The following is a 288,358-nucleotide window of genomic DNA, read 5'->3' on the forward strand; positions in this document are numbered from 1 at the left end:
GTTTTATTTTCTATAGCGTAACATTTTCTTGCTTGTTTCAATATGAAAATGAGTAAAATAACTTCCCGGTGAAATTGCTTAAATCTCTACTCCCAACTGTTTTCCTATCACCAACTTTTGGATGAAAATCACGTTCCAGAAGCAGCTTGGGGTATCTCTTAACACACTGCTGCTGTGTGCTCCTCGGGAGCCAGCCCCAGGGTGAAAGTGAGTTGCTAGGTGATCCCACCACTTTTCAAATGTCTTCCAGAACACACACAGAGCTTCTGTATGCCCTTCTCCATTCGTGGAGGGTCCTTACAGGAAGTGGAGAGGTTGGTGGTAAAAAGATTTTCCGACTGGAGACCATTTGTCTGCTCATCCTCAGGGCTTGGCACAGTTAAGGGGAGGCTTAGGATTAAAAAGGAAGACAGTATTTCTTAACTTGGATATACCACTTCTCTATGAGGGTATTTAAATTTCGTGTTTCCATTCTGATATTTTTTAAAAGATGGATAGGCATATTCTAGATCATCTGAAAGTTGGCCTCAACGATAGTTCTGTTAGCAAGTGAACAGTGGTCCCAGGCTAGTACTTTCAATTTCATGGGCCATGAAGAAGATAACCACGTTTAACTACATACACGTCATGGACTGAATGTGTGTGCCCACCCCGCTATTCTGGTATTGAAATCTAATCCTCAGTGTGAGCATATTTGGAGATGGGGCCTGTGGGAGGTAATTAGGTCATGAGGGAGGGACCCTCAGAATGAGATTAGTGCCCTTATATTAATAATAGAAGCCAGAAAGCTAGCTTACTGTCCTCCTGCCATGTGAGCATACAGTAAGGCAGCAGTCTGCAAGTCCAGCCCTCACCAGAACCTGACAATCACTCTGGTCTCAGACTTCCAGCCTCTAGAAATGTGAGAAATAAATTTCTGTTGTTTATAAGCCAGTCTACAGTACTTTTTTATATTAGTAGCAGACTAACTACCACATTTAGAGTGGACAAACAACAGAGTCCTGAAGTATAGCGCAGGGAGCTATATTCAACGTCCGGTGGGACGTCCCAGGAAGCCGTAGTAAGAACCTGCCTTCCAGTGCAGGAGTGTAAACGTTGGGAGCCTGTAAAAATTTTATTATCTTTAGAATTAGTGGGTACAAATTCAAATTTGAGAAGTCATTCTTAAACATAAGGAACTCCATCTCAGAAATGTGTTCCATGTTCACACTCCTCATTTTTATTCAACATAGTATTGGAAGCCCTAGCCACAGCAATAGAGGAAGAAAAGGAAATGAAAGACACCCAAATCTGAAAGGAACAAGTAAAACTGTTACTACTTCCAGGTGACATAATACTATATATAGGAAACCCTAAAGACTCCACCAAACCCCTCCCCCAAAACAAAAAGCAAACAAAAAAACCACCACCACCAAAACCATTAGAACTAATAACAAACGCAGTAAAGTTGCAGGATACAAAATCAACACACAACAATAAGTTGCATTTCTATACACTAATAACAAACAGAAAGAGAAATTAAGACAAATAATCCTATTTATAATTATAGCAAAAAGAATAAAATATGTAGGAATAATTTTAACCAATGAGGTGAAAGACCTGTACACTGAAAACTATCAGATGCTGGGGAAAGAAATGGAAGAAGACACAAATAAATGGAAAGATACTCCATGCTCACCGATGAGAAATATTAATATTGTGAAATGTCCATACTACCCAAAACAACCTTCAGGTTCCGTGCAATCCCTAGCAAAGTTCCAATCCTAAAATTTGTATGGAATCACAAAAGATGCTGAATAGCTAAAGCTATCTTGAGAAAGTAAAGCAAAGCTAGAGGCATCACATGCCCTGATTTCAAACCATATTGCAAAGCTATAGTAATAAATGTAGTATGATACTGGCAATAAAAACAAACACACAGATCGGTGGAACAGAATAGAGAGCTCGGAAATGAGCCCATACAGGGTATACGGTCAATTTGTTGCTGTTGTTCAGTTGCTAAGCTGTGTCTGACTCTTTGCAACCCCATGGACTATAGCAGGCCAGGCTACAGTCCTCCACTATCTCCCAGAGTTTGCTCAAACGCATGTCCATTGAGTTAGCGGTGCTATCTAACCATCTCATCCTCTGCTGCCCTCTTCTCCTTTTGCCTTCAATATTTCCTAGCATCAGGGTCTTTTCCAATGAGTCAGCTCTTCCTATCAGGTAGCTAAAGCACTGGAGCTTCAGCAACAGTCCTTCTGATGAATATTTGGGGCAATTTCCTTTAGGATTGACTGGTTTGATCTCCTTGCAGTCCAAGGGACTCTCCAGAGTCCTCTCCAGTAAATGATTGAAATGTTAAATTTTGTGTTATGTATATTTTTCTCTCACCTTTCACTGTGGCAACCGTTAAGTTTGTTTTCTAGGTTTATGAGTATTTCTGTAAATAAGTTCATTTGTAACATTTTTTTAGATTCTGTGTGTAAGTGATATCACATGATATTTGTCTTCTCTGACTTTTAAGTATACAGTTCAGAGGTATTGTGTGCATTCACACTATGCAAACAATATACAGTGAATACACACACACGACATACAGTGAAAGTAGCTTAGCAAATCCGTGTCACAGCAGCAAGGACGGGCCTGGTTCTCAATCTTCTTCAAGAACACACAGCAGCTCTACCTACTTCCCAAGGTGCACGAGTGCCGCCCGAGGCATCCTGATCCTTCCAGGAGGCACTTCACTGGCTCTCCAAGTGAGCATTCTTATGGTCCCGAGACAAACACAGGGAGGAAAATCAGCAAACCTGCAGCTCTTGCAAACTGAAGCCCAACTTGGCCTGTTCACTCTGCCAAAGATAGTAACTAACACAGAGTCCAACCAGAGTTCTCAGGTGGATGCATCATGGTGGAGCATAAACTCAACCTAATACAGTGAAATGCTGAATAGCCATTAAACTCTAGAATCTACAGCAGCATTTTGCAAAGTGTGTTCTGTGAGATGTCCATAAATGTTACGTGAAAAAAATTCTGTTATGAGATACACTTTGTCACACTGGATTAAACAGGTTAAACAGCGTCTTTACTGCAGTCTTCTGAGAGCCGTGCTAGTGTGTGACCCAAGTGGGATTCCAAGCAGGGAGGCCTGGAGAACACTCATGCAAGTGTTTGCCAAATGAACCTGACCACACAGGATCATGCTTTTTCAGGATCATGTGAAGGACTGATGTTTCATAAACCCACTTTGGAAAAACTTTCATTCAGAGAAAAGTAGTAAAGTAGGAAATGGATATACACCTAGTCAGGGGTCAGCAACCTGTAGCCTTTGGGCCTACATCCGGCTGCTTGTTTTTTCACAGAATTAAGAATAACTTTTACATGTTCAAATGGTTCCATTTTAAATAGTTATGTAAATCCTTGAATAATATTCTGGTTTTGCGTTTTGGTTTCCAGAGCCCCATATATTTACTATCCGGCTCTTTAAGAAAAAGTCTTTCAACTCATGTACTAGGCAATAAAAATATTTAAAGAATGTTCATTGTTTTTGACTCTTCATAGGAGCAGTAATGATTATGATGTCCTGTTAGAAGTGCCTACTATGTGTGAGGCATGTCATTGTTTAGTTGCTAAGTCATGTCCAGCTCTTTGCAACCCCATGGACTGTAGACCGCCAGGCTCCTCTATCTGTGGGATTTTCCAGGCAGGAATTCTGGAATGCGTTGCTATTTCCTTCTCCAGAGGATCTTCCCAATGCAGGGATCAAACTTGCATCTCCTACCTGGCAGGAGGATTCTTTTCCAGTGAGCCACCTGCGAAGCCCTGTGCAAGGCATGTATTATTCCATTATACATCACAACAACTCTGTGAGAAAGGCATTTTACAGATGAGAAAGCTGAGTATCAGAGAAGGATGGTGGGGAGGAGACAGAACTCAAAGCCAGGTCCAACCCCAAAGTCGGTCATGGTTCCTTTGTCAGTGGGTCCGCATGTTCCAGGGGGACAGAGAAGACAAACCACTGGAGCACAGAGGAAACCTAGATCTTTTCATTTCACATAGTTTTAACTTATCCTTCACTTTAAAATTTGCGTATCTATTTCATTATACTATGTCATAGTTATTATAATAATCAGCTAAAACTAGCCTAAATCAGTAGCCAGTAGACAGTTTTTCAGGACCCTCATAATTTGCTCCCCTTTCTCCTTACCTGAGTTCAGAAGTAGCCAAGAAAGACAGAGGGATCCAGGGACCAGAGAACAAAATGCCACCTTTCCCCTTGAGAGAGCCGTGCGAGAATCTGCTTAGGTGAGTGTGTGGTGGTTAATGGGCTTCCTAAGGCTGAATTTCAGAAATAGCCATGTCCCTTGATCCAGTCACAGGCACCCCTGAAAAGCACAGGATGGCTTCTGGGGGGGCCCTGAACTAGTAAGCCTCCCACTGACAGAGGAAGAGGGGAAGGGGTACTCCCTGAAGACATCTGTCCCCACACAGGAGAGGCGGGGCTGAGCTACACATGCCTGGCTCCTGCACTCCCAAGTAGCAGTCTTCTGTATCATTCCCTCTTCTTCTATAGGGAGAGGGAAGAAGGGAGGGCTGGAGCAGTATGCTAATGGAGCTCTCCCTTCCTGTGGGAAGGAACCCCAGGCACGGGGTGTGAGAACTTTCCACCTAACAATATCGTATATCGGGGGTCCTCAGCCTTGGTATGTAATGCCTGATGATCTGAAATGGAACTGATGAAGTAATAATGGAAATAAAGAGCACAATAGATGTAGTGTGTTTGAATCGTCCCCAAACCATCCCCTACCCTCTTCGGTCCATGGAAAAATTGTCTTCCACTAAACAGGTCCCTGGTGCCGAAAAAGAAAGGGACCCCTGTTGTACATGATATATCTATTTAGTGATATATGTTTTTATATTATTATTATTGCATTTGTGTGAAATATTTTTCTATCAATATTCCATCAGGTATACAATGAAAACCATCTGAAGACCACTATTCTATACTAGACTGTACACATGTGTGGCTAAAGTTCCCTGCAGTTGAAAGTGAAACAGAGAACACAGTTTATTGTAGGATCTGGGCCTCCTGGGTCTTAAGAGGAGATGAATCTGGACTTTACTGACTTGCTTTTGAATGCTCTGAACACTGCCACTAATTTACAGGTCTCTGAAGGAAAACTTGTTTATGAGCTAGAAAACAAATTCCATTTCCAGGGGCTGTTTTCTGAAGTTTCCTACTTGAGTGGTGATCTTGCTATGGGGAAATCCACTTGGAGAGCTCCAAGTTAGACCAATAGCAAATAGGAAGACTTGAAGCTCATGGCTCCATTCAAAGAGGTATTAATACTTTGTAATCACAATGCTGTGAGTGACAGCACTGAAGCCTGGGCTGCAGGGAGGGGTGGAGTTCCAGCTGGAATTAGGAGGGATCAGCTTGAGTTCAGAACTCAAGGTAGAGATGAAATGTAAAGTTTGACCTTTTCCAGCATTTATGACATGAAATAGTACTCTTACTAGATGCTTTGTGGTTTCAGTCTAGTACAGTTGAAGAATTAAGCTATAAATAAACCCCCTCTCAGATAGTCATACTACATGGTTTTACACAAGGAGCTTCAAAAAGTTCTGCAAAAAAACAGAATAAAATGAAGAACCCCCACACCAAACAAAAACAGAATAACTTAATTTTACCAAGCAGTTCTCAAATGAATGTGTTCACAGGACACTTATTTCATTATGTGTTGATACTTGTTTTGGAGAGCACACTTTAGAAAATGCTGAATGGAAAAATTATAGATTTATTCTATTAAGGAGCTATAGATCCAAGGTCATCCTCATATTAGCTGTGACAATCTGTGAACAATTTCTCAGACTATTAATTTCCTCATGCATAAGGGAGGTGAAGTCGCTCAGTCGTGTCCGACTCTGCGACCCCATGGACTGCAGCCTATCAGGCTTCTCTGTCTGGGATTTTCCAGGCAAGAGTACTGGAGTGGGTTGCCGTTTCCTTCTCCAGGAGATTTTCCCAACCCAGGGATCAAACCCGGCTCTCCCGCATTGCAGGCAGACGCTTTACCATCTGAGCCACCAGGGAAGCTCAACTATAAAATGGGTATAATCCCGACCTAGAAGAATTGCAGTGAAGACTGAAGAGACAATACGTACCAGGTAACTAGCCACGGTGGCACTAGTGGTAAAGAATCACCTACCAAGGCAGGAGACACAAGAGATGTGGGTTCAGGTCAGGAAGATCCCCTGGAACATGAAATGGCAACCTGCTCTAGGGTTCTTGCCTAGAAAATTCCATGAACAGAGGAGCCTGGTGGGCTACAGTCCATGGGGTTGCACAGAGTCGGACACGACTGAGCACGCAGGCTCGCAACCAGCCAATAGCATGTACTCAACAAAAAGTAGGCCTTTCCTCTTAATTGCAGCTTTAGGTTTTGGAAACAGAAAGTAGTTCTTGAGTATGATTTTGAATCCAGGAAAGAATTACATCAGGATAAGAAATGTGCCTAGATTAGCATTTGGGAGGAGTCATATTATGGGGTAAAAAAGTCAGTTTTAGGGTCAGACATGCCATGTCCTAGCTATGCAAGACCTTCAGCCAGTGTCTTCACCTTCCTGAAATTTAGCACCTTCACAGGTGTAAAATGCAGTATCTACTTCACGGAGCGTTCTGAGGATGAAATGAAAGTGTAGGCAATGTGCCCCCAGGCCTGGCACACAGCAAATGCTCAGAAAAATAATGGTGACATGATCACATTAGTATGACGCGCCATTTTTGAACACTTATACAATGCCAGGCAAGCTGCTGAGTTTGGACATTTCTTCACAGTGCAGCATGCAGACCATTTCCTCACAATGTACTTAAAAATTTTTTTATTTGGCTGCACCGGGTCTTAGCTGCAGTACGTGGGACCTTAGATCTTTAGTTGTGGCACGTGAACAACTTAGTTGCTTCACATGGCATCCAGTTCCCTGACCAGGGATCAACCCGAGGCCCCCTGCATTGGGAACGCAGTCTTAACCACTGGGAAGCCCCACAATGTACTTTTAAAGGATGCAGATTCCTGCTGATTCTGACCTTCAGGGGCTGCAGCCCAGGCATGCACACTTTGGCAAGCCCCCTGACTAAATCTTCTGGTCACCAAAATTTGAGAACTGGTGACTGGGAGGCATGGGGGTTGCAAGATGACGAGGTGTCACACCTGGAGCAGATGGACATGAACTAGAGAAGGAATGGGAAGAGTGGCCCCTCGATATGAGCTTTACCCCCGAGTTCACCACGACCCCTTGGAGTGTTTGCAGCTGTGGGTGAGCAGGCTCGTGCTTGGCATGGCATTCCTGCAACAGGAGAGGAGGACTGGTGAGTATGCCAGTGCCAAGGCAGACCCTGAAGGAGGGGAATGGTAAGAGACCCCTGAGAGACAAAGTCGTAACTCCTGACCAGTTCCCATCCCAAGCCATGAGGCTGTGGGGCCGCTGCGCACCTGCCCTGGGAAGCCATGCCGTGGTCATTAGCAGTTGTGCTCTTGTGACTAAGCCCTCCTGGTTTGGGAGATTTGGGAGAAAATGCTCCTTGGCGGGGGGGAGGGGAAGGAGCAGGGGGTAAACCACATAATGACTTTTCTTATGGGAACAGAGTTTAATATATGAACAAAGATGATTCTTATGGTGCACCAGAAGATCACAGCTTTAGACTGTTTCCTCCAAGGCGGGATGAATACTGTATATAAACGCTCCCCCTTGAAGTTCTTCTGTTGCAGGGGCTCTGCTTGGTTCCATTCTTCTGTTCTTAGGAAGGTGGGTGGTCACGTCCTTTTGTTTAAAGATTCACCTGGGACCGAGGAGGCTCCACACTGGTGGTTGGCTTTTCCTTAGCTCAGCCCTTTGGAAAGTCCAACAGGCAATGCTCTCCGCCTCCCAGGAGAAAGCGGCCTGGGCAGTCCTAACCCTGGCTACACCCACCACCTCCCTGTCCATCAGCAGGCAATGCCAGAGAGAGGTCCAAGCTCTCTGAACACATAAAGTTTTCCATCTTTAGACACCGGGCCAAGATGGAGGAGACCCAGCAAATACAAGGAAGCTTGCTCTTGGTTTCTGAATACTGCAGTTAAAAGAATCAAAGTGCACAAGAGCCCAGAGAGAAGTCATCCCTATTTCTAAGCAATGCCCAAATCGAGCTCACACAGGCTTCTGCTTTCTGATCTTTGAATCCAGGCCAAGACGTGAGGGCACAAAGCTACTCACCCTTTCTTCAGCCAAATAAAATCCATAGACACATCTTCACAATGAAGCTTGAAACCAGTCAAGCACTCTTTATTAAAAAAAAAAAAAAGAAAGAAAAGTCTAATGGTAAAGTATATAGTTTATACATGCTACAGCTAACTCATTGTTCATCGCCCCTCCCCCTCACATTATATATGTTCATGTATTTTTTTGTGTGTGTGTGAAAAGGAAACAAAAAACACCACCAGAATTTGTCAGCTTGCCACGGGTACGAGGAGTACTGAGATACCCAGAGACCTCCAGCATCGTCCTGGGAGCAGACACCAGGTGGTGGGCAATGCTGTCAGTGCCCACTGTTCTGGAGGCATGCCAGAAACATCCTAGTTACTTGGTGGCTTCCTGAAGCAGGAAATGTGGGTTGTAGCCAAGGTGACCATTGTGTCATCACCCCCTGAGAATGAAGGGGGCTGGCTATTAACGATTTCTTGGGCACAATGGCATAGACAGGCACACACCGGGATAAAATATGGACACCTTTAGTTGTGTTAGGATTGCTTATTGCTGTAGTAAGCCTGGCAGGGGCACCTCCTTTTGTATGTTTATAAAGACCCGGAAGTGAAGGATGCTGGCCGTGGCACTGGGTTTGGTCTCTTTAAGGACAACAGAAGTTGAGTCCCTTGTCCCCGAGTGGAGCCAAAAAGGCTGACTTTGGAGTATAGATAGAAGTGGCAGAGAAGGTAGGATGCTGGCACACAATGGGTGGCTTGAGAACTTGGCAAGGTAGCACCAGAAAGCCGATGTTACCCCCAGGGGCTGGATGGTACAATCTGGGGTTGGGCCACTCTGGAGCCCATTCGATTTAACCCTGCAGGTCCACAGCTCTGTGATCTTCACGGGCTGAGGTGCATCTGGACGTGAGAAGCTTAGCCGAGTTAGGAGCAATTCCTGCAGGCCACGGGAGGGCTCTCTGCACCCTCAGGCCTCAGTGCCAGCCAGTCTCCTCCTCTTTCAGGCCCCACGGTCTGACGATAGATCATCTTTGGTCTATGGCATATATGACTGTTTGCAGCAGAAGCCCTGAAGGGTGGGCCTGGGAAATCAAGGAGGGGACAAGACTGCCACACGTGACTCAGGCTGTTTTGTGTCCAATGTCACAGCCCAAAGTGAAGGGCGAGACCTCCCAGAGAGCAGCCTGAGACTCAAACAGAGGATGGGAGCTGAGCCGGGCCACGCACGCGCCTGTTCTTGATGTTGACTTGCCAGCTATTTGAGGGCAGGAGCCATTTCTTCTCCATCCCACTGAGTACAAACTGAATGAATACTAGACTGTCCCATCTCTCAGCCTAAGCAGAGGGCCTTCCAAACTGGGGAGATTTGGCACCGGTCCTTTAATGTGGCAAGTTTGTTTTCCTACATTCTATTTGATGAGGAAATCCCCAGTGTGCCCAGAAATGTTTTAAGGCCAAGAACTTGGCCTAAGAAACCAATCACAGCGAGAGGCTTTGACGCCTAACACACCTCCTGGAAGCCTGGCAGGGCTCCAGCTGCAGCCCAGCTCTCCCCAAGTCTCATCCTGAGACTGGGACATAAATCCATCAAATGGCAAATAAATTCAGAGTAAAAAACTTGAGCAAAGGCTTATTTTAGGTCCTAAAACTGTTTTTCCCAAAGATTTAGTGTTACCACGAGCTGTAGTCTTACCCTAAGATGTAAGATAAGATAGCCATCCCAAGGATACCTGCCTTTTTTGGACTGGCATTTGGCCTGTGACCTACTGACGTGTGTGACTGTGGGGCCGGGGAGGAAAAATCTAAATTAAGAGGGAGGGTCACTGCTTCCCTGAAAGCATCATCAACATTTCACTGCTGATGGCAGAGGAAAGGTCATGGGCCCTGGGGAGAAAAATTCCCGGATTCAAGTCTTGGCTTGGTCACTGTTTGGATGATGCTGGGCATGTGACTTCATCCTCTGAACCCCAATGTTCTCACTGCAGATTGGGGCTGACCCTATGCACCTCACAGGGTTGAAGCGAAGAGGATGTTAAAGGAGGGAGTGTTGAGCACCGGTAACCTGCCCGGCGCTCGGCACGGCAGATACTCCTACGGCCCCACGCCATTCCTATGACGTGTGCCACGGTGGTGACTCCAGGTCCAGGAAGTTTGCATTTGTTCCAGCAAAGGCTCACAGAGTGGTGGCTACAGTCCTGGATGGTGTAAACCTAGGTCCCCAGGGGAGGACAGCGAGGGAGTGCCCCTGGCCACCGGGACCACCCCTTGCAGCTACCTGGGGAAGTGCTGTCACTGCGATAGGAAGAGCTGGAGAGACAAGACTCAGGCTACAAAGGCATCCTCAAGAAAGAATGGTGAAGAGAGAGGAGTGTGGCTTTAGTACCTTCAGTTCATGTCAGAATAATAGTAAAAAGGCGAATTCTTTCAAGTGCAGGGAAAACTTTCTGCCCTGGAAAAGGGAGAAGCTGTCCTTCCCACCTAGCTGACCCCTCAGAGGAGGAGATGAGGTCAATGACAAACCCCTTCAGTGGAATCCGCACACAAGAACCCAAGCTTTCACAGCCAGGCATGGAGCCACCCACGGCCTGGTCTTTACTCAGCGCCTGGCACATGGGCTCTCACAAAATAGTGAAAAGTTTCATGAAGGCAGAGAAAGAATTGGAAAAAAAAATTGAGAGTTCTGTCTTTTGAAAGGTAGTCAAATCCTACATAACAGCTTCACAAATGGTGTTTAAACCAACGTGGGTCAAAAACAGGGAAACATGCTACGGAGCCTCCCCCAAGACGAGGTGACCTTGGAGGGTGGGTGGCCCTCTCCCATTCTCTCTCCTGCCTCTGGCTGCTACTCACCCCTGCAAAGTTCTGGGCACAGGGCCAAGGGGCAAGCGGGTGCTGCAAGGGAACCTTGGAGCCCTGCCCCAGACTCTGGGGTGTGGGATGTACAGACCTGCTGAAGGAAGGAATAAAGATGCTACTGTGGATCAGGGGAGGCTCCTTCTCCTGCAGCAGCGTCCACAGCCCACGTGGCAGTGGGGGCAGGGGGCAGGACGGGAGTCGGGGAAGAGCGTAGAGGACTGTCTGCACATCAGTCCTTGGCACTGCGAGCAGCCCCCAGGAAGCCACAAGAGCATGGCAGCAGATGACGGCTCTGAGTCAGAGCCTCTAGGGCAGGACGGGGCTACTTCCTGTCCTGCAGGGAAGGGGGGGATAGGGTGTGTGCTGCCCTCTCACGTCGTTCCCCAGCCCTACCCCAGCCCAGGCAACCTGGGCCACAGGCTGTGGGCTAGGAGCCAGAAACCCTGGGTCCTGATTCTTGTTCTGTAGTGTAACTGTGCCTCTGTGTGCCTCAGTGAACCACATCAGTCAAATGGGTGCAAGGGCTGCCCTGGGTTCCTTCCCACGAGACCACAGAGAGGGAGAATGCGTGGAAAAAAAAGAAAAGGAAGAAAACTACTCTTCGAGAACCAGAGAGCAGCAGGAAGCAGCAGCAGAGAGAGACAGAAGGTTCTGCCTGGCCCCTGGGCTCCGCTATGGGGCTACTGCTTAACTCTGCTCTGTCTGCTGGAGATCCAGCCGCTGGCCCTTGAGCCACTGGGGCCCCTTGGGACTGGCATGTGAGACCACCTTGGCTCCCCTTGCTTCATAAGCTCTGTCCCCCGGGGGCACAAGCACAAGAGCAGGAAGCAGGGCTCCGTGGCAACACCAGGGTGCTGGGCAGCCCCTGGGTGGTGCAGCTGTGGGGGTTCAGGGCAGCCTTTAGCAGATGCCACAAGGGGTTGGAGGGGTGGTGGGAGCGGGAGCAGCCACGTGGCCCCCTGACACACACCCATGGCAGCCCGCCGGTATCTCCCTCTCCCCCGCCTGGTTGGCTCTCACAGGGCACAGGCATGGAGGTCAGGCCAGCCTAGACTCACACCCCCTTCCCTCCTCTTCCCAGCTAGTGTGCCCTTGGGCACACCGAACCCCAGTTTCCTCATCTATAGAACAGGTACACTGGATCAGAGAGGGCTACTGTGAGGGCTCCACATGAAGGGAAAGTGCCAAGTACAGCGTTTGGCACCAATTAGCTACTCAGCAAAGAGGAGTTCCCAGGGGGTGTGGCCTGTGAAGGGTCCCCTTTCTCAAACGAACTTTGAGATTCTGGCACTAGGGAGGCAGAAGTGAAAGGCCCCCCAAAAGCCTTGGGGATTCTTGTTTAAATGCATTGGATTGGACCAGAGTCTGCAGCAGGAAAGTGAAGCATGCTTGTAGCTGGCTGCACTCCTCTAGAACTGATCACGGTCCCAGCACAGAAGGGAGGACGGCTGGGCGGGCCTCCAGGCCCCATGCCTGGGGCAGCTGCATCTGCTTGAACCTGAGAGGCCCGGGGACCTGAGGCCTTGGGCAAGAGGACACCTTCCTGGGATCAGCAACAGAGCCGACTTCTACACGAGAAAGTTCTTTCTGGGACCAGGCATTTGGGAAGCGAGTGAATCAAGTCGCTGGACATGAACGAACTGGGTAGGAAGCTGGGGACATTCTTAGGACTCTGTCTGATCCGAGCAACGAGAAACCGTTTCTGCAGTTTCTCCAGATGATGGGTTCTGGTCCCAGAAGCCTCAGAGAGTCAGGGTCCCACTGCTGGGTGGGCAGCAAGCTGTTGGGCAGGAATGCCACTGGCCTTAAGGCAGGGATGTTGAGTCAAGAGAAAGGGGTGTGGCCTCGAAGCCTCCAGGGGATGCTATGATGGGAGGGATCACTCTCCAGCCGGGAAAGAAACCACAGTATTCCATTCTTCCTTCCTTTGACGTTGCGTGGAGGATGATAAATTAAGAGGCATATTAAATATGTGGGTAAAGCCAGCAGGGACACGCAAGACCTCCAGGCAGGAGAGGAGGCAGCTAGGGCTTCTTTCTGAGATAGTTGGAAGGAATCCACCCTTCCCAGGACGGGGCCCCACTCTGGACCTGGCAGAACCACCAGCCGCTGCTGTTCTTTTCCCGGACCTCGAACACCGTCCCCTCCTGGAAGCTGCTAGTATCTTGGTCTCCTTCAAAGTTGGCCACGGCCACGTACAAGTCCTTCGGGCCGTCGGTGCTGGGGAAGGGGCCTGCAGCCACTTTCTCCTTGTTTTCTCCCGTCTTGCCCATCATCCGTGGCCCCAGCCCACCTTTGCCTCGCATGTCATCCTGGCCCCCTGAGGAGTTGGAGAGAAAAGGTTTGGCTTTCGGGGGGACAAGCAGGGCCCGGCCTGGGGCAGGAGCTGCCTTGCCTTCACTGCTCTCCCGCTGCGGCCCTCTGACCTCTGGAAGGGGCCCTCTGACCTCTGGAAGGGGCCCTCTGACCTCTGGAAGTGGACCTCTGACCTCTGGAAGGGGCCTAGATGATGAGGAGGTTTTCTTGGGGGGTGGCGGTCTCCGAGGTGGGACCACAGGTCTCTGGAGGGATGCCTCTTGGAGAAGGACTGGCGTGGCCTTAGGCACAGGATCGGTGGTCTTGGCTGGCCTTGGAGGGGCTCTGCAGGGCGCCTCCTTTGGGCTGGGCCCCTCCTGCTTGCTCGTCCTGTCCTGGGCACGGCCAGGCCCCTCCCCTGGAGGGAAGCCACGACTGAAGGCCCCATCCTGGCCTCCTCCCGCCTGGTGGCTGCTCTCTCCGTCTACAGAGGCCTTCTCCTGGGACTTGGCAGGCCTGAGCTTGCTCCGGAGGTTACAGATGTCCACTTGGTCTTCGCCCTGAGGTGGCTCTGTCCTGGGGGAAGGAGCTGGTTTTGGCCTAACCTGAGGTTTGGACTTCAAGAAAAGGTTCTGGGGAACGGCTTCCGGCTTCTCCTCCGGCAGGCCAGCTTTGGATTTGGAGATAGGTCGCAGGCTGGGCTTCTTCACCTCCTTGGCCAGCACTCTGTGGCCGCACTCCAGCCCTGTCTCATTTTTCAGCTGGAACAACTTGCTTTTCTCAGGTTTGGGCTCTGCTTTCCTGCTGTCCCGGGCTGGCAGGGTGTGTTTGGCTGGGATCATTGGCAAGATCATGCCAGGTGGCTTGGGTGAGGAACCCCTGAACTGCTCCATCCTCTGCCGCTCCTGCAGTTCCTCTTCCGACTTGATGATGGATTCTTTCCGGGGAGGGAGGCTGGGTTTCTCCTCCAGGTCGGGGTCTGAGATCTCCTCGTAGCCTGCACACGAAGACGTGTCTGAAGACGCCTTCCTCAGCACCTCCTTACCACCCTTCCAGTCTTTGGCCCACGGCGTCCCGGAGTCCCCTGCGCTGTGCGGGGCGTCGGGCAGGGGCCGGGAGGGGCCGCTGGCTTCACTGCCCGAGCTGTTTTCCATTGCTGCTGCGTCCCCCAGCCGGAGCTGTGCCACCTCGTTGGGCAACGGAGCCAGGAAGTTGGGTCTTGAGGCATTGCTAGTCTTCTTATACTTGTCAATGAAGGTCGCTGGGGCCCATCCCTCCTTATCTTCAATCTGAATGTACCACCAGCCGCTTAAGTTCTTCTCAATCACCTGAAAGGGAGGGCAGAGGAAAGCTCTGAGTAAGAATGGAGGCAGGGCCAGGGGCCAGGGTGGGCCGGGAGAGCCCACGTGCGACTGAGGCTCTACAATCAGAGACTTTACATTCGGCAGGTTCCCAGACTGTATCTACCAGGCGGACCATCTATGGAGACTGCTGTGTATAAGAAACATCTTACACAGGGGTAGGTGCTTGTCTACTTTAGGATTCCTCAAAAAAGCAGTCCTTGAGACATGAACTTTGGTGTAGGTAGGTAATTTGACAGATGGTTCCAGGAAGCGGAAGTGAGGAAAGGGAGGGCCAATTAGGAACAGGTTAAGGCTCTAGGCCTACTACTACTACTAAGTCACTTCAGTCGTGTCCGACTCTGTGCGACCCCAGAGACGGCAGCCCACCAGGCTCCCCCATCCCTGGGATTCTCCAGGGAAGAACACTGGCGTGGGTTGCCATTTCCTTCTCCAATGCATGAAAGTGGAAAGTGAAAATGAAGTCGCTCAGTCGTGTCCGACTCTTCGCGACCCCATGGACTGCAGCCTACCAGGCTCCTCCGTCCATGGGATTTTCCAGGCAAGAGTACTGGAGTGGGGTGCCACTGCCTTCTCTGAAGGCTCTAGGCCAGCGGGGCTTAATTCCACAGGACCCTATGAGAGACAGTGCAGAATCAGACACGGGGTGGGGACACTGACCTCCTGACTCCTAGTCCCCCCACCGCCTGGACATTAACCTCCCCCCTTTCGGGGTGGTGCGCTCAGGCGAGCATAGGGGGTGGGAAGCAGTCAGGGGGCGGGGATGCAGGGCAGTCCACCAGCAGCATCTGCTAAAATTCTGAAGTGGTTCAAGACAAACCCCCAGTACAGCCCAAACTAGCCTTGATCATTGCTCCTTTGGTTGAGCACCAGACAAAGATGCTGGCTGGTGTTTACAGGCATGGTGTATGAAAAATGTGCATCGTTAACTGTGGGAGTCACACCCGCTCCTGTTTGGATACAGGGGAACTGATGCTGATGGAAGTTTAACAGACCCCCCTCTCATCTCTCTATCCCTCTGGGACACAGGCTCATTGACTGGCTCATTGACTGGAATGGTGGGTAGAATCACTCATATTATTTAAGATCTTATGTTTCCTGTCTCCTTTTTGTTTAGAACCATGTGGCTGAATTCACATGGGTGAAAAATGTACATGCTCGATATTATGGGCTGCATTGAGGCGCCTCCCACCCCCGCCCCGCATTCACACACTAAGCCCTAACCTCCCTACCTTAGACCGTGACTATATTTGAAAACAGAGCTTTTAAAGAGGTAATTAGGTTAAAACAGGGTCGTTGGGGTGGGGTTGTGAATTGTTATCCTTTTAAGAGGAGATTAGGACACAGAACATCCAGCGTGAGGGGAGACCACGTGTGAACCCAGGGAAGTGACCGGCTGTGAACCAAGAAGAGGCTAAACCTGACACCTTGACCTTGAACATCCAGCCTTAAGAATATGAGAAAATACACCTCTGCTGTTTAAACCAACCAGTCTGTGGTCTTTGGTGAGGGCAGCGAGGGCAAACGAATACACAGCAGTACGTCAGCAGGCTCTGTGCACAGGAGAGCTGACTAATCATTACAGCCACCCGAGAAGACAGGGATTTTCACGCCATTGTCCACTTGCAGAGCTGAGCCCCATGAGAGCTGAAGGACTCACAGAGGCTGACACGGAATATCAGGGGTGGAGGTGGGAGTCTAAGGCTGGGGAGCAGGCTCCAGAGCCTGGGTCTTTACCACAACCCAGCCCTGCCCTGGAAAGTGGACCCTGCTTGGGGCGGGGGGAGGGAAATGGTGCCTGAGGTGAGAAACCACTGAGGCAGAGGGCTGTGGGTGCAGTTCTGCTGTTGCACTCTGCTGCCCAGACCACAGAGGAAGGGCAGCCACAGACCCAGCGCAGGAGCAGAGGCTGGGCTTGGTTCTGGCCGCCTGAACAGCCCCGCTCAGGCCCGGGCCTGAGACGCCATGCCACAAAACAGAGAGGAGGGGAAGAACAATCACGCCCACGAGCAGGGTTTCCATGATGACCACAGAAGGGAATGTGCAGCAGCGCTTGGTAAAGGAGGGCAAATGCTACCTACTAGTAATTCAACTTCAGGGGAGAGCACTGGGAGCGCAGCAGGCACGTGGCAGGCAGATATTTAACACGTCCCATTGGAGTCTCTCCAGGAAAGGGTAATGAGAAATGGAAGTCTCTTATGTGCAGGTGGCCAGCGTCTTACCAACACATGCTAGCTCTGGTGATGATCACAGGTGATTCTTGGTGTACAAGTCATTGCTGGCACATCCATAAATTTAAACTCTAAGTATGTACATAAGCGAATGAAAACAGAACAGCAATCAAACTAATACATCAGGGAGGGTTTGCTGAGCTTACACTCTACCATGTACCGTGGCGGAAGCTCTAAACATTTTTGTTCGTTTTAGTTTTGTTGTTGTTAAAAGGTAATTTTAATTTATCCTTTTCTAGAATTTACTTTTATTTATTTATTTGACTGCACCGAGTCTTAGTCGTGGCGTGCAGGATGCAGCATGTGAACGCTTAGTTGCGGCCTGTGGGGTCTAGTTCCCTGACCAGGGGTGGAACCCAGGCCCCCTGGACCACCAGGAAGTCCCTGTGTATATGTGTTCTTAATCATCATGTATGGTAGTTTTCATTTACTAGAGAGAAGCTATGAGCTACTGTGAATACAGACATACCTTGTTTTCTTGTGCTTCACTCAATTGTGCTCTACAGATACTGCATTTTTTTTTTTTTAAACAAATTGAAGGTCTGTGGCAACCCTGCATTGAGCAAGTCTACTGGTGCCATTTTTTCAACAGCAGTTGCTCCCTTCATATCTTCCTGTCACATTTTGGTCATTCTCACTACAGGACTGGAAAAGGTCAGTTTTCATTCCAATCCCAAAGAAGTGCAATGCCAAAGAATGTTCAAACTACTGTGCAATTGCACTTATCTCAGATGCTAGCAAGGTTATGCTCAAAATCCTTCCGGCTAGGCTTCATCTGTATGCGAGAACTTCCAGATGTACAAGCTGGGTTTACAAAAGGCAGAAGAACCAAAGATCAATTTGCCAACACTCCTTGGATCACAGGGAAAGCTAGGGAATTCCAGAAAAACACCCACTTCTTTTTCAATGATTATGCTGAAGTCTTCGACTGTGTACTTGTTGTGTGTGCCTGTGTTTAGTTGCTCGGTCCTGTCTGCCTCTCTGCCACCCTTTGGACTGTAGTCCACCAGGCTTCTCTGTCCATGGAGTTTTCAGGCAAGGATACTGGACTGGGTTGCCATTTCCTCCTCCAAGGGATCTTCCTGACCCAGGGTTCAAACCCACGACTCCTGTGTCTCCTGCATTACAGGTGGATTATTTACCCAGTGAGCCGTCAGGGAAGCCTTTGACTGTGTGGATCACAACAAACTGGAAAACTCTTAAAGAGATGGGAACACCAGACCACCTTATCTGTTTCCTGAGAATTCTGTATGCAGGTCAAGAAACAACAGTTAAAACTGAATATGGGACAACTGACTGGTTCAAAATTGGGAAAGGAGTATGACAAGGTTGTATACTGTCACTCTGCTTATTTAATTTATATGCAGAGTACATCATCAGAGAAGGCAATAGCACCCCACTCCAGTACTTTGCCTGGAAAATCCCATGGAAGGAGGAGCCTGGTAGGCTGCAGTACATGGGGTGGCTAAGAGTCGGACATGACTGAGCGACTTCACTTTCACTTTTCACTTTCCTGCATTGGAGAAGGAAATGGCAACCCACTCCAGTGTTCTTCCCTGGAGAATCCCAGGGACGGGGGAGCCTGGTGGGCTGCCGTCTATGGGGTCACACAGAGTCGAACACGACTGAAGTGACTTAGCAGTACATCATGCAAAATGCTGAGCTAGATGAAGCACAAGCTGGAATCAAGATTGCTGTAAGAGACATCAACAACCTCAGGTATGTAGATGATACCACTCTAATGGCAGAAAGTGAAGAGGAACTAAAGAGTCTCTTGATGAGGGTGAAAGAGGAGAGTGAAAAAGCTTATTAAAATTCAACATTTAAAAAATGAAGATGATGACATCCAGTCCCATCATTTCATGGCAAACAGGGAACAAATGGACGCAGTGAAAGATTTTCTCTTGGCCTCCAAAATCACTGTGGACAGTGACTGCAGCCATGAAATTAAAAGACGTATGTTCTTTGGAAGGAAAGCTATGACAAACCTAGACAGCATATTAAAAAGCAGAGACATCACTTTGCTAACAAAGGTCCACATAGTAAAAGCCATGGTTTTTCCAGTAGTCATGTATGGATGTGAGAGTTGGACCATAAAGAAGACTGAGTGCCAAGGAATTGGTGCTTTCAAATTGTGGTGCTGGAGAGGATCTTCAGAATTGCTTGGGCTGCAAGAAGGTCAAACCAGTTTATCCGAAAGGAAATCACCCTGAATATTCATTGGAAGGACTGATGCTGAAAGTGAGGCTCCAATGCTATGGCCTCCTGATGCCAATAGCTAATTCATGGAAAAGACCCTGATGCTGGGAAAGATTGAAGGCAAAAGGAGAAGGGGACAGCAGAAGATGAGATAGTTAGATAGCATCATTGACTCAATGGACATGAATTTGAGCAAACTCAGGGAGATAGTGAAGGACAGAGGAGCCTGGGGGGCTGAAGTCCATGGGGCTGCAAAGAGTCTGACAGGACTTAGTGACTGAACAACATCATATTTCAAACTCTTTCATTGTTATCATATAAGTAATGGTGATCTGTGATCAGTGATCTTTGATGTCATTGTTACAAGAAGATTATGACTCGCTGAAGTTTCAGATGGCTGGTAACATTATTTTAAGCAATTAAGTGTTTTTAAAATTAAAGTCTGCACATTTTTTTTAGACATAATGCTTAATGGACTACAGTGTAGTGTCAACATAACATTTTTTTTTTTGGCTCTGCTGTTTGGCATGTGGAATCTTAGTTCCCTGACTAGGGACTGAACCCACAGTCCCTGAAGTGGAAGCATACAGCCCTAACCACTGGAGCACCAGGGAATTCCAACACGATTTTTATATGCACTGGGAAACCAAAACATTCACGTGACTCGCTTTATTGTAATTTGGCTTTATAGTGGTAATCTGGAACTGAACCTGCAATCTCCAAGGTTGGCTTGTAAAAGCAAATGCAAAATCATAAGAATGGAGATGAAAGAAAAGAGCATGGACTTTAAAACAGGAGAGATCTAAGCTCAAATCCTACCTCCACCACTTCCTAGATATGTAACTTTGGACATTTACCTAACCTCTCTTTGTCTCAAACACATGTATAAAATGGGCTAAACATATCATCAACCTCTTGGGACTTCTGTGAAGATTAGTTATCAAGGATATAAGGGATCTGCACAGATAAGTGCCTGTATCATCATATCATCACTAGTTAAACATGTCTTGAAGATACATAGACCACACAAAGAACTAAGCTATTCCTATAGCTATACTACTAGAATGCTGTGCTTCCATTAATGAATTCTGAACACTAAGATGGTGTTGAATTGAACCAGGAAGCAAAACTGAAAGAGAAGAAAACAAAGGATAACAGTGTTTATCATGTTAAGAGAAGACTACCTGGTTAAACCAAAAACTTTAGGGACAACTATTTCTCACCTGAGTCCTTCAAGTCACCACTGGCGGAACCTATGCCAACATCATAGAACAATAAAGCAGAGAAGTTTCAAGGATGGGTTACATCTGTGCTTCTGGAAAAGAATGCTGGCTATGTGAGCTATTTATTGGCTCAGCTTGAGCAAAAGCAGACAGGATAAAAGCCAGAAACAAGAAAGGGGAATGGGTCTGCTTGAAGTGGGGTTGGGGCCTTGAGGGGAGACTCCCCAGCTCCCCAGAAAACCCCAGGGATCCACTCACTACCTATGGCACACAGTCAGCCCTCAGCATCAGCACAGTGTCTGGGATTCCCTGGTGGATTTTGTAACGTTCTAAGCCAATGAGTGCTGGTACTTATCAGCAAATGTCCTGTTAGCTGGCATGCTCAAACAGTGGTGTGTGTTTGCACAAAATCCTGGAAACTCCTCGTCTTAAAGGAAAAGGTTTTATCATGGTTTTCAGCACTCTTGGGGAAAAAAGCAAAACACTTTTATAATTTGCAAAGCGGACTTCTGGTTTCAAGATGGGAGATGGAATGAACAGCAGTTTTCTTTTAGTGCAATAAAGCCAGGAAATGAATAAACGAACACAAAGCCAAGCTCAGAAGGAGGCAGACAAGAAGTCGGTGGACCAGGAATTGTGAGGAATCACTAATGGATGGAAGCTGTAAGTGGGGTCAGTGGCCCAGGAATGCTACGGGAGTTCTGCCGCAAACGGCCTGCCAGGCTTCCAGGAGGTGGAATCTGGGAGTAGTGAGGTCCGGGGGGAAGTCACCGGGGATTGATTACCCGCGATACCAGGGCAGAAGCAACCACGCTGGTTGACCCCTCTGTGCCCTCCACTCCGTTTCTGTAAAGCAGGTGGAGAGAATGAAGTGATTGCTCACAAGTGGAAACAGTGGAAAGGTAAGCTTGGGTCAGAGACATGACATTGCTCATAGTCTCTAATCTGGCCCTGAAGCCACTGGAAGTCAACCAGCCCCTTGGAGATACTCCCCAGCTGGGCTTTTGACTGTCTGTCGCCTCTTTTTGTACAGCCCAAGTACTAACGCCATGAAAAGAACTGAAATAAATACCAACACCACTGCAAAGGATTTAACATTGAGGAAAGAGATCATGAACAGTAACACATTTAATATTCTTAGATAAAGAACAGTATAGAAATCATGAAAGAATAGGCTATTGTGAAACATGAACAGGTAACTATGAAAAAGAATTGGTAAGAGCTTTTGGAAATGAAAAATGATAATTGCTGAAATAAAATAATAAAGAGACTGAATTGTTAAAAAAAAAACAATTAATGGACTAAAAGATGAAGCAGAATACGCCAGGAATGCAGAACAAAGTGATGAAAATGAAAAAACGGAAAGTTAAGCGACATGGAGTTCTCATACTGTTTCATAACCATTCCAGAGGGGAAGAATAAAAAGAGCAAAGATAGTCAACATTTAATTATGTACAAGTGGGAAATTTTATAGGTAGATCTCCTAGTCCTACAATTGGAAAGATCCACCATATACTGATCAGGATAAAAATAAAGAAAGGTACCTAGACATGCTGTAGAGAAATGCCAGCATTTTAAAGACAGTGAGGAGCTCCTGAGAAAATCAGAGGAATGACAGCTAATGAGAAAGAACAAGGAACAGGTGATAGCAGCACCTGGCTAGCAACGGTCGACGCAAGAAGAGAATGGAATAATCTGTTCAGCACGCCAAGGGAAGACGACCGGAATTCAAAAGTCAATCCCTGAAGAATCGGGGAGGATAACATTCACTCATCATAATGCCAGGAAAGCATTATGGGACGTCCCTGGTGGTCCAGCGGTTAAGGATCCTCCCACCAATGAAGGAGACACAGGTTTGACCCCTGGTCTGGGAAGATTCCCTGCTTGCTGCAACTAGAGAAAGCCCGTGTGCAACAACAGAGACCCAGCACAGCCAAAAATAGGATTAAAACAAGAAAGCATTCTGGACACAGATAAGGGCCTGCCCTCAGTTAAGGACTGAAATGTATGGACCCATCGTGCATACGTGTGTGTTTGCAACGCTATGGACTGCAGCCTGCCAGGCTCCTCGTCCATGGAACCTTTCAGGCAAGAATACTGGAGTGGGTTGCCATTTCCTCCTCCAGGGGATCTTCCCAACCCAGGGATCAAACCCATGCCTCCATGTCGGCAGGCGGATTCTTTACCACTGAGCCACTTGGGAACCCCATACAAACCCACAGAAACTACCAAAGGGTAGAGAAGGGACACCATTGTGAACCCAGGGAGGCTTCCCAGATGAGGCAGGGATATGAAGAATAAGTTGGATTTTGATATGCCAAGTTCCATTCAAAGAACGGCCTTGAGTGCTTTCCACGAGAAAGCAGGTAGTGGGCTAAGAGCTAGGTTAAAGGCAGAGAGGGATAGGGAAGCCTAGCGTGCTGCAGTCCATGGGGTCACAGAGACTCAGACATGACTTGGTGACTGAACAACAAAAGGCAGAGAGAGCAAGAGAGGTGGGGCAAGGGTTCAGACGAAAGCAGTGAAAATAAGGCTGATCAGTAGTGGGAGGAGGAACAGCCCTTGATGTGGAACGATGTTAAGGAACAGGCGTATGTTTCACACCAGAACATCAGTACATGTTTTGCAACAGCAAAATGGGAGAAGTGGACATAGAATTTATCTTGAAACCCAAGCAGGATATCTTGAGAATTTGCTCTGTGGACTTGAAGTTAGTAAGAACAGATTGGGAGAAAAATAATAGGAGCAGATAAAGACCCTTTTAGAGTCTTGGAGGTACTTCTACTGTCCCCTCAGTTTCTCTGTGAGAATTGGGATTTGAATTTTATAAAAATAAGTTTGAGAGGCTTCAACTCAGGTTCTTTAAATACCACTTCAGACAGCCCCTCTGATGCCTGCATGGACTGAAGAGCACAGGGTGTAAAGCAGCTTGGGTGAGGCACGGGAAGCAGCTCCTCCAGGGCTCACCAGGCCACTGTCCCGGGACGCGAGAGGAAGACAGAGGGAGGCAGGCGGAGTCGGAGCTGGGGAAAAATGGTGGGTGCTTCAGAGGTCTAGAAAAGGGACTGAAGACCCTTAGGGGACTTTCCTGGTGGTCTAGTGGTTAAGAATCCACCTTCCAAGCCTGGATGGGAGGGAAGTTTGGGGGAGAGTGGATACATGCATATGTACTGCTGAGTCCCTTGACTGTTCACCTGAAACTGTCACAGCATTGTTTGTTAATCAACTGTGGTGGTGTTCAGTCGCTCGGTCCTGTCTGACTCTATTCTTTGTGACCCCATGGACTGTAGCACACCAGGCTTCTCTGTCCTTCACCATCTCCCGCAGTTTGCTCAGACTTATGTCCATGGAGTCAATGATGCCATCCAACCATCTCATCCTCTGTCTCCCCCTTCCCCTCCTGCCCTCAATCTTTTCCAGCATCAGGGTCTTTTCCAGTGAGTCGGAACTTTGCATCAGGTGGCCAAAGTACTGGAGCTCCAGCTTCAGCATCAGCTACACCCCAATATAAAATAAGAAGTTGAAGAAAAAAAAAAAAAGATCAGCTTTCCAAGGCAGAGGACATGGGTTCTGTCTCTGGTTGGGGAACTAAGATCTCATATGCTGTGGGGCAACTAAGCCACACATGGCAACTAGAGAAGCCCACGTGGCATAGGGAAGCCCCAGCATGGCCAAAAAAAAGACGCTTAGGACACACACCACACTCATGTACTGGCTCATAATCATCTGTTCACTCTCTGTACCTGTCATTCATTCCAATGTGCGTTCACAAAGGAATGGCTCTCTGAGTACCTACTGCGGACCAGACAGGGTTAGAGGCGAGAATGAAGAGGAAAACATTCCCTGGTTTTCTGGGTATTAGCAGGAGGCTAGCGGGGAGATGGATTTTCATTGATTTAACAACATTTATTGCAAATCCACCATGTGCCAGGCACTGTGCTAGCTCTGGGGTTACAGAAGTAAAAAAACAGATACGGTCTCCATCCTCCTGAGATCCTCAAATACTGGGCAGATAACCAGCAGGCTGTCAATACGTCTGGTTCTAATCCGGAGACAGACAAGGGTTCAAATCCTGACTCTGTCACCTTTTGGCTGTGTGACTTTGAATAGCACCTTTTTTCTGAGCCACAACTTCCTCATCTGAAAAACAGGGATTGAACCATTCCTGCCTCATAAGAATAAATGATAATATGATTAAGGGAGACACAGCCTGCGAGGTGCTGAGTGCTGTGGCTGGCACCTAACTGCTTCTCCGTTACTTATGGACTTCTGTTCAAGCTCTAACCCCATGAGAAAGAGAAGAGAAATGGGAGAGGAGAAAAAATAAAAGAGAGAAGAGGCAAGTAGGGAAGGAGGTGATCAAAACAGAATACAGGTCAGTCACAAAGGCTGCACAGTATATGATTCCACGCATATGAAAAGTCCAAAATTGATAAGTCTCTGGACACAGAAAGCAGAGAAGTGGTTGCCTGAGGCTGGGGCAGGGGCACTGAGAGGGAATGAGGAGAAATGGAGAGGGACTGCTAATGTGCACAGGGCTTCTTATGTGGGTGATGAACTGCTCTCACGTTGATTATGGTGATGGTTGCACAACTTTCTAACTATACTAAAAAACCACTGAATTTTATACCTTAAATCACTGACTTGTATGGTATGTGAATTATATCTCAATAAAGCTGTTACCAAAATTTTAAAAATGCAGAAGTAGAAGATGGTGGCTATACCAAGAATCCCAAGTAGAACAAGCTTGTATACAGCAAAGGAAACCGTGAACTAAAGGAAAAGCCCACAGACTGGGAAAAAATATTTATATATGATGCAACTGACAAGGCTCAATTCCTAAAATAAATAAACAGCTCATTCAACTCAACAACAAAAAGCAAACAGGCTAACTGAAAAATGGGCAGAAGACCTAAACAGACATTTCTCCAAAGAAGACACAGAGATGGCCAACAGGCACATGAAAAGGTGCACACTATCACTAATTATTAGAGAAATGCAAATCAAAACGAAAATGAAATATCACTTCACATGGGTCAGAATAGCCATCATTAAAAAAAATCTACAAATCTACAATAACAAATGCTGGAGAGGCTGTGGAGAAAAGGGAACCCTCCCACACTGTTGGTGGGAATATAGATTGGTGCAGCCATGAGAAAACAGTAAGGAAATTCCTCACAAAACCAGTAGACCTGCCAAATGATTTAGCAATCCCGCTTCTGGGTACATATCCAGGGAGACCTCTAACTCAAACAGATAAGCACCTCAGTGTTCACTGCAGCACTATGAACAGCCAACGGGTAGAGACAACCTACAGGTCCACTGACAGATGATGAAGATACAGTGTGCGCACACAGAGATACAATGGAGTGCCACTCACTGACAGATGAGTGACAGATGATAAAGATACAGTGTGCGCACACACAGAGATACAATGGAGTGCCACTCACTGACAGATGAGTGACAGATGATAAAGATACAGTGTGCGCACACAGAGACACAATGGAGTGCCACTCACTGACGGATGAGTGACAGATGATAAAGATACAGTGTGTGCACACAGAGATACAATGGAGTACCACTCACTGACAGATGAGTGACAGATGATAAAGATACAGTGTGTGCACACACAGAGACACAATGGAGTACCACTCACTGACAGATGAGTGCCAGATGATAAAGATACAGTGTGTGCACACACAGAGATACAATGGAGTGCCACTCACTGACGGATGAGTGACAGATGATAAAGATACAGTGTGTGCACACACAGAGATACAATGGAGTGCCACTCACTGACAGATGAGTGACAGATGATAAAGATATAGTGTGTGCACACAGAGATAACAATGGAGTACCACTCACTGACAGATGATACAGTGTGTGCACACACAGAGATACAATGGAGTGCCTCTCACTGACAGATGAGTGCCAGATGATAAAGATACAGTGTGTGCACACAGAGATACAATGGAGTACCACTCACTGACAGATAATACAGTGTGTGCACACATAGAGATACAATGGAGTGCCTCTCACTGACAGATGACTGACAGATGATAAAGACACAGTGTGTGCACACACAGAGATACAATGGAGTACCACTCACTGACAGATGATACAGTGTGTGCACACACAGAGATACAATGGAGTGCCACTCACTGACAGATGACTGACAGATGATAAAGATACAGTGTGTGCACACACAGAGATACAGTGGAGTGCCTCTCACTGACAGATGAGTGCCAGATGATATAGATACAGTGTGTGCACACACAGAGATACAATGGAGTGCCTCTCACTGACAGATGATAAAGATACAGTGTGTGCACACACAGAGATACAATGGAGTGCCACTCACTGACAGATGAGTGACAGATGAAAAAGATACAGTGTGTGCACACACAGAGATACAATGGAGTGCCACTCACTGACAGATGAGTGCCAGATGATAAAGATACAGTGTGCGCACACACAGAGATAAAATGGAGTGCCTCTCACTGACACATGAGTGACAGATGATAAAGATACAGTGTGTGCATATAGAGATGCAATGGAGTACCACTCACTCATAAATAATGAATGCCAACTGCAGCAGCATGGATGGCACAGAATTATTGCACTAAGTGAAGTAAGTCAGAAAGAGAAAAACAAATACGGTATGATATCACTTATGTGTGGAATCTAAAATATGACATAAATAAACTCATCTACGAAATAGAAATAGACTCACAGACATAGAGAACCGACTTGTGGTTGCTAAGGGGAAGGGCGAGTAGAAGGAAGGATGAATTGGGAGTTTGGGGTCAGCAGATACAAAGTACTACATACAGTATGGATAAACAATGGGGCTCTACTGGATAGCACAGGGAACTATATTCAATATCCTGTGATAAACCATATGGTAAAGAACATGAAAAAGAAAATGTATGTAAGTTTTGGGTTAGTTAAAAAGTTTGTTCAGGTTTTTCTGTAAGATGGTATCAAAAACCTGAACAAACTTTTTGGCCAACCCAATAAACCCAAATCACTTTTTGGTACCACAGAAATTAACACAACATTGCAAGTCAACTATACTCCAAAAAAAAAAAAATAATTGAGAAAGAAAAAGAATCACAAGTAGGCAAAAGAACACCAGGTCTACTCACTTCAACCTTGAGGCCCGCCTGGAAGCTGATGCCATCAGGGATGGTCGTCTGGAATTCGGCAATGGTGTAATACTCTTCCTCCACTTGAGGTGGGATGGGAGGCTTGGGCAGGTTGAGACCTCGAGGCTGGTACAATTAAACACAGTGTTAAATCCAATATAACTCCATTCCCCAGTGCTGAATGAGGGGCTAAGGGACAGGGGCACACAATCACCCCTAAAGGGGTGCTGGTGGGCCCATTTGGATTCTAAGGGACAAAACAAAGGGGATCAATGACTATCATCTTCTAGATAAACCCTTCAGCTTTAGGGTGATAAGAAAAAACCTGGGACATTTGCCCACAGTCATGAAAATCAGGTGCAAGACAATACTCTCTGAACCTAAGAAATAGCGAGGGTTGTGAAATGAACACAGGTTTCCAAGTCAGACACACTGGTGTGACTTTGGGCAAAGCCCATCCCCTCCTGAGAGCCTCAGTTCCATCTCCTGTAAAATGGGGATAATAACAGGATCTACCTGGTGGGGTCATCCTGAGCATTCGATGACTTCACGTAGTGAAACATGAGCACACTGCCTAGCACCCAGTAGGTGCTCCGTAGATGGCAGACACTAAAAACGAGAGGCCCATTTTTCACGGTACTGCTTAAAGAGGTACCTAAGAATTAAAAATGGAATATGAGAGTAAAATGCCAGAATGGCACCAAAAGAGAAATGTGTCCTTCATTCTGTTTCAGTCTTAAGTCACCTTATTGGAGAAGACTCATTTACGACAAAGCAGAGTGCGCTCAGGACGCAGAGATCACACACCCAGGCCTAACTGTCACAAAGCCATAGGCCAACTGTGCGATCTCCCTGGACCCGAGTTCTTCCACCTGTCAATGGGATTAGCTTCACAAGGCTGCTGTGTAAAAGAACCCATCCTTGGAAAGGGCGAGGTGAGTGTTGGGGTCCAGTCTTAGGTCGGGGGCTGGCTCCCCAGTTGCAAGGGTCCACTTACTATGGTCATATCCCGGCGAGGAGGGGGTCTCTGCCTCATCTTGGGTGATCCTATAAAGAGACAAGATCTTGTTTCACAAACGATGAACATAATCCCTGAGGTGGACACCATGACAGATCCAACCTCTCCTGCAGGAGATGAGGTATCATGTTTTGCACAAGCGTCAGGGAGCGGCTGTGACCCTTCCTGTGGGAGAAGCCTGATGGGGGCGGGACCACGAAGATTGGGTCCAGGACTCTCTATTAGCAATGGTATGCTTCTGAGTCCTGGAGCGACGGAAAGCCTTCCAGGAAAGGCAACAAGTGTAATGTGAGGTGGGAGGCAACAAGTTATGTGACTTTGAACCATGCAGCCCTCTTCTGAGGAGTGGGGATAATGCCTGCCTCCTGGAGGTACTGGTGGAGATGAAAGTCAGCAGTACAGGCTTGCCTCTTGGCACGTGGCAGGGACGCATTAATGTTACTGCCCCTGTCTTTGTTTGCTCTGGAGCAAACCCAAATTAAATAATGCATAAACAGAGCCAAACAAACCTGGATTGATGACTTCAGGGGTTTTTACTCTGAAATTGGGCTGCTCCTGCGCTGGGTCAGGAAGAGGATGACTCTGCAGTGGGCCAATGCTCCTGGCTAAAGGCAGATTATTGAGGAAGGCACCCCACATGCTGCCAGAGCTGATTTAGTTTGAGTCTACACAGAGGGGTGGTTTGTCAGTTGGGGTGTGGGGAAGACTGCTAAACTCTTAAATACCCATTTCCTCTGTCTCTTATTAGAATAAATAGCAACAGAATTTTAGCCAGACACTTGACTGCCTACATAAAGATGACATTTCCCAGACTCCCTTGCAGCTAGCTAATGGTACGGGACTCAATTCATTCAGTTCGGTTGCTCAGTGGTGTCTGACTCTTTGTGACCCCATGGACTGCAGCACACGAGGCTTCCCTGTCCATCACCAACTCCTGTAGCTTGCTCAAACTCATGTCCATCGAGTAAGTGATGCCATCCAACCATCTCATCCTCTAAGTCTGGCCAATGGGATGTGGCCAGACAATCTACTCTCAGGTGTGCTGGGAACATTCAGTCGTAAAACATATACAACAGAGTTCTGAAAAGCAAGCTAAGTAAAGAACTATCTTTGGAGTAAACCCAACACAAGGGTCCATTTTTTCTTCCCCAGGCTCAGAAATGAGGCCCTGCAGACAGAACACTGGCCCTTGAGTCAGAAGGCTGTGGGTTTAAGTCCCACTGTTCACTATCTGGGTGGTTTTGGACAAACCACTTCATGTCTCTGCTTCCTAACCTGTAAAACAAAAGCAGTGAGTCCTACAAAGTTTGTTATGAAGGATTAGTAAGACTGATTATAACATTCCTGGCACACGGTAGGGGCTTGAGAAACAGGAGGTCTGGTGATTATCATGAGACAGTGGAAAAACCACAGCTTGAGTAGGAGAGCCACATTTCTCCACTCAGGTTCTGTAACTTGCTGATGGGATGATCTGGAAACAAGTGACCTGGGGCTGTGAGCCCATTTTCTTATCTACAGGATGGAGGGCCACAGGGCTGCTGTGAGGGTGAGGGATAGCGACAGCCTGTGAGCAGCTCTGGACACAGAGCCTGCCGTGACTCTGGGAGCCAGGTGGGTGCCACTTACTCTGCCTGATGTCACCGTCGGGCACAGGGCGGCCCTCCAACCGGCCATCCCTCTGGTTGTTAAGCAGCTCCTTCTCCCGGCCCACCGAGTTCTGCTGCCGGGAGACGCCGTCGAGCTCCAGGACGCCCACGTGGGCGGGTGAGCCAGGGGCCAGCTTTGGGGGTAAGGGTTCCCCGCTGCTCTTCCTCAGGTAGGAGGCTGGGGCCCAGCCCTCTTTGCCCTGGTACCTGGGAGGAGGGGAAAGATGTCGTCCAGCCTGCTCTGCCAGGCCCATGGGAAGAAGCCGAGCTTCTACAATGAATCTCCCTTCTGGCCCCAGATGGTAGGAACGATGGACCATCATTGCCCAGGGCCAGAGGCTGGCACACTGCTTGCTGCCTCCTGCTGAAGCCTAAGCCCCTAGCTGGGCATTCAAGGCCTCCCCAGTCTGGCCTCTCCTTGCCTTCCTGGCCTTGGCTCTCACAGCAACCTCCACATCCCACCCACCCCATGTAGCCTGCAGTCTTGCAAATGCTCCACTATCTCTCACCCTCTTGCCCCAAGCTCCTGCTCTGGGAGACCCTCTGCCTGGAAAGCCCATTCTCTATCATCCTCCTCTCTATCATCCCAGCTCTGCTTAAGGTGCCCTCTCAAGGCTTTCCTGAGCCTCCTTCCACAGTGCCCTGGTGGTCTTGCCCACACAACAGCATCCCATCTAAAATGCACAGTGACACTTGGCAGTGATGGTCTTGTTTCCCCACTTAGAATGTGAGGTCCTGGGGGTGGAGATCACGAGCGATTCATCTCTGCGTGGGCCTCACTGCCCGTGAGCTGAATGAAGAAAAAGGGGACAGTGGACAAACTGTCGACAGAACTGGCAGGAGTGAGCGGCCACGGAGCTCTGCTCAGTCCTCACACATCCCACAGTCACCACTGCAGTGACAACAGCGATGGGAACCGCCACTGAGGCACACCACTCCGTGTCAGTCCTGTTTCAAGCACTTTATAGCCATTGATGCATTTCATCCATCCAATCTGTTGGGTGGGTGGCAGGAGTGGGTTCAGCCCTAGACAGCTGGCACCTGTCTGTGCTGTTCACCTCTGCTCTGCAGCCTCTTCCCAGCAGCCACAGCTGCTGGTACAAAGCCTGGTATAGGCGGGGTGGGGCTCCGGTCACAAGCAGATTAAAACGTGTTCAGATGGGACTGGAGCAGGTCGGGGGCTGGTTCTAGGGTAACCAAGGGTCACTGAACTCCAGAATGACTGACACCCTAAGAGCCCAGCTCACTGAATTCCAAAGGGAACTGATCAAGTGTAACAATCATTTAATTCTCTGCATGATGGAGTGTGGTTGAATAGCATTACCGGAGGGGCTGATTGGGGACCACAGGTGTGCAGGAGGTAGCTCGTGAGAACCAACTGTTCATGTCCCTTCCCAGCTCCACGTTTAGCACAATCACAGTGGAAGCCTGAAATCTACCCGGAGGGATGACATACACCATGGAAACTGGCAAACACCACAACTCAAGAGCACTTTTTCCTTCTGGGACTGGCTGTGAAACATTTGCCAGCAGACCACTAGTCTGAACCACAAAACAGGTGCCCAGACCTTTGGGGAATAAGCCTAATGGACTGGAGATTGCACAGAGCAGGCCCATCTCTCATCAAGAATCACTTTAAGTGCTAAACAGCACTGTGTTTCAATAAAAAGGGTCCTTTTTAACTAGAAGCAAACTTATAAGGAGACAGAAATCTGCAGATTTTGGTGTCTATCAACCTTAAAACACCCTTTGAGAAGGACTAAATCTCGTGCCAGCTGGAAAATGCTGGGCGCCACACAATGCAGGCATCACCATGAGACAGTTCATCATCTGGAGGCACTGCTGAGTGGGCTCTGGGGTCGGAAAGGTACAGGTTCACATCCTGGCTCCGTCACTTTCCAGCTTCGCTCAAAGCTTCTGATGACCACGGCAGCATCCCGCTGCCGCCTCGTGAGGGAGCCTGAGCCCAGTCAAGCCACCTGCATTCCACAGCCACTTGGTTTGGGGATAATTTGTTATATCACAAGATAAAACACACTCAAGACATGTGAGCCGCCACTGTCATTGTAAGCATATGCTGAAGTGTTAGTGGCTCAGTGTGTCCAGCTCTTTGCAACCCCATGGACTGTAGCCCACCAGGCTCCTCTGTCCATGGGATTCTCCCAGCAAGAATACTGCAGTGGGTAGGCATTCCCTTCTTCTCCATCCAGGGATCGAATCTGGGTCTCCTACATTGCAGGCAGATTCTTCACCGTCTGAACCACCAGGGAAGCCCATCACTGTCCTAAATAAGCCTTCATACCTCAGTTCTGAGGTCCTGACTCTAAAGAAGCCTTCTTTGCAGGCTGAGGAGCTGTCTTCTGGGCTCCAAAGTCCCCTATGCATTCCTCCTGCACTCACTCACTGCCCTGCCCTGTATGTGTGTCCGAGTCTGTCTTCCACACCTGAGGGTGTAAACTATTGTGTCTTTCTCACTGTTGAGTCCCAGTTTTCACAATACAGCTTGGCCCAGAATACATTCTGGTGTAGGTTGGCTCAATGAATGAAGCATCACACACTCAGCCCCAGTGACTGGCCCCAGTGTCTTGCCTCACACCAAGGCACAGACACCAGGGGGTAGGGCCCCCAGACTTCCTCTCTTGCCTAAAACTCCTGAGGTTGCCGCCTGCCCACCAGAGTAACCAAGGAGGGAGTTCCCAGGACACTTATTACTAAAACTAGGAAAGTCCCAAGCACAGCAGGATGAACTGGCCACCTTACCTACCGATGAGCTTTTGATTCCATCACATAGATGAAAGAACTGTAACAAAGTGTTGGAAATGCCGGTCTCCACCAGACTCGCAGAGATGACGGCAAATGATGAGCTTTAGGACGGGCTACAGTCCATGTGGTGTTACCCACCCTGTTGCTCTCAGAGTGGGGCTGGAGTAGGAAATCACTCCCACACGGCAGCTTCAGCCTCCAGTTACTCATTACGAGACACACCTGGAGGTGAAGACCAGTCTTGCTCAATGGGGTTATTGCTATCTGTGGTTCAGTGTGTTCAGAGACAGTTTTGCTTACTATGGCTTTTTAGAGAAGGATATGGGTATGGAAGGACGCCAAATAGCACAGAGAAGTGTCCTTCTATGGCTCAGGCTGAAGCCTCATCTCCTCTGCAATCGTTTACAGACACCTGTGCAGCTGGAGTCCACGTGGCCTGAAACCCACCCAGCTGCAGAGGGTACCTGATCTTCCACCAGCCTTCCAGGTTTTTCTGGATGACCTCCACCACGGCTCCTCTCTCCAGGTTCATTTCATCTTGGTCACGGGCTGTGTAGGGGTAGATGACTGTGTACTTCTCTTCTGTGGGGACAAAGGTATGCTGGGGTAAGTCAAGGATGCTGTAAGCTTGGAATGTTAATGGCCAAGGCTGTGATCCTGAGATGCCCTTGCAGGGAAGGCTTTCTTCCAGAGGCTTCTGTGCACCATCCTTCCCCCAGTCCTCCACCATGCCCCAGTGACCCTCACTTAGCCCTGGATGACCCTGGTCAAGCAGCAACAAGACACAGGACAAAGGGCAGGTCCTCAGAAATTCCTCAGCATCACACATCGCACTCACCTTCCTCCAATCTGTGCCTCAAGGTCACCTTCCTTGAACGTGCCTTATGTAATACCCAGACCCAGGGCACCCTCACCCTACTTAACAGGAACAACCTTCTAACATACCAGATTATTTATTTATCTATTATGCTTCATCTCTCTTTCCCCAGATAGAATAAAGAGTTCCAGAAAGGCAGGATTTGAGTCTGTCTTGTTCATTCCTCTATCTCTAGCACTGGGAATATTTCGGAACTATTCAGTAAAATAGCCAAGGTTTAGTAAATGAATAAGTCCTGAAGGCCTGGTGGGAGTCACCTTGCTCATGCTGGGGTAGAGGACCGGTGTTAAACCCTTGTGGTAGCTCCTCTGCAGTCCTTGTTGGTGGAGGGGTCAGGAACAAGCTGGACTTGGCAGCATATGGTTTGGGGTTGAATCAGTATCACGGAGGAGATAGCCATTTTTCATTACCTAGCTGGTAGCTGATTTCCACTTTTCATTTATTTTCAAGTCCCTGGATCCAACCATGCCTGAAGCTTGCTGCTAAGTCACGTCAGTCGTGTCCGACTCTGTGTGACCCCATAGATGGCAGCCCACCAGGCTCCCAGGTCCCTGGGATTCTCCAGGCAAGAACACTAGAGTGGGTTGCCATTGCCTTCTCCAATGCATGAAAGTGAGAAGTGAAAGTGAAGTCGCTCGGTCGTGTCTGACTCTTAGCAACCCCATGGACTGCAGCCTACCAGGCTCCTCCATCCATGGGAGTTTCCAGGCAAGAGTACTGGAGTGGGTCGCCAGTGCCTTCTCCAGCCTGAAGCTTAAGTTTTATTAAAAAATTATTTTTTAATTGAGATATAATTGACACCTAACACTGTGTTAGTTTCGTGTGTACAACATAACGGTTTGAGATATGTATCATGAAAAGATTGCCTGCTTCTGTTTTTATTAATGTCACCGGGGTGCTTTCCATCCCCGTCTCGGTGGATCCCGGCTCCCTTACCCTCAGAGCCAAGAGAATTGCCTCCAGCAGGGTCACTCCCACTGCCCTGCAGGCCCTGCTGGAAGGCTGTTCATTGTCGTCCTCAGACGGGGCCCTCCCCAGAGCAAGGGCACAGCTCCCACCCCCGGCACTGCAGGCAGTGACTGCTGAAACAGATAACAGATGAGAGTCCCAGGGGAGACAGTGAGCAGGGGAAGAGGGCCTTCCTGTTTCAGTTACATTCCAGACCCCAGGGAGTCACCGAGCCAGCTGTGCACCGATGCTGATGGTGAGTGTGTCGGGGAAAACACCACGGGCTGCCTGTGGCCTGCCCAGCTGGTGCAGAGGGAGGCGGAAAACACACAGGGCGTTTATTTATTTATTGATCTAGCCCCCTGACCTGCGCGGCGGGGGCTGAGCTGACTCAAACGCCACACATCCTGTGTACAGCAGAGTCAGCGGTTCTCCTCACTCACAGATGCAGGCTGTGAGGGCTGCCGCGGGGAATCCAACCCCGTGGAGGCAGAGAAGTTCTGTCTGGCTAGGTGAGAAGCGCACTGCCTGGGCCCCAGAATAAATAGGGTCATTACTACGGGCTCCAAACTCCTGGGGGTTCTCTAGCACCCAGAGGCCTTTCTGGACTCCATTGAAAGTCCAGTGATCCCTAACAAAGCTGAAGGTGGGAGACCTTGTGGACTGCATGGTGGTGACACCACCTGCTTACCATCCATCTGCCCTTCCCCTGGTGGCACCGCCGGCCTCCAGCCACATGTTTGGGTGAGGCTGCCCTCGCCAGCACCTAAAGGGAGGGTCCAAAGTGACTGGCCACTGTGATTAGTTTAGGGATGGCACATGACCCAGCTGGCTCAGCTGGAATCAAATCCTGGGACTGTGTTGAAGGAGAAGCATGTTCTTTGGTGGATGTCCCCAAAGAGTGCCTGTAACTACCATCACCATGAGAGAATGGTTCCAGCAGGGCAGAGAATGGAGCTGAGGGTGGCAAGCGTGAGTCTCAGGTGCCAAGGGCAGGTGGAAAGGAAATGTTACCTGCCAAGCCAGTAAACAAAGAATGATGCCCACCATCAAGCCATCAGCCACTGCAGCCACCCCCAAGAGTGCACCCTGAGGGTAATTCAGATGTATAAAAACAGGAAGCATTCTTTGCTCTGGGTACTGGCCCAAGATAGATAAGGTACATATCAAAGGAGTAATTTCAATGAGTCCAGACTCTTGCATCTTTCCACTCATAGAAAAGCATGAAAACCATTAACTTAAGATGTTTGCCTTCTGTGATTAGCAGTAATCTTTCAATGTTAGACTACGTGTTTTGTTTTTTTCAGACAAAACTCCCCTATATATCCTGGCTCCTCCCTTACCTCTTTGGGGGCGGTGCCTCAGATCTGTCTGAGAGACTGTCTCCCAGGCTACAGTCCTCAGTAAGGTGCCTGAATAAAACTTAACTCATAGCTGTTAGGTTGTGCATTTTTCTTCAGTCGACAGATGTTTTCAAGCTCCCGAATCCAGCCATGCTTGAAGCTGCCTCTACCTAGAGTTTTCAGCGACCTGAGTCAACACGCTTCCCTTTTGCTTAAGCTGGTGTGACATGGGTTTCTTTCTCTTGTCACTCAAATGTGCCAGATACAGGGAACAGATCACTGGATCAACATTATAGAGGCCTCTGGGAATCATTTATTTTTACTTTATTTTATTTTAGAATCAAATGATCTTTATCCTTCTTGCAATAAATTTGACTTGTTTTTTACATTTCACTTTTCTTGCTTTTATATTTTTGCTTTATTTTTTAAATATTTTGCTTTTGATTCGATATAAAATACAGTTGGCTTTGATAGTTTTGTCTCTGCAACATAACACAACCTTAGGAAAAGGGTTTTTATTTTGTTCATTAATTTTAGCACCTACACCTCTAGGTATCATTTTCTAACCTGGGAAATTTTAGGGCCCCAGGTCGAGAAACACCCCAGGCTCCCTCCTCCCAAACATACATGCCGACACACACATGGTACAGACCAGATCACCGTTTTTCACATGCAACAGGCACAGGCAGTCCTGGAGCAGGGGGATGCATGCAGATGCAGGATCCGGTTCTGAACACCGAATGGGGAGGAAAACTCCAAGGTAGGCACCTTGACGCCAGCTGATGGCATACAAGTCCCCCAGTGTCCGGCGGCGACCCGCGGGCTGGGGCAGAGACCAGTACCTCCAAGAGACTGGTCGGGCAGCATGTGGAGGTGAAGGGCAGAAGGAAGAGGTGAGAAGAAAGCACTTCCAGGGTCTTGAGGCAAAGGCAGCACCAAGCACATGCTCCCACTTAGGAGCAATTAATTCTGTGTCTCTGCCAAGCCCTAGCTGTCTCAGAAGGACCAAATTCCTCAGTATTAGCCCTGAACTTGAGTGAAGAGCCACCCAGGAGACACAGTGCTATTCCCAGCATGATTATGAAGAGGCCCTAAGAGAAATCCTCACGGCAGAGGGAAAAAATGTACAGACCCTTAGGAAAATGTGGTCCCTCTCCCATCTTCTAGCTGTGTGATCCCGAGCCAGTGTTTCTACCTTTCTGAGACTGTTTTCCCATCTGTAAAATGGGGATAATAATCAGTCCTTTACAGAGACACGCCCCATGGTGGGCATCATTAACTGTCTAAGAGAGCTATAGTTTCCAGGCAGCACACCACTATCTTTAAGCTGAGTTGGTTTTTGTACTTTTTCTTCATTAGCCCTGCCCCTAGAGCCTGGTGGCCCTGCAAACACAGAGCAAAACAAAATGCATTTTACTCTGCTGGTGCTGGCTGTAATAAAACTAGATGTAAAACCACGTGTGTGCTTTTTTGCCAACCTTTGAGCATAGAAACCCCTTTTCCTCACTCTCTCTTATGTTAAATACATACATAAGAAGCTCTGTGCTTTCTAAAAAGAGTCAACTAGAAGCAGCAAATATTCAACCCTAGGTAAGCCACAGCTCTGATAAAACGGTGGTAAAAACCGTTCCTAGTTATTTATTATTTTAGGTTCTTGCCAACTGCTTTGCATGTGGGATCTCATTTAACTTAAAAGAATCCCATGATGTCGATACTATCATTTCCATTTTTAGAGGAGGTGGCTGAGGCATAGAAAGGTTAAGTTGCTGGTCCAAGATCACTCAGCCAGTTAGTGGTACAAATTCAAATTCAGTGGTGAGAGTCAAATTCAGGCCTGACTCCAGAACCCCTTTGTTTAGTATTTAAAGTGAGTTCATAGTCTCGATTTAGGAATTCTTGGTGGGTGAGGGGAGGGGAGGTGGCTGGGTTAGGATTTCTGATGCAGCAGGAACCACTCTTTAGGACACCTGTGGGGAAAATTCTCTGGGAAACAGAAGTGAGTGGAGAGGGTCAGTTCTGATCCTGACACCCAGGCAGGGCCATTAAGCCGACACAGAAAGCAGACAAAGCAGAGATCTTTACAGATGGCTTCAGATGTTTTGTAAACGAGCCAGAAGCAGCGCCAGCACCCTGGCCATCAGAATAATTCAAGGGAGGATGAGTGGGGTGTGGACAGCAATCCAACCGGGCCCGCTGAGGCCCCACGGAGGCATCAGGGCCCCAGCTCTGGCCAGGCTCACCTGGGCTGGCTCCCCAAGGCCACCAAGAGCGGGCGGGCTTGCCCTGTCCCAGCCACAGGGCCTGGCTTCCTGTCCACAGGCTACAGAGCCTGAGCCAGGAAGCTGCTGAGACTGCACTGGGTGAGGAGGCCCCCGCGGGTGACGGCCGGCGGCACAGCAGGCCCGGGGGCCTGGCCCCTCCTACCTTCTTCGGGCTGCAGGGAGAACTCATCTTGCACACCGTCCTGCCCTTCCAGGCAGGTTGCAGGGACCCAGCCTTGCTCTTCAGCAGTGCTGACGAACCACCAACCTGAGAAAGTGAGAGTGCAGACTGAATGTAGTTGGGTCAAGTATGAGGCCTGTGCGTCAGAATATAATAACAGACTCAGCCGTGAGAGGAGTCAACACTCAGGGTGAGGCTAAAAAAGTCACCACTTTATTAGAGAACACAAATACCCATGTAGGGCTTCCCAGGTGGTATTAGTGGTAAAGAACCTAACAACTCAGGAGACATAAGAGATGTGGGTTTGATCCCCGGATTGGGAAGATTCTCTGGGGGTGGGCATGGCAACCCACTCCAGTATTCTTGCCTGGAGAATCCTATGGACAGTTGAGCCTGGTGAGCTACAGTCCGTAGGGTTGTAAAGAGTTGGACAGGACTGAAGTGACTAAGCACACCCGTGTTTACCGACTGTTAACTGCTACAGACAGGCTAACGGGAAACCTGCTCTTGAGCCTGGGACAGGGCTGGGGAAGGGAGTCAGGGGTGGGGATGTGGAGAAAGGTTGTTCTAAAGGACGAGAGTGAAGAAAGTAGCTACCTTCACTAAGGTGAGCAAAGCACTTACCATTTTACTTGTAGTTTATTATCCCTACTGCGCAGATGAAACTGAGGCTACAAGAGACAAGACTTGTCCAAGTTCACAGAACTTATGGCTGGGCTGAGACTTGTACCCAGGGCTCTCTGACACGGAAACCACTGCCCTAGTAAGTCATCTGAGACACTGATTTTGCCTCTGTTCATGTCAAGGTAAACCTGGCTTCAGATGTAACAGTTTGAGAGGCTGTTCACTCAGACTCAGGCCCTCCCTCTTTAGAGAAGGGGCTCTCATGGGGCCTGTGGTAGGCAAAGTAATGACTCGGGTGGCAAACAGTTACAATTAAGGTTGCAGACAGGATTAAGGGTGCTAATGTGCTGAACTCAAACAGGAAGATCCTGGCTTATCTGGATGCTGCTGTTGCTGCTAAGTCGCTTCAATCACATCCGACTCTGTGACCCCATAGATGGCAGCCCACCAGGCTCCACGGTCTCTGGGATTCTCCAGGCAAGAACACTGGAGTGGGTTGCCATTTCTTTCTCCAATGCACGAAAGTGAAAAGTGAAAGTGAAGTCGCTCAGTCGTGTCCGACTCTTAGCGATCCCATGGACTGCAGTCCACCAGGCTCCTCCGTCCATGGGATTTTCCAGGCAAAAGAGTACTGGAGTGGGGTGCCATCGCCTTCTCCATATCTGGATGGGCCCAATGTAACCTCAAGTGAGGCAGAACAGTTCGAGGGAGATGTGGTAAGGAAGAAAGGCATAGAAGCGGGCAACTGCTAGACATAAGATGGAGGAAAGGACCACAAGCCAAGGGATGTGGGTGGTCTCTAGAAAATGGAAAAGGCAAAGCAGCAGATCTTATCCAGAACCTGCAGAAGGGAACATAGCCCTGACAGTGCCTTTTCGTCCAGTGGGACCCATTCTGGACTTCTAACCCCTCAAACCATATGATGATAAATCTGTGTTAAGTCTGTAAGTTTGTGGTATCTCATTACAACAGTCATAGCGCATCAACTCAGGGCCCAAACAGCTCATGCACAGCATGAATGGGAAAAACAGGATCTGCTTTGCAGGATTACAGACCTCCAGGCTCTGGAGACCCCAAAGGAGAAGAGCAAGAAGGGGCAGACTCTGAACTAGCTTCCTGGTCTCACAGGGAGGCCTTGGCTTTCAAGCTCCTTGAAGCAGAAGCCACCTTCGGCTTTGCTTGACTGGGTGTACCTCTTAATACATGTTTTGGTGGCTGAGCAGTGTGGGTGTGTATGTATGTGTGTATATGAATGAATGGCGTTGATAAACCTGTGGAAAATCAGGAAATATGCCATATATGTCTTCCTAAGGACTCATCTTTGTAGGTATGTGTGTGGCAGATAAAGAAACTGTCACAATAGCAATATGTGTTCCATTATGAGCCCATTTTACAGATGGGGAAGCAGGGTTCAGAGAGGGGCAGTGACTTGACCAACGTCACAAAGAAAGTGGGAGAGCCGAGATTCACACCCAGGCTGTCTGGCTTCGAAGCCTCCGCTCTTAACTTGGCACTAACGCCTCACACATTGCTGGAGGAAGAGTAAATGGGTTTGGCCACAGTTTGGAAGCAGGTTGTTTGCTGTGTCTTAAGATTTAAAATGTGCCTATCTTATGGTCCTGCAGTGTTCTGGGTATGTGCGTGCTAAGTCGTTTCAGTCATGTCCAACTCTGTGAGACCTCCTGGACCATAGCTTACCAGGCTCTTCTGTCCATGGGATTCTCCAGGTAAAAATACTGGAGTGGACTGCCATTTCCGCCTCCAGGGGATCTTCCTGACCCAGTCATCGAACCCATATTTCTATGTCTCCTGCACTGGCAGGCAGGTTTTTTACTAGCGCCACCTGCGAAGCCCACTGCCATGCCAGCCTTCTGGGTTTCTAACTTAAAGAGACAGTCACAGTGTATACATAGATACACTGTTCAAACTAGAGGAAGAGAAGACTTCTAGTATGCCATCTCTCCAAGTAGGGTGCAGATGTTATGGGAATAAGAGCTAAAAGTTGACTTGAGAAAGAGCATGTTGGGACTCCCCCAGGGGTCCAGTAGTTAAGAGGGCTTCCCTCGTAGCTCAGTCGGTAAACAATATGCCTGCAATGCAAGAGACCCAGGTTCGATTCCTGGGTTGGGAAGATCCCCTAGTGAAGGAAATGGCAACTCACTCCAGTATTCTTGCCTGGAGGATCCCATGGACAGAGGAGCCTGGCAGGCTACAGTTATGACTGAGCGACTAAGCATACACCAGTAGTTAAGACTCTGTGCTTCCACAACAGGGGGTGCAAGCTCGATCCCTGGTTGGGGAACTCGGCATCACCAAAAATAAAAAAAATTTAACAACAACAACAAAAAACAAAAAAGGAAAAGCAAGCTGCAGGTCAAAATGCATAGAATGATACACCACTGGGGTTAAGAAATCTATAAATATGCATGAAATATGACCTGTATGTGTGTGTATAGTTATACATGTACACATGCATATGCAGGTGTGCATGCACATACACACGTACAAATGTGTACACTGTGCATATACATATATGTACACACACGTGTACACACGCATATACACATACTTATATACACCTGTGTATACAATTATCAAGAAGCATTCACCCCAAACTGACAGAAGAGCAACCTGTCTGGAAAGAGGACCAGGCAAGAAGTTGGTGGGAAAAATTACATTTTAACTTTATCATTAATGTTTCAAGAGGAACATATCCATATATTACTTGTGTAAGTAAAACATAATTAAAAATAATTGTTGACTTTGTGGACCACTTGAAGATTTGAGCATCTGCTCTCTTTCCCCTGCTGCCCTCTGGACACACCAGGCTCGTCCTCCACCCCATCCCTGCTCCTCCTCTCCTCCCAGCAACATGTTCTTCCTAACATCACTCAAGGGGCTGAAGCAAAGCGGGGTGGGGGGTGGGTGCTCCCTTCTTCTGTCTCCATGGAGCATCCCAGTCACACCCATGAGCTGACTATACTCATTTCCAGGAATTAGAATGTCACATGGCCTTGGGGCCAGCTGGAACTGGTTAGGAGTTCCAGCTCGGCAACCTGTCACGAGATTCTGGATGAGTGACCGAGTCACTTGGAGTCTTAGCGTCTTCAGCTGTGAAGCAGGAATAACAACTGCTATATTGAGTAATCAAGGAGTTTTGGTTGGCTAAATGCTCATCTCCTGACTAAAGGGAACACAATCCAGAGACTGCTGGAAATGATTTTTCCCCTTTTCGTTGGACCTTAGCTAGTCACTGCGGAGAAGGCAATGGCACCCCACTCCAGTACTCTTGCCTGGAAAATCCCATGGACGGAGGAGCCTGGTAGGCTGCAGTCCATGGGGTCACTAAGGGTCGGACACGACTGATCGACTTCATTTTCACTTTCCACTTTCATGCATTGGAGAAGGAAATGGCAACCCACTCCAGTGTTCTTGCCTGGAGAATCCCAGGGACGGGGGAGCCTGGTGGGCTGCCATCTATGGGGTAGCACTGAGTTGGACACAACTGAAGCAACTTAGCAGCAGCAGCTAGTCACTGGGATATCACAGAGATTGGCCCACTAATACCAGCCCAGGTCACATTTTAGCCACAACAAAGTCAGTGGGTTTATGCCTCTTTCTCCTGGAGAGGGTCCACTTATGCCCTGCTCCTTGATCTGTCTTCAATGGTGCCAATGGCCTATTCTGGCTAAAAAAGACAAAAGGGAAGGAAATTCATATTTTTGAGTACTTGCTGTGTGCCAAACACAGGCTTGGGCACTCTCTATGTATTGCCTCATTTAATCCTTGGAGCACCCTTTTTGATGAAGCGACCTGCATGGCTGTGAAATGCGGAGTTCAGGTAGGAACCCAGGCTAAGTGCCTCAGCGTCTCATCACACTCTGTCCCGGCCAGTAACCAGACAAATGTTTTATGGTGCTTCTCTTTATTGCATTTCACAGATAATGTGTTTTATTTTTTTTTTAAATTGGAAGTTTGTGGCAACCCTGCACCAAGCAACTCTATCAGTGTCATTTTTCTTACAGCATTTGCTCACTTTCTGTCTCTGTGTCACATTTTGGTAATTCTCCCAATATTTCAAACTTTTGAATCTTAGCCACTGGACCACCCTGTGATTGGTGATCTTTGATGTTAGTACTGAAAAAAAATTATGACTCACTGGAGGCTCAGATGATGGTCAGCAAGGGAGTATTTTTAAAATTAAGGTACGTACATTGTTTTTTTGACACAATGCTATTGCACACTTAACAGATTACAGTACTATATGCTGTGCTGCTGCACTGAGTCGCTCAGTCATGTCCGACTCTTTGCGACCTCATGGACTGTCGCCCACCATGCTCCTCTGGCCATGGGGATTCTCTAGGCAAGAATACTAGAGTGAGTTGCCATGCCCTCCTCCAGGGGATCTTTCCAACCTAGGGATGGAACCCAGGTCTCCTGCATTGCAGGCAGATTCTTTACCATCTTAGCCAACAGGGAAGCCCAAGAATATTGGAGTGGGTAACCTTTCCCTTCTCCAGGGGAACTTCCCAACCCAGGAATCCAACCAGGGTTTCCTGCATTGCAGGTGGATTCATTACCAGTTGAGCTACCAGGGAAGCCCACGGTATTGTGGGCTTTTATTTGCACGAAGAAACCAAAAAAATTCACGTGATTTGCTTTATGGCAGTGGTCTGTAACTGAATCTGCAACATCTCTCAGGTCTGATGGTATGTGAATAGAGGTTCCTGTGACAGCAAGAGGGCTGAAGCAGGGTGTGCATCCCGCCAGAGCCCACAGCTGACAGAACCTGCATGAGGACTCCCATGGTAGCCAAAGGCAAGCCAACAGAGCAAATTTCCGCTGCAATGGGGGGCTCTGTCTCCAGGTGCTTTGAAACCAGAAGGAATGTCCATCAGATGTGAACCTCAGGACAGTTGATAACATATGACCCAAAGGATGCTGGTGAGCTGTGACCAAGTGGAGTACTCAAGCATTGTGATCAAACAAGGTCAGATTTCTAGAGAGTCATCAACCGGGTCTGTGGAAAGTGACCAGCCTGGATTGGCTACTGCCATTTCTGCACTCCCCAGTGTTCCCTGTCCCAGGGGCTGGCTGACAGTGTAGGGTGGAAGGGAGGGAGTCCAGGCCTCCTACCTGACTCGTTCTTCTCGATGATGTCCACCACTTGCCCCACGCTGAGGCTGATCTCCGAGCTCTCCTGCTTCTGGTAGTCTGCCACCACCACATACTGCTCCAAGACCATGGGGTCCACTGAGGTCAGGTCGCCCCCTGGGGGTACAAATTGTCATCACACAATCCATGTGTGAAGGACCAGGAGCCGGGAATAGCGGGCAGGTGGGTCATGAGGATATTCCAATTAGAGACAGAAGCTGTGGCAGGACTGGTCTCAATGGTCACCTCATCCATTTATTCTTTCACTCATTTGCTCCCTCAACCACTGCAATTTACCAAGTGCCCGTCCTTTGGCAGGCACTGAGGATTCAGAGTTCATTAAGATATGGTACTTGCCCCAAATAGGATGACAGCCTAGTGGGAAAGTTCATTCATTCATATCTATTTATCTATCGATCTGTCATTATTCATCCATCACATCCACTCAACTAAGCATCCACTCATCATCCATCCAACCAAACATCCATCTGTTGCCATCCATCCATCCGAAAGGAAATCAACCCCGAATATTCATTGAAAGGGCTGATACTGAAGCGGATACTTGTCCACTTGATGCAGAGAGCCAACTCATTGGAAAAGACTCTAATGCCAGGAAAGACTGAAGGCAAAAGGAGAAGGAGGTGGCAGGGGATGAGATGATTACACAGCATCACCAACTCAACGGACATGAATTTGAGCAAACTCCAGGAGACAGCAAAGCACAGGGAAGCCTGGCGTGCTGCAGTTCATGGGGTCACGGAGAGTTGGACATGACTTAGCGACTGAACAACAACAAGTTTTTGATTGATGCATTGCTGGAAACAACCAAGATGGCAGACAAAGAATGAGCGGGAAAAGGAGGTTACATTAAATGGAGCGGTCAGCGGACCCCTCTGGGAGGTGACGTAAAGCAAAGACCTCTTAGACAAGAAGGCATAAAGAAGTGGGGACAGAGCAACGCAGGCACTGTCGGACAGGACAGGCCGGGAGCCTTCTAGGAACTGGAATGGGGTGGCTGAAGTCCAGGAGCAAGGAGAGGGCATTCCTGTCTGAGATCACTTTTGCAGGCATGGGCCAGAGCAGGGAGGGTCTGCTGGACCAAGGCAAGGAGTCTGGATTTTTTTAAACCCTAAAGGAGAAAGCCATTGAAGGGCTTTAAGAAGGGAATGACAAGATTTACATCTTTCCAAAGACAATTCTGGCTGCCACACGGAGACTGGATTAGAGCCTAGCAAGAAAAAAAGCAGCAGACCAGATGGAGGCTGTAGATTTGCAGGACAAGACAGGATGGTAGCTTTGAACGAGGGCAGGGGCAGTGGGGGAGAGGCGACCCGAAGGAGGCTGTTTCCACAGGATGCAGTGCTGTGCAGCCCTGGTTAAGTACTAAGACATATCTGATAAATCAATGAAAAGCTATCACAGGATATGGGTAATGTAAAGGGACATCAGACACTCCAAACAGAGGGGGCAGCACTTTCAGAGCAGCAAGCTGAATGTGGTGGGAGGGCAGCCTGGCTCTTGTTGCCACCAGGCCTGGTTTTCTGAAAGTCCTGATTCGAAGTATTTTCCCTTATATTGTTTCCATAAACCGCTAAAATAGCCGTTTATATTCTGTGTCCAAATACACCCATACGGAGCTGAGTCTGTGCATCTCTTCCCAACTCTGCTGGGTGGTGCCTTACTGAAACTGGCCATAGTGGGAGTATTTACACCATGGAAATTGGCAAATGCTACAAAGCTGGGCTTTCCATCAGAAGGCTGGTTGTGAAGTATTTACCAGCAGGCCACTGCACCCAGCCTCTGGCATTCAGAAGCAACACAAGAGCCCTTTGTTAGAACCATGCTTTCTGCATTTCTGAGGCGGAAAATCAGAGCAGGGCATGGTAGCCGGGTGAAGGGTCACTGCATTTTGACTCTCTGACCACGCTCTGGCCATTCACCCTCCCAGGCTGAGGGTCACAAAGCAAAATGGCAGGGCCCCAGGGTAACCTCGCTACACACTCCCTGGGTGGAGAAAGCGTGAGGGCAGAGAAAGAGGGGAAAAAAGAGATGGAAGATGTGGAATGAAGGTTCAGAAGATTGGGAGGGAAGTGGCCCCACGTGAACGCCTACCACAGGCTCCACTGTTCATAAACCACCTCGACACAACCGCCCTGAAGGTGGGTATTACCACTCTCCTTTTATGGACAAGAAGACACAGGCTCAGCTATCAGGTGACTTGCCTCAGATCCCGCAGCCAGCTGGTGACAAGGCCAGATCTGAAGCAGGTCCATGTGGTGGCAGCAGGTGAGAAAGAAAAGATGGTAGGAAGGACGGGTGTCTGAGGTCTTGCTCTCCTCCTCTGTGGGTTCCCCCCGACCGCCCCCAAGTCTTATTTCTTTGTAGCTTCAGGGTGGTCTTCACTACTGCCAGCCCTCTCCTCCTCTGTTACCTCTCACCTAGGTCAGTCTGCAGAGCTGACTTCCTCCCAGCCTCAAGCAAGACAGACAGCGCAAACCAGCCCGGCCACTTGAGCGCTAACACCTTTCAGTGGCCGCAGAGCAGGCTGGTGCCTGGCCTCCCCTGCTGCCCTTCTGGACAGTGACCTCCTGACCGGCTCCTTAACCCCCCGGCACTGTGCTCCTAGGAGGTACTCTCCTGTGAACGAGTAAAGCAGACGCTGGCTTGCTGGAGGCTCTTGGCTCAGGTCATTGTGAGCAGGAGACACATTCTCTAGTGAATGCAATAGATAGAAACCATGGGTCTACAGGTTTACCCCAGAATACAGCCTGCCCTGGGGTCTGCAGCCCCAGGAATGCAGCTACTCTTCTGCTTTAACCCCTTTGGGGCTGGGTTCATTTTAACTATGCTTCCCTGGGTCTCCCCGGGAGACAGAGAACTAGAGAGACAGAAGAGAAGCGCCCACGTCAGTCAGGCTGCACGCGGAGACTGCTGCTCGGGTTAGTGCTCAGACAGCCCAGGTCTTCTGGGCAGGCTAGAGGGGGCAAGAGGTGTCTGCGCACATGTGTGTATGTGTGTGTGTGTGGGGTGGTTCTCTGCTGCCCCTAGAGGTGGCCGTCAGGACTCACCCTCCCAGAGCCGCAGGCCTGATGTGGGAGGACCTTCTTGCTAGCACCCTATCACCTCGCTTCACCCACATCCTCATGAAGCCACATCCTCTGCACCAGGGTCTGAGAAAGGCTTCTTGGGGCCGGGGGTGCAGAGGCGGGGCACCCTGTGATTGCTCTCCATCGCGCCCCTCCAGTGGGTCCTCCACACTGCAGGCAGAGTGCTTACTCAGAACCGCTACTCTGGTCACGCTACCCTCTGCTCAGCACCTGCTGTGGCTCCCTTGCACCCTCAGGTCCTCCATGACCTGCACTGTTCTCTTCTCTCTGCTTATACTTTTTGGCCACCTCATTCCTGGCTCACTTGTAAAACTGGAAAGCATGCAGGTGCCTTTGCATAGCTGTTTTCTCTGCCTGGGACGTCTCCTCTTCTCCTCCGCATTCAAATAGGAACCACCTATTCTTAGCCTCCTAAGTGGCCTCCTGCTGCCAGCCTTGACCCCTACAGTCTGTTCTGGACACAGCAGCTAAAAGAATCACACTTAAAAAGAAAGTGGATCACAGTTCGAAATTCAAGGCCTGGCAATGGCCTTCACTTCACTCAGGAAAAGTCCCACTGGCCTATAAGCCCTCCCTGGTCTATGCTGATAGTTACTTCTCCTCCACTCTCTCCAAGGTGGCACAGATGGCTACTTCTCCCCCATTCTTTCTTCTGCAATAAATAGACTTGCCTGAGTTTTAGCTTGGCACAGGGCTACTTGGAATGAGACTCCTTCACACTGGGAGTGGTCACATGACTAACTGTTAGCCAGTAGGATATAAGCAGAAGTGTTCTATGTAACTGCTTGGTAAGGATCATTACAGGAGGGGCTTACTGTATTTCACCCTTTACTTGATACTGCTCACTAAAATGTGCAAGTGATGGCTGGTGCTGCAGCAGCCACCTTGGGCCATGAGATGACCTCAGAAAATGCTGGCCACGTGTGGCAAAGCAGCAAGACAGGAGTCTGGGTCACTCCTATTGTGAAACACAATATTACTTCTGGACTATCTATGGAATGTGAACTAAGAAACACAATTAAAAATTTAAAGGCACAATTATTTTTAGTTACTATGCTCAGGCCTCCTTGCTACTGTTTGATAACACAAAGCAATGTCCACCTCAGGGCACAGTGAATTTACTGTTCCCTTGCCAGGGACAAGTTTCCTCTAGATATCTGCAGGGCTTCCTCCCTCCCTCCCTTCCTTCAGGCTCCTGCTCAAGTGGCATCTCATCAGAGATGTCCCCTGACCACCTGCCCTACTTCACGCCTTTTTATTTCGTGCCACCATGCTTTTTTTTTAAACCGTCATGGGTTCTATATATCTCCTCGTCTCCTTGTCTGTTTTCTACTCTGGAACATAAGCTCCCGTCAGGCCGGGGACTCAGTTTCTTGCTTACTGCTGTACCCACACTCCCTAAAGGCTCACAGGCCCATGCTCCATTTTTGTGCAAGGGGAGCAAAGAATGTACTTTTATGTTTTAAAACCTTGTAAAGAATAAGAGAGAGAATAAAAAGAAGAGGAAACAAAAAAATTACTATTAGTGACAGAGTCTGTATGCAGCTTGCAACGCCGAAAATATTTACTATCTGGCCATTTAGAGAAAAAACGTTTGCCAACCCTTGACCCCAGAATATGAATGGCATCCGCAAAGGCTTAATAAATATTTGAACAGAAGAATGAATATTTTAAAACAGCTTTAAATGACTTCTGACCTCAGGGAGACACTCAAATGCCTTCTCACACGGCATTTACAGTTTTATTTTGTTTACACATCTGTCTTTTCTACCCAACTGTGAGGTTATTGCCCACATGATGCTGGCCTTTGCATTCCCTGAGGACCTAGAACATTGTCAGGCACACAGTAGGTGCTTAATAGACAATGAACGAATAACCATGTTGGTCTTATTCACGCAGCACAGAGGCTCAGTGAACATTTGTGGTGTGAATGAACAAAGGGGGAATGGAGACATCTAGAAACCCTTCCTGCTCTACACAGCTCGGGCCTCTTCCTGAGAACACTCCGTGCTGAGTCCATCAGCAGGCACCGGTCCACCTCACAAGCAGCCAAAGACTACTCCTTCTTATCTGTAGGCAGGGACAGAGGCTCTGGTTAAGTCAGGGTCCGGGTAAGTTGGGTTACTCTGTTCAGAAAGTTTAGCAGTTGCCACCTGCTTTCAACAACTGACGGTGGTGCAGTGGTACCAGATACAATTGTCAGGACTCTGGTCAATGGACTGATCTATTCATTTCTGCACCAACTCTCCTCACCAAGCTGCCAACCAGTCTAGGATAACCATGAGCAGTGACGGGACCGGGGAGTGAGGGGACTCACGGTGAACAAGACATGAAGTCAGGAAGTGAGGAGGGCAGGGGGCAGGGTAGGGGACTCAGCGCTGGCCTGAGCGGGCCAGGTGCTGGCTCAGGGCTCAGGGCTGGCACTCCTTCCAAGTCTTGCTCAGGGGCCAGGGCTGAGCCTTACCTACATCTCCTTCCTATTCTTCTCTAACAGTAGCTTTAGACTGTAGTTTCCTGCCACTAAGTGGCTCAGAATTGGAGCTGCTTTTTCAGCATCAGTTCTTCCAGGGCAGGTTACCTTCATTTTACCCAGAGGACTCAACTTATCAAAAACATCATTCGTTTGATCTACAAGGAGTCTCAAACTAGGCCACAGGCCATTTAAGTGTTAGGTGGAGACATCTACTAGAGGACTATGATATTGCAACCAGGCTTTATAGTGCATAGTAATCACAGTACTTAGAAGCTGATACAGAGAGAACTAAGTTCTAGGAGTTATAAGCGTGAAACCAAAGTATTTCTAGATAAGAAAGGTCACTCCTGTGGTTCAGCAGGGAACAAGAGAGAAGGGAAAGGTCAGGAGAAAGGAGGAGCTTTGACAGTGGAAGGGCAATTTTATCATTAAGGAAGTATTATACTATAAAATATCCTCAAAAGGTAATAGCTTTCACGTACCACAAAAGCTTTCTGTTTTGGCTATTTTTTTTTCTTCATGATGGTAGCTTTAGAATTTTTTAACTGATGAGTAATGGTAAAGCAGGACTTTATTTCTAGAAATTCACTATACTGTCTGTCTTGCTGAAAGAGCCCCCAAACAAGAGACTGCTTCGATAAGTAAAGGGTAGAAAAAGCAGAAAGAGATGGTCCTTAAATAATCACATGCTCTGTTAAATTTTGGTAAGAGGATTTTTTTTTTCCTGCAGGATGAGCAGAATTTGAGACCACATTAGCCAACGTCTGCAGGAACCAGCCAGCCAGCCACAACAGGCACGTTCTGGAGAGATAAGCCTTCTCCAACTCACAATTCGGGCACAGAAACTGCAGGGCTTGGGCTGTCAACATTAAATCCTTTTTGAATTTAATCAGGGAGGCTTGTTCTAACTTAAAGGAAGTGTTCAAAGGTCAGATAAAAAAATAAGGCTAATCCCAGCAAGGATTCTTAGTCTGAATGAAGAAAGATGCTATTTTCCATCCAGTTGAACTATAAATAAATCTGTCCCCCATCATTGCAGGTGAATGATGTAACAGTGGTCACCACAAATTATAGAGCTCCTTCTTTCTTCTCCAGACCGGTCCCCTCATTAAGCCTGTTCTGACTGAATACCTTGGTTTTCACCAACCAGAGCTGTCTGTTTCCTCCCTCCCTCCCACCCGTCCACTCCAAGAAAGTCTCCGCACACTCAAAGCCAGAAACTCTATGACCGGCCTAAGACTGTCTGCTTCTCTTCTCCTCTCTGCTCTTTTCTAAGAAACCTATCATTATCCTCAGGGTTCAAGGGCTATTTGTAGATTTAGCAGGATGTCACGGCTCCGGCCAGTACCTATTAAGCAAGAAAGCAGAGCTATAAACAGACTGATGGGGGAAAGGCTGGAGTTCATGCATGACCCCATACCTTAAGGCAAAGAGATGCAGTTCTTTTCTACTCTTCCCTGCAAGAATAGCCTTGGGGCCTGTAAAGCTGACCACAGGCCTGGTACCCAGGGGGAAGTAAAGGGGTAAAAGATGTTGAATTTGGCATTATTACTGATGCTGGATGAGAACACCTTTGTGCGTTGAATGAGTAATTCAACATAAAAAGAGCATATATATCCTTAGTGCATGCCACACACGGTTCTAAGTGCTTTACATATTATTATATTAATAAATCCTACAATAATCCTACAAGGTAGAATACTATCCTTATCCCCATTTTACAGATGAGGAAACTGAGGCCCATCATAAAGAAGGCATCCTTTTTCACTTCGGGGATCTCTGCTTGGCCTCCTCTCCTCTCTTCCTTATCAACCCCCTCAAACTTCTTGGAGTTCTAGATAAATAAAAGAATTTAGAACTCTGGAAAGCTCTGAAGGCCATGTTGCCTCCAGATGTGGCACGGGCTTGGGCCTTTGCAGACATGCAGGATGTTCTTGGGCTGTAGGAGGATAAAGTTGGGCGATTGTAAATCTAAGCTTATCAACCCCAGGTCTGTGAGAACTCAATCTTTACTCTGCACATACTTAAAATCTCACCTTCTTTTTTTCCACAATTGCTCCTGATGAAAGAGTCATGCTGTCCAGGGAATGAAAGTGCATTAAGAAGGCAGAGAACTGACTATGTGGAAGTGAGTACGGGAGCTGCCTGCAAGAACAGTCATCACTGCCCAGATCAGTGGCTGATCGAAGGAAGCACACAGACAGGCCTGGCACAGAGGCTGGCAAATGGATCAGGCCCAAATCTACTGCACACTCGCATTTCTGAGCTTGCACGCTGTCCCCTCAGCCCCAAGTGCTCCTCATTATCCATCCATCCATCCATCCATCCCATCGCTGTATCCCCCATGTGGTGCCCAGGGCCTTGGACATCACTCAGTAGGGGTATACTAAACATCAAATCAATAGAAGAAATCGAAAATATTCTTACCAGATTTCTTTTTCCCAACATGTTCCCTGTATAGGAAAGAATGGGGGTGGGGAAGAGTAATGAGTCAGTATCTCTTGTGTATTGCTACAAGTTATTCCATTAGGAAAAGGAGATTTTTCCCTCCCACAACATCTCCAGTGAATGAAGGTAAGATCCACGTCAGCCCCAGGGACCCAGACCTCCTTAAAAGAAGGAATTCCTTTTAATTTTCTCCTTTTGCTCTGGTGCCCTGGGGACAGCATCTGCACTCTGTTTGTAGAGGAGGGTGCTCTAGGGAGTTGATGGGCAGGGGTGGGTATGCAATCTGAAAACAGGAGGTAGACCCCCATGCTGCACGGGGCCTGAGGCCACCTCATCAGGCTCGGGGGCGGCCTCGCCTACCCTGAGCAGTGCCCTGAGCTGAACAACTGGAGCAGGAAACTCTTGGTGGTGAGGGGAATACATTGCACCCCTCCCTCATGGCTACACCCAGGACACCATTACAGGCTGGAACCCATACAGAATGAGCAATCACGTTTTATACTTGTGAGCCACGGCAGAGTTTATATACACAACTGTGTTATGAACACAATGTTACAAATGAGGGTTTATAACATACTTTTAAGTAAATTATCCCATTGGTAAAGAGCTTTCCAGTGTTACAAAGTAAGATGAGATGATTGGCTTGAGATAGATACTGTGGCAACAGCAGTATTAGCTAATACTTAAATTTCTGATAAATACTGTTAACTTGTGCCAGGATCCTGCTAGGTATTTTGAGTTCACTCACTTAATACTCATAATAACCCTCAGAAATACGTGCTCTCTGAACACCCATTTTACAGATGAAGAAACTGAGACACAGAGAGGCTAACTAACTCACACAAGGTCACACAGCTTGCAAGCAGCATGGCCAGGGTCTGAATCCAAGTCTGTCTAAATTTTTAAGGATTGAGATGCAACTCACTTGCGTAAATTTCATTCTTTTAAAGTATAGAATTCACTGTTTTTTTAGTAATATTCACAAAGTTGTGCAACCACTGCCACCATCAAATTCCAGGAAATTTTCATCTAAAAAGAAACCCCGTACCGCTTAGCAGCTCCTCTCCATTGCCATTCCTTCCAGCCCTTGACAACTATTAACACACTTGCTGTTTCTAAGGCTCTGTCTATTCTGGACGTGCACTATGAATGGAATCATACAATAGGTGGCCTGTAACTGGTTTCTTCCATGTAACATAATGTTTTCAAGGGTCATCCATGTGGTAGCTCACATCAGTGTTCCATTCCATTTTATGGCTGAATAAAATATTATTCAATGGGATACCATTGTGTGGATAAATCACACTCTTATCTGTTCATGGACATTTGGGTGGTTTCCACTTTTTGGCTATTACAAATAATGCTTTATGAACGGTATACACAAATTTTCATGTACATATTTTTATTTCTCTTGGTTATATACATAGAGATGGAATCGCTGATGAAACAGTAACTCTAGGTTTAATTTTTGAGGAATTGTCAGGCTGTCTCCCACAGCAGCTACACCGTTTACATTCTCAGCAGCAACATGAGGAGGTTTCAATTGCTCCATGTCCTCAACACCACTTGTTACTGTCTTATCTTTCTGAGTCCAGCCACGCTAGTGGGTATGAAGTAGTATCTCCCTGTGGTTGGGACTTGCATTTTCTGATGGCTAAGGATGCTGAGCATCTTTTCATATGCTCACTGGCCATTTCTGTATCTTTTCTGAAGAAATGTCTATTCAGTGTCTGATTTTAAAGTCTGGGTTTTTTAATAATGTTTTGGTGTAATCTGAAAAGTTGGGGAGCAGGGAGCTAAGCTCTGGAGCCCGGGGCTGCCCTTCTGCATGTCTGGAAGCAGCGGCAGGGCTGGGCCAGTCAGGAGTGATGTCCTCTGGCCAGGTGTTGTCCAGCGAGGCCCAGTGTCACACTCTGTGTGGAGGAAGGCGAGGGTGACAGGGGAATCTCCCGCTCACTGTCCCTGCCGTCCACTGCGGACAGGGTCCTGGTCGGAGCGCTGTACCTGGACTGACCCCCAGAACCCTCCCATCACTCCACTCCGCAGGTGGAGACATGGAGGCCCACTGAGGTGAGGCGCTTCTCCCAGCACTGGAACCCGGCAGGCCTGGCTGGAGCTCACTCTCTGACCAAGCCCCGTGCAGTTCTGCGGGAGGAGCTATCCTTAAAACGGCCGGGTTCAGGACACACCAGCAAAGGCCTCTAAAGTCTGCTTCTAAGCAGAGCGCCCTCTGTCCGCATGGCTGTCCAGGCTGTGACCTGGACCGTGGTCTGGGACACCTGAAATCCCGGCTCCTGCCCTGCCCTGTCCCCGCTGCTACCGCTGCACTGGCCCAGCTGGAGCGGGGAGTGAGGGGCGGCAGGGGGCTCTCGGGGTCAAGCAGCAGCTGGTGTGGGCTCAAACAAGCACACTATTTCCTCTGTGTGACTTGCTCAGGGTGATCCCAAGTTTTCCCAGGTATGGCAGCAAAAACCCTCCCAAAAAGCACCATTTGGAACCCATGATGTCTTTGCTTAGAAATGCTGGGCAAATCTCCCAATCTCCACTGCAAGCCCTTACTCAGGGCTGAGCATCAGAGACTTGATCAAGGGACTAACGCCACTGAGCGGCTGCCCTCACAATTCATTACTCCCTAAACAACAGCTAGGTGACGCTGTCTGCTGTGGCCCCAGAGCCACCCCTTGGACTCTCAGCAACTAACTTCCTTCCTTCCTTCTTTCCTCCCTTCCTTCCTCTTCAAAGTCTGGCTTAAGGACAGGAAGGCATCACTAGGAAAGTATCTGTCGTGTGCCTGACACCATTATCACCCTTCATGAGCAGGATATGGCTTCACCAAGATGTGAGCAAGGTTAGCTGTGCCCACTTTACTGTGAGGAAAGAGAAACTCAGAGATGTCAAGTCACTTGTCCAAGGACAAAGCAGGGAATGGATAGAGAGATAGGAAACTTCCCTTTCCTTCCAGGAAACCTCTGGGAACCAGATAGACACACTCCGCAGGATGCCAGTTAGCTTATCTTAGCTGTTACCTTGTGCTTTTGCGGGGTACAGTCTAGGCTGTGTTTTGTATTTTTAGTGGATGTTCTTATTTGTGGGTGTGCTTGTGTGTGTGCATGCACACCTGTATTCACATGCTCACACAGCCTTTCCCACAAGTATAGAAATCTCCTGAGGGCAGGTGCTATATTTCTCTTGTATTATTCCTGAGGGAAGAAAGGGAAATGATCATTAAACACTATAGGTTGTGGTCTTTTTTATTTTTTGTTTTTAAATAATTGGAGCAGTAAGATTTCTTCTAGCACTCAAAAGGTTATAGCTGTAGAAAAAAACAAGATTCTCAGCACATACCGTCAGTTGAAATGAATGCTAATCGATTTAATGAGTAAATATTAAAAGAAACCCCAAACCATAAATCAACTAGAAAAAAATTAAGGGAACTATCTTGTGTCTGAATGGTAACTGCCCTTCTTAGACTGAAAGCAAGTGAAAGAAGTCACAACTAAAAAAACTGGGCACCGGATTTGACTTCGCAAAAATATAAGACTTATGCACATCATAAAATCCAGAAACAAAATATAAATGCACGATAAAAGGTACACATATTTACAACAAATACAGCAAAGCTAATTCCTTACTATATAAATAACAAAATATTCCTTACTATATACAACAGTAAAACCAACAGAAAAACCGAGCAAAGAGATTTTCCCCTTCCAACCATGAGTCAAGAGCTTCTTTTTTTTTTTTTAAGAGCTTCTTACTCTTGAACTTTAATGCCAACCAGCTTGCCTCTTTTCTAGCTCAAAAAGTGCCCACCAGCCTGTAAGGCTCCCCAAGGCAAGAACTGGGATTGTTTTCCAGGCTTTCAGTGTGGGTGGCACTTGTGGGAAACATTTAGGAAATTAACTCACTTGAATGGGTTGACCCTGTCTCTGCTGGGTTTCGCCCGGAGATGTGGGGGATGGGAGAGCCATCTGGAAGGCCTGCGAGGAAAGACTCTGGTCCTCCCATAGGAGAACAAGCATCTACACACGGTACCCACTCCTTCCAGGGACGTACTACAACCAAACAGACCAACTAGCTTCTTTCTTAGCATCTCATAAAAGACTGCAGAATCCAAGCATCTTGGCCCTGACAGCCAAGGAGATGTGAAAACTGAGTACCTACTATGTGTCAGGCACTGTGCTAAGCCCTTCACACATACAGCCAAACCTCACAATGACTGTGGGTCCCACATCCGTGGATTCAACCAACCTTGGATTGAAAATGTTTGGAAAAAAATTTCCAGAAAGTTCCAAAAAGCAAAACTTATATTTGCTGTGTGTCTGGTAACTATTTCCAGAGCATTTATATTGCATCAGGTATCATAAGTAATCTGGAGATGATTTAATGTGTATGAGAGGATGTGTGTGGGTTTCATGCAAACACTGCACCATTTTACATAAGGGACTTGAGCATCCGTGGATTTTGGTATCTGTGGGGGGCCCTGGAACCAATTCCTTTGTCAATAATGACAGTACTATTATTCCCACCTAAGAGGAAACGGATTCACCTGAAAAGTATAAGAACAAAACTCTAACTCCAGGAAACTGGAGAAAATCTATGTTTAGAATTTTCTAATAATACCCAGGGGGCACCATCATGATTTCAGCCCCCAAACTCCAGAAAACCAGCACTGATCATGTCCTAATCTCCCCATTGTTATTTCTGTTCAGTCTCCCGGTAACCCCATAATGTGGGTGGGGCAGGGGACTCGGTCTCATTTCACAGATGAAGTCAGTGGGGTGGGAGGGGAGGAGAGGGGGTCGTTCTGCCCGGGGGGAACAGCTGGCTGCCTGGCCAGCAGACCAGAAGTGCCCTGTGGGCACAGACTGCATCTGCCACGTCATCTCCATGTCCCCGTGCCCAGCCCTTGGGCCTGGCAGGGGGCAGGACCTCGATGCCTATTTCCTGATGGATGAACAATGCTGGCACTCCTAACTGGGAACACCACTGGCTTTAGACCTCCCAGTCCTGTGCTCCTTCTGCCAGCCTGAGCCAGCCAGTAAGTGGGGAAGGTCACGCCATGGCACCAGCCTCTCTTGACACCCCGGGCCCTCTAGGGGGCTGGCTTCCACCCCGCGTGCCGCAGCATCCTTCCTTCCTGCACAGAAGTGGCCAGACTCTTCTCCAGCACAGCAGGCTGCCCCAGGCCTGGCCCTCACCCATCTCTGCAGATGAGCTGGGGTGAGGCCTGCTCAGAGGCTGAGGATGCACACACCATTCTCGCCAAGCAGGAGGCTGAGGACATGCGAGTGTTAACACTCACAAAGGGTGCCTGGGTGGCGGTTCTTAACTTCAGGTCCCTGAATGGGATCTGACAGAACTGAGGACCTCCAGAAACTGGGGCATTTTTTTTTTTTTTTTTTTGAGAAGGAAGAAAGCATTTATTGGGTTCTCTAAATGTTCTGTGATCCTCCTCAAAGTTAAAATCCCTGGGATGCTGAGATGAGGCAGAAGAAAATCTGGATGTTATGGAATCCAGTGGCCCAGGGAAGCCACACCCAGGTCAGATCTGCCCCTCAGGGGCTGGCATTTTGCCCTTCCTCCCGTGGGTGCCGAGTCTGGTTTGTAGAGTGCTGGCCAAGCACTTCTCTCTGCATCTTGTCATTGGACTCTTGAGCAAAGCTGCAAGGGAGGTGCAATCAGATCCACCCCATGAGACAGGAGATGGGAGCAGGCGTGAGCAGCAGCCTGCCCAGAGCCACTCGGCTTAACAGTGGCCCAGCAATCCTCCTGGTGAGGGCCTACCGAGGGGCATCCTGGACAACTCTGGGATATAAACAGCTATGGCTGGGCACCCAGAGAGGAAAAAATACCATGGGCCACCACTTTTTGAGTTCTTGGCAGGTTCCTGGAATTTCTACTTGTGGTAGCCACTCCATCGTCACTATAACCATAAGATACATTGCTATTTCCATTTCACAGGGATGGAAATCAAGGCCCAAGGCTACACAGCCCATGTGTGGTAGAGGCGAGATTTGAACCTGGATGTACCTGATTGCAAATCCAGACTCTTTCTCTTTAGTCTGGTTGTCCCTTTGGTGGAAGGAACACACAGAGCTTACGTTCAGACTCAGGGAGACCTGGGGAAGAGTCACCTCACCTCTCCCAAACTGTGTGACCTCAGGCAAGTGTCTCTCATTACTGTGAACCTCAACTTCCTCACCTGTAAAATAGAATGACAACTCCTCCCTGGCAGTTCTGTGAGACAATGAAGTAGGAACCGAACACGCTATGCTCCATATCCTTTGATTCACATCCCCACCCCACCCCACCCCGCCCCCCGCCCAGAAATGAGACTCAAAGCCACGGTCTACAAGCCTGAACTTGACAGTTTAACTCGACTGCCTGGAGCACTGCAAACAAAGATCCCTTGAGAATATTTCACCATGTCTTGTTCTGTCCATAAAAGCTGGGGAATGTTGACCAGGCACAAATGATGAAGACACCAGGAACGGAAATATCAGCCAGGATGGGCTGCAGGCCCAAGAACAGATTTATACTTATTCTGCATCTTTCCAAAAAAATCCACGGGTTGGCAAGGCATTCCCTTGTGATGTTCTGGTTCAAAAGATTTACTGGGGTCCCTTATGAAATCGCCCCCACACTTCTGTAGGCTGTCTCTGAGAAGGTATATTCGCTTATGCTGGGCTTGTCACAGAAAACGATATTTATTCCGGAAAGTTAAGTTTATCAGCCGTGGATAGCTAAGCCATTAGTCCTGAGCGAGCAGCTCACTTTGGGTGACCTCCAAACCTGAGTCTGCGTGTCGCTCTGTGAGTGTGTATAAATGGCTTGATTCTACTTGTTAGAACTCTTTGCTGCTTTCACCGTACAGGACTATTGAAAAACTAAGCTTTATGTCTTCACCAGATTCACTTCCAGAAGGCAATGTGGGTCTTTCGAGCCCCACCTAATACTGAACCCACGAAAGCCTGGGTCGCCGCTGCTGCTCTGGGCAGTGAGTTATGCTCAGAGCTAAGAGGAACATTCGCACTCCTCCCAAAACTGTGCCTGGATGGCACTTCTCAGCTCTTCCTGCCAGGGTCCCAGTGGACCCCCAAGCCTGCCAGCTCTTGCTCCTAGGACCCAGGAGAGCCCAGCACCTGTGATCTGTGTCCTCCACTCCCTCTACTGTGACTTCTCCATTAGACAGATCCCTTCTTTCTGCAAACAGGCAGGAGGCCTCTTCCCCCAGAAGGGCTTTTTTTAAAAAGCACCATGCGTAAGTCAGCGTTTCCTGCGGGTGCCAGCCACTGCTGGCACGAGAAGGCCGGCAGGCAGGGCGTGTTGGGTTCTATGCGATGCGCACTGCACGTTGCAGGGCGGGGGGCAGGGGGGTGGGCCGCAGGCTGTCTGCTGCGGGAGAACGCGACCACACCCTGGTCCCGCCACTCGCTAGCAACGGGGCCTCCACGGGGTCTCCCTCACTCACACCCCCGGTGGTCGTGTGCACATCCGCCCTCGAGGACAGGGCACACGGTCCCACCTCGGGGGCTCACCGTCTCCCGTTCACGTGCCATGGGGAGCGTAGGGCATTAGGGATTTCAGAGGTGCATGCGGCCGGCTTCCTTCACCTGTAAAACTCACCGACGCCGCCTGTGGTCACTGAGGAGGCCGTAAGAGGTAAGGCCTGGCAGGGGCTCCAATGAGAGAATCTAGTTCCGTTTTTACTTAGCTTTCCTGTAATCGATCCTGGGCTGGCTGGTCCGGCAGGAAGGAGGGCTTTGAGAACGCGCCCGAGGGAGATCCACAAACCAACTTACTCTTTGGGGGGATTCAGGTCCTCCGGTCTTGTTTCAAAGAACTGTAGCACCTCATCACACTGGGAGATATACGGGGGCAGCTGGATCAGGGCCTGGGGAAGAGACAGGCAGGCGAGCTCAACGGAAGGGAAGAGGGGTCAGGATGCAGAAAGTCAAGACTCCATCGCGATCACCCACCCCTCAGAGTTTCAGATTCAGTAAGTCTGGAGTGGGGCCTGAGAATGTGCAATTCTAGCAAGTTTCCCGGTGATGCTCCATGGCTGGCTTAGGGAACACACACACACAGAATATATACACACATATATTACAGGCATACTTTGACAAATAATATGTACATATTTAGACAAAACAATAAATTGTGAACAAGGTCCTACTATAGAGCACAGGGACTATTTCAACATCTTGCAATAAACCATAATGGAACAGGATATGAAAAAGAATATATATATATATACACACACACATACATATAGCTAAACCACTTTGCTGTACACCAGAAACTAGCACGACATTGTAAATCAACTAAACTTCAATAAAAATGCTTTTAAAAATTGTGAATTTCATGCCCTGTCATTATTCCTCTATATCACCATCTCTACGGGACACTCAGTGTCTGCTGGATAGAAATCTCAGGCTTTATTCAACTAGCTGCCTGCTGACTGGTGACAGTTAGGTTGTCTCCAACGTGACCTGCCCACATGTCCTAACTCACGGATCTGAGGGGTCAAGCGAAGTGACTATTTTATGATTTAGGTAGAGGTCAGAGAGGTTGAGATACCCGGGACGTCCTACTGCTCATGTCCATGTTCATCTGCCCCTGTGGCTCATCATTTTAAGGAGCTTCAACTGTCCCAACCAGCTAGATAAGGAGGCAGCGGGGGTGGGGGGAGGAAACAAAGTGGACCCAGGCATTTCTTATGCTGATTTATCTACCAACAGCTATTCAGTGATTCAACAGACATTTACTTATGCCCAGCACTGACTGATTTCTGGGTCAAACAGGACAGAATTACAGGGTACATCCCATCATGAAAAGATCTGAAACAAAGACCATGGCTCCAAAATGAATAAACAATTTAGCAAATATTCACTTAAACCCCCTCTGGCACAGGTTCTGAGGATGCAAATCTGAGTGCAGTAGAGCTGTTTCATGTACACACTTTATTATAAACTTCCGAGCAGGGAGAGGGCCAGTGCAGATACTGGAATTTAAACAGCACAGCTGTGCTATGGAGTGAGGCAGGACCCTGCTCTCCCCGCAGAAGGCCTCATTCCCTGTGCTTCTCCTGTGCCTTCTTACCATGCTGGGTGTTGAGTCTGGAGTGAAAAAGATTTGTCTTGTAATTTCTGTGAAACAAGGCTCTAAAAGCCATCCCCACGCGAAGTGATTTTCTAACCCTACCATGGACGATGATGGACTATGGAGAAATGGCTGGGGGGTCTCGATTGTGGCACCTTCTACAGCATTTTCAGGGGGTATTTTGTCCATCCATGATTTATCCTTCTGGTTTTAAAGAAGTTTTAGTTGTGGTAAAATATACATAACATCATCACCATCTTGATCATTTTTACGTGTCCATTCAGTGGCATTGAGTACACTCACGCTGTGGTGGGACCATCACCACCATCCACAGGTCTCTTCTCATCCTGGGAGACTGCAACCCCGCACCCAGCAAATAACAGCTCTCCACTCCCCTCCTGACCGGGCACCGCATTTCACTTTCTGTGTGTACGCATCTGACTGTTGCAGGCACCTCGTTGATATGAGGGCAATCACACAGTACTAGTCTTCTTTTGACTGGCTGGTTCACTTAGCATCAGGACCTCAAGGTTCACCCATATTGTATGCAGTGTGCCAGAATCTCCTTCCTTTTCAAGGCTAAGCTGTATTCCATTGTATGTATATGACACATTTGTTTATTCACCCCTTGAGATTCAAGTGGGTTGCTGATCCAACAGGACCTTTGAGTCAGGCTCTGACTTTAAGTCACCTCCCTTCTCCTGATGTATGCTGCTAAGTAGCTTCAGTCGTGTCCGACTCTGTGCGACCCCATAGACGGCAGCCCACCAGGCTCTTCCGTCCCTGGGATTCTCCAGGCAAGAACACTGGAGTGGATTGCCATTTCCTTCTCCAATGCATGAAACTGAGAAGTTAAAGTGAAGTCGCTCAGTTGTGTCCGACTCTTCGCGACCCCATGGACTGCAGCCTACCAGGCTCCTCCATCCATGGGATTTTCCAGACAAGAGTACTGGAGTGGGTTGCCATTGCCTTCTCCTGATGTATGACCTGGCCCAAACCTAAAGTGGAGAAGTGGGTGGACATGTTTTAGTAGTGTGCCTTCCTGGTCACTGTCAACTTTCTACAATGGATAAGGATAGAAGGATAAAGGATGTTGGCTTGAAGGGCCTGGTATCTGTGACTCACTGATATTTTTTATTAGCCTTGCATAAGTATTTTCTGCCCTGCAGCAACTTCCCAGAACCAGTCTTATCCAGGCCAGAGGCGGAGAGCTCAAGAGGGAGAAAACGGATACCACCCCCCCACCTCCCATTTCTGACCCTCTTTCTGGTTTGGAACAGTATTTATTCTCATGCTGTCCTGGGGCTCCCTGTGGGTCGCTCTTTCCTCTGAAATCCTGCAGTTCTTGCAATTGGAACCACATAATGAAGGAGCTGATCATACTATGCTGGACTGTGGTGTGTCCTGGCTGCCTCGTGGGCAGAAATCTTGCGGCTCCCCCCAGACTGCAAACACCACATTCCCTTTCTGTGGGCTCAGCACTTGATGGCTCCTAAAATACATCTGTCTGCATCATGTCATATCATCCTCAGAGGGCTGGCCCACTCTAGAGATGGGGAAATGGAGGTTCTGGGGAGGTTAACTAGGCCACGTGGGGGCCAAAGGAGCTGACTCCAGCTTCTCTACCTCAAATCGACAGAGGGTTTCCTCCTGTACCTTCCCTAGGTGCCTCGACAGTGCCGAGAGGGCCTTGATATCTGGTCCAAAGTGTCTGCTGGATAAATGAGGATGAGGCCTGGAGGTGGCCACAGTCTCTGCCTGGAGGGGGTCTGTCTGCTAAAATGGGCAGAGACCCCAAAGGACCAGTGAAGAAGGGTCAACGAGGCCCACAGAAGACAAGACCACGTTCTCTGTTTCTGAGCAATTCCTAAGGAGGTAAAAGCCCAACCAAACCCCTGAAGCATAAAATAAATCCAAGTTACTCATAAAGGGTGGCTCCAAATGCTTTGATACTTCCAAAATCATGACCCAGGGCACAGCAACAGTTCTGCTTCTGAAATACCCCAGAATCATTTCGTGTTTGGTCAGTAATGACAGAGAACCACAGTTCCAGGAAAACTCTGGTTCTGTTCCCCGTGGAATTGATAGATGTGGCTACATGACATAGGGCACAAGGAGAGGCGAGGAGAGCAAGTCCTGCTTGTCTGTGTAACGTCAGACAGGTCCTGGGTCTGCGCTGGCCACATTCTGGCACCTCTGAGCTTCAGTCTGTAAAACGGAAATAAGTAACACCCTACCTGGAGGGTTACTTGGGCTACAGAACAAGTGAGCAAGTGTTTATCACACACTAGCTGCTTGATAAACATGTGGTTAACCCTCTGGCCCTCTGGACTGTACCAAGAACAACAGTGTGCTGCTTGCTTCCGGGGTGACTTTAGAGTCAGCAAGGTGATTCAGTTCAGTAACAACGCCTCAGCTAGAGAGACAGAGTTTGTGTCTTCAACAAAATTTTAAGCGTACAGCACAGTACTATTGGCTGCCGTACAGCAGATTTCTAGAGCTGATTCGTCTTGCTTGACTGAAACCTTGTGCCTATTGATTACTAACTCCTCACTTTTCCCTCCCCACCAGCCCCTGGAAACCACTGTTTCACCTCTTCTCTTTTTAGGTCACACCTGCAGCATTCAGGATCTTAGCTCCCTGACCAGGGATGGAAACTGTGCTCCCTGCTTTGGAAGCGCTGGAGTCTTAGCCACTGGATGGCCAGGGACGTCCCAACCATTTCACTCTCTGATTCTACAAATCTGACTATTTTAGATGTGTCAAGTGAGTGGGACCATACAATATTTGATCTTTCTGTGACTGGCTTACTGCACTTAGGATAACGGGCTTAAGGTTTACCCTGTTGCTGTGAATGGCTGGATTTCTTCTTTGTATGGGCTGAATAGTACTCCACTGTATGTACAGGCCACATTTAGGTTGCTTCTACATCTTGGCTATGGTCAACAGTGCTGCAATGAACATGTGTGTTAACATCGCTTTCAGATCCCAATTTCAATTCCTTTGACAAATACCCAGAAATAGCATTGCTTGACTACATGACAGCTCTATTTTTAATTTTAACTGTTTTCCATAGCGGCTGCACTTTGCACTCCAGCACGGTGTGCGAGGTTCCAATTTCCCTGTATCCTCACCAGCATGTTGTCTTGTTGCCGTTGTTTTTGATACCAGCCATCCTGACAGACGTGAGGTGATATTATACTGTGGTTTTGATTTGCATTTCCCTGATCATTTGTGACGCTGAGCAACTTTTCATATACCTATCGGTCACTTGTGTATCTTCTCTGGAGAAATTCAAGCCATTAGCCTATTTAAAAATTGGGCTATTAGCTCTTTTTGTTTATTGAGATGTATGAGTTCTTTACATATTTAGGGGATTACCCCTTATCAGATATTTGATTTGCAAATATGTGATTTCCCATCTGATAGCCTGCCTTTTTACTCTATAGATTGTATACTTTGTTGTGCAGAAGTATTTTAGTTTGATTTATTCCCACTTCTTTATTTTCGTTTCTGTTCCCCGCACTTTTGGTGCCATATCCATGAGATCATTGCCAAGTCCTGAAATAAAGCCATGCATGTGGTTAACTGATCCTCAACAAAGGCGCCAAGAATACATACAGGGACAGGACAATCTCTTAAGCAAATGGCGCTGGGAAAACTGATACCCATATGCAAAAAAAATGAAATTGCGCCCTTATCTTATACCATGCAAAAAAGCAACTCAAAATGGACTAAAGACTTAAATGTAAGACTGAAACTATAAAATTCCTAGAAGAAAGTACTTCCCAACTTGCTTCCCAAGAGCAGGACCAGGCTTTGCAGACCTTCCTCCAATAGGAGGTAACAGCAGCTGGCTAGATTTAAAAATATTTCTTGTTGCTGTTGCATCACTGATTTAATTTTTACTTTTGGGGTAAGTGAAATCAGTTTTATATTATGATTGTGCTATAAAATTTCCTCTAAAATATATATTCTTAAAAAAGTTAAAAAAGTGGATAATTAAAGAAAAATATTAATAGTAATACAGGTGGTTGAATATGGTAAGAACCTTCAGGTGAGGTCTCAGGGACTGGAGTCTGATAAACACTGTTGTTACACTGCCTATGTTGTTCTTGTTAGTTGCTCAGTCACGTTCAGCTCTTTGTGACCCCCTGGCTTGTAGCCCGCCAGGCTCCTCTGTCCACAGAATTCTCCAGGCAAGAATACTGCAGTGGGTAGCCATTCCCTTCTCCAGAGGATCTTCCCAACCCAGCAATGGAACCTGGGTCTCCCTAATTGGAGGCAGATTCTTTACCATCTGGGCCACCAGGGAAGTCCCCACACTGCCTACAGCACAGTAGAGGCAGTGGGGGAGGGATAGATTGGGAGTTTGGGATTAGCAGATAGAAACTATTATATATAGAATGGTTAAATAACAAGGTCCTACTGGATAGCACGGGGAACTATATTCAATATCGTGCAATAAACCATAATGGAAAACTATGAAAAAGAATACATATGTGCATAACTGAGTCATTTTGCTGTACAGCAGATATGAACAAAACACTGTAAATCAATTATACTTGAATAAAATTAAACAATCAAGTACCATGGCATGAGCATATACACTCACAAACTCATAGGAATGCATGTGTGTGTGTTAATGTAACCTATACTCTAATAATGGTGAGTTAATATCTGAAGGACCTTCATCAGGAATGAACACTTTAGCAAGTAAAAGACTCTAATCACAAGTTCTCATTTCAGAAAAGGCAACTTTGGGGCTTCAGGTATATCCCCCTCTGACCAACACCACAGCCTCTATCCACTAGCATAACAGTTGTCAGAAATCATTTTCTTCACTGGGAAAATGAGGGATGGCTCTTGCGTGAACAGAACGTGCTGAGCCCAGCATTAAACACCCTTCGACATGGTGTCCTAGCTCTTGGATTCTGAATCCTGTGTGTTCGGCCTCTTCCTGAAGATTTTACTGTCACACCATGGTTAGGATTAGCTGATCCTGCCACTACGATATCATTGCATCTGTCTTGAGAAAACTTTCATGCAAAGTGGCGTCAGACAAGACAGCTGGTATTTCACCAAGTTTACAGAACAACTCGAGAAGCTGTTTAGGGAACTGCTTGATAACAAATGCTTGTGTGTGGGGCAGGATTTGGCTGAGTCTTGTTTTCATTGTGTCTTTTGATGAACAGAAGTTCTTGAACTTCATGTAGTCCGATAAATCAATCTTTTTATGCTTGGAACTTTTTGTGTCTTTAGAAGTCCCTCAATACCTTGAGATTATGAGGAATTTTCCTATTTTTATTTTCTAAAATCTTTTATAATTGCCTCGTACATTTAAGTCTTTAATGTACTTGGAAATGATTATATGTGTAGTGTGCTGCTGCTGCTGCTAAGTTGCTTCAGTCGTGTCCGACTCTGCTTGACCCCATAGACGGCAGCCCACCAGGCTCCCCCGTCCCTGGGATTCTCCAGGCAGAACACTGGGTTGCCATTTCCTTCTCCAACACTTGAAAGTGAAAACTGACAGTGAAGTCGCTCAGTTGTGTCCGACTCCTAGTGACCCCATGGACTGCAGCCCACCAGGCTCCTCCGTCCATGGGATTTTCCAGGCAAGAGTACTGGAGTGGGGTGCCATCGCCTAGGCAGGAGTTATCCTGTTTGTTTTTTCCCAATACGGACATCCATTTACTGAGGAATCCTGCCTTTCCTCAATGATCTACAAAGCTGCTTTTGTTAGTATCAAAGTGTCCAAATACACATGGATGTGTTTTGGGTTCTCTGTTCTGTTGCAATGGTTAGTCTATCCCTGTGCTGACAGCATATTGTGTTAATCACCGAAACTTTATAATAGGTCTAAGAGAGCAGCAAGTTACTTCCTAGCTGGTAGGTAGTTTTAGGGACATCTACAGCCCTCTTCTATCTTCATCTATTGGAAACTGCCCAATTTCTACCAAAATAATGCTAAAACAGAGATAGATCAAATTGGCTTAAGTCAGCCCACAACGATGTCAATAACAGAGCCCAACTGTTACATAAAGGTCTATGCAGTCTCTAAAAGACTCCACAGGCCTTGAGATAAAAGGCATAAGGTTTCATCTCCTTCCAGGAGGGCAGTGTCCCTAAGCCAAGTTCAGGGAATCTGGCCAACCAAACCCCCCAAATATCTGCTCTGCTTCTTATGCTGCATTAATAGCTGGGGTGGTAACTTCTACGTGACTCATATAACATAAGCAGTTTCTCTCCTATGGTTAATCCAGGTCAATTCATGATCTCTGGACTGCTCCAAGCAGAGCAGATGCAGGCAGCTGCCGCTGTCCCTTACTTCTCCTTCTCCTGCATTTTATACTTCCTCTTTCAAATCAAGTGTCCAGGGGTTCAGGGAACCCCGGGTGTGAGAAGAAGGTGTGACTCTGGAGAGAAATTGGGTGGGCTGGGGAAGAAGCAGGAGAATGCATATGGGCTGAGAGATAACACTTTCTGGGAAGGTACCAGGTAGAACTTGCCAGTTGGCTAAGATGACTCCAGAGTACGAAGTTTCTGCCAGCAGGGCCTGGACAAAGGAATTTCAGGCTCTAGACATTTGAAAAAGGACAAAGAGAAGAAGATCTGAATCTTCCTCTGAGATCTGGGAGGCAGAAGCGGTTTCTTTGTGCCTGAGAGACTGGCCCTGCCCCTCATCCCCATCCCTTTTAAAGGCATCCTTAGGAGAGGGAAAAGTCTACTATGAAACTTGTGCTTGACTCTTTGGGCCTCTTGAGTTTGTACTTTCTCGTTGCTGTTGTTTAGTTGCTCAGTCGTGTCCAGCTCTTTGTCACCCCATGGACTGCAGCACGCCAGGCCTCCCTGTCCATCACCAACTCCCGGAGTTTACCCAAACTCGCATCCATTAGGTTGGTGATGCCATTCAGCTGTCTCATCCTCTGTCGTCCCCTTCTCCTCCTGCCCTCAATCGTTCCCAGTATCAGGGTCTTTTCCAATGAGTCAGCTTTTCGCATCAGGTGGCCAAGTACTTTCTTAGAGAGGCAGTCAGTGGTATGTGAGTGCTGAGTCCTAAAAGTCTCGGGTTTAACTCTCAAAGCCTCCAACACTGTTACTACAAGTAACTTGACTAGGTCTCCATTTTCATCAACACAAAGGGAAAAAGAAAACCTCCTCCTCAAAGTTACTGGAGGGACGAAACAAGGTCATGTCTGATAAAGAGCAGAGGCCCAATCAGAAGTGATGTTCTGCCCTTGCGTGACATCTCCTGCCAAGAGAGGGGGCATCTGTCCCCACACTGTCCCCCTTCAAATTTTTCAATAGACTTACTGAAGTAAAATTTATGCACCATAAAATTCACCCATTATAAGTGTACAATTCAATGATTCAAATTCAAATTACAGAGTTGGGCAATCATCACCACACTCTAGTTTTAGAACTTTTCCATCACCTCAAAAATTTCCCCAACCTCATCTGCAGTCAATCTCCATTTTCACCACCCCAAGGCCCAGGAAACCACTGACCTGCTTTCTCTAAATTTGCCTTTACTGCACATTTCATGTAAATGGAATCATACAATATGTAGCCTTTTGCATTTGGCTTCTTTTGCATAGCATCATGTTTCTGAGAGTCATTCATTTTGCAGCACTGATCAGCATTGCTCTGTTGAATAATATTCCATTGAATGCCTATTGAACATTTTCTTTATCTATTCCCCAGATGATAGACATAGGGATTGCTTCCACTTTGGGGCTGTTATGAATTAATGCTGTGATGAACAACTGCATCCAAGTGTCTGTGTGGACAGAAGTGTTCACTTCTTGAGAGTATACACCTGAGACTAGCTGGGTGGTCAATTTTACTTTGGAAGAAACTGCCGAAACTGGTTTCCAAAGTAGATTCCCTCATATGTCCCCGGCCATCGGCGGTTGAAACCGCGTGCTTCCAATGCGGGGGGTGTGGGTTTGATCCCCGGCTGGGGAACTGAGATCCCACTCGCCACGTGATGCGGCCACTCACCTAGCAGAATGAGGAGCCCATTGCTCCACATCCTCCCCAGCTCTTGGTCTTGTGTGCCTTGTCAGTTACAGGCATTTGGGGTGCTGTGTTGGCATCTTATGATGATTTTATTTCATGTTGCCCTAATGACTCATGATGTTGAACAATTTTCATGTGCTTAATAAGCATTGTATGTCTCCATGGATGAAATTTCTATTCAATCTTTTGTCTATTGTTAAACTGGCTGTGTTTTAAAAAAAAAACAACTATTTACTTATTTATATATGTATTTATTTAATTTTTTTGATCATGCTGCATGGCGTGAGGAGTCTTAGTTCCCTGATCAGGGATTGAACCTATGTCCCCTGCAGTGGAAGCTTGGAGTCCCAACCACTGGACCACCAGGGAAGCCTTAGCCTGGTTGTCTTTTTATTTCGAGGTTGTAAGCGCTCTTTATATAGTCGTAACACAAGTCCCTTCTCAGACAGGATTTACAGATATTTTCTCCCATCTGTGGCATGTCTTTCCCTTTCCTTCATGGCATCTTTCGAAGCACAGAAATGTGTAAGTTTAATGAGGTCCAGTGCATCACTTCTTTTGGTGCTGTATTTATGAACTCCTTGCCTAAACCAAGGTCATGAAGATTCTCTTCTATGCTTTCTTCTAGAAATTTTATAGTTTTAGCTTTTATATCTAGGTCTATGATCCATTTTCACTTGAGCTTGAGCTTTTGACTTGATTTTTTAATCATGTGTGTGAGGTCAGGGTCCAGTTTAATTAAAAAAAATTTTTTTGCATATGAATATCGCATGATCCCATCATTTGTTAAAAGACTACACGACCCTTGCCCATTGAATTTCTTGGTATTTGTGTTGAAAATCGACTGAGTATAAACCTAAAGAGTTTATTTGCAGACTCAATTCTCTTCCCCGGGTCCATGTGCCTTTCCTTATGCCAGTGTCACCATCTTGATTCCTGTGGCTTCATAAGAAGTTTGGAAAATGGGTAGCACAATTTCGTTCTTTTTCTTTTTTTGCAAAATTGTTTTGGCTATTCTGAGCCCTTTGTACTTCCCCATATACTTTTGGATCAGCTTGTTCCTTTCTACAAAAAAGCCTACTACGACTTTGGCAGAGTTTATACTGACTCTGTAGATCAACTGGGGGAGAACTGCCATTTAACACTATCGAGTCTTCCAATCCATGAGTATGGAATATCTCTCCACTAATTTAGTTTCTTTAATTTCTCTCAACAATGTTTTGCAGTTACAGTGTATAAACTTGGTATTTCTTTTATTAAATTTATTCCTAATTACTTCATTCTTTTTGATGTTATTGTAAGTGGAATTATTTTCTTAATTTCATTTTTGGGATTTTCACTTCTAGTATATAGAAATACAATTGATTTTTTAAATATTTGTCTTGTAGCCTATAATCTTACTAAGTTCATTTATTAGTTTCTGCAGGGTTTTTTTTGTGGATCGCTTATGATTTTCTATGAGCACTTCCCTGGTGGCTCAGACAGTAAAGCATCTGCCTACAATGTGGGAGACCTGGGTTCAGTCCCTGGGTTGGGAAGATCTCCTGGAGAAGGAAATGGCAACCCACTCCCAGTATTTTTGCCTGGAAATCCCCTGGATGGAGGAGCCTGGTAGGCTCCAGTCCATGGGGTTGCAAAGAGTCGGACACGACCGAGCAACTTCATTTCACTTATGATTTTCTAGAGTAGAATCATGTCATCTGTGAATCAAGGCAGTTTTACTTCTTTCTTCCTTTCATTTGGCCATGCCACACAGATGTGGGATCCTAGGTTCCTGATCAGGGATTGAGCCTCAGCATTGGAAGGACGGACTTCCTACCACTGGACTGCCAGGGAAATCCCTACTTCTTCCTTTCTAATCTGTATTCCCTGTATTTCTTTTTCTTGCCTGCTTAACGCCAGCCACAATCTTCCGGAAAACACAGAACAGAGGTGGAGAGCGCAATCATACTTGCTTTGCTCCTGAGCTTCGGGGGAGAAAGTGGTCACCGCTCCATTGTTAAGGCAGTTTTTGCTGTTCCCACCCTTCTCCAATCAAACTGCTAGTTGAGTCAGAGAAACAAATACTAAAAATTAGGGCAGCTAAATAAAAGAAAAATAGGCTTCTTTCGCAACCACAACCTCAAATCAAATGAAATAAAAGCAAGAGGCAGACAGGCTCCATGTGGTTGAGAACATTCAAGGGACTGGAAGCCAGCTGCACTGTGCAACAACAGGAGCTGGCTGAATAGCTTCTAGAACATTCACGCACAATGGAATACTATGAAGCCACGAAAAGCAGGTTCAAGGAGATTTTTTAATAGCACAGGAAATCCTTATAATGCAAAAGAAAAGGGAAGGAGCGACAAAAATAACACGTCAGATGGTCTCAACGTCATAATGAAAGGCACACAAAAAGAAAGGAAATATGTAAACACCTTCACGATTGTCACCTTTGAGGTGAAGGATCATGGGTGATTGGTTTTTCTAATTTCTTTACATTTCTTTCACCTGTACAGATCTTTCACAATGGGCATCCTTCAGTCAGAAAAAGAGAAGGGGAAAAAAAAAAAAAAACTATCCAAGGAGAAGACGAGAAACAGGGAAGTACTGGAATTTCTCAGACTTACCTTACAGTATTCATCTATTGGGATCAGGCGCTTGACGGCCACGTCCCGAATGTGGCTTCGTCGGAAGAGAATTTTGCCTGCGGAGGACAAGAGTGCGTACAGTGTTGAGAGGCAGCAGTGACAAGCTCTCAGCGGCTTGGGAGGATGAGGACGTGCCTGCCTCTGGCATGCTTGTGTGCGCGTGCTCAGTCATGCCTGGCTCTTTCGGGCCCCATGGACTGTAGCCTGTCAAGCTCCTCTGTCCATGGATTTTCTAGGCAAGAATACTGCAGTGGGTTGCCATTTCCTACTCCAGGGGATCTTCCCGACCTAGGGCTTGAACACTTGTCTCTTGGGTCTCCTGCACTGGGCAGGCAGATTCTTTACCACTGCACCATCTGGGAAGTGGTCCCTAAATTCCTGGCTGCCATCAAAACCCACTGCTGCTCATCCACAGGGTTTGGATGACCCCATGCCTGGTCCCCCAAAACCTTGTTCACAGCTCTAGTATAAGAGTCTGATGAAGTCGGACTTAGTGGTTAAGTTTTGGTGAGATAAGGGAGACTGGAAGCAAGGAAGACCTGATGCTCAGAGGCCCCCTGTCTAAATATAACATTCTCAGACCTGTGAGTGGTTCAGTGAACGCTCAGCTGTGCCCTCAGCCAACAGCTCAGCCTCCTTCCCTCCTCTTCCTGTGTATATTTCCTGCTCTCACCTGATGTGTCCCCGGTGTGCTCTGCTCTCTCGTAGTTCTGAGCCTTTCCCTCTTCCTGGAATACCTTCCCCAACCAACCTCACCACTATCCCTGCTGGGAAACTCTTACCCACTTCAAATGGGTTATGAGTTCCTGTGGCTTTCGGAACAGACTTGTGGTTGCCACGGGATGGGGGTGGATTGGGAGTCTGGGATTAGCAGAGCAAACTAGTACATAAAGGATGGATAAACAACAAGGTCCTACTGTATAGCACAGGGAGCTACAGTCAATATCCTATGATAAACTGTAATGGAAAAGAATATGAGAAAACATATATATGTGTAACTGAGTCACTCTCTGTAGAAATTAACACTCTACCTGCCAAGACGACAAATCCCTCCCATCCCTTCCCTAGTCAGTGTGTAGCAGAGGCTCCATGCCTCCCCCCACCAAACACTAAGAGATGGTCCACTCACTACTTGCTTGGTGACACCTGAGTGCTGGGGTGTGATACCAGAGCCTCCAGTGTGACGTAGAGGCAGAGGATGTGGGTCACGGGCAAAGCTAAGTATGTAAATGGTGCCACCAAGGGTCTTGGGAAATATCCAAGAGGCTGAAATGTTACAGGTGAGGTTTGTTTCAAGCAAATCAGTGGGTTCCCTCTGATTTGCCACTTCTCACGGGGAGATGGTGGCAAGGTTCACGCACTGAAAGATCCAGACAGTGTGGCCACACCACACAGACAGGGGGCAGGCAAAATCAGAAATAAGACAGCAAGGAGGGGGAGACGGGGACAAGCCCCCACGCCATGCTTACGCAGGGCGACCAGGGGGTCTCCAGGGCTCAAAGAGGACAGCACAGGCAGGCCACAGCCCTCCAGACAGCAGAGCGCGGAGACCTACTGAGAACTTCACCTACTTCTGGTCCGAGGAGGCAGGTCATGGAGACAAATTTGGGTCACGAAGCTGGCAGGGCGAGGAGAGATGGCACTGGAGGGACTGCTGTCTGCCTGGGTCACACTTGGGTGAGCAGGGACAAGACGGCAGGAAAGGTCCATAAAGAATTTCGTCATAGGACAGAATCGGAAGGGATAACGGAAAACAGCCTCTTGACTTTTGAAGATTTGCAATCTAAGGTGCTCAGGAGATGTGCACCCAAAGAGGCCATATGCTTAATGTCACATGTAAAATAGTCGGACAGCTTGCTCTTGGGCAAAAGGGCACAATTAGGAAATTAGGTAGATATGATAGACCTAATAGTCATCCTTTCTTTGTTCATTTCCATCAATTAAAAAAAACCCACAAGGAGATGAAACATGTATTTCTTAATAACGAAGATCTCCTTTCTTTATAGTGGTGACGGGCTTAATTCTGATGAATCAGTCAAATTTCTGATATACCACGCCTGTTAGAAAAAATCTAGAGGAAAATGCATCACGGTTCAAAGTGCTTGTTTCTGAGGGTGGAAGACAAAGCTTTCTTGTGTTCTTCTTTATACTTTCCCCAAAGTCCCTACCCTAAACATTGATTACTTGTGCTATCAAAAACATTCATGTCATTTAAAACAAAGAAAGGAAATTACGCAGGAAGTGAGAAGGGGTTTACAACCTGGTCTCCCTAGAACTGATGGCATTCCCTCATTTACTCCTGAGGCGCAGGCTCTGCGTGAGCCCCATGTGTGCAGGGTGCTGGGGGCCTGCCTTTTCTACACTTGACAGTCGATGTTTCCCAGTAGGGGAACAGGGCCCCTGCCCTGCAGGAGGCTTGCATCCTTGGCCTCCAATCCAGAGAAGGCCGCTGGCCTTCCTGTTTCCATACCAGCCCTAGTCACTGTGATAATCAAATCACTACCCTCACGGGTGGGACCACCTGAAGATCACAAACTCTAGGAGAGTCCTAAGCCTTTAAAAAAAAAAGAGAGAAATCCCACAGGGCAAACGCTTCCTGCCTCTAATCCATTTCTCAAAATGGGAGGAGTCCCTATCAAAAACATTTTGCTCTCCGTTTAGTATAATTTCCCCTTCTATAAAATCAGAGGAAGTGGGCAGAGTGGGGTGTACAGGCTTGGCTGAGAAGGCTGCGACTTACAGTGGCCGTGGTGCTAGCCCTGGCCCGCGGGAACAGCACAGGCCGCCTCGGAGCCACCACCACCCAAGAGAATCTGCCTGAGGCCTGTCCTGCAGAGGCTGGGAGAGGACAGAGAACTCAGGTGCCTTCGTGTCTCCTGGGGTGTGACACAGCAGTGTCTCTCCTTTCCCTGTGTGGCCTCAGTGGGACCAGTCTCTGGGCTCATGTCAGGGCCCCTGCACAACACAGGAGGCAGGAAGCCCCATGGCAGGATTAGCATGTGCCGGGGAGACACACAGAGGCTCTGGGGTGACGAGCAAGGCCCCCCCGGGCCAATCCCAGGGGGTCCTCTTCCTTCCTGCGCTGCCTTGGAAAATGCATTTACCTGCTGGAGCCTCAGTCTCTTCATCTGCAAAAAGGGAGAACCGCCCCCATGTCTTAGTAATCTCCAAGACTCACGGGCATTGGGCTTGGCCCTTGCTAGGTGCTTAAAAAAGGGTAATTACTTGAAAAAAAAAAAAAAAAAGTTACAGGGCACTGCCTGACTCCCCGCTAGGAAGGGCACATGTCTTTTCTTCAACTCCCAGCTTGGTTTCTTAAGACCTGTCACCGACAGGCTCCCTTATCATTTACCCCCAGCAGAGCTGGAGTGCTGCTCAGGCTTGGGGGCAGAACTGCGTGGCCAGCACCCCCTTGGCTGGTGCCTCTGGGCAAAAGGCTGGGAGGGCCGCACCCCTGGCCCGCACCTGTGTCCAGGTGTTTCTGTGTGAGTTGTGGGGAAAGAAGGCAAGCGAGCCTGCACCCAGCCCTCCCAGGCAGGCCAGCCTTGCTGGAATGGAAAGGGTCCTCAGAGAAGAGAAGAGCCTTTGGTGGGAACGAGCAAGCTTTTGTTTTCCACAGTGGAGAAAGGCCAAACTGTAATTCTTATTTTTCAAGCCACATCCTCTGCCAAGTTGGCTTTCCCCAGCTCTTGCTGGGATGGAAAATTGCACAGGCCTGTTCTCCCCTCCCCTCCCCCGCCTTTGTGCTAACAAGAAACTTGCTTTTGTTCTGCTGACGCGGCAGTCTTGGCAGAAAACTGACCCCTCGGAGTGGGGGACGTTTCTCCCACCAGTCCCTGCCCTTGGCCTTGGCCTAGAGGAAAAGCTAAGAGGTGGGCTGGTAAAGGATGCTCCAGGGGTCCTGGGGCCCAGCAGGACCTCTCCAAGCTGCAAGTGGGTCTCCTGAGCAGGGACAATGGAGCCGAGTCCCTGAGAACGGCATCTCCATGCACTCGTGGGTGGATAAGGATTACGTAACCACAAAAGCTTTCAGGGGCTGGGGAGAGGGTCGGCTCAAGTTCTTCCCTGTTCGGGGAAGTTTTTCCAGAGCTGGTTTTGCCTTTCATCCAGCAGAGTTCTAACTCACGGCTTTCCTTTCCTGTCTTGAAGAAAAATATACATTCAGAGCCCATTTCAACTTGAATATCCAGATGGATCACTTAAGCAGGATTCCATGATACGAAATACCCCGAAATTCCAAAAGAATGTCCCCGGACTCTGTTTCTGCCTTTACTGAGAACCTTCTATGTGCCAGGGAGAGAAGCTTATGAAGCAGGGGTCACTGTTCCATTTTACAGATGAGGAAACTGGGGCTCAGTGGTGGGAGATGTTGTCTGCTTGAGATCACAGGACTTGGTCCACTGGACTCCAAAGCACACGCTTTGGGTGCTGAGATTTGACTCCTGCAGCTGGCACACTGGGTTATCTCCAATAGAGGAAAATTCCAGTGTTCTTTCCCCATGGAAGAACTAAAAACATTAATTTTTTTAGGTAAACGATGCTCCCAGTAAATGGGGGCCTGGCAAATACATCTGCTGCTGCTGCTAAGTCGCTTCAGTCGTGTCCGACTCTTTGCGACCCCACAGATGGCAGCCCACCAGGCTCCCCCGTCCCTGGGATTCTCCAGGCAAGAACACTGGAGTGGGTTGCCATTTCCATCTCCAATGCATGAAAGTGAAAAGTGAAAGTGAAGTCGCTCAGTCGTGTCCAACTCTTAGCGACCCCATGGACTGCAGCCTACCAGGCTCCTCCACCCATTGGATTTTCCAAGCAAGAGTACTGGAGTGGGTTGCCATCGCCTTCTCCGAGCAAATACATCTACCCTGTCTCTAAACTCACTCAACAATGACAATATTTGAAAGAACACAATGATATGCTGATAGCAGGATCTTGGAATGGGAGAGGGGAGAACGAGCTCCTGGGTGACTCAGAGTCTCCCCATCTTGGTGCTTGCCCCCCTGTCCCCTCAAAATGAAAAAGACTGAAGGGCCAGGAAAGTGAAGTCACTCAGTCGTGTTCGACTCTTTGCAACCCCAGGGACTGTAGCCTACCAGGCTCCTCCGTCCATGGGATTTTCCAGGCAAGAGTACTGGAATGGGGTGCCATTTCCTTCTCCAGCAGATCTTCCTGACCCAGGGATTGAACCTGGGTCTCCCTCATTGTAGGCAAACGCTTTACCATCTGAGCCATCAGGGAAGTCTAAGGGCCAGTCTAGCTCCAAATATTTGTGATTTAGGTTGATTGTCAATCTGCTGATCATCTGTACAGAAGGGTAGTAGTAAGTGCTTACTTGTTGCTAGCTACACACCAGGCACTTACCTAATCCTCAGAACAACTTCATCATTTATGTACCATTATGATCTCCAATGTGCAAGTGTAGAAATGAAACTCTGTGTGCTTACCTAACTTACCCAAGAGAACAGACTGGATGATTAGGGACACTGGGATTTGAGCCTGCGGTGTGTGACTTTCAGGCATAAATTTTAGAGCCTGCCACACCTGTGTCTGAATCCCAGCTCTGCCATTTGTGCAAGAGATCATAATTTCTCTCAGTCTTCATTTCCTCATCTGTGAAATGGGCATAGTAATGTCTGCCCTGCTGGGTTGTTCTAAGGACTAAATGAGCTAACGAAAGCACCTGGCCCAGTGACTGGCCCACAGCAGATATCTAATGGTAGCTATTATTATTGGAAGCTATAACACTGGTTTGGGTAGCTCATTTTTTTGAGTTGAAGCCCTGATGCTATTTCTTGGGTAAAAAAATTTTGGGGGGGATGTACTGAGAGCAGGAACCAGCGATGGCTACATTGAGCCTGGCCCTTAAAAGGTGCTTGGTGGCTGTGGTAGGCAGGCAGGCAGGCAGGCAGAATTTCTTAAATGGCTCCCGAAGATATCTCTTCTCAATCTCAGCACCTGTCAACAGAGTGGGAGCTCCCGCCTGGGATCATGTTACATGATATGCCTCAGTTCATTTCAAGCGAAGGAGATTATCCTGGATTAGCCAAGTGGGTACAAGGTAATCCCATGAGGCTTTAAACGCAGACAACGTTCCCCATTGGAGGCAGGCGGGGGAAGTCAGAGCGATTCCGAGCCCAGGAGAGATTCCATGCCCTGTTGCCAGCCTGAAGGTGGATGAGGAATACAGGCAGCCTCTGGAAGCTGAGTTCGAAGCGGACAGCCAGGAAGGAAACAGGCATCTAGGTTCTAGAGCTGCAAGGAACCGAGTTCTGCCAACAACCTAGATGAGGTTGGGAGAGATTCTTCCCTAAATCCTCCAGGTAACTGTCCAGCCCAGGCAAGACCCTGACTTTGGTCTTCTAAAATGCTAAACAGAGAAGCAGGCTGAGCCTGCCTGGACTTCAGACCAGCAGAGCTGTGAGATAATAAACGGGTGTTATTTTAAGCTGCTAAATGGGTAGTAATTTGTTATGCACAACAGAAAACAAATATTTTAACAGAAGCTGTTAAAATAGGTGCCACTCACTACACAGACCACATGAGCTCGAATTATTCCTTTTATTTTGTTATTAATTTATTTTGGAAGGCCTTGCCACGTGGCACGTGGAATCTTAGTTCCCCAACCAGGGATTGAACCCGTGCCTCCTGCGGTGGAAGCATAGAGTCTTAAACATTGGGCGGCCAGGGAAGTCCCTACTCCCAGAGATGGGAGAAACTGAGGATCCTAGAGGCGAAGTGTCTTGCCTAAGGTCACGCAGCTAGTAAATGGCGTAGCATCTAACTCCAAAACCCGTATTCTTAAGCACTGAGTTCTACAAAAGACTGAGGTCTGGTCACCGGGACAATGGACAGGGACAAAGAGGGGAGCGATCCAAGGGCTGTATGAGAGCCTAGAGGCCCCATCTGAGAGCACGAGTCTCACTCACCGGGGAGAAAGGGAATGATCCGCTGTTTGGGGTCCTTCTGTCCTCCTTCCATGGGAAATTTGTCCAACATCTGCATCTAAATGGGAAGAATAACAAAATGAAAGCCTTTAAATGATAAAAGCGTCTCTGACAGTTTACAGGAATTACGTGAACTATGTGATTTGATAGAGAAAAGCTCACTTTGCTCAGTGTTCCAAAAACCCAAACTAGCGGAAGACAAAGTCAACCAGACCTAGGATCTCCATACAAACAATTCTCTAGATCCGCAACTGGCAGCCTGGTGCAGGCTCAGGGCTGGGAGAGACCAATCTCAGTTTTCCCGTGGGCTCTAGTCACAGGACCTGAAGCATGAACAACGCCCACTAGAGCCCCCCAAATTCCACGGATGGCAGGTCATCCTGTTTCCTAAGAATTGCCAGGTGGTGCTCAAACCATGGAGACTCAGTTAATCTGGTTAGGTCTCCACCTGTGAGGTCATGACACACTCCTGCCGCAGGAAAAATTGCCCTGGCTGGCTCAGCTCCGTTCCTAGCTCTGAGTCAGGCACATGGGGTGCAGCAATGAAGCAACTCAGAGTCTAGGGAGAGACTGAAAAGTAAACTGATCATTGACGGGTGGTGTAGGAAGCATCTTGAGAGGTAGTACAGACTGCTGCGGGCACAGAGGAAGAAGAGGGATGGAACACCCCAAACAAAAACCTTTCATGTCTTCTGATAACAGCAAATGCATCCCTGATATTTTAAGGAATTAATGTGAAGTATCTGATCGGATATACACAATCATCAGGATCTGTTATTTGTGATATCTTGCGTCTCATCCTTAGTTGACCATAATGGTACCCACTGCCAGCATTGTTTTACAGATTAAAGCTGGGGTGTGGTGGTCATTAATGCTGTCACCAGATTTCTGGTTCTTCCTTTCAGCACGTGGTAGATTCCTACCTCCCCACCCCCCTGAAATAAGATGCGGCAAATTCAAGGTGAGCAGAAGGGACATGGCTCACTTCGGGGAGAAGAGCTAGGAGTGGTACTTTACCCATCCCTCTCCAGTTCTGCCTGCCATGTGACAACCATGCTCCATAGTGTGGCTTTTCTGTCAGCAAGGGACCTAGAGCGAGGGCCCAGGGCCCCCAGCAACCTCTGTGGACAATCTTTATTTCCCAAGCGAGAAGTAAACCGCGTGTACAGTGAGGCTGTCTGTCATAGCATCGTATCTTTTTTAAAAAAATTGGATGTAACTGCTTTATGATGTGCTAGTTTCTGTTGTACAATGAAGTGGATCAGCTCTAAGTACACATATAGCCCTTCCCACCCTTCTAGGTTCACAGAGCGGCGAGTTGAGCTCCCTGTGCTGTGCAGCCGCTTCTCACCACCTGCTTCACATGTGGGCGTGTATATATGTTGGCACCACTCAGTTCGTCCCACCCTCCCCTCCCACCCGCGTGTCCACCTGTGTCTGCTGTATGCCTCATAGCAGACCATTTTAAGCCAGTCTGATTAGTATGCAGGCCCAGGATTCAAGGAGAAGAAAACGGAGTCCTGAACCTCCCACAGTGGTGGCCGAATGTGAGAAACCTGTCCATCATTTTGCCTCAAGGAGAAAGTCACCCTGGATCTTCAGATGTGTCCCTCTGGATGTGGAAAAAGGGAACTTTTGTGCACTGCTGGTGGGAATGTAAATTGGTACGGCCACTATGGAAAATGGTCTGGAGGCTCCTCAAGAAACTAAAAAAGAACTACCATATGACCTAGCAATTCCACTCCTGGGCATATATCTGAAAAGAATGGAGACGTTAATTTGAAAAGATACATGCACCCCAACATTCACAGCAGCACTACTTACAGTAACGAAGACAAGGAACAACCCAAGGGCCCGTCAAGAGATGACTGGATTAGGATGGCGTGGGGTGTGTGGGTGCATATATACACATATAACACACACAGACACAGTGGAATAGTATTCAGCCATAAAGAACGAAATTCTGCTATCTGCAGCAACATGGATGCACCCAGAGAATATTATGCTTAGTGAAATAAGTCAGAGAAAGACAAATATTATATATTAACAATATCACTTGTGCTGCTGCTGCTGCTGCTGCTAAGTCGCTTCAGTCGTGTCCGACTCTGTGCGACCCCATAGACGGCAGCCCACCAGGCTCCCCCGTTCCTGGGATTCTCCAGGTAAGAACACTGGAGTGGGTTGCCATTTCCTTCTCCAATGTATGAAAGTGAAAAGTGAAAGTGAAGTCGCTCAGTCGTTTCTGACTCTTAGCGAACCCATGGACTGCAGCCCGCCAGGCTTCTCCATCCACGGGATTTTCCAGGCAAGAGTACTGGAGTGGGGTGCCACTTGTATGTGGAATCTAAAAAATAATACAAATAAATGTATATGCAAAACAGAATCAGACTCAGAGACACAGAAAGCAAACTTGCAGTTACCAAGCGAGAAAGGCAAGGAGGGAGGGGCTAATTAGGGGTGCAGGATTAACAGATACCACTACTATATATAACACAGATAAGCAACAAGAATATATGGTACAACACAGAGAATTACAGCCATTATCTTGTAAAACTATAGTGAAGTATAATCTACAAAAATCCTGAATCATATGTTGTACACCTAAAACTAACATAGCCCTGTGAATCATCTACATGGTGGTGGTTTAGGCGCTCAGCCGTGTCCGACTCTGCGACCCCATGGGCTGTAGCTCACCAGGCTCCTCTCCCCATGGGATTCTCCAGGCAGGAAAACTGGAATGGGTTGCCATTTCCTCCTCCAGGGGAATCTTCCCAATCCAGGGATCAAACCTGGGTCTCCTGCGCTGCAGGCTGATTCTTTACCCACAGAGCTACTAGGGAAGTTGGTGAATCAACTATACTGTGATTAAAAAAAAGATGAGTGCCTCTGATAGCATGAAAGCAGCTTTGAATAGCCTGGGGAAAATAAGCACAGATATGGTGCAGGGGGACGGAGGAGAGGCCTGAAGTGGGAGAGCAGAGAAACATGTATACATGCCAAGCCCAGTTAGATTCTTCGGACACATCCTCTCACAAAACCTGCAGAATACCCCTTCAAGAGACGGACATTATCATGTAGGGAACTGAAGTCCAGAGTGAAGAAATCCACCATGGGCCTGCAGCCAGCAAGGGGCAGGGACACAGACAGAAGCCCATGGCTTTTCTGCCATTGTATCACCTGCCTCTGAGATGCTACAGCAGTAATTAAAAAGGATTGCTCCCCAGTATTCAGGAAACAGGGTCATTTAAGAGCGCCTTGCCTCCTTAGTACTGTTCAGTGTGACACCCCTGGGTAGGGGGTGGTCACCCTCAGCTTGGCTGACAACCCTGAAGGGCTGCCCATGAGGCTGTGGTTTTATTTGTGATTGCCAACTGGCCCTTACTCTGTGCTATGCTGTGCAGTGATGGGGAACTGTGGCTTACCAGCATCTGGAAAGGACTTGCTGGAAAGGCAGGCTTCCCTTTTTAATCCAAGAGTTTTTCAATGCTGACACATAGTAGGCATGCAATAAAAATTGGCTAAGCCAATGAATGCACGTAAATGAAGTCTGGAAATACGGGCAGCTTATTTGCGAAGATATTTGCAATGCATCCCTGATTAATAATATTCAATTTACTAATGCATGAGTGTGTGCACTAAGTCACTTCAGTCGTGTCCGACTCTTTGTGACCCTGTGGACTGCAGCCCGCCAGGCTCCTCTGTCCCTGGGATTCTCCAGGCAGGAAAACTGGAGTGGGTTGCCATGCCCTTCTCTAGGGGATCTTTCTGACCCAGGGATGAAACCTGCATTTCCTGTGACTCCTGCATTGTAGGAGGATTCTTTACCACTGAGCCACTGCATTACTAATAATAAATAATAATTAGTAATGGTTTTAGAAAAGGCAGAGGAACCAGAGATCAAATTGCCAACATCTGCTGGATCATGGAAAAAGCAAGAGACTTCCAGAAAAACATCTATTTCTGTTTTATTGACTATGACAAAGCCTTTGACTGTGTGGATCACAATAAACTGTGGAGAATTCTGAGAGATAGGAATCCCAGACCACCTGACCTGCCTCTTGAGAAACCTATATGCAGGTCAGGAAGCAACAGTTAGAAGTGGACATGGAACAACAGACTGGCTCCAAATAGGAAAAGGAGTACATCAAGGCTGTATATTTTCACCCTGCTTATTTAACTTATATGCAGAGTACATCACGAGAAACGCTGGGCTGGAAGAAGCACAAGCTGGAATCAAGACTGCCGGGAGAAATATCAATAATCTCAGATATGCAGATGACACCATCCTTATGGCAGAAAGTGAAGAGGAACTAAAAAGCCTCTTGATGAAAGTGAAAGAGGAGAGTGAAAAAGTTGGCTTAAAGCTCAACATTCAGAAAACGAAGATCATGGCATCCGGTCCCATCACTTCATGGGAAATAGATGGGAAAAACAGCATCAGACTTTATTTTTGGGGGCTCCAAAATCACTGCGGATGGTGATTGCAGCCATGACATTAAAAGACGCTTACTCCTTGGAAGGAAAGTTATGACCAACCTAGATAGCATATTAAAAAGCAGAGACATTACTTTGCCAACAAAGGTCTGTCTAGTCAAGGCTATGGTTTTTCCAGTGGTCATGTATGGATGTGATAGTTGGACTGTGAAGAAAGCTGAGCGCCGGAGAATTGATGCTTTTGAACTGTGGTGTTGGAGAAGACTCTTGAGAGCCTTGGACTGCAAGGAGATCCAACCAGTCCATTCTGAAGGAGATCAGCCCTGGGATTTCTTTGGAAGGAATGATACTAAAGCTGAAACTCCAGTACTTTGGCCACCTCATGCGAAAAGTTGACTCATTGGAAAAGACTGATGCTGGGAGTTATTGGGGGCAGGAGGAAAAGGGGACGACAGAGGATGAGATGGCTGGATGGCATCACTGACTCAATGGATGTGAGTCTGGGTGAACTCCGGGAGTTGGTGATGGACAGGGAGGCCTGGTGTGCTGCAGTCCATGGGGTTGCAAAGAGTCGGACATGACTGAGTGACCGAACTGAACTGAAATGAATGACTATGAATGTTGGTTTGACAGTTTACAGCTAACAAGCCTTCTCAGACACCTGGATTCATCTGTCCTTCAGAATAATTCTATGAAATCAGTGCACAACCCCCAAGTCACAGATGGAGAAGCTACAGAGCAGAAGGACACAGTGACCTGCCTGAGGTCACACAGCTAAGTGGAGGTACAGCCAGTTCAGATATCTTAGCCTAAATCCTCTTCTTTTCCCCTCAGACCACTCTCTTAGGCAGCTTCAGAGCGTCACATGAACATGAAAAATCAGCCAGGCTAAGTTTCATGTTCCATGCACAGGTGGAGTATGCTTTCTGTTTAAATGCAGAGTGATTAGTCAAGCTCAGCTGCAGAGTCTTTCTGGCACTGTTTAAGTTTTGTATTTACGCTATCCTTTTTTTCCTGGAGGAGGGCATGGCAGCTCACTCCAGCATCCTGCCCTGGAGAATCCTGTGTACAGAGGAGCCTGGTGGGCTGCAGACCCCAGGGGCACACAGAGTCAGACCCAACGGAAGGGACTTAGCACTTACGCATCTTCTTTTCTTCCTCTCAATTTTACTTGTGAAGACAATGTTGGAATACAGGGGAACATTTTCTTAGAAGGTATGCCCTGGTAACCCATCAACCACACCCTGCCTGTGTGCACTCGTCGAGGCTTCTGCTGCGCTTCTGTCTGAGTGCGCACGCAGGCTCAGCGGCCCAGCCCACTGCTGCGTTGCCCTGTGGTCTTCACCGCTCGGTCAGGAAGTTATTCATCCTCTGTCCTGACTTGCTTTTACCCACATAAGTGGAGCTCAAAGAGCTGAAGTGTCTCCCCAAGTGGTATTAATTTGAGGCAGGTATTATTAATTTGAAGCAGTAGTCTCGGGTTTAATGTTGCAAAGTCTAACCACAGACATTATCCCTGAGGACCAGACAGCCCCGGGGTTTAATCCTGATGTTTCTTCATGCCAGCTGTGTGTCCCTGGCCAGAGACCTAGCCCAGTGAGTCGGAGTCACCATTTGCAGACCGACGGATGCGGCCTGCTGGGCAGGGGGGTTTTGTAAATGATTCTGCATGTGAGCTGGACACGGGGGCGCACCAGGTGCCCAACAAGGAAGGCCCCTCCTTGCACTCTGCCCACAAAGAATGCTGTTCTGAGAATCATCTGGGAATAATTATCAGTATTTTATAAGACTGTATTTTGGGGTTAAGCATACATAACATGAAATTGATCATTTCAACTATTTTAAGTATACAATTAAGTGGCATTAAGTACATTGTTGTACAACCACTGCCACCCTCCATCTTCAGAGCCTCTTCATCATTCCACATTGAAGCTCTATGTCCATTAAACACGAACTCCACATTCCTCTTCTCCAGACTGTGACAACCACCACTCTACTTTTTATCTCTGACTTTACATCTGACTATTCTAGGAACCATATGTAAATATCTGTCCTTTGTGTCTGGCTTATTTCACTTAGAATAATATCTTCAAGTCTCATCTATATTGTAGTATGCACTGCAATTTCCTTCCTTCTTAGGTCTGAATAATATTCCACCATGAGGCTGTGTTTTAAGGTTGGCCAAACTCCTCCCACTATCAAGGTCCCCACAGTGGCCAGAGCTGGGCTTTCTAGTAGAATTTTCTATGATGATAGAAATGTTCTACATCTGTGGTGTCCCTTACAGTAGTCATTGGCCTTGGATTGCTATTAAGCACTTGAAAGGGAGCTCCTGTATTGGAGGTGGAACCTTCACTGGATGGAGGAACTAACCTTTTAATTTTATTCAATTTTAATTAACTTAAATTTAAGTAGCCTCACATGACTAGTGGCTACTATATTGGATAGCACAGGGCTGGACTATAATACTCATTCTCCTCTTTTAGCCATATCTATCGGAGAAGGCAATGGCACCCCATTCCAGTACTCTTGCCTGGAAAATCCCATGGACGGAGGAGCCTGGTGGGCTGCAGTCTATGGCGTCGCTAAGAGTCAAACGTGACTGAGCGACTTCACTTTCACTTTTCACTTTCATGCACTGGAGAAGGAAATGGCAACCCACTCCAGTGTTCTTGCCTGGAGAATCCCAGGGACGGCAGAGCCTGGTGGGCTGCCGTCTATGGGGTCGCGCAGAGTCGGACACGACTGAAGCGATAGCAGCAGCAGTTTTATTTCTGGAGAAGGAAAGGCAACCCACTCCAGTTTTATTTCATTTTCTTTATTATCCCATCAGTGGTAACTGCAATCTGTATGACGGCTATTCGCCAGGAGAGGCGAGCAAAGCCTGGGAGCTATTTGGCTTTAGGTCTCAGTGTGTTGGGGTTCACAGGCCACAAGCTACTTCTAGCCAGGGAGCTGTCACACTTGGCCCCAGAGGCTTTGAAGCAGACACGGGCAGCATCCCAGACCCTCTGTGGGGACCCCAGGCGGCCTGCAGCAGCAGGACCAGAGGCATGCCAGGCAAGTCCGACGGCAGACGGTGTCCTTGGAGACTGGACATCCATGCCCCGCCCCTCAGAGAATGAAAGGAAGCGGTGCTGAGAGTGAGGAGGACTGGAAACCCCGGAGGAAAGTGAGTCAGTCTCGGGGGTGGGAAGGGAGAGGGAGCCACGTCAAGCAGCCACATCACAAGGGAACGGGAGAACACTCCATCAGCAGTTTTCAGGACGCAGCTTGTGGTGGAGGGAGAGGAAATGGGCCGTCCAAGGAAAACATCGTGGAGGCTGGCGTGGAGGTCCACACGTGGTTTGTGTTAGCGGCAGACTGGACTTGGAGGGGTGCACTACCGCACTGGGACAAAGGCCCCGTGTCCCAGGAGAGCCAGGGCAGGCAGTGTGCAAGGGCCCAGGTGACCGTCACGGGCAGCTGCAGGCTGGCAGGGAGCCATGTGGTTCTCGGGGCAGGACACGCTAAGACCCAAAGCAAATCAGCTCCCAGGCTCTGATCGCCTCTCCTTGCAAACAGCTGTCTCACTGCAGTTACCGTCGACTACAGTTACCACAGATGGTGTGTTGCTGGTTGCCTCTGGGGATCCTGTCCCCTCGACGACCTTGCTTTGCTAAATGTCGGCATGTCCTGGTCTCCACTGGAGCCCGCTGTCCGTCCTGTCTGTCCCCAGCCCCACTTCTCTCCTTCTTACGGCCCCTTCTCAGTCAGGGCAGCATGTTCTCAGCCTGACTCCCTTACTGGGCGGCCCTCTGGCCCACCCCCTTCCCCATCACCTCCTCTCTGGTACATAGTAGACCCTTGGGATATATATGTGCAAAGAATGAATGAATAATGGACGAACAAATGAATGAAGAACTGGTTAACTGGCTTGTCAGCCGCTGTCTAGAAATGGAGACATTATTTTCCAGGTGGTGCTAGCAGGCCCCGGTTTGGGCCTTAGATGCAATCAACCAATACAACCTTCCCTCTTTCTGTTTTCCAAATAAAGAATTGCAGTTGGCCCTCCATACCCTCAGGTCCCCTACTTGCAGATTCAACCAATGGCAGATCAAAAATATTTGAGGGAAAAAAACTTTCAGAAAGTTCTAGAAAAGGCAAACTTGATTCTACTACGGTTGGCAACCATTTACATAGCATTTACCTTTTATTTACATAGCATTGACACCGTGTTAGGTATAAGTAACCTAGAGATGATTTAAAGCTATACAGGAGAATGTGTGTAGGCTATATGCAAATGCTACACTATTTAATGCGCTTCCCAGGTGGCACTAGTGGTAAAGAATCCACCAGCTAATGCAGGAGATGCAGGTGTGACTCTGGCTCAGGAAGATCCCCTGGAGGAGGAAATGACAACTCACTAGAGCGAGTATTCTTGCTTGGAAAATCTCATAGACAGAGGAGCCTGGTGGGCTACAGTCTCATGGGGACCACAGAATCAGACACGACTTAGTGACTGAGTACGCATGCACAATATTTAATACAAGGGACTTGGGCATCTTTGGATCTTGGTGTCTGTTGGAGGGTGAAAGGGAGAGGTCCTGGAATCAATTCTCCCACAGATGCTGTGAGAAGAAAGGTAACGCTTACATGTCCTCAGCTCTACACCATCAATATGGCAATGGTTTTCAGACACAAGGGAACAGATATGCTGGTGTGTATAACACCCCAATTTCAGAAGATAATGTCTGGGGAAAGAAAGTGTGTCTGAGGAGCCAGCAAAGACAGTATCTGGGTAAAGATGCTTGGTGGAATCCCAGGCCAAGTGTTGGCTACGAGCTCGCCGGGAAGTCTTCCCAACTGGGCGAGGCCTGCCTGCGGAGCGATAGCTTCAGCTGTGCCCCTCCTACACCTGCTCCAGAAAAGACGGGAGAAAACACTCCCTCCCCGTGGCTTCTGTGGTGCAGCCTAGGGGCTTCCGGCAGTTCCCAGGGCTCATGAAGTGCGTCAGGGGCTGTCCTATCTCAACAGAGAGTGGAAACAAGCGATGCTTGCCATGCGACACTGGACAGCCTCTCTCGTCTCCGGGTCTGAGTTCCCTTCTCTGGGGAGAAACAAAAGGCTCAGACCAAGATGTAGCAGCCTGCCTTCAGCTCTGTGACGTGCTACGTTTGGGAAACAGACCCCGCTGAAAGCACCCATGCCCAGAAGCCGTCCCCACAGTGTGGAGGGCTCCTGCTTACAGGACACAAGCAGTCAGGGCTTCTCTCGCCAGCTCCCTGCCTGGCAGGCTGACCGGCTGGCTCGTGCGCCACGGGAATTCTGCAAGATGCCAAGCTAACAGTCCTGCTCTCTCACGCTTCTGCATCTTTGCACTCATGATGTCCTCTGTGTGGGATGACCTCCCCCACCCTGTCGGTGAGGCAACTCCTTACTCATAGTCAAGACTCTGCTCAGCTGCCACCTCCTCCAGGAAGCAAGCCCTGCCTGAGTTCCCTGGCTAGGACAGAGGACGCAGGGACAGGCAGTAACTGGAGTCTGGCTCAGCAAACCTTTAAGTGTGCCCTCCATGAGGGAACCCTTGGTTCCAGGGACGACCATCTCGGCCTTGAGGATGCAATGAACTCTCGGGAAAACTCAGAGGGCAAAGGTCGCAAGGCACAGATCCATCATACACTCAGGGTCTGTCTGTGAGGGGCCGCGTCCTGCTCAGAGCAGCCCTCCGCAGGACAGATGCTACCTGAATCTCACAAGGAGGTGCTACGTGGGCCTTCAAAGAGCAGCTCTCTTCAAAGGGCAGAACTCTATGAGGAGACAGACTCAAAGGCAATCCTGGGCCTCCAGGAGGTGGGGGTGCAGCACTTAGGAGCACAGGCTTCAGACTCAGCCACCCCTAGGGCTGAATCCCACCCACGCTGCCTTCTAGGCACATGATTTTTGCCTCTCTGAGCTTCCCTTCCCCCATCTGACTTTATGCCTGTAAGTGAGGACTTAATGTACGTGTGTGTGCACTTACTCGCTTCAGTCATGTCTAACTCTTCTCGACCCCATGGACTGCAGGACCCACCAGGCTCCTCTGTCCATGGGATTCTCCAGGCAAGAATACTGGAGTGCGCTGCCATGCCCTTCTCCAGGGGATCTTTCCGACTCAGGGTCCAACCTGCATCTCCTGCCTTGCAGGCAGATTCTTTACCACCGAGCCACTGGGGAGGCCCAAAGACTATATGAAATGATGCATAAATCAGGCAGCTAGCATGTTTTAGTAAACAGCCACCAATACTGTTTGTTATTACATTGCTCAGTTCAGTTCAGTCGCTCAGTCGTGTCCAACTCTTTGCGACCCCATGAACCGCAGCACGCCAGGCCTCCCTGTCCATCACCAACTCCTGGAGTCCACCCAAACCCATGTCCATTGAGTCAGTGATGCCATCCAACCATCTCATCCTCTGTCATCCCCTTCTCCTCCTGCCCTCAATCTTTCCCAGCATCAGGGTCTTTTCCAATGAGTCAGCTCTTCACATCAGGTGGACAAAGTATTGAAGTTTCAGCTTCAACATCAATCCTTCCAATGAACACCCAGGACTGATCTTTAGGACAGACTGGTTGGATCTCCTTGCAGACCAAGGGACTCTCAAGAGTCTTCTCCAACACCACAGTTCAAAAATTACACTGCTCAAAAAAAATTACATTGCTCACCAACCACACTTCCTCAAGGCTCCGCCCTGGGCCCTTCGGGCTCTCCGGGCTCTCTTGTCCCCGCCCAGTGCCCTGCTCTGAGGCCAGCTCTCTGTTACACTCTGCGAGATTCTCCAGAGAGGCTCAGATGAGGGCAGAAAGGGAGGTTCAGAGAGGCTGAGGGGCCTGCCCAAGGCCACACAGAGGGTCAGACAGAGGACTGGGACGGCACCAGGCCTTTCACTCCAAGCCCAGGGCTCTCCCGCTGACACCCTCACACAAGTCGTATGGTCAGATGTCAAGCAGCAGCAGTGGGCGTGACTGTCCCCAGAAAGTGCCAGAGGGGCCCTTCTTGCTGGGAACTGTGAGTCTCTTTTCCCACAGAGGAGTCTGAGTCATGCTCCTTCCTTCCACCCTGGTGGCCTCTGTGCAGACCTTCCCCTCTGCCTGAGTGTCCTGCCCCCACCAGAGGGGGCAATTACTGTTGTGTCACCCACAGGTTATCTTCTCTTCTCTGGCAGCAAGTCTCTGACCTCTTCTGGGGGATCTTCTACTCCTCTGCCAGTCAACAAGCATGGATGTGGTAGGATTCCTCCACTTCCTGGGCTCTTCCTGGCCAGACACCCAGGATGAACCCCTAAGACTTGTGCTGAAACCGCTGGGGTGTTCTGTTTTTCCCTGAAGTCACTGAGCTGAGTTGTTCGATAAGCTGGGAACTGTATGGCCACCACCATACAGTCAACACCCTGTCTGGACACAGAGCAGGCCGAGAACCAGAGGAAGGCAGGTCCTCACTGACACTGTGCCCCTAGATCCAGGCAGACCTGAAGCCAAGCACCCTCAGTCTTCTCAGTTCCCTTTAGCTAATCAATGTTCTTTTTGAATAATCCATACAGACTAGGTTTCTGTCATCCATAACCAAAACACTTCTGACTAAAACAAGGTCTCATGGCCAGGAAGTGGCAGCATTTGGATCAAAGCCCAGGATCCTAACCACTCTATTAAACTGGCATCATCTCCTGCTCTAATCTTCATGCCAGTTCCTAACAGCAACCCATGCCCATCAATAATCCCAACAGCTGACATTTGCTGAGGGCTTGACAGCCCAGAAACTGCTCTCGCACATATCATCACTTTTCTACAAAAAGGAATTGAGATATACTTCACATACCATAAAATTCACCCTTTTAAAGTGTTCAATTCAGTGGTTTTTAGTCTATTTACAAGGTTGTGCAACAATTACCACTATCTAATTCCAGAACAATTTCATCACCCCCGAAAGACACCCAGTACCCATTAGCAGGCTCTCCTCCTCTCTCTCTCCCCCTGGCTCCTGGCAACCACTAATCTGCTTTCTATCTGTATGGATTTGCCTCTTCCGGACACACGTCATCACTTTTAACTCCAGAGGGGCCTTGTGAAGTAGTGACTCACGAGGGGCGCACAGGCCAGCAGAGTGGATGAGGCTGTGGACCCCGGTGGTACCGCCCAGCTTCAAATCCAAGCTCTAATGCTCACCGGCTGTGTGACCTTGGGCAGATGCCTGAACCTCTCTGAGCCTGGGTTTCTTCATCTGTATGATTTGATAACCTTGACAAGAGGATTAAACAAGTCATTTTATCTTGAGGCTGAGTGGGCAACATCCCAGCAATGCCAGCTGTTTCTACTATCGCCACCCCCATGCTACTGATGAAGAAATGTGGGCACAGCGGGGTTAAGGGGTGTGCCCACGGCCACACAGCAGAGGTGGCTGGGTCCCAAGTCTCCTGACCGAGTCCTCTGCTGTTTCCATTACACCACACTGGCCGAGCTGCTCCTTCACGAAAGATCGACTGTCCCCTATGCTCTGAGCCAAGCTGTCTGAAAAAGCCAAGGCTACTCCCAGCCAGGAGTGGGGGTGGGGTGAGTCATGAAATCACCGACTTCAGGGTGCTGAGGTCCCATGCGGGCGGCCTCCTCCTGCCTGGTCCTTGGGATCAGCCCACTTTGGCGGATGGGGTCCTGCCTTGACTTCTTCCAGTTTCCCCCAATCAGGCAGGTATGGGGTTGGAGGCAGGGCAGGCCCCTCTGGAATTTCAGAACTCTCCCACTCCAGCTGCCCATCTGGAACTCTTTAAAGCTCCCTTAAGCCCTGCTTCTAGACGACTTTGTTTTGGGAGTGGAGTCTCAGGCAGCTTTATGTCACAGTAAACCTCCAGTTAATACCTATTATGGCGAGGCGGGGAGGAAACCTCACTTTTAAGTTCTGGGAGAAGTAAGAAAGTTGAGTTAGAACAGAAGAGTGGAGGGAATACAGGCTCTGGGCCAGGGCGCCCTGGGATCCAACCCCACCTCAAATGTTCCCTTAATGATGTCACTTTGGGCAGGTCCCATCTGGGCAGAGTGACAGCAGGTGACTGCTCCTGCTTACTGAGCCAGGCACCGCTCAGCGAACTGTCACGGGGGATGCGGGGAAAGCGCTTTCATTCTCAACATGACGACGGGGAAACTGAGGCTCAGAAACAGAGCGGGACACCAAGCTGAGACTGAGACGGCAAACTGAGATGTGAGCCCAGGTCTGTCAAACCCCGGAAGTCAAGGTCAGAAGCCTTGAGCGCAGCTGCAATGGGCAAATCGATGACCCAGTCAAATTCCCCACACACAGCCCGGCCCACGCTCCACCCTTCGGGCCACAGACGGCAGGCTCGGGGGTGGACTCTGACCCCAGACACTGACACTCAGGTGCTCTCTCTCAGACACTAGAATCGGTACCCAAACTCCACTGCCTGGACACGGGGAAGGGCACTTCACCTCAGGACTGAAGGGGCATGTAGGTCAACGGGCCAGCAGAGGAAGCTGGTCCAGAGGGGTTGGCAGGAAAGGGAGCTTGTTCGGAGAGTTTCTGGCCATGTGACACGTGGCTTGGGGGCTTCTGGAGGATCATTCTGTTGCTGGCTCCGGGACCCTGTGAAGCCAACTACACCCCTCGCTCTGGGTCCCAGGGGGGCACACCTGCCTCCTCGCATCAATCCACCCCACTGCTGTCTGCCTCAGCTAGCTGGGAAACTGTCTGTTCTGTGCACGCCATTATTCTCCAGGCGAGCAGTCACCCACGTCACCCGTCTCTGCCCCCTCTGTTCCTTCTTGGATGCATCAGGCAGGGAAGAGGCCTCTGAAAGCAAAATACAGGCAGCACTCCCCACTCCCCCCAGTGCATAAAAAATCAGTCTAACAACTTGCAAAACATTCACCCAGCACCTATGCTTTAGAGATCTGCCATAAAGGGTCTGCATAAACCACCCGTGTCTGGGAAAGAGGGTGTGGATCTCCATCAGTTTCACACAGGACTGAGGTTTGGCTCATGGTGTCTGGAGGTGTTGGGCATTATAGCTATTACCTTCCCTGCCTTTGCCCAGGGTCAGCCCTACCCCGCTATAGCCTCTCCCATAGGTCCTACCCGACATCCCTCACCATGCCTGTGTCTTCTCCTTCCTTTATTTATTGGCTGTGCCACACGGTTTGTGGGATCTTAGTATCTTAGTTCCCCAAGCAGGGATTGAACTCACGCCCCCTGCAGTGGAAGCCTGGAGTCTCAATCATAGGACTGCCAGGAATGTCCCCTGCCAAGTCCATTTTAGATAGTATCTTAGCATCTTTAACACAGAGCCTCTTCGGGTATTGACATTCGGTTCATGTTTGCTGTGGACCAGAAGAAAAAATCAGAGAAGGCAATGGCACCCCATTCCAGTACTCTTGCCTGGAAAATCCCATGGATGGAGGAGCCTGGGGGGCTGCAGTCCATGGGGTCATGAAGAGTCGGACACAACTGAGCGACTTCACTTTCACTTTTCACTTTCATGCATTGGAGAAGGAAATGGCAACCCACTTCAGTGTTCTTGCCTGGAGAATCCCAGGGATGGGGGAGCCTGGTGGGCTGCCCTCTATGGGGTTGCAGAGTCGGACATGACTGAAGCGACTTAGCAGCAGCAGCAGCAGAAGAAAAATATTGTTTGTATATGACCCTGTTTGGTTTTATTGCATCACTGAGTTCATCACATTTTAAGTAGTTAGGCAACGGGGGTTAAGGGCTGGCCCGTGTGCAGTGACTCTTGGCAGTTTGTAATGTAGACTGCTCGGTGATTGTTTGGGGAAACTGGTTAAGAGCACATTAACATTGCTCCTCCCCCTTTAAAATACTGGAACACAGGCTCTGAAAATCTTCCATTTGACATTTTCAGGAACAGATCAGGTCTGCTCGACCAAGGATGCCTGTGGTTAATATCACCTAACCTTCAGAAAGAAGGTGGGCGGCACAGAGGCAGGCTGGTGTGTGGAGGACGAGGGCTCTTCTGGCGGCCCCACAGTGCCCCTTCTCCCTCGGATCCCAGCTGTTCTCGCCATGTCTCAGCCCCTGCCCCGTGCATGAGAGGCAGAGCAGGGACCAGACGAGTCCACTGGCCGCCACGTTCGTCAGCCCTGTTGACTGGCTTAGAGATGAGCCTAGAAAACACTGTGTTTGCTGGCACTTCTGTGAACTGACCTTTTACTCTTTCCTGCTGAGTGTGAGCCCAGAGCATTTTGCAACCACATGAGACCCAAGATAAAGCCAATGCAAGGGAACTGGGAATCCAGAACAAGAGAGAGAAGCTGGACAAGAGGACACAGTGGAAAACCCTGGATCAAGCTGTGCCTGAAGCCTGCCAGTTTCCCTCTCCCAGGGCATTCTATTACAACAGTCCCCTAAATCCTCCTGTTTACTTAGGCCAGTTTGAGTCGGGTTTCTGTCATTTGCAACAAAAGCAGCCTAATTGGTACAGAGGAAAAGAAGACAGTCATCTCCACGAGCCCTCACACTGGCCTGTCGGGTATGTGAGCCCCTCACCACAAGGCACGGAACACTTGTGGATTCAGGAAGCCAAGCCAGTTCCCATCTCCTCCTAAGGCCTGTGTTTCCTAAAGAAATTTGCGACATGATATCAGGCACTGTGACTTCTCATCGAGATACACTTGCTCTGATTTGCTGGCTGTTGGTGATGTCAGCATAATGCTACTGATCCATGGATTAGAGTTCTTTTGCCCTAGTGGGGAGGGGCTAACACAGAGCTGTCCACAGAGGCTCCCTATGAGACTGGTGGTGCTCGGTGTGGGTATTAGTTCGTCCCTTTGTTCATTTGTTCATTCATTCATTCACAAACGCTGACTGGCTACATACAGTGTCCTTGAGTAAAACACAAAGGAGGGACAGAAAAAAAAAACAAAACAAAGGAGGGACAGGATAAAGAAGATGCGGTTCCTGCCCACAAGGGTCACGGATTAGAGCAGGACAGGCAGACAACTTCAAAAGAGTCAGCACAAAGGGATACAGAGCTGTGGGGATTAGGGGATATGGCTCTCTCTGGCTGGGAAGTGAAGTCAGACCAGGCTTTCCAGGGGATGAGAGCCCTGAGGGCGGCGAGCCAACAGGGCCTGCAGGGTGCAGGAGGCGTTTCAGGTGAGGACAGCCCTTAGGAAAGGGCAAGTGCGATGCCCTCAATACACAGCAGGTGTTTCAGGCTAAACATGGAGCCTGATGGGGAGAGGAGGCCAAGGTGAGGAAGATTTGGGTCTGTCTTGAGAGCAGAATGGCCCCAAAAAGTCTGATCACATGTAACTCACCAGCAAACACGATTACACAAGTTTACCATCTGAACGCCAAAGCCAAACACAAACAATTTCCAGATTAGCCTCCATTCTGGAGCAGGCAACATGAGACTTTATTTTATTTAAAAAATACTGAATACCAAAGCAAAAGCAATACAGCCCATCACTTATGTCCCCAAAGTGATGGACACCTTTTTTTTTTTTTTAATATGGAATGCTCCACAAATTAGTGTTATCCCTACACAGGGGCCAGACTCATCTTCTCTACATTTTTATAGTATGTGAGCTGCTGAGGTGAGCAGATGGACATCATTTTTAAGTCTAGGAAATAAATACTGCACATCCCCTGTGGGTGAGGACCCAGGCTCTGAAGTCAAAGCGGAAAGTAGGTCCATACACACTCTTTCCTACCCTGCAGCTCCCTGGAGACCCCACGTCCTTACCTGGAGATCGAAGAACTTGCTGTAGCGCCGGTAAATGGCCTCCGTAGAGCCACTGGACCACGTGACCCGGATGATGTAGACCTGCAGGGAGGAAGGGAGACAGCCGTTAACGCCGAGGCAGCCTCTCCATCGCCAGGGCTCTAGAGCAAAGCACCAGGGTTAGAGGCAGCAAGGCCTGGGCTTGACTCTCAGCTCCGCCCCTGACCAGCTCTATGACTTGGGACAGGCTACTCGCCCTCTCTGCGACCCAGCTTCCTCTTCAGTAAAATGGGTATAATACCCTCACCTCTGAGAGTTGTGCAAAGGATCACAGGAAATCAAGTCTAGGAAAGCATAAGCACCCTGCTTATCTCAGGAGATGCTGCTATTTTCAGGATTTCTTACTCTCCACTCAATTCAGAGAGCCATCGGGCTGGCTATTTTGTCAGCATCATTCTTAAAACTTGGAATTGTCAGAAGTCACAGCAACCTGTGGCTCTCAGCTCTCCCGAGTTTCTCATAAGCTTAGCCATCGTGTCATTTCCTCCAGTTAGGGCCTGGGCCGAGTCATCATTTCCCTCTATGGGCAGTTTCTCCGTCTGTAAAGTGTGCTAATAACAACTGTTTCTGCTGCCTACCAGGATAGCGTGAGGCTCCGATAAAGCGGAGGATGGGAAACCACTCTACAAACCACAGGGCCATGTTTCTAATCTCTGTCACTAACTGAAGCACGCACAGAAAATAATACATCGACAACAAATTCAGGCACAAAAGGTGACGACAGGAGGTCAGAGGCCTCTGGCTGGGGACTCTGGTGACCTTGGACCCCACCTGGGTACTCAAGGGATAAGGGATGAGCACATCTATTTCTGCTTTGCACAAATGATCTGTGGTTACAGGGCGATTTTGACATGTAAAACATACATGTGTGAAAGCCACCTAGAAAGAGAAATAAACCCGAGGGGCTGGGTGTTGTTAGAGGCACAGGAATACACAGGCAAGGCTTCTGACTCCATGAGTGCAGAGTGAGCTGGGGAGACAGCATGTGCATAAATGAAGATAAATAACATGTGGACGGTGGAAATTGCTGCAGATGCTGACTGCAGCCATAAAACTGAAAGACACTTGCCCCTTGGAAGAAAAGCTATGACAAACCTAGACAGCATATTAAAAAGCAGAGACATCACTTTGCTGACAACGGTCCATCTAGTCAAAGCTATGGTTTTTCCAATAGTCTTGTACCAATGTGAGAGTTGGACCATAAAGTCTGAGTGCTGAAGAACTGATGCTTTTGAACTGTGGTGCTGAAGATTCTTGAGAGTCACTTGGACTGCAAGGAGATCAAACCAGTAAATCCTAAAGGACATCAACCCTGAATATTCACTGGAAGGACTGATGCTGAAGCTGAAGCTCCAATACTTTGGCCACCTGATGTGCAGTGCTGACTCATTGGAAAAGACCCTGATGCTGGGAAAGACTGAAGGCGAGAGGAGAAGGGGGCAACAGAGGATGAGATGGCTGGATAGCATCACCGACTCAATGGACAGGATTTGGAGCAAATGCCATGAGATAGTGAAGGACAGAGAAGCCTGTGTGCTGCAGCCCATGAGCTTGCAAACATTCAGACGCAACCGAGTGACTGATCAACTACAGTAGACATCATTATTTTTTGCATTTAATTTTTTTTAAATTGGAGCATAACTGCTTCACAATGTTCTGTTGGTTTCTGCCATACAACAATGTGAATCAGCTGTAAGTATACATATATTCCCGCCCTCATGAGCCTCCCTCCCACCTCCAGCTCTATGTCAGTAGAGTGCTGAGTTGAGCTCCCTGTGTCATACAGCAGGTTCCCACTAGTTATGTTTACACATGGCAGAGTATACATGTCAATGGCACTCTCTCAACTCATCCCACCCTCTCCTTCCCCTGCTGTATCATTATTTTACTGTGTTGATAAACCTTTCTTTCAACCAGAGTGCCTGGACTTTTCTCCTGGGAACCTCCTTTCCCACCTCAACACAGTCCTTTAGACACCACACTGGGTACCACTGTCCACGGTGACTGGTTAAGGAGTGATCACGTGACTCATGCCAGGCCAATCACAGGCACTAAGAACCAGCCCTGGGACTTCTGCTCCCACCCTGAGAAAAACCAGTTCTCTCTTCCTTGAAGTTGCTCTGCTGTTAGGACATGACCTGGAGTCGCTGGGGGATCACAGCATCATCACTTGGGAGGAATGTGCCTGAGAATGAAATCAGCAGATTTCTGATGACACGGTCTGACCCTTAGATCCAGCTTTGCATGTAGCTCCGTCTACTCCTGGTCTCTCCTGAGCCAGTAAATCTCGGGCCACACCCACACTCCGGGAATATTTTTGAAGCCAGTTTGAGTTGGGTTTTTGACACATGTAATTTAGTCCTGACTGGCACAGGAAGCGGGGCAGGAGAGCTCTCTAAAGCTTGAAGTCATTGTGGTGTACCTTGAAGGGCATGTCAATCCAGAGAGCAGGAGAGGAAGGAAGAGGCCGTGGGTGGTGGGGGGACGACGGTGGAGCAAAGACCAGCTCAGGGAGTACGGGGGGCCACACCTGGCAGTGGTTTCCAAGGTGGTGGTAAACAAAGTCTCTTCCCAAATGAGTTCTTGCTAGGATACCTTCATTCAAAACAGGAAAAGGAGGAGCAGCTTTGGGCAGAGGGAGCCAGAGCCCACTGTAAACACCAGGGACTTATGGGAGAAGTTTCTCCTGGTGAGAAGAGATGAAAAATTGAAAGACGAATCAGGACAAGGTGGGAGGTGCCCTTGAATGCCCAACTCAGAGGTTCACCGGGGACTCTCCAAATCCAACATCTATTTCATTTCAGTGAAGCACAGCAGGGAGGAAGGGACTTGGGCTCTTGAATCACAGTTTCCTTATCTGTAAAATGGAGTCATCAAGCCCACCTCACATAGCTTTATGATGATTATCAGAGATAAAGCTCTGAGTTCCTTGCCTGGCAGAGAGGAAAGGTTCAAGAAATCTTAGTATCCTGCACCCCGATTCCCCAATGCCTACCCAGCCCCTGTTTTAGAAAGAAATGATTTCATGATTTCACCAGGGATTCACGTATCTTGGCCCTTTTCTCTCCCACTAGTCCTGGGTCACTCATGGAGCCAAAAAACAGGTCAAGGCATCCTCTGGGAGACAGTCACCCTGGAAAAGTGATTTTACAACAAAAAGAGTTGTTATCAAAGCCACGCCAATAGTCATTAGTGTTATGAAAAAGAAAACACCAATTCTAGTTCACTAGAATGAAGTAGACAGTCGGACAGTCCGGACCCTACTCTTGGAGAGTGGGAAGATGGGCAATAAACCAGCTGATGAAGAAATATGTGTATAATTTAAGTTACAGTCCGTGCTAGGAAGGACCCCAAAGCCTGCTGTGAGAGTGCAAGACACAAGTGGTGGGGGTGAGCGTTCCTGGAAAGGAAAGTCCCTCCAAGGAAGCAGACTCTGAACTGACACCCGAAAGATGAGGAACTGGTCTGGAGAAGAGCTGAGGAATGTGTATTCCACACAGAAAGAGAAGTGCAAACAACGATGCGCAGGCTGGAAAACGCTTGGCCTGTCGAGGAACCAGAAGACCATTATGGCAGAACAGCACTAGCGGGGAAGGGGGTGCTCCCAGGCGGGGAAGGGGGTGCTCCCAGGAGGGGCAGCGGAGGCATCACCGCAGGCTTACACACCAGGGCGAGGAACTTTATTCTTCTGAAGGTTTGTGAGGCACAGGGGTTGGGGAAAAAGCATGAGATATAATTTAATGTATATTTAAAAATAAATACATATATATATATAGAGATAGATAGATAGATAAATATACCCACAGGCATACCTCTGGCTGTTGTGTAGAAAATGGTCTTGAAAAGGAGCAGGGAAACTAGTAAACGGGCTTCCCCGCATCTGAAAGGGACCACGGAACTCAGTCAACCAAATGGTCCCACCTTCCAGATGGGTAAACTGAGACCCAGAATGCACCTTACCAAAAGCCCCCATCCTGGGGGATGTACAAGCAAAGTTTAGATGACTATCTGTGAAGGACAATGCCAATGTGGATTAAAAAACAAGAAAAAAAAAAAAGATAACTGAAGATGTAAAAGCCAACACAGAGCATACACCCATAAATGGAGAAAAACAATTCTGCTTACATAATTCATTCTTGACCTCTTGCTTACAATTTTTAAAGTTCTGTCCCTATGGTACAAGAACTCTGCAGCAGATCTAATTGGTTTACTGGAATCAACCTCTGAACACAATTTGATAGCTTCACTTTTTAGGCACAGATCTAACTTTTTAATAAGAATGGTCCCACTGCAGAGCTTTGGCCTTTCCCAGGGCTTGGGGGCTGGTGAAGGAGCCCGTGTGATGGGTTCTAATGCCAGCCCTGCTGTGGTTGAAACTCACAAGGTATCAGTCTCTCTGGCCACAGCATCCTCCTCTCTAACATGGGCACAGGAAACCAACTTATGGTTCCCAAGGGGTAAGCAGAGCAGGGATAAACTGGGAGGCTGCTGCTGCTGCTGCTAAGTTGCTTCAGTCGTGTCCGACTCTGTGTGACCCCATAGACGGCAGCCCACCAGGCTCCCCCGTCCCTGGGATTCTCCAGGCAAGAACACTGGAGTGGGTTGCCATTTCCTTCTCCAATGCAGGAAAGTGAAAAGTGAAAGTGCGGTTGCTCAGTCGTGTCCGACCCTTAGTGACCCCATGCACTGCAGCCTACCAGGCTCCTCTGTCCATGGGATTTTCCAGGCAAGAGTACCGGAGTGGGGTGCCATTGCCTTCTCCGAAACTGGGAGGTTAGGATTGACATATGCACACTACTATATATAAACTAGATAACTAATGAGAGCCTACTGCCTAGCACAGGAACGCAATACTCTGTAATGACCTCTCTGGGAACAGAGTCTAAAAAAGAGTGGATATACATTTAAGTACAACTGATTCACTTTGCTGCGTACCTGAAATTAACACAACAGTGTAAATCAAGTATACTATAAAAATTAATTTAAAAACAAATAAAATGGAATGGGGATAGTATTTCCCCCGAGGACTCACTATAACAACTGAGGTACACAGGGCCTTGTCCAGTGCCCAGCACCCACGAGCTGTGTCTGGTGTTCCGGCTGGCCTGGCGCCCCGTCTCTCCTTTAGGTGGCGGCCCCCAATTCCCCCGGCTGGCCTGGCTCCCCGTCTCTCCTTTAGGTGGCGGCCCCCAATTCCCCTGGCTGGCCTGGCGCCCCGTCTCTCCTTTAGGTGGCCCCCAGTTCCCCTGGCTGGCCTGGCGCCCCGTCTCTCCTTTAGGTGGCGGCCCCCAATTTCCCTTGAAAAGCCATGCCTCTTCTTTCCCTTGTCTTTGTGACAGAGAGTGTCACGTTCCAAGCCTGGCTACCAGAGTACTGTTGGTCCCTGGCTTCAATAATGGCTCAGGGATGGGCACGTCACCCACGCCAGGGTAATGAGACTCAGTTCTGGATGTCTGATGGCACAATCAGGAAAGAGACTGCTTTCCTCACTGCAGCGACTAACTGGGAGACCATCACACCGAGACTTAAGACGGAGAAAGCGCAGAAGTAAGCAGAGGTCAGAGCAAGAGAGACGCGCCAAGTCCCATGACATTGTTTGAATCCCTGGATCCAGTATCCTGGACATTACCTAGACACAGGCCCAAATTTTTCCTTACTTATTTAAGTCAGTTTGAGTGAGTTTCTGTTACTTTCAACCAAAGCAATCCTAATACATCTGATCTTGGCTTTTAGATTATATCTCCAAAACAGTTTAATACCCAGTGGCCTGGCATTAAGAAATTAAAAGTAGACTTCACAACAGCCAAAAGGTGGAAACAATGCAAGTGTCCACTGATGGATGAATGGATAAGCAAATTGTGGTATATTCATACAATGGAATATTACTCAGCCTTAAAAAGGAAATTCTGCCATATGCTACAATATGGATGAAACTTAAAGACCTGAGATGCTAAGTGAAATAAGCTGGTTCACAAAAAGACATGCTGTGTGATTCCACTCATAGTAGGTACTTAGAGTAGTTAAATTCCTAGAGACAGAAAGTAGAATGGCGGTTGCCAGGGACTGGGGAAAGGGGAATGGAGAGTTAGTGTTTAATGGGTTATGCAGGTTCAGTTCCGGAGATGAAAAGAGCTGTGGAGACGGATGGTGGTGATGGAGCACGACGATGTGAGTGCACTTAACACCCCTAAGCTGGACCCTTAAAAACAGCTGAAATGGTAATGTTTATGTTATACATATTTTATCACAATTTAAATAAATAAATAAGCAGACATCCTTCAGAAATTTACACAGTACCTGTCATACTCCCTGGACACGACACTATAATTTTATAGTGTAATCCTCAAAACATGGGCTGCATACCTGAAGAACTTTTATACCCAGAACATATTTTCAAAAACACAAAACCAGCTCAACAGTAAGGAAACAAACCGACCTGATTACATGATGAAAAAAGACCTAAACAGACACTTTATTGAAGAGGATATATGGATGGCAAGTAAGTGCATGAGAAGATGTTCAACACCATTAGGCATTAGAGAAAGGCAAATGAAAACCATGATGAGGTATCACCATACACCCATTAGAATGGCAGAGATAGGAGATGCTGACAAAAACGTGGGCACAGGAACTCTCAGACATTGCTGCTGGGAAAGCAAGGTGGCACAGCTACTCTGGAAAGATCCTTGATGGGTGCTGGACCACTGGGTGAATGGTTATTGGAGAAAGGGAGGGTCACACAGGCTGAAGATATCACCCCAGGAATTACTCTCCCAGCAAAGGGGGAAAATATCCCTTTTCAGTGGAGAGATCTGGTGACCACAACTGTAACAGTGATCAAACCTAATGTCACCAATAAGAGGGATAATTAGACACGGAATGGTCCCTGAGGTGATACAGTAGGAGAATACAAAATCTGTCAAGTATTGATACCACAACATTTAACCTGAATCTCAAGCCTCTTGACCCAAGTTTCAATTCATAGAAAATAGAGGAGGTCGAGAAACAAGCTCAATGACACCAAAAGGAAACAATCAGACAGATCCAGAAGATGGGATGGTTTACAAGTCCACTCACAGGGCAGAGTTCAAATGCTACCTCCTCCAGAAAGCCCTCCCTGACTGCTCCCACCCCATCAATATTAGGTTGGGTCTCCGTGGCACACGTCTCCTTGGAACCCACCTCCTCATCACAAAGTCAATCACATTTTACAGCAATTGCTGAGAGCAGGAACCATGACTGTCTTGTACACACACTGAATGCCCAGCACTGAGGTCAATGGAAAAATCTATACTTTGTGGGAAAAAAAATGAGGAAGAAACAGAGAAGCCAGGAAGTCCAGCCCTCTCCGGCTCTGTCCTGCTTCAGCATGGGACTCCCTTCAGCATGGGACTCCCTTCCTCTGGGAATGAGGAAGCAGAGACCATACTGGTGTCTGAGGGCCACCAAGGGCTTCCTCTCGCTCCCCACAGGAGGCTCTAAACTGGAATTAGCCACCATCAAAATCCCTTCTTACACAATCTCAGCAGCAGAGTCTGAATGATTAACTAAGTCTAGACTCCCCAGGCCTGGGTTTCCCACAGGGGCTCAGAGTCACCAGGGCCAGACGTCCTGAGCTTCTACTTCCTCTGAGTCCACAGGGAGATGAACTGGTGGCGAGGGGCAGGCTAAGGTGGGGGCGATGAGCCATAACAGGGTGCTTGGGGTCAAGGTGGGCTTGGTCTCCCCCAAATCCTCGTGAGCTTGCAGGTCAGGCGAACACCTTCCACGCTGTCCTGTTGAGGCTGGAGGTTCAGAAATGTAGTGACTTGCCTGAGGTCACAAGCTACGCTGTGCAGTGCAAGGACTCTGCCCTCCCATTATTTCCAACCCCGACAGCCTTGCCACCCCGGGGAACCATGCCCTTGCCCAGCAGCTGGGCCACAGCTGACCTGGCAAGGTGCCTGCTCGCTTTCTATCTTAGAGGTCCTCCTGAGAGCCTACTGGAGGCTTCTGAGTTCAGGGCTTAAGAGGGCCTGGACTCACCCTCTGCCTCCATCTCAGCTAGCTGCATGGTCTTGGGAAAGGGGCCTGACCTCTCTGCAACTCAGCTTCCTCCTCCGTAAAAACAGGGGGATCATAATAGCATCAACCTCAGAGCTTGTGTGATAATTAATGGGAAAACGCACAGAGAGTGCCTAACATGGCCCTGGCACAGGGTAAACGTTCCATGAAGAGAAGCCACCGTCGTCGTCATCCTCACTAAGAGCTAAACACAGGGACATGAAGCTGAGGGGACCTTGCCCCTGCTCTCCATCTTGACAGGGGAGCCCCCCAGAGTCCCCTCTCCAGTCCCCATCGCCCCAGGGCCCTGCCCCTTCCACTGTCTTCTCTGGGCCCACGGCCGTGCAGAGGGACTGCCCCTCCAGGGCCTGGGCACGGGTCTCCCAGCTGTTGGATGAGCCAGGGTGCTGCCCCTCCCACCCCAACCCCTGGCCTCCGTCTTGAGCCTGCTTGGTGCTGGGGCTTCAGCGGCCCTGACCCTTCCTCTCTCCGGGCTGAGGACCATTCCAGGGAGGCCCAGGGCAGTGTGACCTGCCAGGAGTCATCATAAACAGGGTGGAAACCCCACCTGCTCATAGATGCCATTAGGTGTCCTGAAGCCTGGGCCACAGGAACCCACCCTGTCCTGGGGCCTCCAGAGACCACTTTTCTTCAACTCAGACTGCTTCTGGGAGACATAGAAGCCCCCTGGGAGATGCCAAGAATCCATCCATGGACCCCCTACATGAGAAGTGCCCCCTCTCCCATCCCACAGCCAGGGATGGTCAGTCTCTCTCAGGAACCTGAAATCAGACCTGAATATGCTGGCTCTGAGAGGATACTGCTGCAGCCCGAGCCACCTCCAGTTTGCGACAGATGTCTGGTCTGCAGAGCGGGATGAAGGAAGGAGACAGAGGGGAGCCTTGCTCGGCTCCCACGCGCTCTCCAGATCCTGCTTCTGGGGCCCGCCCGGGGCTGCTGGGACACAGGACAGGGGACTGGCCTTCCAGTTAACGCCCCTCCCGGCATGAAGAAGGTCCGTGTGCAGCTAAAAGAATTCTGTGGTTTCGGGGAAAGTTCAGGCATCATCTTAGGTATAAGAACAGATCTCAATCTCAAAAAAACTATGTATACAATATATACATGTATGCATGTGCTTGTGTATATTTAATCTGTGTAGTTACATTCTGGAGAAAGAAATAGCAACTCACTCCAGTATTCTTGCCTGGAAAATTCCTTGGACAGAGGAGTCTGGTGGGCTCTAGTCCATGGGGTCGCAGAGAGTTGGACACGACTGAGCAAGTGTGCACGCACACACACAGAGTGACATTCTACAGTCACTGTGACTACTGACTTAGTGAATGCAGACCTGCCGCTCCCAGGGGAAATGAGGGCTGGGGCCTTGCAAGCCTCTGATCACAGCATTTTCATCTAGTAGTCAACAGTACACAGCCTGGTTGTATGTTTCTCTTTAACGACACCTTACTTAGTGTATGTTGTTCATTCACTAACCTTGACCTCATGGCCAGTGGCACTGGAACTAATGCCTGAACGGAGCTTACCTAACACCCATATTTTCTCCAAAAGGCACAACACAGCCATCCTGGGCTTAGGAACCCTAGACTGCCCTTCAGCACCACATTAGAGGTCATTTTAAACAGTGAAATGGCTGATAAAGAGCGCAAGAATGTGAAGACAATGTAGCACTAAACAGGCCATGACAAAGACACTTATGCAGAGTATTAAGAGCTGGAACAAGAAAGCAGAGGTCGCTGTGTTCAACCCGAGCTGGGAACTTGCACATCAGGCCGCACACAATTTCTGCTGCCATGCACATGCCCACATCTGCAAGTGACTGGGGAAGCACTGCAAGTATTGGCTGGATTAGAAATAAAGTTCAGCAAATAGGCAAATCCCCAAATACGAAATCCACAAATAACACGGATTGACTATATTCTATATAAATGTGCATACGTACATAACCCCCTGATATGTATAAATAAATAGACATATAAATGTACATATACGGTTTGCTCTGGGTTGGTAGGAATATTAGACTTTAAAAATTCTCTTCTTGAGACTCCCCTGGTGGTCCAGTGTCCACCTGCCAATACAGGGGACACAGGTTTGATCCCTTGTCTGGGAAGATGCCACATGTCAGGGTCCAACGAAGTCTACGAGCCACAACTACTGAGCCCATGCGCCCAGAGTCCATGTTCTCCCACAAGAGAAGCCCCCGCAGAGAGAAGCCCACGCGCCACGGCGGGAAGGCAGCCCCCGCTTGGTGCAGCTGGAGAAAGCCTGGCTGCAGCAATAAAGGCCCAGCAGGGCCAAAAATAAATGAATATTAAAAACTTCTCTTCTTGATGCTTTCTTGTAGTCTTCTTCATATTTTCTATAGTCTGTTTTCTTTTAGGGGAAAAAAAAAAAAGTCACTTTCCTAGGAGAACAGGAAGAAATGTGTTTGACTCAGCACCGTGAACTCCAAGGTGGAATGAGCCCCAGCTTCCCGCACCACCCTGGCTCACCCTCTGGTGCGCCAGTCCGGATCACGGAGCACCCCCGGGTGCAGATGCAGCTGAGGACAGAGGCGGGAGTGCGGGGCGGGGAGGAGCTGGGAGTGGGCAGAGGGGGGCCTTGGCCCTGACCGCACTCCAAGTTTGGGGAGGTCCTTTGCGCTTTTCAGCCTCTGTGTTCTCTGAGGATAATGGGATAAGGATGCTCGTCCTTCTTATCTCACAGGCAAAGACTGAATGAGGTATTTTTTTCAAAGTTCCTGAAATGGAATCTACCTTGGTCAGAATCTCTGCCCATGGCTGGGATTTGAGAGAGAATGTTCCATAAATGCTTCCTATGGCCTCCAGTCACCTCTTTTGGCAGGTCCAACCTAGCCCCATGGGTTGGGGGTTCCCAGTGCCTGGAGGACCCCATTAAACACACAGAAATTTACATTCCATTTCTAAGTGACAACAGCCAAGAGGTCACCCATGAATAAAGATTTAAACTAGAACAAAGTTTAGAGGCCTTTAAAAAATGCCTGGAACCAGGGCTGGGCATGGCTAAGTAGTGGCCCAGAAACGGGCAAGCCCCAGGCAGCTCGGTTTAACTGCCATGCCCTCTCCCTGCAGACCCACTGGCCCAGAGCTCTGCCCACAGCCGCAGCCCTGGGAGAGGCCCCAGAACTCCACCGATACAGCCTCCCCAGGGCAGGATGATATGAAACAGCTGTCTTCCCGCCTCGGGAGTGCTGTGATCTCATATGCTTTCATCATGTGAACTCACAAAACATGAGAAGGTGTTTTTGCCCTGAGAATAAAATCCCTGAGGCACGGGGGAATGGCCTCCAATCACACTTTGTTTCGGCAGATCTCTGTGGTGGGGTTTCTGGGGCTGAAATTCCCCACTGATGTTAATTAGAAGGGGCGTGGCTTCTGCACTAGTCACGGGACAAAGGGATTTCATTTTGATGGGAGGGGTGCGGTGGCCAGAGGTTTACATTTGGGGGAGGGTCTGGGGACGGGTGTGGTCCAAGCTCTTCTCAAGCTACGGTCTTTGCTTAGATGACAGTCTCAGGGCACGCAGGAGCTTGGGCACACCAGCGGGTTTCAGGTGATTCAGGGCTCGGCACTCAAACTGCAGGGAATCCCACAGTGAGAAAGTCAGTCTCTGCCATTCCCTTCCAGCCCTGACTGGCTCAGAAAGTTGGCAGTCGTGGTTTCTTAACACCCCTTCCAGCACTTGTTGGTCTCATTTCCTGAAGAAGGGACAGAAGACCTCAGGGCAGGCAACCCTTGCCAGGAAGAACTTTAACACGCTGATTTTCTTTTTCCTTTCTATTTAGTTCCCTTCTATTTCTAGCGAGGGCTGCTGGTTTTCCACTTACAGTGGACAGCTAAAATTTCCTTTAAAAATAATGTAAGTCAAAAAAAAAAAAAGAGTCAGTTAGAAGAACAACACTGAGTTAAGGATTAAGGATATATGGTACAGGGGTTTGTGGCAGGATGGTGGCGGCGGGACAGTCCCCAATGAGGGCAGGGCTGTTTTAAGTGGAATTCCTTGCCATTCTCATCTGTCTGGAGCTGTTGTTTACAGGCCAATGAGCCCACATTTCTCAAGGTGAAAGCCCTCTCCTGGCTCTGAAGTATTGATGGGGAGCCTGGAATGACCTGGGAGACCAAAGAACACATCGAAAGGAAGGGTACCAATAGGACAGCAGGGTTGGGGCTGTTTTCCTGCAAGGGCTGAGAGAAAGGAGCACCAGCAAGACACAACTCTGCGGCCCATTAGTGATGCCTGCCCTGGGCCCCGGGCCCCGGGCGGACACGTACCACACAGCTCTGATTAGGGCAGCTCCTCCATTCTACAAATGGGGATTCAGAGAAGTGTCGTGACTTGCTAGGGGTTCCACTCCCAGCATGGACTCTTTAAACTTCCATGGTAGTATGCAAATTTCCTTGCACGTTCCTCGGGGCCTCCTGCACAAATGACACCCCAGAGGACTTCACATTTGGAGAGTTCTTAGGTGATTAGCCAGTGGTCAAATTGGCCTGCAAGAAGCCCGCGGCTGCTGGTGAGGTGGGTGGGTTCCCAGACTTTCCACCCTGGTTTCCACTAGGCATTGCCGCTTTTAGCTCTTCTATATGTGGAACAGGGTGTAACCGGTCCACACTGCCACAAGGCAACCCTCAGTGGAGCCTCTAGACAGGGCTCAGGCTCCTCCATTGCTCACGGTCTTCCTTTGCCTGCTTCAAGCCGACAGCACAGGGTTCCAAGACTTTAAAATATACAAAAATCCTGCTCTAGATCATCCCTCATTTTATAGTTGGGGTTATGAGGTCATAGAGGGGAAGGGACTTGCCAAGGCCACACAGCAAGTGGGGAGGAGAGTTGGAACCAGATCTAGGGCCCTCTTAGGATGAGGGCTGAGGATGCTGGAGCTCCAATCTGGAATGCTGTTTCTCAGGTGTGGGGAGCTCTTTTTGGATTGAGAGAGGAAAAACTCCATCTCTCATGCAGCACGAAGAAAAGTGAAAGTGTCAGTCATTCAGTCATGTCCAACTCTTCGCAACTCCATGGACTGTAGCCCGCCAGGCTCCTCTGCCCAGGGAATTCTCCATATTGAGGGGCTATGACTTCTGTTCACAGACCACACAGTTCCTGCAGCAAGTCCTTAGCCCAGGATAACTAAAGCTGTCCTGCACTGCAGCCAGAACAACCTTTATTAAACACAAAACATGTGCAGCCCTGAAATCAAGCAGCAGTGTTAGTTTCAAGATCTAGATGGGCTTCTGGGGATATGTCTGAGGGCGCCCAAGAGTCTATAAACCCTCGTTTAAGAAACCGACTTTGAAAGGTAACTGCGACCTTCTGGGCCACCCCAATAAAGCTCCCACACCGGTTGGGTTTCTGGGTTGGTGGTTCCTGGGAAGAGCTTGGTGATTAAAGACTGGCTGGGCTCCAGGCCCACCTCGCTGGCTATCTGCTGCCAGGGCTTAAGGCGGAGGACAAAGTCGCTAAAGGGCGGGGAGGTGTGGGGCTGGGGTGGGGTGAAGCAGGAGGTAAGGAGGGAGAGGAGGAGAGAAGGGTGGAGGAGAAGGGGAGAGCGGGGAGAGGGCAGGGGCAGCTGGCTAGGCTCCACCAGCTTAACTAATGGGAAACATGATTCTGCCATTCCCCATGGAGACCACGCGCTCCCTTTGGTTCCCGATCTGTCAGCTCTCCCCAGATGTCTGCCCAACATCTGGCCTATGTAGGTCAGCATTCCCAACCTCTTTTTAGAATTGCAAAACCCTGCTGCATGTTTGATTTCCCAACACCCCAGAGCAGCATCACCACCGGAAGTGCTGAGAAACGTGTTATTTCTCTTTTTAAAGAAGGTCCATTAAATTTATATTAGTCATCCAGTCGTGTCTGACCCTTTGCGACCCCACGGACTGTAGCCCACCAGGCTCCCCGGTCCGTGGGATTCTCCAGGCAAGAATACAAGAGTGGGTTGCCATTTCCTTCTCCAGACATTAAGTTTAATCCTGGAGAAATGCCACTGAGTGTCATGATGCCCTTGAGACCTAGGATGTCAGAGTGAGGCAGGACCAAGCTGAGTGGTGTGTGTGTGTGTTAGCTGCTCAGTCATGTCTGACTCTTAGCGACCCCATGGACTGGAGCCCGCCAGGCTCCTCTGTCCATGGAATTCTCCAGGCAAGAATACTGGAGTGGGTTGCCATTTCCTTCTCCAGGGGATCTTCCTGAGCTGAGTGGGGGCCTAAAATAAAAGCAGCATCCATGCCAGGAAACCTGCTGGCTACATGCTGACCCTGTGCTGGGCGCTCTGTGGTTCTTTAGTCACTAACTTGTGTCCGACACTTTTGTGACCTCATGGACTGTAGCCCTCCAGGCTCCTTTGCCCATGGGATTTTACCAACATCATGTCAATCATCATGAAAGGCCTGTCAGAAGGTGGGGCCATCCTCAGGTGGGGGAGGTGGAAACCCAGGGCCATGCTGCCACGCTCAAGGCCAGGTAGCTGGGAAGCGGGCGACCTCAGTCTCAAGCCCAGCTCCTTCAGCCCCCGAAGTCCCTTCTCCTCCTCCCAGATCCCCAAGGCCAGGCCTGGCCCCAGGCAGCGTTTTCCTGTCCCGAGTCAGCGTCAGGATTGCCAAGCTCAGGCGCCACAGCAAGTGACATACAGAGTGCGGCTGGCAGCCAAGGTTTTTTCTTTTCAATCTTTTCAATTAAGTGAATGCTTGGAAAGGGGCCCACATACAAGTGCTTGTGGTGTTAGCAGCAGATAGAACGCTCTGGTTCAGGACTGACTGTACTCCTCGCCCCTAGGACACACAGTAAATGCTCAGGTGGGCGATAAGGCTGGTCTCAGACTGTGCCTACGGGCAGAGGGCTGCCAAGCTGGGAGGTGGGAGACAGGTCCAGTTTATCTCTAAAGTGCAAGTAGAACTGAGTCTCTCTTCTGCTACAAACACTTCAGTTCATTTATTCATTCAGCAAATATAGAGCACCTACTGTGTACCAGGCTCCCTTCCAAAGGCTGGAGATACGGCCATGAACCAGGAAGACAGAAGTCCTGACCCTTCTGGAGCTCTCAGACAGTGAAGACAACAAAGGCATGTCAGGTCTTTAGGGGGCCTCCTCCCGCTCCCACCTGACCAGGTGCTCCCCTGCCTGTGACCCCTGCGCCTCCCATTGCCTCTGGAGGGAGCATCTTCTCTCCCTTCACCTGTATAGCAACTCGTCACTTCCCAGGAGTCAGTGCAGAGGTCGCCTCCTCCTGGAAGCCTTCCTGGAGACCCTCATTCTCCAGGTTCCCACTAGGGCTGCCCTTGCTCAGCACATGTTCTTCCGGGAAATCTGTTCACATGACTTCAGCCCACTCCCCTGGGGGCCCTCAAGCCAGGCCTGTAGGGCTCACCCTAGTCTGTGCTGCGCCTGCTCTCAGGAACTGCCCAGTGGGAGACCAACAGGCGGATGGAGAGGCAGGGGGGCAGAATGAGAGAAAGCCAAGACAGGGCCACACGGTCATAAATCAAGGTGGCCTCATTCAAGGCTCTGAGTCTGGGGTAACAATGCTCTTGGAATGGCTGAGTGAACAGTTCAACTGCCAAGCATGCTGGAAACAGAATCAGCTTTGTTACAGAGAAGAATGCAGGCACAGGGCCCAGCCTGGGAGAGAGGTCCACTCTTCACCCCGAGACCTCTCTGGACAGGCAATGGAGAATAAGAGAACAGCATAGGAGCAACTCCAACTGCGGGTGGAGGCAGCATTTCACATCATCCAAGAGTCCGGGCAGCCGAGGGGACTCTTAGGAGGTGATGGGCTCATTCTTCCTGTCTGGGGTGGTGGTTATGAGAACCTATACACGCACAAAAGCTAACAGAATGTGATACCAAAAAAGGGAATCCTCCTGCATGCTGCTGCTGCTGCTAAGTCACTTCAGTCGTGTCCGACTCTGTGCGACCCCATAGGTGGCAGCCCACCAGGCTTCCCCGTCCTTGGGATTCTTCAGGCAAGAACACTGGAGTGGGTTGCCATTTCCTTCTCCAATGCATGAAAGTGAAAAGTGAAAGTGAAGTCGCACAGTCGTGTCTGACTCTAGCGACCCCATGGACTATAGCCTACCAGGCTTCTCCATCCATGGGATTTTCCAGGCAAAAGTACTGGAGTGGGGTGCCATTGCCTTCTCCGAATCCTCCTGCATGCATGCATATAAATCAAAAATTAAAATTAACAACTACTCTTTAATGCCATTAAAAAAAAAAAAAAGGCACTGGCTTTCGGGTACCTGGGTGTGATTCTGGGCTCTATAGCTTACCGCTGCTGTGGGACTTCATAAGTCACTTCATGGCTCTGAGTCTCCATTTTCTTATTTGTAAAATGGACAGAACAGTCGTACCTACTTTACAGGGTTGGCTAGGGATTCAACAGGCTAATGCAGGGCAGAATCTTGGCACACAGCCTGACTTACAGGAAGCTGCGAGAGCAATCACTAATAACTCTGTCAGAGATGGGGCCCTAGAGGCTCAGGCTGAGCCTGTCCCCCAGCCCCCTCCAGGCTGACTCAAATCTGTCGAGACAAGCTATGTTAAAGGGAAAAGTCAGGAATGTCTCGCTGTGAAATCCAATCAACTGCCCTCCCTGAAGCCCATCTTTCCCTCACTGCTGGGGTCTCACCCAGAGGATGGGCATGACCCACTCGCAGGGCCAGGGGGCCCAGCCCCTCTGTTCTTCTAGACGGAGACTCAGAGCTGGTGGAAACTCTCGCTGGACCGGGTCTGCAGCATCAGCCGGGCCTCTGGCTGCCAGCTCATGGCCTTGCACACATCTGGCCGGAGCGGCACGGGGAACTTTCCAATGGCAAGCAGAGGTGTTGGCAGCCGGAGCCCAGGCTCTGCTGAAACTAACCTGAAGGCTAGCTTTCTAGGAAAGCCTCCAGGGCAAGCACTGAGGGCTCGTGGAGATGGCCCAGGTTGCCAGGCCTCAGAGGAGCCCGGGGCAATGCAGGAAATGCAGCTGAGAGATTTTAAATCAGCGCCTCTCCTACGGGGAGAACTGGGTAGCCACCTGGAGCACCCACTGTGTGCAAGCGCACAGGCAGCAGGGATGAAGCTGAGTAACGCAAAAGAATCCAAACGGCCAGTTTACTTGGCTGACTGGGCATGGGGAGTGGTGACACTGGCTGGCACGAGGCCACACGGCCAGCACGTGACAGAGTTAAGATCTAAACCAGGGCTGTGGGGGTCTTCCCTGGTGGTCCAGTGGTTAAGATTCTGTGCTTCTACTGCAGGGGGCTGGGCACGGGTCCAACCCCTGATCAGGGAACTAAGCTCCTGCGTGCCATGTGGCACAGCCATGAAATCAACCAGGACGGTGGGACATGCGGTCCCATGGGTCTTACTGAGTGTGTGCTCAGTCGTGTCCGACTCTTTGTGTCCCCGTGGACTGGAGCCCACGAGGTTCCTCTGTCTGTGGGATTCCCCAGGCAAGAATACTGGATGGGTTGCCATTTCCTACTGCAGAAGATCTTCCTGACTGAGGGATCTCGCATCTCCTGCACTGGCAGGCAGATTCTTTACCACTGCGCTACCTGGGGTCTTGGTTCACACCTAAAGGGCCCATCACAGTGCCTGACACACAGTAGGTACTCAGCAGAGAAGAGAGTGGTGGAATCCTCTCACAGGCCACAGGCCCTCAGGGAGCACTTTACAGCCACTGATGGAGCACGGTGGAGGAGGAGCTAATTCTGTTGGTGGAGCTTGGAGAGGCTCTGAATCTGGAGGGATTCACAGGGCTTCTCCAGCTGAGGACCAACACTAATGAACACCTGTGAAATCCTCAGGATTTCACTCTGATCTCAGGAGCCCTACGGAGTGAGGCTTACCGTCCATCCCATTTCACAGCATGGTGAACTGATGGTGGGTCCAAAGCCACACCGCTGCTTGAGGAGGGGGCCAGAATGCAAACCCAGGTTTGTCTGACTCCATAATGCCCCTTACAGTCCCCAACCAAAGCTACAGACACTGCAGCAGAAACTGCAGAAGCCAACTGTCCAAACCAGAACAAGAACCGTGGCATCCCACAGCAGCAGCTCAGGGAGTTTCAGTCTATAGCTGCCAGCCCCCAGGTCAGGGGGTCCAAGAGAGTGCTGGGAGCTCTCCTGCCACTCCACGGGGAGACAGGCAGCCCCGTCTCAAGACAGCAGCAAAGCAAACAGCCACAGACTCAGACAGACCTGGGTTCCAACCCTGGCTATATACTTCCTTGAGCAAGCTACTTAGGAGCCCCAGTTTCCCCATCTGGTAAGTGGGGATGCTAATACAGTCAGCCCTTTGCTTTTGTGGATTCAACCAAGCTCAGATTTAAAAAGAAAGAGGAAGAAAATCCAGAAAGTTCCAAAAAACCAAAATTTGAATTTGCTGTTTGCCGGCAACTATTTACATAGCATTTACATTGTATTTACAACTATCTACATACTTTGGCCCCACCTCATGTGAAGAGTTGACTCATTGGAAAAGACTCTGATGCTGGGAGGGATTGGGGGCAAGAGGAGAAGGGGACGACAGAGGATGAGATGGCTGGATGGCATCACTGACTCGATGGGCGTGAGTCTCAGTGAACTCCGGGAGTTGGTGATGGACAGGGAGGCCTGGCGTGCTGCGATTCATGGGGTCGCAAAGAGTCGGACACGACTGAGCGACTGATCTGATCTGATCTGATCTGACATAGCATTTACATTGTATTAGGTATTATAAGTAACCTAGAGACGATTAAAGTATTTGCTGAGGATACACAAGGGGACTGCAAGGAGATCCAACCAGTCCATCCTAAAGGAAATCAGTCCTGGGTGTTCATTTGAAGCACTGATATTGAAGCTGAAACTCCAGTATTTTAGCCGCCTGATGTGAAGAGCTGACTCATTTGAAAAGACCCAGATGTTGGGAAAGATTGAAGGCAGGAGAAGGGGACGACAGAGGTGAGATGGTTGGATGGCATCACCAACACAATGGACATGAGTTTAGGTAAACTCCAGGAGTTGGTGATGGACTGGAAGACCTGGTGTGCTGCGGTTCATGGGGTCACAAAGAGTCAGACACGACTGAGCGACTGAACTGAACAGAACTGAACAAGGTTATGTGCAAACACTATGCCACTGTATATAAGGGACTCCAGAATCCATGGGTTTTGGTATCCACAAGAGCCTTGGAACCAGCCCCCCATGGATACCAAGGGATGACTGGAAGAGTATTACCTGTCTCTCAGGGCTGTTGTAAAGGGATAATCTCGATAAGATGCCTGGTAGAGTGGTGGCCCCTAATCCCCTGCCATGCAAGCAGAGTGGGTTCCGTAGGCCCAAATCAAACTAGATTATTAGGTTGAACTAAGTGAAATTGCCATTTGTTAAGTCAAAAACTGGCAATTTCATACGGTTTGACCTTGTAGCATCCCAAAGTGTTAAAGTATTCCATCCATGTCCACTGGACTCTTGAGGGTTTGCTATGTGTCACTTACTGGTATGACTCCTCTATTTAAAGATGAAGAAGATACTGAGGTTCTGAGAGGTTAAGTAACAAACCCTAAACCGCACAGGCAGAAAGTAATAAAGCCAGGATTTACACCCAGGCCTGGCTGCCTCCAAGGCCTGTGCCTTATCGACTATGACACAATGCTTGGTCTGGTGGCAGGAACGGGTCAACACAAGGCATCTGACTCTGTCTCAGCTGAAGGATGCCATCCATGGCCATCACCCTAGAATCATGGGACCTTGGGACTAAGAGGGTTCATTGAAAGAACAAGAACTGACTTGTTCTGGGTCAGGTCCTGGACTGTGAGGGACTCAGGGCCTAGTGGAGAGGAGACAAGTTAACAGACAACTAGACCCAATGCAGGAGCACTGAGACAGGCTTGGTCCAGTAGGAAGCATCTAAGCTGAACGCCCTGGTTGGGTGACAGGTAGATAGAGGCCAATTAAGACGGTCTAGGATACGCCTTAAACATCTGCCCCCTCCATGTAAGTGCAGCTCCATATTCCTATCCCCCTGGGCTTGAGGGCATGAGGGAGAAAAGAAACAGATGAGAATGTAGAGGGACTGAGTTCTCAAACCCTGGGGACAGCCATCTATTAGGGGTACCAGAAGAGGATTAGGGATTCTCACCCCAGATAAAGGAGGGGAGGCTGCATAAGTGGGTACCAAACTTTGCACATCCAAGGAGCCCCTTTTCCTGCATGAAACTGCATGTGGTTCCCAAAGGTCAGGTTCTGTGGATTCCTTGGCCACCCCTGTACCTGTGCCCTGCTGGTCTCCTCACCCAGCATATTCTTCCTCCTAGCCTTGATGTGAACCCCTGTGTGGACTTTTTCACCAGCTTCTGGGGCTTCACATACAAGTCTATGAGACAGAAAAAACAGAGCAGGGGAAGCGGGGTCCCTCCTTCTCCCTCCCTTCAGGACGCTTTCCTGACTCTGGTCCTAACCCAGTCCTCTCCCCTCTAGAGACACCTGGCATAATACATAAAAATATAAAACAATGTAATTGCTCACAACCACCAATGGTCTCCATCGTGTTTCCTACGAGGCTACACTGCATTACTGTTTCCACTCAGCAGTGGTGGAAAGTAAGACCCAGTGTGTGAAGTAACCTGTTCCATCCAGCTGGTAATGAAGTCTGATGGCAGAGTCTGAGGTCTTAACAAGCATGCATGTTTCTACCACCAGAGATGAAGCTTTGGGCGTATTTCTTCCCAGATCCTTTTTCTATACGTTAGTTTATGAAATTAAGATCACATTGTATATATGATCTTTTTCACTTGTGTTATATGGTGAGTGAGTCCCTATTTCATTAAAAATTCTTTGAGAAAAATTTTTGAAGGATCTTCAGTAGTCCATTTATTTAATCATGCCTCTGATAAGCACTGATGTTATTTTCAATATTATTTTAATCACCACACTGCTAAACATCCGAATACATAAATCTTCAGGGAATGTTGCTTTTAAATCTTAGGAGGGGGTGTGTCCATTTAGAGACTGTTTCTCAAGGTGAGGTCATTCCAGACCACCCATGTCACATCGTCCAAGGTTGCTTATTAAAAATGCACATCATTCGTTAGGGGATGAGAATGATGATGATGATAAATATAATACTAACAGGTAACTATTCAGTACTTTATGTCCTAGGCACTGCTCTAAACCCTTTACAGGAAATAACCCACAGTAGGTACTATTCTTACCCTCATTTTACAGATGAAAAACTTGAGGCACAAAGAAGTCATGTCACTTACGAAGGTCACACACTCAGCCACTCACTAGCAGGGCCAGGTCAAATTGCCGCCTGACTCCCAAGCCCAAACTCTGACACTTCTACCCAGAAGTCTTTCGTCTTTTTGCGTGTATGTGCCATGGAGCCTCTTGGCAATCTGATGATATCTATGGTCCCCTTCTCAAAATAACTTAAAAATGAATAAAGCATGTAACATTCCAAATGAAACTAATACTGAATAAAAATGTTTCAAAAAGACAATGAATAGACACACACTTTATTAATGCAATAAGTAACAAAATCCAGCAGTAGGTCAAAAAGCATCATGATTCTGAAGCAGGGGTAAGTGTAAATGATCTACTGGGGTCCATGAGACAACTGTAAAGTGAGTGGGAATACCTGTGAATTTCCACCTGTGACAAAGTCACAGGCATTAGTAAATATCCAAGGGTCGCTGTCTTCATAAAGGAAAGCAACGCTAAATTGCTATTGGAGGTTATTGATGATAAAGATGTACTCCTCCCCCTTCGAAGTCCAAGGACCCTCCAAATTCTTCCCGTATTAAGAACTCTGCTAGCTGGCTCTCCTTGTCCGGGAACATCCATCTCCTGTGGACCCCAGCTCAGAATGCCGCCTCTCTGTCCTAGTGGGGCACAGGCAAGCCAGGCCTCGGCCCCTTGCCTTGTCCCCATGGCCCTATAGCAGGCCCCAGCACAGCCCTTACGTTGTAGTGACACGGTCTAAACAGATGGTGACCTCTGTGAGGACAAAGGCTGCCTGGTCATCTCAGCCTCTCTTTGGCTTGGGGCCAGGCCTGGCCCGGGGCAGACAACAAACCACATCTGTGCAACTGACTGGCAGCCAAGGATGGCCCAACGCCACTGCTGCTGATTCACACCCTGGCCAGGAAGGAGGAAACGGGGACGCCAGTGTGTGGGCTTCTGGCTTTCTTTGTCAGTGGAGCAGGCAGGGGGGTCCCTGCAATTCTGCCTAATTAAGCGGAACAGAAAATCCTATCCTTATGTGCTTTAAAGGCAAGTCTGAGGGGTGGAGGTGGTGGCGAGTTGAGTGTACCATTCTTTACATTCAGTGACAGGCAGCAGAGCCGAGTGTGATCCTGGGCAAAGTACTTCATCTGAGCCTCAGTTTCCATGTTTGTGAAATGGGCTAGTAACAGTGCCTGCGTAGCAGACATCTATTGTTTCCACCCATTCGGGCGCCATGCCCCACTTCTTCCAGCAACACAGCACCCCAAGTCCCCTACAACAACTACCGACAGTTTCGGTGGGCCGGTCTATCACAGCTCCTCGCCCTTCCTAACCAAAGGAGGGTCAGGTGACCCGGCTGGGCCAATCAGTTTCTCTCTCCCTGGAACTGGACTCATGAGTGGCCACAGGGACCGAGGGATGGAGCAGGGGCCTGCTTCTCGTGATGCTGATGCCTGTTGGCAGTTTCAACTCCCTGGATGGCCCCAGCTGGCCAGGTCCTGTCTGTGATGGGGGGCTAAGCCAGTCCTGCCAGAGCCATTTATCCAATACATTTCCTCTGGCTTACGTTAGCTAGGTTCATTTCTGTCACTTGCTACCCAAGAATCCTGAGTAATACTCCTTATCTCACAGAACTGCTGCTCAGATTCTGCGACATAAAGCATGAAAAGCTTTTGAGCATATAATAAGCACTTGAGTAAATGAAAGCTGTTCAATAATAACAATAATAAGTAATTATTAAGTCTTGAGAACCAAACTAATCCGGAGTTATTTAATCCCTCCCAAATTTCAGAATTCCTACTGGCTTTCATGGTGTTGGTGGTGGTGGTTTAGTTGCTAAGTCATGTCTGACTTGTGACCCCATGGACTGTAGCCTGCCAGGCTCCTCTGTCCATGGGATTTTCCAGGCAAGAATACTGGAGTGGGTTACATCCCCATCTCCAGGGGATCTTCCTGACCCAAGGATGGAACCCATGCCTCCTGCACCGCAGGGGGATTCTTTACTGCTGAGCTGCCAGGGAAGCCCTACTGGCTTTCACAGACCCCTCTCTGTTTCCCATCCTCCACTCCTTCTCTGACTTCATCTCTCCTGTCTGCACACAGTCCTCCTGTGCACAGGTGCTCAGTCCTCCTGTGCACAGGTGCTCAGTCTTCCTGTGCACAGGTGTCCAGTCCTCCTGTGAACAGGTGCTCAGTCCTCCTGTGCACAGGTGCTCAGTCCTCCTGTGCACAGGTGCTCAGTCCTCCTATGAACAGGTGCTCAGTCCTCCTGTGCACAGGTGCTCAGTCCCCCTGTGCACAGGTGCTCAGTCCCCCTGTGGGCAGGTGTTCAGTCCCCCTGTGCACAGGTGTCCAGTCCTCCTGTGCACAGGTGCTCTCTCCCTCTAGCCTCCCAGGTTTGTTGTGTGTCTGCCCCTTCCATTCTCCTGTGAAAGGTGTGCCCCCCACCCATCAAGCTGGGGGAGTGTCTTTGAGTCCCAGCTCCTCCTGACCTCTCCAGCAACTTTCATTTGGGACACCTCTGATTCTGAGCACTGGCTGGGTGTGTGTGTGTGTGTGTATGTGTGTGTGGGGGGGCGGGGGGGAAGTGAGAGGAGCAGGGCATGGCCTTCTTAAAGGTAGAGTCTATGTTTATTTATTTAGGCTGCACCATGTGGCTTGTGGGAATTTAGTTCCTCAACCAGGGATTGAACTCAGGGCCCGGGTAGGAATAGGGTGGAGCCTTAACCATTGGACTGTCAGGGAGTCCCCTTTGCTTTTATTCTTCTGTGGGTTTTGGCCCAGTCAGAAACCCCCAGACCCTTGGGGCCCCCAGCCACCCATCAAGCTCCATCTCCATCACTCAAACCTCTCCTGCTTTTTGCAAACATGCCAGATGCCAGGGCTGCTGCTTCCTTGTCCTCTGTCCTCTCCGCCTGAAGCCCTTTACCCTTTGCCACTCGGCAGCGTCTCTCCTATGGCGTGTGAACAGCCTTGGATACCGTGCTGCCTTCTCCAAGTCCAGCTTCCCAGAACCCAGGGGCACAGGCCCCTGCTCATTCCTCAGTGCCAGACTAGTCCTAAACTGCCATCCATCTATCTCTCAGGACACTGGCCTCCCTGAGGTCTGAATCCCCACTTTGCACATCTGGGTGTCATCTCTTTGCTCAAAAGTGCCTGGCCCCTGAAGGGATTTACCTGTGTTCAGTGAATTCTTAAGAACTGTCAGAATCACGAAGTATGATCGTTTCTTGGTAGTTGTCTTATTGAAAGTGGTAGTTTTAGCAGTCTTGCCAGATCAAGCACAGGATGCCCAGGGAAATTTGAATTTCAAATAAATAATGAATGATTTTTTAGTATAAGTATGTCCCAAATTTTGTATGTTTATCTGAAATTTAAATTTCCCTGGGCATCCTGTATTTTCTTTGGTAAATCTGGCAGCCCTAGGCTCTGGGACGGCCGGAGAGAGGCCTGCAAAAGCTGGCAGGAGAGCTCTGCTTCCCCAACTGCTAAACGCGCGTGCACACACACACACACACACACACAGAGTAGATGCACCTCTGGTCCCTTGTCCCTTCGCTACATGAAAAAGGCCCCAGGCTTGGGTTCATCTCCTATCTGCAGGTCTGCACCTGGGCCAGCAATCATGAGGAGAGAACACCTGCAGCTTGGAAAATGGGACCAAAGGAGGATGGCTTCCAGCAAAGCTCGGGCCTGTGGGCTCCAGGAAGAGCCCCTCAGGAGTGGCACCAGCCCCTCCCCAGAGGCCGACTGGTGGGAGACCCCAGGCCTCCCGTCTATCGCATCAGCCAGTCCCCACAAACCAGCAGAGGGCAGGGATGCCAGCTCCACCCTGGTCTGGGTGACCCCACTGACAAGGGCTTGAGAGGAACCCCAGGGCCCCAGTTTCTGGGCACAACCCCAGGCCAGGAAGCACCAAGGTACAGCCGTGCCAGCAGCGCCCTCAGGCACTCTGCACAAAAGCTCATGCAACTTCCCCGCCAAAGCCGCCCATTTCCCAGAGGAGAAGGCTGAGGTCCCAGAGTGAGTGAAGAACAGAACCAGCCCCGGGCCCAGTCTCGGCGCAGAGGCGCGCGCACCCTGACGGCCTCCGGAAGAGGCCTCCTCGCCGTGGGCCAGGGCGCGCACGCCTCAGCCTCGCGCACGCCTCAGCCTCGCGCCCGCCAGGCTGACAGGACGCTCAGTTGGCGGCTGCCCTTCTCATAGCTGCAGTGACCTGCAGCTGGCCCTGGCCTCCCAGGGGAAGGAGAAAACGGAGTCACACCACCAAGTAAGACCTTTCGCCTCCCCAGAGCTCTTTCTTCACGGAAAAAAGCATGGACGACTCGCGACAGGATACGAGCGTCCGTGCATGGGAACAGTCCGCTAGGCCTTTTTGGCCGTGTGATGACTCTGCTGTGTGACGCCGCCTGTGCACCTCCGGATGGGTGACAAGCCAATGGACGATCCGTCCAGGGGAGTGGGTGTGGGGCACACCTCTAACCTGAACGACCTTTCTGGTGCCCCTATGACCTCATGGTGCAGACCCTTCCAACCTATCCAGTATAAGCACTAGCGATATAAGAGCCCCTGGGGAGCTGCAGCAGCTCCCCCACTAGCCGACTGGTGGGAGACCCCAGGCCTCCCGGTGGGCAGAGGGCCTGGCTCCCAAGCAAGGAGCACTTCAACCAGAAAAGCATCTGCTCTGGACTTTCTTCCGTCTTGCAACTGTGAACTCATCTCTTGCCACTTCTTGGGCTCAAGGATTGGAAAGCCACACCCAGAGCCCCAACTCCGCGGGACGAGTCAGGGGAGAGTCTCGGAGGCCAGAGCCTGTCTGCAGAGAACAGGCTCTCGGAGGAGCTGGAGAACTCTGCAGCTTCAGGACACGACAGTGGGGCGGGGATGTGGGAACCTGGGAACCTGGCTGGAGCTGCCATGGCCTGGCACTGCTTCTCTTTTAAAGTGAGCATTTGCTGTTTTTTAAATTTTTAACTAAAAACAGGAATATGGATTCTCCGCAGAACATTTGGAAAACAGAGAAATGCACAGATGAGCAAAAAGAAAGTGACATATATTTCATGAGCTATGCTTCTGTGCTTTCACCGACGCATCTTTTCAGCTTTCATTTGTAACCAGGTGGGAGTCAGTCTGAGCACGTGGTTTTGCCACTGGTTTTGCTATTTTACATTCCCGTGACAGAAGATGGAACGCATTTTTGCCATCTCGATGGTATTCTAGCTCTTTGTAGCTCAAGGTTATAGTGTGTTTTATTTATCTTATTCTCTACTGATGGGTGTTTAAGTGGTTTCCAACTTTTACTATCATAAATGATACTACGTTTGTACACTCCTAATATAGCTCAGAGCTATTAAGCCCTTACTGTGTGCCAGGACCATTCCGTCCTCACATCAGCCCAATGAAATTGGAACCACCATTATTATTCCCACTTTACAGATGAGGAAACAGAGATGAGGTGCAGAAAAGGTAAGTAATCTGTCTGAAGTCACACTGTCGGGAGGTGGCCGGGCCGGGATTTGAACCCAGGCCGTTTGGTGCACTTTCTTTGCTTACCAGGAGCAAGGAATGGCACTGATTCAAAGTCTGAACTAAAGTGACATTTAAGTAAATATGAAGCTATGATAGCCTCACCCTCTTGGATCTTCAGACAAGTGCAGGGGTCCAGAGTATAAGACTGGCAGGCTGAGGATGACCTGGCAGGTGAGGTGAGGGGCCTGGCTCCTTGCAGCCATGGACCAGAGCGAGCAGGATGGCACAGCACGGCTGACAAAGCCAACAGCCAATGAAACAAACAAACAAACAAATCAAACCTACCCGAGGGGCCTTAACGTCTCCTGAGGGCACTAACTGTGTGCCACAGACAGGGCGCAGAACCCACCTATACGGAAGGCAGGTGGGCTCTGCCTCGCTCATGGGCCTCTCTCAGGACAGCAAGTGCCCTGCCTGTGGCAGCACCCGGAGTAGAGAAAACACTCGCAGGCCCCCAGGGCAGTAGGCAGGAGAGAGGCAGAGAGGTGGATCATGGCAATGACTATCATTAATAGTAGTTTTCATGACGGCCAACGATTGAGTGCCTTTTCTACAGAAGGCATCAGGCTCAGCAGCGTGTGAGGAGCACCGAGTCCCTGTAGGTAAGCACCATTACTGCTCCTATTTTACAGACCCTCGGGGAGCTGCTGTGCGAGGTCACCCAGGTTGGGAGCTCATGAAGAGAACTCAGAGTCAGGTCCTTCCTTCACGAAGCAATGGTGCAGCCGTAAGAAACGTGCTAGGAGCTGGCAGTTATCCCTCCGCAGGAGGGATGGAGAACGGATCAGTGCATACATTATCTAAACAAGCACACAATCATCCTAGAAGGGCGACACTGTCCCCATTTTACACATACAGAATCTAAGGCCTGGGGTTGAGTGAGTCACCCAAGACTGTGCAGAATTTGAAGGCAGAAATGTTTGTCTCTGACGCCCAAGTTCTTTTCACTCAAGTTTGTTGGCCTGCCCTGCATGTTTCTGCAAAATGGGGTGCCAGGATGTCTGGGGGGAGGGGCGGGGGAGGCTGGAAAGCAGAATGTAGCTAATTTGGGCAGCAGATTCACAGTTCGTTCCAGACCACTGAGCCTGCCAGCCAGTGGCCTCCCATAGACTGAAACAAGAATGCTGATAATGCCTCATATGGGCATGATCCATCCTGCAAAAGTCAGCTGCTCAGAGGAGAGACCCTCGGCTCTTAGAGCATGGCAAGTGAGGAGGGAGGTCTCAAAGCCAGGAGCACAGGGTCTGCCAACCCGTCACTCCAGGGGCACAATCAACCTAGAGCTTTCCTGGGGTGACAATGACTAAGGGCTGGCGGCAGCTTGTGCTTCGTCAATCCAGGCTAGGCGGACAGTGAGATGAGGAAAGGCCAGGATGCAGAAGCTGGGGCCTGGAGGCTTAAATGATCCACCCAAGGTCACTTGGCTCAGGGGTGGGATCACAGGGCTGCTGAGTACACATACATCGATCCCCACCCTGCCATGCTTTGCTGCGTGACCTCAGGTATGTGCCTGTACCACTCTGAACCTCTGGTTTCAAGGGGAAAACAGGAACACTAATGAAGGACCAGGATCCCAAGTGTATAAATAAATCCTATAAATTAACAGAAAACCAATAACTCAATATACTGAAAAAGGGGACAAAAGATAAAACAAGCAATTAACTCACAGAAGACGAAACTCAAATGGCTGAGAAAGGTGTGAAAAGGTGCTTAATTTTACTAGAGAGCAGGGAAATGCAAATACACACTGCTATGAGATACTATTCTGTACCCACTAAAAAGTCATGTAGGGGATGTGAGTCCATCCAGTAGTCATGTACAGGATGTGAGAGTTGGACCAGAAAGGCTGAGCACTGAACTGATACTTTTGAATTGTGGGGCTGGACAAGACTCTTGAGAGTCCCTTGGATGGTAAGGAGATCAAACCAGTCAATGCTAAAGGAAATCAACCCTGACTATTCATTGGAAGGACTGATGCTGAAGCTGAAGCTCCAATACTTTGGCCACCTGATTCGAAAAGCTGACTCACTGGAAAAGACCCTGATGCTGGGAAAGACTGAAGCCAGGAGGAGAAGCGGGCAGCAGAGGATGATATGATTAGATAGCAACACTGCCTCAGTGGACATGAATCTGAGCAAACTCTAGGGGATAGTGAAGGACACAGACCGTGGCATGCTGCAGTCCGTGGGGTCACAAAGAGTCGGACACAACTGGGCCACAACAAGAAGTCTGACAATTCAGAGTGTTAGCAAGGACCCAGAGCAAAGAGACACACAAACACCGCTCCCAGGGACACTGAATGCACAGCTGAAAATGCACAAAGCCCAAGGCCCAGTAAGCTGGGTCTGAGCCTTGGGTCTGACCCACACTGAGCTGTATGTACAAAGCAGCTAAAAGAAAGCATTCTAAAAGTCTCCTCCAGAAGCATGAACCAACACAAACATATTCATAAATGGAATGTGAAGCAGCAGTTGAAATGAACTGGAGCTCCATATACCAACATAGATCGCAAAAGTATGTTTTTGTACAGTTTTTAAAACTTTCCATATAAGATCCTGGGGAGTGCTGAAAAGGTAAGAACATTAAAAGGTACACAGGACCTAGGTGGCAAGGGGAGTGATTGCCACAGGGCACAAGGGATCTTTCTGGGGGTGATGGGCATATGATAAAGCTGGATTGAGATGATGGCTGCACAGCTCTATACATTTCTTTAAAAAATAAGCCAACCGTATACTTATAATGGGTGAATTTATGGTATGTAAATCATACCTCAATAAAGCTAGTGAATTAAAAAAATCATGTCTGTTGGTTATTTTTAAAGTGTGCACGGGAACGACAAGCGCCAAATGTAGGATACTGTGATTTGTTTTATAGGGGAGCTTGTTGGGATGAATGCGCAGGGGGCTTTGCAGCTGCAAGATTTTATTTCTTAAAAAATAAAAATGACTTGACTACGGAAAAATGTAAAGATCTGACAGCTGGATGGTAGATAGATATTTAACTTATTCCATGTATCTGTATATTTAAAATTATGTATGAGTATAATAGAAATCCATTCTGAAGGAGATCAGCCCTGGGATTTCTTTGGAAGGAATGATGCTAAAGCTGAAACTCCAGTACTTGGGCCACCTCATGCAAAGAGTTGACTCATTGGAAAAGACTCTGATGCTGAGAGGGATTGGGGGCAGGAGGAGAAGGGGACGACAGAGGATGAGATGGCTAGATGGCATCACTGACTCGATGGACGTGAGTCTGAGTGAACAATGGGAGTTCGTGATGGACAGGGAGGCCTGGCGTGCTGCAATTCATGGGGTCGCAAAGAGTTGGACACGACTGAGCGACTGATCTGATCTGATAATAGAAAAGTACTTATTTAAAAGGACCACTCTGATAACTAAATATGAACACACAGAGAGCTCATCTAATGCCTGGCCCACAGCAACAAATTAAATTTCAGCTATTAAGATTATTGCTTCTATAACAACTCCTAGCATCTTGTTCTTCTTAACATCTAAAGATCTCAAGACAGAGCAAGCTAGTGTCTCCTGGCCCCTGCTAACAGAGACTGTTTTCCCAACCCCAAGGCTTCTGTACCTCCCTCTCCAGTGCCGGAACTGGGACAATTCAAATAAAACCTGCAAAACCTACAGGAAGCACATCCTTCTCCCCTCAAGCTGGAAGATAACCTAGCTGGGAGCGTCTCTCAGGGTGTCACACGTGAAAGCCCCCTTTCCATTCATTCAGAAAGCCTGGATAGATGCCAGCAGAGAAAGGCCAACAGACAGAGGGCAGTGGCTCCAGGGAAGTCCTCTCCAAATGATAATAGTGTTGATATTATTGGCAACAATAATCCCTACCCATCCATTGGGATCTCGGAGGCCCTGGGAGCTTCTGTGCCTGAATTCTCCAAATGTGGCCTCTGGCTGTGCCCTTGGGCCCACTGATGATGTGTCTGCCCATAAGGTGAAGGAGGCTGGGACCAGGCCTAATAAAGATGCCGCCTTGATTATGGAGAAGATGCCATTTCAGATGGAACAAGTAGCCCAGTCCTGATGGGCAGCCCTAAGCTCCAGGTGCAGCTGGAAAGATATAGCATCTATGACTTTTTCTTTCTCAGGCAACCAAGCTATGAGCAGAGGAGATCAAAGTAGCTGCAAATGGGGAGCAGGTGGTGGGGAACCCTCCGTAACTGACTTGTATATTCTCATAGAGTCGTTGGAGCAGGGGGTTAGAGGTTGGGGGACATGTGTGGGGACATTTTGGACATTTTTGGTATAATTAGGGAGGGGGACGCTCTATGGGGGGCATCTCAGGGGTGGAAACTAGAGATGCTGCTGAACATCCTACAATGCACAGGACCAGCCCCCAACAACAAAGAATGATCTGGCCCCAAATATCGACAGTGTGAAGGTTTAGAAATTCTGCTCTGGAGGAAAGCAGTATTTACAATTTGCAGATACAGAAGGTGGGGCTCAGAGAGGTAAACAGAGGTACAGCAGCCCAAGGTGGCACAGCAGGAAGTGGCAGAGCCCGCGACGGGCCAACTCCCCTGCTCATGCTCTCTCTCCAGAGCGGCTGGGCCAGCTGCAGATAAGGGGACACTACGTGGGGAGAAAGTTCAGGCTCATGCCAACAGCTACCTCCATCCCAGTTCCCAGAGTGGCGGAGGCAGGTATGACTGGAGAACAAGTGGGGATCACTGGCAGTTTCTGGTGGGCTTCTTGCCATCAAGGCACTTAATTTTCTCTGTTCCTGTGGATGACTCAGGCTTCAGTTCAACTCGCTACCCCTCTTCATCTGATAAACCCAAAAGCCTGCCTGGAAGGGAGGGGGCCCTTTTGAATCACAAGAGTGACTAAACCCACATGCAGAAAAACAAATTCTCGGTGAAATCCTCCTCACATGACGTCGGCACGTTCCCAACCAAAGTGACATGGATACCACAGGGCAGGGGGGCAGGCGGCTAGCTGTTATGGAATGTCAACCCTGCCAGTCACAAGGTCTCTCCCCCTAAGAAGTGGGCACCATTACCCCCATTTTACAGATGAGGAAACCAAGGTCACAAGCTAGCAACTTGTGATGTCAAGATTTAAACTGAAATCCATGTTAATATGTAGAGATTTATCTGAAGGGGCCCCTAAAAAGTGGTTGAAGGCTTAGAAAGATGCCCTTCAGAGCTGCAGAACCTCCAAAACACTGGTAGGGAGGGATCTAAGCAGAGAATGAAAAGCCTCAGAGTGATCACAAATGATGGCAGATTTCCTAGTCTTTGAGGGGAGTCTGCTTAGGGAAACTATGGGGCATGAAATCTGCAAAATGGTGTGGCCTGGTGGAAAACACTTTCTGGTGTTGAACAGACTTGGGTTTACATTCCCTCTTTCGCCCTGATTGTGACCTCAGGCATAGGACCTCACCTTTCTGAGCCTTAGTTTTCTCATCTGTCAAGTGGGCTTAATTAAGAACCTGCACCTGATGTGATAGGAGAGGACAGGAGCGTGGACGATGACGCCCAGTTCTTGGTGGCTCACAGATCTGGGGGGAGGCAGCATGGAGACTTTCAGACTTCCTCCTGTTGCCAAGTTGGTAAAAACTGTCTGTATACCAAAGAGGCAACTCAGTTAAGCAGTCAACAAGCTCAAACAAGAAACCAAGACTTGGCAGCATTTGAAACAGTTAAAAATAAATAAATAAGGGATTAAAAAAAAGACAGTTTAACCTAGCTTTGGAATCAAGGGAAACTTCACTCTATTTAAAGATGCCACAGGTCCAGGAAATAGCTTCCCACCGCCTGGCTAAGGCTTGAATAACTGGCTGCCCAGCCAATAACAATACAGGCTCACACAGCACAGCCTTTCTGTAGGGAGTGCAGAGTGGATTCCCGGCTATCTCCTTTCAGAATTGTGTAGACTATCTGTGGAGGGCATGTATATCTATCTTAAAAGAAGGAGCCTCTTAAGACAAGAGACCCAAAGAGGACTTGCCGAGATGTCAAGGAGCTGAATTTAGCCAGCCAACGCCCCTTGCTCTTTATTGTTCTACACTTCTTTGTTAGGATTTTTTTTCCCTCCTTCTTGCTCTTTTTTCCCTTCCCGGTTAACTTCTCTGCAACTAGGCGCTGCCACTGCCCCCTTCTCACCACCAGAGACACCAGAGCCCCTTCCCTCCTGCAGAGAGGCCTCCCCAGGGCCCAACACCCCCCAGCCCCTCTAGTCCTCATCTAGAACCTCTGAGGCCCTCTGAGGGCCCTCTGAACCCACAGATTGAGCTCCTAGGCTGGTGAGGGAATCCATTCCCATCTGCGGGGGGGCGAGGTGGGGGGGAGGTCACCGTCTACCCCAGGCACATCTTCCAGAAGCAGAGAAAAACCAAATGCAGCTCAGCCTTGTTACAGAACCCAATGCCTCCCAGAGTCTCAGCCTTCCCATCTGCAAAATGAGGACACCGGCCCATTTTCTCAAGTCCTCGCCAGCTCTAAACAAGTTCTCATTTTGCCAGGGAGATACCAGGAAAAAACTTTCATACATTTTTAAACAGAAGTATTGGAGAGAAGGGGCAAAAAAAAAAAAAAAACCTTTTCATGGTGCAGGCACTGAAAGGATCCATTCTCAGAGATTTCAGGCTGCCTCTTCCAGAAGGACGGGGCCAACCTGGTGATCCCCGGCGGGGCTACCTGTGGCTGGGCACTGCGGGTCTGAGCGCCTCCGGACAACGAGGGACAGGGCAGGCGGCCTGAGAAACAGGCGCCTCTCTCTCAGCCTCTCGTTCCCTACACCGGCTGGGGCCAGACTTCTCCACGGATGGAAAGGGAGGGACTACTGGGGGACAAGAGAGAGAGGGAAAGGGGGAGATGGCACGCAAAGAGGCGATGAGGGGCGATGCCCGAGCACTGGGTGGAGGAGCTGAACAGGGCAAAAGGGAGGAGGGGGAGGGGGAGAGGGAGGAGCCGGGAGAGACCCGGGCCGCGCAGCAGCAGGGCGGCGGAGGAGCGCAGGGGCGGTGGGGGAGAAAGAGCAGGAGGCAGAAGTTTTCAGAGCTGGGGGGCTCCCGGCCGCCTCCGACCGGGCCCGGGCTCGAGGGGGCGTGGGGCCGCGAGGCACTCACATAATGCTTGTTGGGCACCCGCCGCTTCTGCACGTCTAGCACCTTCACCTCCACGATGCTGCGCCGCGGCGGCATGGCCGCTCCTCCGCGGGGCCGGGGGCGGGCGCGGGGGTTGCGGGGGCGCGCCGCCGCGGGCCGGGAACCAGGGGCCGGGCGCGATCGGGAGCCCGGGCCGAGCGCGAGCTGCCGCCGCCGCCGCCGCCCTTCGCTCCGCTCGCCCTCCGGCCCGGCCGCCGCCGCCCGCCCCCAGCCCGCCCCCGGCCCGCCCCCCGCGCTGCCGGCCCGCCCAGCTTAAAGGGCCCGGCCCCCGCTCCCGCCCCCCGCGCGGACCCGGCTGGCCGACGTCCGGCCGCCGCGGGGCCTTTGTCCCGGCGCTGCGCCCCCGCGGTCGGGGGAGGGGACGGGCGCGCGTCCGCCCTGCGATCATGATTGACTGGTGGCCTCGTTCCCTCCCTCACCCCTTGTGGTAGCCGCGGTCTGGCGCCGGATTTGAGGGGGGCTCTGCTGCTCTTCGACTGTGTCCTTGGGCAAGTGGCTTAACCTCTCTGGGCTCAATTTCTTCATGTATAAAATGGGCCTAGTACTGCTGCCTTCGAAGCGGGGCTGTCTTCAGGATTAAGCGCGTGTCAGTGCACTATAAATATTGGTAATTGTCAGCTCAGCCCAAAGCCATGGGTATTCAAGGAGGAGCAAGAAAAGAGCCCCCCACCCCCAGTATGCAAGTGTGGTATAATGTCAATAACAGCAGCAAAACCGAGTAAGAGGGTGGTGAAGGGGGGAGACGCAATGGGTGCTTTTTAACAAGAACACCGATTCCCAGATTTGGGGCACTTACTCCATGCCTGGCCCAGTGCCTCCTGTTTTGTAAAAAATAATTTCTCTTTGAATTCTCAGGCCAACTGTGGGGGGGAAAAGTGGTTGACTCATATTATAGAGGAGGTGGGCTTCCGAGGTGCACCGGTGGACGCAGGATCCATCCCTGGGTCGGGAAGACCTCCTGGAGGAGGAAATGGCAACCCACTCCAGTATTCTTGCCTGGAGAATCCCATGGACAGAGGAGCCTGGCGGGCTACAGTCCATAGGATTGCAAAGAGTACTCACACTCCGAGAAGGCAAATGAGAGCAACGTCTGGAGTCACAGAGCTATGGGAGAGACCCTGTCACCGGCCAGCCCTAGGCACAATCACGGGTTGAAGCCGAGGGTGCCTGGGGCCGCCCCACATTTCTTTATCCAGTGCCTCCCAGCTCTGGCTCCGCAGTGAGTCATTTTCAGGAGATGTTGACTGAACAGACCGTCTGAATGAGCGTACACAGTGCAGGGATGGGAAGTTCAGGCTCCTGGCCAATGTTCCCATATAGTAAGTAGTAAGCAGGTACAAAAAACCACACAGCTCCTTTCTGGGCCTGTGAGAGCTCAGGGCTCCTTACCACCCTGGGTTCAAGGTCAGCCTTTGAAAGTGGGTGGGGGTCTTTCAGAGCGGATGCTTCTCAGCAGCCCTGGCCAGGCAGCTAGAGATTTCAGTACCGTTTCCCTTTAGCTCTGTGCCACCCCTTGCCTCTCTGACTTTCTTGCCAGGTTTTACCACCCCACTCTGACCCTGGAGGCTGACTGGTACGGATTTCACTGATGGGTTCCCTGTCCTTTGGCTTCGTGTTGGGCTGGGTGAATAGAGGGGTGGCTTGGCAAGAGACTGAGAGCAGGAGGAGAGAGAGGTGTGGGAATTCACTTCCCAAACTTTCTTCCTGCCGGGTTGTCCTTACCAAAGCCACCTTCCCTTACCAGCTCTCCCAGCCTTCCCTCCAAGGGTGGTGACAGTCCTGCCTGTATTGCGCCCTTCTTTGACTCTTCGAACCCTGCCCACAACTTTGTAAACAGACTCTTCAATAAACTTTCCTCTGTAACCCAGTTTGTGGGTGACATTTGTTTTGTGGGACCCTCATTGATGTAACTCGTGTAAGGCACCTTCTTCCGCATCACAATTACAAGTCAAAGGATATGGAAATGTCCAGTGGGTTGAAGGCTTGGCTTTTTTGTGCCTTTTGCCTCATCGTGTGCATGAGCCAAGCCTTCCTAATAAGGCAGAGCCGTGGAGGGCAGACGCTAGAGGAAGTCTGTGAATCAGCCTGCTTCCTCGGTTTTCCCAGAAAGGCAATGAGACCTGTCCTCAGTTGCGCCCTCCGCAGTGGAGCTGGCGCTTCGTCCTCCTGAGTGTCTTCCCCTCCTCCGCTGCGGCAGGCCTGGCTGGAGGAGGCACCGTCCCCCTACCTGCCTGTAGCAGAGACACAATCCCTGCATCCTTCCACGCCCACCCTCCCTTTTTCTTCTGTTGTACTGAAATACACATGAGATGAAATTTACCATTTGAACCATTTGTAAGCATACTGCTCTGTGGCATTAAGTGCATTCGCGTTGTTGCGCAACCATCACCACTATCCATCCCTAGAACTTAAAAAAAATACATTTTAAAATTGGAGGATAATTGCTTTGCAATGTTGTGTGAGTTTCTGCTGTACAACAACGTGAGTCAGCTCTATGTACACATCTATCACCTCCTGAGCCTCCCTCCCAGCCCACTCCTGCCATCCCCCTCTTCTAGGTCATCACAGAGCACGGAGCTGAGGTCCTGTGCTGTGCAACAGCTTCCCACCAGCTATCTATCTCACACATGGGATCCAGCTATCTGTTTTAACAACTCTCTCAATTGACATATATACACTTCCAGGACTTTTGTGATGCTCCCAAACTGAAATTCTCTACCCCTTAAACACCAACTCCCCATTTCCTCTCCCCAAGCCCTTGGCAACCGCCTCTTACCGAGCGTATGAGTTTGGGCAAGTTACCTGACCTCTCTATACCTCCATCTCTGCATCTGTAAGATGTGATAAGAATACCCACTGACCACATAGGTTTGTTCTGAGCTCTAAATGAGATAATACGGGTTCAGTTCAGTTCAGTTCAGTCGCTCAGTCGTGTCCGACTCTTTGCGACCCCATGAATCGCAGCACGCCAGGCCTCCCTGTTCATCACCGACTCCCGGAGTTCACTCAGACTCACATCCATTGAGTCGGTGATGCCATCCAGCCATCTCATCCTCCATCGTCCCCTTCTCCTCCTGCCCCCAGTCCCTCCCAGCATCAGAGTCTAAAGCACACTTATTTTCGTTATTTTGCTACTAGCCAATCTGATACCCCTCAATATCTCCTTTTAACCTGCATCCAGATGCCAAACCTAACTTTTTAAAGTATTTTTGTTTGTTGCCTCGTGTGGGACCTTCCGCTGCAGCGTGCAGGCTCAGTGGTGGTGGCACGTGGGCCTACTTGCCCCAACCAGGGATCAAACTCATGTCCCCTGCTTTGCAAGGCAGATTCCTCACCACTGGACTGCCAGGGAAGTCTCCCCAACCTAATTTTAATCCTGACTCTGCCTTGACCTACATGCACTCTTCCCAGTGCTCACCCTCTCTTTGGCCCCAGTTGCATGTCCTGCCTCATCTCCCACTGTGTGTGTGTTCAGTCGCTCAGTCATGTCCAACTCTGTGACCCTATGGACTCTCCCTGCCAGGCTCCTCTGCCTGTGGGACTCTCCAGGCAAGAATGCTGGAGTGGGTTGTCATTTCTCCTCCAGGAGATCTTCCTGACCCAGGGATCGAAACTGTGTTTCCTTCGTCTCCTGCGTTAGCAAGCCTTTACCACTAGCTCCACCTTGGAAGTTCCCATCTCCCACTAGTCATCTCCACTTTCCTCGTCCCAACCAGAGAAATGGCTTGTCATCTCTAGAAGAAAACATATTCTGTTTTTTCCTACTGACATCCTTGGCATAAACTATTTATTTCCCCACCTTGTCTGCCAGTGACCTCTTATTCAGCCTTCAAAGCCCGGCTTGATGTCACTTCCTTCAGGAACCTCTGCCTCCCAGATATATCATCACTTCCTCCCGTGGCTAACACTGTGTACTATTGCAGCCATTACTCTGGGCTGTAACTGCCTTCTTATAGATCTGATGACTTTGCCAGACTCTGAGCTTCCAAAGAGCTGGAGTGGGTCTCAAATGCCCCCAGCATCCGGCACAGACTAGTGTCGAGAGGCCCCAAGGAAATGTTTGCAAGATGAAAGAACGCAACTCCACCTCCCTAGCTTGGAACTCAGTCTCCACCGGCAGCATTAATCAAACCTCCAGGCAGGGCCTAGTTTTGTCCCTCCCCACCCCCAAAAGACATCTTCATCCCGAGCTCCACTGCTTCTGGGAACACTGGCATTCTCACTGATTGTGGTGTGGAGTGGACAGTGTAGAGAAGATGGTAAATCTGCTGTTTTTGCTTTAGAAGGACTTTATCCTTCCAAATTCCTCTTTCAGGAGTGCACTTTGCAAGCTTGAGAGCTGCAGACCGTGGAAAATCAGTGCCAGAGCCAGTGGACCTCAGAATTCCATATGGCAGGTTTATTTGGGAGGAGGGCTGCGCTTTCAAGGAGCATTTAGTCCATCAGCCTGAATTAGGCTCTGGTCTTTTTGTGATTTTTGGTGTCTATCGGGCTGGCAGGCTGTACTTCTACCAGATCCCAAGTTCCCAGGATGGACAGCCAGACCCAGGAAGCTGAGGCCTGCTCCTTTTCTGCCTCTCCCCTCAACTGCCTCTGAGAAGGAACTAGGCTTCTTTCCAGGACAAAGCGGGAGACCTGGAAACAGACGCCTGCTCCCTCTCCCCCCAACTGCTGTTTGATTGGCTGGCACGGCAAGATGCCATAATTAACAGGGCTAAGCCTGCGAATACCAAGTGGCCAGGCACATGTGGCCCTGTGGAATAGGCCATGGGTTGGAAGGAAGCAGGCCTTAAGGCAACATGGCCGGTGCCCGCTGCAGGATGTAGCTTCCGGGGTTGGGAGGAGGGTGAGTGAAGCTATAACTCAGGGTCAAGAAGGGGATCATGACTTCGTTCCTCCCACCTTCTTCCTCTTTTCTAGAAGCCAAAAATGGTCTTCCTCTGAAAAAGAAGCTCTGTCCTTGCTCCTCCCTGCTCAGAAACCCTCACAGGCTTCCACTGCTCACAGAGGTTTTCGTGCTTTAGGTTGGCATTCAAGGCCTCCACGCCCTGGTCCCTTTAGTACCGCTTTCCTCTCTCCCTGTTTTGTGTTTATTAATTGTGCATGTGGCTGTCTTTTCTCTACTTGGTAAAGGGATGTGTGTGATAATGTAACTCTTATCAAGCATCTACCAAGTGCTGTGCATAGCACCAGACATTCCGTATCCGCTTCTCTCATTTACAAATCCACAGTGTGAGTACTATCCCCCCCATTTTCCTGTGAGAAAACCAAGCTTAGAGAGGTTGCTCAGAGTTATAGCATGGGAAAGTGGTGAAGCTGGGCTTTGAACTCAGAATTGCTGGGCCGCCTGACCCTTGTTCTTCCCACTGGAGTCAGAGCTCCTTTGAGGACAGGGCTGGTATCCACTCCCTGCCGTAAAGTAGGCATCCCTCTGCTATAGACTGAATGTTTGCATCCTTCCGAAATTCACATTGAAATCGAGCCCCTCATTTGTTGGTATTTGGGAGATGGGGGAGGGGGGCAGTGGAGCCCTTGTGAACGGGGTTAGTGCCCCTTTAAAAGACACCCATAATTAACATATAAACACTATTAAAACAGGTAAACAGCAAGGACCTACCATATAGCACAGGGAACTATACTCAATATCGTGCGCTGCTGCTGCTGCTGCTGCTAAGTCGCTCTGCGACCCCATGAACCGAAGCACGCCAGGCCTGCCTGTCCATCACCAACTCCCAGAGTCTACCCAAACTCATGTCCATTGAGTCGGTGATACCATCCAACCATCTCATCCTCTGTTGTCCCCTTCTCCTCCTGCCCTCAATCTTTCCCAACATCATTGTCTTTTCAAATGAGTCAGCTCTTCACATCAGGTGGCCAAAATATTGGAGTTTCACCTTCAACATCAGTCCTTCCAATGAACACTCAGGACTGATCTCCTTTAGAAAGGACTGGTTGGATTTCCTTCCAGTCCAAGGGACTCTCAAGAGTCTTCTCCAACACCACAGTTCAAAAGCATCAATTCTTCGGCGCTCAGCCTTCTTCACAGTCCAACTCTCACATCCATACTCGATGCTGCTGCTGCTAAGTCACTTCAGTCGTGTCCGACTCTGTGCGACCCCATAGATGGCAGCCCACCAGGCTCCCCTGTCCCTGGATTCTCCAGGCAAGAATACTGGAGTGGGTTGCCATTTCCTTCTCCACAATGTCATGTAATAACCTATAATGGAAAAGACTCTGAAAAATACTATAAATTTATCTGTAACTGAATCACTTTGCTGTTCACTTGAAACTAACAAAACGTTATAAATTAACCATACTTCAATTAAAAAAGAAATTGTATAAAATAAAAATGTCATGGGATATATGTAAAAATAAGCTTATGAATTAACATTTTAACAAATGTAAATGTAAACAAAATTTATCAATTTGAATTTATTCATGAACACATTATTTACAGTAAATATACAGTAGCAAAAACTTCAGAGAGTGAAAATAAGGAAGCCCAAAGAAACAAAGTATTTCAAGTCTGCAAAAATGCACAGTGAAATGTTATATCATTACGTTGCTTTATAAGGCAAGAGAAGACAAGACATCTAGATGCATACAAGCAACAAAAACAAATCCCTTTGTTATTAAATGTAACATTTAATAAATAAATAAGACTGAAGAGAGCTTCCTTGTCCATTCTGCTATGTGAGGACACAGTGAAAAGACAACCATTTATGAACAGGAGGCAGGCCCTCACCAGACTTTAAATTAGCACCTTGATCTTGGAATTCTCAGCCACCAGAACTGTGAGAAGTAAATTTCTGTTTTTTTTCTTTTTCCTATGAGGCAGCCAGTCTATAACATTCTGCTCTTAGCAGCCCAAAAGGACTAAGACATCCTGTAAAGCCATTCTCCATACCCAGCTAGATGGGTCTTTAGGAAAGAAAAGGCAAGCTGGATAATCTGTATAAAGTCAGCCCTCAATGGCCAGCTGGATCTGGCCTCTGCTGGCCTCTTCCCTGACACACACCCTCCACCCACTCGGGCCTTCTCTCCGTTCCAAGAGCACTCGCTGCTTCTCACCTGCCGTTCTGTCCTCCAGGAGTGCTTTCCCTTCACCTGGCCCATTCCTGTCTCGCAGGCTTCTAGATGCCGTCTCTTTGGGGGGCCCTCCCTTAAGTAGCCCCTCGTTTCTCTCCCGTGTGTGTTTCTTTCACAGCACTCATCACCATTGTCATCAGAATGAAGAAAAATAGCGGTTCTTCCCTCCGACAGCTGTTCCTCTCCTGTTGTCTCCTTCACTACTTACAAAGGACACTTCACTCTGGCCACCAAGTATGTGGAGGTTTTCCCCAACGTCAAGCAATTGTCTGTGACACTAGCTGCTGCTGCTGCTAAGTCACTTCAGTCGTGTCCGACTCTGTGCGACCCCATAGACGGCAGCCCACCAGGCTCCCCCAGCCCTGGGATTCTCCAGGCAAGAACACTGGAGTGGGGTACCATTTCCTTCTCCAATGCATGAAAGTGAAAAGTGGAAGTGAAATTGCTCAGTCATGTCCGACTCTTAGCGACCCCATGGACTGCAGCCCACCAGGCTCCTCCGTCCGTGGGATTTTCCAGGCAAGAGTACTGGAGTGGGGTGCCATTGCCTTCTCCGGTGACACCAGCTGGGTGTCCTACAATTTAACTCAATTCTGACAAAGTCTACCTGGACATATTGTCAGGTCCCACAGACTAGGCATTTAGTCCCCTGAGGTTGCTCCCATCCACTTCAGACACCTAAGCAGTAGGTCCCCAGGCTACCCACGAGCCTCTCCTCAGGTTCAATTAATTGGCTAGAGTAGCTCATAGGACTCAGAGACACGCTTACTTATGTCTACCCGTTTATTGAAGGATCTGATGAAGAATCCAGAGAAGGGAAGAAGAGAGAAACAAGTGACAGAGATTAAGAGGCATAAACTTCCAGTTGAAAAATCCATAAGTCATGGGGGTGAAATGTGGGCATAATATAGGCAATAATTATATGACAGCTTCATATGGTGACAGGTTATGACTAGACTTATCACGATGATCATTTTCAAATGTGTAGAAATACTGAATCACTATGTTCTGTAACAGGAACTAACACAGTATTGTAGTTTCTGTACTTCATAAACTCATAGAAAAATAGATCCGATTTGTGGTTTTCAGAGTGGAAAACCGCAGGCGGGGAAAGAAGGACTTGGATGAAGGTGGCCAAAGGTAAAAACTTGCATTTATAAGATAAGTAAGTACCAGGGAAATAATGCACAGCATGAGAAGTGTAATGAACAATGCTGTGTGTTATGTATGACAATTAAGAGAGTACATCTTGAATTCTCATCACAAGGGAAAATATCCTTTCTATTTCTTTTGTTCTGTATCTGTATGAAATGATGGAGGTTCACTAAACTTACTGTTGCAGTCGTTTCATGATATATGTGAGTCAAATCACCATACTGTACACCTTAAACTTAGACAGTTGTTGTTATTGCTAAGTCGTGTCTGACTCTTTGAGGCCCCATGGACTTAGTGGTGTATGTCAATTCTATCTCAATAAAACCAGAGGGAAAAAAAAGAATATAGATGAACAGCCAGTTGAAGAGACATACAGGGCAAAGTCTGGGAGGGTCTTGCACACAGGAGCTTCTTAGTATCCGTGGAATTGGACTGCATTACCCACTAACTTGGAAGCTCAGAGGACCCCTTACAACTGGAACTTTATGGAGGCTTCCTCACTTAGGCATGATAACATTAATTCAATTTCTAGCCCCTTCATTTCCAGCCCCTCTCCCCTCTCTGGAAGATTGGGGTGGGCTGAAAATTCTAAGCTTCTAATCAGACTTGGTCTTTCTGGTGATCAGCCCCCAACCAGGAGGCCCCCAGCAGCCCATTCAGACTTGCCTCATTAGAACATAAGATGCTCCTAGTGTTCCTATCACTTAAGAAATTATAAAGGTTTCGGAGCTCTGTGCCAGGAACTGTGGGCAGAGACCAATGTATGTATTATCTATGGTCTTACAATGTTATTTATTTATCTTCAACTGGAAGATTGGCTCCATGATGGGTGTCTACTCTGTCTCAGTAGTTACGATTCACAAACATCAGCATGGAGCCAGCAGGCTCTTGGTAAATTGTTGCTGACTACTGAATGGCTTTCTTTTCACAGGAAAGGCAGGACCTCTTTCCCCCCTCCCCCCAGTGTCTGGTCATTTATAGTTCAGTTTAGTTCAGCCATTCAGTCATGTCCAACTCCTTGAGACCCCATGGACTGCAGCACACCAGACTTTCGTATTCATCACCAATTCCCGGAGCTTGCCCAAACTCATCACCATCAAGTCGGTGATGCCATCCAACCACCTTATCCTCTGTCATCCCCTTCTCCTCCTGCCTTCTCTCTCTTTCCCAGCATCAGGGTCTTTTCCAATGAGTCAGTTCTTCACATCAGGTGGCTAAAGTACTGGAGCTTCAGCTTCATCATCAGTCCTTCCAATAAATATTCAAGACTTATTTCCTTTAGGATGGATTGGTTGGATCTCCTTGCAGTCCAAGGGATTCTCAAGAGTCTTCTCCAACACCACAGTTCAAAAGCATCAATTCTTCAGTGCTCAGCCTTCTTTATGGTCCATCTCTCACATGCATAATGCAAAAAATCATAACTTTGACTAGACAGATCTTTGTCGTCAAAGTAATGTCTCTGCTTTTTAATATACTGTCTAGGTTTGTCATAGCTTTTCTTCCAAGGAGCAAGCGTCTTTTAATTTCATGGCTGCAGTCCCCATCTGCAATGATTTTGGAGTCCAAGAAAATAAAGTCTGTCACTGTTTTCATTGTTTCCCATATATTCGCCATGAAGTGACGAGATCGGATGTCATGATCTTCGTTTTTAGAAAGTTGAGTTTTAAGCCAGCTTTTTCACTCTCCTGTTTCACTTTCATCAAGAGGCTCTTCAGTTCCTCTTCACTTTCTGTCTTAAGGGTGGTGTCATCTGCATATCTGAGGTTATTGATATTTCTCCCTGCAATCTTGATTACAGTTTGTGCTTCATCCAGCCCGGCATTTTGTGTGATGTACTCTGAATATAAGTTAAATAAGCAGGGTGACAATATACAGCCTTGACGTACTCCTTTCCCAATTTGAAACCAGTCCATTGTTCCATGTCTGGTTTTAACTGTTGCTTCTTGACCTGCACACAGATTTCTCAGGAGGCAAGTAAGGTGATCTGGTATTCACATCTCTTGAAGAATTTTCCATAGTTCGTTGTGATCCACACAGTCAAAAGCTTTGGCATAGTCAATAAAGCAAAAGTAGATGTTTTTCTGGAACTCTCTTGCTTTTTCTATGATCCAATGAATGCTGGCAATCTGATCTCTGGGTTCCTCTGGCTTTTCTAAATCTAGCTTGAACATCTGGAAGTTCTCAGTTCAGGTACTGTTGAAGCCTGGCTTGGAGAATTTTGAGCATTACTTGCTAGTGTGTGAGACCTCTCATAACTGTTCAGCAAATGTTTGTTGAATGAATGATGAATGGATGGATGAATGCATGTGTGTAAAAGATGATGCTGATCACAAAAAGGGTTTGGGCTTGCATTTCAGATCAATTGGCACATACTCCAGAGACCTCTGAGAGGGCCGGGACTGGTGACTCTCATGTTGTTAACAGCGCCTAGAGAAACTTGCAAACACTGAGTGTGTTAAGAGGTAGAGGTCACCTGCTGTAGAGCCGCTTCCCAGTCAGACTGGGTGCATTTCCTCATTTAGCCACTAGGTGGAAGCCTGTAATGGCCGCAATGCACCACCAGAATCAGGTCCCCAGCCCTGACTGATCATCCTCAGGGCTTCCCACACCCCACATTCCCAGGGGAACCTAAGTGCTTTGTTACCATATAAATTTGTTCCAGTGGTTATGAAGGTTGTGACTCAGCCTCGCCTACTCAAAGTGTATCAGAGCATGATCCCAAAGGGCAGGTAGCCCAGGGAGCCCCATTATGTATTCATTCTTATTTATACATCACTTGTATACAAGTATTTATCATTTGTCTAAACAGGTTTTCTTGAACCCCTGATATGCGCTAGGCACAGTAAGAGGTGGTGGGAATATATCAGTGAGCTGAATAGGTAAACATTCTTTTCCCTGTGGTGCTCATGTTCTAGTAAGGAAGGCAGACAAAAAGCAATAAACATAAGAAACAAGGCAATTGTGAAGCGCATTAGAAGGTAAAGTGTGTTATGAAAAACCGAGCCAAATGAGAGGGCTCAGGAGGTGAGGCCTCCACTTCCAGAACCAGGCAGAACAAACACTGGGCTCAGATCAGTTCAGTTCAGTTCACTCACTCAGTTGTGTCCGACTCTTTGGGACCCCATGGACTGCAGCATGCCAGACTTCCCATTCCATCACCAACTCCCAGAACTTACTCAAACTCATGTCCATCTAGTTGGTGATGCCATCCAATCTTTTCATCCTCTGTCGTCCCCTTCTCCTCCTGCCTTCAATCTTTCCCAGCATCAGGGTCTTTTCCAGTGAGTCAGCTTTTCGCATCAGGTGGCCAAAGTATTGATTGGAGGTTTAGCATCAGTCCTTCCAATAAATATTCAGGATTGATTTCCTTTAGGATTGACTGGTTTGATCTCCTTGCAGTCCAAAGGACTCTCAAGAGTCTTCTCCAACACCACAGTTCAAATGCATCAATTCTTTGGCACTCAGCTTTCTTTATGGTCCAATTCTCACATCTATACATGACCACTGGAAACAAAGTAATGTCTCTGCTTTTTAATATGCTGTCTAGGTTGGTCAGAGCTTTTCTTCCAAGTGTCTTTTAATTTCATGGGTACAGTCACCATCTGCGATGATTTTGGAGCCCAAGGAAATAAAGTCTGTCACTGTTTCCATTGTTTCCCCATCTATTTACCATGAAGTGATGGGACCGAATGCCATGATTTTTCTTTTTTGAGTGTTGAGTTTTAAACCAGCCTTTTCGCACTGGGCTAGAGCTTCGTAAAAGCTCCCTTCCCAGAGCAAGGGGCCTCTGAGGGGTCTGGGAGTGGGAATGCCTGCCAGAAAGAGTCTGAGGGGTGGACCCTCAAAGTAGGGGATCTGAAGGAGAGTCACAGAGACCTAAGCCAGGGACTGGGCAGGAAAAGGTCTCCGTAGTGGTGGGAAGCTTAAAGGCCCTACAAAGCTCACTCTGAGAGGAAGAGATAGAGATGTTGCTCAGCTATGACCAGGAGCGGGCGGAGGGAGGCTGCAGCGGTTCTGAAGACCGTCAGGGATGCAGTCAGGTCAGTTCCTGCTCGTCCCCGGGGTTCCCGAACCCCTGTCTCCAGCACAGTGTTCGCCCTGGCCTCTGGTTCTGTTTTTCCAGGATCCCAGACTGGGAGAGAGGAGTCTTGCTGGACGCTGTGAGGAGGCATCTCCCGCCACAGGGACTGAACAGTGGATCCTGTGAAACACTGGAGAGAAAAGGATCAGTCAGATCCGTGGGGAGAAGCAGGAACACACAGTCTAGGCTTCCTTTTAGGCAGGGGTCAGACTCTCCCAGAAGCCCCACAGCATCTGTCCTGAAGTTACTGAAGGCACCCCAGTGTCCCTTTAACCACCGCCCCCTCCCCGTTTTTTTTTTTTTTTTTCTTAACCCATGCAGTAGGTATGAAACTCAGGTCACAGATGTAAGTGTCCGATAATGACATCAGTTCTAAATTTTCTTAGAACAACTTCATTTTGAATTTACCTCCTACATGCTCAACTGCTGCTGGGGTACCCCTTCCCTAGGTTCTAACAGAATTTCACATCAAGTAAAGCCCCAGTAGCTTTCCTTCCATTCATCATGTCCAGCCTTTCATGCCAAGTCACCCTTAGCTCTGGCTCTTATTGTCCCTTCATGTCCCTTGGTTGGCAGATCCACACCCTGCTAGGGGCGCAGGATCTCGGGGGAGACCTGGGGTCCAGCCTCGCTAGTAATTCCAGAGTCCACCTCAAGGTGAAGCTGGGGAGCAGGCACAGCTCCCTTCTGCTCTCAGATCTGCAGGCCCTCCTGCTTCTCCCACGCCCAGGGAGGGCTCTTTTTGTCCTGGGGGAAATCCCTGGTTGATGCCTACAAGCCAAGCACCCCAGCACACACCTGTAGGCAGACATACCTGTGAGTGTGCCACCTGCTGCTTTGAGGGGGCGGGGAGGGGATATACACCATGGGGAGCTTCGTGTCTGGGGGAGAGAGGGTGAGGGAGGGCTTGTTAGGGGATTGGAGCCTGTGTTGGAGGGTGTGGAGAGGGCCCAAGGAAGTGGGGTCTGTTCTAGATTGGGTGCTGTCAGGAAGCGGGGGTACTCAGAGGATCGGGCAGTGCTTTTCACCCAGGAGGCAGGAGAAACAGAGTCACAGTTGCAAGTCAGGCAGGAGGGGGTGTTGCTGACTCAGAGGTGGTTGTCTCCACGCTTGCTTGGGTGTGACGAAGGAGTGTTTGCTTTTCGTTCATTCCCTCACCATCACAAGACGTCCTCATCTGACACTGATGTTCTGGGAAGTTGTGTATGCTTAGGATGCAGTGGCACAGCCTGGCCAGGAGCAAGAGGCCAGCTGCCAGCTGTCGTCCAGCAGGAATGCTTCTTCCTGTTTCCCTCTCTTCTTCAAATCCTGTTCTCCTCAGCAGGCTCGAGTTTGAGAGGGAAAAGCCCTGCCTCAAATCTCTCAGGAGATAAGGAAGCGTGGAGCCTGCTACCTGCTTGGGTCAGGGGAGGGATGTCCATAGTGAGGAAACAGGACTTCATTTGTGGACACGTGTTTCCAGCCTCACAGGCTTGAGGGGGTCTCTGCAGAGTCTAACCAGGGTCCCCATGGTAGGCATGGGGCCCCTGGTTTACAGAAGCTCAGAGGAGAGAATGTGTGCTCTAAGGTCACATAGCCAGCAAGCTGTAAACTTGGATTCTGAAAATCGTTATTTAGTTGTAGAGAGTCATTTTATGTTGAGAAAGGTACAATTTGAATTGATGATATGAGTCATCAGCCTAGGTGTGCTGGAAAACATTGCAGCCAAAAAAAAAAAAAAAAGAAGAGAAGAAGATGAAAACAAAATAGAAAGAAAAAGAAAGAAACCCAAGAGGGGATGGGCAGGTTTAAACATCCATCTCATTCTTTGGTAGATCAAATAGACAACAACCGCATATGGACACAGAGCAATGTTTCTTGACGTTTTGGAGACTTGAATGAGCCCAATGAACCTTTGCTCCAGAAAAGTGCAAATCTGATGGTAGTTTAGTGTTTTACACACATCTGAGGCGCTCTTTGCCCCCAGCAGGAGCTCCGTGAATTCCTGATACTGAAGACTCTAATTATAATTCAGCCCAATCTTAAGAATCAGACTTAAATTTGAATTCCAGCTCCACATCTCTGATGGCAACCTTATACATTCTAAAGGAAATCAGTCCTGAATATTCATTGGAAGGACTGAAGCTGAAGCTCCAATACTTTGGCCACCTGATGCAAAGAACTGACTCACTGGAAAAGACCCTGATGCTGGGAAAGATTGAAGGCAGGAGACGAAGGGGATGATAGAGGATGAGATGGTTGGATGGCATCAGCGACTTGATGGACATGAGTTTGAGTAAGCTCTGGGAGTTGGTGATGGACAGGGAAGCCTGGCATGCTCAGTCCATGGGGTCGCAAAGAGTCAGACACGACTGAGCGACTGAACTGAACCTTATACTAGGCAGCAAAACTCTCTAAGCCTTAGTTACCTTATCAGTAAAATGAGGATCACAAGAGACATTTCTTAGGCAAATATTATATGATGTCACACATAGAATCTAAAAACTAGTACAAATGAATTTATTTATGAAACAGAAACAGACATGGAAAGAAAAAGGTTACCAAAGGGGAAGGGGAGTTTGGTATTAGCAGATACACATTGCTGCTGCTGCTGCTAAGTAGCTTCTGTCGTGTCCGACTCTGTTTGACCCCATAGATGGCAGCCCAACAGGCTCCCCCGTCCCTGGGATTCTCCAGGCAAGAACACTGGAGTGGGTTGCCATTTCCTTCTCCAATGCATGAAAGTGAAAAGTGAAAGTGAAGTCGCTCAGTCGTGTCCAACTCTTAGCAACCCCATGGACTGCAACCCACCAGGCTCCTCCACCCATGGGATTTTCCAGGCAAGAGTACTGGAGTGTGGGTGCCACTGCCTTCTCCAAGATACACGTTACTGTATATAAAATAGATAAGCAGCAAGGACCTACTGTATAGCACAGGGAACTATATTCAATGTCTTGCAATAAACTATAATGGAAAAGAATTTTTAAAAAGAGTAGAGGTAAATACATATATCTGTATATATAACCGATCACTTTGCTGTATGCCTAAAAACTGACAGAATATTATGAATCAACTGTACTTCAATAAAAGAATTAGAAAGCAAAAATAAATTATATTGAAAAACAAAACCCCACACCACCAGCCCCTCCCCTAGCCAAAACAAACAAAACAGCAACAACAACAGCAAGACACATGTCTTGCAGGACGCTGAGAGGGCTACATGAGAGCCTGGCACAGCGGGCTCTGCGAGTATGGCAGCTTTTACTACTGCTGCCGCTAGAATGATAGTGCGGCTCATGGGTCTTGTCCTTTGCAAAGAAATAAAATACCTTCTTTCTGGTGCCCATGTACCGAGCACAGAAGTAGAACCTGTCTGAAGCCACTAAGAACAGTTACTTTAAACACAAAAGGCAGAAAGTGGATGGTCCATACCCTTTACTCACAAACCAATACGACTGAGATGTGAATAACACAAGTTTAAGGGAAAAAACCCACATACTTATACATGGAAAAAATAAAAACAAAAACCATTCTCCTGCATAGACCTTGGACCCAAGGGAAATCAATAAACGTGCTCTCATTGTGATGAAGAACCCGCGGCAATTTTGCCTCCTGTCCCAGGGATCAGGGCGTCTCAGGCCTTCTGGGTCTGGCCGCCCCCGGGCCATTTTCTTTTCTCAGCAGAGTTAGGGTCAGACAGGGGAGATTTCTGTAAGCAAAGAGCAGTGCGGGAGGACCCGGGGACGAAGGCCAGGGTAGAAGAGCCGCCTGGGAGTGGAGCCAGGAGCATGATGGCTTTGGCTGTGGCACCGGGGCCTTTATTGTGAACTTAATCAGCGAGAGGGAAATGGGTTCCGGAAGACAGAGGCTTTCCAAATGGAGGCATTAAGTGGCACTGGGGACAATCAGGAAGTGCAAAATGGAAATGTCGATCAATATTGATTCCTTTGAATTTGAACAGGCTGGGAAGCCAGAGAGTAGAACTGGGACTAGAACACCAAGATTCTGAACTGAAAGCACGTAGAGAGAATATGGAAAGCTGGGGGAAAGAACTACTATGTATGGAGTCAGAAAGGCAAAAGGAAAAATTCAATTAGAGAAGATTAATAATTGAGCTGTATTTAAAAGCCAACTAGAACAGGAAGGAGCTGGCATAAATGAAGAGCTGAAAGATGGATGGCTGAGAGTTACAAGATCATAAGTAATGAGAAAGGCCCGGCTGCTGGGCACACCTCGGTTTTTGCTCTGACAGAAGACATACAACGGGAGAACACATCTGTTAATGTCCTTCACGAGTTCGTCTGAACTTGAAGCGGAAGCGAGGTCACGAAGGAGTGAGGCCCGACAGTTGAGAAGCATCTGTAAATCATCTCATTTGAGATGCAGTATCCAGGAAGGGGTCCTGGAGCCTCAGAGAGCTTGCCGCAGGAAAATGTAAGATACGATCAAGGACAAAGATGAATGGTTGGAGGGAAGACCTTTTTATCCTTCAGAAAGGAACTGGGAGATTACATTAGAAATAAATCACTGCAGGGCGAGAGAAGCGCTGAACATATTACATATGCCAGAGAACTGTGGAAACCCCTGTTTGCTGTGAAGATTATAAGAGGTGCTGAATTAAATATGGAGCGTGCAGTAGCTATTGTAGTGCTTGTTTATCAGCCAACATTCCCCGTGTGCTCTTCGTGTGCCTGGCACTGTGCTCACATGACAGGTAACACTCACCTAACCCTTGTGGTTTTTCCAGTGGTCATGTATGGATGTGAGAGCTGCACTGTGAAGAAGGCTGAGCGCCGAAGAATTGATGCTTTTGAATTGTGGTGTTGGAGAAGACTCTTGAGAGTCCCTTGGACTGCAAGGAGATCCAACCAGTCCATTCTAAAGGAGATCAGCCCTGGGTGTTCTTTGGAAGGAATGATGCTAAAGCTGAAACTCCAGTACTTTGGCCACCTCATGCGAAGAGTTGACTCATTGGAAAAGACTGATGCTGGGAGGGATTGGGGGCAGGAGGAGAAGGGGACGACAGAGGATGAGATGGCTGGATGGCATCAGTGACTCAATGGACGTGAGTCTGAGTGAACCCCGGGAGTTGGTGATGGACAGGGAGGCCTGGCGTGCTGCGATTCATGGGGTCGCAAAGAGTCGGACACGACCGAGCGACTGAACTGCACTGAACACTTGCGGAGCTCTGGCATTAGTTCTGTGCACCATCATGATGACGATATTAGTTGCTCAGTCGTGTCCAACTCTTTGCGACCCCATGGACTGGAGCCCACCAGGCTCCTCTCTCTGTCCATGGGATTCTCCAAGCAAGAATACTGGAGTGGGTAGCCATTCCCTTCTCTGGGAGATCTTCCTGACTCACGAGTGAAACCTGGGTCTCCCGCATTGCAGGTGGATTCTTTGGCATCTGAGCCCCAGGGAAGTCCTCTGTGCCTATATCATCTTATTTAATACTCACAGCAACACTGAGAGGGAAGTGCTATTGTTATTCCCATTGTCCAGATGAGGAAACTAAGGTACAAAGGAATCAAACCTTTGTACAAGGCACAGGCGGAACTAGGGTGAGCTGAGTGAGGCATTCACCAGAGATGCAAAGTTAAAGGTGGTGAGGAAGACCCTCAGTAATCAAGATAAGTACTATGTAAATACAATATTTAAGGGGATCAAAATTAATGTGAAGAAACCTATGATGAAAAAATACTAGAATTTTAAATAAAAACAGAATCAGCAAGCTCACACGGTTTGTAAGTGCAGGGGCAGGATCTGAACCCAGGCAGCTGTCTGCGGATCCACGCACTACCCACTGCCCTATCCTGGCCAGCGGGCCACATCTGCCTTTTCTGCCTCTCTCTGCCCAATCCCACTGCAGGCCCTTGCATGTAGCGGGTCCACAGTCAATGTTTGTTGAAAGAACATGGAATGAAGGCGTGAGCCTTGCTCTCAGGAGTTTTCATACCTCCTGCTGTGGGCCTGTCCTGTGGCCATGCCGAAGGCTTTCTGTGTGTCACAGACTGTATATGACGTATACTAATCAGGACAGAGTCAAGCTGAGCCACAAGTACTGGGAGCCCAGGAATAGCAAGGATGCCTTTAGTCCTGCCATGCTGTGGCAGACTTCTTTTTTTAAAAAAAGTGCTGGAATCAAGATTGCTTGGAGAAATATCAATAACCTCAGATATGCAGATGATACCACCCTTACGGCAGAAAGTGAAAAAGAACTAAACAGCCTCTTAATGAAAGTGAAAGAGGAGAGTGAAAAAGTTGGCTTAAAGTCCAACATTCAGAAAACGAAGATCACAGCATCCGGTCCCATCACTTCATGGCAAATAGATGGTGAAAGACTTTATTTTTGGGGGGGCTCCAGAATCACTGCACATAGTGACTGCAGCCATGAAATTAAGACGCTTACTCCTTGGAAGAAAAGCAATGACTAACCTCGATAGCATATTAAAAAGCAGAGACATTACTTTACCAGCAAAGGTCCATCTAATCAAAGCTATGGTTTTTCCAGTGGTCATGTTTGGATGTGAGAGTTGGACCATAAAGAAAGTTGAGCACTGAAGAATCGATGCTTTTGAACTGTGGTGTTGGAGAAGACTTGAGAGTCCCTTGGACTGCAAGGAGATCCAACCTGTCCATCCTAAAGGAAATCAGTCCTGAATATTCATTGAAAGGACTGATGCTGAAGCTGAAACTCCAATACTTTGGCCACCAATGCCGAGAACCGACTCATTGGAAAAGCCCCTGATGCTGGGAAAGATTGAGGGCAGGAGGAGAAGGGGATGACAGAGGAGGAGATGGTTGGATGGCATCACCAACTCGATGGACATGAGTTTGCGTAAGCTCCGGGAGTTGGTGATGGACAGGGAAGCCTGGCGTGCTGCAGTCCATGGGATCGCAAAGAGTGGGACACGACTAAGTGACTGAACTGAATTGAACTGATTTATTTTTAATTGAAGGATAATTGCTTTACAATATTGTGTTGGTTTCTGCCATACATCAGCATGAATCAGCCATAGGTATACACATGTCCCCTCCCTCTTGAACCTTCCTCCCACCTCCCACCCCATCCCACCTCTCTAGAGGGGTGTGTCATACAGCAAGTTCCCACTGACCATCCGTTGTGCATATGGCAGTGTATATGTTTCCGTGCTGCTCTTCCCGTTCGCCCCAGCCTCTCCTCTCCCCAGCCCTCTCCCGTGACCACAAGTCTGTTGTATGTATCTGTGTCTCCACTGCTGCTCTGCAGATAAGTCCATCATACCATCTTTCTGGATTCCACATATACGCATTCATATAGGATATTTGTTTTTCTCTTTCTGACTTACTTCATTCTATACAACAGGCTCTACGTTCATCCACCTCATTAGAACTGACTCAGATGTGATCCTTTCTATGGCTGAGCTTTATTCCGTTGTGTATATGCACCACAGCTTCTTTATCCATTCGTCTGTCAGTGGACACCTAGGTGGCTTCCACGTTCCAGTTTTTGTAAACAGTGCTGCAGTGAACATTGGGGTACATGTGTCTTTTTCAATTTGGTTTTAGGGCATATGCTCAGTAGTGGGATTGTTGGATCATATGGTAGTTTTATTCCTAGTTTTTTAAGGAATCTCCACACTGGGCTTCTCTGGTGGCTCAGATGATAAGAATTCACCTGCAACGTGGGAGACCTGGGTTCAATCCCAGGGTTGGGAAGATATCCGGGAGGAGGGCATGGCAACCCACTCCAGTATTCTTGCCTGGAGAATCCCATGGACAGAGGAGTTACAGTCCATGGAGCTGCAAAGAGTCAGACACGACTGAGTGACTAAGCACGTACTGCTCTGCATAGTGGTTCTATCAATCGACACTCCCACCAGCAGTGCAATAGAGTTCCCTTTTCTCCACACCCTCTCTAGCATTTATTGTTTGTAGATTTTTTGATGATGGCCATTCTGCCTGGTGTGAGGTGATATCTCATTGTAGTTTTGATTTGCATTTCTCTTATAATGAGTGTTATTGAGCATCTTTTCATGTGTTTATTAGCCATCTGTATGCCTTCTTTGGCGAAATGTCTGTTTAGGTCTTCTACCCACTTTTTGACTGAGTTGTTTGTTTTTCTGGTATTGAGCTTCATGAATTGCTTATACATTTTGAAAATCCTTTGTCAGTTGTTTCATTTGCTGTTATCTTCTATTCTAGAGGCTCTTCCTTCACCTTGTTTATAGTTCCCTTTGTTGTGCAAAAGGTTTTAAGCTTAATTAGACCCCACTTGTTTATTTGTGTGTCTATTTCCAGTACTCTAGGAGGTGGATCACAGAGGATCTTGCTGTAATTTATGTCAGAGTGTTCTGCCTATGTTTTCCTCTAAGAGCTTTATAGTTTCTGTCCTTACATTTAGATCCATTTGGAGTTTATCTTTGTGTATGGTGTTAAGAAGTGTTCTAATTCCATTCTTTCACATGGTCCACTTTTCCCAGGACTACTTACTAAAGAGACTATCTACTCCACTGTATACTCTTGGCTGTGGCAGACCTTTAGAGGGGGTGATATTTGATCTGGGCTTGCAAGAGCTGATGAATTTCTTCAAGTAGGAAAGGGGGGATGTTCCCTAGCAACATGGCTGAATCCCCATGCATTATTGAGTCAAAAACATTTGTCAGCCATGATGTTTCTAATGTAGTACTAATGTTTCTAATGTAGTAAAGAAACCTTCCCAAGGTATGCATATGGTGACACACACATGTGGGGAGAGACCTAGGAAGATAATCACCAAACTCTGGGGAGGGCTGCCCGTGGATATGGTGATTGGAGGGGTCTTAGAGAGCTGTCAGCCTTACACACAAGGTTCAGCTTTTAAAAAAACCAGAGGAGACTCATGATTGATTATGTCATTAAAGATTAATTTTTCAAATAGATGGAAAGGATCTCTAGGAACTGATATGGAGTAATTTCCAAGATGTATTATTTTTTAATTATTTATTCATTTGATTGTGCAGGGCTTAGCTGTGGCATGTGGAATCTTTAGTTGTGGCATGCAATTTTTTTTTAAATGTATCTATTTATGGCTGTGCTGGGTCTTCACTGCCGCACAAGCTTTCCTCTAGTTGTGGCAAGCGGGGGCTACTCTCTAACCGTGGCGTGTGGTCTTCTCGTTTTGGTGGCTTCTCTTGTTGGTGAGCACAGGCTCTAGAACACGCAGGCTTCAGTAGCCGTGGCACCTGGGGGCTCAGTAGTTGTGGCTCTCGGGCTCTGAAGCACAGGCTCAATAGTTGTGGCATGCAGGCTTGGCTGCTCTGCAGCATGGGGGTTTTCCTGGACCAGGGATCGAACCCATGACTCCTGCATTGGCAAGTGGATTCTTTACTACTGAGCCACCAGGAAAACCCCCACATGTAGAACCTATTAGCTGTGGCATGCAAGATCTTTGGTTGTGGCATGTGGAATCTAGTTCTCTGACCAGGGATCAAACCCAGGCTCCCTGTGTTGGGACCGTGGAGGCTTAACCACCGGGGAAGTCCCCCAGGATGTATTTTTAACAATTGAATACAATTGACATGCTGTTGTTCAGTCAGTAAGTTAAGTTCAACTTTTTGCAACCCCAAGCACACCAGGGCTTCCTGTCCTTCACTGTCTCCTGAAATTTGCTCAGATTCATATCCGTTGAGTCGGTGATGCCATTTAACGTCTCATCCTCTGCTGCTCCCTTCTCCTTTTGTCTCCAATCTTTCCCAGCATCAGGGTCTCTTTGCATCAGGTGGCCAAAGTATTGGAGTCCTTCCAATGAGTATTCAAGGTTGATTTCTTTTAGGGTTGACTGGTTTGATCTCCTTGCAGTCCAAGGGAATCTTGAGAGTCTTCTCTTGTCATAATTGACATATAACATCATACAAGTTTCTGGTGTACAACATAATGATTTAATCCTTGTATATATAGCAAAATGATCACCACAGTAAGTCTGGTTAACACGTATCATCACACATAGTTACAATTTTTTTCTTGTGGTGAGAATTTTTAAGATCTACTCTCTTAGCAACTTTCAAGTATACAGTACAGTGTTACTAACTACAGTCTCATGCATTGTTCTGCGTTACATCCTGGTGACTTTTTCATCTTAGAGCTGGAGGTTTGTACCTTTCGACCCCCTTCACCCATTTTGGCTCTCTTGCCCAAACCCTGCCTCTGGAAACTACCCATCTATTCTTTGTATTTATGTTTCGTTCTTCAATGCTGTTTTTTACTTCCACATATAAGTGAGATCTTGCATCATGTGTCTTTCTCTGGATTATTTCACATTGTGCAGAGCCCTCAAGGTCCATTCACGTTACTCCAAATAGCAAGATTTCTTTCTTTTTAGGGCTGAATTATATTCCAGTGTATACCTATATATGCATGTGTGTTAAGTTGCTTTAGTCATGTCCAATGGTTTGCGACCCTAAGGATTATAGCCTGCCAGGCTCCTCTGTCCATGGGATTTTCCAGGCAAGAGTACTGGAGTGGGTTGCCAAGACCTCCTCCAGGGGATCTTCCTGACCCAGGGATCGAACTTGCATCTCTTCTGTCTCCTGCACTGGCAGGCAGGTTCTTTACCACTGGTGCCACCCGGGAAGCCCATACCTACATATATGCATGAAGTGAAGTGAAGCTCTCAGTCGTGTCCGACTCTTTGCGACCCCATGGACTGTAGCCCACCAGGCTCCTCAGTCCATGGGATTTTCCAGGCAAGAGTACTGGAGTGGGTTGCCATTGCCGTCTCCAGGGGATCTTCCTGACCCAGGGATTGAACTCGGGTCTCCCACATTGTAGACAGACGCTTTACAATCTGAGCTACCAGGGAAGCCCCTAATACAGATATGATACTACATTTTTTTTTTAAATCCATTTCACCATCCACAGACACTTAAATTATTTTATGTCTTGGTTGTTGTAAATAATGATGAAATGAAAATGGGAGTGCATTTATCTTTTTTAGTGTTTTCATTTCCTTCCAATAAATACCCAGAAGTAGAATTGCTGAATGCATAGTAGTTCTTTTTTAAAAATTATGAATTTATTTGTTTTTGGATGCCCTGGATCTTCATTGCTGCTCACAGGCTTTCTCTAGTTGCAGGGAGCAGGGGCTACTCTCCAGCTGCAGCTAACAGGCTTTAGAGAAAGGGCACAGTGTCTGTAGCTCATGAGATTAGTTGGTGCATGGGCTTAGCTGCCCCATGGGCTTAGCTGCATCAGAGCATATGGAATCTTCCCAGAGCAGGGATCAAAGCCTTGTCCCTGACATTGGCAGGAGGGTTCTTAACCACTGGACCATCAGGGAAGTCCCATATAATAGTTCTATTTTTAATTTTTTGAGGAAACTTCATTTTGTTTTCCATGGGGCTGGACCAAGTTACATTCCTACCAAGAATACACAAGCGTTCCCTTTTCTTCACATCCTCATCAGCAATTGTTGTCTGTCTTTTTGATAACAGCCATCCTGCAGGTGGGAGGTGGTGTCCCACTGTGGTTTAGAGTTCCATTTCCCTGATGATCAGTGATGCTGAGCATGTTTTCATGTACCTGCTGGCCGTCTGTTGTATTCTCTGGGAAGATGTCTACTCAGAACCTTTGTCCATTTTTAACTGGGCTGTTTGTTTTTTCAATGTTGAGTTGTATGAGCTGTTCATAAATGTTGGATATTAATCCCTTGTGATAGGCTGTTTTTATTATCATAGCTTTGTAATATAGTTTGAAATCAGGTAGTGTGATGCCTCCAGCTTTGTTCTTTCTTATCAAGATTGCTTTGGCTATTTGAGTAAGATTTATTTTTATGTGCAAAAAAGTACTTATAGCATATGATCTTTTTTATCTATGTATATATGTCTATGTATTTATCTTTTTTGTTTTGTAAAAATGAAACATGGGAAGAATACTAAAATGATAAGAATGATTACCAATGACAGTAGGTATGAATGGTGCAGAAAAGATAGGAATAGAAGAATCACTATCCTTTATAGTTTTTGAATTTTAAATAGTTTACCTAATCAAAAATTAAGATGAAATAGAAATGATGGGGAAACAACCCTAAATTTAAATATAAATCGAAACAAATGAAGTTGTCCGTAAAATTGATACCAACTACCCAGAGATATTGATAACTTCAGATTTACAGATGACAGCACCCTATGGCAGAAAGTGAAGAAGAACTAAAGAGCCTCTTGACGAAGGTGAAAGAGGAGAGTGAAAAAGCTGGGTTAAAACTCAACATTCAAAAAACGAAGATCATGGGATCTTGTCCCATCACTTCATGGCAAATAGATGGGGAAACAATGGAAACAGTGACAGACTTTATTTTCTTGGGCTCCAAAATCACTGCAGATGGTGACTGTAGCCATGAAATTAAAAGACACTTGCTCCTTGGAAGAAAAACTATGGCAAACCTAGACAGCATATTAAAAAGCAGAGACATTACTTTGCCAACCAAGGTCCATCTATTCAAAGCTATGATTTTTTTCCAGTAGTCATGTATGGATGTGACAGTTGGACCATAAAGAAAGCTGAGCGCTGAAGAAATAATGCTTTTGAACTGTGGTATTGGAGAAGACTCTTCAGAGTCCCTTGGATTGCATGGAGATCAAACCAGTCAATCCTAAAGGAAACCAATCCTGAATATTCATTGGAGGGACTGATGCTGAGGCTGAAACTCCAATACTTTGGCCAATACTTTGTCTATGTATTTATCTTTTTTGTTTTGTAAAAATGAAACATGGGAAGAATACTAAAATGATGTGAAGAGCCGACTCCTTAGAAAAACCCTGATGTTGGGAAAGACTGAAGGTGGGAGGAGAAGGGGATGACAGAGGACGAGATGGTTGGATGGCATCACCGATTCAATGAATACGAACTTGGGCAAACTCCGGGAGATGATGAGGGACAGCAAGGACTGGCATGTTGCAGTCCATGGGGTCGCAGAGTCGGATACAACTGAGCGACTAAACAACAACAACCGAGAGATTAGAAGTAGCTTCATGACAGTGACTACGTACTCTTCATCGGATATATTTTAAGGATGAAAAGAACTTCAAGTAAATCATGAACTTTACTTAGTAGCGTTTTTGTTGTTGCTGTTGCTAGTGATATAGGTGTAGCAGTTTGTATGTGCTGTGAAACAGAGTTATATATTGATGTCATTACAAGCCGGAGTTCTCACTCTGGAAGAAGGAAGATGTAAATAGGAATGGGGGCAAGTGCCAAGGAAACCTGTGGTGTTGGGCTTGAATTGAGATAATCATTATAAACTGATAACTAAAACTAAAGTAAAGCAGCGGTTAGCACATCTGTCCCTTAGGTGTTGGTTTCTAAACACCATTTCTCACCAAAAAGAACTCTGATGACATGAGAGATTCCTGGGTTGGGGCACGGAGAGCACAGGTTAAGTCTGTAGCTTAAAAGCCAATGAAGATGAGATGAAAGGACCAAAAGGAGGCTCTTCCCTTGCGGTTCAGGGGTTGAGAATCTGCCTTCCAATGCAGGAGACACAGGTCTGACCCCTGGTCAGGGAACTAAGATCCCACACGCCGAGGGGCAGCTGAGCCCACAGGCCACAACCGAAGAGCAGCCTGCACGCCGCCAGCAGCGGGCAGCCTGCGAGCCACAGCTGAGACCCGACGCAGCCAGCGACAGACACACAGACAGTTGTTAGAAGGACAAAAGGGACACAGAGTTTGCTTGAAGGGCCTCCCACTGGTCAATTTGGACATGACTTAAATATCAAAAAGAAGAGCAATGAAAATGGATAATAATATATCGAATTTTTTAAATCCATGAATCTATAATAACACTGAAGAAGAGGAAAGAGAGCTCTCTTTTATAGTAGAGTACCAATGAATACATTTAGAAGGGATGAAAGGAGTATAAAATCACCATTTAGTAAGCAATAATTGATTGCAGGCAAAGATTGAGTGAATGCTAAAGCCGGTAGGTGAAAATTTGTTGAACAGAACTGTTGCATGGTCTTGCAGAGCTGTCCTACACTTTACTCATCAGTTACAAGAGGACCAGGGTACAATGAAGCAATCTAGTGGATATTATCTTCATCAAGCATGGAGAGCTTTCCCTGTTCAGAAGGATGAGTGCTCATCTGAGAAGTTCACAGTAGACCAGTTATGTACACAGGCTCTGCCTCTGGACTACCTGGGTCAGGGCCCAGCTTAGCTCTGGGCAATCCTGGGTACTTATCCTTCCCGGGCTTCATTTATAAACTGGAAATACCAGTAGCACTTACTTCCCAGAGTTACTGTGAAGGTGAACGGAGCTGGCTTGGAGAATGCCCCTAGAACAGAATACAGTGGACTCGTAGCAAGCACTTGGAAAGTGTTGGCGGCTCTTTTCACAAAGGAGCCACGCTGTCCAGGGCACAGATGATGCTCAACAAATGCTGTTTGCATCCCTTCCTCTCTCCTCTCCATCTGGCAAATAGAGCCTGGGCTTTGGGACTCTTTGGCCTGGGTTTGACCCTGGTTCTCCTATTGAACAACTGAGTGACCTTGGCCAGAGCAGCAAACCGCTTAAAGTCTCAGTGTTTTCTTCTGTATAATGGGCACTCCAGGGTTATTGTGAGGATTAAATGAGGAGGCTCACGGAAAGAGCCCGGCACACGGCAGGTGCTCATTGAAAGGTCAATCTTACTGGCTATTTTGCCAGCTTGGGGCTGTTGGGACTCTTGGCTCTTTAATCAAGAGTCCTGTCTTCCTGTCTCCTGCCAGACGGGGGCAGTCACTGCTTTCTTATTCCCCGCATGCTCATAGAAGACTTTTCCAGGAGCTGGCTCACTCGCCACCAGAGGGCTTTGTCACCTCTTTTAAAAGCATTCTTGGGTGGACAGACAGAGTCCTGGATGACAGACAAAGCCATCAGATTCTAATTTGCTTCTCAGTTGATTGCGTCTTCATCTGAAACAAGCGGTCAGACAGCCCCCCACTCTGAGCTCGGTCTGAGCTCACACCCACTCCAGGTGCCCTGACGGGGACCCGATTTTCTAGAGAGATGCTGCCCAGGTACACAGGTGACCCCCGCTCTGTCCTCCATGTGAGAGGGGAGTCATCTGGTGGCAGTGCCAAGCTTGAAAACGCTAGAGCTGCTTCGCCAAAGATGCACACTCTGCCCATTCATCTGCCTTCTACTCTGAGCCCCCACAGGTGCTGAAGGTGCAGGGGTGACTCAACTCCAGCCTGAGTAAGTCAGCTTTCACAACTCATAACTCATGGTGGCTTCACACAGGGGACTGGATTCATGTTTACTGTGACTATGCCAGTCTTGCTTCTGTAAGAGCAAGGAGGCAGGGATAGAGAGGAGGAAATGCTCTCCAGCGAGCCCTACCTGCCCAACAATGTGCCAAGGGCCCTGCAAGGGTCAGATGGAGAGAGTGACTTCCGCGGTGTCACACAGCTCGGAGTGGATCTGGATCTGAACTCCAGTTGTCGGGCTAAAGAACCATGATGCCTTCCCCGTTCTCCATCCAGCCCCAAACCGGCGGCCTTTGTGGAGAGTCAGTGCTGTGCCCAGGCCTGTGTGGGTGTCTCTGGGAGATATAGGGAGAATGATCAGCCTGCTGGCAACATGAGACCCGTTTACTGCTATTGTTATTTATTATTGTGTGTGTGTTAGTTGCTCAGTCATGTCCGACTCTTTGCAACCCCAAGGACTGTAGCCCGTCAGACTCCTCTGTCCATGGGGTTCTCCAGGCAAGAATATTGGAGGGGTTGCCATTTCCTTCTCCAGGGGATCTTCTGGATCAAACCCACATCTCCTGCATTGTAGGCCGTTACTATGCCACTTGAGCTACCAGGGAAGCCCTTGTTTGTTACTACTCTCTGAAATCCCGGAGGAAGAGAAACAGAACCAGGCTGGAGGAGAAGGAGCAGGATTTCTTCTCCACCAGATTGATGATTGAGAGGAAATGTTTTCCTTCATATACTTCAGTCTGGACTTCTTAAAACTGTTCTTTTTCACTAGTTTGACTAAATATATCTTTCCGTGAACATTTGCACAGATTTTTGTCTTGTCATTTTTTCCCCTGAGTGACTGGTGTCACGGGCAGAGTTTGGTTCTGGAATCACGCTGACCTGGTTTTGAATTCTGACTCTGTGGCTAAATGAGTGGTGTGACCTTGGACAAGTTACTGGACCTGTCTGTGTTTCATCTTCTTCATCTGTGAAACGGAAATCAGAGTATCTTTCTCATGAGGTTCTTTGGACAGCTTTAAAGTATACTTTCCATTATGAAACACTTCAAACACAAATAAGAAACACAGACAGGACACTTTAAAGTCCCACGTCCTCACCTTGCAGCTACAACAGTGTTGACGTTTTAGACACTTGTTTTTTCATTACTTTTTTCACCCATGTTGCCCCCATCCCACTGGATTATCCTGAAGCAAATTCCTATCATTATGGTATTTTATTTGTAAATATCGTGATACACGTCTCTCTTTTAAAACATAGCTTTGGAGAGGTTTCATGGAGCTTATTCTTTGTGACCAGGATTTTTAACAAAATTTACAGGATCTGAGGAGAGCTCTCATGTCCCGCCATTAGAGTTTTCCAAGAATAATTATAATCACATGCTCTTGCTTATTGATTGTTGGATCATTTGACTGCAAACACAAGCAGTAGTGAACCATTAGACTATCGTGTTATAATCTGCTGCTAAGTCACCTCAGTCGTGTCCGACTCTGTGCGGGCCCCATAGATGGCAGCCCAACAGCCTCCACCGTCCCTGGAATGCTCCAGGCAAGAACACTGGAGTGGGTTGCCATTTCCTTCTCCAATGCATGAAAGTGAAAAGTGAAAGTGAAGTCGCTCAGCCGCGTCTGACTCTTCGAGACCCCATGGACTGCAGCCCACCAGGTTCCTCCATCCATGGGATTTCCCAGGCAAGAGTACTGGAGTGGGGTGCCATCGCCTTCTCCGGTGTTATAATCTAGCTACACTTATATACCTGATGACCATTTTGGGGGGGCAGTGCTATCTACCGAGCTATGTTTTTACAAGCCTTTAAGGTGAGAATGACTATCTCCATCTGTAGGCAAGGAAAAAGAGATACAGAGAGGTTAAGGCGTTTCCTGGGTCACACAGCAGTGAGTGGTTGAGGTGGAGTTTAAAACCAAAGCCTGTTTGACTCCAGAGTCCATATCCTTTCCTTTGGAATTTCAACTGGCTTCTCTGTTAAGATTGTAAATTCTTCAGGGTAAGGGCTCTACCTCACATGTCTATTTCCACGGTCCCAAGAAGTTTGATGATTTGACTAATACAAAGTCCAGAGCAATCTCTGAAAATTGGTGTGTAAAAGCCAATCTTATCATCATCACCATCAGTTTGAACACACAAGTGCTAGTTACGTATCTCTACATAGCACAGCACTCAGACCCTGTGGGGAGTTAAATACACAGTCTCTGTCCTCCAAGTTATTTATGGCATCTGCCAGGGATTGATTCAGACATAACAGCAATAAGATGGGGAAATGGGTTGGAAATATTCCTGCCTATGAGAGTGGTTCCTTATCTGCTTAAATGGCTTCATATTCCACATGAAGGCAAAGACGTGCATATGAGCTGAAAAATATTTATCTAGCCCAGTTTGTGCCAGGAGCTGTGCTGGGGATCTTCTAGTACTAGGGAGAGGAGGAGGAAGCAGGATGCTGGGGCCAGTGGACAATCACATAGACAGTATAGAGCAAGTGGAAAACACACACGGCATTTTGCAGCAGCAACAGCGCTGGATGAGCAGGGTGATGTAGCAGACGGTAACAAGGGAGAGGAGACCTAGTGTGCTTGTGGAGGCCAGGAGGACCCTCTTAGAGGGTGGCCTCTGAGCATGCCCAGAAGGTTGAGCCACAGGCAGCAAATGAGAAGCCACAGAGGCACATTCCAGGCAGGGAAGAGCACGTGCAAAGGCCCTGAGGTGGAGCAGGGTTGGCACAGTTGTGGGACAGCAGCCTGGTGGCTCAGCTGGTCAGGAATCCACCTGCAATGCAGGAGACCCCAGTTTGATTCCTGGGTCAGGAGGATCCCCTGGAGCAGGGATAGGCTACCTACTCAGTGTTCTTGGGTTTCCCTGGTGGCTCAGATGGTAAAGAATCTGCCTACAGTGCGGGAGACCTGAATTTGATTCCTGGCTTGGGAAGATTCCCCTGGAGGAAGGCATGGCAAGCCACTCCAGTATTCTTACCTGGAGAATCCCCACGGACAGAGGAATCTGGCAGGTTGTAGTCCATGGGGTCGCAAAGAGTTGGACATGACTGAGCAACTAAGAATTCGTGCATGCAGAGGGCCAGCACATCTAGAGACTAGAACATGCTAGGCAAGGAGGAGAGCAGGGTGAGGCAAGACCAGAGACACTGGTTGGCCAAGGCCAGATCCCATGGGGCCTGTGAGGCCAGGAGAGGAATTTGGAGTTTAGTCTCTGTGTGAGGAGAAAGCACAGGATGGTTTTAGAGCAGGGAGTGGTGTGATGTGACCTGACCTTGTCACTTTCTAGAGCTAAGTCCCTCCTCAGAGTTCTAGGGGGTGAAGGCTATTGAATCTGGCCAGGGGCCTTGATGCAGCCCTTTGGCTCACCCCTCTGCAGGGAGCTAGGCCTCTGGTCTGGACGGGTCCAAACATGAGCCAGAGAGGACTCACCTGCTTCTCTCCTGCCTCTCTGCCTCCTCTGCGCCCTCTGCGCTGCCTCCAGACAGGCCCTTCTGAAGAGCAAAACCACATCCCTCCTTGCGGCTCCCATCACCCTCTGGAGAGAGTCCAGCCACTTTAGCTTGACCCCATGACCTCTGACCTCTGTCAGGCTCTCCCCACTGTCTGGAATGCTCTCTGCCACTGGTTTATCTGGTGACTTTCTAATCACTCATCGAAGCACTTCCTCTCAGAAGCCTGCCCTGAGTTCCCAATGTTTGGCAAGGCGCCTGTTTCTATTGGAGTACTTTATTGGTCAAATACAACAAAACACTCAATGAAAAGAAGCTGAAGCAATGAGGACCTTATCACTTTACTTAATGAGCAGTCTAGAGATAGGCCAGTTCCAGAATTGGTTAATTTAGGCACAACTAGGTCTTTCTTCTGTTGCATCTCGTTGATGGTGGTGACTTTCCTCAGGACTGAAAAATGGCTGCCATAACTTCAGACAAATTGGCATATGACATCTGAAGAAGGTGCGATGGTTTCTTCCTTGTAGCAGGGGGGCAAAAGCTTTCTCAAGAGCTTCTTAATTTCCCTTGGACAGATCTGGATCAACTGTTTTAAACCAACAAGGAATATGTGATTATCTGATTAAATCAAATAAATCATATATTCTCCTTGGAGCTAAGGAGGGATTGCCTGATTGAAACGGGGGTTTTATTAGCAAGAGACGAGGAAAGGTTTTTATTGGGTGTGGTAGTCAGCCTCCAGGGCCGCCCTGTGGTCCCTCAGGCTGTCATTCATGTCCCGTACGATCGCCTCTTCTTTGTGCATTCACTGACAACCTGGCTGCCACCCGCTGGGAGGCCTTGAGCAGGAACAACCACGTCGGCTGCTCACAGATACCTGATCCTCCGAAACGGTGGTAATCAGTGTTTGTTGTTTTAGGCTGCTTAGTTTGCGGGTAATTTGCTATGTGGCGGTAGATAACTAACACGGCTGGGACACAGCACTGGCTACCATGGGGCTGCCCTCCTATGGCCTGTAAGTCACAATCAGAACATCACTTCCGTAATCTGTGGATGTCTCTTCCCTTTCCCCCCCAACCAGCTTGTGAATGCCTTGATTTTTAATTCACTTGTGTTCAAGGATCTCAAGTGTATATGTGCATGCCTGTGTGTGTGTATGTGTGTGTGTGCGTGCGCACTAAAGTCACCTATCTTCTCCTTCATGGCTCCTTCTTACTGGGCTCTGCCTGGACTCAGGAACGTCTTATTTCCTCTGTATGTCCCAGGTCTGGCCCAGGCCTTGGCACAAAGTTGCCTCAGAGAATACAGAGTATCAGCGATGTTAACAGGATGCTGAGGTGGGTGAGAACCCACTTGGCTGCCATGGCAACCACAACATGGAGATCTCAGAGCAGCCTGGGCCCCGCTAAGGAGCTGGGAGGTTTGCGGTAATTTTTCTGTGAAATGGCTCAGGAGGTGGGAATTAGTCTCTGTTCTCACCGCCTTGGAAAAAGGGCACCCAGAAGTGTGGGGTGGGGTGGGAGAGACAGTTGAGTGGCTGCCTGCTCTGCACACTCCCACGCACAAACCCTCTCACCTCCACGTCCTCAGTGGCGCCTCATCAGAACTCCTCCAAGCCTCTCTTTTGTTTACTGAAGACCTACTATGTGCCAGTCACTTGGCTGAACATTTTATGCCCAGCTCTGATCTATTAGTCTTACAAAGATCAGCCATGGGAAGAATTAGGCAAAAGGAGATAAGCAGAGGATGGGTAGGATGGAGAGAATATTCCAGGCCAGGAAATAGCATGTGCAAAGGTCCTACACCCTCCAAAGGGGTGAGACCACAGGGAGTGCCTAGCGCCACGGCTTGGAAGACAGGCTGCCTGAGCCTGGCTCTGCCACTGCGTAGTTGCGCTTACCCGGGGTGCTGCCTCAGCCTCCTCATCTGCCGATGGGGACAATAGCAGAACCTACTCACAACGTTTTTGCATCACGAAGTGAGCGTATGGATGGAAAGCACTTACAACACACAGGTGCTATATTGTGAGGACTTCCCAGGTGGCTCAGTGGTAAAGAATCTGCCTGTAATGCAGGAGATGCAGGTTCGATCCCTGGGTCAGGAAGATCTCCTGGAGGAGGAAATGGGTAACTCACTCCAGTATTCTTGCCTGGAGAATCCCATGGACAGAGGAGCCTGGTGGGCTACAGTCCCTGGGGTCACAAAGAGGGGGACACGACCAAAGACACGGAGCATGCCTGCATTTTGTGGGTGATGGAGCTGTGCAGAGGCAGACGCCAACTGTGTCCCTCCGGAGGGCAGCCAGGACAAGTAAAACATTGGCCATCGCCCTGCTGAAGTGGAAGCAGGCAGTCAGGTGCGTTCGAGCCTCCCATTTCTGCCTGAGCCTCCCACTCCTCCGCACTGATCAGAAAGGACACTTGGTGTAAGGGATTTGTCCTTTGCCTGAAGCCTCCAGTTTCTGAGAGTTGGAGACTGTGTACAGGGCCCATTGTCTCTGATTCCAGACAGTTCTAGACAAAACCAAGTGTGACTGCTTTGCAGGAGCACACGGGTGAGACAAACCTACTATTTTGAGGCAGCTGTGGGAGCTGCGTGTCCACTCTCTTGTCACAGGCCTGTCAGAGGAGCTGGAGCAAACCCGAGAAGCTGATGCGGTGGGAGCAGGCCAGGAGCTGGGTGAGGGGAGGAAGGCTGACACACCCAGACCCCAGCAAAGTCATGGCCAGAGGGGAAGCCAGGCGCAGCAGCGGGCCTCCAGCGAGGGTAGCACAGGAGGCAGAGAAGCTGTTTTCAATACCAAGTGCCTGCAGACATCATTTAGGCTGATGCCTCCGTTTTATGGGATTCCCAGGTGGGTCAGCGGTAAAGAACCTGCCTGCCAACGCAGGAGATGCGGGTTTGATCCCTGGGTCAGGGAAGATCCCCTGGAGGAAGAAATGGCAACCCACTCCAGTATTCTTGCCTGGAAAATTCCATGGACAGAGGAGGCTGACGGGCTACAGTCTGTGTGACGCATCCTTGGTTGCTTCGGTTGTGTCCGACTCTGCGACTTCACCGACTATAGCCCACCAGGTTCCTCTATCCGTGGGATTTTTCAGGCAAGAATACCGGAGTGGGTTGCCATACTCTCCTTCAGGGGATCTTCCCAACTCAGGGATTGAAGCTGTGTCTCCAGTGTCTCCTGCATTGCAGGTGGATTCTTCACTGTTGAGCCACCGGGAAGCTGGGCTACAGTCTACAGGATTGCAAAGAGGTGGACACGCCTGAGCACACACACACACTCCGTTTTATAAATGAAGAAACTGAGGTTCAGAGTTGGGTCTGTGGTTGGAGGAGAGACCTCGTTTTCTTTATAAACTGACACACACTTTTCATTTTCTTTTAAATAATCACTGCATTAAATAGTTAAATAATGTACGCCACCTCAATGCTATGGTTCTTTATAGGATTTAAAAAGAAGAAAAAAGATGTGTATGAACCAGCAGACATCTCTAACGCTTGTTAAGAGAAAAAAAAGCTGCAGAAGAATATATATAGCATGCTACTACTTAAAAAAAAAACAGAGCCAAGCCAGAATGACATGTTTTGATAGGTCTGTGTATGTATATAAAGGCCTCAAGAAAGTTCCGAAGGACATTCATCAAGTCAGGTAGGATGGTCACTTTCAAGAGGGGACCCAATGGGGAATGTGGGGCAGAGGGAATCTCAACTTCATCAAGATGGTTTTAATTTTTAAGAGAATCTTTTCATATATTATGTGTGTCATTCAAACATGGAATACAAAATATTTTTTAAAAATCATTGTCAAAAGTTTGTTTGACCCTGGGGTTAGATTTGTCTAGAAAACATTTCTCTTCTGGGTACCAGACCTAATAAAATCCTGACCTCTCCTCTCTGAAGCCTCACCCCTACGACCACTCATCATATGCTGGATTTTGTAAAAGACAGAAAAAATGATGAAAATGCTAATTCAAAGACACTCACCCAACTCCCTTTGCCCAAAGGCCGTGAGAAGATGGGTTTTCTCAGGATGTCAAGGCTTCCGGGAAATTCCCCAGTCCCGGGGGCCAGACTGACGTGGGTGCACAAGCCCAGTGTGATTAGAGGTGGGGAGCAGCGGGGCCTCTGGGCTTCCTCCTCCCTGGAGTCTATCCCCGCCTCCTGTGTTTCTTCCACTCTGCTTTGAGAGGAGCGGTCAGCACCCTGGATGCTCTTCCCAGAAAAACATAGTTATCATGAGTTAACCATGTTCCCGGATTTGATCTTTTTTCTAAATTAATCTTTAGAGCACAAATTAAACAAGAATACATTCTCCTCGGGGGATAAGCACTCTAAATGAGGCTCAAGTCCCTTTGGACAGCCCTCATCTACAGAGGTAACCACTGTTAGCAGTTTGATATGGGTCCCTGCAGAGATTTCTCCCCTGCGTTTTGTATCTAGTTATTCGTACTCTTAAAACAATGTATTTCACTGTTGTGTACTGTGTGGACATGTGTGCAGGCACTGTATATGTGTGTGTGTACGATGTGTGCACATACATGGGTGCAGGCGTGTGCACTGTGTATATGTACCGTGTACACATGTGGGTACACCGTGTGTGCACATATGCATGTGTGTACAGTGTATATGTACTGTGTGTACGTGTGTGTATGTCCTGTATATATGTGTGCATTTATGTGTGTGCATGTGTGTACGTGTATATGTGTGCACGCACTATATATATGTGTGAGCCACATGTGCGCATACATGTACATGTGCGCACATGTGCACCATGTCCATGTATCTGTACTGTGTGTGCATTTGTGCATGTGCTGTATATGTGTGTGTGCCATGTGTGTACACGTGTGTGCATGCGTGTGTACTGTGTATATGTACCGTGTGTGTACATTTGCGCTTGTGTGCATGCCTGTGCAGGGTTATTAGGCGCGCCTGGAGCCAGCTGTGCACACTGGATAACTGTCCTTTAATGTCATAGACTGCTCCCCCTGAGGCAGCACCGCCTTTGTCCTGTTCCTGGTTTTCCTGCTGCCTGGCACACACTGGGTGTTTACAAGAGCCCCTGCACTTCAATCTCAGGCACCGCCTCTGCCCAGGCCCCTGGGCACCGCATCAGAGACCCTGAGCTCTGCCTCTGTGCCCAGTAGTGCCTCGGAAGGGAGGCTCCTGGGTGTCTAATGCGGAAGTGGCCCGTCAGAGCCACTCCAGCGGGAGGAACAGCACAGCAGATTTGAGCTTGTACAGTAGCCTCTCAGAGAGAAGAGGCCAGTCTGGAGGCAGCTTCTGGGTGGGAAAAAGAGAGCACTTGAGATATGAAGTAAGCCTCTTGACCACAGGAAACAGGGCCACCTTCTTATCCCACGTCTGTGGAATTAATAATCGGATCAACGGGGACCCAAGGCTCACTGGCCAATGCTGCATTTGGGGGAAAGTCCCCTCTTGGGCCTTCACTTCTTAACTGACTGACGACCCTCTGTCCCTGGCATGTAGTGGGTTCTCAACCAGCCTGGGTTTTATTTTCTTAGATCAAGGGTCCCGCTGTTTGTCAAGTCATGGTGCTGAGCTCTGGAGCTAACTTCAGTTTGGTGCACATGTATCCGTCCTCTGCTGCATGCCTATAACCATTAGAATGCTTTCGGTTGCACATGACAGGAAAAAAAAAAAAAAGCTCATGTAATTGAGCAGACAAGGGCAGCTCGGTCCAGGACTCCTGTGTCTCTCTCTATCTGCTTCATGGGTTGGCTGCTTCCATGAAGCTCTGCCTCAAGCAGGCCTTTCCTCTGTGGTCCCGGGAGGGCTGCCAGCAGCCCAGAGTGACATCGTTCTTCATTCCTGTTGAGCAGAGGACAAGCATGTAATTCAGTGTTTCCAGCAGAACCTTGAGATTCATCCTGATGGGTCATCTTGGGTCCCAGGCTTTCCCTAAACGAGTCAGGCTAGCTGGTGCATGGGTACTTAAATTGGCCAGGCCATTCATGGGTCAGCCCTGGTGTGGGGTCAGCCAACTTCCCCAACTGTCACGTGGACCAAGGGTTGGGAAGGATGTTGGGCGGCTAACCCCCTGTGCGTTGAAGGCTGTAGGAACACTCACCCTTTGTTCATACTCACAAGGCTGGAAGATGGGGTGAGTTTCAGTAGAACAGAGGTGAGGACTGAGGCACCTGTGTCTGTACATGGAAGAGGTATGACCACTGCAGTGCTTTAAAAATCACCTACAAGCATCATAGCTTCTAGAAACTAGATTTCCCAACAGAGAACAAGATCTATTATTTCATGAATAAGGAAACAGAAAGTCATAACTTGCCTGGGTCACACAGAAGTGCTATGATCCAGTTGATGGTAGAATTTAAGATTTTTAATTTTGGGACGAGTGCTCAGTTGGGTGGTGTAATTTGGTGCCCCAAAAGTTACACCCCTGGGGGGAGGGAAGGTGGGTAACTGCTCCTAGGTGGAGGTGAGTGGTGTATGTGCCATAGGGCATTGCCTCTGAGGGTGGGCTTAGCCCTCTCTAGTCTGAAGTGGCCCCAGGCTCTTGTCTGTTAGGCTTCGGGTCACCCCCTGGTGGGCAATCCCAGAAGCTCACCCCGAATTCCTGGTATTGTCTCTCTGGTATAGAAAGAACGTGGATGAAGAGCCAGAGAGACCTACCACTTGCTGGCTGTGTGACCTTGGGCAAGTTACTTCACCTCTGTTGCCCCCTTAGTTGTATAATGAGAACAATCACCCCTACTTCTCCAGAGGGTCAGGAGGAAGAAACGACGTAAGATATGAGAAGTGTCCAGCACGATGCCTGCCCATGGCCACTGCCCAATAAGTGTGCATGGCTCCCTGTGGGGCGACAGATGGTCCATTCCCCGGGCACATGCTTGCCCCCACGGTGGCTCCAGGCTTCCTCCTGGGGAGGCATGGGGGCTCTGCCTGGTGTCTGTAGGTTGAGCTGGAACTGCATTTGGAGCGATCCAAGCCAGCCTGGGTGCACCACTCCTGGGCCAATCTGCCCACACTCCTGGGAGGTTCTTTCCCCCAGCCCTGCCTCTGGGGCTCCGAGGCGAGGCTTCTGGGCTGCCCGCCCAGAGAAGCTGCAGGATGGGTACAGGTGACTCATGCGCAGAGAGGGAGGCCAAGACAGGGCATCAAAACAAGACAAAGAAAGGCTTCTCCCCCACCCCACGGATTATGAGAGGCTTCAAAAGGGACCCACACGTCACTTATTATTCATGGGTCCTAAAGGAACCCATGTGAAAAGCCCAGTTGGAGAGCAGGGTGGGATGATAGGGTGAGAACTGGGAGGCACCTCACCCAGGGGCAGCCCCTCCAGGCTGGTTCCCTCTTCAGTCATGGGGAGCTAAGGTAAGGCCTTCTTTTTTAAATTAATTAATTTATTTATTTTAATTGGATGCTAATTACTTTACAATATTGTAGTGGTTTTTGCCATATATTCATATGAATCCGCCATGGGTGTACATGTGTTCCCCATCCTGAAACCCCTCCCACCTCCCTTCCCATCCCATCCCTCAGGGTCATCCCAGTGCACCAGCCCTGAGCACCCTGTCTCATGTATCGAACCTGGACTGGCAATCTGTTTCACATATGATAATTCCCATGTTTCAATGCTTTTCTCTCAAACCATCCCACCCTTGCCCTCTCCCACAGAGTCCAAAAGACTATTCTTTACATCTGTGTCTCTTTTGCTGTCTCACATATAGGGTCATCATCACCATCTTTCTAAATTCCATATATATGCGTTAGTATACTGTATTGGTGTTTTTCTTTCTGGCTTAATTCACTCTGTATAATAGGCTTCAGTTTCATCCACCTCATTAGAACTGATTCAAATGTATTCTTTTTAATGGCTGAGTAATACTCCATTGTGTATATGTACCACAGCTTTCTTATCCATTCATCTGCTGATGGACATCTAGGTTGCTTCCATGTCATGGCTACTGTAAACAGTGCTGCGATGAACATTGGGGTACACGTGTCTCTTTCAATTCTGGTTTCCTCGGTGTGTATGCCCAGCTGTGGGATTGCTGGGTCATAAGGCAGTTCTATTTCCAATTTTTAAAGGAATCTCCACACTGTTCTCCGTAGTGGCTGTACTAGTTTGCATTCTCACCAACAGTGTAAGAGGGTTCCCTTTTCTCCACACCCTCTCCAGCATTTATTGCTTGTAGACTTTTGGATAGCAGTCATTCTGACTGGCATGAAATGGGACCTCATTATGGTTTTGATTTGCATTTCTCTGATAATGAGTGATGTTGAGCATCTTTTCATGTGTTTGTTAGCCATCTGTATGTCTTCTTTGGAGAAATGTCTGTTTAGCTCTTTGGCCCATTTTTTGATTGGGTCATTTATTTTCCTGGAACTGAGCTGCAGGAGCTTTCTGGGTTGCCTGTTCCTCAAGGATTTGCACTGGGAGGGGCACACAGCAGCAGGTTTCCTCAGCACCAGGCCGTTCTGCAACCTTTATGCTATGGCCGGCCAGCTGCGCAGTGTATAAAGACTAGTTAGCCCCATTGTATGGATGGGAAAACTGAGGAGCAGAGAGCAGAGAGCACACTGCTATAAAGTGACCAAACTGGGAATGAGTGAAAGGGGTCACTCATGTGAAAGGGGGTGGGTATTTGTTGAGAATCTACTGTGCGCCAGGCATGGCTCTGGGTGCTGGGGACACAGTGGCGGACTATGCACGGCCTTCATCCCAAGGGGCTTATATTTTATTAGTGAGGTGAGAGGCAATAAACAAGCAACAAAGAAACATGAAAATAGTTTTAAGTAAGGGTAAGCGCTAGAAAAAAAAACAGATGGAGTGAGGAAACAGAGAGAAGGAGGGACAGGATGGTGGCAAGGACAGGCTGCGTCACAGATGGAGTGACTGAGGAAGGCCTTTCTAATAAGGTGACATTTGAACTGAGGCCTGGATAAAGCAAGGGACCCGATCCTGTAAAGATTCAGAAAAGCATTTCTGTTGGGAGAACAGCAAGTGCAAAGGCCTTGAGGTGGAGGGCTCTTGCGTGTTCAAAGCGCTAGCAGAAGGCTGGTGAGGTGCAAGGTGGGCAGGGCGGTAGGCTAAACGGGGAGTCGGGGCCGGGATGTGGGGGACCCGGCAGGCCATGGTGAGAACGGATGTGTGCAGGAACACAGGGTGCTGGGGCCGCCGAGTGGGAAGATTGGTACTGCATGCCTCACAGTCTCCTCTCCAGGTCAGCCCAGGTTTCTGGGGCTCCTTCCCTTCTGAAGCACCAGGAAGGAACCAGGGACACTCAGCCTATGGAAGAAAGGAAATGGGTGTTCACAAGGCTGCCTTTGCACACCAGAAGAGATGCGGCCACCATCCTCCGCCTCACCCCTATCTTTTCTTTAGCTCAGCTCCCTGGTGCCAGGCCTGGGGAAGTGCACGTCATCTTGATTAATGCATGCTCGTGGCGACCCTGGGAGGAGGCACCCGTATGCAACAGATGAGAAAAGTGAGGCTCATCAAGACAGCCTTACTTGAGGTCACACAGCTGGCAGTGATGCTGACTCGGGCCTAGACACCAGAGACGATGCTCTTAACCTGGGGCAGGTTTTGAAGACCTGATGCACCTGCTGCTGGGGCCCCCACAGACCCACAGCACCCACAGCCCCCCACTGCTGAAGCAAGGCGTGCTTGCTCCCTGGATGCTCATATCTCCAACCTCCTTCCCTCGGGCTTCCTACGGGGACCTTAGACACCTCATCAGCTGTGAGCGTTATCAGCCTCTTCTAGGGAACCACAAGCCCAGCTGACCAGGGAGTTGCTGGTGAGAAATTCCATCCCAGCGCCTTTTTGACCGATTACCAGATAAGCAGCTGGGAAAATGGAAAATGGGAATTCTGTTAGGATCATTCAGATTCTTTTAGAATCTCTTCTAAAGTGAGAGTGAGGCTTGAGACATTTAGAAGTAGATGTCACAATCTTAAAATGTTCCCTTATCCTTTGGGCCACTTAGAAATTCTGCTTCTTAGAATGTATGCAGGGGAAATCACAGGGTGTGTGCAAAGAAAAATGTGTGTGCAGTGGGGATACACAGCGCTGCCAAAGCAGCCACTTGTGACCACTGCACACTCCAGCTGGTTGGTGTCTAAGCCCAGATCCCCCAGCTGTCACATACTTTGAAAGTCACTCAGTGTGTGAGGATGCTCATTGTACCCCTAACATTAATAGGAAGAAACTGGAAACGACCTAGGTGTCCAACAGGAGCGGACTGGTTAAAGAAATGACGATATATTCATAGACTACTGCATAATGTTGAACAGTCTTTTGGACTCTGTGTGTGGGGGGGGGGGGATGATTTGGGAGAATGGCACTGAAACATGTATAATATCATATAAGAAACGAATCACCAGTCCAGGTTCGATGCAGGATACAGGATGCTTGGGCTGGTGCACTGGGATGACCCAGAGGGATGGTATGGGGAGGGAGATGGGAGGGGGGTTCAGGATTGGGAACATGTGTACACCCGTGGCAAATTCATGTTGATGTATGGCAAAACCAATACAATATTGTAAAGTAACTAGCTGCTAATTAAAATAAATAAATTTTTAAAAATAAACAAAAAAATAATAGTATTAACCTTAAAAAATAATAAAAAATAAAATAAAATTTAAAAAAAGGAGAGTATGCTTCCGAAGAATATGCAAGGTTATGAAAAAATCATTATAATCTTTTGTTAGATGAAAGAGGGTTTTAACAGCACATTTCTAATCTAGAAGACCTGATATAAATTTTTCTGATTCTGACAAAATGGCAAACTGGGCTGACACTTCTCATTCCTCAACCAACAGAAACATCTAGAAGTGCTGGATAATACAAAACAAAGGTATTAAAAAACTTAGCTGAGCTTAAATAAAGGGAAATCCCCACTGGGACAGAAGACATGGGCTTGACATGCCTCTGGTGGCAGATAGAACTGAGATGTGTTAATGAAGCAAGAACCTCCTAGTGTTCACCAAAAACTTCTAGAGCATTTAAGTGCCTGTGCAGATTGTCCAGACTGGGAATGGCTATTCCATCAGCCTGGGTCCTTGAGTGAGGACACATTGAACGGAATTCTCAACTGATCCCTGACGGATATGGGGAATCAGTAGGAAATAAACCTTTACTGTGTTGAGCCACAAAGAGTTTGGGCTTGTTTATCACCAAGCATAACTGTTCCTTTCCCGACTGCCATAACTATCCATGGAAGAGGGGCTGGAGGACCTTCACCCAAAATGTGGTCTCCACTTCAAGCTCTGGGTGGAAATGAATAAGTACCCCTGGAGAATTTGAAATCTCAAGCTTGTACCACGTGAGAGAGTAGAGATTAAATTTATGCTATCCAGTTAGAACAGGAAGCCCATACCAAGACAACATTGTAGAAACTGAATCTTGACTAGCGAAGACTCGGGAGCACCAAAGAGAAAACGTAAAACTGGTTTTCAAAGACACTTCTCCATGGGCACAGGATACTCTCACAAAATTCCCAGCACACAAATTATTAGTACTTAAGAAAAGCGATCAACCACAGGGCAGAGTCAGCAAATAGAACAAGTTAGGAGGATGTGAATCTCAGTACTATGACATGGAAGGACAATTAGAAAAAGACTAGCATACATACATGAAAAAATGTACCCTTAAATTATTTTATGCAATGGAATTTGAAGCAGGAAGTTAAAGATGTGGTGAACTCCTTCCGTCAACTTTGGTCCTAAAATTATCAGTCCACCCCCGATGATTCATGCAGTACCCAGGGATCTATAATTTCCTGATATTTCTATTTAAGGTTTCATATTTGTTCTACTTGTAATATGGTATTCTTTTCCTACATATTTAAACACACCTCCTGTTGGTGAGCACAAATCAAATACATCTATATGAGTGTTTACATGTGTATGCAAGTACCTAGCAAGGTACTATACTATATGAACCATACCAAGGTACCCAGGTACGTGAACACAGCACTCTGTGTGCACGTGTGTGGGTATATGTGTAAATGTGTGTGGACACCTGACAAACAACACTTGTACAATAATGTGACGTTTTATTATAAGTATGTCACTCATACATAATTTTACAATGATTCAAGCAGATGGCAGCTCTAAGAATAAAAAAGAAGCCAAGAGACAGAAAGACAGCCACCCTGAAAGCACAGCCATCTGCACAGAAAAGTGACTGGAAGGAAATACATTCACATTCTGATCCTAATATTACCTCTGAGTGCAGCGAAAACAGGTGGTTTTAATTTTCTTTTTTGTGTTCTTCTGCATTGTTTAAAAATTTGTGTTATGATTAAAAATGACTTTGTTTTTTCAATTTGCATTAGAAACTTTAACAATGGAGGTAATACATATAGATAATTAAAAGCAGGTAATACAATGAGAAAGAAGTTGAAGTATATATATGGGCTTCCCCGCTGGCTCAGTGGTAAAGAATCCGCCTGCAGGGCAGGAGATGCAAGAGATACAGGTTCAATTCCTGGGTCAGGAAGATCCTCTGGAGGAGGGCATGGCAACCCGTTTCGGTATTCTTGCTGGGAAAATCCCATGGACTGAGGAGCCTGGCGGGCTACTTACTGTTCATAGGGTTGCAGAGTCGCACGTGACTGGAACAACTGAGCACGCACGCATGCATATAGATATGAAAACGAATTGCATTCCTTCTGTACTTAGGAAAAATATCTTTTAAAAATCCAAGATGAGAATATTACCTTTCCCTTTTCCAGTGGGTATATTGTAATTTGGGGAGGAGAGTGAGGCAGATTTTCCTTGGCTTAAGCTGGCATCAGGTTCCTAAGCCGGGGATTTTCATGCATATCTGGGGCTCTCTGGAGGGTGTGCAGTTGATGATCCAAAGTAGACTTGTCTGTGAAATCCCACACCTCCTGAAAGCTCCCATAGAGGCAGAGGATTGGGGAATCAATGAGCACTTCAATGGGGACTCAGTGGTCACTGTTTTGAGGGATCCTTAGCTTATTTCTTTAGAAGAAAATCAAGCAATACAAGTTTATTGTAGAAAATGTGGAAACTGACACAAAACGTAAAGAAGACATTAAGAATGGCGAAGGATCGCACCGTCCAGGATCTCCACGCTTCTCAGCTTCTCCAACACATACCAGCTGCCTCGCTCTGGGCCAGGCACAAGGAGAATATAAAAGGAGCGTGAGGCAAGGCTCATGGATCTCATCACTAGCTTGGGGGAAGCAGCTGGTGCTTCTGGTTGCAAGCAACAGAAACAGGTTGTCCAACTTCAGCTCAAAGGAACACACTGGAAAAATATGGTGTGGCTCCCAGATTCCACAGAGAAGCTGGAGGCTTCTGAAAGGGCAGGTGCTCTGGGGATCCAGGCAGTGAGGATAAATAGACACTCTCACAGGAAGCACTCAGCAAAGGTCACCGTGTGGAGTCCCTCTGCTAGTCTGGGTCAAGGGTGGCTGAAGCACCCTGATGGACAGCCCTGCTGGACTGTGTGTGAGATGGGTGGTGGGAGGTGGTAATCCATAGGAAACCAGGCTGCCAGCACGAGGGCAGTGGAGGGGGAAGATCACTCCACGCCTTCCTTGACCTGGATCTGACTCCAGGCTCCACTTCTCAGCACTTGTGTGGTAGGGGGTGGGTTGCTAGCCTGTGGATCCTTCTGTTCTACCTCTAAAATGGGAATGGTAACAGCATTCTGGGGGGCTGCCATGAGAAAGAAATGAGGTACAGTTAAACATCTGTGCAATGAGTTGAGCAGGAAGAGGAGTCATGTGTCGGGAGTCCCAGAGATTGTGGGGACAAGGAAGGATGGAAAAACCCCTAAACCCTGGCTGAGTTTCATACTAGGGTCTGAAGACCACAGTTGCCTCAAGATCTGGCCACTTCTCAGCTTCAGGAGCGCAGGCAAATCGAGGGTCCTCTCTGGGTCTTAGTTTCTGTACCTGAAAGCAGGGTGACAATCTTCCCTGCTGCCTCACGAGGCAGCTGTGAGCATCCAGAGGGAGGAAAATCTAACTGGTGCCAGATGTTACAGGAGAGGAGAGAGACGGACATATACCGTAGGGGCACCAGCAGGAGCAAGGGATGGAGGGGGAAACACACCAGCTCCTCTCCACAAGCCCTTAGATGCTAATAGTCTAATGATGGCATCTATTTGGGGGGCTCTTGCCCTGTACCTGGCTCTGTATGATGTGCTGGGCCACAGAGACAACAAAAGGGAAATGCTCCTGGCCAGATGGAGTCCAGGGATGGGGCTGGAGCTCAAATGACTAGGGGGTGCTTGTTTCTCCCTAAGCAGTAACAGGGATCTGAGCTGGTCTGAAGTCTGGGAAGGCTTCCTGGAGGAGGTGACCCTGAACTGACAGCTGAGCATGAAGGAGGTCACAGGGCCCATAGGTGGAGGAAGAGCACTCTGAGCAGTGGCAACAGTGGTGCAAAAGCCCTTTGGCAGAAGGGAGGGAGGCGTGCTGAGGAAACTCAGGCAGACTGCCAAGTGCATGCATGCTAAGATGGCCGGAGGGGGTGCAGCTGCCCTGAGGGGCCCTTTGGGAAGCAAAGACAGTGCTGCCCACGGACATTCTGCTGGTAGGGCCTCAAGACAAGCTAATGAGACAGAGACCCTTCCCCTCCCAGGGGTCTGGCCCTCAGGGAGTTTGAGTGCTCTGATCAAGGGCATTCAACCTGTGGGACAGCTGCGGAAAGATTCAGGCACAGAGGGCCGTGGCAGAGAGTGTGTCTTGACTGAGCACGGGGAGGGTGCTGCTGGTAGACGTGTTGAGGTAGACATGCTCCTCTGGGCACTGGGGAGCCACAGAGGTCTTGGAGCACCGCCGGTTCTCAGTACACGAGGAGCGCTTTAGCTCCCGTCCAGAAGCCTCAGGGTGGTGGCTGGGGACAACAGTTCGTGGCCCGCCACACCTCACGCCACGCTGAGTCACGGTCGGCAGTAAACCTCAGCCCTCTGTAAGTGGAGGTGGAGAGTGTAGTTGGAGTAAGTGGAGAACGCGAGTGTAGTTGTAGGTTGCTGCTGGGGCCACTTTGTCCTTTGGAAGAGGAAGGCCAGTTTTTCCTGTGAGAGGTCTGTTCCCGGGGAGTGAGGCTGGAGAGAGGAACTCAGGTTTCTGGCCATCTCCTGCGTACCAAGCCAGGCCGTGGCCTGTGTGCTCGCAGAGAGGTGACAAGTTACTCAGAGGGTCTCCGGATCCGGCCTTGGATAACCCAGCCTGGAGATGGGAAGGAGCAGGAAGCGCACGCCGCCTGTGAGAGCGGGCGCTAACGCTTTAACACTTTAACACTTGTTTGCCAGCATTCACTGTTTAAATACCTTCTATTTGTGGCAAATGTGCCCGGTTTCCTTTTTAAGGTAGCAACAGGAAGTTGGTTTCAATAAAGTTCCTATAAATATATTTGAGTAATAAATTGTGGTTCATTTAAAGAAAAAGCCTCTAGTGGTTAATGCAGGGGAGTAGTCTCCAAGTCATGTCCGACTCTTTGCGACCCCATGGACTGCAGCACGCCAGGCTTCCCTGTCCCTCCCATCTCCCAGAGTTTGCCCAAGTTCATCTCCATCAAATTGGTGTTGCCATCCAACCATCTCATCCTCTGTCGTCCCCTTCTCCTCCTGCCCTCAATCTTTCCCAGCATCAGGGTCCTTTCCAATGAGTTGGCTGTTTGCATCAGGTGGCCAAAGTATTGAAGCTTCAGCTTCAGCATCAATCCTTCCAATGAGTATTTAAGGTTGATTTCCTTTAAGATTGACTGGTTTGATCTCCTTGCTGTCCAAAGGCTCTCAATGCTGGGGAGACGAGGCCTGTAAACCAGGCGTGGTGGAAGTCTGGGAGCATTACCCTCTGTGATCCCCACGATAGCTCTGGAGTGGGGACTGTCATCCACATTTTATAGCTGGGAAAGCTGAGTCCTGAAAAATTAACGTTCCTTCTCCCCAACAATGGGCAAGGGCTGAGTCAGTTCTGGAATCTGGATGTCCCCTGACACTTGACCTCACTCCACTGAATGCCCAGGTTCCGCATATCTGGGCTGCAAAAAACCATGCCCACCTCTCCGGGTCACTCCTTAGCAGTTCAGAGCTCTCCTGATGTCACAGGTTCTAATCCAGGCCCCGGCGGCCCCTTGTGCTAGCTTGTGGCCTTGGGCTAATGTCCAACTCTCTCTGTGCCTGGTTACTCTCTTATCAAATGGGGACGTTGCTTGTACCTCAGAGGATTGTTAACAGGATTCAGTGAGATGATGTCTGTTATTATTCCCAACTTAAAAGTGAGACAATAGAATCCCAGAGCCATGAAGCCACCTGTCCAAAGGTGGAAAGCAGAGGAGCTGGTGGAACGCTGCTGTTGTGCTCGGTCACTCAGTCGTGTCCGACTCTTTGCCATCCCACAGACCATAGCCCGCCTGTCTCCTCTGTCCATGGGATTTTTCAAGCAAGAATACTGGGGTGGGTTGCCATTTCCTTCTCCAAGGGATCTTCCCAACCCAGGGATCGAACCTGCATCTCTTGTCTCCTGCCTTGGCAGGCAGGAATGTAGGTCTATGAGACTCCCAAACTGCTGTTTCCCTGACCCCGTGGTGCTGCCTCTCTTCTGTTGAAAGCCACCCATGCCCACGTGGAAGAAACTGAGAGGGTCTGCAGTGGATAAAAAAGAGGCCCTGGGGGGCACTGGTTTCCTTCAGGCATGAGCCCATAGACTCTACCCAGATCCCCAGAAGCATGCAGGGCCAGGAGTGAGGGAGCGCGCTTTCCTGTGGGAAAATGCAGGGCGTTTCCACTTATAGCCTGATAATTGGGCCCCGTGAGGTCCAGAGCACAGATGATGTAATTTATCCTCGGTGGCCTCTGGGGCCTCTGGGGAAAGCGGGAGGGGGAGGAAAGGCTAGAGGGCCGAGAATCTGGAAAGAATGACAGATGAAAACAAGAATCAGAGTTCTGGGTGTGTGCACTGTGTCAAGGGAGGTTTTTAGAGCAGTTGTAGCAGGAGACGAAACGCACAGGAATCAGAGGCAGAGGCTGGGGGCAGGGCGACGGGTGAGCCAGGGGCGCCTGAGTGGATGGTGGCTTGAGCACAAAGCTGAAGAGTGGGGAGAGATTCCTGGGAAGGCACTGGAGCCGGGACCCGGGTGCTCCGTGAGAGTGGACAGAAGGGAGTTCAAATCCCTGCTGACATTTACCAGCTCTGTGACTCTGGGCAAGTATCTTGACCTCTCTGAACCTCCATGGGGCAGATACTATCAATTGCCAACCAGACAGCCATGTCTCAAGTCATCCTGGTGAAGGAAACTCTGCTCCTCCTTGGGGTGGCAATGCACTCAGCCTGAGGGCCTCTGCGTTCCCTGCCTCCCTCGCAGCGTGGGGTGGCCAAGGTGATGCCCTCAGCCTCCTCATCCCCAAAGGAAGATGATTTTTGCCTCTTTGCAGGGCTGGGGGAGGATTTCAAGGGGTGCATAAGCAGTGGTCCTGGCACACAGCCCATGTACACCGGTGAGAGTGAGGCAGACTTCTGCCCCGGGGGATGGGTCTACACTCCTGTCTCCAGCATTTGTCTCTCACTTCCCGGGACCTCCCCTTGGCAGTCCCCATCATCCCAAATGCAACAGACCCCACCTGCCCCCTCCCCCAGCTACCCCAGCAGCATTTTCCAGCTCTTGCAGGCCCTGGAACTAGCTGTCTGTCTGGACCTGAATCTTGGCCCATCTCTTCCAGCTGTGTGACTTTGCAAAACACCTAACCTGGGATAGTAATAGCACCAACCTCCTACAAGAGCTGTGAGGGTGCAAATCCGTAATTGGTGCCTGGCACTTGGCACACTGTGAGCGCTTGTCTGCGCCGTCCTGTCCTGACACCTTGGCTTGGCCTGCCACGCCCTGCGATGGGTCCTGCCTCCGTCCCCAGCTACAGAGCTGCGGGCCCTGCCCCACGCTGATTCTCACTCCTCACTCCTTGGTGCCTTTGCACTGGTAGTCCTCTATCTGGAATACTGCCCGCCCTTCTCTCTTCACTTGGCTCATTCGGCTTTAGCCTCTAAGCCTGATCTCCATGTCACCTTCTCCAGGAAGGCATCTCTGGTCTCTGGCTCGCTCCTGGGCCCCACCGCCTTCCCTTGTGTGTCCCATCTGTCAGAGGCGTGTCTGAGGTTTTGTCATTGTGTTTCTGCCTCCACGGGGGCTGGTCTGTGAGCCCCTCCAGGGCCACTGCGGCCACATCGTCAGCATCCTCAGGGCCCGGCTCGGGGAGGGGAGGTGGGGGTCCTGAGCCCATGGCTCTCATGCATCTTCTGATGCTGTAATACCTGTGCAGCCCAGCTTGCAGCACCAACAGCTAAACCTTGTTTACCGTTTACTTCAAGTTCCAGGGGCGGTGCCCAGCCTTCTCACACTTGCTTTCACATGGGCTGTGTCTGTTGGGATGTCCGCTGGGCAAACTGTGGTGGCCACTTGTTGGGCAAACACCAGGTGTGGCCATGAAGGTTGTTTTGTAGATGATATTAACACCTATAATAGGTTGGTTTTAAGACAAGACTACCCTCCCTAATGTGGGTGCGCTTTATCCAAAGAGTTGAAGGCCTGAAGGTTTCCCAAAGAAGAATTCTGCCTGAAGACTGTAACATAGAAACCCTACATGAGTTTCCAGGCTGCAGGCCTGCTAGGAAGTTTTGGATTTACCAGCCCTCACACTCAGTCATAGGGGCTACAGAGGACAAGATGGCTGGATGGCATCACTGACTCTGTGGACATGAGTTTGAGCAAACTCTGGGAGATGGTGAAAGACAGGCAAGCCTGGCGTGCTGCAGTCCATGGGGTTGCAAAAAGCTGGGCACGACTGAGCGACTGAACAACACTCAATCATGTGAGAAAGTGAAAAGTGAAAGTGTTAGTCACTCGGTCGTGTCTGACTATTAGCTGACTATTAGCGATCCTACAGACTATAGCCTGCCAGGATCCTCTATTCTTGGGATTCTGCAGGCAAGATTACTGGAGTGGGTTGCCATGCCCTCCTTTAGGAGACTTACTCGACCCAGGAATCAAACCCGTGTCTCCTGTGTCTCCTGCATTGCAGGTGGATTCTTTACCTGTTAAGGAAGTCCTGAGTCAATTATAAAAAATAAATAAATTGATTCTGTTCTTCTGGAGAATACAATTATCATCCCTCTTTTATAGACGGGGAAGCTGAGTCCTGGAGACGTTAAGTCTTGTGGTCAAGGTCATACACCTGCTCAGTGGTAGGGCCAGAACTGGGACCAGGAAGCCTCTCCAGGACCAACCGTCCTGACCACCCAACTGATGCTGGGATCCAGGGTCTTATCCTTCTTCAGACATTACCAGGCACCTGGAGCCAGCTTCCTGAGCCAAGGAAGCCGATCAGGGGAGTAGCCCCTTCCTGTAGAGCCAAGACAGTTTACAGCTCTTCTCTGCACAGTGCTTCAAAGGAGAGATGTAGTGAAGCTTCTCTAGTATAAGAAAGAAGGCGGCGAGGACCTGGGAGCCCTTCCTTCCACTTCCTGGCTGTGTGACCTGGGGCGAGTATCTTCCCCTCTCTGGTCTTCAGTTCCACAATGTAAAATTCCCTTAATAAGGACTGGTAAGATACACTATGTTACCTCCAGACAGTGGGATAAAGTCAGGAGATTCTCTGTCTATTGAAATAGAAAAGTCTTCAAGGCGAATTGTAGGTTGAAAAGAACAAAGTTTTGTACAGCGTGACAAATATGTTCTATTTTATATAAGGAAAGAGGATTTTAAGATTGTGTTCTTGTATTTGCATACAAGAATGTATTTTTCTATCTGGAGAGACACACCAGAACCTATTCAGTGTGATTCCTTGAGGCAAAGAGTAGGTGGGAACAGGGATGAAATAAGACTTCTCACTTATTTCTAAAAGAAATAGTACTTTTAAGTGGAGATAGGGAGAGTATTTCCTTTAAAAACTTGTAGTTAGGATTAAATTTGAAAATACATGTAAAATGCAAAGTATTTTAGTTAGGTATTTAAAAGTAATAGCTAGCTGTCTTTTCACTGTGAACCTTCTGGGTTTTCCTCATAAAAAATAGCTCTACTTCCCACTGGAGCACCTGCTGAGTGTTTCCTGCTGAACGGGGTCCTTTGGGCTACAGATGAGATATTCCCCACAGGCCCTGGCTTTCCAGGTTTTAATAATCTACCCAGGGAACCTGGGCTAACATCCACTGACAATGTAGCGCTCACCATTCACTCAGTAAAGGGCCAAAAGGGAATTCTCACTTATTGCTGGTGGAAAGGCAAAATGGTGGTGTCACTCTCGAAGACAGCTTGGTGGGTTTTTTTTTTTGCAAAACTATACCTATTCCTACTATACAATTCAGCAATTGTGATCCTGGGTACATACCCAAGTGAATTAAAAACTTATGTCAAAAAAAAAAACTTATGTCCATACAAAAATCTGAACATGGATATCTATAGCAGCTTCATGCACAACTGCCAAACTGGGAGGCAACCCAAATGGCCTTCGTCAGTCAGTGACTGGATGATACACTGTGGCATAGCCAGACAGTGACATGTCGTCAGCACTAAGAAGAAATGTGGTGGCAAGCCGTGAAAAGACAAGGAGTAATCGTAAATGCATATTGCTAAACCAAAGAAGCCAACCTGAGAAGTCTACGACTGGGAGATTCCAACTATACGACATCTGGAAAAGGCCAAACTATTGTCAAAAGATCAGCGGTTGCCAGGGATGAGGCAGGGGGAGGGGAAGGTGAATAGGCAGAGCACAGAGCATATTTCAGGATGGTGAAAATACTGTGTAGGATGTTATAAGGACAAATACAGGTCATTATTAGTTCAGTTCAGTCGCTCAGTCGTGTCCGACTCTTTGTGACCCCATGAATCGCAGCACGCCAGGCCTCCCTGTCCACCACCAACTCCCGGGGTTCACTCAGACTCACGTCCATCGAGTCAGTGATGCCATCCAGCCATCTCAGCCTCTGTCGTCCCCTTCTCCTCCTGCCCCCAATCCCTCCCAGCATCAGAGTCTTTTCCAATGAGTCAACTCTTCACATGAGGTGGCCAAAGTACTGGAGTTTCAGCTTTAGCATCATTCCTTTCAAAGAAATCCCAGGGCTGATCTCCTTCAGAATGGACTGGTTGGATCTCCTTGCAGTCCAAGGGACTCTCAAGAGTCTTCTCCAACACCACAGTTCAAAAGCATCAATTCTTCGGTGCCCAGCTTTCTTCACAGTCCAACTCTCACATCCATACATGACCTCTGCAAAAACCATAGCCTTGACTAGACGGACCTTTGTTGGCAAAGTAATGTCTCTGCCTTTCAATATGCTATCTAGGTTGGTCATAACTTTCCTTCCAAGGTCATTATACACTTGTCCAAATCCGTGGAATGCACTTAAGACTGAACAGTAATGTACACCACGGTCTCCAGGTGATAAAGATGTGTCAATGCAGCAAATGCAGGGATGCTAATAGTGGGGTCGGCTATGCACGTGTAGAGGGAGGGGCTGTAAGGGCACTCTTTGTATTCCCTCTCAATTTTGTTGTAAACCTAAAACTGCTCTAAAAAAATTATGCTTTTTTAAACGAGTTTTTTCTTTTAAAAAAACTTACATTGGCTGCACTGGTCTTCGTTCCTGTGAGCCGGTTTTCTCTAGTTGCGGCGAGTGGCGGCTACTCTTTGTCACTGTGCTTGAGCTTATCTTCGCGGTGTCTTCTCCAGTTGCAGAGCACAGGCTCCAGGCACAAGGGCTTCAGTAGTTGCAGCACGTGAGCTCGAGAGTGAAGGCTCAGCAGCTGTGGCACACGGGATTAGTTGCCCCAGGGCATGTGGAATCTTCCCTGACTAGGGATCGAACCTGTGTCCCCTGCATGAGCAAGCAGACTCTTATCCACTGCACCATCAGGGAAGTCCCTAAAAAATTGTCTTAAAAAAAAGATTCAAAAGGAAAGAAAGCTCACTGGTGGATAAGAAGAAGGGCTTTACAGGACAGGAGAAACATTCATTGATCTATGTTGCGTTCTTACATACACCCCCTCCTGGAGTCCTTATATCAACCCTGAGAAGAATGGTGATTGCTTCCGTTTTACAGAGGAGGAAACTCAGGCTCAGCGAATTGAACTAATCTTGCCAAGAAAACACAGTAGACCTTTGCAGAGTCAAAGTCTGACATCACATCTCTCCAAGTGCAAAGCTTTGTCTTCCCCTACACTCTGACACCTGGTCAAGGCCTAGAAGGGTCCATTGGGTTGACTAAGTGAAGTCGGGGTACGTGGTGGACAGGTGTGGGTCAGAGAGAGTGGTAGTAGCAGCGTGAGAGTGAAAACTAGTCCTTGCAGGCATGCTGGGAACTAAGGACGTTAAAATGAGGACGCACCCAAGGAGTTCACAATCCAGCAGGGGAGAAAGATCCACAAATGAATGTGGGCGTTTGAACAGTGGGCTAGAGCATGAACATAGCAGTAAGAGAAGGTGGCGTGGCAGGGACAGAGGTCTTGGAACATGTGTAGGAGTTTGCTGTATGGGTTGGGACTCCAAAGGACAGCATGTGTAAGGACCAAGGTGGGAGAAATCGTGATGAGTTTGGAGAAGTGGCTCAGCGTGATTGAGGTGTATGGGGGGTTGGGTTGAGGGGTGTGAAGCAGGTAGGGAGGGAAAACAGCAAGGATGGAGAGATGGTTTGGGAAAAAGTCAGATTGTGACGCAGCATGACAGAGACTGGACACCATCCTATAAGCCCCAGCAGAGGAGCCCGGCACGTCTGGACTTTGGAATCACCACTCTAGGGGCCTGGGAAGGGGGCAGAGGGAGTGGGAACAGGGGGCCTGGGTCCATCTTAGGGTAGCTTCTGGTGACTTAGGGTACTCCAGAGTCTCTGCCACTCTCCTCTTTTTACAGAGATAATTATAGATTCATATGTGGTTATAAGAAACAGTTTGAGATAGCCCTTGCACATCGTGTCCATGTTCCTTCAACGGTAGCACATTCTGCAAGGACTGTGGATGCTGGGATGGGGGTCATCAGTGTGCTGAAGGACAGGCGCCCCGAGAGCTCCAGTGACCTGGGACCTCCTTTCCTGTCACCTCCCCTTCTTCTCTAAGCCAGAACCACCTTACGGGTATGTCATGGAGCAAGTCTGGGAAGCCTTGTAATAACAGCTTACAAATACATTCTTCTAAACCTTGTAAAATCCCTTGTCTATCTCCTTGCAGGAGACCAGGCTACCTCCTTGGGCATCACCTTAACACGGCCTAGTAGAGTAGTTATAGATGATATGGTCAGCTGACCAACCAAGTTTCAATTCCCTTTCTATTATGTGGTGGTGATGCTGGAATGTACCCACCCAGCCAGGAATTGTATCTCCCAGTGCTTTTCCTTGCCAATCATGTGACCAGTCCTCACCCATGCAATGTGCAGAGCACTTTCAGGATGAGGTGCTACGTAGTGGGTATATCACCTTCTTTCTTTCTTCTTCTTGTATTTTGTTTGGATGATTCCAAGATGACCTTGAGGCCAAAAGATGGCAGAGGAGACACAAGACAAAAGGGCCTGTGTCTTGGAGCATCCATTAAAGGGAAGCCACCCAGGAGAGCCATGGGCCGGGAACATGAGCACTGAGCTTTGTCTGAGTGACAAATAAATATTCATAAATGTTTGGAATATACAAAAGAAGTAGAGAGTATGGTATAGTAACCCATCTTAGTCATCCATCATTCAGTTTCAAAATCTACTGACATTTTCCCAGACTTCTTTCATTTACCACCTCCACTCAACTTTTCAAACTGCTGGTGTTCAGTTTAGTTCAGTTCAGTCGCTCAGTCGTGTCCAACTCTTTGCGACCCCATGAATCGCAGCACGCCAGGCCTCCCTGTCCATCACCAACTCCCGGAGTTCACTCAGACTCACGTCCATCGAGTCAGTGATGCCACCCAGCCATCTCATCCTCTGTCGTCCCCTTCTCCTCCTGCCCCCAATCCCTCCCAGCATCAGAGTCTTTTCCAATGAGTCAGCTCTTCGCATGAGGTGGCCAAAGTACTGGAGTTTCAGCTTCAGCATCATTCCCTCCAAAGTAATCCCAGGGCTGATCTCCTTCAGAATGGACTGGTTGTACTTGAAAGTTATTCCCAGACATCGTGCAAAAAGAAGAGACAAAAAAAAAAAAAAAAAAAAAAAACAGAAATCCAAACCCCTTCATCGTGCTGAGCCACCTGAGATGAGGGACCATTTGTCACAGCAATTAGCCAGCACTGACTAATGCAACGGAACCTTGGTACCCGGCTGTTGAACTGTACATAACTGAACACAACAGACCTGTTTTTCTAGGCTGTGCAGCGCACAGAGGAATGTGTCTGGGCCTAAAACAGCAAGAATGCCAAGTCTTCTAGCTCTGTGAGAAGTAAGTAGTTCTCTTTGTTCTTCAGGCCCAGCTGCACCCAGCCGCACCCACCCAGCCTGTTGGCCCCTACCTCCGAAGTCTTCCTCCTTCCAGGCCCTGGGCTGCCTAAGGTGGGATCGGGAATAGAGGGCTTTCGGGCCATGTCTCAGCTTGGGCTGGGCTGGGTGTGGCGGGTGAGGCTCTGTTGGAACAGAGAGCAGGCAGAAGAGAGAGATGTTGGAAACCCAGAGCTAAGCAGCCCGCGGGGGCTGGGGCCAGGGGAGCGAGACCTTTTGTGCCCTTCAGCTTGGCCTGTGTTGATGACCCTGAAGCACAGAGACAGATCGGAGCTTTGTGGTCAGACCCTTGGGTGGGCTTAAGTCCCTTCAGAAAGTGATTCCGGAGCTCCGGCGGGGCAGCCCTGGGCCTGCTGCTCGGGATGTGCTGAATCCTGGCTTAGCGGCGCCCTGGTTCTGAGACCTGGCGGGTTCTTTTGCCCGTCTGAGCCTCGGGCTCCCCATATTGAAATGCGGATGGATATGGCTACCTCGCTGGGCCCCGGGGAAATCAGCCATGGTGTACAGAGAGCCTGGCACTCAGTAGGCTCTCGGTGACTCACAGTGATTGCTACTGATTTGTTACCCACAGCGATAAGCAGGGGAATGTGAGCGGGCACCCGTCCAGAAGGTGGATCGGGCTGGGGGAGGCCGCGCCCCACCCTCTCGGAGCTGTTTATAGAGAAGGAGAAGTAGAGAAAGGAGGGAGCTGGAGGGGGCGATTTCTCTGGGTGCCGCCAGGGCTAGTTTTGCACGTCAGAGTGCGGGAGGGCAGAATCCTGCGATTCAGGAGTTCTTTCCTGGAAGGGGCCGGGTCGGCAACACAATGTCCGCCCCCCTCCCCTGAGACACCCTCACAGCTGTCGGGAAAAACAGCCGAGGCTTCTCTTCAAAGAGGGGAAACCTCAGTCCTTAGGGGAGCAGGGCAAGATGCGATAGAAAACAGGAACGCCCAGGCAAGTTCTCTCGTGGGGGGGAAGGGGTGGGGAAGGGCTGGGTTCAAAAGCCAGCTCTCTTGCTTCCTGGCTGTGTGACCTGGGGCAAGTCACTTCACCTCTCTGACCCTAGTGGCATCATTTTCTAAATGGGGATACCAATGTTTATCTCACAAGAGTATGGTGAGAAGAAGAAAAAAAAAGTGTCTAAAGCGCCTTGCACAGTGCCTGGTACACAGGACGTGCTCAATCAAAGGTCATTGTAAGTCACTCAACCTAGAGCTAAAATGAAACTCCCTTTGTTTGCTCGAGAAGCTTCTAGAGACCTAGATGTAAAGACCAGACTTGTGGACACAGGGGGGAAGGAGAGGGTGGGACAAATTGAGATTGGCATGGCAATATATATACTACCGTATATATGTATACACACACACATATATATAAACATATATATCATAGATAGCTAGTGGGAAGCTGCTGTATAACACGGGGAGCTCAGCTCAGTGCTCTGTGATGACCAATAGAAGGATGGGATGTGGGAGGTGGGAGGGGGGCTCAAGAGGGAAGGGACATATATATATATATATATATATACACACACACACACACACACCCCTTGCGATTCACATTGTTGTACAGCAGGAACCAACACGACACTGAAAAGCAAATATCCTCCTATTTTTAAAAAAAAAGCAGCTTTAAATGTCAGAGGTCCCTGTCACCTCCTCTCATGCTATGCATTGACTCCTCGAGGGCTCAGCCACTCCACAGCATTAAACCCTGTTTCCACGACATTGGCTCCAGAGGTGTCCTTTGGAGCTGTGGTGCCTTTACTATTGCAGGTCACAGATCCTTTATATTCCCCCTAAGCAACAACTGTCCCCCCAGCCCTGCCCATCTTGGGAAAGTGCCTCTGTTCAGTGGAAAGATCTTGATTCTCTCTCCCTCTGCCACCAAGTCCAACCCATCTGCAAATGCTGCCGCCTGTACCTTCAGAACACATCTCCAATCTCCCCACCTCCACCGGCATCGCTGTAGTCCACACCGCCTTCCACTCTCTCTCCTGTGCTGCTCAGAGTCCTCCCCATGCTCCCTGCTCCCACTCTTGCTCTCCAACAGCCAGCTCTGCAAGGCAGCCTCTCCTTTTCCTTTTAACTGTTCATTTTAATGTAACTTTTAGCCTCCCAGAAAAATGGCAAGAACAGTTCAAAGATTCTCCATACACGCTTCACTCAATCCCCGACATGTACCTTATCATCTGTGGTCTCAATATCTACACATTTTTTTTTCTCAAACATTTGAGAGGAAGTGCAGACATGACATTTCTTTATCCCTAAACATTCCAGTGGATAGCTCCTATAAAAGGGGCCTTGTCTTACATAACTACAGTACCATGATTTAAAATATGTGCTGTTGAGCTAGTACTATCAGCTAATCTCCAGACCTTATTCATATTCTGTCTATTGTCCCCAAAGAAAAGTCCAGGGCATTGCATTCTGTTATCGTGCCCCTTCACTCATCTTTAAACTGGATTAGTCCCTTGGTCTGTCTTCACCTGTCGTGCCCTTGGCACTTTTGAGAAGTTCAGTTCAGTTCAGTCACTCAGTTGTGTCCGACTCTTTGCGACCCGATGAACCAAAGCACGCCAGGCCTCCCTTTCCATCACCAACTCCCGGAGTCTACCCAAACTCATGTCCATTGAGTCGGTGATACCATCCAACCATCTCATCCTCTGTTGTCCCCTTCTTCTCCTGCCCTCAATCATTTCCAACATCATTGTCTTTTCAAATGAGTCAGCTCTTCACATCAGGTGGCCAAAATATTGGAGCTTCACTTTCAACATCAGTCCTTCCATTGAACACTCAGGACTGATCTCCTTTAGGATGGACTGGTTGAATCTCCTTGCAGTCCAAGGGACTCTCAAGAGTCTTCTCCAACACCACAGTTCAAAAGCATCAATTCTTTGGTGCTCAGCTTTCTTCATGGTCCAACTCTCACATCCATACATGACTACTGGAAAAACCATAGCCTTCACTAGATGGACCTTTGCTGACAAAGTAATATCTCTGCTTTTTAATATGCTGTCTAGATTGGTCATAACTTTCCTTCCAAGGAGTAAGCATCTTTTAATTTCATGGCTGCAATCACCATCTGCAGTGATTTTGGAGCCCCAAAACATAAAGTCAGCCACTGTTTCCACTGTTTCCCCATCTATTTGCCATGAAGTGATGGGACCGGATGCCATGATCTTCGTTTTCTGAATGTTGAGCTCTAAGCCAACTTTTTCACTCTTCTCTTTCACTTTCATCAAGAGGCTTTGTAGTTCCTCTTCACTTTCTGCCATAAGGGTGGTGTCATCTGCATATCTGAGGTTATTGATATTTCTCCCGGCAATCTTGATTCTAGCTTGTGCTTCATCCAGCCCAGCATTTCTCATGATGTACTCTGCATAGAAGTTAAATAACCAGGGTGACAATATACAGCCTTCACGAACTCCTTTTCCTATTTGGAACCAGTCTGTTGTCACATGTCCAGTTCTAACTGTTGCTTCCTGACCTGCATACAGGTTTCTCAAGAGGCAGGTCAGATGGTCTGGTATTCCCATCTCTTTCAGAATTTTCCACAGTTTATTGTGATCCACACAGTCAAAGGCTTTGGCATAGTCAATAAAGCAGAAATATATGTTTTTCTGGAACTCTCTTGCTTTTTCGATGATTCAACAGATATTGGCAATTTGATCTCTGGTTCCTCTGCCTTTTCTAAAACCAACTTGAACATCTGGAAGTTCACAGTTCACATATTGCTGAAGCCTGTCTTGGAGAATTTTGAGCATTGCTTTACTAGCATATGAGATGAGTGCAATTGTGTGGTAGTTTGAGCATTCTTTGGCATTGCCTTTCTTTGGGATTGGAATGAAAACTGACCTTTTCCAGTTCTGTGGCCACTGCTGGGTTTTCCAAATTTGCTGACATTGAGTGCAGCACTTTCACAGCAGCATCTTTTAGGATTCGAAATAGCTCAACTGGAATTCCATCACCTCCACTAGCTTTGTTCATAGTGATGCTTCCTAAGGCCCATTTGACTTTGCATTCTAGGATGTCTGGCTCTAGGTGAGTGATCACACCATTGTGATTATCCTGGTCATGAAGATCTTTTTTGTATAGTTCTTCTGTGTATTCTTGCCACCTCTTCTTAATATCTTCTGCTTCTGTTAGGTCCATACCATTTCTGACCTTTATTAAGCCCATCTTTGCATAAAATGTTCCCTTAGTATCTCTTAATTTTCTTGAAGAGATCTCTAGTCTTTCCCATTCTATTATTTTCCTCTATTTCTTTGCATTGATTGCTGAGGAAGGCTTTCTTCTCTCTCCTTGCTATTCTTTGGAACTCTGCATTCAAATGGGTATATCTTTCCTTTTCTCCTTTGCTTTTCACTTCTCTTCTTTTCACAGCTATTTGTAAGGCCTCCTCAGACAGCCATTTTGCTTTTTTGCATTTCTTTTTCTTGGGGATGGTCTTGATCCCTGTCTCCTGGACAATGTCACAAACCTCTGTCCATAGTTCATCAGGCACTCTATCAGATCTAGTCCCTTAAATCTATTTCTCACTTGTACTGTATAATCATACAGTCCAGTTATTTTGTAGTATGCCTCTCAATGTGAACTTGTCTGATACTTCCTCCCAAGGCGAGCTTTTAAAAAGTGAAGGCGATCCCCTCAGTCCTCAGCTTCAGTCCTACGATGGACGTCCTTCACACTCAGAGAAAATGCAGACCCCTCACCACATCTCCACGACGACTGGGTGCAGTCACTGCCTGACTCCCCCATCACTCCCTTTCTGCTCTCTCAGCACTCTGACCTCCACCCTCAGGTGCATCTTCACACCCTAGCTTCCCCTCCCCAAGCCCCTTATCCTGCTGCGCTGCTCTACACATGCCGTTAGGTTACACATCGTCTCCTCCACTAGGGTGTAAGCCCCGGAATCTGGCTGGCTTTTGCCTGTGTCTGTGCACCCAGCACCACAGGGGCGCCCTGGCTTCCACATTCCTCTCTGGGGGTTCCCTATCTTCTCACTTCTCACTGACCCTTGGTCCCTTTCTCCAATAACGCATCTTCCTTAACCCATCCCGTGTGATATTGTAGGATTTGTCCCAAGCCCTGGTGGGATCCTTTTGCATGACATGGACAGACCTGAGGCCAATATCCCTGTGCTGTTTCTTAGCTGTGGGGCTTTGGGCAACTCACTTAAAAACTCTGAGCCCCTATGTCCTTATCTGGCAAGAGGAAATAAGAATCCTTAGCTTGGCAAGATTCTGAACAGAGTCAAGATAAAGAATGTGGAGATATGTAGATAATGACACGAACCTGGCAAGAACAGGTTCTTGTCTCTCATCTCTCTCTAGTTGGTGGAGTAACAGGAACCGTCACATCTTGTGGAGAAATGGGAATGCGGTTGTAGTAGGTTGAATGGTGTCCCTTCAAAAGATACATCCACCTCCGAATCCCAGAACCTGTGAACGCGACCTTCTTTGAAAACTGTCTTTGCCAATGACATTAAGTATGTTGAGATGATATCATGCTGGTTATCCAGTGGGTCCTAAGACCAACAGCAAATGTCATATTTATAAGAGACACACAGAGGACATGATGTGAAGGTGGAGGCAGAGCCTGGAGCATTGTGGCTACAAGCCAGGAAATGCCAAAAATGGCTGGCAGCCACCAGGAGCAGCAGAGAGGCATGGCATGAAAGGGCACCTAGTCCTTCCAACTCTGTGATTTTGGACTTCCAGCCTCCAGAACTATGAGAGAATAAATTTCTTTATTTTTTTATTTTTTATTGAAGGATGATTGCTTTACAGAATTTTGCTGTTTTCTGTCAAACCTCAACATGAATCAGCCATAGGTATACATATATTCCCTCCCTTTTGAACCTCCCTCCCACCTCCCTCCCCAGCCCACCCCTCTAGGTTGATGCAGAGCCCCTGTTTGAGTTCCCTGAGCCATACAGCAAATTCCCGTTGGCTGTCTATTTTACACATGGTAATGTAAGTTTCCATGTTACTCTCTCCATACATCTCACCCTCTCCTCCCCTCCCCCCATGTCCATAAGTCTATTCTCCATGTCTGTTTCTCCATTGCTGTCCTGTAAATAGATTCTGCAGTACCATTTTTCTATATTCCGTATATGTGTGTTATAATACAATATTTATCTTTCTCTTTCTGACTTACTTCACTTTGTATAATAGGTTCTAGGTTCATCCACCTCATTAGAACTGACTCAAAGGCGTTCCTTTGAGTAGGCTGAGTAGTCTGCCATTGTGTGTATGTACCACAACTTCTTTATCTGTTCTTCTGTTGATGGACATCTAGGTTGCTTCCATGTTCTAGCTAGTGTAAATGGTGCTGCAGTGAACAATGGGATACATGTTTCTTTTTCAATTTTGGTTTCCTCAGGGTATATGCCTAGGAGTGGGATTGCTGGGTTATATGGTGGTTTTATTCCTAGTTTTTCAAGGAGTCTCCATACCGTCTTCCATAGTGGCTGTATCAATTTACATTCCCACCAACAGCACAAGAGGGGTCCCTCTTCTCCACACCCTCTCCAGCATTTATTGTTTGTCGACTTTTTGGTGATGGCCATTCTGACTGGTGTGAGGTGATTTCTCATTGTAGTTTGACTTACATTTCTCTAAAAATGAGCGATATTGAGCATCTTTTCATGTGTTTGTTAGCCATCTGTATGTCTTCTTTGGAGATATGTCTGTTTAGGTCTTTCTCCCACTTTTTGATTGGGTTGTTTGTTTTTCTGGTATTGAGTTGTTTGAGCTGCTTCTATATCTTGGAAATTAATCCTTTGTCAGTGGTTTCATTTGCTGTTATTTTCTCCCATTCTGAGGGTTGTCTTTTAACCTTGCTTATAGTTTCCTTTGCTGTGAAAAAGCTTTTAAGTTTAATCAGGTCCCCCTTGTTTACTTTTGTTTTTATTTCCGTTATTCTAGGAGGTGGGTCATAGAGGACATTGCTTTGATTTATGTCATCGAGTGTTCTGCCTACATTTTCCTCTAAGAGTTTTATAGTTTCTGGTCTTACATGTAGGTCTTTAATCCATTTTGAGTTTATCTTTGTGAATGGTGTTAAGAAATGTTCTAATTTCATTCTTTTACATGTAGTTGTCCAGTTTTCCCAGCACCATGTATTAAAGAGGCTGTCTTGCCCCATTGTATCTTCCTGCCTCCTTTGTCAAAAGTAAGGTACCCACAGGTGCGTGGGTTAATTTCTGGGCTTTCTGTCTTGTTCCGTTGGTCTACATTTCTGTTTCTGTGCCAGTACCATACTGTCTTGATGACTGTAGCTTTGCAGTATAATCTGAAGTCAGGAAGGTTGATTCCTTCAGCTCCATTCTTCTTTTTCAAGACTGATTTGGCTATTCAGGGTCTTCTGTGTTTCCATATGAATTGTGAAATTTTTTGTTCTAGTTCTGTGAAAAATGCCATTGGTAATTTGATAGGGATCGCACTGAATCTACAGATTGCATTTGGTAGTATAGTCATTTTCACAATACTGATTCTTCCTACCTAAGAGAGAATAAATTTCTGTTTAAAAAAATGTTTTTTTTTTTAATTAGAGGGTAATTGCTTTACAATGTTGTGTTAGTTTCTGAGTAGTGAGATGGCTATACCTAGAGCCTGTTATACAGGTCTCTTGCATTGGCAGTTGGATTCTTTACCATCTGAGCCACCAGGGAAGCCCTTACACAGAGTGAAATAAGTCAGAAAAAGAAAAACAAATATCACATATCAATGCATATGTGGTGGTGGTGGTTATTCTCTAAGTTGTGTCCGACTCTTGTGACCCCATGGACTGCAGGTGGCCAGGCTACTCTGTCTGTGGGATTCTCCAGGCAAGAATACTGGAGAATAGCTCATTGCTCATTCTCCAGGGGATCTTCCCAACCCAGGGATCAAACCCACATCTCCTGCATTGTAGGCGTATTCTTTACCACCAAGCCAGGGAAGCTCTTGATGCATGTATATTTCTAAATTTCTATTGTTTGAAGCCACCCAGTTTGTGCTCATTTGTTATGACAGCCCCAGGAAACAAATACAGGAATGAACTTTTGCAAAACAATAGATGGAAGTTGCTGGCCCACAAGGAATACTTTCTGAATGGAACTTTCTACACCAGGGTTTCATTCCCTCTTGACCGTAGGTTGGAAGAGATTTCAAACATGATTCTCTTATGAGGGCTGAAGTCTCCTGAACCAGAGGGCTCCCCGTGTCCCTTCCTTTAGTGGAGTGGAGGGACCTCCCCTGGATCTCCCTTTGGAAAGACAAATGCCAGAGAGAGGCCCAGACAGACCACTTAAATCAAAGCAGAATGGAGTCGGGGTGCTGGCTGATTATAGGGGTGGTTTGCCTGTCAGCACCCAGGAAGCTTGGGGCCTCTGGGGGCCAGTGGGATGTTAAAGTTGGCCTCTGTGGTGGTGGGGAGAGGCAGCTGCTGGCCTGTGGGAGCAGGCTGCCTCCTGATAGCTCATTGCTTAGACAACACAGCACAAGATTCTGGGGCCCTTTTCAGACAACGCTGCCCACTGCACCAGTCTACCTGGAGATACACGCCATTTTTTCACGGCATCACAGGCTTCCCTGGAGAACTTCATGTCCATAGCCTGAATCTAACATTTGGTGACATGGCTCCCGCCTCAGAAATTTTTGTGACAACTCCAAGAAGCATGGAGTCCCCAACAGCAGGTTCTCATGTGACTGGATGCCAGGCTTAGGCATACTCTCATCCACAGTCTTCACAGCACCCAAAGAAGGACAAGGCTCCCTGCAAGTAGATCCTAGCCAAGGTGGGGCTTGAGCTAAGACTTGCTTGCAAGGGGCAGTGCCTGAACTACTTCTTCTGGGAAAAGCCACTTCCAAGTTGCTACAGATTAGCTGAGCCAGAGGGTGGATTAGGGCACACATGCCAGCCTCAGGTTCTGCCCATGGCACCCCCACTGCTATTGGGGCCAGCTCAGGGGCTGCTAATGAATTCTCCAGCGTGGCTCACACACCAGGCAGGAAGGGAAAAGCTGCTCTGGGAATAGCAGGCCCAGCAAGTGAGGACTCCCGGGAGGCACGTGGGAGAGGCAGCGGAGGCGGCTCTTTCACACCCTGTCACAATGGAGATAGCAGTTTCCTTTTTGGACTGGAAATGTGACCTACTTCCTTGTAACAAAGATGCTACTTCAGCACTTAGATGGAAAACGCAGGTGAAGGACATGTTCCTCCCCAGACAGAGCAAGAAAGAGAAGGGTCCTTGCCTTGATTTGTTCTGTACATTATTCCCCCACCTAAAATCCCCTGCTTAGCTATTCCATCTGGAAAATACTTCACTGTGCTTCATAAGCCAGCTGGAGGGAGCCCCCCTTCCCCCCAGGCAGCCTGCCACCACTTCTCCAGACTGAGCCACCCACACTGGGGGTGAAATCATAGCCTTTTAGACGTGGGCTGAGAAAGGGGGCTGTCTGGCCTACATCCCTAGGCCCCAGCTCAGAGGCTGGCTTGCAGATCAGGAATGTGTGCTGATCATCTGTGCGAAGCAGACATGTGGGATCCACTCTTGGAGCCCTGGTTCCTCATCTGGTGGCAGAGCTAGTGTTCAACAGCTGCCTTTATTAAGTCCTTCCTATAGAAAAGCTCAGGAGGTAGATGCTAGCGTTAGCCTCACTGACCAAGATGTAAGATAACTTGCCCAAGATCTCTACATCTCCCTAGCCCTCTTTTAAGGATCAAATTATATGTATGTAAATCATGTGCTATGTGTTGTATTATATGCTATATAAAAATATGAGAATATATGTACCACAGCTTTCTTATCCATTCATCTGCTGATGGACATCTAGGTTGCTTCCATGTCTTGGCTATTATAAACAATGCTGCGATGAACATTGGGGTACACGTGTCTCTTACACAATGGAGTATTACTCAGCCATTAAAAAGAATACATTTGAATCAGTTCTAATGAGGTGGATGAAACTGGAGCCTATTATACAGAGTGAAGTAAGCCAGAAGGACAAACACCAATACAGTATACTAACGCATATATATGGAATTTAGAAAGATGGTAACGATAACCCTGTAAAAAAAAAAAAATATGAGAATATATATGTGTTATATTTTATGTATAATATGTGATACATACATATATATATGTATGTGTGTGTATATATATATATATACATAATGAATAAATTATGGCCTTTAAAGATATCAAAGTTCTAATTCCTAGAACCTGTGAATGTTCATAAAAATATGGATATGTATTTATATGTATATTTCAGGGCAGTCACTGCCTGACACATGGGAACTGCCCAGTAAACAGGAGTTATTTTATTTATTCTCACTGCTATCTCCCCAGTGTTCCTAGCACTTCCCAGTCATTGATCTGCTATATCATACAGCTCTTGTCCAGTTCTCCTCCCTTGGACAGGGGATCTCTGAGCACAGGCCTGCCCATAGTAGGTGCTAATTAAATGCTATAGAATGAATATGATGAATGAAGAAGTGACTCTAAATGTGATTTCGTAACCAACAGATCCAGCTCCCAGGGAGACTCAAAGCCACTTCTATGAAAGGCCATTGTCACCAGTGAGTAACATTTTATTATAATCATTTCTGCAGTGGAAAGAGAATTTCCACTTTGGAAATATCTCATAATTGTTACCTCAGTTGGCCCACCCAGATGACTGCTGCAGGAGTTTATGGGACCTGTTTTATAGATCGTTGGTACCTGGTTTGTGAAGGATGTGGCCCAAAGAATCTTTAGCTTCTTGATGTCCAATTTATGCTCTGCCACATCTTCTGTGTGATCTGTGACCAGTCACTTCTCTACTCTGAGCCTTAATTCCTCATCAAAAATGTAAATATTCCTGTTATTACAAAAGTGTAAATAACCCTACGTATCTGATTGGTGTGAAGCTTGCATGTACAGGGAGATAGTTTCATGCTAAGTGCTCAGTTGCTCAGTCGTATCTGACTCTCTGTGACCCCATGGACTGAAGCCCACCAGGCTGCTCTGTCCATGGAATTTTCCAGGCAAGAATACTGGAGTGGGTTGCCATTTCCTACTTCAATAGGAAGATAGTTAATTAAGACCAAATCTTCCACAGAGGACAACTGAAAAGGATATAAGGAATATAAAAATATCTTAAAAGCACCAAAGAGCCAGTAAGAGAATAAAAATTTTTCTAACAAAATAAACTGAAAAATGAGAACCCAGAGAAGTAAGACTATTACCCAAAAGTGCATTTTCCCCAAGGACGTTTAGAAATCCAGAAGAAATGACTGTGGTTTTGGTCGTGTTAGGAAAACTTAAGTCCCAGAATCTGCCAAAAGTGGGGACTTTTAAATGTTCATCCTTCCTTATTATAAGCTGGGATCCTGAATAACTGTACTGAAATTTATGATAAGTCATAAGTAAACCGAGTGTATCATGGACTTTCTAGTTCCAATTACCTGGGTTATCTAAAAAACCTCAAGCTTTGAACTTTGACTAAAGTGGTTCCGGGATGTTAGAGTATCTGATTCCTGGCAGAAGCAAGCAAAAAAATCTCCTCTGTAGAAAATATCACTATCTTAGTTTATAAATTGTTCTTACATATAATTTTTCAAATAAAATTTCCAGCCCAAAGTGAAAAAAATCAGAAAGTGAAGGAAATAATAAACATGTGAAAACCACAGACAATAGAAATGTACATGAAACTTCAGTTATTAGAATTGTCAGACTCAGACTATAAGATAACAATGTTTACTCTGTTTAAAGAAATACAAAGGGACAAAAACTATAAAAAGAAACATTGTATATTGGCAAAAAGCAAAATAAACTTAGAGAACTGAAAACTTAAAAGCTCAAAGTTAGTTTAATGTCAGATTAGATACAGCTGAAGAGAAAATTAATGAACTGCAAGACAGATTGGAAGAAAGTATCCAGAATGCAGCAGGAGAAGCAAAAAGACTGAAAATATTGAAGAAAGGATGAGCGAATATAGTGAGAACCTCTAACACATGTGTAAGTAGGGTGAGATCTAGAAGGAAAGAGAGATACAAACAGATAATGGCTGAAAACTTTCCAGTTCTGTTGAAAGATACCAATTTCAATGTTTGTGAATTTAAAAAGCCAAGGTGGGATACAAAACAAAAATCCATATCTTGATACATCATAGTCATTCTTCAGGAAACTACAACAAAGAAAAAAGATCGAAAGAAATGAGAGAAAAAGTATAGTTTGTTCAAATAAGTGACCAAAGGACAGCTGACTTCTCAACAGAAACAATGGAAATGGGAAGACAGTGAAATGGCATCATTAATGTATTGAGAGAAGATAGTCCTAAGATAGTATTCTATACACAGAGACATATCCTTTAAGAATGGGTGTGAAATAAACATAATTTTTGACAAACAAAACGCCACCAATAGATAAGCACTAGTAGATATTCTTTAAAAGCAAATTATTTCAAACATAAGGCTAGAAATGAAAGAAGACAAGCAACAGAAGGAAAAAAAATTATAAATGAGCTTCATAAAAATTAAAAACTTTTCTGTTTCAAAGACACCATCAAGAAAGTGAAAAAACAACCCATAGAATGGGAGAAAATGGTTTCAAATAATATTTTTCTATAAGGGACCTGTATATTGAGTATATTTTAAAAAATTCTTACAACCCAATAATGCTGCTGCTGCTGCTAAGTCGCTTCAGTTGTGTCTGACTCTTAGTGACCCCATGGACTGCAGCCTACCAGGCTCCTCTGTCCATGGGATTTTCCAGGCAAGAGCACTGGAGTGGGGTGCCATTGCCTTCTCTGCAACCCAATAATAAATAATTTAAAAATAAATAAATGATAAGAATAAGATTTTCTCCAAGGAAGGTATACAAATGGCCAATAACATATGAAAAGATGTTTAACTTCATTACTCAGCTGCTGCTGCTGCTAAGTTGCTTCAGTCGTGTCCGACTCTGTGCGACCCCATAGACGGCAGCCCACCAGGCTCCCCCGACCCTGGGATTCTCCAGGCAAGAATGCTGGAGTGGGTTGCCATTTCCTTCTCCAATGCATGAAAGTGAAAACTGAAAGTGAAGTCGCTCAGTCGTGTCTGACTCTTAGCGACCCCATGGACTGCAGCCCACCAGGCTCCTCCGTCCATGGGATTTTCCAGGCAAGAGTACTGGAGTGGGGTGCCATTGGGAAATACAAATCAAAACCACTTAGATACAACTTCACACCCACTAGAATAGCTAAACTAAGGTTAGATAATAATAAGTGTTGGTAAGGATGTGGGAAAATTGGAACCTTCATACACTGCTAGTGAGAATGTAAAATGGTGTATGCACTTTGGGAAAAATTCTGACAATTCTTCAAATGATTAGACATATGACCCAACAGTTCTACTCCTAGATATATATCCAAGAAATGAAAACATGTGTTCATGGACACAAAAAAGCCTGTATGTGACTATTTATAGTAGCATTATTCATAATAGCAAAAAGAAGCAACCCAAATACCTATGAACTGATCAATGGATAAACAATATGTGGTACATCCATGAAACAATTATTATTTGGCCAAAGAAAGGAATGAAGTGGAGTTCAGTTTTCTTGTCCATTATGTAAGGAGCTCCACTCTAACAACAAATTAAAAGTTGAACTGTTGAAAAATCAACTTTTTCAGATCTGATCATCAAAGGGATGTTACAGGGCAAACCACTGCCCCTCAAATGGGAGAAACAGGCAAATACAGAGTATTACAGAAAACCTCTGTAAATATCCAACTCCAGCCAGCTCTAGACCTGTTCCCTGGGGAAGAGAAATATCCAACTCCAGCCCTCTGTAGTCATCCTGTCTCACCCATGAAGACACAGTGTTCTAAGAATACTTAATGTCTATGTAACCAATAACACGAGGCAAAAACTGATCAAAATTCAAAGAGAAGTAGATAAACCCTCTGTTATAAATGGACACTTTAATATACCTGTATCAGAAGAACAGATTTAGTAGGCAAAAGATCAGTAAGCACATATTTGAACTCAACAGCACCATCAATCAACTGGATATAATTGATATTTATAGACTACTTCATCCAACAACAGCAGATTATACATTCTTTTCAAGCTCACACGGTACATTTACCAAACAGACCACATTCCAGACCATAAAACACAGATTAACAGATTTTAAAAGACTATCAATCATACAATGTCTGCTCTCAGAACACAATGGAATTAAACTAGACATCAGTAACAGAAAGATAGCTGAAAAATCTCCAAATACTTGGAGATTAAATAGCATATTTATAAATAACACAGGAGTCAAAGAAGAAATCTCAAGAGAATTTTTTTAAAAATTGAAATAAATGAAAACTAAAATTCAACATGAAGTATGTAGGATGCAGTGAAAGCAATGCTTAGAGAGAAATTTACAGCATTAATGTATATGTTAGAAAAGAAAAACATTTAAATTAATAATTTAAGCCTTTGCATTAGGAAACTAGATAAAGAAGGACAAATTAAATCCAAAGTAAGCAGAAGAAAAGAAATATTTAAGAAGTTGAGTACCAATCAATGAAATTGAAAATAGCAAATCAACAGAGAAAATTGAGAAAATCAAAGCTGATTCTTTGAAAAAAGTCAATCAAATTGATAAGCCTCTAGCTGGACACAAATTACTAATATTAGAAATCCCATGTACATTAAAAAAGGTGATAAATGAATACTATTAACAACTCTATGCCCATAAATGTGATAGCCTAGATGAGATGGACCAATTATTTGAAAGTGCAGTCTCTTAAAACTCACATAAGAGGAGCTTCCCTGGTGGCTCAGTGATAAAGAATCTGCCTGCCAATGCAGGAGACACAGGTTGGATCCCTATCTGGAAGATCCCACATGCTGTGGAGCAACTAAGCCTGTGTGCCACAACGATAGAGCCTGTGCTCCAGAGTCTAGGAACCGCAACTCTTGAGCCCATGTGCCGCAACTACTGAAGCCTGTGCACCCTAGAGACTGTGCCCCGCAGCAGGAGAAGCCACCACAATGAGAAGCCTGGGCACCCTAGAGACTGTTCCGCAGCAGGAGAAGCCATCACAACGAGAGGCCTGCACGGCAGCTACAGAGTAGCTCCCACCTGCTGCAACTAGAGAAAAGCCTGCACAGCAGTGAAGACCCAGCAGAGCACAAGAGGAAACAGATAATCTGAATAGACATATGCCTATTAAAGCAATTGAATTAAGAATTAAGTACCTTGCAAAACAGAAAGCGCCGTGATCAGATGAGTTCACTGGTGAAGTCTACTGAACATTTATGGAAGAGAGTGCATCAATTCTCTACAATCATTTCCAGAAGATAGAAGCAGAACGAATACTTCCTAAGTTACTCTATGTTACCAGCATTACCCTAATACCAAAAACAGACACAGTTATTACAAGAAAACTACAGAACAGTATCTCTCATGAACAAAGAGGTAAAAGTCCTCAACAAAACATTAGCAAGTTGAACCCAACAATGCAAAAAAAATTATAGCTATAACTAAGTGGGGTTTATTTCGGTTATGCGAGGCTGTTTCAACATTTAGAAAACAATTAATGTAATTCATCAACTCAGTAACTTAAAGAAGAAAATTCACATGATCATATCAATTGATGGAGAGATAAAATCCATTCACAGTATGATTTTATGATTCACAATAATACCTCTCAGTAAAGTAAAATAGAAGGGAGCTTCCTCAACTTGATACAGAACATCTGTAAAAGGTCGATAGCTAACATCATTCTTAATGGTGAGAAACTAGCTTTCCTTCTAAGATCAAGAATAAGACAAGGATGTCTCTTTCATCATGCCTTTTCACCGTCATACTGAACGTCTAAGCTCATGTAGTAAGACGAGAAAAGGAAATAAAAAGTAAACAGATTGGGAAAGAAGAAATAAAACTGTCTTTTTACACAGATGACATGATTGTCTATGTAGAAAATCTGTAAGAACTGACAAAGAAATTGTAATGAATAAGCAATTATAGCAATATTGCAGGATAAAAGGTTAATATAAAAAGTAATTGCTTTCCTATATGTCAGCAATGAACAAGTGGATTTTGAAATTAAAAATGTAATATCATTTACATCAGCACTCAAAAAAGAGAAATACCTAGGTATAAATCTTATAAAATATATACAAGATCTATATGAGGAAAACTACAAAATTCTGATAACAGATATCAAAGAACTAAATAAACGCAGAGATAGTTCATGTTTATGGTTAAGTAGACTCAATATTTTCAAGATGTAATTTCTTCCCAATTTTATCTGTGGATTCAATTAAATCCCAGTGGAAATAAATCCCGTTAAGTTGTTTGGTGCATATTGACAAACAGATTCTAAAGTTTAAATGAAGAAGCAAAAGACCCAGAATAGCCAATTCAATATTGAAGGAGAAGAACAAAGCTGGACACTACCTGATTTCAAAACTCACTATGAAGCTGCAGTAATCAAGACAGTTTTGGCAAAAGGACAGTCACATAGATCAGTGAAACAGAAGAGAGAGTCCAGAAATAGGCCCTTCAAAATAGAGTTAACCAATCTTTGGCAAAGGAGCAAAGGCAAAACAGTAGAGCTCAGCAGTGTTCTCAAAAAATGATGCTGGAACAACTGGGCATCCACATGCAAAAAAATGAACTTGGACACACATGAAGAGATGTCCAACATCATATATCATTTAGTTTAGTTTTTAGTTCAGTCGCTCAGTCATGTCCGACTCTTTGCGACCCCATGAATCGCAGCACACCAGGCCTCCCTGTCCATCACCAACTCCCAGAGTTCACCCAGACTCACAACCATCGAGTCAGTGATGCCATCCAGTCATCTCATCCTCTGTCATCCCCTTCTCCTCCTGCCCCCAATCCCTCCCAGCATCAGAGTCTTTTCCAATGAGTCAACTCTTCGCATGAGGTGGCCAAAGTACTGGAGTTTCAGCTTTAGAATCATTCCTTCCAAAGAAATCCCAGGGCTGATCTCCTTCAGAATGGACTGGTTGGATCTCCTTGCAGTCCAAGGGACTCTCAAGAGTCTTCTCCAACACCACAGTTCAAAAGCATCAATTCTTCGGCGCTCAGCCTTCTTCACAGTCCAACTCTCACATCCATACATGACCACGGGAAAAATCATAGCCTTGACTAGACGAACCTTTGTTGGCAAAGTAATGTCTCTGCTTTTGAATATGCTATCTATGTTGGTCATAACTTTCCTTCCAAGGAGTAAGTGTCTTTTAATTTCATGGCTGCAATCACCACCTGCAGTGATTTTGGAGCCCAGAAAAATAAAGTCTGACACTGTTTCCACTGTTTCCCCATCTATTTCCCATGAAGTGATGGGACCAGATGCCATGATCTTCGTTTTCTGAATGTTGAGCTTTAAGCCAACTTTTTCACTCTCCACTTTCATCAAGAGGCTGTTTAGTTCCTCTTCACTTTCTGCCATAAGGGTGGTGTCATCTGCATATCTGAGGTTATTAATATTTCTCCTGGCAATCTTGATTCCAGCTTGTGTTTCTTCCAGTCCAGCATTTCTCATGATGTACTCTGCATAGAAGTTAAATAGACAGGGTGACAATATACAGCCTTGACATACTCCTTTTCCTATTTGGAACCAGTCTGTTGTTCCATGTCCAGTTCTAACTGATGCTTCCCGACCTGCATACAAATTTCTCAAGAGGCAGATCAGGTGGTCTGGTATTCCCATCCCTTTCAGAATTTTCCACAGTTTATTGTGATCCACACAGTCAAAGGCTATAGAGACTTATAAAAAGATTAGTGGTTGTAGGGGTTGGAAGTAGCAGAGACAGAGGGATGAATATGTGGAGCACAGAAGATGTTTTAGGACAGTGACACTCCTCTGTATGATATCACAATGCCATTATACATGTGTCCAAACCCACAGGATGTACACCACCAAGAGTGAGCTTGAATACAAACTATGAAGTCTGGGTGATAATAATGTGTTATAGGTTTACTGATAGTAAGCAGTGTACCTACTCCGGTGTGGAATGTATCAGTGTGGAAGAGGTTGTGTATATATGGGGACATATATATGGATGTGTATGGGAATTGTTCTTTCTGTTCAATTTTGCAATGAATTTAAAACTACACTAAGAAATAAAGTTTATTAAAGAAAGAATGAATTGCTGATATGTGTCACAACATAGATGAACTTTGAAAGCATGTACTAAGTGAAAGAAGTCAGTCATAAAAGTCTACACATTATCTGCTTTCATTAATATGACAGTCCAGAGTAAGAAACTCCATAGAGACAGCTGGTATATTAGTGGGTCTATGGGGTCACACAGAGTCGGACATGACTGAAGCGACTTAGCAGCAGTAGCAGCAGGGCTGAGGACGGGGTGGTGATGAGGTTGGTGGTGATGGTGGTCATTTAGTCACTCACTTGTGACTCTTGTGACCCCATGGACTGTAGCCTGCCAGGCTCCTCTGATCATGGGATTGCCCAGGCAAGAATACTGAAGTGGTTGCCATTTCCTTCTCCAGGGAGTCTTCCCAACCCAAGGGTCAAACCTGGGTCTCCTGCATTGCAGGCAGATTCTATCCCGAATGAGCCACCAGGGAAGCCTGGTGATGAGGATATGGAAGGGTAATACCTAAAGTGTTTTGGGTTCCCTTCTGAGATGATGAAAGTGTTCTAAAATTGGCTGTGGTCATGGCTGCACTCTGAAATACATAGAACACATTTTAAATGAGTGAACTCTATGGTATGTAAATTATAACTCAAGTTGTGTTTAAAGAAAACCTCAGCACTGACAAAATAAAAAAGAAATGAAATAAAAGAACTGTAAAGAAAGTGGTGAGTATAAATCTAAATAAAACTATACTAATGCCTCATGGAGACTTAAAAATATATGTATAATTAAAATGCACAGAAACTATGATGTAAAAGTCAGGATGAGGATAAATGGAGTTAAAGTGTTCTAAAGTCTTCTCTTTGTGAGGAAGATAAAGGCACTAATCAATTATACTTCAATAAATCAAAGATCATGTTAAGTGCTAGAAAGGTATGTGACTCCAAATTAGAAGAGGAAAAAATTATTCAAAAGAAATCAATGCATAAGTTAAAAACAGCATAGGTAAATAAGTAATTTAAAGTAATTATATTAAATGCAAACAGACTAAAAAACTCTCTTAAAAGATTAAAACTGTCAGACTGAGGGCAAAATACAAAATTGAACTATATGCTATTTATAAGGGTTACATCTAAAACATATGAATATAGAATGGTAGAAAATAAAATATGGAAAAAGAAATAATATATAAGTATTGACCAAGAGAAAACTGATATAGCTATATTAAATTCCTATAAAATAGACTTTCAGGATGCAGAAGAGTTCACAGCATCACTTGTAACACCCTAAACGGAAACTACCAAATATCCATGGAGAGTAGAAGGGATAAACTCTGGTATATTTGTGCATGCAAATGAGTGAGCTATAAATACCCACAACACTTGGATAGCTCTTAAAAACATAATGTTGAGCAAAGGCAGTAAGACACAAAAGAATTCATGAAGTATGATTCCACTTAGAAAAGTATCCCAAAACAGGCAAAACTAAACAATTTTATTTAGCCAGGTACCTATGTGTTTACACTGTGAAAAAAGTCAAGGAAGTGACTGTCCTTCCATGGAGAGGCTTCATTCAGGCTCTCTATGTTGAGAGGGGTCTTTCCCCAGAAACACAAGGAGGTGTTTGGCAGGTTCTATATCTGGAAGGATCAAGACTCTGCCCGTGGTAATGAGGGATCAGGGCAGGGAGGGGAACTGCTGAGGCCAGGGCGAGCCTGTGCAGCCACCTGCAATCTGAGGCTTCCTTGCCCGCTCCTTACGGAGTGCAGGCAATGTCCCCAGGGAGAGGGCAGAGAGGGCAGAGCAAGTGGGGAGAGGTCCGGCCCCTCCTCCTCGCCCCAGTCTGTCCTATCTCGCGCCAGGGTGCCAGCACTGGGGACCTCCTTGGGCTGTCCTTTAGGCTAGGGTGGCCATATTCAGGCTCACATGACCCTTATTCCCAGTTGGCCAACCCACTGCAAGCTTGGGGCCATGGACTCCATAAGCCATGAAACCGAAGGAGTTCAGGGCAGTTTCCCCTCAAGTTCACTGAACAATTGGGCCCCTCACTAACACCTGGACTGTAGGAGTCATTAAGATGAAATGATTTCAGGCTATTCCTATAACGGGGGCTTTCCTGGTGGCTCAGCAAAGAAGAGTTCACCCGCCAACACTGGAGACACGGGTTCGATCCCTGGGTTGGCAAGATCCCCTGGAGAAGGAAATGGCAATCCACTCCAGTAGTCTTGCCTGGGAAATCCCATGGATAGTGGAGCCTTGGGGGCTATAGTCCGTGGGGCACAAAAGAGTCAGACACAGCCTAGCCACTAAACAGCAATTCTTATAATGAGGTCAGCTTGGAGTGGGGTTTTGGTAGAGACTGAATTTGCCAACAATGGCTTCAGCTCAGGTCCCCATAGTTGGCTGTAACCACCCCCCACCTGTATCTGGTTTGGCCACAACTGCAGCTTGTTGGGGAATTTGTACGAGTGAGTGCTTCCACTCAGATCATCTGCAGGCTGCTCCCTGACCCTTCAAGCAGTAGGAGTGGAAACTGGCTGGGGTGTTTAACTTGACCTAGTGATTCTCGTAGGGTGAAGGTGATGCCTGGCTTCCCTCCTTCTTTTCTTAATTTTGTCTGTTCTTGGTCAACTCAGTGATTCACTGTTGGAAACCACAGAAATGAATCTTAGCCTACTCATAAAAAAAAGGAGTATACTGTAAGAATACTGGGTAGGTTGCTCTCAGAATCAGAGAAGGCAATGGCACCCCACTCCAGTACTCTTGCCTGGAAAACCCCATGGATGGAGAAGCCTGGGAGGCTGCAGTCCATGGGGTCGCAAAGAGTTGAACACGACTGAGCGACTTGACTTTCACTTTTCACTTTCATGCATTGGAGAAGGAAATGGCAACCCATTCCAGTGTTCTTGCCTGGAGAATCCCAGGGACGGGGGAGCCTGGTGGGCTGCCGTCTATGGGGTCACACAGTCGGACATGACTGAAGCGACTTAGCAGCAGCAGCAGCAGCAGCTCTCAGAATGGACTGAAGGGAATGCTGATGGGCCAAAGCACAGACAGGTCATCCCAAGGGTGTGGTCTGGTGCTGCCCTGGCTGGTTGCTGGTCTCTGGACCCCTGGACTCTCAACTCCATCCACAGCCATCTAGCACTCAAGATCCCAGATGCCACCACCCTGGTGATTAAAATGGAATTGGAGGAACTTCTGCTTGTCTCTGTTCCTCATCCAGACTTGTGTCCTAGACGAGATCATCTCACAGGCTGGCAGGACTGTGGTGGTCCGGAGAACACGTTTGGGTCTTTGCCTTCTGTAGAGAGAAGCGGGGTTCATCAGCACCCACATGGTGGGCATTTCTCCAAACCCAGAATGGGGGCTCAGATGCTGAGCAGCTAGCCCCCAAATGGTGAGCAACACTGCATGTGGCCTCCAGGACTGGGCATCAGGGCAAGAGGAGAGTCCGACCCAGCCCCTGCTATTGGGTGTGACACAGATACATGACAATTGAAACAACACCGGGGTCAAAAAACGACGGTGTCAGCACCTAGGAAGGAACCATGAATCTGGCCTCAGTTTCCCCATCTGTAAAACAAGAGCAGTAATGATAGCGCTTGTCTGACTCACACGGATGTTTGAGAAACACTGATAAACAACACGTGACACACCCTCTACCGTCCTGGCACGTATGGGGCCCTGCACTAGTGGCGGTGTTCTCATTAAGGAGGCAGTTGCGCAGAGGCAGAGCAACCAGGAATGTGGTCACTCGTGCTTTGGGGTTCTAGTAGCTCCACCCACACATTTCCAGGGGTAGCATAGTGGGGTGGGGTCAGCCCACAGGCTCTGGAGCCAAACTGACTGAGCCCGAAACCCATGTCTGACTTGTACTAGTTAGAGGAACTTGGGTGTCTTATTCACTGTTGGGTGCCTCAGTTTCCTTATTTGTAACTTGGGATGGTTACCATTGCTCACCTCACAGGGATGATGCAAGGATTATACAGGTGATGTATGAAGGTCTCTGAGCAATGCCTGGCAAGTAGTTAGGAACTCAGTGTGTCTGTGTGCGTGCTCAGCTGCTCAGTCGTGTGCTACTCTTTGCGACCCCATGGACTGTAGCCCGCCAGCCTCCTCTGTCCAGGAATTTTCCAGGCAAGAATACTGGAGTGGGTTGCCATGCCCTCCTCCAGGGGATCTTCTCCATCCAGGGATCACACCCAAGTCTCTTAAATCTCCTGCATTGGCAAGCAGATTCTTTACCGCTGTGCCACCTGGGAAGCCCACGATCTCAATAAGTATTAATAATTTTTTTTCATCAGAGTCCATTCTGGGCACAAAGGCCTGACAAATGCCAGACTGCTCCGTCTCGGAGGGAGGTACCATTTGCTTGTGCTAACTAAGGAACTGTACTGTACAGTTAGCAAAGGCCTGAGGGACCTAGTTGTTCAGACCCAAACTTCTCAGGCTCAGAACCTCATGTTCATAGCCTGTGTGAGCCTGGAGCTCACTGTTGTCAGTTCCTGGCTAAGTTCCTGCTAATACCCACATCCCCATTTCTATACCGAGCCTGCCATCTTGGCTTGGCTTCATCACACTTTTCCACACTACATCCGGTCTCAGGATGTTGAACCTCACAGGAGACTCGATGGGGGATAGGCTGGTATCTGGGCAGGGACTCCCGATCTCTCATTCCAAGTCTTCTCTAGGGAGCAGCCCTATATTCTAGCCTGTCTTCCTCTAGGACAGTGGGTCTCAACCAGGAAACATTTAGCATTGTCTGGAGACACTTTCGGTTGTCACAGCTTGGGGGGATGCAGGAATGCGACTGGCACTGAGTGAGTAGAAGTCCGGGCTGCTGCTCGATATCCTACGATGCACAGACAGTCCTGTGCAACAGAGAACTTTCCAGCCCAATAAACATTTTCCAGTGCTGAGGTTGAGAAATCCTGTTCTAGGAATTTCGTGAAATTAAAATCTATATCTTGCTATAATACAATTCTTGCATAAGAAAGCAAGCAAAAATCCCTCTAAATCTCCCTACTCACAAGTGACCACTGTATACATTTTGGTGATCTTGGCTCCATGTTTCTCTCTCTGTGTATGTACATGTAAATTTATAGATGTGTATAACATGACAGAAATATGCTCATGCTATACATGCTGTTCTGCAAACTTTTTTTTCCCTCAGCAATATACCATCAGCTTCTTTCTACTGTCAACAAATGGAGATTTGCAACATCCTTTTTAGAAGTCTGCATGGCATTCCATAGTACGGATGTAACACTTTATTTAGACAATCCCTTATTGATGGATATTCAGATCATTTCCAGTATTTTGCTTTATAAACACTACTGTGATGAATATCATTGTATATACATCTTAGTGTGCTTGGCTGAGTAAATCCTTAAGATAAATCCTAAGAGTGGAATTGCTGACAAAAGAATAACATGCCCTTTTAGGACTTTCAATACTCAGTGATGAGTTACACTTGAAAAGGTACATTAATTTACACAATCTCCGACAGGGCACAGGGATGCCAGTCTCTCTGCCCCTTTGCCCACACTGGATATTATCAATTGTATTAATCTGCAAAAGGGATTTTTTTAAGACTAGCAGAGAGTAGCCAGAAATGCTCACAGCTAAGTGTGTCAAGTTTGTGCTTGGCAGCTGAGTCCCAGGATTTGACGTAGCCCTGCTGGGGCCCGATCTTCTGTCTCCTCCCAGGTCCCTGCTCTCTCTGCGGAGGCCTCGGCGAGGCCAGGGCGGCCGAGGGAAACTTGGTGAGCACAATGTGCCTTCTCACGTGGGGCTACTGCTCCCCAACCAGTGTTCTCTCTGTCTGGCTGGGGACACTCCTTGGCCCTCCTTTCTCTGTGGTCACTTCTCTCCCTGATTTTTAAGGACCCAGGAGAGTGTGTCTATCAGGGAAGTCTCTATGGCCTGACCTGAAGCTATCTACTCTTTATGCTCTAATTGGGGCAGTCTCCACTCACAGCTCATATGATTTTCTCAGCATATATGCCCAGTAGTAGGATTGCTGGGTCATACCTGTAGAAGGGAATATTACTACCTGTAGTAGGATTGCTGAGTCACACCCACTCCAGTATTCTTGTGTGGAAAATCCCATGGACAGAGGAGCCTAGCAGGCTACATACAGTCCATGGGGTCACAAAGAGTTAAACACAACTGAGTGACTAACCCTTTCACACTTCCAGTTTTTCACAGTAATTTTATTCCTTTTTTTGGTTAAAGGAATCTTCATATTGTTCTCCATATTAGCTGGATCAATTTACATTCCCATTAACAATGCAAGAGGGTTACCTTTTATCCACATCCTCTCCAGAATTTATTGTTTGTAGATTTTTTTGATGATGGCCATTCTGACAACTGTGAGGAGATACCTCATTGTAGTTTTGATTTGCATTTCTCTAATAGGAGTGAGGTTGATTATCTTTTCCTGTGTTTGCTGGCCATCTGTACGTCTTCTTTGGAGCAATGCCTGTTTAGGTCTTCTGCCCATTTTTTGATTGGGATGTTCATTTTTCTGATACTGAGGTATATGACCTGCTTGTATATTTTGGAAATTAATCTTTTGTCAGTTGCTTCATTTCCTATTATTTTCTTTCATTCTGAGGGTTGTCTTTTCATTTTGTTTATAGTTTCCTTGATAGCATCCTTTCCCAATTTGGAACCAGTTTGTTGTTCCACGTCTGGTTCTAACTGTTCTGAGGAAGTACGACAAGACTGTATATTGTCACCCTGCTTATTTAACTTCTATGCAGAGTACATCATGAGAAATGCTGGGCTGGATGAAGCACAAGCTGGAATCAAGACTGCAGGGAGACATATCAATAACCTCAGATATGCAGATGACACCACCCTTATGGCAGAAAGTGAAGAGGAACTAAAGAGTCTCTTGATAAAAGTGAAACAGGAGAGTGAAAAATTTGGCTTAAAACTCAGCATAAAGAATGAAGATCATGGCATCTGGTCCCATCACTTCGTGGCAAATAGATGGGGAAACACTGAAAACAGTGAGAGACTTTATTTTCTTGGGCTCCAAAATCACTGCAGATGGGGACTGCAGCCATGAAATTAAAAGATGCTTACTCCTTGGAAGAAAAGCTATGACCAACCTAGACAGCATATTAAAAAGCAGAGACATTACTTTGTTGACCAAGGTCCACATAATCAAAGCTATGGTTTTTCCAGTTGTTATGTATGGATGTGAGAACTGAACCATAAAGAAAGCTGAGTGCCGAAGAATTGATGCTTTTGAACTGTGGTGTTGGAAAAGACTCTTGAGAGTCCCTTGGACTGCAAGGAGATCCAACCCATCCATCCTAAAGGAGATCAGTCCTGAATATTCATTGGCAGGACTGATGCTGAAGTTCCAATACTTTGGCCACCTGGTGTGAAGACCTGACTCATTGGAAAAGATCCTGATGCTAGGAAATATTGAAGGCAGGAGGAGAAGGGGATGACAGAGGATGAGATGGTTGGATGGCATCACTGACTCAATGGACATTAATTTGAGCAAGCTCCAGAAGTTGGTGATGGACAAGGAAGCCTGGTGTGTTGCAGTTCAAGGGGTCACAAAGAGTCAGACATGACTGAGCGACTGAACTGAACTGAACTGAACTCACAATTTCCTTTGCTATGCAAAAGCTTTCAAGTTTAATACACCCTGCTGCTGCTGCTGCTGCTAAGTCGCTTCAGTCGTGTCCAACTCTGTGTGACCCCATGGACTGCAGCCTACCAGGCTTCTCTGTCCATGGGATTCTCCAGGTAAGAACACTGGAGTGGGTTAACATTTCCTTCTCCAATGCATGAAAGTGGAAAGTGAAAGTGAAGTCGCTCAGTCGTGTCCGACTCTTAGCGACCCCATGGACTGCAGCCTACCAGGCTCCTCCATCCATGGGATTCTCCAGGCAAGAGTACTGGAGTGGGGTGCCATTGCCTTCTCCCAATACACCCTGAGAAAACCACAATTCAAAAAGACACATGAATCCCAATGTCCATTGCAGCACTATTTACAATAGCCAGGACATGGAAGCAACCTAGATGTCCACTGACAGATGAATAAAGAAAGAAACTGTGGTACATATATACAGTGGAATATTATTCAGCCATAAAAGGGAACAAATGTGAGTCAGTTCCATAAAAGGGAACCGATGTAGATGAACCTAGAGACTGTTATACAGAGTGAAGCAAGTCAAAAAGAGAAAAACAAATATCATATATTAACACAAATGTGTGGGATCTAGAAAAATGATACTGGTGAACCATTCCTGCAGGACAGGAATTAGAGATGCAGACACAGAAATCAAGACTTGTGGGCACAGCATCCCATAAATGTCATCCTTAGACATGCAACTAGAGGGCAGCTTAGAATGGTACCCACTGCTCCCTCTTACTCTCCTCTCTCTGACATGCCTATCCAATCCCAGGAGAGTAAGTAAAAGCAGCTGGCAAGTGAGAAAGGGGGTGAGCTTTCCTATAGCAAGCATTGATTTTTAGCCAAGCATCCCACAGGTATTTCTAGGACAGCGAGTTGAAACCAGGCTCTGGTTGAGTATTTGGAGTAGGGTTATGAGAAAATGAAATGAAGGCGAGCCAGCAGCTCTTGCCATCTAGAAGCTCACATTCCAGTGTAAGAGGCTGGCATATGAAAGATCATTACAAAATGGGGTGCATATAATAATAAAAACTAATCTTCATTGATTATGTGCTGAAGGCTTTGCCTGAATGATCTCATTTAATTTCCATAAAACCCTGTGATATGGGTATTATTAGGCTGATTGAAGAAATTGAAGGCCAGAGAAATAAAGTAGATTTGAACTTGGTCCTTTCTGACTACAGACCCATGTCTTTACCATTCTGCTATCAAATGGTACATGGAGAAGGTAGCCACTGGGGATGGGATGTGGGAAATGGGATTTGAGAAGATGAGCTGAAAAGAGAAGGAAGTATATTCCATGGATATGGAGACGTAGAGAGGACTTGTGGACACGGTTGGGGAAGGAGAGGGTGGGATGACCCGAGAGCTGCATTGGCTGACACGCACTATACGTAAATAGCTAATGGGACGCTGCTGTACAGCACAGGGAACTCAGCTTGGTGCTCCGTGATGATTTAAAGAGGTGGAATGAGGAGAGGTGGGAGGGAGGTTCGAGAGGGAGAGGCTATACATATAGCTGGTTCACAATGCTGCATAGCAGAAACTAACATAACATTGTAAAGCAATTGTACTCCAGCTTAAAAGAACAAAAAATAAAAATAAATGTTTAAAAAAGAAGGAACTATGTTCCTGAAAAATGAATCAGTGTTGTCAAAGACTGCATATTTGTGTGGACGCAGTACATTGGTTATGTCTTGTGTGCTTGGTTGCTCAGTCATGTCAGGCTCTTCCAACCCTATGAATAAATAGCCCACCAGATCTGTCCATAGGATTCTCCAGGCAAGAATACTGGAGTGGGTTGCCTTGCCCTACATTGGTTTATAAAGCTGCTAATTAGCATTTACTGAGAACCTACTATGTTCTAAGCACTTTGCATGTGTTTAATCCCTACAGCTGTCTATATATTCTTACCTACATTTTTTTAAAGGGGGCCTAAGGCTCAAGGAGAAAGCTGAGTGCCGAAGAATTGATGCTTTTGAACTGTGGTGTTGGAGAAGACTCTTGAGAGTCCCTTGGACTGCAAGGAGATCCAACCAGTCCATTCTGAAGGAGATCAGCCCTGGGATTTCTTTGGAAGGAACGATGCTAAAGCTGAAACTCCAGTACTTTGGCCACCTCATGCGAAGAGTTGACTCATTGGAAGACTCTGATGCTGGGAGGGATTGGGGGCAGGAGGAGAAGGGGACGACAGAGGATGAGATGGCTGGATGGCATCACTGATTCGATGGACGTGAGTCTGAGTGAACTCCAGGAGTTGGTGATGGACAGGGAGGCCTGGTGTGCTGCGATTCATGGGGTCACAAAGAGTCGGACACGACTGAGCGACTGAACTGAACTGCAGGCTCAGGGAGAAGTGACCCAGAGAACCACAGACAGTAAAGGAGAGAAGGCAGAACCAGAACCCAGATCTGTCTCATCCCCAAAGAGTGTTTTTTCCACTATAACAGTCCTATAGCTGGAAATTCAATATTGAGATCTGATCCCAGCTCCTGACCCGTCTGTCAATGTACTGACTTTCCCTAGCTACAGCGGTTGGCTCAGAAGTGGGCACGTGGTCTAGGTTAGTCCAATCAGAGTAACTCTGGTGCTTGATGAGGAACTTCTGGAAAGAGGCTTCATTCTTGCCTACCTTGAACATGGGGGCAGGCTGGAGAGGCAGAGCTGAAGCTTTGGCTGAGAAGGAGATGAGGTTGAGGCTGGGGCAGTGGTCTTTAACTGCAGGGTCAAGGGCTGCAGATGTGGTAGGTAGGACAGCAAATGTGCGCAACACATATGAAGAGTTGTGAGACATAAAACACTGCCTGCCATATCAGAAACCAAGGATGTCACAGGCATCAGTAATTGCAACCCCTCCCCCAGTGAGTCCGGAGGGAACTCAGGATGGAAACAAGGAGTGTCCATCATCAAGCAGTCATCAGACCGCAGCCACCACTGAAGGTGCAGCTTGAGGAAACTCAGGATTTGAAAACAAAGGATATTGGCCCCATAGTGCCAAGGTGCATACCAAAGAAACTCAGAGAAGGCACTGGCGACCCACTCCAGTGCTCTTGCCTGGAAAATCCCATGGACGGAGGAGCCTGGTAGGGTCAGTCCATGGGGTCGCTAAGAGTCGGACACGACTGAGCGACTTCACTTTCACTTTTCACTTTCATGCATTGGAGAAGAAAATGGCAACCCACTCCAGTGTTCCTGCCTGGAGCATCCCAGGGTCGGGGGAGCCTGGCAGGCTGCCGCCTATGGGGTCGCACAGAGTCAGACACGACTGACGCAACTTAGCAGCAGCAGCATACCAAAGGAAGGATTTCAGTGAGCCCAGGCTCTCGCATCTTCCCATACACAGAAAAGCACTAAATTCCTTAACTTGAGATATCTGGTTTTCTTTAATTAGCAATAATCTTTTGACAATCCGACTACCTTCCCTTTGTTGCCCAAACTTCTATATATCCTGGCTCCTCCCCTTGCCTCCTCAGAGCAGTTTTCTTAGAGCTAAGATGTTATCTCCCAGGCTTGAAGGGCCTAAAAATGACAGCTGAATAAAACATAACTCTCAGCTTTTAGGTTGTGGCTTGTTTTCAGTTGACAGTTGGGAGGGGGGCGGAATTCCCAGCCCTAACTTGGCATCTGGCAGCCAGCAGTGCCCCTGCTTGAACCCAGCAGGCAGAGCTCGTTTGTGGGGGAGACCGTGCTATAAATGAAACCGGAGAGAATCAGGCACTCCTTGTACTTCCACTAATAACCACCCACTAGACTTGTAGACACAGTGTGTCCCAGGTGGGTCATCAGGCAACTGTATTTCATGTCAAGGTAATAAATAGGAGGCTGAGGTGCAGTAAAAAACCAGTTTGGACCTCTCCAGGGGGTGGCACGGTGCCTGTCACTCTGAATAATGCTGTGTTCTCTCAGTACCTCCAGCATGCCGGGCTCGCTCCAGCCTCCGGTTCGGCATACCGAATTCCTTTGTCTGACGTGTTCTTCCTCCATCTCTTCACCTGGCCACCTTATGGTCCGGGTACCAGAAGTGGCACTTTTCTCAGAGGACTCCCTGGACCTCCATCCCCTCCGTGGTGGGGCAGGCAGGCCTCAAAGCCCCGCCTCCGGAGCCCCACCCGCTGGGCCCTGCCCGTGGAGCAGAGGTCAGTCTACCTTGTAGCTGGAAGAAGAAAGCCACGTGGCGGCAGGAGCCAGGCCGCCGAGCCTGGCAGCAGGAATCTGGAGCTGGGTTGAGTTTCACTTGCTCACAGGGTGTCTCTTGCAGAGACCTCACACCTGGCCCTTCAGACCAGAGTCCCTAGTGTGAAATGGCTGAGCGGACACCTCAGTCGTTGGACTGTGTGCAGAAGCGCTGCGCACCTCACTGCAATTCAAGATGGCGGAGCTGGGCCGTGTGCAGAGATGCTGCGGCTGACACTGCGGTCGGCAGCCCCGAGCAGCACCGCCCCAGCCCTGAGGACTCCTCTGCCCTCCCACTGACAAGGACCATGTAAAGCAGCCCTGCACAAACTCGTGCCTCCCAATGCTTTGATCAAAGAATAAAGCCTGCTTTTCCTTCTGAAAACACACACACACACATTTGTGACCATAACAAGCACTCAGGGCACCCTGTGCAGAAGGTCTCTGCACTTGGGGTTTAATGCTCCGTGGTCACCATGTCAATAGTCTTAATGACTATCGCTGAATTTGTGTTTATAGGTGAACAGAATGGGACAATAGAGCCTGCACTGGGGACTTGGAACCTCACTCATGTGCGGTCCCACCTTCCATCACGTCCTGGGATGGGTCCTCAGACATTTACTCTTTCTCTCCTGGTACCCAGGACATTCCAGGAGACTTGCTGGCTTCCCCCTCCCACCACCTGACCCAGCAGGGGGCCTGAGCCAGGCCCTTGGAGGGTTGGAGCCAGCCATGCACGCTTGGTGGCACCTTGCGGCAGGTGTGATCCCCAACTTGTGTTTAACACAACAGCGGTCTGGTGGGTGACCAGGCAGAGACCGTGGGGCAAGGAGGTCAAACTCAATCCAGGTTCCCAGTGCATGTTAGCATGGAGGTCTAAATGTTCCAGAGGATCTCCAGTCTGCAGTGGGTCGGGCCTGATGCCTGAATCTGCTTTTCCATACCTGCCGGGCCAGGGCATGTGGTGGAGGGCTGTGAACTTCTGTGCTCTCCCCACTGGTAGCCTGAACCCCTAAGGACTCATGTAGCTGGCTGTGTGCCTGGGGGAGGAGGGATGGGGGTCTCAGAATCCCCTTCCTCTTTCAGTCTTCCTGTGTCTGGCATGTTTATCTCTGTGCCTAGCTTCAAGCGTCCTTTTTGGATGAGCCATGTAATACAAATTGTGTAATTTCAGTGGTTTTGTTTATGAATTAAATGCCCTGGTGATTACTTTTTGTGTTTTTTTTTTTTTTTTTGGCCGCACCAAGTGTGGGATCTTAGCTCCCCAACCAGGGATCAAACCCACGCCCCCTCTGGTGGAAGCGTGGAGTCTTAACCACTGGACCTCCATGGAAGTTCCCCTGGTGTTTACAATTAAAACTGGAATCACCAACATGAAGACAGTAAATTCATGCTAGTATTTTAAAATTTATAGTTTTCTTTACTTAGAATGACACCAAATAACAAATGAAAAGCATTGTAAGTCAAGAGACAGATCACAAAAGAAAGAAGCAACTGTGTATGTACCTTTAACAGCACTTTTCCCTACTCTTTGACCAAGGAGCTCTGAATTTTCATTTTGCACTCACCCTACCACAGCTCATGTTTATTAAATGAAAGACTAACTAACTAAATAAATATTTTTATTAAAAAGTGGAACACACTCATTATCTATTTCCTGACAATGCTTTGTGTACTCAGGACTGCTGGCATGAAATTCAAGAATATCTGAATCATACACTTCCTCTTGAATCATATATGCCTATTGTGGGTTTATTTGCCATCTGTCTTCAAAGTCATCACATTTTGTCAGCACTGATGTTCTAGTCTCACTTGAGATCCGGTGCTGGTTCTGTTGGAGTTGCTTGTATCAGACTAATCCTTCCACAGACAGAAATTGTAAACTCTGGACATTTTAAAACAACCATTGAAAGATGCCAGAGAACAGACAAAAACAAGAAAGAGTTTAACCCATGAAAACAGTAAGCATACTGACACACACAGACAAAACACCCATGTCCATAGGCATGCGTGCATGCACACACACACACACACAGACACACACATTACAGAGGGACAGAATCTCTGTGGGGGGAAGACCATTGTCCACCTTGTTGATGATGCATAGTAGATGACCAGTACGTCAAATGAATGTTTTGTGGGTGTACATCTTCTTTCTTTAAATCGGGTTCATTTAGACATGAGTATGTGCGTGCTCAGTCATGACCGACTCTTCGTGAACTCATGGATTGCTGCCCACCAGGCTCCTCTGTCCATGGCATTTTCCAGGCAAGAATACTGGAGTGGGCTGCCATTTCTCTCTCCAGGGGATGTTCCTGATCCAGGGGTCGAACCTGAGTCTCCTGAGTCTCCTGCATTGCAGTCAGATTGTTTACCACTGAGCCACCTGGGAAGACCCTTATTGAGACATAATTTGTCTAAAGTATAATTCACATCTTTTAGTTGTGCTATGTGATAAGTTTACGTATTAATATATAGTTGTATTATCTCCACTACAGTCAAGATAGAATTTCTATCCCCACCGAAAGTTCCTTCTTGTTCCTTTGCAGTCAGTCCCCAGCCATAAACCCCGGCAATGATTGACCTGATTTCTGTCATTACAGCTTTGTTTTTCAGAATGCGGTATAAATGGAATCATACTGAACGTAGCCTTTTGTGTCTGGCTTCTTTCACTTGCATGAATGTTTCTGAAATTCATCCCTGTTGTTCCATGTATGTGTTTGTAAATCATTCCTAGTCTGGCTGAGTAGTATTCCACTGTGTCTCAATGTGTGGACATTAGGGTTGTTTTCAGTTTGGGGCTATTATGAAGAAAGCTGCTACAAGTGTTTGCAGGTGGGTTTCTGTGTGCATGTGCTTAATTTCTCTTGGGTAAATAGCTAGGAGTGGGATAGTTGAGTAACATGGGTAAATATGTGTTTTAACTTTCTAGGAACCTGCCAAACTGTTTTCCTAAGTGGTTCTATTAGCAATGTAATGAGGATTCCAATTGCTCCATATTCCCGTCAGCACTTAAAGAAATGCTTAACCATTCTACTAGATGTGTCGTGTTATCTTGTTGGTTTCAATGTGCATTTACGTAATGAATAATGAAGTCAAGCATTTTTCACATCCTTATTTGCTATCCACTTCTCTTTTTTGGTTACCCATGTATTCAAATTTCTTTTCCATTAAAAAGTTGGATTGTTTATTTTTTATTACTGAATTGTGGGAGTACTTTATGTATTTAAAGATACAAGTCTTTTACCAAATACGTGTTTTGCAAATGTTTTCTCCAATCTGTAACTTGTCTTTTCATTCTCTTAATCGTGTCTTTTGAAGAGTAAAATTTTAAAAACATGATTAAGTCCAATTTATTTATTTTCCCTTTAAAGTTTGTGCTTTTGTGTCCTAAGAAATCATTGCCTAAACCAAAATCACAAAGATTGTTCCCCAGTGTTTCTTTTTCTAGAAGTTTTTAAATTTTGAGTTTTTCTAGTGTTAAGGCCCTGATTAGTTTCAAATGATTTTTTGATATATGTTGTAAGATGGAGTTGAGGTTTATTGGTTTGTATGTGCAATTATTTCAATATCATTTATTGAAAAGACTATTCTTTCTCCATTGAATTACCTTTGTATCTTTGTTGAAAATAAATTGGCCATATACCTGTAGGTTTACTTTTGCTAAACTACTGGACTCTGGACTTCTGAACTATCTTTTCTTTCCATCTATCTGTGGGTCTGTCCTTTCAAGAGGGCCACATTGCCTCGATTACTGTAGCCTTATAATAAATCTTGAAATAAGGTAACACAAATCCTCCAACTTTGAAAACTTGTTTTGGCTATTCTAATTCCTTTGTTTTTCTATGTAAATTTTATAATCAGCCTCTCAGTTAAAAAAAAAAACAAACCCCAAATTCTTATTTAAATTTTATTTAATACTGTGTTGAACCTGTAGAACAATTCAAAGAGATATAGAATATTAACTATGTTGACTATTGAGCTTTCTAATCTGTGAACATAGATTATCTCTTTATTTGGTCTTTCTTTGATGCCTTTTAAAATTTTATTTATTTTGGCTGCACTGGGTCTTTATTGCTGCATGTGGGCTTTGTCTAGTTGCAGAGAGCAGAGGCTACTCAATAGCTGAACAAGGGCTTCCCATGTTGCGGAGTAGAGGCTCTAGCCTCACAAGCTTCAGTAGTAGTGCTCTGCAGGCTCTGCAGTTTTGGTGCACAGGCTTAGTTGCTCCGTGGCATGTGGAATCTTCCTGGATGAGGGATCGAACCCGTGTCCCCTGAACTGGCAGGCAGATTCTTATCTACTGTACCACTAAGGAAGTCCTTTGATGTCTTTTAATGCTTTATAGTTTGACAGTTTTCAGAATATAGACCTTGCATAAATTCTGTCAGATCTGCCTCTATTTCATAATTTTTTATTTGATCATAAATTTTACTTTTTAAAAAACTTCAAATCCCAATTGTTCATTGCCTGAATACAGAAGCTAAATTGACTTTTATGTGTTGGCTCTGCATATGTGACCTTTCTAAATTCACCTATTAGTTCAAGTTGCTTTTTCATTAATTATTTGGGATTTTCCACATAGAGATTATATCAATGCAAATAGGGACAGTTGAAGCTTTGTGATATTTCTGTAGACCCATCCTTCTGAGGACATGAAATATAGCTGATGAGAATATGATTTTACCATCAGACCAACTTGGCTTGGATTCTAGCCCCTTACTTCCCAGCTGTGTGACTATGGGCAAGTTATTTAACCTCTCTGGGCTTCCGTTCCATCACTATAGAAAGGGAGAAAACCACCCTCGTCTAATGATTATCTAGTGATAATCAGGAGTGGGATGGTAGGTTAAAAGGCAATTACAACTTTAAGGCTTTTGGTATATATTGTCAAAAATGTTTCCCAGAACTGGTATTCCACTGTTTACCAACTACAGCAACATCGTCCATCTGCAATTTTGTGTGCTTTAAGAGACTCCGAGAAAGCCAATAGAAATTTGACCTCTCTTACAATAGCTATTTTTACCCTCTTTGTTTAAAACTGTTGTCCAATTGAACTTTTATATTTCCTGTCTATTGTTTCAGTCTCATGGACTGCCTTCACTATTAGTTTGTTTATGTTATTCTTTTGATTTAGGAAGTGTTTTTCTTTTCAAACTAGAAACTGGATAACCATAACAGCAAAAAGAATTGACCTTTATGGAACATTTCCTATGGGACAGCCATTGTGCTTCATGGGTATTAACTAATCCCCATGACAAGTGTAAGAGACCTATCTTATCTCTATTGCAAGGTGAGAAATTAATGACTTTCCCAAGGGTTCAGATAGTCAACAGCATGCTGGGGATTTTGCCCTGGGTAGATGATTCTGGAGTGCTCACTGCCTCTCATTCAGTAAACCTAAGATCTAGGCAAACTGGCCAGGGACCTTACATCTGCTGCATTGGAGCCTTCCCAGATGACTCTAGTGGTGAAGAACCCACCTGCCAAGGCAGGCGACATAAGAGACATGGGTTTGATCCTTGAGTTGAAGGGAAGATCCCCTGGAGAAGGGAATGGCAACCCACTCCAGTATTCCAGCCTGGAGAATCCCATGGACAGAGGAGCCTGGTGGGCTATCGTCCATAGGGTCACAAAGAGCACCCATTCTTTTTTCATATTCTTTCATTATGATTTATCACAGAATATTGAATACCGTTCCCTGTGCTATACAGTAGACCTCATTCATCTGTTCTATATACACACCAGTTTGCATCTGCTAATTCCAAACTTCCAATCCAACCCTTTCCCACCCTCCTCCCCTTTGGCAACCACCAGTCTGTTCTGCTTTTTTGACTTTAGTTCCTGATTGCTTCTTTCTCTCTGATCTATAAAAGAACCTGGCATCCAGACCCAAATAAGATGGTTATTTTGAGGCGCTAGTCTGCCATCTTCACGGTCAGCTGGCTTTCCAAATAAAGTCGTTTTCCTTGCCTCAACACCTCGTCTCTTGGATTCATTGGCCTGTCTTGTGGCAAGCAGAATGAGCTTAGACTCGGTAACAATTTGGCTTAGCCAGCCAGGAGCCTTGTTGCTTGTGGCCAGCTGGCCCCAATCAGGGAATACTGGGGTAAGACCCTAAAAGTTGCCAGGACCATTTTCCTGAGGTTCTTTCCTTCAAGATTCCCTGAAGTGGCGCCGACTGCCCCCAGTGCTTGGCAGTTAAGACAAGGGATCAACAGACTTGTAGAGTCTATGGACTTGGTTTTGTTTGTAGGGTAAGTCTACCCAATCTGATGTCTGGTTCAGCCGGTTCGCTTGTTTGGTGTGTCCTTTTGTGTTAAGAGCTGACAGGCTCGATTTTGGAGGGTAAGTCACTCTGGTGTGCATACCTGGAACATTTTTTCCCCTTAATCTGGGTTTTTTCTTTATGGAACAAGTCAATTTGGTTGGGAACCCATTTGCAGAGGGGAGGTGTTGTTGGACTCTATCCTGAACTGGTTCACTGGGAACTAGCTCTTGTGGGGCAAACCCACTTTAGTTGGAATTAACTCATTTGTAGCATAAACTTATTTACCTGGTTTGAGAACTGGTCCAGATGGAATAGGTTCATTTGGGAGCTAGTTCTTGTGGGAGTGGGTAGCCTAGTTGGAATTAGTTCATTTGTTTTATAGGGCTAATTTATTTACCCTACTGGGGAATCGGTTCATCTGTATGCATCGGTGCTGGAATCTGTGCTGTTTTTGTTGGAATTTCTCTGCATCTTTTGTGTTTTGGTGTTATAAAGCTTGTAAAAATGGGAAATATTTTATCTATCTTGAAGGAAAGATCTTTGGGGTGCATATTAAATGTGTTAAGATCAGGAGAGCAATGGCTCACTGACAGTCTGGCAATCAGAAGCGCTTTACAAAGGAGAGGAACGCTCTAATGATGAACATACCTGGGGGCTCCCTTGGACTTGAGGCATCTAATTCTAATTTGCCTTACAGGAGCTCCAGAGAAGGAAATGGCAACCCACTCCAGGATTATTGCCTGGAGAATTTCATGGACAGAGGAGCCTGGCAGGCTACAGTCCATGGGATCGCAAAGAATCAGACATGATAGAGAGACTAACACTTACTTACACCTAGTCTATTCTCTATATCCGTGACTCTGTTTTTGTTACTGGGATGTATCTGCTTTAAAGGGTTACAGGCAATCCCATGGATGGAGGAGCCTGGTAGGCTGCAGTCCATGGGGTCGCTAAGAGTTGGGCACGACTGAGTGACTTCACTTTCACTTTCATGCATTGGAGAAGGAAATGGCAACCCACTCCAGTGTTCTTGCCTGGAGAATCCCAGGGATAGGGGAACCTGGTGGGCTGCAGTCCATGGGGTTGCTAAGAGTTGGACACGACTGAAGTGACTTAGCAGCAGCAGCAGCAGGAGGATTAAATAGGTTAACATATGATTGCAGTAAGCATTCCATAAACTTGAACTTTTTTTGATTATTATCCACTGGCAGTATAGAACAGTGTTGGGAAGACCTAGAGTGGACTCCAGCCACCCTAGGACTGGACTCCAGTCCACTCTAGTGGACTCCAGTGTTTCATTAGCTGTGTGACCTTGGGGCTGTCATATGACTTCCCTGAGTCTCCATTTCCTCATTCACTAAACAAAGATAATATACCTGCCCTTAGATAGCTTGTGAGGAGTGAGAGAACACAGCAAATGCCAGTTGCAAGGCCTGGCCCTCGGCGCGTCCTCAGTCTATGCCAGCTATGATGATCAAGATATAAACAAACACGCAGCACACGTACATGCTCCGTCAGTACCCGTCCTCTGCTGGCCCTCATCTCATTCCTCCCCTCGCTTCCATGCCGTACCTTACCCAGAGCTGGGGTGCTGTCCTTAGGGTGAGGCAAGTGGGGTGTGGAGGGCCTGTGAAAGTAAAAGTGTTAGTCTCTCAGTCATGTTCAACTCTGCGACCCCACGAACCAGGGTCAACCAGGCTACTCTGTCCATGAAATTCTCCAGGCAAGAATTCTGGAGTGGGTTGCCATTCCCTTCTTTAGGGCATCTTCCCAACCCAGAGATCAAACCCAAGTCTCCTGAGTCTCCTGCATTGCAGGCGGATTCTTTACCGTCTGAGACATGAGGGCCTGCTGTCCTCTCTTTTCAGAGGAAAAATGTGAAGCCCTGCCAGGCAAAGGGCTAGCCCCCTAAGCTGGGTGTGGTTGGCAACCATGCAGAGGCTGGATTCATCCTGCACCCTCGAAGTGGCCCCACACCAGTTGGAGAGGCCAGAGTCCTGCTGGCGCCCAGGTGGCCGGCTGCCTCGTGTGCCCTGGGGCTGGGACGCTGAGCGCGGCAGCTGGGCTCCGCGGGCCAGGTGGCGAGGAGGCGGGCCTCTCCCCTGGGCATTGGCAGCCACTCTGGTTACCCTCTTGGATTTCCGCACTGAGGGCCCCACACTGGGTGGGCACTTTGGGGCTGGTGAAGTGCCCAGTGTCTTCACCACAAGCTGCAGCTCCCAGGCCAAGGGGTGCCAGCTGAGCTGGAGGGTCCCGACCAGCACCATGGAGAGAGCAGCTCCCCAGAGAACCTGTCCACTGCGGCCGAGTAGGGGTTACGAGGCGCTGTTACTGAGGAGTGAGCTTAAGATCAGGAGCTGCCAGCGGCCACAAGGTAGGAGAGGCCTCCGGGCCCGGAGAGCACTGTCCCAGCACACACACCTGCAGGCCTGGGATGGGGGACTCTGGGGGCCATGCAAGGGACCACCTGTTTCCTTATATGTACCAGCAGTGCATGAGGCTGGGGCCCTGACTCAGGCTGGAAGCCTCAGAGCAGAGATCAGAACAGCCCAGCCCAGAGCAGAGCCACGGACCTGGGGCTACAGGGCTGAGCAGGAAGACGAGGGATGCTGCGAAGAAGGAGGCCAGCAGGTACTGGGACATTCAAATCCTCTTTTTAAATTCAGATGCAGCAAACCAGATTTGAATCCTACACCCAAAATGTCCTGAGCGCAGTATTTGTCTGCTCAGGCTGCCATAATAAAATATTGGGTTGACCAAAACATTCATTCAGGTTTTCCCATTAGGTGTTATGGAAAACTGTTTGGCCACAGGCTGGGTGACTTAAACAACAGAAAAATGATTCTCACTCAGTCCTGGAGGCTGGAAGTCCCAGACTGAGGTCCAGCAGTGTGGATTTCTCGAAAGAGCTCGCCTCCTGCCTTGTAGATGGCCTCCTTCTCACTGTGCCCTCACGTGGAGAGTTGGTGTCTCTCCTGTCTCTTTTTATAAGGACAACAACCCTATGGCATCAAGGCTCCACTCTTACGACCTTCTCACTTAACCATCATTATTTCCGTAAATCTCCATCTCTAAACACAAGCATACTCGGGGTTATGGCTTCAATATAAGAATTTGAAACATTCAGCCTATAACAAGCACCTACTATGTGCCAGCAACATGGCTTACAAAGTTCTTGCTACCATGGGGCTCATGTTCCTATGGGGGGATGTGTGTGTACACATGTGTACAAATGCAGATGATTGTTATCGGGAATAAATAAGCACAGGGTTCATGATGCTGGGAAGGAATGAAGCTTCGCAGAAGGAGAAGAGGGCGGCGGCGGATGAGATGGTTAGATAGCATCACCGACTCAATAAACATGAGTTTGAGCAAGGTCCGGAAGATGGTGAGGACAGGGAAGCCTGGCGTGCTGCAGTCCATGGAGTCACAAAAAAGCATCAGACACGACTGAGCGACTGAACAACATCCATGGGTTAACTGTGTTCCTGTGGCCTGGGTCACGGGTTTGCTGTGTCTATGTAGAGTGGTAGCAGTGCAAGCTTTGGAGCAGAAGGACCTGGGCTCATATCCTGAGTCAGCCACTTACAGACTGCACGTCCTTGAGCAAGCAGATTTACCTCTTTTCCCCTCAGGTTCCTTATCTGTGAAATAGGAATAATAATCCTTACTGCAGATAGCTGTTACAATGACCAAGAGAGCTGATATGAGGTGCTTAGTACAGGCTTTGGAATGCGGATATGAGCAATATAAGATGGTTGTTATTACTGCTTGTGAACAAGATCTCCTCCCTTGAGGTGAAGGCTCTGAATTAGAGATCCTCTAAGCTGTGAGGTCAGATGCTGGAAGATCTTAGCCATGGAGGTATCTATCAGGGAGAATAGGTACTATTTGGGTTCAATGAATGATGCCTTTCTATGGTGCACGTCGTCCATCCACCCATCCATCCATCCATTCATTATATTTTCATGAGTTTATCCTCTACCCTCCTGAAGTCACCAGAATCAGCTAAGACATTGTTTGCCTGGCAACCTCCACCTTGACACGCTGATTGGCTCTGCTTGTTTGGGGACAGAGCTAGGGGCAGGCAGGGGCTGAGAGGTTCTATTGGTGCAGGTGGCTGCCCAGCAGATGCAGGCAGATAGAGCCTTCTTACATCCATAGCACTTGGTCTCGGTGTGCTGGAGACCCAGACTGCTTTCTGCTGATGGGAAGGTTGAACCATGCATGTGGCAGGGCCAGCACATCGGTGCCCTGGGCAGGAGATGGCTTGGCATTGCGCTCAAACCCAAACTCTATAAACCCTTGTTGGTTGCGTGAGCTGAGCGTGCTCCCTGCGCAGTGAAAGGCAGGGCCCCGGGTGGTGGCCGCAGCTGCCGCTGTACTGGAGTTGGCAGTTGGGCTCTGGCCTCCACAAAGTCCTGCTGTTCACCTGCTTTCCCCCCACCCTGGGGGAAGGCCCCCTGTGTGTACAGAGGCTCTCACTTTGAGGGGTGGGGTGAGGTAGGGTCGAACCTCCACCCAGAGAAGCTTGTAGAAGAACCCCTCCCAACGCTTCCAGTACCCAGCTAACAGACAGGGTGTACCCCAGGGTCCCCACCTCATCACACCCCAGGCTTGCCTCAGTGCCCCTTCGAAGTCAGTGTCTCAGGCTCCTGCTCCCTCCCTACTGTCTCACCCTCACCCCTCCCCTCGGGGCCGCTTAACCGAGACAGGGGCATTCACAGAGCAGGGTGGCGCTGGGCTCCATGGACCCTCAGGCTCCTTTTGTCTTGATCTTTCTGAGATTCTAAACACCCACCCTCTCTCCATTCCTGGGCTCTTCAGGGAGATGCCGGGATGAAGCAGGTTTAGGCCCAGCCCTGGGGAAAATCAAGCACGGTGTACAGACCATTAGCATGCAGTAAGGCTTGTCCATGCCTCAGTTTCTTTACCTGTAAGAGGGGGTGACAGTGACAGTGCCCCCTCAGAGAGCTGCGCTGCACATTGAAGGAGCTGCCGCCCGCACAGGTGTAGCACACAGGACCCGCAGCCACCGCCAGCGCTGTGCATTGGCTGGTGGAGGAAGTGGGGAAGGAGAGTCGCCCTCAAAGCGCAGGCGGTCCCTGGCTGCCCAGGAGCCGGTGGTGGAGCAAGGCGGCTGGCACTGCAGTCTAAACCCCACTGTTGGCTGTACTTTCATGTTTGAACTGGCACGTCCAGCTAAAGTACTGAGGGGGTGTGGGGACCGACACAGTGTATAATGGTTAGAGTTCAGTCGTTTCAGAAAGAGCTGCGGATCTAGGTGAGATGGGTCACCTACTATAGACAAGGCCCTGATCTCAGCACTGGGGATACAGCAATGAACAGAATTTCTGCTCCGAGTTAACTTACATCCCAGTGGAGAAGCAGATTGTAAACCTATAAGCCAGCAGATACACCACAGGTGGTGATGAGGATCAGGCACAAAAATAAAGCCAAATAAGGAGCCATAGAAAGGTGGGGGTTGTGTGGGGAGCTTTGTTCATACAGGGAGGTGCGGGGAGGCCTTCCTTTAGTGACTCAGTCAGAGGCTTGAGGGCATGTGAGGGACTCAACCATGAGGGTGTCTGGGGGAAGGCCATTCTGGGCAGAAGGAGCAGCCAGTGCACAGGCCCTGAGGTAGGACTGGGTTTGGCATTTATAGTACACAGCACAGAGGCCAGTGTGGCCTGGGCAGAGTGAGTGAGGGGAAGGGTGGGAGGATCTGAGATCAGAGAAGGGCAGGAGCCAGATCACAGAGGGCCTTTCGGACTGTTGTGAGGATGCGGCTTTGACACTGAGAAGGGGAGCTCCTGGGAATAGAGGGGTGAGCAGAGGAGACACATGACCCAAGTGGCATTTAAAAAGGATCCCATGATCCTCTGAAAAATGTCCCCCGCCCTGAATGTCCACATCCTAGTTATCAGACCTTCAAATGCATTGCTTTGCATGGCAAAAGGGACTTTGCGGATGTGATGAAGGTTAAAGTCCTTGATGGAAAGAGGAAACTGGCTTATTCCGGTGGGGCCACGGATGGCCTCACAAGGGTCCTTATAAGAGGGAGGCAGAAGGAGATGCTGCTCCATAAGAGGAGAAAGAATTGTGACAACAGAAGCAAGAGGCTGGGGTCGTGGTTGCCAAGGAATGCAGCATCCAGAAGCTAGGAAAGGCAAGGAACAGACTCTCCCCAAAGCCCCCAGAAAACACTAGCCCGCTGACATCTTGACTTTAGCTCAATGAAGCTGATTTTAGCCTTCTGGATTGTAGAGAATAAGTCTGTGTTGTTTTAAGCCATCAAGTTTGTGGTCGTTTGTTACAGCAGCATCTGGAAACTGATACAGACAGCTTGTGCTCCTCTGCAGAGAAGAGGATAAAGAAGGCACTGGGGGGAAGCAGAAAGACTGGTCCGGAGGCATTCTCCATCCTCTCCCAGAAAGACAGTGGGGGCCTGGGCTAGGGCGGTGGATGTGAGGAGGAGGTGAAAATGGCTGGATTCTGGATACATTTTGAAGGGTCAGTTGAGGTGAATTAGGTATGGGATGAAAAAGAAGAATTAGGGATGGTCTCAAGATTTTTGGTTCCAATGGTTGGGAGTGCTGTGTACTGAAATGGGAAAGGGGGTGGCAGGAGCGGGTTTGGGGGAGGTGTGGGTGGAATCGAGAGTTCAGCCTGGTGTGTGTCAAGTGTGAGCTGCTTATTAAACAGCCAAGTGGGAAGGTCCAGGGGATCCTTGGATATATGATCATATTAGGTATATTGGACATATGAGTCCATTTCAGGGGAGAGGTCCAGACTAGTGATGTAGATGTGAGGGTCCCCAATCCAAGTCCGTCCTGTCTGCCTGGGACAAGGGTGCTCTTTCTGCCTAGGGAGAGTTTTGGGTGGTCGTCCTAAACAGCTGTGTCCATCAAATGACTAACCTGCTTTAGGCTCTTCATCCCCACACCTTGGAGACCCCATCATCACAACCTGCATTCTGCAGATGGAGACGAGGAGGCTTAGAAAGGGAAGGGAGCTGCCCAGGGACATCAGGGAGGAAGAGGCAGAGCTGGATTTGAACCGTGTCTGCAGGGACACCGGGGACTTTTCAAGGGTTAAGCTGGAGACTGGCTAGTCCAATTCCTCCCCCTGCAGTCTAGGATGGTGGGTGCTATTATTTAAACCATTCTGGCAGCATGGTGTCCCTCCCACATGGAGCCAGGCTCCAAGTATTTGCCAGGAATCATCACGTGACCAGGAAACCTTGAACTTGCTCAAGGCCTGATATGTACAAATCTTTTGCCTTAGACTTCACAAAGGCAGCTTACTCCAGGGAAGCTGAGGACACACATCTTCTTGCTTTTTTTATATATAAAAGATTAATTAATTAGGCTGCGCCGGGTCTTAGCTGTGCTATGTGGGATCTCTTACTTGCAGCATGCGAATCTTTTAGTTGTGGCATACGAACTTTTAGAGGTGGCATGTGGAATCTAGTTCCCCAAAAAGGGACCGAACTTGGGCCCCCTTGCGCTGGGAGCAGGGAGTCTTAGCCCCTGGCCCACCAGGGAAGTCCCTCCCTTGCTTCCTGAAAGCTGGGCCTGGGTCCAATCCCTCTCTGGTTCCCTCGTCACATTTAACGCACAGCCCCTTACCCACAGCAGGTGAGGGGCCCGAGGCTACGGTGCTGATTGATCATGGGGAAAGGGACCGGGTGCCCCAGCCTCTCTTTTCTTTGTCCTCCATGTACCTTCCCTCTTTGAACCTTAGCAGCTGCAAGGCTGCTGCGCCGCCTGGCCCCATGAAGCCCTCACACCTGATGAAGGTAAGGCGACAAAGTGGACTCATGGCCACAGAGAGGGCGTGGGGCGGGGGTGCGGAATGAGACCTCCTCTGTCATGATCGGTGTCTCAGGCAGAGACGTGAGCTGCAGCCGTCCCCCCCAGAATATCTGCCTCCTCCCTAGAGAGCCGAGCGGATGCCCCACCTCTGGGGGTGAGAAAGAGCCTATTGTCTGCCCTGCACGCGAGGAAGGCCTTTTATTGTCTTCTTGTTTGGCTAAGATGCTCTGCCTCATTGTGGGTCATTAATAAATGCATCTGTTTTGATTGCACTGGTATATTTGAACCCCTAAGTCTTCCTCAGCATACCAGAAGCAAACGTAACCACCCTTTTCAGACCCACACCCCAGCAGGATGTATGTGACATTAAACTGGAAACGACTGCTGGTGTGCAGAGCAGGCACCTAGCATGTAATGAGGATTTACCGTGTGTTAGGAGAGGCGGGAAGAGTCCTGCTATGGAGTCAGGCAGACTGGGGCCAAACCTCTACCAGCTGCTGACCTGCTGGGGGATTTGGGGCAAGGGACTCGCCTTTCTGAGCCTGGGTTTCTTCAAGTGCACTGAGAACGTGAACCTCTACTTGCTTGGATTGTGTGGTGTGATGTGTGTAAAGCAGATGCATTGATGCCACATTTGTTTCCCATGCTGTAAGGTAGGTATTCCTGGAGAAGGAAATGGCAGCCCACTCCAGTACTCTTGCCTGGAAAATCCCATGGATGTAGGTGCCTGGTAGGCTACAGTTCATGGGGTTGCAAAGAGTCGGACACAACCGAGTGACTTCATTTTCTTTCCTTCAAGGTAGGTATTAGCCATACCCACTTTGCAGATGAGAACACTGAGGCTTAAAAGCAAAGTAAATTGACCACAGTCACATAGCTGGGAAGTTAGCTCTGGCGACTTCAAAAGTCATTATTCACTGCTAACCACTGCCTCAGACACAAGCAGGCTGGCTCTTCAGCCTTCATAAACCTGGCCAAGGATCGGAATCAGGGAATGATGTGACCTCCCCTGGCCTTCCTGTTGGCCTAGCTAGGGGCTGCTGGTGGGCTGGGTAGGCAGTTTGGGCCTTTCTGTGGATCCCGGGCCTCTTCCAAGTGCAGGTTTCGGCCTGGTGGCCGCTCCACCAACCTTTCCACCCGCACCTGGCTGCTCTCAGCCTCGGGTCTTGGTTTGGATCACTTGGTTCCTCCTGACACTCGCAGGCTCCTCGCCTGCCTCCCATCCTGGTAGATGTGGATTTCCTTGTATGGACTTGACATGGCTCATCTCAGACCCCAGGGTTGACTTTGTACATGGATGTCTTTTTCCCCCCTGTCTCCTCTAGCTTCCTGGAAGGCAGCCCATTTGATTTTTATAGGCACTGTCATTATAATTAACCTTCATTGAATTCTGCCCGGGGCTGACTCAGCCTTCACAGAGGGGAGGGGTAGTCAAGCAATTTCTTATCTCTGCCACTTGCTGAGTGACCAATGTCCCTGATGAGATTTCACTCTCCCGAGTCTCAGTTTCTTTATTTGTGAAATGGGCATGTGATGTTTGACCGTGTTGATGAGAAGTCCATCCTGGGAAAGATTTAAAGAGATATCACACGTTGGCTTAGCTCAATATGGAGCATGCCTGTGAGTGAGCGTGACCCCCTACGAGGGCAGGGCCTGGGCCTGCCTTCGCTGCTGTGTCGCATGCTGCATAGGTCATGTCCTAACTGGGCTCAGGGAGCCTGTGTTGAATGAATCGTTACACCTATCGCCTATCTCTGGGAAGTTCCACTTGGAACTTCATATGCTCTGGAGAGATTCGTAAAAGAAAATACGGATGGAACAGTTCACACGCGCAGAGATGCCTACAAGAAGAAAAGCATTTAATTAAATCAATAGGCCAGTGTTTAAGAAGCACCATTGTTCCAAACTCAGGGCGTGCCTGTCTGGGTGTAGGGTGTCCAGAGCAGGGAAGGGGTGGCAGAAACTTGATGCCTAGGTGTGCTGGGCACGGTGGCAGATCTTTTGTGTACTGTAACTTATTGAATCCTCTCAAACATTTTTCAGAGTTAGGGTATCACCTCCATTTTCCAAATGAGGAAACAGAGAATCAGGAGGGGACGTGACTTGTCAAAGGTCACGCGGCAAAGATGAGGGAGAGCTGGGAAGCTGGGTAAAGGGCCTGGGGGGATGCCCTTCTGTTTCTGCTCACCCAGCCTCTGTTCCCCTCATCCAGCAACAGGGCCTTCATTTTCCTTTGGGGAAATAATCTTCTGCTCCTGTGACCAGGCTTCTCTGCTCAGAGTACCTGCCTCTGGTGACTGGTTCAGGAATGGGCAAGGCCAGAAGGGGTCAGGGGAAGAGGAGCTTGTCTGCTGGGGCAGTGGAGTTGGCAGGATGGCACCCAGGATGCTGGTGGCCATTTTGCCCCTGTTGGGTGGGCCTCCCGAGATTGGTGCAAACACAGCAGAGCCCCAAGCACAGAGAAGTCAGTTCCTGGTGGCATGGTTAAGCCCATGAGGCTAGCTTTACCCTTGCGCTTTCAGTCTTGGGGGCCAAGGCATGCATACTTTGGCTGAAGTCAGCTTGAGTGGGGTTTCCGTCCCTTGCAACCCAAACCATCTTGGCTCATGTCATCTAGCGTGGGAGACCAGACACACACTGTGAGATGACAAGCCAGGAGGAGGGTGTGATCGACTTGGCTGAATTGGAGAAAGAGCTTCCTGAATGAGAGAGAATTTGAACTGTGCCTCAAAGGATGGGGGGGTTAAACCTGTCAAAACGCTGTTGGTTTGGTCTTCTCTCTCTTTGTCTCTCCATCTCCATCTCCATTTGTCTCTCCCCCACTCCCCATCTCTTTTTCTCATGGGACAGAGTCTGACTGCCACAGACAGTTGGGCAAAGGTTTTTTCCTTGTCTGATTATTTTGCCCACCAAGATAACACTCTATGAAGTGACTCAGAACTTTGGGAGAAAAATCACATCTTCCCTCTTGGGCAGAGCTTTCTGCCCCAAGGAAGGGATTTGAGGGAATATGAATGAGCGGACCAGGAGAGGAGTGTAATGTAGTATCAGCAAGGGCCGGCGAATCAGACAGATCTGGGGTCTTGCTCCAGGACAACCATTTCTCATAGCTGGGAGAACCTGGACTATCTCTAAGTCAACTTCCCTGAGCCTCTGTTTCCACGTCAGTGAAGTGGGAATATGACAGTGTTCAGAGGGTTGTTGTGGGGATAGAACAAGATTGGTCATTTATCTAACAAACAGGAGATGTGGCAAAAAAAGAAAAGGAAAGAAAAACCAATGCATGGTGTCCAGTCTTGAGGACCTCCTTGAGAGAGGTGGAAAGTGCCTGGCATGTATTAAGTCTCCTTTTCTACCCTTCTTCCAGAATTGGCAGAGCAGTTAACTTGGGTTGTAGGAATTTGAGCTGAGCCAAGGGAACAGCAATAGCCTTCCTGAGTCAGGGCCCTAAGGGGAAGGTTCTAAATGGTCAAGTGTAGGCTCTGCAGTCAAGGTTGAACCCTTGCTGCCTCACTCTCTAGTCCTAAAACTTTGAGTAACTTATATAACCTCTCTGAGCCCCAGTTTCCACATCCATAAAATGGAGCTTATTATATTGCCTTTTGGTAATTATAAGGTTGACATGACATTGAATCTCATTTGATAAACATACAATAGAAGTCAATTTACTATTCTCAGTATTTAATCCTGACTACTATCCTTTGGAGTAGGTGTTATCATGCCCATTTTATTAATGAGGAAACTGAAGTTCAGAGAAGGTTCATGGCTCCTTTGGGCTATGAATGATTTCATTCAGCAAATCTTCCCCTGAAGGATGTGCACTGAGCCTGGCTTCCCATTCCAGGACCCCTATTAGGCTAGGGGTGGTGGGCTTTAATCAGGAGTATTTCCAGCATACTAGGATCTCATCAACCTGCCAGCTTCCCCTGACCTCTGCCAGCCTGGGACGGCTGGCTCTCTTGGAAGAGGCTGGCCTGAGCCTAGGCCCCAGGATCCCCAGCTGGAAGATCTGATGTGTCTGAGGAGACACCCACCCCCGGTCATTCCTTCCCCACGTCTCCGGCCAAGGACAGAGAGAGTGAGCTACAGCTCAGAACGTGTTGGCCTGTTCCAGGGCTCACGCCCACAGGGGAGAGCGCTTTCTCCCGGAGCCCAGGAAATGCCTGGGCAGCATTCCTGGCCAGTGACTTCCTCCTCCACCCTCCAGACGTGTTCAGCCGCTCCCGCCCCTCAGAGCCGAGAGCAGGAGCTCTGAGTGTGGTCCATGTACCCACAGCACCCGCGCCACCTGAGTGCCTGTCAGACATTCAAAACTCTGACCCGCGTGCCAGGCCCGTGGTGTCAGTCTGCTCAGGCTGGTGTTACAAAATACCACTGGGTGCTTTAAAGAGCAGGGGTGTATTTTCTCATGTTCTGGAGGCTGGACGTTCAAGACCAAGGTGTCAGCAGGGTTGCTTTTTCCCTGCGGCCTCTCTGCTCAGCTTGAAGCTGCACCTTCTTGCTGCGTCCTCAGTGTGGTCTCCTCTCGGGCTGCACACGTGTCTCTCACTGTCTTTCTCCTAAGTTTCTGTTCTTAACAGGATAACAGATTCGGTTTAAGCCCTAACCACCCTCATTTTGGGGCTTCCCTGATGGCAACAGCGGTAAAGAACCTGCCTGCCAATGCAAGAGACATAAGAGATGCGGGTTCGATCCCAGGGTTGGAACAATCCCCTGGAGGACAGCATTGCAACCCACTCCAATATTCTTGCCTGGAGAATCCCATGGACAGAGGAGCCTGGAGGGTTACAGTGGGTGGGGTTTCAAAGAGTCGGACACAACTGAAGCGACTGAGCATGCACACATCCCCATTTTAACTTAATTGCCTCCTTAAGGCCCTATCTCCAAATACCATCTCATTCTGGGAGACTGGGTGTTAACGCTTCAACATAGGAATTTTTAAGGGACATAAATCAGCCCGTAACACCTAATGAATCAGAAACTCTGGGACAAAGCAGTCTGTGTTTTAAAGAAGCCTTGGGTGAATCTGATGCATAGTCAAGTGTAGAAGCCATGGAATGGAGCTTACAGCACCCGCAAGGTCCTCTGTGCTAGCCGCTTAGTCATCAAATGATCTGAGCTCCTGAGTGATGGGGGCGGGGGTCACACAGAAACCAGACCCTGTCTTCCTGGGAAGCACACACAGTTTGAACAGGAAAACAGACCCCACAACTGATTTAAAATATTACAGTAGGTGACTTCCCTGATGGTCCAGTAGTTAAGAATCTGTCTTCCAATGCAGAGGACGTGAGTTCGCTCCCTGGTTAGGGAACTAAGATCCCACATGCTGTAAGGCAATTAAGCCCACACATGTGCTCTAACTACTGGGCCTGCATGATCGAGAGCCCGTGCACCACCATGCAGATCCCACATGCCACAATAAGACCCTATGAAGCCAAAAATAAATAAGTATTCAAAAAATATTCCATGAAATGATCATGCTGTAAGCAGGAGGCTCCAGATGAAGGAAATGGCAAAATGAGAGCCATAGCTCAGATCATTGTTTTCGGTGGAAATGCCCCCAGGGAAGGGTGGACTAAGCATCTTTATTTTCATTTGTCTTATGTACTGGGATTATATATAAGATTTGTCTCTAGACAAGGGATGTTATAGACCTGAAACCTTGGAATGGTCTTCAGGCACCCCAAGGAGTGTTAGGATAATTCCTTGGGGTGCAGGAAGAAATCAATAAAAATTCCCATTTATTTTTTGTTCTTGTTTCTTTCATTTATATTTGTGTATATTTTAAATATATACAATATGTTAGCACAGATATACATGGGAATAATTATAATTTTCAAATGCAGATATTGGGGATGTGTTTGAAAAATCTGTGGGGATGAGGTGCATGCCAACAAAGTTTGGAGGCCATTGGTGTGTATGTACAAAGGCAGGGAGGTTGGAAAGAGCAAGGGAGGCTAGTATGGCTGGAGCCCAGAAAAGAGTGGGGCAGTGTATGCACAGAAGGCTGGAGGGGTGTCTCGAAGGGCAATGGAGAGCCACAGAAGGTGCTTGAGCAGGAGAGGGGCTCCAAGAGTTCTGTGCCTTAAAAATGACAATCTGGCTTCTTTTGGGAGAAAGACGCGAAGGAGGCAAGAGCAGCTCCAGCTTACTAAGCTGAGACCTCTGAGCTCTTGGGGTGGCAGCCTGGGATGATGAAGCAATGTGTTCTGGAGGCCCACAGCCTTGTGTCAAGTTCTACCTCCACTGACTTACTTCACTCTGTATAACAGACTCTAGGTCCATCCACGTCACTACAAATGACCCAGTTTCATTCCTTTTTATGGCTGATAGTCCATGGTATACATGGACCACTTCTTCTTTATCCACTCATCTGTTGAAGGACATTTAGGCTGCTTCCATGTCCTGTCTACTGCAAACAGTCCTGCAGTGAACACTGGGGCACATGTATCTTTCTGAATTATGGTTTTCTCTGGGTGTATGCCCATATTAATGCTTATGTATGGAATCCAGAAAGATGATACAGATGAGCCTGTTTGCAGGGGAGGAATAGAGATGCTGAGAGTGGACACAGGGGCACGAGTGGCGAGGGGAGGCTGAGACGAGCGGGAGAGCTGGACGGACATACCCACGTGACCGTGTGTGAAACAGCTAGCCAGCGGGAGGCTGCTCTACAGCGCAGGCAGCTCAGCTTGGTGCTCCACCATGACCTAGAGGGCTGGGAGGGAGGTTTAAGAGGGAGGGGACAGATGGATACCTATGGCTGACTCATGTTGATAAAGGGAAGAAGCCAACCCAATATTGTAAAGCAATTATCCTCCAACTAAAAACAAATAAATAAAAAGAAACAGACAAAAGAGGGAGGAAACATGCACAGACAGCTGATTCCCTTCGTTGTACAGGAGAAACAAACACAACATGGTAAAGCAATTATACTCAAAAAAAAAAAAAAAAAATCCCATCTCCACTTATTAGCGTTGTGACCCTAGTGTTCAGCCTTCCTGCGCCTTGGCTCCTCATTTCTGAAACGGGAGTCTCAGTAGGCCACTGTGGAGCTGCGGCGAGGATGAAGCCAGATCAAGCAAGTGAAGGGCTGGAAGCAGGGCCCTGCTGAGGGAGGCACTCAGCGTGTGAATTTTCTCTAATTGCTATTTGTGTTTCCTCTGCCATTGGTCTGGGTGCTCCTCTACGGTGCGATACTTGTCTGCTCTACCCTATGTTGCCAGCAGCTCCAACCCAACTTTGGGTGCCCCTGGGCAAGACCCTTCTCTCTCAGAGTCTCAGTTTCTCCTTTGCATACTGAGAGCCACAGCTCAGATCAGTGCATTCAGCGGAGATGTCCCAGGGAGGGGTGAACTAAGCATCCTTATTTTTATTTGTCTTATATCCTGGGATTATGTATAAGATTTCGTTTGAACCAATGAATCTATTGCTTTAAAACAAAACAAAAAACTTCGAAAAAGCCTAAACACAAATGGATGAGACATTCTCCAAAGGCCTTCCAGGCTCAGAGCTGATGAATCTTGTTGCAAAAATCATAATAGGGTAACAGTTTAAGCTGTCCGTTATAAATATCACCCTGGCACAGAGTTTGAGTTTCTCGTGTATATAATTCCTGCCCCCATTAGGCCTGGTAATGCCTGCACGCCAGGATATATGATGCCTCTCAGATGGGCTGCCGGCCGTCTTCTGGGATTTATGTGTGGCTGCTGCTTTCCCTCATACAAACACTGCCCCCTCAGTTCCTTCCATCTTTCCTAATAAGTCATCCTCCTCACCCTTGGTAATCTCTCTCAGTTTTCCCTGAACTGCCTCCAGCTGGCCTCTGTTTATGCAGCAGGCTGATGCCCGTCAGCAGAGTCCGAGGGCTTCGTGTGAGAGGGGCCTCAGCTCAGACGGAGTGTTGAGTCGACCTGAGAGCTGTGGCTCTCAAAGTTTTTAAGAATGTCAGAATCTCCTGGCAAATGTATTAAAAATGCAATTCCTTGGGCCCCGGGTCTTCTGATTCAGCGTCTGCCAAGGGGTCTAGAAATCTAAACGTCTCATGAACTGCACATGGACTTCTGAAGGAGTAGAGATATTGATCTGGGCTTAGATCAAGTTATACTGCTGGAGACCACTCCCTGCTTTAGCCAGATCATTCATTCATTCATCTATTCAGCCCCCCAGATAACCAGCAGGTCCTTGCTCAGCATCACTTCTGCCAGGCATTGCGCTGAGTTAAAAGATAAGTGTTATCCTGACTCTCCCCTTGCCAAGCACACAGGACAATTTGGGAGCATCCAGGTTAATGTCTAGTAGAATGAACACTGGAGTGGGTTGCCATTTCCTTCTCCAAGAATGAGACAATAGAGGCAGCGGGTTAAAGAGGCGACTCCCCAGGTTATGGAATGAGACAGACATGCTGCTAAATAACTTGGTGACCTTAGGTCAATTGCTTAACCTCTCTGAGCTGTACTTTCCTTCATTGTCAAGTAGCATAAAAACAGTGCGTGCTGCTCCGGGTCACCACGAAGATTAAACAGGGTTATTTAAGTGCGTGAAGCTCTTAGCTGATGCCCGGGATGCATTTGGTTCTCAGTAAACAGTAGTGATTTCTTTTTAGGTGAAATTTGCTTTAGATGTTTAGTTTCCTTTTTAATCACCCCGGTCATTTTGCTGCAAGAAGAACACTTCTGTACTTGGCTTTGGTGTATTTCTTTTCAGATCAAGGTCCTTTTCCCCTAGTACGCCCTGGGCTGGGCCTTGGTTAGTCCTTCTCTACACAAGTCCATGGCCCTTTGCAGTCCTGGATCATGGCTGAGAGCTCAGGCTCTGGCACTGGGTGGGTCTGCATCCTGATTCCAGCTGTGTGACCATGGGCAAGTCACTTCACCTCTCTGAGTCTAAAGATGGTAACTTTGTCATTGCGTTCAGTCGCCAACTTGTGTCCCACTCTTTGCGACCCCATGGACTGCAGCACTCCAGGCTTCCCTGTTCATCACTGGAAGACAGTATCTACATCATGTTATTGAGGTGTTAAATAAAAATTAGGTATACAATGCTTATCTAGGTGTATATTAAGCAGTCATGACATATTAGCTGTCGTTAGTCATTCACTGACTCAATATTCATTGAGTACTTACAAAGTGCCTAGTTCAACGTGTGAATAATGATATAACAGTTAATCCAAACGGGTCCAACAACAAGTAAATAAATAAATACAGAGATATGTCAGATTGCAGTAAGCCCTGTGGAGGAAATAAAGCAGAGGGAGGCACTGACTGTGATGGGGGTTTTGTGTGGGAGGTGTTGGGGTTGCTAATCTAACTAGGATGCTGCAGGGAGGCCTCACCGAAAGTATGGTATTTGCACAGCGATCTGAAGGCGAGGAGACAGCAAGCCTATCTGTCTGAAAGAGCATCCTTAGCAGAGAGAACAGCGAACGCCAAGGCCCTGAGGTGCAAGTGTGTTTGGAGTGTTAGAGGAAATCCAAAGAGGCTGCTGGGACTGGAGCCCGGTGGGTGAGGGACGAAAATGGGCCAGACAGGTAGAGGAGAGGGGTGGCGGGGCTATGGTGAGACCTTGCCGTAAGGCTGTGAGCGACCTAGACATGCAGGAGTTTAAAGCACTAATTTTGCTCCTGAAAGTCAATGAAATGTTAGAAGAGGCTGAGCTGAGAAAGGAGATCAATCACCAATGAAGTTACTGTAGGGCAGGGTATAGTGGCATTTTACTGTTTTGGACTTTATTCTGGGCAGGATGGGATAAAAGCAGGAAGACCACTTGGAAGCTTACATCCAGGTGAGGCATGCCCAAAGCAGAAGTGGTGAGAAGGAGGTGCACTGTGGCTCTGCTCTGACAGGACGTCTTCTCTTACGGGCTCGTCTTCTCAGCACCTCGGCCTCCCTCCTATAGGCGGTGCTTCCCCGTGGCCATCCGGGGGCCACTGAGCATGTCCTCAGCCATGACTGCCGCCCAGGGCCCAGGCTGTTTTCACAGGAAGGAGTCCAGCTTTTCACATGACGCGGGGGTTCTCTCCACATAGGGCCTCACAGTGGTGTTCCCTAAGAGACGCCCCAGGAGTTCACTCAGGCACTGAGCGCCTATCCCCACTCCAGTCACATGTTTAGCTTCATCTCTGACTGCTCTCTCTTGACCTCTCCCCCCGCCAAGTAGATGAATGGCCTCGCTCTGCTCTGGGCTTGGCTCAGGTTACCATAAATCATCTGGCTGCGCACACACGCACGCTCACTCTCCCCTGGCCAGGACGAACCTTCCTGCGATAAACCATGAGTATTTATCTCTGTCTGTCTTATGTGTGTCCTGAAAACAGGAATGGGTTGGGGTTGGGGTGTGTTTTCAGCATCACGGTCCGTTCCTTTTATCCCCCAGAGTTTGACAGGCCCAAGTCAAGCCAGGATTAAGTTGACACACAAAACTGACCTGGGCTAAATTGTGAGCCCTCTAAGGACTGCTGAGTGTCATTATCATTGTTGCAAAGGCAAGTCCCTCTTCATGCAAATAAGTACCCTACAGGGTGCCGGCGACAGGGACATAGATGAGAATAAAGCCACCTCCCACCCTAGGAGAGCTTGCAGGCCAGTGGTGAGGTCTGATGACTATAAACCAGGGCCAAAGCTGCTAAAGTAATGACAGGAAGGCCACACATTTCTCTGAACACTCACCATGGGCCAGGGTCTATGCTAAAAACCCAGTTAACATGAACACATTCAAACCCCAGAACAGCCCTACTTGGTAAGGGCATGTTCCTGTCTGCCAAGTTCCCTGACTCCAAACAGCCCTAGGAGGGTCCTGGGGACACAGCAGGGTAGGAGCCTCTGGCCTGGGGTTAAATGTCCTTCGGCATCCCAGAAAGAAAACACATGAGTGAGCCTTGCTTCCGTGAAGAGCCACTTGACAGGTGGAAAGTTATTACAGGCAGTAGAATCAGCGTGGCTGGAGAAAGACACATGCGATCCCACTGAACACTCTCAGCCACCCTAGATCCTGTTACTGTGCCCATTTCCAGAGATCAGAGGGGTCAAGTGAGTTGCTCTAGGACACACAGGAGACAATGTTACAGATTCCTACATCTGGTCACCAAACCACTAGATCTTCTGTCTCCAGATGATTAATAATGTCATAGCTACACTTCAGGAAGAGCCTCCTCAAGGGCTAGTTTGGTCTCAGATGTCGGAAAGTCTGGGCCAGAATGTGAGGACACCGAGGGCTCTGCTATGTAGCTTGGACTTGAGATTGAGTGAACACTTTGTAAGCCAGGCATGCAGAGGCAGACTCTGGAAGGCTTGTTCTAGAAGGACACCCCCAAGAGCTCCCACCCCTTTTGCAGGAAGCCTGACTCTCCCAGACCACAGCCCGACGCCCAGCCATGCTGACGTCCAGACTCTACACAAGGGCCTCAGAGAGGGGACAAGATGTGATGCCACGACCCCCAGCAACCCCCCTCCTCCCAACACCACCGTCCCTGTGAGCAGAAATCCCCTGAATCCTTTCCTTCTTCGTCAAGGCCCTCCCTCAGGAGGGATCTTTGTGTGAGAGAGGAGCACTGATGCTTTGGGAGGATGGCCAGCCCGGGAGGGCTCAGAGCCTGGCCGAGCCAGGTCATCATGCCAGGAAAGGTGGAGGCGAGGGGCAGAAGAGCATGTGGTATTGAGGGGAAGGGGCTGGGAGATTGTGGGGATGAGGTGGGCTGGGCGGTGGCCTCTCAGTGAGGGAGAACCCGAGGCTCTAGGGGGCTGGAATGGGTGGGAGGGAGTTGCATGGGTCACGTTTCCTGCACCTGAGGCCACTCATCCCTCAAAGCCTCGCTTTCCTCCCTTAGATCTTGGGCCTGGGGGAAGGAGAAAATGAAGCGGGATATGGAAGAGCCTAGAGCTGTGCCTGGCACAGAGACAGGGTCCATTATCTGTGTGAGCCTCCGTGGGACTGGAACTCTCCAGACACCACTTCTGTGGCAGGAGACGCAGAATGGCCGGCACGGGGTAAGGAAGGCAGCCTTGACTGTGTTCTGCCCCACGGTGCTGTTTTCCTTCTGCAGGCGGCTGTGGCTGTTTTGGGGGGTGGGGTGGCTAGGCTTAGCTCTTAGCCAGAGATGTCTTAGCATTTGATGTGATACTGCTGTTGTTTTTGGCTCTACATCCAAGACTCCTGCGTGGCTAATTACTCATTGTCTTGGAAGCCTGGCGCAGGAGCCTGAGGAAGGAGGGTGGAAAGGGCTGGTTGCTGTTTTTCTCCTGGTTAAAGAAGCAGTGGCACTGGAGTGATGAGTTAAGCCTTTTGCATGATCTCAGCTGAACTGAGAAATAATCTATATACAATAAAATGCACATGATTTAGGACACAGTCCAATTAGTTTGCATAAAACTCCCATAAACCAATCAAACCCATAAACACATAAAATCACCAACCCAATCAAGATATGGAACATTTCCATCTCTGAATAAAGTTGCCTCTTGCCTTCTATCTGTCAATATCCCCACCTCTGCCCCAAAAAACCACTAATACCCTTTATGTCTTTATATATTATTTTTCAATCTTTTCCAAGATTTCATATAAACGGAGTCCTCCAGTATGGATTCTTTTGCATTAGGCTACTCTCATGAAGCATTCCTGAAATTCACCTACCTCGTTGTGTGAGTCATTGCTCCATTCCTTCCTGCTGCTGAGTTGTATTCCACTATGGGGAGATGACACAGTTCCCTTATCCATTCATTTATTATTAAACACTCTGGTTGCTTTTAGTTTGGGGCTGTTATGAATATATAGCTGCTATGAATGTTCTCACACAAGTCTTTAGGTGAACTCGTGTCTCCATTTCCCTCAGACAAATACCAGGAAATGGAGATGCTGGGTCATATGATAAGTGTATGTGTAGTATTATGAGGAATTTCCAGATCTTTTCTCGAAGTAGTCATGCCATTCTCATCAGTTTTGTCTAAGGGCTTCAGGTGTTCCATTTTCTCGCCAACATTGATACTGGCAATCTTTTAAATTGTAGCCATTCAATTACTCAGCCAACGAAAAGGAAGGAAGTTGCACCATTTGCAGAGACGTGGATAGACCTAGAGAATGTCATCCAGAGTGAACTAAGTCAGAAAGAAAACCAAATGTATAATACTGCTTTTATGTGGAATCTTGAAAAATGCTACAGATAACCATATTTGCAAAGCAGAAATAGAGACATAGATGTAGAGAACAGATGTATGGATACTAGGGGAGGAAGTGGCGGGCGGGCCGAACTGGGAAAAGGGGACTGACATACATACACAGTGTATGTACTCGCTTAGCCGTGTCTGACTCTGTGACCCCATGGACTGTAGCCCCCAGACTCCTCTGTCCATGGAATTCTCCAAGCAAGAACACTGGAGAAGATAGCCATGCCTTGCTCTAGGGTATCTTCCTGACCCAGGGATCGAACCCGGGTGTCCTGTGTTACAGGCAGGTCCTTTACCATCTGACCCACCAAGGAACCCTGACATATATATACATTTCTATGTATAAACTAGTTAACTAATGAGAACCTATTGTATACCACATGGAATTCAACCCAACACTCTATGGTGACCAAAATGGAGGAAATCCCCCAAAAGGGGGATATATGTATAACTATAGCTGATTTACTTAGCTGTACAGCAGAACCTAACATATTGTAAAGCAACCATGCCCGATAAAAATTAATAAGAAAAAACTGTAACCATTCAAATGGTAGGTAGTATTATATTATCACGGTTTCAAATGTGCAGTTCTCTGGTGATTAACAGCGTGAAGCATATTTTCACAGGTTTATATCTTTCATGGGATTCTGAAAATGAAATGTGAGTCCTGAACCAGGTCTCTGGAACTGGGAGATTTGGGAGGGGATTAGAGGATCATGTGCCATAATCCTTATTTCAACTAACCTATTTTAATATGTGAATTGTTCATTATGTGAGTAATATATGCAAATAAATTCATATGACAAGAATATTAAAACATTTTGTGTAAGACTTGAGATTCCTTTGACCAAGTGCTCCTCTCCTAATCTGCTTGCTTCTCCTCAGAGGTCCTTCTTTATATTTTCAGATATGTTGCCATAGAAAATACTCAGTATTTATTTCTGTATGTGTATGTTCTTACATAGATAACACAATTCTATACAAATCATTCTTCAGCATACTTGTTCTCATCGTCAAACTATGGTGGAAACCTTGCCAGGTCATTATCTATGGATCTGCTCTGGCAAGAAGTGAAGAGGAACTAAAAACTCTCTTGAAGAAAGTGAAAGTGGAGAGTGAAAAAGTTGGCTTAAAGCTCAACATTCAGAAAACGAAGATCATGGCATCTGGTCCCATCACTTCATGGGAAATAGATGGGGAAACAGTGGAAACAGTGTCAGACTTTATTTTTTGGGGCTCCAAAATCACTGCAGATAGTGACTGCAGCCATGAAATTAAAAGACACTTACTCCTTGGAAGAAAAGTTATGACCAACCTAGATAGCATATTGAAAAGCAGACATTACTTTGCCAACAAAGGTCCGTCTAGTCAAGGCTATGGTTTTTCCAGTGGTCATGTATGGATGTGAGAGTTGGACTGTGAAGAAGGCTGAGTGCCAAAGAATTGATGCTTTTGAACTGTGGTGTTGGAGAAGACTCTTGAGAGTCCCTTGGACTGCAAGGAGATCCAACCAGTCTGTTCTGAAGCAGATCAGCCCTGGGATTTCTTTGGAAGGAATGATGCTGAAGCTGAAACTCCAATCCTTTGGCCACCTCATGCGAAGAGTTGACTCATTGGAAAAGACTCTGATGCTGGGAGGGGTTGGGGGCAGAAGGAGAAGGGGACGATAGAGGATGAAATGGCTGGATGGCATCAACGACTCGATGGACATGAGTCTGAGTGAACTCCGGGAGTTGGTGATGGACAGGGAGGCCTAGCATGCTGCAATTCATGGGGTCTCAAAGAGTTGAACACGACTGAGCGACTGAACTGAACTGAACTGAAGAATTCCATTGTAAGGTGAACCATAGTTTATCAATTAATTTCCCTGCTGCTGGATATTGAAGTTAGTTTGCAGTGTTTTGCTGTTACAGTGATACTGGCAATATCTTGTCCTTGGCACTTCTGTGGCCTGTTTGCTTCTCAAGTAGATTCTAAGGAGAGGAACTTGAGGAAATGGTATCAGTTATCTTTTGCTGCAATAATGCTGTGTAACAAATGACAGTGAAAGTCGCGCAGTCATGTCTGACTCTTTGTGACCCCACGGACTATACAGTCCATGGAATTCTCCAGGCCAGAATATTGGAGTAGGCAGCTGTTCCCTTCTCCAGGGGATCTTCCCAACCCAGGGATTGAACCCAGGTCTCCTGCATTGCAGGTGGATTCTTTACCAGCTAAGCCACCAGGGAGTGTAACAAATAGTCCTGGATTTCATGGCTTAGAACAACAACCATTTATTCTTTCTCACCAGTCAACAAGGTGGTTGGGCAGTTCTGCTGATCTGATTGTGGTTATGCTTCCTTATGTGTTTAAAGTTCACTAGCAAGTCAGCTGGGGAAGGCTGGTCTTAAATGGCTTTAGCTGGGACAGCCCATTTCTGCTCCGTATGGCCGCTCTTCCTCAATCAGATTAGGCTGGGCTTGTTCTCCTGGTGGAGGCGGGGGTCTAAGAGGGTGAGGGGAAGTGTGCAGGGCCTCCGGAAGTCTGGGCTCAGAACTGGCCCACGGTCACTTTTACTCCATTCTATTGACCAAAACAGACCACAAGACCACCTAGATTCAAAGGCTGGGGAGTAGAGTCCACCTCTAGAAAGGAAGAGTGGCAAGTCACACTGAAAGAATATGGTGGGAGCACGTGGGGGGCAGAATCGGGGCGCTTTCTGCAGTCAGTCTACCAGACTTTTTGAGTAGGCACCTGTTCCGTTCAACTGGATGCTGCCAAACGGTCCCCCAAGTGGCTGGTCCCATGGTCTGCATCCTACGGGCAGAAGGATTGTTTTCCACACCCTCCGCCGCACAGAGTCTGAGCGCTTGGGCTGGATCTGTCATTCTCCACACAGTGTAAGCTTTTACAAAGACGATGGAGCAATGAAATGCATCCTCTTAGAGTACCAATTTTACTCATCTTTTTGAGGGTCAAAAACCCATTTTTTAAAAAATCAAACACAGATATAACTCATCAAAATGCAAAATTTGCATGAAGTCTTAAGGAAAAAAAGGTAAAATTTCAAAGACATATCTTGCTATCAAAGCCAGTTACTTTAGATTTTACACCATACTCTCAGAATTTCTGCACTGGTTCACTTGTGGCTCAACTAATACTGAGAGCTCACCTCCTATGCACCAGGCATGGTTTCGGTGCCAGGGACGCAAGGGGTGACCTGAGAGTCAAGGTCCCTTCCCTCTTGGAGCTGAATATTTATGGAGAGAAAAGAGACAAAAACATTAACATTGTAATTTCAAAAAATGATAGAAGCCGTGAATAAAATAAAACAGGGTAATATGGTAGACAGCCTCCAGGGTTCGGAGATTTCATTGACTCCTTGATGGCTTCAGCAAATATTTACTGAGTTTCTTTTGACGATCAAGTCACCATTCTAGGTGCTGGGGTCAAAGAACAAAGATCCTTGCCCTTCTAGAGCTGATACTCCAAGGGAGGCAGGATGGCAAGTTATCTGGTGTATTAGGTGATGGGCTTCCCAGGTGGCTCTCAGTGGTAAAGAATCTGCCTGCCAGTGCAGGAGATCCAGGTTCAATCCCTGTGTGGGGAAGATCCCTTGGAATAGCAAATGGCAACGCACTCCAGTATTCTTGCCTAGAGAATCCCATGGATAGAGAAGCCTGGTGGACCACAGTCCACGGGGTTTGCAAAGAGCTGGACACAACTGAGCGGCTAAGCACGTGCACATGTGTTAGCTGATAAGGGCTATGTCCACTCCATTGCCCCCACCCCCGCCAGATAAAGAAAAGCAGGATAAAAAGGGGAATCAGTCCTGAGAGATGTTGGGGCAGTAGCTGAGTAAAGTGGGAGGCGGGGGCCTCCTGGCAGAATTGAAGGAGGGAAGGAGGAGCCATGCCCTCCTCTGGGGTGAGAGGAGTTCAGGATCAGGGCACACCTGTGGCAGAGGCCAAGTCAGGAGTGTGCATGGTCCATGAAGGAGCAGAAAGAGGCCAGTGGGGCCAGAGCAGAGCAGGGAAGGGAGGGCGGGTGATGAAGCCCCAGAGGGAGTCACACAGCCACAGCAGGCTTTGGGGTTTTCACCCTGCACCAGTGTGGGCCACCGCGGGGTCTGAGCAGAGGAGGGATGTCTTCTGCCTTCTGTTTCCAAAGGTGCCACTGGTTGCTGCAGAGAACACACTGTAGGCAAAGGGCTGGCAGCAAAGGAGACCAGTCCAGAGGCTCTGGCAGCTGTCCAGGTGGTGGAGGCTCAGCCCAGGGTGCCAGCGGCGATGGGGTGGTGGAGTGAAGCGGCCAGACTCTGGATCTGTCCTGGTTAAAGCCCATTTGCTCCCATGTGATTCCTTGGGGAAAGAGAGTCCGGCCAGCAACTTCTGTTCCCCATCACCCCACCATGGTTCAGCACTGACTGTTGAGACTCAGGTCCCAGGAGATGTTGATTGATGAAGATTCTCCCACTGAGAGCAATGGGGTTGCTACCCAGGAGTAACTCAAGGAAGATGCATGTAGCCGCCAACTCTGACCCCAGCTGGTCATCTCTCTGCAGAGGCAGAAAATTTATTTTTTAAAATTTTTAAAAAGGTTTTGTTTTCAATGTAGACCATTTTAAAGTCTTTATTGAATTTGCTACAACATTGCCTCTATTTTATGCCTTGGTCTTTAGGCTGCAGGATATGTAGGATCCTAGCTCCCCGACAGGGACTGAACCCACACCCTCTGCGTTGGAAGGCGAAGCCCCAACCACTGGACCACCAGGGAAGTCCTGGGGAATTGAGTAGAGAGAGAGCTGGGCTGGAATCAGAAGCCCCAGGCCTGTGTGCTGCTTTGGCTTCTTATAAACTATGGTTCTTCTGTGGTCTCAGTGTCTCCTGTTCAAGTAGGAAACTCCTATCAGACAGGCAGCCAGCTACCTTCTGGGAAGATTCCAGCAGGTCAGGGACAGAGACAAGCTGATGATGAACATCCTCCCATGCCATCCCACACAGGGAGGGGAGGCAGAGGAGGCAGACAAGCTGGGAGATTATAAACCAAATAAACAAGCCAAGAGAACACCACAAGCTTTGTAAACCCAGCCCAGGAGGATGCCTGGGGCTCCTCTGAGGTTTGTTTTGGGGCTGTTGCTGACAGGCAGGTCCTGCCCCTGCAAGGTAGGGCCTGGGAGGGACCACATCGCACCTGGGAGATGAGCTGGACCCCTTTTCTAAACGATCACCTGAACAAAAGCATGAACGCCTCGCAAGTGGGCGAGCCAAGGTGAGCCGGGCTCTCGATGGAACCACATAGATATGCGTGCAAAAGTGCAATAGCAGTACATCTTAGACAACACGCGGCTTGTCTATTCAGGTTCAAACACTGCCCGAGCACCTGCTTTGTGCCAGGGGCTTTCATCTGCGTCGTTTGGTTTGACATGTTCCATAGAAATCGGGGAGCAGCTTGGCAGCGGGAGACACTCACTTGTTTGTTGTTAATTTCAACCAGTAACTAGGCAGCTTCATACATGTTCCCTCATCCAGTCCCTCCAACAACCCTTGGAGGTGAGGACTTTATTCTCGCTGTACAGGTGAGGATGCTGGGGCTCAGAGAGGTGGAGTGACTTGTCCAGAGTCACACAGCCGGCAGAGACAGAGCTGGGATTGGAACCCAGTTTGTGACCTTGTCCTTCTCCATTTGTCTTTGCCACCTGGGCGGGCAATAAACGTGAATAAGAATGATGACAATAGCTTTGATAGCCTCAACCTACTGAGTAGCATTTATATACCAGGCACTGCCCTAAGCACATTACAGGCATCATTTCATTTGCTCCCCTGCCTCTGGGAGGGGGCTGGGAGCTGGCAAGGGGAGCAGTGGGGAAGTGGGTACATGTGGGGAGAGGGGTACTGAGCTGGGTTGATGACACAGCACCTCTCTGGGGGCTTCCTGCTCTGTGGAGTGATGGGGTGTGCCTCGCTTGGAGCCGTGAAGTGAAGTGAAAATCCAGGGTGATGCAGTGGCTGGCCTGAGCCCAACAGGTCTTGCCGCGCTGATGGCAGCCGGCTGAGAGCTTTGCAAGGGCCAGTGGCTGTCCACAAAGCCCAGCCTGTGTCCCCGCTGTCATTCCTCCTGAAAGGCAGGGAGTGTGGCAATTACAGCTTTGAGCCCTGCAGATGAGAGCATCGAGTCTGAATCTCAGGCCTGCCACACACTAGCAGATGATCCCTCCGATGATGTCTTCCTGCTTCCTCACTTGTAAAATGGGGGCGTCTCCAAAGTACCCCTCAGAGGTTGGTGGGTGGGTCACTCATTCAAAGGTCTGTCTGCCTGGAGCTGGGGACCACGGCAGGCTCGATCTGCTCTTGAAGACGTGCTCTTTCTGGGACCTCCCTGTCTCACATGGCCTGCCAGGGAATGGGAATCAGAAATAGGGTGGGAAAACAGATGGCTGGTGAAGAAGACCTGTCCCTCGCAGAAAAGGCTGGGGTGCTAATTTGCTAGGGCTGCTGTAACAAAGTGCCCTAAACTGAGTGGTTTCTGCAGCAGATGATCTACATGTACTGTTTTCTGGAGGCTGGTGGCTGAGATCAGGGTGTCAGCAGGGTTTCTCTCTGGTGGCTGGCAGGAAGAGTCTATTCCTGGCCTCTCTCCTAACTGCTGGTAGTCAACAGCAGTATTCAGGGTTCCTTGGCTTGAGGGAGCATCACCCTGATCTAAGTCTCCATCTTCAGATGGTGTTCTCTGTGTGAGCTTGCAACCTACATGTGTGTGCCTCCCCTCTGCCTCACTCTCTGTGTCCAAATTTCCCCTTTTTGCAAGGACAACAGTCATCCTGGATTAGGCCCCAACCTAATGGACTCATTTTAACTTGATTACCTCTGCAAAGACCCCATCTCCAAATAAGGTCTCGTTTTGAAATACTGAGTTAGGACGTCGGCATATGAATTTAGAAGTGACACAACTCAGCTCGTAATAACCAGGCAGGGAGGGAACCGTGGTGGTCTTCTTCATCTGCTCTCTGCAGGAACTGTCAGCAAGACTGGGTCCCTCTGCACCACCCTCCAGGGAGGGTGGCTGAGCTGCCCTATCACGTGAGCACAGCGGGGCCAGGACACTCCTCTCTGTGGTCGCCATCACCTGGCTTTGCCTCTTTGGAAGTTTATAGAAACAGGAGACCAGGGTGAGTTTTCTGAAAAACCTTTCTAAGAAAAAGGTCACCAAATTATCCTCAGGAACACCCTGAGGGCAGGGCCTAGGCTGGTGAGCATAAGCAGCTCTGGCCTTGGAGTCCCAGTGCTGTGTGGCTTTGGGCAAGTTGCTTAGCCTCTCTGAGCTTCAGTTTCATGACTGATAAAATGGAGCTAAGAATCATATCTACTTTCCAATGTTATGAAGAGGGAATGTGAGAATGCTCAGCACAGGGCTTGGCACAGAGTAACCACTCAAGAAATGTTTGCTCTTCTTACAATTGATTATGTGATTGGGAGAAGAGTGAAAAAGTCACTGGTTTCCTGATCATTCCATCCTTGGAAACTCATTAAACCTGCTTCTGGCATCAGATGGGAATACCATTCCCAACAGTTACTAGCCTGTGATCTTGAGCAAGTAATGACCATCCTGACCCTCAGCTTCCCTTCTACAGAATGGGAAGACGAGATCTCCAGAGTTGGCAAGAGAGTAAAGTGATGTGACTCCATCTGCAAAGTGTAACCCAGGGCTTGGCACACGGAGCTCTCAGGAAACACGGGCCCTTGTCACTGAACGAGCCTGGGGACAGCAGCTTCTGTCAGCAGGTGGGCGGTCTGCCTGTGTGGCTTCGGGCAGGCGTAGTGTTTCCACGGCGGGCCTGGGGGTGTTTCTATTTTCAGATGACACTTAGTGACATCTTAACAATGCTGGAATGAGATAGGACCCAGCGAAACAACCGTTTCCTACCAAGGATCTGAGGCTTGATGGGCAGGGAGGGAGGGGTCCCTGAACCTGGCAGCCTGGGGACCTGAGTTTTAACTAAGCAATGGGGATTGGGCCTCGGGAGGGGGCCCTGTGGGCCCTACAGCCGTGCCTGCTTGCCCTCTACTTCTCCTCTGATGCTCTGGATTCACCCCCCACCCTCCACTCCCTGACCTGCGCCCCAGGAGGCTGACCTGCACTCAGGGACCCTTCAGCAGCTCCCTTGAGTGATGGCTTCTCACTGAGTCCATGCGGCAGGAGTTGGCAGGGGTCGGGGCACTGCTTCCCCAACTGCCTCACCACAGAGCTCCCATCCCGCAGCACTTCTGCCTGGTACCCCCTCCCAGGTCACCTGTCACCTTAAAAGTGAAAGTGTTAGTCGCTCAGTCGTTTCCGACTCTTTGCAATCCCATGAACTGTAGCTTGTCAGTCTCCTCTGTCTATGGGATTTTCCAGGCAAGAATACTGGAGGGGATTGCCATTTCCTTCTCTAGACGATCTTCCTGACCCAGGGATTAAACCCGAGTCTCTTGCATTGCAGGCGGATTCTTTACCGTCTGCAGATTCTTTACCACCTGAGCCACCAGGGAAGCCCAACCTGTCGCCTTTACCCCTTCAGTAAGTAAAACTGGCTCCTCCAGTCACCACTGCTCTGCCACATTGGTTTCCCCACACCTGGCCCAGACCTCTGAAAACATCTTTAAATTACCCAGTTTCCGGATCCTTCCTTCCCGCGCCATCTCCTCCCTTCTCCCTCCTCTCTTCCCTCCTTTCTTCTTTTCTCCCCTCCTCCTCACTTAGCTGTCCCCTTACCTCTCCTTTCCTCCAGGTCAGCAGAGTGCCTACAAGTCCTTCCACACCAGGCTCAAATGTCAGCCTCCTGAGGTGGGGACTCTCTCCTCTCAGCATCCTTAGCATCAGGGCTCCCTCACCCCAATCCTGGATCCCTTTGCATATGCCCGCCTCCCCAACAGGGCAGGACGAGAGCGCCTTTCAGTCCAGCCTAGGGTGGAGTCACCTTTTACCCACTGAGTCCAACACAGGGCCTGGCCCAGGGCTGGCTGATGCGTGGTAAATATTTACTGAGTTAAATGAGTGTACAGATGGCAAGTGTCCAGGGAGCTCGAAGGAAAGGACGGTCATAAAGAGCCCAAATCAAGGAAGGCTTCCTGGAGAAGGTGAAACTTGACCCTGGCCTTGAAGCGGTAGAGCAGGAGGTGCTGGTGGGGTGGGTGGGGTGAAAGGACAAGTGAGCGGATTCTCGGCAGAGGGAATGGCATATGCAAAGGCCCAGAGATAGGGCTGCCAGGATGCATCAGGCTCTGTTGGAGTAAAGCAGACGCCGGCGAGATGGAGTGGAAGGAGAAGGTAAACACTTTCTGTTGGAAACTGGGATCTCAACCCTGCCCTCACCAAATGCAGTCACGTAGTGTGGTGTAGGCCTGGCCTAGAAGTTATGAGGAAATGAGAGCCAGGCTCAGCCCAGCAAGTGCAGGGCCCAGGTCCTGAGCCCATCTCCATGCACCACCCAATCAGATGCTCAGTTCTCTGGGACTCAAACTGCTTGGCTTCCTGGATCTGACTGGGTGGGAAGTCAGCAGGTTCTGCAGGTCCTGTCTGGCCCACTTAATCCATCCCCATCCCATCCACCCTCCCCAAGATTGCCAGCCTCTCAGTCCCGTCCTGCTATGGGAATCACCAATGTCAATGGGATTTCCCTGAAAACACTCAGAGGAGAGGGGTTTTCTCAAGTGTGTTAAGCTTGATTCAACAGCTGATGTGACGTTTCACAATCAGTGTGAGAAATATCACTGGGCCCAGGGCTAACATCCACCAGGCACCATGGATACAGTGCCTAAGGCTCATTAGACCTTCACGGGCAAAAGAAAATATTCTCATTTCTTATAAAAGCATAAAATATTGATATGACCTATTCTGGATACATACATCTTTATACTGATGCTGTCATAAAATATGATTTTCAGGTAATTTTTGTGGAGTAAGGGCTATGGAGAGAAAAGTAGCCGGGACCCATACAATGGTGTCACAATCTGGCCCTGACTTTTGACGGGGCGGGACAAACTGTAGGAGAGGAAGCTGGAATGGAAGCTCAGGCCCATTCGGCCCAAGGATGTGGAGCTAGGACTGGGATTCAGCATTACCCAACTAGCAACCCTTGTTTGCTAGTTGACTGGTATTCTTGGGGTGGTTTCTCAAACCTCCATGTCCAGTCTTCTTTGAGGCCTCAGGCTTCCTGGTCCCAGTGGCCAGGAATTTAATAGATAGCCCCACCTCTACCCGCTCCTCTTCCTGCCACGGCAGTTCTAATTGGCAGAGCTGGGAAGGACCTTCCGAATGCCTGGGCCACAGTCACGCTTACAGAGAGGGGCCCCGAGGCTCCACACGGAGAGCTGCTGCTCGTGACCTGAGCTGTGGGGGAGGCGGCTGGGACTAGCCTCCCCCGCTCCCGATCCACCATCCAGGGGTCCCCACCCCCACCCCAACGTTTTGTTTACGTTGAACCTGAATTAGACAAGGATCTGACGCTGTCCAGATGGAAAGTCCCGTTTTTGGCTGAAAAGCTCCTTGCTTGGGGAGCTATTGGAGGTGGGCGTCCTACAGCTCAACCCTGCTGGAGCAGGGTTCAGAGCTCTGCTTTCTCTCCTGCCCCCAACCTAGGCCCATCTCACCTGTCCCGTCCAGTGAGCAATAGCCAGCCAGGAGGCCAGGCCCCTCCTCCCTCTTCCTGGGGTGGGGGCAGCCTGGCTGTGCCCATTCAAGGGTGAGCCCTCTTCACATGCAGGGTTGGGGACACTTCTCTGAGGCCCCTGACCTGAAGACATTGCCCTCTTGGGAACCTGAAACCCCACCATTTGTGCCTGATTAAGAGCACAGGCTAAGTTTACTGGGCATTGCCTTTAAAGGCAAAGGAGTGAATGGCTCTCAGATCGTCTTTCACTGTGGCCAAGTGCCTGGGCAGCCTGAGGACACTGAGGGTCTGCCCAAGAGTTTGTAAAGGGAGGGAGCTGGGGGCCGTAATCACCACCTTTGCCCTACATGGCCTTTTAGAGTCCGTGACTTTGACCAGGGCTGCTGCTGCTGCTGCTGCTAAGTTGCTTCAGTTGTGTCCGACTCTGTGCGACCCCATAGACGGAAGCCCACCAGACTCCCCCATCCCTGGGATTCTCCAGGCAAGAACCCTGGAGTGGGTTGCCATTTCCTTCTGCAATGCGTGAAAGTGAAAAGTGAAAGGGACCAGGGCAGGGAGCCACAAATTCAGCCTGGGTTAAGGGCCAGGCATTTGCGTGCTGGGGACATGTTGGGAGTCTCAGACAGCTCAGGTGAGAAAGATACGACATCAGCTGAGTTGGGGGACAAAGAAGGGAGGCAGGGCATGCCAGGCAGCAGGAACAGCATGGGCAAAGCCATGGCAACCAGAGAACTCACGGAACATCTTGGGAACAGCAGTAGCTGGACCACAGGCTGCTGGGGTGGGGTGGGGGTCAGAGTGTGTGAGGGTGGCAGGGGGTCAGAGGGGAGGCTGGAGAGACTGACTTCTCATCTGGGAAGTCAGGAGTCGAGAGTCCAGGAATCAGCACCCAGAGGTGTTTCCCTTGGGGCTTGTCCATGGTTTACCTGCGGGAATCCCAGGCTATATCCAGACAAGCAGCCCTAAGGTCACTGCTCCACGGCTAGGAAGAAAAGACAGTGTAGTTCAACGAGGCTTCAGGAAGACCTGGTTACCAGTCCAGCTCTAGCATTTGCTGGCTGTGTGCCCTTGGGCAAGTTACTTTGCCTCTCTGAGCTCCTGCAGGTAGTACTACTGCTTAATTTCCAAGGTGCTGATGAGTGTTAGCTTCTGACATAGATTACTCGGCCTGGTGCCTGAAACATAGCAGGAACAAGAGATACTGTTTTGTTTTTCTCACTTCATTCATAAGCTACTTTTGTCCTGTTATGTTAGCAAAACCACAGTGACCATCTGAATTTGTCAGGTTGGTTCAACTGTCAGAGACAGAAGCCAACTCAAACTGGCTTAAGGGAAAACAGAAGAGCTTAATGCCTAAGAACCCAGCAGTGAAGGAGGCAATGTGGATGCCAGTGAGTGAACGTTGTCTCTTCTTTCTCCCTGGCAGCCTGATCTTTTCCTCCTGCCACTGTCCCATTTCCAGGAGGCCGAGACTGAGGCCCTCAGAAACCCCTGCTCAGCAGCCAGGGAAGAAAGAGCTATTTCCTCCTGCGACTATCACTCAGTCCCAGGGAAGGAATCTGATTGGCTGTGCTTGGGTCATGTGCTCATTTCTTGGACCAATCAATCTGGCGAGGGATGGAGTATTTTAAGGGGCCAGGCAGCAACATCTAATACCAGAGGGATAAGGAACCCTCGCTGGACTGAAAAGCAACCAATATAGAAAATTTTTATGAGACAGAAGCCTAGGCTACACAGCTGAAAACCTAACAAAGCGTTTCCTGGTCTGTTCAGCTCCGGTTCTCCCTTCCAGAACAAACTCAGGCGCCTCTCCCTCACTGGACACCCCTGGCCCCATGTGTGCCTCCCCCACGGGATCTGCCCTGCCTGGCTGCTCCTCCAGGCGGGTCTGGACTCTGCCCCTGTGCAGCTCTAAGGTCTGTCCTGGCTGTGCATAAAGCAGGGTTTGAACTCACATCTTCACAGCCAGCATCCTGCATCCTCCCTGCCGTGTCCATCTGAACACACCTCTGTTCTCCTCTGTCCAAGCCCTGCCTTCTCCTGGGGGACACGTGACTGCCGCGTCTTCTGGGTGGGGAGCAGATACACGGCACTTGCTTCTTGTTGAGTCCCCAAGGATCTGGCTGGAACCCCGGGAACTGGCACCAGGGTCGTACAGGTTTATTTAGCTTGCCTGAGGCTTTCTCCTTTTCCACACTTCTTAGACTGGAGGCTCAGAGGCCTCCCACAGAGGGACCGTGCTGCTTTATGTTCCCGTCCCCAACTCTGCCCGTGAGGCGGTGGAAGGAAAGGGCCGCAGCTGTTTCTACCAGGTTAGGCTGACCCAGCTCACCACCCCCTCGTCCTCCCCAAATTCACCCCACACAGGAGACAGGGAGCCTCTGACTTTCCCCGATAGGGTCCCTGCAAACGCCACCGGGCGGGCGTTTTATTCCACCCCGCAGTGGTTCATACCTCCCGACAAAGAGACATTCTTTCTTTCCTTTTCTTCCCTCCTTTTTGGTACTGTTTAAAGAGAGTAATGTAAGTCTCAGATCCCCTCACATCATGTTAATGTTAAAGTAGGACTAAAAATAAATCTTGGGTTGCCATAGGAACCCTGACTGTTGCTAGGTTTAGTCTGTGGGGGATTGGGAGCCCTGCTTTTTCCGGCCCTGCTGGAAGGCGGCCTTTGTGACTGCACCAAGCACCTGGGAGGGGCCCCCCCGAGCATCAGCCACCCCACAAAACCCACTAAAGGTGACTGGGAGTCAACTCTCCACGGAGTGTCCTCTGCTGCATTGGGATCTGCCTTGGAAGAGGGATTAAGGCTCTACAAAGTCTCTGAAGAGGAGTTTCCAAGAAAGGGGTGGAGGGGAAGAAAATAAAGACAGGAAGAGAGTGAGGTAAAAAGGCAGGAAGGAGGGAAGGAGGGAGGGAGGGAAAAGAGAAAGGAAGAAGTGAGGATATGGGTTTGCTGGGCACCCGCTCTGTGCCAGGTCCGTTTGGACAGAGTCATCCCTCTCTGTAACCGCCTTGCTGGGCAGACTCTGGAGCAGAGGTCCAGAGAGGTGAGGCGACACCCCCGTGTCACACAGTCAGCATGAAGCGCACTTGGGCACGGAACACAGGCTTTCTGGTTCAGTCCTGGGTTTGAGACACAGGGCCCCTCCTCGCTGCTCCCAGCCCTCTCCGCGGCTGGGCAAACAGGCGTCCAGTGGGCCTTGAGCCACGGTGGCTCCCTGACCCCTGGTGAAGATTGCCTTCTTCTGATCTGGGCTTGCCAAAGACATGGGAAGCCAGCCCTTGCACTGTGGGAAGTCCCTGTGTCCCTTCTCTGTCAGCTCTGAATCTGCTGCAAAGCCCACGCTCAAAAGGGCAGATGAGAGTTCAAATCCAGCCTCAGCACTGACCGCTGTGTGACTTCCAGCAGTTTCCCCACGTCTCTGTGCTTCAGGCTCCTCCTCTTCACGATGGAGGCATGGGTACCTCCCAGGGAGTCGCTGTGGGAGCATGGGAGAAGGGGCATGCGGGCCGTGGACCCCGGCCCCACATTGCAGAGCCAGCAGCTGCTCTGACGATGATCTTGGAGAGCTGCCCTGCATCTGCTGGGACAGCCGGTGCCTCTGGCTCCTGCCCGCAGGACTGTAGCCCCAGCCACGTTACCTGGATGCACTGGGTGGCTTGAGTGTTGTGCCCCAAGGCCCCGGGGTGGGGATTCCGCACTGGCCTTGCTGATGACACTCCTCCCAGCTGGAGCACGGGCCCCAGTTCCCAGGCCACCGTGTGCATTTCTGGAACTGGCCAGATAATGCTGCCCAAGGGAGCCCCTTGCAAAACATATCGGCAGGCTGAGACAGAAGCCTGCCATCCTGCGAACGCCGCCGTTCCAGACTTCCCTCCAGCCCCTCCATGAACATTTCCTGACCAGATCCCGAGTGCTACACACTGGACAGGGCTCGAGAATGTGAGGCGATCACTCTGCTTTTAGTCCATGACACACACAGTGAACAAAACAAAGATGGTTAGAAGGGGGTCCAAGAGGCCCCCGAGCTGGGAGGACTCCCCTCCAGTGACATCGCAGGGCCAGCCAAGGGGGGCAGAAGTTCTCACAGCCCCCAGGGCAGAGGCCGGAGCTCACGGGTTCACAGATCCCTGATATTTCTGCAGTCGGGTGGCGCTGAGAGAGAGCCATAGAGACATGACTTTGGTTCAGGCAGGAAGAGTTCTAAGGGGACACCTGAACAGATACTATGCTGGCTGCTTTGCAAGTAACATCTCATTTTATCCACATAAACGCACAGCAAACGGTATTGTTTTTCCCATTTTACCGATGAGGGCTCTGAGGCTCACAAAGGTTAATTACCCTGCCCTAGGTCACATAGGGAAGTCCCTAAGCCCATGCTCTTTCTATTACACTAATACAGCATCTGTATTGCATATGAGACGACTTGGCAAGGGGGGTCAAGGAAAGGGAGGTGACATTTGCTAAGCATCTACCATGTGCTTTCCGTATTTAATCGAGTATTATACCCACTTTACAGATGGGGAAATGTAAAGCTCAGAGAGGCGAAGGCCCTAGGCAGAGCGGAAGAGCTGTGTCTTGATAAACTTGATATCGTGTGCGTGTTAAGCGGCTTCAGTCGTGTCTGACACTTTGTGACCCTGTGGAGTATCGTCCACCAGGCTCCTCTGTCCTAGTGCACAGGAGGGGCATGATTGGTGACTGACGTGTGCTTGTCAAGATAAGCTGTAGAGCAACGGTGAGTCAGATTTCCAGATCTAGAGGGGCCGTGGCTCATGGCCACCTCATAGCTAGTAAACTGCTGTTTTGAGAAGCATTCAAGTGGAAGTGAGCAGCTCAGGCATGAAGCATGGTGGAGAAGAGAGGACCACCAAGGGGCGTTTTTCTCTTTGAATGTCAGTATTTTAAGTTCAACATCAACCCTATATTGAGGCTTCACATTCATCTTTTATCATCGTCCACTTTTTATTTAATTAAATGTATCCACATTCTGGGCTTCCTAGGTGGCGCTAGTGGTAAAGAACCTCCCTGCGAATGCAGGAGATACCAGAGATGCAAGTTTCATCCCTGGATTCTGAAAATTCTCTGGAGAAGGGAGTGGCTACCCACCCCAATATTCCTGCCTGGAGACTCCCATGGACAGAGGAGGCTGGCGGGCTACAGTCCATGGCATTGCAGAGTTGAACACAACTAAAGCACATCCACATTCTAAACTGTACCATTAAACCACATATATTGTGGGCTAGTTATGTAATTTTTCTAATGCATCTTAAAGTTGATGCATAAATATTAAATTTTTAAAGAAAAGGCTTGTCTGTGTCCCTCCACACCTACCCCAGTGGTGCCCCGCTGGAGGGTACTATCTGGGAGGGCCACCAGGATTCCTCAGGCCCTGGGAGAGGTGTAGATGCAGCTGGGAGTGGGGGGTCCCAGACTGGCACCTGAAGGTAGGCAGGTCCCCACCCAATCTGGTTGGTTCTGTTGGTCATGGGATGACAGGGGTTTGATATAAGATACAAAGGAGAGTAATGGAGGACTCTGGCCTGGAGGCATGGGGATAGCCTTGCGGGGCTTTGGGGGCGGCAGATTCACCCTCTCCTCCACCCATGAGGTGACCTGCCCGAGCCCTGCCTGCTTCGGCTCTGGGCTGCTGTCGTGGGCATCCTCACGCCCCGGGGCTGCTCCCATCGCCTCTGTGCGCTTTTCCTCACAGCTCCGGCCTTCTCCTGGCCTGCTGTGGCCCGCCGGAGCTCCGCAGCTGTGCACCTCTGGGCCTGCCTCTCCCGGCTCTGGTCTCTCATTCCAGTTCCCGTGTGCAGGGCTGGGACCTGCTTGGATCAGCCCTTCCCTGTTTGTGTCAGTCCACACTGTGACCTGGGAGAGAGGACAGAGAGAAATCTGGGCCAGACACGGCTCTGTGTTGGGCATCCCCTCCCAGGGGTGGCATGAACCAACCCAGGGTGGGGGCAGAGAACCACAGCCAGAGCCCACTCCGATTCCTGTGAACCAGAAGCCCCGTCTGGGCCAAAAACCTCACAGCCCCATTGTTCTCTGAGTCCAGGAGCACCCAGCCCAGAGGACTGTAAACACGATGGGACCTGGACCCTAGAAACAGAGCGCCGACGGGCACCTGACTTCCGGCGGCCCGCTCCTCCTCTTCCGTTCACCTCCGTCCCTTTGCGCTGCTGGCTGGAGCTGAGGGCGGGATAGCGAATCAAAGAGCCTAACTCAGTGTTAACATGAGACCATCTCCCCTGGCATAACCTGGCTGGCTTCCCCGTGGACCCTGGAAATGACACTCACCTGGAGAACAGGAGCCAAGCCCTGCGAGACCTCACATCGCTGCCTGCCTGCATCCCTCCGCCACCACCTCCCCCTCGTGTGTGGCAGCAGCCTTCCAGCTGGTCCTCCTGCTTTCAGGATCTCCCCTCTGTTGCACTTTCCCACAGCCTCCAGGTGACCCTCCAATACACCCTGCCTGACCCTTGCAGTGGCGCACAGGTTAACCCACAGGTTAGCAGTCAACCCCCCGGGAATGATATTCAAGGGTCCCCTGGACCCAGCCCCACCAGGCTCTTCTGCCTCCCCACCTACACATGTGGATCCCACATAATGACCCAGCTACAGCAGCCAGCTCCGTTTTCCTGTGCCCCAGGCTAGTTCTAGCCTTAGATTTGCTGTGCCCTCTACCTGTGTGTGTGCTAAGTCACTTCAGTCATGTCCGACTCTTTGTGACCCCGTGGACTGTAGCCCGCCAGGCTCCTCTGTCCGTGAAATTCTCCAGGCAAGAATAAACTGGAGTGGGTAGTCATGCCTTCCTCCAGGGGATCTTCGTAACCCAGGGACTGAACCTGTGTATCTTACGTCTCCTGCATTGCAGGCAGATTCTTTACCACCGGCATCACCTGGGAAGCCCTCTGCCTAGAACAGCCTTTTCATCACCCATTCCTCTACTATCAATTCTTCCTTACGGGTTAACGCCTTGTGTAGAAGTTTGCTCCTCCTCCAGGAAGCCACAGGCCCCTCTGAGATGCTCGCAGAGTCAGACCACAGCCCAGCAGGGCCTCTGTGTCAAGATTTCCACTATGTCACAGTTGCCTGGGAGCCCGCCTCCTCCGCTGCTCCTGGCGAGCAGACACCATGTCTGAGCCATCTGATTCCCCAGTGCCTGGGGTAGGGTGCAGGGCACAGTCAGTTCTCGTGCTATTTTAACCCTGGTTCTCTGCAGGGGGGCGTCAAACACATCCTGCCCTGGGATGCTGGGGTGGAAGTGGCTCTCTTCAGCATGGAAGTGTGAGAATTTCCTTTGTCAAGCCTTCCACTGGTTGCCTTGAAGCCTGATGATTTGTCTCAGGTCTACTTTGAGGGGGTGAAGTTTAGTTTGGGGCGTTTCCTTTTGGGGAGTGGTAGGATAATAGAAGCAGGGGTTTCAAGATCAGTCACACTGGAGAGGCCACAGGATAAGCTAACTTGGGAACCGGCATGCTGGGCTCACGCCCACTGGCTCCAGGCCCACTGCCGAGGTCAGAAGCCCCATGCAACCCAGACAGATGCTCAGAGTAGCCGAGCTTCTTGGCTTCTCAGACACCAGAAAACGAATTCCTAGTGTGTAACGACTTTTCTCAGAATCCTCTTTTTTTCTTCCACCTGTGTCCTCTGTGCCCCACAGATCTGCCAGAATCTCCCCTCTCCTCTTTTCTCCCAAACTGGCATCACACACACCCCAGGGAATTGTCAGCAACAGGTCCTTCCTGGGAGGGGCGGGGCGGGGAGGGAAGCCAAGTGGCCCTGTCAGTACAGGTCCCAGGAAACGGATGGCACAAGGGAAACGCGTCTCCCAAAGAGGGCTTATAGCTTCAGTTGCAGAGGGATAGGTAAATGCTGGAAGCAACAGGATAACCCGCTCTTGGCCTGAAGGTAAGGGGGAGGAAGCCACTGAGCAGAAGCCAGAGGCTCTATGGAGAGGGCTGCCCAGGCCGGGGCCACGGCGATCAATTGATGAATTCACTCTTCTGCCTCTGCTTCTGCTGCCAGCCCTGCCCATTGGGCCACCCAGCTGGAAGTCAAAGGACATGAAGGGCCTCTGATGAGGTCCACACAGGTCAGTACAGAGCAGCACCAAGCCAGGTAGCAAGAGGAGGGGGGCCTGGAGAGACAGGGACCAGACATCTGAGCCAGGATGCTCTTTGGTGGTGGCAGAGGGGAAAAGTGGATTCTCAGGCCAAGCTGACACTCAGATCAACCATCATTTTTGCTTGGAGCAAATGGTTAAGAACAAACAAATACATATCTGTATGTATAAACAGGTTTTTAATAATAATAGATTTAATTCTATTAATAGAATTAAAATCTAATTGGTTAATTCTATTAGCCAGTGTATAAAGGGGCTTCCCCGATGGTTCAGTGGTAAAGAACCCACTTGCAGTGCAGGAGCTGCAGGAGACATGAGTTCAATCCCTGGGTCAGGAAGATCTCCTGGAGGAGGGCATGGCAACCCACTCTAGTATTCTTGCCTGGAGAATCCCCATGGATAGAGGACCCTGATGGGCTATTCCGTAGGGTTGCAAAGAGTTGGACACAACTGAAGCAACTTAGCATGTACACGTGCATCAATGTATAAAGAAAAAAACAAAGGATAGTGAATTCCAAAAGAAAAATGCCTTGAAAAGAAAGTTCCAGAAGATGAGAGATTTATCAGGCAGCTAAGAGGAACCTGGAAAGGGCCTTGAGGATGAGAACCTTCAGAGCATGGAGCCACCTGCCTGGCACCAAGGAAGCCCAATGATTGACAAATGCTGTCTCATTTTCATTCATTTGCATATCCTGATCTAAGACCCCAACCTCCAGATTCACTAGATGAAAGAAAATAATTAGTGCAATCTCCCACAATTGTTTTTGAGCTTCATATGCTGCCTGGAACCTGTGTAGGGAGATGTAATTGCATTCTACACCACCACGTGAAAGGAAGGGGTTGAGGCCAGGCCTCAGCCTGAGTGTGGGAAGCTCCAGCTCCAAGACTGACCGGAGGCTGAGGCGGCCTGGAGGTACAAGGGGTTCATAGGCGAGATTTCCAACAAGCAAGGTTAATGAAGGTGGGCAGAGAGCATGGTGGATGGGCCACTGCAGATGCCCCTCTAAGCTCAGAGGTGCTGAGGGAAACCAGATACTCTCCTTGTGCACACAATATGAATTTAAGAACTGTTCAAATGAAATCAGTACAAACAAATTGATTGACTGAAATTTTATTCCTCATAGTGTATTGTTCATCCTACTGGGCTCACAAGATGCCTTCAGAACAGAGGGTTTCATGTTCAAATAACTGGGAGGAAATGTATGTAAGTCACAGGGCTCCGTAAGGTGGTGAAGGAAGAGTCTGAAAGATACTCAGGCCTGGTCTTGGACCTGCCATTCCTCCAGGTCGAGCTCAGAGCCTGTTGTCTTTTATAGCTACTCATGTGCTATGGTGGGCTTGGTGACTCAATGCTAAGGAACCCACCTGCCAATGCAGGACATGGGGGTTCAATCCCTGGGTCGGGAAGATCCTCTGGAGAAGGAGACGGCAAACTACCCCAGTGTTCTTGCTTGGGAAAACCCATAGACAGAGAAGCCTGGTGGTCTATAGTCCATAGGATCTCAAAAGAGTCAGACTTGACTTAGTGACTAAACAGTGTCATCCTATGGCGTCACCTTGAGCAGAACCCCATCCCTGTGGCCATCACTGATGGGGCTCCTGGATTAAACCAGTGAAAAAGAGGCCCTTGCAGAGAAAAGTAATCTTCATTTGAAGGGTGAGACAGTCGTATATAACCCTGATTAGGCTACATCTCTTTCTCTTTGTTTGGCAGAACAAGTCCAGGTTGCTGGGTTTCATTCATTCAACAACCCCCCTAAGTGCCAGCAGCATTCCAGGTGCTGTTATAGGCAATGGATATGTCAGGGCACAAAAAGACAAAATCTTCACTCTGGAGGAATTTCTGTTCCCCTCCTGTCCTCTCCTCCTCCCACAGGCCAGGGTGCTAGGGGACACACCCCATCCTTGCGGCCATCAGTGATGGGGCCAGGAAGGGGCATCCGATCCAAGACAGTTGTTCAGAAGCTCGGTGGGGCCAATCAGTTCCAGGACACAGACCTTGCAGTTGGGCTGCCCAAGTTCAAACCCCAACCTCCCCACTCATGTGTTGAGTGATCATGGGCAAGTTACTCATTCACTCTGAGCTTCTATTTCCTTCTATGGTGAGGATATTGATAAAACCTATCTTGTAGTGTTATTTTGAAAATTAAATGAGAAAGCCCACTTGAAGGCCTTAGACCAGTGCTCACTACACAACTGGGGTGCAAATGTTTGTGGCTGGGTGTTTGCAGTTATGTAATGATGGTAATTCTTACTCTCAGAAAGGAAGAAAACTGCTTCATTGGCTGGGCCTGGGGGGCCATGAAAGGTTTAAGAACAAGGTTGCCATCTGGGGACCCTAAGGAGCAAACGAAGGGAGCTGATCTCCAATCAGAAAAAGGGTTCAGGGACTTCCCTGGTGGTCTAGTGGCTAAGACTGTGCTCCCAATGCAGGGGACCTGGGTTTGATCCCTGGTCAGGGAACTAGATCCTGCAACTAAGACCCAGGGCAACTAAATAAATAAATATTAAAAAAAAAAAAAAAAAAGATTTAAAAGTAGAGAAAGAAAAAGGAAAACAGTACAGATGGCCTGAGAGAGGAGGTCCCAGATGGAGGGAGGGCGCGACCACCTTGGTGTCTGACAGTTTTCCTCCACAGGCTTGTGGCTCCCTGGTCCCCGGGTCCCATGTTGTTCCCCTACTGATTCCAGTTATCTTGATGGGGTTTTCTTTTCCTGCTGCTAAGTCGCTTCAGTCATGTCCGACTCTTACGGACCCCATGGACTGCAGCCCACCAGGCTCCTCTGTTCAGAGAAGTAAGCAATTCCTGACCAAGGTGAGGTATCCTCAAAACTCTGCTGGAGAAAAGAAGAGCTGTTCACAGCAAACCCAGACTGGAGAGCAGCCCAGCTCCCTCTGCCTGGGCTGTCGGCCCACCTGCAGGCTTGCTATCATGTGAGCCCTCCTGGGGGAGGAAGAGGAAGGAAGCGTTTGGAAAGTGGAAGAAAGGCCAAGGTGACAAGTTAAGGAGGACCCAAAGGCACTCCCGCCCAGCCCTTTGCCAGGCCTGAGGGAAACCGGCCAGAGCTAATTAGCAGGGCCCAGAACTGCTTCCTGCCATTCTTCAAGGCCCAAGGGTCACTCGGAGGAGCAGAAGACATCTGCTGTTTCTTCCCCTGCCGGAGTCCCCATAAAGCTAAACGTGTCCCTGCCCCGGGCCCCTCTTCCTGGAAGGAGCGCGAGCAAGGCTGTGCCCTCCCAGCCCCTCCGAGGCTTGAGCAGAGTGTCGATGCTTAGAGAAGAGACCGCGAGGGCATGTGAGGATAGCACGGAGGTGTGGCGGTGTGGGATGTCGGCGGGGGGGCCACAGGACTCATGGGCTGTCAGGGTAGGGGACAAACCCAGGAAATGGCTTGGGATACATGGCCTTGAAGCCTGCGCCAAGGAGCTGGGAGCCGCTGGCAGCCTTTAAGGGGGGCGTGGCATGCTCTGCCTGTGCTTTGGAAGTTTGTACTGGAAGCATTGTAAAGGTCTGACCCATGACAAGTGTAGCTTGGTCACAAGGAACAGGAAGGAAGCTGGACAGGAGGGCATGTGTCCCACAGGGACCCTGGCGCGGTCAGTGGTGTTGGAGATGCTGACCTACCGCTCCTTCGGTCCCCTGCCCACCTGCCCTGCATTGGGCAGGGCCTGGCAGGAGAGCTCCTGGCTGACCCGGGAGGCAGGGGCAGCCCTGGGCTGGAGCTGGAGATACGTGGGGAGACAGCACAGGGAGAACAACTTTATAGGAAGGAGATATATTTGTTCATTTGACAAACACTCCCTACACCTCTGGGCTGAGCCCTAAGCAGACACACTTCATGCCTCTTCCCCTGCTTCTGCCCTCTCTCCCGCCCTCTCCTCCTCCTCTCTTTTTCTAAACTCTCAGCCCTTTCTAGTACATAAGTCAGACAAGTCCAAGAGCTGCCGTAACAAATTGCCCTAACTGAGTGCCTTAAAACAACAAGAATTCATTCCCTCGCAGATCCTGAAGCTACAAGTCTGAAATCAAGGTGTCAGAAGGGCCATGCTCTCTCTGAAGGCTATAGTAGAGACTCTTCCTTGTTTTTCTCTCAGCTGCTGGCTTTGCTGGCAAACCTTGGTGTTCCTTAACTTGTCTATGGGTCGCTCCCATCTGCCTCCACAGTCACATGACTTTCTCCCTGTGTGTGGCTCTGTGTCTTTTCTCTTCTTATTGGGGACACCAGTCACATTGGATTAGGGCCCACATAAATCCATTATAACTTCATCTTACCCGATTATATCTGAAAAGATAACCGTTTCCAAAGAAGATCACATCCGTAGGTACCCGGGGTTAGGACTTTAACATATCTTGTAGGGGGACACCGTTCAACCCACAGCACTTATAATAGGAAAAAATACAGAAAATAAGAGGAGTAATAAATAAATGAATAAAATCTTAAAAATTTGCTTCATGCAGAATCTCCAACATCTTGGGATGCTCTTCCCTCAATCAAAAATACGTTACTGTTTTTGGAAAGATTCAGTTATGCTGTGCTCACCGTTGGGATTTGTTTATTTCACCTGATGTTACATAGTGCCTATTCTAATCGCTATATTTCATGCCCTGGGTTAGATCTTCCCTATTACATCTGGGAATCTACTACCCACATCTCCTTCTGTATGCAGAACATAGTAATAATACGGTCATAGCTATAGCTTTTGGGGCCATGACAATGGCAGGATCAAGTCCATATATATCTCATGTTAATGTAAATTTCATGATCACCCTGTAAGGGCGGCATTTTGGTCCCATTCTACATATAAGGAAATAGATTTGGAGACGTTAAGTACCTGGCCCCAAGTCACACAACCAAAAATCACTTGGGATTTGTACCCAGGCCCATCTAGTATTAGCAGACTAACACCTGACCGCCTTCTTTAATAGAGATGCCTCTGAGAGATTATGTCAGGGTGCTATTAAGAATTACGTCACAGGTCTTGACGGCCATGCACGAGGGAATATTCGCTATGCATGAAGGAGAAAGAACAGGTGGAGGTTATGGCAGCTGCCAGGGCCCCAGAGCTCTGGCCGGCTCGACCTGGCGGGAGAACTTCTGTCTGCTCATGTGTTTGTTCAAGGCAGGGTGTGGCTGGGCGAGGCCAGCTAGGGCTATATCCTGTGAGAAGTCTGGGCATTCTCCAGAGAGCAGAGGGAGTCCCTGAAAACATGTCGGCAGGGAGACAGCCCGTGCTTTGGAGAGTTCATTCTGGCTGCAGGAGGAGGACGGCTGGGGCAGAGAGACTAGGGAGAAATGGGACAAATTGACCAGTTGTATGAGGAGAAATGGGCGTGGGGAACAGTCAGGCCCAGAGGGCTGACAGCTGCTCCCTCAGGCTTTGGGGAAAGCTGTAACGTGGGCCATGCCAGGTCCAGTTCAGCCCCAGCTGGGAGCTGCCTGGGGTGGGGCATCTACTGCCCTCTTTTTTCTTGGCAGAGGACCTCCCAAGTAGCATCAGGCAAAGCCTCAGCCTCCCTGGTGGGAAGCCTGGCTCCTTGCCACAGGAAGGCAGAGATAAGTGGTATGATGGAGGTACTGAAAACACAGGATTAAACACTTAGGAGGTCACATGAAGCCACCCTTCAGAAGCTGGGAGACGGAGCCCAGGCCCTGCCTCCCGCTCTGGAAGGCTGGGCAGCTGGGAATGGAGGAAAGACCCCCTCCGTGGGTGATGGAGACAGGCCCACCCTCATCTTTCATACACACTGCCGCCCATGGCCTGCCCCTCTTCTCTCTGCGCCCTGCCCTCTGCTCACCACGTCGCGGATTTAGCCAGCACTTCCAAATTCTAAACAGTGTCCTCTTCCTGCCTCAGATGGCCGCCCTCATCACCCCTCAGGTCTAGAGATGCCCCTGCATGCCAGTGATACAGTCCCTGCCCAGGAGGATGGCCTTAGGCCCTGGAAGTGTGGGCAGAGAATTCTAGGAGCTTGGCTATCTGGAGTGAGGTCTGAACTTCTGGCTTGGGCAGCTGAGTGGACAGGGCCGCTCTTGGGTACAGGAAGCTGGGAGAAAGGAAGAGGCAGCTGGGGGGAAGGAGATGCTGAGAGTGAACTTGGTTTAGACAGGTTGCTGGTGGACAGAGGAGACTCGGGGGCAGAGTCAGTGCAGGGGCTCCCCAGGCCAGGCTTAGCTACAGACCCCAGGAGGGACCCTCAGCAGCCAACAGTCACCGCCCTGAGAGACAGAGGGTTCACTCCAAACTCCTGGGCTGGGTGGGGTCCTCTCCTCCCAGCCTGCCAGCGGCAGTCACGGGGCTTGGAGGACGGGTCAGCTGCGTCTCCTCCGGTCCTTCCCCTCACTTGACCGCCCTGTGGAAGGGCTCGCGGGGGGGTGGGGGGCACCGGGGCCTTCCAGGAAGAGGAAAAAACAGGATGTCTTAGTCAGCTTCAAGGTCAGGGCAGTTTTCTAAGGAGCATCTGGAGGTGGCAGAGGAGCCAGAGACATCCAAAGATTAAACCTGGAAGGGCCGGGATATAGAGAACTCTGTAACAGGACTGGGAAGGGAGCCACTGTTGATTCACTGACCATGATAAAATACATAGAATGTAAAAATTTCCATTGAACTATTGTAGAGAGTGCAATTCTGTGGCATTAGTCTATGCACGATGTTGTTCCACCTCACCACTATCTAGTTCCAGAACTTTCCATCACCCCAAATGGAAGCCCTGTCAGCTCCCATTGACTGAAGACGTCTCTGTGCTCTACACACATTATCTCAGCTAATCTTCCCTGCAGCTTTGAGAGGAACCCGCTTTACAGATGAGGAAGGTGAGGCTCAGGAAAGGACAGTAACTTGCTCAAAGCCATGCAGGTTGTAAAGGCCCAGGAGAGGATGAGTCTAGGCTAGTCTAGCTCTAGAGCCCATCGTGCCTGAGGGGACTGTTGGAGGCTGTTGAAACTGGAGAGGACAGATGGGGATGTGGCTGCATTGATTTGTATACAACCCCAGAAAATGATGAAGAGGAGCTCAGCTCTGCTGGGGAACGGTAGATAAACTGAAGCATCCAGATTGGAGGCAAGGCTCAGCTGGGGAGCGGAGGGAGCATGGCATGGTAGCAGGGCTTTCGGCCTGTCTGGCAGCTGGCAAGGGCTTCCCAGGTGGCGCTAGTGATAAAGAACCCCGCTGCCAATGCAGGAGACACAAGAGACCTGGGTTCAATCCCTGGGTCGGGAAGATCCCTGGAGGAGAGCATGGCAACCCACTCCAGTATTCTTGCTGGAGAATCCCATGGACAGAGGAGCCTGGAGAGCTACAGTGCACAGGGTCGCAAAGAGTCAGACACGACTGAAGCAACTTAGCATGCACACATGCACGCATGCACACGTGGGGCTGATAATAGGGATCGATCCTGTTCCCAGGGAAAGGTGCTGGTTACAACTGAGCAGAGGGGCCAGGGACCCAGCTAAGTGGGAACCACTGACCAAGAGTATACAGTAGAGAGCAGGTTGAAGGCTTGGGGTACAGAAGGGGAGCAGGCCAAGGTCAGAGCAAGCCTGCATACCAGGCAAGGAGCTGGTGACAGTTGCCAGGAGGACCACACAGAAGCAAGGCTTGACTTCAGATCCCACGCCATCCTGGCAAGGGTCTGAGTGCCGGGCAGCAAGTGTTGGGGCTCTCAAATCTGTGTCCCCAGTAGACCCTAAAGTTCAGGTTCAAGACCTCGCTTTGCTGCAAAGCCCTGGAACATGGAAAGTGTTCACCTTCTCTCTCTCATTTTCTCTTTGCTCTACCTGAGTGAAAATGGGATTTTTAGCAACATCCGGTTTTGTCACCTTTTCTTTCTCCTTAGAAATGTTGTGGAAATCTTTCCAAGTCATTATGTAAACCATCCTTTTTAACGGCCACACAGCATTCCATTGTGTGGCCGTCTCTCAGCTTATCTAACCCAGCGATTCTCATTTGGCAATGGCTGGGGACATTTTTGGTGGTCACAGCTTGGAGAGAGTGGGGTGCTACTGGCAACTACTGGAGCGAGGCCTGGGATGTTGCTAAGCATCCTACAACACGCAGACCCCTACTCCTTATAACAAAGAATGATCTGGCCCCAAGTGTCAATAAAAGTTCCAACGTCTGAGAAACTTTGGCCTCACCAACCCCTCCTACTTAGCCTTAGGCCATGTCCAGTGGTTATGTTATCACAATGTTGCCATCAACTTCTTTTTGACACCAAGCTGATGCTCATTATTCAAAAATTCCGTATTTTGCCTACTTGCTAAAATTTATTTGCAACCTCAAAATCAATACTTGTGACACTTTTGGGGTCATTGCGGGACACGCGCAGAGCAGCAAAACAAACGTGAGTCACCCGACATGGATGTCCCCAGCTGAGGTCAAATGGGGCAAGATGTTACTTTCTCGTTCCAGCTCTCCCACGTGTGTGAACAAGTGTCCTGTCTGTGAGCCGTGTAGCGCCACGTTTCCACATTGTTTTGTGTTTTCTGTTGGCGATTCTGCTGTTTGATATGGTCCCCCAGCCTAGTGCCAAGGGGATGCTAAGCTCAAGAAGGCTGGGCTGTGCCTTACAGAGGAAATACATGTGTTAGGTAGACTTCCTTCAGACATGAGGTACGGAGACACTGGCCGTGAGTTCAGTGTTAATAAATCAGTGATATATTATTAAATAAGGTGTCTTTAAACAGAACCACACGTAAGACAAGGTTACACACTGATCGATCGATCACATGTTGTGACCAGTGGCTTGCAGGCCCCTCACCCTGTATTTTCCCCAAGAACAATGTTCCCGTATTTGCTAATTCAGCCTTTGGGTGTCTTCTTAGAGCTGGAGTGCCATGGATCTTGCGAATCTACTGTATACCATGACTACTTTGTATGTGTATGTCCTTGAAGTGTGGTGGCTTATTCAGAGGTGTGGTCTTTGGAGGTTTTTTCCCCTCCATCTTTACTGAGGTGTAATCGGCAAATAAAAATTGTGTATATTTAAGGTGTACAGCTCAGTGTCTTGATATACATACATTGTGAAAAAATTACCACAGTCAAGCTGAGTAACGTATCCATCACCTCACATAGTTGACTTTTTTGTGTGGTGAGAACGCTTAAGATCTAGTCTTTCAGCAGATTTCAAGTACATGACGTTGTCAACTAGCGTCTCCGTGCTGTGGGTCGGATCCCCAGGATGCACCCGTCTCGCACACTTTCCATCTCCCCCTCGGCCCTCCCCACAGCCCTGGCGACTATCGTTCTGCTTCTGAGTCTATGTTAGATTCCACACATAAATGAGGTCAGGCAGTATTTGTCCTGATGTGTTAGGGTTATCTCACTCAGCATTACATCCCTCAGATCCATCCATATTGTTGCAAATGGCAAGATTTTCTTCTTTTTAAAGGCTGAATAATATTCCACTGTGTAAATATACACCGTGTTTTCTTCATTCATTCATTCGTCAATGGACAGTTATGCTGTTCCCATTTCTTGGCTATTATGAATAAAGCTGCAATGAATATGGGAGTGTAGATATTTCTCTGAGATGCTGATTTTGTATCCTTCAGTTAAATTTCCAGAAGTGGGATTGCTGAATCATAAAGGTTTTCTATTTTTAATTTTTTTAGGGAACTTCCAGACTTTTTTCATAATGACTGTATCAATTTACATTTCTACCAACAGTACATAAGGATTATCTTTTCTCCGCATCCTTTCCAGCAATTGTTATCTTTTGTCCTTTTGATCATAGCCCTTCCAACAGGATACAATGATCAAATCGGTAGAGTAATAGCATAAAAACAGACACACTAGTCTTAATAGAACAGAATCCTAGAAATAAATCGATGTCTCTATGGTCAACTGACTTTTGATAAGGGTGTAAAGAACATACAATCGTGAAAAGATAGTCTTTTCAATAAATGGTGTTGGAAGAACCAGATATCCACATGTAGAAGAATGAATTTGAATCTTTAACTCACACCATAGACAAAAATCAACTCAAAGTGGATTAAAGACTTAACCATATGGACCAAAATCATGAAAATACTAGATAACATAGGGAACAGTTTCTTGACATTGGTCTGTCAATGATTTTTTAGAAATCACAGCAAAAGCACAGGCACTAGAAATCATCAACAGACTGAAAATGCAACCTATAGAATGAGATAAAATATTTGCAAATTGTGTGTCCAGTGAGAGAGTAATACCTAAAATGTCCAGGGAACTCATACAACTCATTAAGAAAAAAAAAATTTACCCTAGATTTAAAAATGGACATAGAAACTGAATAGACATTTTTCCAAAGAAGATATACAAATGGGCAACAGGTATATATGAAAAGGTGCTCAACATCACTAACCATCAGAGAAATACAAATCAAAGTCACAGTGAGATATCAGTTCACATCTGTTAGGATGGCCATCATCAAAAAGACGAGAGATAACAGATCAGTGAGCGTGGAGTGAAAAGACAAGCCTTATACGCTGCTGGTGAGGATGTTAATTGATGCATCCTTTATGGAAAATAGTATGGAGCTTCTTTGAAAAATTAAAAATAGAACTACCATATGATCCAGCCAGCCCATTTCTGGGTATACATCCAAAGGAAGCTAAATTAGGACTTTGAAGAGATATCTGCACTCACGTTCATTGCAGCATCATTCATCACAGCCACGATACGGCTAAGAAACGTAGACTGAAGGCAGAATCTCAGGTCTGCTTTTTAGGGACCTGAGGGACCTATTTAGGGACCTCAGGACCTATTTTAGGTCCACTCCTACCCCTTGATATGAGCATTATTTTACAGCCTATGGAGGAGCTCTGGAGTCAAATGGATCTCAAATTTCTTCCTAGCTCAGCTACCTCCTAGCTCTGTGATGTTGGGTTAGTCACTTGACCTCTCTGAGCTTTTTCTCCCCTACACTGCCTCAGGGTCTTTTCCAGACCAGAAGGCTTGGTGGAGCAGTAAGCCCTGTAGCCACAGTCTCAAAAAAGAAAGAAAGAAAAATGTCCTGTACTGGGAGAATTAAGTTTGAGGATGTCATCTGAACTCTGACATTTACTATCTCTGGGTCTCAGTTTCCCCATCTGCAAATGAGAGTCATAGATCAAAAATGAGAATTAAAAATTGCTTTCTAATGCTTTATCTTGAATTGCCAGTTAAGTCACTTGGTTTGTATTTATTCCGTTCAATTCAGTTTATTTCATCTTAATACAGATCAATAGACATGACCTGAGCCCCTTTAACATGCCAGGCACAAGCTCAGTCAGTTGCTTCAGGAAGAGGCAGAAAATGTGTGATTCCTGTTGTACAGCACTCACAGCTAGACCAAGGGAAATGAACAGGTTGTTTGCTTCTAGAGCCCATGAGGCATTTGCTGAGCCTTGGGTCAAAGAAGGCTTTCTAGAGCAGAAGTCTGGACTTGAGGGTGAGTAGTACTCTTGCCTGGAAAAATCCCATGGATGAAGGAGCCTGGTGGGCTGCAGTCCATGGGGTCGCTAAGAGTTGGACACGACTGAGCAACTTCACTTTCACTTTTCACTTTCATGCATTGGAGAAGGAAATGGCAACCCACTCCAGTGTTCTTGCCTGGAGAATCCCAGGGACGGGGGAGCCTAGTGGGCTGCCATCTATGGGGTCGCACAGAGTCGGACATGACTGAAGTGACTTAGCAGCAGCAGCAGCAGCAGCAGCAGCAGCAGAAGTCAGATACCCCACGAAGGGCAAAGGTTTGGCAGTGGGATGAAATATGGCATAAATGCCAGGAGTGAATTGAGTCTAGTGGCAGCTATGGGGTAGGGGACAGCCACAGGGGTCTGCAGGGCAGATCAGGGAGGGTTCTGCAAAGACACTAAAGAACCTGGGCTTCCTGTTGAGCAGGGAGAAAGGCTTTGATCTGAGGACCGAAAAGTCAGATTTGCATTTTACCAAGAGCACTCTGGCCACAGAGAGGATGCCAAGGGTGGACTGGAGGGAGGGAGATCAGTGAGGAGGCGAGTGCAATGGGAGAGGAGATGACCTCCTCAGGATCGAGCCTGGGCTGAGCCGTGCATGGATGAAATAGACCCAGATCACTGCCCTCAGGGAGCCTCAGGACTAGTGCGGGAGAAAGGCAGACGAACAGAGAAGGTCTTTGAGGTCCATCAGGTGTGGAAGGTGCTGTGAAGGAAAGACAGCAGGGTGGGGCGAGAGTCACTTAGCAGGGGGTGGTGTGGCAAGTCCACCTGGAGTGACTAGGGAAGATCTCACTGGCAAGAAAGCGTAGAGAAAATCTGTGCCTCCGTCCTTGCCTCCCCACCTCCACTCAGCCATATGCACAGCGGTATCCAGGGAGGGGCCCCCAAAGAGCCACCGCAGAGCGGACCTGGGACCCGCTGGGGATGTCCATCTTCTCAGGCTGAGTCTAAGGGGAGGCAGGGGACCAGGCCCAGGGAGAGTAAGGGATTTCCAAAGCTGGCAGTACCCATCACCAGCTGGTTTTTCGGAGTAACAGAAAGTATGAAAAAAAGAAAAAGCAGGACAGCCATTGTTCTACCTGGGTGTTTTTTTTTTTTCTATTTATAGGTCTTCTTTTCAACTTCATTTCAAAGGCCCGTGGCACATCACTCCCCAGGGCCCCCAGCCCCCGCTCACCGTCCTGTCCCCTCCCTGTGTGTGGCCTGGCTGGCCTTTCACTTTCACAGTTTTTAGAGTGGCCGAGTGCAAACCTGTCCCCTGTGGTGAGCAGGCTGGAATGCAAGAGCTGGGCACGGTTGCCGAGAAAGCGTCGTCAGCCCAGATTCAAATCCCTGCTACCGTCTCTGGCCCTCTCTGTGGCCATGGGGTGGCCACTGCACTTCTCTAGGTCTCTGCTTTCCTCTCTGTAAAATGGGCACAAGAGTCCACACACACCTGAGAGAGGCCATGGACTGGTCACTAAGGCTCTCTGAACCTCTAGTCAGACCACAAACCCAGCTGAGTCTCTGTTTTAAGAGTTCTAGGAAAGGCAAATGAGGCCATGAAATCACAGCAGAAGGTCTGTGGTAGAGATGGCAAGGAAAAATGCTTTCAATGCACCCACCAAGAGGATAAAGGTGATTATCAGAGTAAGGAGGGGATTGGATAGGAGAGCAAGGTGCTAGGGAACTTAGTTTAAGGCTTGCTTTTTACAGATGAGGCAAAGAAGGCCCAGAGAAGTTCCGTGACTGCCCGAAGGTTGCACAGCATTTCAGGTGCAGAGCCTAGGCTAGAACTGGGCAGCGGGTACTCTCCTTGTAGGCAGTACCATCCAGGGTCTAGAAGGTCTCTTCTAAACACCCTCCTCTAAACACCTACAAGGGAAGAATATGCCCAGGACCTCTCTGCCCTGGAGGTGTTCACTGCAGGAACTAATCCCAGGGTTCATCAATAGGAGAGTGATTAAATAGGCTGCATCGTGTAGAGGAATGATGTATGAGCATTGAAAATGTTGACATGGGTCTATGCCAACTCCAAGCTAAAAAAGAATCCAGATTGCTAACCAGACCCACTCCACACCCACGAGGATGGCTGGAATCAAAGAGACAGACAAGGCCCAGTGCTGGTGAGGAAGTGAAGACGTTGGAGCCCCCATATCTTGATGGTGGGCATGTACAGTGATACAGCTGGGGTGGAAAACCATCTGGCACTGCCTCAAATGGTGAAACCAAGACACACCACATGACCCAGCACTTTTAATCCTAGGTAGATGTCCAGGAGAAATGCAAGGATATATCCAGACAAAAACTTCTACGTGAATGATATAGCAGTTTTATTCGTAAAAGCCAAAACATAGAAAGAACCCAGTGGCCACCAAGGGAGGAGTGGACACATAAAGTGTGGTCTCTCCATACAGCGGAATATTAGTCAGCCATGAAAAGAAGTACCAATACATGTTACAATGTCGATGAACCTTTAAGACGTTATGCTAAGTGAAAGAAACCAGTCCTGAAAGATCATGTACTCTATGACTCCATTTACATGAAGTGTCCAGACTAGGCAAGCCTGCAGAGACAGAAAGTAGATTAGTGTTTGCCTAGGGGTGAGAATAGAAAGGGATTGGAGGGTGATGGCTAAGGAGTGTGTGGCTCTTTTGGAGTACACAAAATATTCTAAAATTGGTTATGGTAATGGTTACACAAATTGTGAGTTTACTCAAAGCCATTGAGCTGTACATTAAATGGGTGAATTCTATGGTATGTGAACTCTACTTTAATAAAGCTCTTTGGAAACTCAAGTTGTGGGAGGTCAGGTATAGTCTGATTCTACATGTATGAGAAAAAGGACATACATGAGCATGCATGGGGCTTCCTTGGTGGCTCAGATGGTAAAGAATCCGCCTCCAATGCGGGAGACCCAGGTTTGATCCCTGGGTTGGGAAGATCCCCTGGAGAAGGGAATGGCAACCCACTCGTGTTCTTGCCTGGAGAATCTCACAGACAGAGGAGCCTGGCAGGCTGCAGTCCACGGGGTCGCAAAGAGTCGGACACGACTGAGCGCCTGAGCACGTGTTGCCCACACCGTCTTCTCAGGATGCTCGGAGGAGAGCGCTGGTGCTGGACACAGAGGGAGCTCTACTTTCCAATATTAAGTACAGCGTGTAAGTTTTTATCACCTGTGTTGCTGTCATGATGAAAACAAAGACCCACCCTCCATTCAGTCACCTTGGGTTGGCCTGGCCTTCCTCAGGAAGCAGGCCTTGGGGTCGTGAGGGCCCATGTGGAGGCTCCTGAGGTTCCAGGAGGATGGGGCAAGTAGTCCTTCTCCCTGGGCCTGGAATCAATTTCCCATTAAAAACCTAGCAAAGTAACTAATTTTTGGCCACCTGGCTTCCTAAAAGCCAGCTGGAGTGCCCTACCAAGGCTCCTGAGTGGTCCCTTGGGGCCAAAATCAGAGTGCCTCCCCTCCCCAGCTCCAAGAAGCTGCTGCACCATGGATGATGGGAAGGGATTTCAGGAGGCTCCTCTTATAAGCCCAGGAGCAAGCCAAGGGCAAGGTCTCAGAGCGTGCAATTCTGGAGACTTATTTGGTGTCATCTGTATTAGAAGAGCCCAACAAGCTAGTCTCCATCAACAGCCCAGTCCATCAGGGTTTGCCATCATCATCTTACAAGTGAGGAAACAGGTGAAGCTCAGAGAGGGAAGTGACCCATTCAAGATCCCACACCTGGAGCTAGGTCTCAAACTTAAATCTGTGGTCTGTGGCCTGACCTTCCTGTACTACATGCATCATTCAAGATAGTATACAAGTGAATAACCTCAACTCAAGCTAATGCAGATAAGAGAAGAGATTTATTGACTCATATCGCTGGGAAATGGGGTATATGAGCTTCAGGTGAGGCTTGATCAGGGCTCGAGCTCCACTTCCCAGCTGTTCTCTCAGCTCCACCTTCCTTTGTGTCTCTATGAGCTTCATTCTTAGGCTGATTTCTCTCCTGGTGGCCGGATAATTTCTAACATCTGTCAAAAGAGAACTCTTCATGCATCCTCCCACAAATCTAGAAAGTCAGCAACAGCATTCTGTCCCAGCATTCTAAACAAGACTCTGGAGATTGACTGTGATTATGCGTTTGGGTCACTCTTTCTCCAAATCAATTACTATGGCCAGGGACTGGGATGAGTGTCAGCCCTCCACAGAGGGTGGAGGAGGTGGGAAGCTGAGGGGATTGTTGAGTAAAACAGGATGGAGAGAGGGTACAGGGTGGTGTGTAGGTAATTGTTAAGACCTACCCACCGCCCCACTATTCTTGAACTACTTACTCTAAGACAATCTGAACACAGAGTACTGAATAAAATAGTCTCTCAGTTTCTCCAACTGTAAAATGGGTGAGCATCTAGACTATGTGTTCTCTAAGGCCTTTATATGCAGGGTTGCTATTTATTTTTAATCAGTCACACCATGGTTTGTGATGCTATGTGAGTAGCTGGATTTATTGATATTTGAATGTCTGCCTTTGTCACACATGCCCAGGTCTGACCCCTCCCCTACCTCCTCCCCCGGATCCTCTCCAAGCTCTGCTCTGGATCCTCCTGAGAGATGTCTTTGCCCCCCTTAGGACCTGGCCCAAGCCCCTTGGCCAGGCACTGGGATCCTTGCAGCCCTGCCTCCTGCCCGCTGCCACAGCCACTGAGGCCAGCAGGAAGCATGGCTTCCCCTGCCTAGCCTGGATCACAGGCTCTTCCCAGACGCAGAGGGGAGTCAGCATTCTCCAACACTCAGATCCCTAAATGGAAATGGGAGTTGCTGAGGGAGGGACCCGGGGAAGGGCCAGTTGTCAAGTACCCATCCGCACTCTCACGGGGCCCCCAGCTGTGGGCCCTTAGACAGGCCCCTTCCCTCTCTGAGCTTCCATTCCTCTGTCTGTGAAATGGGGGACTGACAACTCTCACCTCATGGGTGGAGATGATGGCTGAACGTACAATCTGTACTCACAGAACACTCCCTCCCAGAGCCGCTGGCTGCTCCCCCACTGTCTCCCCCGCCTTCCCGTCTCTCCAGGCATCCTTCGTTCTGGCGCCCCCCTTCTCTGCAGGTCAGGCTGCACCCCACCCGCTGCAAACAGCTGACCCAGAGGGCCCTTTCCCAGACTCTGTGACTTGAACCCATGAACTTTGAAGGGAACTCAGTGCTGCCGGCTGCCAGCATCTCAGAGGGGACCAGGGTGGGCGGGCAGCAGCCGCGGGGCCCTGGCCCGTCTGGGTTTCCATGAGCAGTTCAGGGCTGCTCCCGAAAACAAACGCAATGTGTATCTTGTCAGCCTCGTGCTGCAGATGTGTAAGATAAACCCTCGTAAATCTCTGTCCGGGGCCTGTTAGAAAAATGCTGAAAATCAGAAGAGCGTGGCAATGGCCACAGACCCACAGTCTTCCTCCGGTCTCTTCTCTCTCATCTGCTTCTTGTTCTGCCTCTGTTTCCCTCTTTATCTCCTTGACTCTCTCACCCTCTGTATTCTGTCTCTGTCTCTGAGGGTTCCCTCTCGATCTGTCTGTCTCTCCCATTTCCTCCCTGCTCAGCTCTCCCCACCCCATTAAGCAACGAGAGAGGCCCCAGCCTACCAGACGCCCACAGAGCACATATTTTAATGCAGCTTCACCATATTCCAGAGAAGCGGATGCACCATGTATGACATTCCTCCCGCTCCTTAGAACAGCGATGAAACAGAGAGGGCTGGGCGAGGGGAAGGAGAGCGGAGAAGAAAGGCTCCTTGCTGGGGGAGGGGCCGCTCTTCCTGTGTGGTGCTGTGACATCTTTCTGCCCTGCGCTCCAGCCTGGGGAGGGCTGTGCAGCGGCTCAGCAGGAAAGGCCTGGCATTGGGAGACAGGCAGGGGACAGCAGGGGGTCCAGGGTCCCAGCCAGAGGGGTGCTGTAGGCGAGCACAGGGCTCTGCATCCTGCATTCTAATCCGGGCTCTGCTCCGCGGGCCCACGTGAACGCAGGCGGCTTTCAAATACTCACTCGTGCTGTGGTTTATTCCCTAACTCATTCATTCATTCAACAAGCATATTTTGAGCCCTGAGCAGGTGTGACGTCTCTGGGTATGTGGCTAAACTAGGGGTTAATAATTATCAGAACAACACGGGGGCGTGTGAACAGGGTTGCCTGGGGATCCTGGCAGCTCTCCCAGAGGAGATGAGACATCTCAAGACTGAAGGATGGGAAGGATTTGGCCGAATGGAGTGGGGTGGGGATGGCTGTCTGAGGGGGCTGGAGGTGCCATGGAGGGCCCTACAGCTTACAGGAAAGAGGATGGGGTCTAAGAGGACAAGGGCCTGCCGAGGTCGGCACAGTGGCAGAGGGTCTCCAAGGAGACAAGAAGGCTGCCTGCGTCCCAGCATCGACACCGTCACCATCAGCCAGGGCTCGCCTTCAGATGCCAATGGGGGCAGGCCGAGGTCATGTGTAGGTGAGGCAGGCCGGGCAGCAGAGACCAGCACAGCACTCAGAGATCTGTGCTCATCAGAAGAGGACACCAGTGGAGGCCACGTCAGACTCAGCCCAGAGCTGCCAGACTATCCACGTTTTCATGAGATGTAAAATACGTGATCTGAGTCCACTGTATCCAGAAAGAAGAGGGTGACGCAGAAGTCTGTAGCACTCTTTACCATTCCCAGGAATCAATACGGCGCTTGGTTCCTCATGTTGGCCAAGCAACGAGGCAGTTCTGGGATTGCCAGACTTCCCTGGTTGCCCTCTCCTGTTCCCAGACATCCTCATGGCTCTCTGCAGTCTTGAAGCACAGGAAACATGCCCACTGATGACTGACCTTTCCCACATGGAGTTGTTTTTAGTTTTATGGACATTGAGAGGTTGGAGATCTCCTGGGTCAGTTATTTCCTCTCTTATGGCTAAGACGAGGGCTTCTTTGAGTTCCTCAACTTTCTAACATTTCATCAACTCACCCACTCAGCTTAGAATGTAGTCATCTCATCAAGGAGACAAAAGTGGCCTGTGGCAACTTTTGCAAGCAGAAACTTCTCATACAGGATAACAGAGCTCTTACTGGAGGGATTAAAGGCAGCTTCCAAGGACAGGTAAGTTAGAGCAATCTTCACCCATAAATAGCAGAGCGAGTGAAGGAACAAATGACAGCATTGGGACACAAACAGAAGCACAACTAAAGCTTATTTACAGAAAGCACACGTGAGGTTCTAGAAATTTGCTATGATTGGGCACAAGATTGATGGTGAGCTTCCTAGCAGCCAGTGTGAAAAGGGAATTTTGGTCAGTGACATAAATCACAATGATCATGCCATGTGAACAAACCAATTACCCAGGAGAATTATAGTAATAGCTAGAATCTATTAGGTGTTTACTACCTCTCACAAGGGAGGCACTATTATTATCCTCACTAACAGGAAAGATGAGTCCATAGCTTGCCCACTTGGTGGAACAAGGGTTGGAATACAGACTGTGTAAATTCAGAGCCTCGGCTTTCATCCATCTTGTGGTTTTAAGAGAAGGATCTCTTCCAAGGATTCTCATACATGTGGACAGTGCGTAATAACCAACATTCTTGCAGTGAGCACAGAAGGAATGTCATGTTTTATCCCACCCCTCCACACATTTACACTTTCCTGCAACACACATTTCAGGTCCGCATGGTTCCCATGGAGAGTCTCTGTTCCCAACCGGCTGCCATCTGGCTGCCTCCAGGAAAGATTGGAGAATATTTGGAAAGGAAGGTGGACAATCTGTCTTTAAAGCAGTTCTTGCTCAACACTGTTTCTCTCACTGAGCTTTGGCTAAATATTGCCTCACTCATTCAACACATTTATCCTGAGGATGTACGCTGCCAGGCACAGTCCTAAGCTCCAGTCCCACCACTATAAGCACAGCAGGCAGGATCCCCACCCTCATAAACCTACAATCCTCCAGCAGAGACAAACATCAAACAAGTAAAAACACAGATAAAACACATTTTCACATATTAGGATAAGCCTGTGAATGAAGCTTAATGAAGGGGGCATGATTTCCACTGAGGCAGGGCAACGCAAGTGCCCTTGGAGGAAATACCATTTAATCTGGAAACTAAATGATGAGAAGAAACTGGCCAGGCAAAGGCGAGAGACGAAAGCCCTCCAGGTCGAGGGAACAGCATGGGCCAAGGCCCTGAGCAGGGACACGGCTGAGAGTGTCCCAGGGGCTGTGGCTTGAGTGTGTTGCTGGAACACGGTAGATGAGAGAGGAGAATGGTAGCAGATGAAACTGGCGAGGTGAGTAGGGTAAAACTCGTTTTTGTCGTTTAAATTTGCTTGAAATTAGACCCCTGGCAACTGACTGGATTTCTGTGATTCTGTGTTGTAGCTGAAAATAGGCATGCACAAGCAATTTGTTGGCTGGATGGATGGAGGGATGGATATATGGATGAATGGATGGGTTAAAGGCTGTGTCCTGAAAGCCTCATGAACTCATCTTGGGCAGGACGAATCGGCTGGGGGAGACAGGAGGTAAGAGCTCCATTAAGACACTTTTGTCCCCACCCAAGCAAAGGCAGAAAGGACGTTTTGGAGGAAGGTCCTTGAAGAAGACGTTAGCTCTGCTCTAAGAAAAGTCGTGTTTGGTCAAATGAAGGCACTAGGTTCAAAGAATCCAAAGGGGTCCCATCTGTTCCAGAGAACATCGGCTTCGGAGCAGGACATGTGAGGTCTATGGTGACCTTCCTGATCAGAGCAGAGGAGCTAGAAGAAACACGGAGGGTCATAAGGGTACTACGTTACTTTCTGGTTTACAAAGCACTGACAGTGTGATCAAATGATGACGACGACCATGACCGTGGTTTGTTGCACACCGACTAGGTGCCAGACCCTGTGCTAAGCACTTCAAACGCATTTGCTCATGCAACTCCCACCACGGTTTTGCATAGGCTGTGCTACTCCCACTTCGTCCCCCATCCCCATTTTGCAGATGAGGGTGCTGAGGTTCAGAGAGGTAACATAACTTGTCTAAGGCCACACAGCTCCCTCTCCACCTCTCCAATAAAAGCACCTCTGTTATTTGCAAAGCACCTCAGATACTTCGTACTGCCCACATCCACCTTCCCAGAGCACAGTTCTTAGTTGGCATCCATGCCCATGGCATGCTGAGTGGATGCTGTGGTATTTCCAGGCATATTTGCCTGAGACAAAGGTAGGAGTGGGGAGGGATGAGGGTGAGGAGTGACTGGGACAGGATGAGGTTGAGTAACACAGCAAGCAAGGAACCTTCTGGGCAAGGCTTTGATGCTGTTTGGTGAGTGACTGGCTCTCCTATTTAGTCTCATCCATAAACAAAGCCACGCACAAAAGCCATGTCCCCAAATTGCTTACCAGACACTGATAATCCCCAGAGGCTTTGTGAAATGTTTTGAAAGTTGCCCCAATAAAATTTCACTTAACTATAAGTTTAAAAAAATTATTCACCCAAAACAACGCAAATGAAAACAGCAATGAGCTATGATTATTCTATCAGATGGGCAAGATGAAAAGGCATGATAACAGCCATGGTTGGAGGGGCGGGGTGAGATGAGCAGGGATCTCTCACACTAGGCTGAGGGAGCACGCATCGATAACATCTTTCTGGAGGGCAATTCAGTATTGCTCACTCACAGCTTTGGGACTGAGCATATGCTTTGACAGCCATTTCACTCTGGGGAATTTATTCATAGGAAAGAATTCAGAATATGCACCAAAGTGGTCCCCAAAGGGAGCAGTGGGGCTCTGGCATGCTGGAAGCTGCCAGCACTAGATTCTGAGGACCATACCGACTTGAGGTCTTCAATTGCTTGAAATCAGCCACAGAGGAATGGGAAGATTTACACTACAGAAATGGACAAGCACTGCAAATCAGGGTCTTGCTCTCCCCTAGACAGTCTAACACTTACCAGTTTGACACACAGGGTGGTCAAGATGGTTTACAATTGGTAACAACTGATACGCCCAACAATTGGAAATCGGTTCCTATATAAGTGCAGCCATCAGATAGAATACTGTGTGAGAAGTATTGACTGATTGACATGGGAACACACGCCAGAGGGAGGCTGAGTAAAGAAGCATTTACAGAACACTAGGTGCATTCTGATACCAAACACACACATGTGTGCTCACACACGCACACGCACACACACACACACCTTTCTATCACCACAGTTTGTCTGGAAGTCTCTCCAAGAAAACGTAGCATGTTATCTCTAAGGAGAGTAAAGAGGGGCCCTGGGCAGGGATGGAAGTTCACTCTTCACTGTGAACTTCTTCCACTGTAGAGACTTTATTAGGAGCATGCTTTCCTTATTGTTTTTCAGTCACTAAGTGTCCAGCTGTTTGCGACCCCTGAGCTGCAGCACGCCAGGTTTCCCTTTGCTCAGACTCACGTCCATTGAGTCCGTGAAGCCATCCAACCATCTCATCCTCTATCACCCCCTTCTCCTCCTGCCCTCAATCTTTCCCAGCATCAGGGTCTTTTCTAGTGAGTTGATTCTTTACATCAGATGACCAAAGTATTGGCGCTTCAGCATAGTTCTTCCAATGAATATTCAGGGTTGATTTCCTTTAGAATGGACTGGTTTGATCTCCTTGCAGTCCAAGGAACTCTCAAGAGTCTTCTCCAGCACCACAGTTTGAAAGCATCAATTCTTCGGCGCTCAGCTTTCTTTCTTTCTTACGGCCCAGCTCTCACATCCACACATGATTGCTGGAAAAAAACGGTGACGGTTTACATTCTAAATGAAGACCAGCAGTGGGGCAACCAGGGCACTAGGCTTCCCTGGCATCCAACAAGCCAGGACGTCTGGCTACGTGGAGCAACTAAAGGGCATTTCCCTGCCAGTCAGGGCCTGACAAAACGTGGGCCACTGGAGAAGGGGATGGCAAATCGCTTCAGTATCCTTGTTTTAAGAACCCAACGAACACAATGGTTTCCTTAAACCTTTTTAAAAACACATTCATCAAAATTGTAATTCTGTACATTTCTAACTCCAATACAGAAACAAGACTGGACATATATGCTAAAATGTTAGCAGGACTCTCTCTGAGACTGTGGAGGACTTTTTAAAGTTTTATTTATTTTTTGTGTTTCCTTTTCTTCTCTTTTCTGCATATGGGCACAACATTGTATTTCAGTCAGAGAAACGGCACCCCAATTCACCTGTTCCAAGAGGAACAAGAGGGAGATGGAACAAAACAATGGAACAATGTTGGAACAAAATTGGAACAAAACAAGATTTTGTGGTGATGACAGGGAAAATGGCGCCCCAGCTCCAGGGCCCTGCGGGGAAGCTGGCAAAACCCCTGAGTCCAAGTAAAGACTGGCGCCGCTGGACTCCCACTGTGGGGTGTCCGGGGCAGATCTGAGGTCAGGGAATTTAGTGACCAGTCTCTTTCGCATGGGTTTTGAGAAGCAAGGATGGGAGGGTATTTACAGGAGGGAGGGTCAGGCTTAGGAAAGCCTAGGCCTCTCTTGGGGAGGAATTGAGATTTGCAAGCCTGGGGCGGTGAGTAGGCAGGATGGCTTCGTGATCAAATACGCATGCATGTGTTCATTCATTCATTCAGTGAATTCTTCATTCCTAGTTCCTAGGCAATTTCTCTGAGGCAGACCCAGGTCAAATACCTGACAAGCGGTTGTGTCTAACTCTTGAATCACAATGAAAACATTTCCCATTTAGCAGTGGAGGAAACTGATGCCAGGGAAGTAAGGTCCCTTGCCCAGGGGTTTCTTTAGATGCAGATTCTCTGATGCTAGAGGGCATGCCTGCCTTCTAGACTTGAGGGACTCTTGCAGGACAGCCATGGCTTAGAGATAAAATCGGTCTTTGGAAACTCACTTTATCTTCCCTTCTCCACTCTCTCTTTGGCAGCAAACCCGCTGACTCTGCTATACACAGATGAATGAGGAGGTGCTGCCCCTCAGCACACCCTGAAGCCAGGCAGGGCCCAGAGGGGTCCTGTCCCACAGGGGAGGGAGAGGGCAGCTGTCACATGGCCCCTCCTGCTGCCCTCGGCCCTGCCTGTGACCTACACTAGGCAGCCCCACACCAGCACCCACACCACCAAGGTCCCGGGGACGGAGCCTGCAGGTGGGACGGTGAGCCTGGGCTCCAGAACCTGCAAAGGCCTCGTGCTGTCTCAGCTTGGCCTTCAGTCCCAGCCCAACAGCAGCTGGTGATCGTGAATCCCAAAGCTTGAAGCATAAACCTGGCCTCCCACCCTCCTGCTACTCAGCCACCCCGGTTCAGCCCAGCTGTCTGTCCAGAGGCAATAGTTGTAGAAGAGAGAAGGGGCTTTGGATCAGCCAAGCCTGTGCCAATCCCGGCTCTACCACTTACTAGCTGTGCAATCTGGGCAAGTCAGTTAACCTCTCTGAATCCCGTTCTGCCCAAGATCCTGGGCCCGAAAAAGGCATTAGAGCATGGGGTTAATGATGGTCGTTGATCACAGCCAGCCAGTGCAGGGACTTCTGCCCACAATAGAGGAACAGAATCTGGATTGACCCTCCCACCCAAAACAAACAAAACAGGACACAACGCACAAAATAACAGTTCTCCAGGCTGGGCACGAGGCAACAGTGAGCCTGGAGTGTCAGGTAACACAAGGACAAGCCCACTGCTTTGAGAGTTCCCAGATCACAGCCTGGGGTAGAGGGAGGGGAGGGAGCCCCACAGATCCTGATGGCCTCGCTGAGCTGAAGAGATCAAATTGAGAGTCCTGGCAGTCCCAAGTGGCTAGAGTTTCCAGCAGAGGGCATTGGATGGGAGGGTACTCCAGAGAAAGAGAGAGATCCAGAGAAACTCAGAAGTCCTCGCTTGCATACTCAGCTGAGTTGACCAGTACACACAAGTGGTAAACTTTTAATCTCTGAGCTGGGGAAAGAACCATCCAAAAGGATTAGATGGAGCAGTGGGTATTAATACTGGGGCAGGAAGAGTGCCTGTTCTCAGCACCCAGACGGGCAGACGACGGTGCACAGAGCATCGCGCCTGCATGATACGTAGAAGGACCTTACCTTACTAGCAGAACAGCCAGTCCTAATTCCTGAGCACTGCTCTAGCCCGGCCTGACAGACAAATCTTAAAAGCAAGCCCTGAAAGGATGAAATGGCTTCTAAATAACTTCACCCCAGAACATAGGAACATAAAAATAATCTATTACCAGCAAGGTAACATTCACGATGTCTGCCATCTAATCACAAATGTCCAGGCAAGCAAAGAGGCAGGAGAATATGATCCATAGTAAGAAGCGTCAGTCAACGAAAGCTGACCCAGAACTGACATGAATGTAAGAATGAGCAGACAAGGACATTGAAACAGTTATTATAACTGCATTCCATATGTTGAAAAAGTTAAACAGAGACTTGGAAGATATAAAACAGACTTCTAGAGATGAAAACTACCATGTCTGAGACGTTACACTGGATGGGCTCCATGGCAAAAGATTCGTGAACACGGAGACATCAGTAGAGACTACCAAAAATGAAACACAAAGAGAAAAGAGAATTTTTTTAAAGGATAAAAAATTCTTAAAAGATAGTTGTGGGACAACTTCAAGCTGCTTGATACACATGTAATTATGGGAGTAAGGGACAAAAAATATTTTAAAAAATAATGGCCCCAGATTTCCCAATCAAGGATCTAATAGCTAATGCTTTCCAGGTGGTTTTCTTGTGCCAAGTATCATTCTAAGTACTTACACAGATTGAACTCACCTACTTCTTATGGTCCTATAAAAGCCATGTAATTCTTGATTTATCCCCACTTTGAAATCAAGACACAGAGGCCCAGAGGGTTAACCAATGGCCCAATGTCACACAGCTGATGAGTGGCTGAGCCCATCCCGGAATCCAGGAATTTCACATACTATTCAAATCTCAGCCCTGCCATTTCTGAATGTTTTCCACATCAGTAAACAGCATGCATCTATTTTTTTTTTTAGTGGCTGCATAATATTCCATTGCTAGCATTTATTTCACAAATTCCTCATGGCTGAAATGTCGCCTCTAATTTTTCACCATGATGAAGAATGCTTCCCAGGATGTGTACAGAGCTGAAGGTGGTGGCCCTTGCCTGATTATGTTCCTCAGTTTCTCAAAGCGAGGCAACAGGGGCAGAAGCAGGCACATTTTGAGGGCTTTGCTGCGTATTGTCAGCTTGTTCACAGATAGTCTGTACAACCCCCCAAACCCCACCACGGGCTCCCTGTTCTGCCTTGGGTAAATGAGCTAACCTGTCTGAGCCTCAGTGTCCTCATCTATTTAAAAAAAAAGAGCATAGCATCCCCTGCCTCTCAGGGCTGTTGTGAGGATCAAATCAGACAGCAGATGCCAAGCGGCCGTCACGTCACACCGCGTGGTATGTAGAAGGTGCTCCTTTTCTACGACATGAATGGTGCCTCCTTGGTGCCTCCTTAGAACTGACTTGTCCTGGGGGGCATGGGAGGAGCCCAGAGGTGCCGTCCGGCTCTGAGGCCAGCCCCCATGAGTCTCCCTCAGAGAGCCCAGGGCTGCTTTGAGCATCTCCAGCTGGAACCTTCCCCTCCTGATCCGCCTGCTGACTCATGGTCTCGCCCGAGCTGTGGAAAAACAAATCTTCGCTTCTTTTCTTTCCATGTGGGTCCCTCCCTGCTTTTCTATCAGCTTCTTTCAGGTAGAAGAGGTTTCACTTCATAGGTAAAACACAAAATCCCCCAGCCCTCCCCACAGGGACACAAGCACACGTGCACTGTGTCTCCCCACCCCCGAAGCATCCCCCCAGGGACCTATGATGCCCTCAGAGCTATTTTTGCACAGAGACTCCTAAAGAGCACAGATAATGCAAAGGGTGATGCTAACAGCATAACCGCAGGTGCTGTGTGTGCTTGCACACCCGTACCCCGAGCTGGTCCCGCTCCACTGGCCAATCCCATCATGGCTTCTTCACTGGTAACGGGACTGGGCCCCAAACAAGAATTTCCTGACTCAAACATCATTTCCCACTAAATCAAATTCACAAGGGAATGCCTTCCCTTTTCGTCCTCCTCCCAAGAACACAGCTTTTAAAAATATGGTGTTAATGGGATTTTAAAAGCCTCCTAGCTAATGTGACAGAGAAAGCAATGGCAATCCACTCCAGTACTCTTGCCTGGAAAATCCCATGGGCGGAGGAGCCTGGTAGGCTGCAGTCCATGGGGTCTTGAAGAGTCGGACACAACTGAGCGACTTCACTTTCCCTTTTCACTTTCCCTTTTCACTTTCATGCATTGGAGAAGGAAATACAACCCACTCCAGTGTTCTTGCCTGGAGAATCCCAGGGACAGGGGACGCTGGTGGGCTGCCGTCTATGGGGTCGCACGGAGTCAGACACGACTGAAGCGACTTAGCAGCAGCAGCAGCAGCAGCTAATGTGAAGAGAGAAAGGTCCTGGGAGAAACATGTTCT

The 288,358-nt window shown here is 48.3% G+C and overlaps 1 protein-coding gene across 2 annotated transcripts; it reads right to left on the reverse strand.

Moving 5' to 3' along the window:
• Window positions 1–8,267: 8,267 nt before the first annotated feature.
• On the reverse strand, window positions 8,268–130,301 carry SH3PXD2B (SH3 and PX domains 2B). 2 transcript variants are annotated; one of them, XM_070774523.1, is made up of 13 exons: window positions 130,168–130,300; window positions 96,230–96,310; window positions 79,056–79,131; window positions 72,112–72,188; window positions 60,181–60,272; window positions 52,355–52,380; window positions 44,330–44,464; window positions 38,552–38,656; window positions 33,424–33,541; window positions 30,177–30,403; window positions 28,530–28,579; window positions 27,533–27,658; window positions 8,268–14,698 (listed from the first exon to the last, which is right to left on the reverse strand). In XM_070774523.1, the coding sequence occupies exons 1-13, from the start codon at window positions 130,240–130,242 to the stop codon at window positions 13,100–13,102; spliced, it is 2,787 nt and encodes a 928-aa protein (XP_070630624.1). In that variant the 5' UTR covers window positions 130,243–130,300; the 3' UTR covers window positions 8,268–13,099. The 2 variants fall into 2 exon arrangements, with proteins under 2 accessions (XP_070630624.1, XP_070630625.1); XM_070774524.1 differs by lacking the exon at window positions 38,552–38,656 and having other exon boundaries at window positions 130,168–130,301.
• Window positions 130,302–288,358: the final 158,057 nt, after the last annotated feature.

Source organism: Bos indicus, chromosome 20 (genome assembly GCF_029378745.1).
Source record: "Bos indicus isolate NIAB-ARS_2022 breed Sahiwal x Tharparkar chromosome 20, NIAB-ARS_B.indTharparkar_mat_pri_1.0, whole genome shotgun sequence".
NCBI classification, from domain to species: Eukaryota; Metazoa; Chordata; class Mammalia; order Artiodactyla; family Bovidae; genus Bos; species Bos indicus.

Bases quoted from the DNA above. Each gene is read 5' to 3' on its own strand.
- SH3PXD2B (XM_070774523.1), bottom strand. From the start codon at position 130,242: ATGCCGCCGCGGCGCAGCATCGTGGAGGTGAAGGTGCTAGACGTGCAG. The intron at 79,132-96,229 runs GTAAGGACGTGG...CTTCCCATTTAG, and splicing joins GCAAGTTCTTCGATCTCCAG to ATGCAGATGTTGGACAAATT. The intron at 28,580-30,176 runs GTAAGTGGCACC...GTCTCTTTATAG, and splicing joins CGACGGTGACATCAGGCAGA to GATCACCCAAGATGAGGCAG.